The 288,358-nt window shown below is 40.3% G+C and overlaps 4 protein-coding genes across 16 annotated transcripts; 2 read left to right on the top strand and 2 right to left on the bottom strand.

Annotated features, from left to right (window-relative positions):
- Nucleotides 1–160,049: 160,049 nt before the first annotated feature.
- Nucleotides 160,050–252,861, top strand: celf4 (CUGBP, Elav-like family member 4). 11 transcript variants are annotated; one of them, XM_084927878.1, is made up of 14 exons: nt 160,052–160,787; nt 181,440–181,522; nt 225,853–225,901; nt 232,988–233,113; nt 234,081–234,160; nt 237,511–237,651; nt 238,006–238,144; nt 239,425–239,577; nt 239,905–240,015; nt 241,371–241,436; nt 241,845–241,925; nt 243,213–243,356; nt 244,460–244,653; nt 247,645–252,861. In XM_084927878.1, the coding sequence occupies exons 1-13, from the start codon at nt 160,511–160,513 to the stop codon at nt 244,585–244,587; spliced, it is 1,578 nt and encodes a 525-aa protein (XP_084784004.1). In that variant the 5' UTR covers nt 160,052–160,510; the 3' UTR covers nt 244,588–244,653; nt 247,645–252,861. The 11 variants fall into 11 exon arrangements, with proteins under 11 accessions (XP_084784012.1, XP_084784011.1, XP_084784004.1 ...); XM_084927881.1 differs by having other exon boundaries at nt 160,053–160,787; nt 232,985–233,113; nt 243,213–243,296; XM_084927879.1 differs by having other exon boundaries at nt 160,054–160,787; nt 232,985–233,113; nt 241,374–241,436; nt 241,848–241,925.
- kiaa1328 (KIAA1328 ortholog) lies at nt 252,172–267,837 on the bottom strand. Its single transcript, XM_084927874.1, has 12 exons — nt 267,756–267,837; nt 267,331–267,366; nt 267,006–267,247; nt 265,739–265,839; nt 265,486–265,601; nt 260,940–261,064; nt 259,685–259,890; nt 259,367–259,585; nt 259,126–259,221; nt 258,946–259,037; nt 258,672–258,780; nt 252,172–253,524 (listed from the first exon to the last, which is right to left on the bottom strand). Exons 1-12 carry the CDS (start codon nt 267,808–267,810, stop codon nt 253,296–253,298), a joined length of 1,626 nt encoding a protein of 541 aa, XP_084784000.1. The 5' UTR covers nt 267,811–267,837; the 3' UTR covers nt 252,172–253,295.
- Nucleotides 267,838–267,957: 120 nt separating this feature from the next.
- Nucleotides 267,958–271,918, top strand: tpgs2 (tubulin polyglutamylase complex subunit 2). 2 transcript variants are annotated; one of them, XM_084927873.1, is made up of 7 exons: nt 267,958–268,141; nt 268,248–268,327; nt 268,423–268,510; nt 268,678–268,818; nt 268,989–269,102; nt 269,214–269,377; nt 269,773–271,918. In XM_084927873.1, exons 1-7 carry the CDS (start codon nt 268,075–268,077, stop codon nt 269,989–269,991), a joined length of 873 nt encoding a protein of 290 aa, XP_084783999.1. In that variant the 5' UTR covers nt 267,958–268,074; the 3' UTR covers nt 269,992–271,918. The 2 variants fall into 2 exon arrangements, with proteins under 2 accessions (XP_084783999.1, XP_084783998.1); XM_084927872.1 differs by having other exon boundaries at nt 268,648–268,818.
- A 392-nt stretch (nt 271,919–272,310) lies between these two features.
- Nucleotides 272,311–277,424, bottom strand: aqp7 (aquaporin 7). Of its 2 annotated transcripts, XM_084927871.1 has the most exons (7): nt 277,322–277,424; nt 276,983–277,182; nt 273,882–274,008; nt 273,658–273,795; nt 273,159–273,277; nt 272,794–273,011; nt 272,311–272,655 (listed from the first exon to the last, which is right to left on the bottom strand). In XM_084927871.1, exons 2-7 carry the CDS (start codon nt 277,118–277,120, stop codon nt 272,469–272,471), a joined length of 927 nt encoding a protein of 308 aa, XP_084783997.1. In that variant the 5' UTR covers nt 277,121–277,182; nt 277,322–277,424; the 3' UTR covers nt 272,311–272,468. The 2 variants fall into 2 exon arrangements, with proteins under 2 accessions (XP_084783997.1, XP_084783996.1); XM_084927870.1 differs by lacking the exon at nt 277,322–277,424 and having other exon boundaries at nt 276,983–277,284.
- Between the last annotated feature and the right edge of the window lie 10,934 nt (nt 277,425–288,358).

Here is a 288,358-nt window from a genome sequence, read left to right as displayed (position 1 = left end):
GACATGAGGCAAACATGTGCTTTAAGGTGATTCTCTCGGACCTCTCTTTTCTCTATAGCCCATCCATCCACAGCTCTGAGATGATGTTTTAAATCATGTATGGATGGGTCTTTTATTACTTGTTTTAATGGTTAATAAACCACGTCTTAATCACCAGAACTGTCTAGTAACTGTAAACTGACCTGAATGCCATTTTGCTGATTGGTACTGGTTTAAAGTAATTATTTCAAATACTCCACAAATATTCACAAATAATAAATTTATTACATGTTTAGAAAACATTTTAAAAAAAATATGTTTTCAGATGAAAACTGTTGAGCCACACATCATACTTCTCCAGTGTCTTATAGAGTTTTAATGCACTGAATTTCTACTGTAAAAAAAAATAAAAAAATTGGGAATGTTATTTTGTGCCTGAGGGTTTCTGCCATTTTCAAACATATAGATCCGATGTGGAGGCACTGAGCCATGCTGTCAGTGCTGAAGGGCTGCTTCCTCTCGCACAGCAGAGCTTATTGGTGGCATTAGGTCTAATAGCCATCAGTGCAACCTTTGTGCCTTCACTTACAGCAATTGCAGTGTGGCCTAATGACAACATAAAAAGTCAATGTACAGGGAGAGCACGGGTAGGTATGCTGAAAAGGATTGGATGCCGAGTGGAAATTGTTATGATTATGGTCAAGCTTTGTGCACAGAAAATATGTGAGGGTCATCTGAAACTATGACAAAGACAACCAAGAGTAAAAATAATTCATTAAAAAGAATAAAAGGACAATTTTTATTGGGAGCTTTTTGGAAAATTACTTTTACACATTCAATTTACTTCCAAACACAACCCCACATGTGCATATAGAAGTTGGTAGCATATAAGTAGCATAACAATATTAATATTGTCATCTTTAACAACACTACTGCATGCATGTAAATATAAATCAGCACTCAGTGCATATTTTTTGTATAGTCTTCAATCCACTCAACCATGTAATGTCAGCTGTCATGTGGGTGATGTATATATTTTCTAATCTGTACTGCAGGATCAAGTTGATATGTCAAGCGTGCTCTAATGGATTTAAAGGTCTAATAACCCAACTCACCCTGCCATTTCAGGCAAAACTTGTGGCACAAATGATCTAGTGATTCATACTTACAGTACTGTGACAGAAAATGCGAGGTTGCACTTGCTGCCATGCCAGCAAAGGAAAAAATAAGTTACATCTAGAAGGGAAGAAGATTCAGAACAAAGAAATGCATGTGTCTGTAACTGCATTTCATCAAAGATCGTGTACATATGTCTGTGAAAGTGATTTAGACCCAAGGTTGAGAATACTGTTAAGCATGCACATAAACAATGCCTGGTTGTTGTAGCATTATTAAAACATACCAAAAACACAATTTAAACACACACACACACACACTAATGCTTAGCTAAATAGATTGTGCCCTTCTGCCTCTTCCTCCGTTTCTCTTTTCCTCTTTTTCTCTCTTTCCCTCCAGCAGATAACGCCAATCTTGGGGCTGGCTCCTGCCACAAAACGTTCTGTAATAGTCTAATTGTGGCTAATGGTTTGTGCAGCTAATTAAAGTGTATGAATTACAATAATCAGTCAGCCGCACGGAGGCCATGCCGCCTCATGCTGTTCCTCCAAGCGTGGAAGGCCAAGACCAGAGAGGGGATTGTGTAGGTGGGGGTTGGGTGCTAAAGAAAAAGGTGAGATGAAAGTGATGAAGAGGAGTTGACACAAATGTTTGAAACAAAATCCCAAGGCCACCGGACTGCATCGACATGAGTTCATACAGTGGGTTGCAAAGAAGATTGGGACATATAATGTGGGCAGAAAAGAAAAGAAGTCATTAAAATCCCTAGCTAACCTCTCAGTTTGCCTGCATATGTAGAACAAAGTTTGAAAGTCATTGTAGTTGTCTATGGCTATTATACTGTGTATTTGTGCCTAACAGCATTGCAGTCTGATACAAATCTGACCCCTTACCTAAAGTGACAGGATGCTGTGAGAGCAGCTGGTTGCCATGGTTTGGGTTCGCTTGTCCCCATAAAGAGTCAAAGCAAATCAATGCAAAAATGCTCTGAGTGATCACCCTTGCTCTATGAAGACACATTTCTTTTATGGTAGTAGTGGTCTCTGAGGGGAGGGAGATTGGACAAAGACACGCTATGGAAGAGAGTCAGAGTTTAATTCATAGTTTTCATGCGACATCAGAGTTACTGAGACACTCCCACCTGGCGGGCAAAACAGTACTATGGTCCTTTGTCCCCCAGCTTTCCTTTGAATGTCTTGAATGTCAGAATTTAACTTAGCCTAAATGCAAGATAGTTGCTATGCTATTGGATGCAGTAAGCGAGTTTTTTAAAAAAAATGTTTTTTTAAAAAAAAGTTTTTTTCTTACAGCTGCCAGAATGGTGTAGAGTATGGCACAAACATGTCGCACACCTCTTCTAACCCTGGCTTACAGGCTAAATTGCACCAATTCCTACTTCTCCACAGCAACTCAGGCTATCAGTGGTGGATCATTTAAACTGTAGGAATGATTTTTTATTTTGACACTGGAGAAATACTAGCTCAACTTTACTATTATCACACCACATTAATGTAACAGATTAATACTACCAGAACCTTTCTGGCCTTACAAGTCCCAGTCAACAAAACGATTAATGTTTGGCAATTCATTTAAGCTGGCTATGTAGGGCTTACTTTTGCTTTAACAATGAACAATTTATTGTTCATCACCTCCCACATGGCAGCATTATTTACTCATCCAGATCAAAAATACATGTAGCTGTCCATACTTTGAAAGCTTTTATCCCGGCAGCAGTGTGAGGGGAGAGATTCTCTACAAGATACACGTAGATGTCACTGAACTGGAGCTCTGGGAGAGACGTCGCCACTTTCAGGGATTTAAATAAAGCTGGCGGAGCAGAATATGGATCACAAGTCCCTAAAATTTATAATTTTTCTTCATACCTTTGGTTTTCCTCCTCGGCTCAAGACAGGTGAAAAAACCCCAAACACCTTTCATCAGTACGACCAACTGTCCATTATTGGCGGTACGATGGAATAATGTTTTTCCCGCCAGGGTAGTGAGTCAGTCATGTGACTGAAAACTATAGATAATAACTAATGATTAAATACAGAGCGACGTATAAACTCACATAGTGAGTGGAAAAAAGGCAGTAAAGAAAAAACACTCAGTGCATCATGGGAAGCCCCGAACAGCCGAGACCTACTGCAGCATAACTAAGGGAGGATTCAGGGTCTCCTGATCCAGCCCTAACTATATGCTTTATTTAACAAGGAAAGTTTTGAGACTTATTAAAAGTAGAGAGTCTGACCCAAATTCAAACAGGTTGCTGGTTCAAAAAATAGGGACCTGAAAGATGAAGTCACTGCCTCCCATTCTAGTTTTAAATATTGTAGGAATCACAAACCAGGTGTGTGACAGTGAAGTGCTCTGATGGGGTGATATGGTAGTATGAGGTCGAGGATGTGATGGGGTCTGATATTCAACCCCTTGCATGTGAGCAGCAGGATTTTAAATTTGATTCTGGTTTTAAAAGAGCGCCAATAAAGAGAAGCCAAAACAAAAGCGCTTGGTGTTGATTCGTGTTTAGTGTTGCCTTTTGTGCTACATTGCAGCTTAAGCTCAGCTGGATGTTTTGCTAACATTTCCCTGTAGATACAGGTAAAAACTCAGCACAGCAGCAATGTCCATTATGTGTTTGTGCTAATTGGAGACTTCCCTCCAAAATAAAATTAGATTTAAAGAATATTATGCTGACATGAGCAGCAACATGGCACTGTAAGGACATACCGTGGATACATTTCTCTAACTGGAACAACAACAACAAAAAATCAGGTGTAGAGCTGCAAGCCACAACTTCCTCGGTTTAAGTGCACATAATGGCAGTAGTAAAGTTTTACAGGTTGGCTTGGACATCATTACAACATGCCCAAAGTGTCTCCTTGTCAGTTACATGTTAAACAAATGAGGACAGCAGTCATAAAGAACGTCCTTGTAAAACATCGAAACGCAGACACAAATGCATTTTTGCACCCAGCTTCTCTGTGATATAGAAACAGCAAATACAGCGTCGTTGTGGAACAACCTGAAGATTTATTTCTTCCATTTGCCTCTGAGAAATGAACTTGACAGTCTCTGGAATCCTATAGATGCAGAACAAAGACAGAGAAACTGAAGCAAAGCGACTGATGGCTAAACACACAAATGGAAAAAGAAGGAAGGAAGAAATAAAACACAAAGCATGAGGGGTGGTGACAGAGAGCGGCGTGGGGGAGAATTGTAAATCCTGATGGACACAGAGCACACAAGTGGGAAGAGAGCAAAATTGCGATGACAGTTTTTATACAGAGAATTTCAGCGAATGAATGATAGAGGCTCACACCCCATTGTTTTGTCTTGTCAAATCAAATGGGCATTTTAGCAAGTTGTCCAAACAATGACAGCTGAAGAAGGAAAGGAATCAATTATTCATGATACTGAGAGCCACTTAATACACGATAGTCAGATAAACACGTACACCCACACCCACACACACACATCATTTCCTAGATGGTGAAATGACTTAGTAACCAGGCGATTTATTCCCTTTTAATAGGGTCTCAATTGCGGCAGCCACACTCAGACAAATGAGCAAACAAGTCAGAGAGTGACAGTGATATCCATTATGTGTTTAATTATCTTCAAAGTTTCAGTGAAGGGCATTTCTTTGGCTAATGGGAAGACAGTGCTAAGTGTCACAGCAAAGTGCTCCTCAAATGCTCCAACAAAGCTCCTTTTTTGCCGGCTCTTATCTGAGTTTTGACAGGCATCGTTACATTTGGTAAATTGGCACAATCAGTGTCCTTGTCAAAAATAACCAGCATTTGTTGTTATTTGTTTCTTTTTCCCTTTCCAATTCCAAGTCAAATTCTCTTGGCAATAATTTGACTGAATCCCTTTAGTTGGCACTGAAACAAGGCATGTTGATTGGTATAATAAGGGTGAGATGATTGAGGCGAAGATTGGGCCCTGGATCAAAATGTCATTTCTGAGTGGGTCTGATTGCATTGTGGCAAAGCAGGAATCTGTGATTTTTCCTAATGCAATAATCACACTGAGATTAGCTGGAAATCTTTGACAAAGATTCCCCGAATGCCAACATGCCGTTGTGTGTGTGTGTGTGTGTATGTGGGTGTGAACGCCTCTGCGCAGGGAAGTGACAGTTTACCAAAGTGAATTTGAAGCACTACATTTTCTTGCAAGATTTATAGAAACTCTTTAAAGACACAATTTTTACTATGACTGATAAAAAGGCAGCATGAATATTTTCTCTGATTTAAATGGGAAAGAATTGTGGAACTTTATGGTACCAAAAAAGGCATCTTGATGGCAAAGACACCCCAAACACTTAAACTGATACTCTGGAATTATGAACGCACCAGCTGACGTGTTACTAACATACTAGCATTTATTAGCTGAACAGAGTGATAAATGACACCTATTCCCCTCCTCCATCTCATCTTTCAACTCTACAGCTCTGCAGCCCATCTGGAGGTTGGCAATAACTTACTGTTGAGGCCCAGAGTGACTGGGACACGGCTAAATGTTCGTATTTATTTGCAGTCAGACATTAAACTGGTAGTGAATGGAATGAATGGGAGCATCTGCTGATGTGTGCTGATAGCCCTTTTGGCCATGGTGGTGACTGTCCACCCTGTCATCGCACACACACACAAACACACACACACACACACAATCATACAGTCTCGATCAAAAGTGTAAGACCACTTGAAAAAAAGGCAAAAAAATCACATTTTGCATGTTAGCAATGTTCCAAGAAGAGCTTCAGCATGCAACAATAAGAAATGTGAGTGACACAAAATACTTTTTTGAGCATGCAATTTATTGAGCACAACACAGCCTGTTTCAGTTTATGAAACAGGCTGTTCAAAACTTTAGGACCAGACCTCCAAAGAACAACCTGTAAACCTGCCCCAAAACACATACATGTCAGGGATCGCCAGGTCCAGCTTTTTCCTTTCCAATACCAGTATATTGGTCGTGTTAAATTAATGATCTGTAAACTAACAGCAGGCTCAACTTAAACAACTTTTCTAAATTTTTAAATAATAATAAATAACTACATTCAGGAGTAAAAATTACCTGTGTTATTTTAGTGAAATAATAAAGGGAAACAAGCCAAGGATAAATACAATAAAAAAATGTGCTGGTGTTATTCATCTAATCTATTTGCACAAGTCTTATTTTGGATCAAAATGAGTCATTTTGTGTACACTTCTGACATTTACAGTCACAGTAGTTTCTTCTTTGTAATTCTCATACATGTTTTGCTGACAGGAGACAGCTTAAGTGGAATAATATTTACTTGCATGGACAACAGTGAGTTATCTTACACCTTATGTAGTCTAATGAAAGCTTACCAGTAAGCCTTTTCAGTAAGTGTTAGACTGAACCAATGTCCTTCCTTCTGCAAGGTCCAAATGAGCAATGACCTAGAACACAGAATTGATGTCATGCAAACACAACAGTAGACCCAATTAATGAAATTATATGCAACCTGGTAACACCAACATACTAACATATACATACTAACAACATGCGCTCACCGAGAGTGGCTAGCGAAGGGCAGAATAATCCTGATCATGACGGATGCACGAGCTACGGGCTATTAGAGAAGTATACCAAGACTTTTGGCAGACCATTCTGAGCAGTGACTAGATTGATGGCAAGCTACTGAAAAATTGTATCGAGATTGCAATGCAGCTGTGAAAAACGCAACACTGGAAGCCACCTTTGCATAAGCATTAACTCGCCTATCAAACCCATCCTAAAGAATGAATTCTTAAGCGGAGTGATCAGTCACCTCCTGATGATATCAACCTGTACGAGTGAAAGTCATTGAGCCATGTCACCCTTAGAGGTTAGGGTACCAGAAGCTATACAGAAGACATAAAAGAGAGCTATAAGTACCTGGGTATCCTGCAGGCCAACAGGAACCATGATGAGGATAAGTGACAGCTAAATCATTTCACAGCCATCAGGAAGACAGTCCTCCAAGATGAAGTGCTACAAGAATTGCAAATCTTGAACTGACCCATCCAAAACATTGATAGCCCAGTAACACTGAAATCCTGTGGAATTTCAAATTTGAGTGGAAGAAGGAGCTGGAGGCTAACCACTGAACCATAGTAGTACCTGAAAAGGGGTAAAAACTTTACTTATTGTAAACACACAGCCAGTGTTGGGGAGTAACGGAATACATGTACCGGCATTACGTATGTAAAATACAAAATATGAGTAACTGTATTCCGTTACAGTTACCATCTAAAAAAGTCTTTCAGAATACAGTTACTTTGTTGAAATAAATGGATTACATGGTGGTCTTTTCCTGTTTCATATGTTAGGCTATGCCCTCTCTATTTTTGGTAATTCCACGCCGGTGGAAACCCAAACAAAACACGCATTAAGAGGCTCTAATGCCTGTGTCTCAATCCCGCGGCCTATGTCACCTCTACTTGCGGCCCGCATAATGACGTGAAGAAATATTTTTAAAAATTATTGTTCAAAAAATTATTTAATATGAAGGCAGAGTGTTACAGGCATAGCCCTAAAGAATGTAGCCTCATGGGCAGTGTAGCCTAGTTGTAAATAAGCTATTAAGACTCGACTGTACACTGTGTTGGTGTTTTCCTCCGAAACAATAAATTCCGTTGGAGCAGCCTTTCAACGCCTCTCTCTGTCTCTCGCCAGCAAAGTTGACCCAGACAACAAAGTAAAGCTAGTTTTCAGCTACGAGCCTGACACGGAACTCGACGTATTAGCCAGAGGTCCCTTTAGTACGGTTCGGAGCCGCGGACCTGTTTTATATACGCGCGGAATAGTTTTCTATACGAGATCGCTGCAAAAAGTGCAGACTTACCTAATGTCCACCTACTGTTACTCATTTTATATTAAGATTTAAAAATCTACTTGGTATTGGTATGGCGAGTAACCTTCAGTAAAAGTAATAAATCACACAGCAATAGTACATTCATGTAGGTGTAAAAAGCTTGATAATATATTAAGTAATCCAAAGTATTCAGAATACATTACTCTCATTGAGTAACGTAACGGAATACGTTACAAAATACATTTTGGAACATATATTCTGTAATCTGTAGTGGAATACATTTTAAAAGTAACTTTCCCAACACTGCACACTGCACACAGCCAAAAATATGTGTAAATTGTAGCAGTTACCATTGCTCTTGGGTTCTTTTTAATCTCTTTCAGGACTGTACATTGCAGTTGTATAACACGTTTGGTGTTATCATTGCAGAACATCCACTTTTAGTGAGAGTTGCAACAATTCTAAATTTCTTCATTTGTACTCAATTTGCCTTTTTGTTCAGTGAACAGCCAGGTGTTGAGAAATTCCTTGGAGTCTTTTTTCCACCTTTATGCACGTCTATACTCCTTTCTCCATTACCCTGTGAAAGCTGCTGTGATCAAGGCATGGTGCACGCCAGCCAGTCTTTCTTGAGAAGAGCCGACTTTGTTAGTGCAAACCCACATTTCACATACGCGTCCTTAATTGGAGCATCTGATTCCAAGTAGCTTTTGAAGAAGTCATTAGCAAGGAGACTGACTTACTTTTTCCACCCTGCACTGAAAGTGGCTACTTAGCCAGATCAATAAAGACATGAAAAGTACAACTGTTCATATGTGTCATTAGCTTAAAAGCTAATAAGTGAAATTTGTGCATGCAGTTCACTTTTTTAGGTTGCAAAGAAACTGAGAGACAAAAATGGTACTCACTCATTTGCCCTCATATTTTTTAATAATAGTAACATTAAACATCGTTGCATCCTCCTGACTTTTTACGGCTAAAGGAAGATGACGAATGTTAAAGAATCACAGAAGTAGCTTTTAGTTATGGTTCCAAAACAGTAAACCCCCCACACACAGTGTCCATATGAAAACTGTAATGGTATTGTGAAAAAAATAGAATAGTTCTTAATATAGCATTTTCTAACACATCCGATAGTGTCAGAATGTGACAGCTGTTATGACTTGCATCTGCTTACCAAGCAATAAGAATGCAGCATGAAATGATGCACCTATCGATGCAGAACTGGTACCCTAGTGAAATTCCAGTAGGAATAGGTTGAGGTAAAATGTGCAAAACAAAATATTTTTTAGTTCCAAAAAAGGATGTAAATCTAACAGTGGCAGCAACAGCCTTGTTTCTGTGATATTTCCTGCAGCTATTATCATGACTGTGCATGAAAAGAAATAGCAGAGGAATTGCAGCCATGGACCGGAGCCTGATTCAATAGGTATTATTAGTGTACAGCCTATCTACGTCAAAGTTGATGCATAATGAAAGAACACCACTCTTTACTTCTCTAAAATACCGTGCATCACATCTCCCTGTGCATAAAAACAGCCCAATCAAATAAGAAAACATAGCCTAAAATGATCACACGATTGCTGCTGTCTTGAAGGTTGAAGGTTTTTTAATTACCAAAATAACTGGCACTCTTTTCAGTCATTAGGGAATTCTGTCCGACGCCAATAAATATTTACTGCCATAAACAATATTATCCATCGATGTCTTTATAAATGTGCGAGTATAATCCACATTTAAATGATATAAAGTTTCCAAAAACCTACGTATTAATAAACGATGTGTAAAAATCAATGCTGAGTGACACATCTAACAGTGCCATTCATCTGTATTCTGTCTCTCTGAAATGCAGTCTTGGTTTTATGCTCACTTTCCAAAGCATATATAACATTTCTTTTCAGTTTTGTTTGTCATTGGTTAAATCAGGATGTTTTGAGCAGAACAGGGACAAGAGGGACATTTGAGAGGTGGGAAGGGACTATTCAAGTGGCTGCAGTTGATGCGAAGCATCAATCTTTCATATGCTTTGAGGCCACTTCAAATCAATTTCACCCCAGCCGCTTCCAGGCTAATCATGTGGCAGAGGGCAGGCAATGTGCCAAGTCTGTCTGGATAGAGGAAAAGACAGACAGACACAGAGGCAAACAGACACCCAGTCACACAGACAGATAAGCAGATAGACAGACAAACATCCCAAACCTGCACTGGGCTAGATATGGAGGAGGTTGATCTGAAATGACAGGCACTCAACCATTTCTGCCTCAACAATATTTGCACTCTGTTTTGGTATACAAATTTATTCCACTATCTAGTCTGGTGTATTCTGAATATTGGAAAACTTCTGTTCCAAGGCGAAGGTAGAAGTACCCATAAAAATATCAGGTGAATAGTTTTAAATATCAGTCAGAATGCAATGATCTATCGTATCGGCGTTAAAACAAATGCAGTTACTGTTGTGAATACATGAAACAATTGAAAAGCTTTTTACAAATGCAAAGCATTTTCACACATAGGTAGAATGATTCATCGTGTGCAATCCCAACAGCTCTTAGCTCATAAGTGGTGCATGCATATGCAGGGTTGACTCACAAGGCTGGACACTACCCTTGCTGTGCTGCTGAGTTAGTGGTGCATATGTACACTGAGCACGCTGGCTTTGTTTATTCTATTGACTTATTTGTTCTGTCCATTGACTGTGTTCCCCGTAGCCAAGCCTCGCTTTTCTCCCTTTAAATCACCACCTCCTAATTATCTGTCACATTTTCTCCTATCCCATGCCAAAGACACACAATGGCCAATAATGACCCCGTAGACAGCATCTATCAGGCGCCCCACCATTGATTCCTTTCTCTCTCTTTTTCCTCTCTCTCATTTTCTCGCTGTTTCCTCTTTGGCTTGCATAGTCCTCGTCCTCCCGTCTTGTTCAGCCATTTCCCTCCCCTCCTCTCACTTTGTTTCTCTGTCACTCTGTGTCGGCCTCTAACGACTGCACAGACCTAATGCTGGGTGCCGGAAAGAGAGGGGCATCATCCTAATGTACTGTTTTACGGAAATGTCGCTCGTCTTTCTTTTCTTCTGTTCACAATCAATAAAAATATGCCAACACTTTTTTTTTAAAATTGCGAGTGCTCACACACTCAGATGCATTAGGGCTGTGTGTGGCAGTATAAGTTTAAGTCAAAAGTTGCCACATTAAAGTCTGGAAAAGTGCCTCAAGTAGAAGCTGTTTAACTGCTGTCACTGGCTGACTGAACAGACAGTGGGGAGTCAAAGTGGGTGACGGGCCAATGTTTGGCCAGAATGGACTCCTATATGACAGTAATGTGGTTGGAGTGTTAGCTGCCTGAGGGCTGGAGAGAAACTCGTTCCCCTCCCACAGTTTCAGCTGGCATCTGTCTCCCTTGTGCGCCTCACCCACAGCCACCACCCCTCACCCCTCGTTCACTCTTTCCCGTCTCCAAAAGCTTCACCCTGCCGAGAGCGCAGGAGCTCAGGTCATTACAGCAAACTGTCACAGCTAACTGTCACATGGCCCAGGATGCTAGCGTCACTGTCCTCGTGTCCTGACGAGCTAGGCTTGTTCCCAGTACAAACATAGCATCCATCTTCTCACCCACCTCACTGACACACTGAGCACCAATGTGAGAGAAGTCAACTTATTTAACTAGTGTACGATGAAAGGCAGCGAGATGCAAGTTACTTCTACTGTCATCTAAAAAGTCATGTATACTTTTTGGAGATCTTATTTAGAGTCGTGTTTAATAATCTCGCTTTTTGCTTCCACTTGAACTGAGATTAGTCACCATTAAGACAACTACTGTAATCCTATCTTAACAGCTCTTTCTAAAAAGCTAGGGATTGACCCTACATTTTAGCTGAACTGAGAAATAAGCCCACATTTCTTCAAATACAAGTCATATCAAATATAAAACAGGATTTAACAAATAGAAAAAGAGTCAAAGTTGTGAATGCTTCGGTGAGGTCTTTGGAAGTCCAAGATGTTAGCCCTTTTTTAAAAATCTTCTACAACTTTCCGGTTCCATCCAAAGCTATTCTTGATGCAGAAAAACCTCCGTCCCACGCTATCTGTTTGGGTGAATATGAGTCACTGTTGGTGATTGTTTGAGGAAAAAAAACAAAACAAAAAAAAAACACCGCAGGAAAGTAATGCCTGACAGCCTGAACCAGGAAGAGAGAAGTGTTGTTTTATTACCAGAGGGGTAATAACAGCGCAGATAGCATCTATCAGCGGGGTGCCGAGAAGAGGCAGAAGATAAACTGTGGAGCACCTCGGCACAGATGATGCTCGACACTTCAGAGGAAACGAGGCTAGGACCGTTGACAGAGTTAGTGACGTGCCCCCCACCCATCACATCAGCGACAGATGCTCCAGAAAGGGGAGACTAGAAAATATCAAACGCGCTAAACTGAGCAATAACCGTTTGTGTCTGTACGGTGTGCATGTGTTTATGAGGTCCAACATGAAAACTCCACTTCAAATGTGAAGTCCTTTTGACAATTTTTTACAGAGACCACATGCGACCAGGGTTTGTGTATAAGTTTTCCACAGAATGGTTGCTTTTCCACTTTGTGTGTGTGTGTGTGTGTGTGTGTGTGTGTGTGTGTGTGTTCGTGTCCCTGGGGCCCTCTCCCTGTGTGAGTCAGTCTAGTTGCTGTAATCACTCTGCTCACTACCTTCCACTCCAAACCTGATTTGGCCAGATTGTTTCATTTTCTTTTTCCTGGCTCCTGCCCCCAATCCTCCCGGTTTCTGCTTGCAACCTATCTTTTTTACCCTCCCTCTTCTTTTTCTGTCCTGTCTCTTCATCCTTTTCTTAACCCCCACCTACCCACCCCCACCCCTGTGCATACCCGCTGTGTTTCTTTACCTCCTTCCACCAGTTTTTTCCCCACTTCCCTTTCCACCCTCCTCCCCTTTTCGTGGTAATGGCAGCTGATTGATGGAGTTTGTTTTGCTTTAATTACACTGCAGGTGAGTGGCCAGGGCTGTTCATGCTAGTGAAGCAGAAAACTCACCTTGGTTAGGCTAGAAATTGGATTGCCCAAAGTGGAAACCCAGCACACTGGTCGGATCTTAAAACTATTGCATTTTATTACGGCTTTTTTCTTCTAGTTTCTCCCTGAGTGTTTAACAGTTTGTCTTACAAGCTTATTAGACATATAAACTCTACTTTATCTTCTAAAAACATAGAGTAAACAACATTGCTAAGATTTAACGTGTGATTTAACTTTTTTTTTTTTTTTTTTTTTGCTTAACATTTCCTTTATTGCCACATTTTTTTTTTTTTGCTAAGTGTGCGCTATTGCAGCCAGGTAATCTCTGATTTTATTCGGAGTTTGCTTACATTTAGACTTCTGGTTTGCTTGGTTTAGTTTAGCATTTTATTTTGAAAGTATCTTTTTTTTCTTCTTCTCTCCTCTGTTTTTCCACTACCCCACCCTGTTGTCTCAACCATATGTATAGCTAGGCTATGTCTCATTATGCTAACATGCCCCCTTGCTTCCTTCATGTCTCAGCTCTTCCTTGCACTGATGTGACAGAGTGGTGAAAGGATGGAGGGGCTGAAGCTCTTAAATGAGAAACGCTTGCTTCCAGTGCAAAGTCAGCTTAAGCACTTAAGCAAAGCCAGCTTCTTATGATATGACATGCTAAACAAAGCTTGCATTAGACTCACTTGTTACATGGTCACTGTAAATGATTTTGATTTTTATGAAACTATTTCTTTATTTGAATATTTGTTAGTTTCAAATTATGACACAACATCTGCATGAGCTGTGGAAGCTTAAAAAACAAAAACGCGCGATGCTTTGCAAGCAAATTACTCTTTGTAATCTACTGTGTTTGATTTACATTTGCCTGATTATGTATTATATTGCACCTCAGAATATAACTGTGATGTATTATACTCTAACGACAAAATAAATTAAGCACTGTGAGAATGAATTGTGTACAGTCTATGCTCACATGTGGAGGTGCAGAATATATCCATCATGTGATACAATGAAAGGTTTTGCATAGGATTTACCTGTGCTTTATTGCCCTTAATGAATGTAAACACAGGAGGCTAGCAGCAATGTGGCAACCACCCAAACTGTGGAATGTCAGTGAAATTCAGAAACTTGTAGTGATGAGAAAATAACATGAGGGACTTAGTTGATGGGCTGGGCCTGAAATGACTACCAACGTCTAAGAGCAACAAATCATCAGCTAAGCCATGCAAAGAGACCAAATGGCTTTGTACTGATGAGGTTTATCTTTTCGAGACGGCTCCTCTCTCCTCATGCTGTTCATATGGAAGAGTCATGTTTAATTAAGGAGTTGGGAAATCCTTTATGATACCAGTTGAGGAACAATTTCTGAGTCACGGAAGGGGATAAAATATGAGGAAGCACAAGTTAGCATAATGAAAAGCACCTATAGGTTTCCTCTCCTTCTGCATTTGCTGGTCCATTTTTAACACCCTCTTTACATTCCCCTGAGATGTCCCATTACTTTTGTGGATCTTTACTAACTAACTTAACTAACCTGGCTCTAGGGATGGGTGAAAAGTTGAGAGCTGCTGAGGAGTAATGTTTTTAGCAGCTGGATGCATTGTAACATGCGTTCCAACGGGACTAATGAAGTTGCTGAAATTAGCTGTAAAGAGTCCAAAATTCATACTAAAAAGTGTCCAAATGTTGTCCAGAAAATGTTATGTTTCCTGCACAGTAAGAATTTACTGTGTTTGTGTTTCATATCTTTTATTCACAACTATCAAATACATTAATGATATGATATTGATATTATGAACAGACAAGTATTCTTTTTTTGTCTGCATTTGTGTTGTTTTTGTGAACCGTGCACATTAATAACAGCTTCATTTCTACCAGTAAATGAGCATCTCTTACATGCAGGGCAATAGCTGTGGCTTTAGCACTCTCTTTCAAATTACACGGGCTCTTTTCACTTATTCTGAATTTGCCTCCCTGCAATCTGCGTTGAATTTTTCATCTGCTACTATTTAACTACTCATTAAATTAAAAATTTAAAAAGAGACTTTTTGGTCATTTAAATGCACGGACAACACCTACAAATAACGTCATATACAAATAAAACCTCACTTTAGCTCAGACACTAGATGCATTATTGATCAGGAGCTTATTTGTTCTCGTATGGCTGATTGGTGAATAAAATATCAGCGGATATGCCCTTTTAATGACTAGAGATATCCAGCCACACCGAGCATGTAAAAAAGATCCTCTGCGCTGATGTTTTGTTTAAAAGTTTCAGGCTTATGCTCTCATTTGATTTGTCTGTATGCCCTGAGGGATTTAGTGTTCCCAGCAGAATCTCATGTGGGCAGCTTAGATCCTTTAAGGAGCTCCCTTGAGAGCAGAAACTTTCCCATCATTTATAATAAACGATAACTCTTTGACAGTAACTGTCTGCTGGAAGTGCATGTCAAATGTTGGGGCTTTTCCCTTCTGGTAATTAAATGCAGATTTTCATCATTTAGAAGAAGGAATCAGATTTCTGTCTGCAGGCTTAATTGTAAGGATCCTTAAAGATCTGAGGTGCATGTGCAAATGTAACAGGAACCTTTTTTGCAACTTGATTAACAAAAAGTAAGTGAGAAACTCAACTTTTGCTGCTCTCTAACTACAGTTGGATTGTGGCTAGTGTATTAAAAATCCAAGCAACTGTAGCCTGTAACATCAATGATTAAAACAAATAGAAACAAAGAAACAAATGAATGACATTGCCGACATCGTCTCTGCAAGTATTTAAGATAAAGTAAATAACATTTAATATTTTTCATTTACATTTACCTGTGGTCACAAACTGCTGTACACAAAATACAAAATGAGCAAACAACACAAGAAAATTAAATGCCATGAAACAAAAACAAAAGCAAGTTCCAAAGATAACCTAAAAAAAAGTTAGTGTTATATCCCTAATTAATTAAAATTGTTAAAGCCATCTTGTAAATTTTAACAACTTATTTTCCCAAAATGAAATAGTTCTTGCCAGTGAAAAGCTTTCTTGTTTTACTTATTGTTTTTTTGTTGTTGTTGTTGTTGTTTTTACCAAATGCAGGCTGTTTTGGCACAATTTAGTTGCTGTTTTCCCAGGGAAAAAGGTGGACTTGGCACGGTGTCATAAAAGCGTACTTCATAAATCACCCCAAACATTTTGGGGCTTAAATACACCCCTATGTTATCTTGATAACTGCATGCATTTGTCTGCTTAACCAGTAGATACAGAGTGGAGAAAAGAAATACCAGACTTCTACTTTATCAGCTCCAACTTCTCTAACAGCAAAAGTCACCCCAAGTCTAGACAGTTCTAGCTTTCCTTAAAACCCCTCTTTATGGAAACATCTGGCCCGCTGATTGTTACTTGCTCTTCTAGCTATCCTTGTACCTTTCAGGACACAGAATACTTACTGAGCAATTTCCTGCTCTCTGTCTCTCAATACTGCAGCATGTCAGGACCATGGACAGATCCAGTGGCTGGAAGACTCAGGGAAAAGATTGCTCTGGCAATGTTAATACTTTACTGTCACAGCTTGTTAGCATCATTTATATTCCTCATTTAAAATGACTGTTTGCAACTTAATCTCAGCTACAACTGATTTTGCCCTTGGGGAATGAAACTGCATCAACCTTTTTTTCCCCCCATAACATGACAATTGTATAGTTACAAATTCAGCACATCATAGCTCTTCTGTAGCAACCGCTGCCCCACTAATTATTGCTTGTGCCAATGAATCGATATGGAGTTGATGTTTGCATTGCATGAGCAGTGGAATGGCTTGGTTTACTTAAACCTGATGGTTACCAAAGTCATTATCATTCTATTCACTTTGCGGTGTTGCATTTGTACTATTCAAATTACTGAACACAGCCTAAAGTAATCAGCCATTAGCAGACTTGGATTTAGCATTTAAGAGCAAAGGCTAAATGTACAGCTAAGACTTACTGAATGATTTAAAAAAAATGACAAACAAAATAAAGGAATAAAGAAAGAGAGACTGTGGAAAAGTGTGAGATGAATATAGAATATTTTAGAGTTTGAGCAACAGGAGGAGGAATAATCCCATATTATCAAATTCTTATATGTTCTCTTACTTAGCGACTTACTCTTTTATGCTCCTTCAACCTTTCCGTGTACTTGAATGAATTATGCAGTGGTAGCGCGGAGCATGCTAATTTGTTAAAACAGAAAAAAACAGATGGGAGTTTTAAAGACTTAAAATCAAAACAAAATACGAAAAAGAACATAAAGAACATGTAAACCCATCTCATGCTTACCTCTATATGTACAGAAACAGGACAACATACCGTATACCTCCATGCTCATCCTGCTTGTCATTCCTGTTCACCTTTGGCACCTTTTTGTTTTCCCCTGTGAGGTGGTCATCCCATCCACTTCTTTCTTATTCTCACTATTCCATCTGCTCTCTACCCTTTTTTGTCTATTTGTCAGAAAAATGGGTCATCAGGGAAATTCAAACAACCTGGAAGTCTTCCATACTGTTGCCATCTGCCTTGTACACGCATGACTGCATAGCCATACAAGACCCTATAGCACCCAACGTCCACACTGTGGGAGTAATGTAGTCCACGCTCTTCACATAAGCTTATCCTTAAAACATTCTAAAGTTTGTTGTTGCAGATTTTGTTTGTTTGATCAGTTTGCTTACATTACATAGAGTCTCGTACATTTGCCACTGCTGATACTTAATGCAATATGAATAAATATTATTATTATTATTATTATTATTATTATTATTATTAATAATAATAATGAAAATTATTTTTCAAGAAAAAAATAGGCATAAACATTAAAGCAATTATACAGACAGTTTATCACAATTTACAACGTCCAGTGATCTACTGTTTGCATTATCATGTGGTGCACAGAGAAGTCCTGCACAATGACTGCATCTCTGAAGAAAAACAAAGGTTAAGTGATCTAGCAAAAATGTCACCTTACTGTGTTTGCAGATTATCAGAGTTGTCATGCTGCTTGCCCTTTTGGATTACATGTTTCTATCCCTGAAGTTATTCTGGTGAATACAATGTTATCAGAACCCCTCAGACATTATGGCCAAAGAAACAAACACTGTGCCCAGGTAATCACCTGGGATTATTAGTGATTATTAGTGATCAGTCTCCATGATCATCGTGTCTTCAATGTAAACATACCAGTGGGCAATGTGAGCATGTAAGAACACACAACAAAGAACAAATATTTAAGTCACCGTTCGTTTCTTCTCATTGATTCTTAAACAAGATTCCTTATGGCACCAACCCCTGCAGCAGGCTAATACACCCAGTCTGCCCATTAACCAAAACTGATACCAACTCTCCATAAAACTACTTCTACAACATCGAACAAGCAAACCCATGAGGACTGGGAAATCCTGTAAGTCTAAATAAACTTTTTTTTAGATAAGAAATGTATCCAGATTTTGAAATTTCTTTTGTTAAACTTTTAAAAAAAAATTAAACACAAGAAACTTTTTACGAATTAAATACGGTCTCAAGCCACTCCTCTCTTTTTTATATTTTACTTCCAGTGAGACAGACTTGTAATTTTTAAAACTGGTCTTAAGCAAAAGTTCTTCAGACTTTCTAAAGGTCTTTTAAAGTGTTTCCCTGGGCAGTTTTTCTTAGGTGTGCTAAATAAATTTGAGAAACTGGACAAGTGGAGGACAAAAGAACAAGTGGTAGGCTTTGAAATTAACAAACACACAAAACAGTATCTGAAAGTCATATCCTTAACCCTTTAAAGCCAAGTGTATCGTATTTGATACGTGACTTTTTGAGACTTCATCATCATCAGTCAGAAAAACTAAAATAAATTGCATGATACATTTTTAAAAAACAAATTACAAGAAGTGCCCGATGTAGCAAATATGAAACTAATTAATACTCAGATATCCAAATTAAAATTTAATTCATTCCTTTTTTAATTTATAATTTTGTTAGAAGGTTCACTAAAACACTTTTCTTTTAAATTTTCATGCATTAAAGTGTTAAGAAATTTGAAGACCTGCTCATGGACCTGATAGATGCATCTGACCCATTAATATGAAACCATCAGAATTAGTCTAAGAAGTCAGTCTTAAGGAAGGGAAACAGGGAGAAAAGGCTGAGGTAAAATACACAAGAACTGGACTGCAAATCAGTGGTAACAGGTTCTGACAGAGTGATGAATCCAAATTTCTTGATTTTCCACATGACGATGATCCCAAACACACTGCCAGTCCGGTAAAAGCATACCTGGGAAGAAAAACACACAGTGGAAGACGATCAGACATAGACTGTCTTCCCCAGAGCTTGGATGTCAACATTATGAAGCCACGTGGGATCATCTTGACAGTGAACACAACAAAAGGCAAAGCCAAAGAAGAGCTTTGAAGGTCCTTCAAGAAGCCTGGAGAAGTATTCCAGAAGACTGCTTAAAGAAATGACAAAAATGGCAAAATGATCAAATTATTAATGTTTAAGGATAGGTCAGAGGTCAAAGTGTGACCTGATATTTTTTACATTTTTATACTGTATTTTCTCTGTGTTGACAATACACACTTGTAAGAGTCACAGATTCTAGTTTCATCAGAATTCATTTCAAACTTTTCGAGCTGTCATGTTGACAGACAGAATGACACGCATCCAAACACTAACAAAAACACAGTCTCCTTGGTGGAGGTGACAAGTGAACTATTTCAAAATCAACAAAGCAAGACGATAATCTAAAAAGCTTACTAAATGTATATAAAAACAGATGACACGAGGCGCTTAAGTACAGCAGTGGAAAGTGTAATAGTGCAATAAAGTGTTTTAGTGTGTAGAAAAGGTGCGACAGTGTAGGGTTGTAAAAAAAATGTTAAAATGAGAGAATGGCTAATTCTCTGCTCGACCGATGTGTTGCCTTGTAGAGAATCACTGCATGAGGTAGAAGAGCTTTCCATTATCTGCCCTTGTGGCAGTGGAGCTGAATCAGTCTGCTGGAGAAGGTGCTCTGCTGCCTGTCCAGTAAATGGTGCAGAGTATGGTTAGAATTATCCTTAATGGATAACAATTTGTTCCATGACCTCCACTCCACCGCAGCTTCAAGTGCTCAGTTTGCAGCCAATCGCAGAGCAGGCCTTCCTGATCACTTTATTCACGTTGTTGGTGTCACCACATCTGCTGTATCTTCCTATACATGTCAAAGGATCTCAGTTTCCTAAGACGAGCCTGCTCATCCACGTCTTACAGCTTCTGTGTCATACAGTTCAGCCTGTTCTTGATATAGATGCGTGGGTGCTTATCTAGGGATAAGCAATACCCCTGTACAAAAAAGGTACCAATAGCTAATATATGTTTATTCATTAGTCCAACTAATGTTTTTAGTTTAGCCATGCGGCATACCTACAGTATAGGTCATTGTTTGGCACATTTTGTTTTCGTCAGATAGTAACAGCTATCTCATCCTCTGCACTCAACTCAGAGCTAAAGTCTTCACTGGAGTTATAATCCTCTGCCAACACAACTTATTTGAATGTTTTCTTTAGGCACATTTCCAATAAAATGTATAAAATGATGATACATTATGAAAAAAATAAATATTTTTTCTCATTCATAACTAACGTCCATTTCCTTTATGCAGTCTGGACTGTGTATGGCTCACTGTAAAGTCAGGATGTCATAGCAGCAGCTACTTCTTCTTTTACTGCACCTAGAGTAGATTTTCAAACTGCATTTCTTCAGCACATAAGGTTTGAGGTCAGAACTTTGTTTCTATAGAGGCTAATGGTGAATTGTGAGTTGTTAAATCTTGCCAGGTCTCCTGTTCCCAATGGTAGTTAGATATGTACTCTACTACCATTACCCAAACCCCACAGCAACCAGAGAGCTTTGCTTCTGATTGCTGTCATCAGCACTGAATGATCATAAACTTCTCTCTTGCACACAGCAACATTTTGATATAACTTTCTATTAAGTTAGTGAAAGCTGACTGTGCTGTGTTCCACTTACTCTATCTGCAATCATTATTTTGTGGTTACATCTGATGATAGTGGACATGTTTGGGCATAGCATGTAAAAAAAAAAAAAGCCACCATTATTTTTTACACCTTTTGTCTTGTTTAAAAAGGATGTGAAATAGAACAGCATGTGTGAATGATTTCACACCATCTGAGCTCGTGGCAAATTAAAATAGATCTGCTGGGTTGTGGTAAATATCTCATGCATGCTGCCCACTTTCTTTATTATTATATTCATTGACAACCTCTGTGTTATGTAAAAAGGTAAGTCCAAATGCCCTCTTCATATCAAAACATTCATTCTTTCACAGTTCAGTGGAATATACAGAAGATATGCAGAGTGTAGTAAAGAAACGTATAGTCAGAATTAATGAGAACTGCCCATATCAGGCAGTTTGTCAGTTGTGCCTCTTATTCCACTGTCTGTTTGTAATTGTGCCAAACACCTCGCTTCCCAGGGCAATTTGAAGCATCTCATTGTGAGCCATTGCCAGTTGGCTGATAAAGCCTTCTATAAATGTCTTAGGGATTTTCTGATAATACATTGCGTTGTGCGAGTTTTCTCTGAAATTGTTCCTGATTATTCAATGTAAATATAAATTATGGTGTGATCAGAAATAGAGGCCATGGTGTTAGATGCAGTGTGCAAATAAGCAAGATTAAAGGGCCACCTTGGGGTTGTGCTCAGTGTAGGTTTACATATTGTCACGTACTAAGTGATTGAAGTTTTTTCTATTTTCTCTATTTTTTTTGTTGGTCACAGATAAACATACACCTTAAGCATCAACTAATTAATTAACCTTGATAAGCAAATTACACGGAGAATTCAATATGAAACATTAACATGTAAATCACAATAATTTGGATGGAAGATCTGCAAGTTAGATCTCAGTATTAAACAGCTGTGGCGGACCCACCGTCGCCACTGAGCTAGATATTACTCTTCTAGATAGAGGCATTATTGGTGGATGTATCATCATTATACCAACTCAGTCAACATCTCTGGTAATTTCATAAACTGGCAGGTATACCAAAAACCCAAGCCAAAATAAATTTGTGACAATGATATTCCCTATAAATCATCTGGAGCAGGAGAAAACAGAGCAAAAGGATGAGAAGAGCAGGACAACTTGAGCTAAACTGAAGCACAGATTCTTCGGGTGCAGAGTTTGGGGAATTTATCAAACACTGATAAAAAAGAAAGAAAAACAAAAAATAAGAACATAAAGAGTTTGTAGGTGCCATGTTTGGGCTGTACTAACAGTGTGATTCCTTGGAGTACACTGTGAAGGTGAAACGAGTCTTATTTGAAATGGACAAAAGCAATCAGTAATATACAACAACGGCAACAAAATAAAATAAAAAAAACACCAACACACTTATATCAGCTTGCTATACACAGAATAAATCATCCTTCTTCTCATACAAAAGGAGAGCATGAAAGTTAGGGCGTAGTAATAAAGAGGAGAGCCGAAATTCATACAGACAAATGAAGACGGGTGGACTCTGCATGGAGCAGTAATCACAGGGGGTGCTACTCAACTGGAGGACCGAGCAAACGAAAATACACATAAACAAAGCCCTTTTTGATCTTCAGAGAAGCAAAAATATTGATTGGAGCTCTATGTGGTCAGTTAGGCTCTGCATTCAGAAATAAAGTTGAGCTTGGCGGTGGGTAGGCGAGGGAAGCAGCTGAGGCAAAGAGAACCTCAGGCTAATGTGTCTGTGTCGAAGGCATCATGGGCTGAAGAGCCAACAGGTGGCCACCATGCTTCAGGGTACAGACTCACCTGGTGGATGCTGCGCCACAACCCCTACAAAGAAAAATGAAGTGTTTGATCTCCAGCAAGAGGCTATGAGGGGAGAATTCAGTGGCTCAGAGCAAACACACAAATACAGTGTTACAAGTTTAAAGTTGATATTTTCAGTACACTCTGTTCCCTGACTAACTTAATTGATGATTTTTGTGTACTGCAGAATATTTTAATGTCTAAAAGAAAACATTGTAGAAGGCATTACATGCCAGATCAGATCAGCTTTATTATGATTTGAATGAAAAGGTAGAATTGTGTTATGCAGCTGCATATTTGGTGTAGGTATTGGTGTTCACCTCATTGCTACCAGCTGGCTAGATTTAGCAATATTTTTACCTACTGAGGTTTATTATTATTATTTCTGCTGGTAGAGGTGTAGGTTACAATTGCAATTCTGGAGATGTTGGTTCTTGTTTTGTTGCACTCACTGTTTGGTTAGATTTTTGCAACAATACTATTTAGCTAGACTGAAGTTAAAAAAAATGGTTTGGGTTCAATTCAGGGTGTGCCAACATCAGTGGATCAGTGACCTGCCCTGTATGACCTGAAAAGCACAATTTGTTTGACTTGTGTGCCTTGGTGTGATAAAATAAACTGTACCTTGTTATACTTTCATCAAAGAAATCCAGCTCTTCACTGATGACAGCTTCATAAAACGGAGTTTAGGTAATTAACTACTCTAAAAGGCATGTGAGAAGACACAGTGTCACTTCTTTCATGATTAACCTACAAAATGCATAAAATCACAAAGCCTCTGTTCTCTGCAAGATTGCTTTTCAAGGCCACGCATGTGTGTAAAAGTGAAAGCAAGTGTGAGAGAGAGAGAGCAGTTGATGCTGTAGTTCACTCAGTCCTGGATCATTGTGTGCAGTGTGTGTGCAGGCCAAGAGGGAAGGGGGCAGAATCGTGCTCGGGCACAGTGCAGGGCAATCATAACTAGTGTGGCTAAACTGAAACAATGCTCTCATTGATCACTAGTGAAATGATGATAAAACTTCACTATTGATGATTAGTAAAACGTATTTATTATAACTCACTTGTTAAAAGGAAAACAAAGAAAACTACAAACTGTTCATCGCCCTATGATGATTATGTATTTGGACCGTTTGCGGTCTCAGTCAAAGATAGTATATAATGTAACATGGATTTAGCTTCTGGTTTGGGAAAAGGCCAGTGTGGTAGACTGAAGGGCACCAGATAATTGTGGTTATAACAAAAAGACTTTCAGTCCCATCCAAATCTATGAGAAAACAGCTTTTTGACTTCCTGACAAGTTTATGGTCTTAGTCACTTCATATAGAATATAAAATTAAGTCTGTTTTGTAAATCTTGGTCATACCATGTTTCTATAGATCAGGGGTGTCAAACTCCAGGCCTCACGGGCCGGTGTCCTGCAGGTTTTAGATAATACCCTGGGTCAACACACCTGAATCAAATGATTCGTTCATTACCAGGCTTCTGGAGAACTTCAAGACGGGAGGTCATTTAGCCATTTAAATCAGCTGTGTTGGATCAAGGACACATCTAAAACCTGCAGGACACCGGCCCTCGAGGCCTGGAGTTTGACACCTGTGCCATAGATTATCCGTGGTACACTCTTTAGATGATGATTTGCAATTTTGAAACCAAGATGGCAACAGCACAAATGTTAATCTCGAGGCTTCAAAAGGAACCTTCAGATATTAGTGGCTGATGTTTGTGGTTAGGGATGGGTATTGATAAGATTTTCACGATTCCGATTCCATTTTCGATTCTGTTTAACGATTCGATTCTTTATCGATTCTCTTATCGATTCTTTTTAAAAAAGGAGAACACTAAGGTCGATTAGCTTAGAACTTTGTTTTATATCTTCTCTTTGAACAAGATAGAAATTTAGGAGTAACATGGCCTTACAAACCCAACAGTGACATCTTAAGAGATCCACAGCCTACGGCTGGGGTGTCACAGGGTCCCCAGGAAAAAAAATTGTAAATGTAAAATAATAAAATAAATATTCTTCTGTAGCAATAATTACAATTACAGAAGAATATCCAGTAATGTCCCTGCCTACAATTAAACACATTCACTTACCGAAAATCGGGGGCATCTGATGAGGCAAATGGGTGCAAGCCTTTTACCACAAACTTAGTCACTGCTCGGTGACATTCGTCTATCCTGGCCTGAAAGGAGACGCTACCGGTAGACTGCAGCGAGAACTGCCAGCATCTGAGCCAGACTCTGTCTCTCTCTCTCAACATGGTCACCTAAATGCACAGTAATGGCAGGTTTTGTAAGAAGGCAGATCGCGTTAACATAATATGCACTGTTAGTTGATTATTTACCTGCCGCATTAACGGGAGAGGACGTGCAAACGTTACCGCTGCTGCTGGGTTGAGATTCACGAGTCCGGAGCGGAATTAAAAACACGACATTCATTTAAGGTCATCTCGTGTTTTGTGAGCAAATGCTTTTGCATATTCGTAGTGTTTCCTCCCTTAAATGAAATATCTACTTTGCAAGTATTGCAAGTTGCCCTGTTGTCATCCGTTCTTGTAAAGTATAATCAAACTTTTGAGCGTTTGAGCCGCCATGTTTCCTGCCAGGTACATGACGCTCCGCAACGTGGTGACGTCATTCGTGGCGACTGGAATCGATAAGGGAGTCGTTTGCAAAAATGGCAAACAATTCCAAGGAATTGAAACAGTGGGAACCGGTTCTCAGCAAGAACCGGGTTTCGATACCCATCCCTATTTGTGGTAACTACTTTTATACTATTTTTGGTGCCAATTAATCATATAAATAGAAGTAACCCTTCATATATTTAGGTGGATTTTGCACTTGTACAATGCTGCAGTTGAACACATTGTGACAGCAGCTACACCCTGCAGTTGCACTGCATAGTGGATTTGACTGTCCACAGTGGGGCATAACTGTTAAATTTGTGATGTACGTTTTGAAACAGGGCAGCTTAGACACTTTCAGATGATCTGATAAGTACTTTAGCTGCAGCATTGTGAGGTTTTAATCTGTTAGCTTCTTGTTATCACCCCTGTAAAACGCTCTCAGTTGAGGCACGAAATGATGGAAGATGTTCATAAACAGTTGAGTGAAGGCTATGAAATTATAATTGGTGCTGTTAATGCTGTTTGCGAAATCCTGCCATAATTCAATCCCATCACCTTTGATATCTCTTTTAGCATGTTTATGATCAATTGGGGATAACAACATTTGTATTTATTATTATTCTGATGTGCATAAAGGGGCAAGAAACCGCTTTAATTCCAATTGCAGTAAGTAATTTTCATTAAATGTCAATTTGTTATTAATTCAGAGCAACGCTGAAATCAAATAGTGTTCATTAATCACTGTGCCGTCCGGCGCGCTGCTAATTAAAATGTTGGGGGCGAGCTCGTTATTCACTGGCAGACCTGATTGTTAATGTCGACTCATTGTCCTCCTCCACCACGCTATCATTTATTTTCTTTGGTTTTCTTGTAAACTCTTGTTAATTATTAAATAGCTTTTTTGGACCCCTTGTGACAATTTTCAGATATTCATCCAAACGCTGCCACCGAGAGGAAACTGTCCTTTGCTCTAGGAGAGTGCACTGCAACCGACCATAAGGGAAGGGTTCTATTAAAACCACATATTTAACAACATGAAAAAGACATGAAGCAAAATGCATTTGAATCAGAATTGAAAGTTTTGGAAAAGTATAAAAATCTGCAGATGTTGCATCTTTGTGTGCTGAAAGACAGAACTCTGGTCAGTGCGCAGCATTTTTTTCAGTGCGTAGTTCGACAGTATTGAATAATTAGCAGTAGGCGTTCAAACAGAGGTCTACTCCCATTGCCGTGGGCACAGAGGACCAAGGTCGGTGTCTTTGACTCACACACATCGTAGCCAGGGATATAACCTGTTTTTCCATCCCTCAATTATGCATGTTATCCAAGAGCACCCATATGTCTCTGTCAATACCTTTTCCTAGCATTCAGTGGCGGTCTGTTTGGGATTTGTGTGCGTTAAATAATGCAGTACTGAAAGGTCAGGAACGAGATGGGGAGAGGGTCAGTCCTTTGACGAGTTGCACATGGGGGGGTTGGAGCTGAGGCTCCGGGAAGCTGCCGTTAATTTCCAGGTCAGTTCCAATAATGAAATGCATACGGTAAATGTCAAACAGCACCCGTTGACGAGTAATCCACCTCCTCTGGGAAATAATGAATGGCTTTCTTTAAGACCCCAACTAACTCCTTCGAACGGAGAAATCAGCATGCAGTTGAATTATGTTTAGGCACAACCAGCCTTTTCTGTGTCTTACACTCGAGTTTGTGGCTTCAAGTTTAACATGTGTGATATGAAGTGCAGTAAAACCATAACTGTAGGCTGATTTTAAAAATGAAAATTGCACACTTAGAGAAACAGAGCAGAATTCTTAACCTTCACAACCCTGGTGTAGGTTTATTTTATAGTGTGTTCTAAAATACCCACAGTTACAGAACAGCACACAGTTCTGGATGTAATAGTGCATCAATATCCTATTTACAAGTAGTGCATTTTGTATCTTTAATGTACCCTTATATGTTTATATACAGAATAAACAAACACTGAGAAATCCCAGAGGATAATCTTTATTCTAAGATGCAAGCATATCCAATCTCTTCCCTTAAAAGCGTAGATTCATTATACTCGGTATCTTTTATTAAGCAAACATTTCCCCAACTAGAAAAAGGAAGACTCTTTCTAGCCAACTTACATCAAAAACTCGTCGCAGCTGGAAACAGTTCACCTGGCTCTGTCTAAAGTACAAAAAATAGGCTACAGCTAGCAGCACTTCTAATGCTAAATATCCCCACTCAACATGTTGATTATTGTTAGTTCACAGTGCACACACACTGAAATGCAAGAAGAACCATTTAGGTGTTTGTAGGGTGTTAAATGCTGTAAAAATATCTTGGCAACCAGCAGCCAAAGGTTCAGCGAGTTCCCCGAGCCTCTGATGTTTGCTTGGCTCATAGTAACAACAAAATTCCTACAAGGCAAGAAACAGTAAATCCTCGTGAAAGCACAACTTGACATTCTGTTTGTGCGCGGATTAAAAACAAACTGCAATGTGTTGACTAGTGAGTTGGAGAGGCACCTGTAGGCCTATTCTGAAACTTTAAAAAAATAAAAAGGTGGCTGCTTCACCCCGCTGTTTATGCAAAGCTAACTACCTGCTGGTCTGAACATCATTCTTAGCACAAAGGCTAGACAGTGGTATCAGTGAACTTAGTGTCAAAAAACAAAACAATCACACCCCAAAAACAAATAAGTGTATTTCACAGAATGTCAAACCTACGCTCTGTGCTGACTGACACGCAACCAACACTTGCAGACAGGATCTGCAACATCAAACCATAAACAAACTTATGGGAATAGATACTTGGGTTTTCCATTTTATTAAGCGTCAAACTGCTTCTGTGAAATTCAAATAAATCATTGTGAACAACAAACCAAGTTTCTGTGAGCCTGTTTGTACTTTTCACAAAAGGCAAAAGAGCATCCTCTTTAAAACACAGTCATGGCTCTTCATTGTGGCGAATGAAGACACTTTGTGCCTTATCAACAGTTTTATGCAGAGCACAGCTCTGTTAGTTTCATTGTCATAAATTATTGAGGTGATTGTTGGGAAGAGAACAACAACACAGCTACTTTTAGTGAAAGACGAAAGCTGTAATGAAAGGGGGGGGGGGGGACTCAAGGTGACTCGCAGACTACATTATCTTTTGGTTGCTCTGTTTCAATGTCAGCTGCAAAGACAGATTCTCCTTTCATCTCTGCCCTTGTTCTGTTTTCGCGTCTGTGCGGGAGAATAAAATATGCGGAAATTTGTGGGTATGCTGTATGTGTGTGCAAAATGAGAGAAATCACTGGAGAAGCATCAGTTAGTTTGAGAGGCGTTGGGAGGGCGGGCTATTGGGGGAGGGTGGAAATGACTAACGGCCTTTTGTGTAATTAATGAGGACAGCGTTGATTTCCACCGATAATTTAGCATGGTTGCCAGCGCTTGACTTCTGATCCCCATTTACCCTGCTCTGTCTCTATTTAGATCAGCCTAGTGTGGGAGGACTGTGTTAACCTTGGAGAATAGACACAAATCACAGGCAGATGCACAGAAAAACACAAAGCCTTATCCACGTCCGCACACAGGACCCCCCCTGAAGTCGCCCACACGTACACATGCAAACATTTATACCCCCTTCATCTATTTTGCACCTTCTCTCTTTTCACACACATACATCAACCATGTGCACACATGCAAACAAGGAAAAGGCATCTGAAAGCGCACAAGCGCGCACATGCACACACACATACACCCACAAGCACCTGAGGCAATGGAATAAATGCATCTGTAATGATAGCAGATAAGGACTCCCAACCAGGCCTGTAGTCATAGCTCAGTGATTTGGCTAGCAGGGAAAGGGATTGTGGGAATGAAAAACAAGCCAGTGGAAACTTCTGGGCCTCCAGGAGTCAGCAACCAAAAACCCACAGTCAGTCAGTCGGACAGAGAGGAAAAGCTCCAAGGTACTCTTTTAAACATGCTAGCGAGATTCAGCACACAGTTTAAAGCAGATTTATATTCAAACTACTTGTCCTTTTGTACATGGACATCTTGGTAATGATATGTTTGCTCCTGTTAATGAAATTGCTGATCACTTTCTGCTGTGACATGTTGATTTGACAGACGTCTGAAAAAAGCGTGATGCGAGCAAGCTGGTGATGGCAGAAGCATTGATCAAAATACCCAATAACCACCTGCATTATTTATTTATTTCTGATGGCTTATTGTATATCAGGAACATATGTTGGCTTAAGGCTCGCTGTGTTCAGGTCGCTGTAAAGACCTGATTGACATGCAAGTGCCGGCATTCTTTATTCATTCACTTCTATCCAAACATCAATGGCACAAGGCTGTATCACCAGCTAGAGCTTAAACAAATGGCACGTGTCTCCCTCAGGCCTCACAGCTGACATTTCCTAGATTTATTATGCATGTGGATAGGCTGCAGGGAATTCAGGTACAACTAGATAATACTTGAGGTATAATAGTGGGTTTGTACATCTTACAAAAACACAAATGCCCATATGGCACGGGAGATTTGTTCATCTTCAATATTCACGGCCTTCCTGTGACACAACCCACATGTACATGCCCTGAAATATTTTCACAACACAGTTTCACTCTTTCTTGTTATGAGTTGTGTACAGTTTTCATACTTTTCCTTGCTTATTGTTGGAATGTAAGCGATACTCCTGCAGGCGACTCAAAGAAGGGGTGTGTTTCTTTTTTCAGCGTGAATCACCCAGCCAGCCTGTCAGTGCATCCATCAGTGATGCCGGGCAGTTCTGCGTTATTAAACTTTACGCACGCTAGTGTTACGTGAGAGACCCCCAACTGTCATGCATTATGCATGCTGTAGGTATTTTTCAGGGGCTTTCAGTAATGAGCTCAAAGCTTGCTTTGGAGGACCCTGGTGTTTTAAAGCGGGGTTCCAGCCCTGGCGTCAACATCGGAGGATGTGAAATTTAAAAAAAAAGAGAAAAATCACACTACTGAGCAGTGCCACGCTGCCCCCGCTCATACACCCGCCTTTGACCATCCCCAGCCTGCAATGCCACACATGATAAGCTTCTTATTCATATGTAAAGCAGGAGCTGTGGGGTCACCCAAATGATCTTACTGCTGGACTTCTGACGAGAGCGGCTTAAAATGCCACATGAAACTCATTAATCAGGGACAAGTTGATGTTGCAGTTGTAGGTGAATGCAGCAAAAGTCCCGGCTGGAGGTTAAATATGCTTTTTAAAAGTTTGACATGTAGTTTCTTTCAGGCGATGGTCAAGTTTACTATCACAGAAAGTCAGGATGGACTGGACTTTGAGCAAAGCAAAGCTGCACACACTGCACCACCTCCATAAATCTCTAACAAAGCTGAGACATCTTTACTGTTTTTAGCCAAAAGTTTTGTTACATAGAAGTTGCGATCTCATTGCCATGTTGTCTGCATCCCAGAGATAAAAAAAAAAAGCATCTTACCTCAGTATTGTTTAAATTTATTCTCATATAGCCAACATTCGTCATGTAAAAATATGTCAAACATTGCATCAAATCTTCAATTATAAATCACCTTTACCAATAATATGGCACTTTGAGAGGAAGAGGTGGTAAAAAGAGATGGATCATAACCAAAAACAGGAACAGGGCAAAAAAGAAATCCTGTCAAGGGTATTATGGAAGTGTCTGAGAAGGAAGGCCATAGATCAAAGCGTGGGACGGCCATTTGTTCCTGAGGAATAATAGCTGTGATGTGTGTCGGACCCGCTGACCCGCTGGAACAATAAAGCCGAGTTGCGGCTGCCTAAGAGCAATGACCTTGTGCGGTTGAAACCTGCCTGAAACAGGAAAAAAAAGAGAGATGGATGGGTAGAGAGACGCATGACCAGGGAGAAACAATTACAATCTATATAAAGGCTGATTCCTGTCCGACACCGCCACTCACACTGCTGAGAGAAGATTGTTGTCGGCTTTCTCTTAACAGTAGAGTTAAGAAAAAGAGACTCTTTTTCTTTTATAAGGCATGAGGGCAGAAGACTTTTTTAAGGCAGCTCACTGTTTTACTACCTGTAAAACAGTTGATCCAATTTAGTTATGAGTTTTGCTTTAAAAGACTTGAATCTTATAAACACCAAGCCGTATCAGCCTTATTCTTTTATACCAGTAGCATAGTTTCTGTAATACGTTTTCTCATCGAAATGTCTTTGCAATGAATATGATGCCACACGTTATATACTTATTCTGTCCATGACTGACTGCTATAAAGATGCCCCAGACAAAATTTCAGAGGCTGGGACCACATCATAAAAAAGGAATGGTATCCAACAGCCAAGACATAGGACTACTTTGTCACATCTGAAAAGTGCGAGAGAGAAATATCCAGTGTGAGGGGGGAAAATGGCAAAGTACAAATCAAAGGAAAAAGCCATTCAGCCACCTCGGGGATAGGTAACAAAAGGGCTTCCACGAGCTGTGGGCTTCTTCACAGATAAAAGTCTGTCTGGGAGAGAGCGACAGACTGGTGTTCATTGTGCTACCATGGGAGGGTGCAGACAGTGGTGTGAAAGGAGCCATCAAGGTTGAATGGGTGAGAAAAGGGGATCTGTGGGAGTAAATGAAAAGGGCCTGGATCAAGCATGCCATTGGTCTCAATAGAATGAAATGACAGCATCTTGTATGGAGGTAATCTCAACATGTGACCACCAGCAACCGTGTAATCACAAAGCAGAAAGGGTGCAGAGCAGAAACAGCTGTATTGGCCCTATTTTAGTAGCTCACAAAACTAATCATTTCATTGAAAAACTGGGTTTTGCCTACTTGCCATACTGAAAACATTGGGAGAAGAAATGATATATCTTCATTTCAAACAGTTCATGCAGACTTGCTTTTTAAAAAAGACATTTTTATGTGTTCAGTATTAATTAGGAACATATCACGCAATAATCTGTGGAATTAATCACATTATTTATAGGCCCAAAGTAGGTCTATTTCCACATTCTGTGCTTTACCCTGTATATTTGCTACTGCGTAAAGATGTTGCAGATTGACCCAAGAAAGAAAAGCATCTTCCACAGCAATGCAATACCAAACTTTGCAATGTTTTACAGCCAGCACTGTGGAGCCACCCTGGAAATTCTCAACCTGTACCACAAATATGCGCCTACTAGTGTCTGCTTTGTGCTTTAAAGACACCGGGAAATTTAAAAGGGAGCTAGGATCTAGGATCGGAATATGAAAGGAATTCATAAGCAGTACACTCCCATGAGCTGGTGATGAAAGAACTCAGCTGGCCAAACAGTATAAAACATTCTCCCATAAAGCACAAGAACAGGTCCCAGTCAAGAGAAGACGCCGTTGCCGGTCAACCTAACACCATCTGCGCAACAGACTGCACGCACATGCGCTCTACAGCACAGTTTCTGCTTCATAGGACAGGTTCAAATGCTCAGCTGATGGCACACCAAAGAGCGCTGTGCAAATAGCACAGATGCACTGGTCTAGCTCAGATAACTCTGGGAACGCCTTTTTCGCTCCAGTGAACAGTGTCTCGTTTGCGTTTGCCAATATTTTTTTGGCCCCAGAATTGAGTACGCCTCAGCACGGGTACTGTTTTCAGGTTGTCAGGCAGATGTTACTTTTATTCCTGTGGATGCGATATGTCCTGAATATAACATGGGAATTTCTTCAAATCTGGCACAAAATTTCACTTGGACTTTAAGACAAAGTGATTACAACTGAACGTGTAAACTGCCAGTTTGTGGAGGCATGTTTTTTATTTTCTTGATTTGTAAGAGAAAGTCTGTCTGGATCAATATTAGTCACAAAACAAGGTCCCCTCTGGCAGTCTGCCGCATAACTGTGATGCAGATTTGGGTATCCATGACCTTTTATTACACAATATCGTTGTCTCAACAATGTTTGTTCGATTTGTCTTTACTTCCTGCGGTGAACCTCCACTTCAGGCCATTAGTTTTAACTTATGGCACCGATGAGCTCGCTGTCGACACATACTAATAAGAAACAAGTAGCAGATGCTTTCAGTTTACAAGGACGATCACATTGACTCAGGACCTTTCTTGAGAACGTATAATGGTAAATTATGAAGAAAGCCTGTGGTCTCTCTGCACCAGGCCACACTATTATATTGTATTTACATTTACAATAAATCATTGGACTTTCAACCAGTTTAAGTCTTATGAAAAGATAGTTATTCTGTTTTTTTGGTTGTTGTTGGCCTTGTCATCAGATTTGAAACAAACTTAAATGCTGGATTTGACCACTGCGTCAACCTGAAGATAAATTTAAAAGATCTTCATCAAAGAACATTAACCATCAAGGCTTCTTGTTTTCATTTCATCATAGTGTAAACTATGCAAGAAAGAGCAGAGCAAACTCTCAGGATCCATCCATTCTCTTCCGCCTATCGTTATCAGGGTTGCGGGGAGCCTATCCCGGCTGTCTTAGGGTGAGAGGCAGGGTACACCCTGGACAGGTCGCCAGTCTGCTGCAGAGATAACACGTAGACACAGACAACCATTCGCACTCACATTCACGCCTATGGGCAATTTAGAGTTTCCATTTAACCTATCCCCACAAACTGCATGCCTTTGGACTGTGGGAGGAGGCCGAAGTACCCGGAGAGAACCCACGCAAACATGAGGAGAACATGCAAAATCCACCCACAAAGACACTGGCATGATTGTGGAATTGAGCTCAGGACCTTTCTGCTGTGAGGCAAAGGTACTAACCACCATGTCACCATGCTGCACAAACTTTTATGATATAATTTGACAATGTCTGTTTCTCAGCCACAAAAAGTCCACTGTCAGGAAACAACTGACTACGTATCTAAAGTCTTAAGCTCCTGAAGATTCAGTGCTTCCATCATTCATAAGTCTCAGGATGAATTGTTTGGAGCCTCTGTAAAGATCACCCACAAAAGAACAGATCTGTAACAATTCACACTGTCATTGAGGATAAAGAAAAATTAAGCTAATTCGAAGTGGGCGGGTCAGGATTTGTCATGCATGAAAGAAATGGGTTGTGACAAAATCACAATGATGAAAGTGACAACCAGGTCTGATTATGTCTGAATGCCTTCTAATCATATCAGTCCACACTTATGCTCTCGGGGGAACTGATTCATAAATCAAGGGTGCATTTGTCATGAGCAATTGAGGAAGCCTTGCATGTGAAACCACAAACCTCCGACTGGCGAGTTTCAACTAGGAGGGCAGTGGTGATTCACGTTTCTGGGGACATGCTCTCTCCCCTGGCACCTTCCTCCGTCTCCAGACGCCAGGTGGTGTCATGACAGTCTGCCGGAATGCAAATGTGTTCTCAACAACGCCTGAACTGTTACGATTCGCCCATTTGTCACAGGATATGTTCATTACCCACAGCTTTGGGCCCAAAATTAGTGTCGGTACAAGACATCCCGGCTGTGTGATGAATCCCCCTCGCCGCCTGCCTTGTCATCCCCTGTTTCAGATCGAAGGGTCTCCTTCCTCCCCTTTCCTCCCTCCTTTGCTCCTCCGTGTCCTTCATATCTCCATGCTTCTGTTCTTTATTTTTTTCACAAAGAAATATTAGTCAACAAAGCTGTGCGCAGCAAGGGCCCAAACCATGGCTCCAGAGGACGTCACATTACCCTTCCAGATGGTGCGCTAATGTTGCGGTGGATATCAAGGTGTTCCAACTCATAATAAGAGGGATCCATTGGCGGCAACAGTCATTGAGTTATAACCTTGCAACAATACGTGGCATCTTGGCGGAGGGGCATCAGTGTGATGCCATGGTAACCTTGTCGTGAGGACAACAAAGTGACACATGTTGATAGATAGAACGCACTAAATGGTTTTATGCATGTGGTGACTAGTCAGTAACTGCTAGGGGAGGTCAGACATAGTAATTACGCCACTTCATATGAGGAGCTATTATTATTCCACGCTAGAGTTATTTGCATGACAGGATTAGGGTCAACTTGTGTCTCAGTTGAGTCAGTTCAGAAAATGAATGCAAATGTAAAATGTTATTTAAGCAGATCTTTGGAGTGAAGGCAGGACTGCAGTGTGTGAGAGCGATCATATTCTTGTGTTTTTGTGCTGGTGTACGGTGCTCAGCCACTGTTGCAGACCCATCTCATGCTTTTTTGGCAGATTTGTCACCTCTGGTAGCACAGACCAAATACCGAAGGAGAGAAAGGACAAAGAGACAAACAAAACCGAATCGCTTCATAACTATCCTTTCCCTTCGCTTCAAGAGCAGACACGGCAACATTTTATGCCACGCCACCCCTGTCATGTATTTATGATGAGCAGTCTCCCGCCATAATGAATGCGAAGCCAGCGAGCAGACGTTCAGACATGACAGAAGGACAACAGCCCTGCCTTACACTTGCTGAAGACAACAGCGTACGTCCCACTTTCACTTCCCCTACCCCTTCCTCCTCCCTCACCGTGGTAATGGTTTCTCTGACCTCTGTCTCCCCATTACTGTACGCTTCACCCAACATCAACCGTCAGACAGCATCACTCATCAACACACATCACACATCATGAACACACCAGCGCCGCTGCCCATTGCCTGGTTCCCGCCGCATCAACTGGTGACAGCCGGTGTTTGCAGGATGATAGAGATGACGGGAGCTCTGTTTGAGATAGCAATGATGACCCTGATGATGACCTAATTAGTAAAGTGTTTGACAGCACTGCACTGGAGGAAAGTAGTAGAAGAGCACAATGTATGAATTTTTGAATGTTAGGCATCTCATCATAGGCCAGTTGTAGCATGTACTGTTCTGACTGATCAGGACAAGAGTCAAGGATTTGCTGCGTTTGATTTATTTTCTGTTAGGTGTCTCCTATGGCTGAATTCAAAATAGTACATACATTGGCCATCCTATTATTTCTGGGTCTTTTTTTTTTGTTGTTGCAAAAGGCAACATAGAGGTAGTTTGTAAGGCTGCCAGAATCACAGCACATGTTTACTCCATGGGACATTTGATTCATAGCCCAGCAGCCTTTCACACTGTGTCTATAACGTATGCCTACATAGATATGACAAATCTCTGCTAAACAAGAACTCAGCCTGAACAACCCTGTTGTGTAACAGTAGAGATGTGACTGGAAAGAAAGAAGAAATGTTTGAAGAAGGACGATAGCAATATATATATAAAAAACGGCCCTGTAACTCTCACACTCCTTTTCACTCCTCATATTGGCCTTATCATTGTGATCATTTAATGTGAAATCAGTCAAATTTGCTCGAGATAATTGACTGAAAAGCTTAATTTTGTGAACTTTAAATATACTGAAAACAAACTACCCTGTCAAACTGCAGGTTACACTTGACATTAATGTAATTTTAAGGCCTGCCACGTTCATTTCTGGGACTCCCGTAAACGTGTAATGAATGTAACGAATTAGGGCTTCTAGTTTCTGAAGGCATAAAAGACAACATCACCTCCTGCACACATGGCTACTGCCATCCTTTCAGGAAGATTCATTAACTCTGGGTATTACTGTACAAGCGTTTGTTTTAACTGATGTCAGTCTGCTCACTTTGAATGTGTGTGGCAGCTCACAGACAGAAACCAAATGAAGAAAAAAACTTTCCCTCTGTTCCTTTCTTCTTAATCAATATTACTTTCCCTCAGGGGAGGATTAAGAAAAAGGTTTTCGTGATAGTTGTACAAATTCAATTTCAAATTGAATTGTTCTTCTTGCGGGCAGGTGCGTTTTGTCACATGTGAACATTTTATCACTGATGCCATCTTGACAGTCTCCCTTGGCAATGCTCAGATGGTAGGTTATTAACACATGCTGAGAGGGAAGAAAATCCATATTCTACAACTTGTTGTTTGTCATTTTGACAGTCGTCAGCATTAACAACATAGTCAGCCTGCAGCAAACGTAGCAATTACCTCTAGACTCTCAATTAATGAGCTTTATGAAAATGTTATTATAATTGTTACAGGACCTTATCAGACCTTGCCAGGCTCTTCTCTCCCCTCCTTCTTTAAGACACAGGGAGTTGAGTGCACGATATAATTGTTTATGCTTTAAGATTTCTTTTTTTTTTTCATCTGTTTGCTCCACAACATTTCTCCCCATGCGTGCTTTGCTCCACAAAATGGTGACTTTTAAACTGGAAGCGTTCCATATTAAAGTGTACAAAATGAAGTCAGGTTTCCTTTGGGGGAAGAAGAAAAAAATCCCCCCCCCCCCCCAAAAAAAAAAAAAAAAATGTGGCGAGAAGGAGTTTCTGAGGTTATCCAGCCTATCAGTATGCAGTGCAAATAAACTACAAATTCTGCTTAATACAGATAAAACTGCTGGTGGTTCTTTAATGTGTCCTTATAGCCTTTTTTTATAAGCCTTTTTTTGCCCCCCATCGTTTACAAGCCGTCTTCCTGTCTGGCAAAATTCAAAATAGACCAACTACCAGGCTTATTTGGTTTTCCCACATCTGCTGCTTCATATCCTTGGCTCAGATTCGCAGGTCTGGAGCCAGTGTCAGACTCAGCATCGGAAGGCGGCAGGTCTCCCATCAACCTCCTCCAACCATAAGCTATCCTCCTCACTGAAACAGGCCCCAGATGGAAATGGTGTAAGACTGTGAAAGAATCTTGTTGACAGAATTCAGGACCCAGTTAAAGGTCTCACTTTGACAAGACGAATCCTAGCCTTAGGCTTCCTTCTGCCTCCAATTCGCTCTCTCCCATTCTTTTACCCTTTCTCTCTCTTTCTCCTCTCTTTGTCTCTGTCTTTCTACCCTCTGTCTCTTTGAGTGCGGGCACTGGCAAAATTTCAAGTCTTCTTATTTATTTATCAACTCATTAAGATTCCCCCTCGCACCTCAGTCCCACAGAGGCTTTTCTGGAGGAAGAGATTCCTAAAACAGCCCTTATCTGAAGTCTCCTTTGTCCCCAAGTTCTTAGGAATTGTTTAACAGGATTATTACCGAGGTTACACTATCCATTATACATTCAGCTGGAAGTGGGAGAGTGATTTACATTACGAATAAATTTCTTTCCTCTGTCTACTTCATTTCTGACGTAACTGCGTGCAGAAATGACCTCCGCTCAAAGCACAGAGGGATAAGCCTTGGTAGGTACATTATGAGAATTAATTTGACAGTTTTTCAGATGAAGAATAGAAACAGACAAAAGTTTAAGGCATGTGATGGAACCGCTTGTCTCCCAGGATCTGCCTGTACACGTTGAGCTGCGAAAAAGTGAAACACCATGAAGCTGTTTTATCTGTATTAAGACTGGAAAATGAAAGCGAACGTGTAATACGATATGCAAATATATTCCATGCTCAAGTGCTAAAACGTAGACCCAGACATGATCTCCTAGAAAAGTAACAAATCTAAAGATCCGATTGTTATTGGTGTACAAGAGTGATAAACTCTTCAGGAAACTGTTCAGCGTTTAACTAGTCAGGGGATGAAGTACAAGAAAGAAAATAAACTGCTGACATACTGAGTGAATATGGGCATTTCTCCAGGTTTGCAGGGTTTGTTGCCTAGTGATACATGTAATAGCAGCTATAACTGACATAGCTTAATATGTCCTGGTATAAAATTAAATTTTCAAGTGTTGCAAATATGCGCTTTCCAACTGAAGCCCAATTAACCAAATTGATTGATGCTGGAATAGCTTTCAGCGCAAACGATAATGAGGAAAATGTAAAAGAACGAAATCAACAAAAATTATGCTTGAAGACGTATGCACGCCTTTCCAGCAGTTTGTGTCGAGGCGTGCAGTGATACTCACGACAGTGTGAGGGACTCTCTGCGATGGAAGCAGCTTCCCCCACCATGTGGTAAATGGTTTGTGACTGGTATTGAGTGATGCACCCGCTCTAGGATACCCAACGATAATGTGTTCTGCACACAGTGTTTCATGCTGCATAGCGACAGAGTATCATTCAGAAAATGTCTTTGTGTGTGCACAAAGCCACAAAAAAAAATGTTTGAAATCATTTCTATTCTGCCTTCATACCATCTGTGCTGTGCAAAATAGCCACAGATAAAAATAAGGATGAGCCACATTATCTGGCTTCAAACACTGATGAAGAGTAGTGAATGAATAAAAATGTATTTTAACCACAAATTAGAACTGCCTGAATGGTTATTGAAAGTGCTGCCTAATGGCTTTTCAAAAGCATTGACAACACTAAGTAAAAGCACTGCTCTAATCTCAGCTTGCTGCACGACATATTAATAGCGTGTTTTGAAGATGACACACCGTTTGTTTGTTTTTTGGGAGCCTATCAAAGCCTCAGAGGACTCTGTGTTCTCACTTCCTTGTGTCTTTAGCTGCTGTTTGACTCCCATGACCTCACTTACATACAATAGAGCGCCATTATGCGATCAGTTATTTCTGGCAGGCCTTTGACAACTGTTTTCATCTCATGCCCTCATATTGATGAGTTAATGTGTTCTTTTAGCTTTTCATTTGAGCCAGCTGCCTGGCAAGGTGAATCTCCCCCAGGCATTAATGGCCTGCTGTACAGCAGAGAGTCAGTCCTACCATACACTGATAGATAAATCACATACAGAGAGGGGCAGATAGAGGGCTAAAGGTGCATGTAGAGTAACTGGCTGTAGGAGGGGTTGCGGGTACTTTTTTCCACATTTTCCCATTCATCACTTGTGTACTAACTGAATACAAAAAAAAAGAAGCTCACCCCTCAACTTATTTCCCCCCCCTCTCATTTCATTAAGAAAAAGAAAAAGATGACTGATGTATGTGGAGAGAAACAAGATTGAAAGTTGCGATGATGGCCACTCCATTTGGCGGAAAAATTGACTCCGACATCCTCATTTCCTCTCCCAATGGCTTCAAGACCCCCATCATATTTTTGACAAAATTAATCTACATCTTTGAAACTGTCACTCAGCCCAGAAATGTTAGGGATGCTGTGTAATACAACTGTCTTCTTCTGCTGATTAATTGGATTGAAGTGCTGTGTGAGAATTAAAATGGGAACTCTTGACAGAGTATTCCATCCATCTAGTTTTGTTTTCAAAAGATGTCCTCCCTGTTGCCCCTTTTCTCCACTTATGTTTGACCAAAATAAAGCACATTCCTACACAGAACCATTTGACAATTTTATCCTTGGGAAGGGAAAAAATGTAGACCTCTGTTTCGAATGACCCTCCTTGATAGTGACACTCTGCTGTGTCTCATCAAATTAATTAACTGTCTGATGGATCATAAATCAGCCAACACATTAACAGGGCCTGGTGTTTTATGCTGATTCAAGCCTTTCTAACGTTGTAAGAAGTATATGGTACAAACCCACCCGTGAACACTACTACAGGCCACTTATTCTACTGTCATCGTGTCAGATCTGGAGTACATGAGAGATGTTTTCGTTTAAATCTCGACAAGTGCATAGCTTAATAGCTTGAACATTAGACAGCTATAAATAGAGAAACGCATAATCAAACTTGGCATAAGTGGAAAATGTATATTTTCTGCGCTGATTACAATTAGAGTTAGTTCATAGTAAAGCTGAAAAAACTGTAAGGGCTCAACCTTTTTTACTGCTAACTCCAGATGGTGTTCCATTCATTCATACAGTACGTGTGAGACTACATGATGTGGTAGAGACACTGAACTCTTGACAGTGTCTCTCTGCACACAGCTGTGAATCAAATGCTCCATTGATTTTCAAAACGTTTCCATAACCAGATCCTTGGATTCACTGGCAGTTCAGTGAAGAGTACTGTGTTGTTTTCAGAGAGCGCTTAAGCGCATGTGTATGAAACCTGAACGCATCATCATAAGTCAGCGTGTCGTCTCAAGACCCTGACATTTATAGTAAAGCATAAAACATGAGAGTTTATGCTCCATTCTTGCCCACATGGAGACACACACCCAAGCGGGCTAATGTAGACACACAAATTCACAAGCACCAATCCCCAACCATGCACACAAAAACACCAAAGTTTAACCCTGACGCCAACACGACCACCTGATTAAATTGTTCTTTCATTTAAAATATCAGTCAGAGAATATTCAACATTTTTTTTTTTAACTGAAACTAAAGGAGGTTTGATAGAATAATAACAAAAAATATCTGCTCTTTAGTGTTTTTAATGCAAATCACTTTTCATCTCCACACATTGCATCACTCTGTTTAAGCTACTGCATAACATGCTTTCACTGAGTAGTGAAATCCCACTGAACAGATACCTTCAAGGTGACATTGCATCATTTCACGCATTATTCCTCTGTAACTCAGCCTGTCATTTTCTGTATCTTTGTAATATCTGAGATCTTGAGTAGAATTCAAATGAAAGATGTAGGTTAGTATCTCACTTGATGAATTACTATCTTAATTAAGCCTGAATGAGCCCTGTAGCTATAATGTAACTTTATCGCGCTTAACAACAGAACCAGTAAGATGTGAGCAACTGGTGTCATTAACTTTAAAACAAAGTTTATCACTTTTTTCCTAGCATGCTACTATCCTGCTAGCACAATGTTACCGTTTCATGTGTATTTATGTATTTGCTGTGTATAAAAATCCCGATAGAAAAGCTAATGTGAGAGCTCATGTAGCGTCCATGACGTATTCAAGTGTCAGTGTCTGCACTGACCTGCTGGGGAAGTGTACTGATCTCAAATACATCAGACTTTTTAAAAGATGAGGACTGTTGAATTCATCTGATGAGCTACCGAGCATCTGACAATCTTCTATTCAGATGCAAAGCCAGGTGAGCCATTTATCACAAATCCTGCATTCGCTCACACAATCCGTCACCGAACCACATTCAATTTTGCAACTATTTTGGGACGTGGCTGCAGTTGCATCTGTGTTACTGTATTTATCTTCTTTTCACAAAAAGAAAGCTATGCCAAGTATGAGACAAGGTATTAGTGACTTCAAAGAAGTGAGAAACATGTCAGAGAAATCATGAGGGACTAATGGGCTCATGCCAACTCCACCTCCAGCGGGATGTTGTCCTAATCCTGGAGTGTTTTGGGGGATAAGCCCCAATGTTGGCTCACGGAGACAATTCTTTCCAGCTCGATCTCATCAATTTCTCAGTGAAGGGTCCCCATCCAATGTTCTCCCCTTTTGTTGTGCTGTGACTTGTGTCATCTCCCAATTTATCGCACTGTGAGCGGGCAGTTTTTATCATGAAAGGTTTCTCTCCGCCTCTTTCACTCTCTGCTCCTTTGCTCCCACAGTCGTTCTCTCCCCTCTCTGTTCTGCTCTGTTTGCCGCTGCTGAAGTCTTATGGCAAGATCACAGCGGTGACACAATGTGGTCACAATTCACAAGACTGATTAACCCCCCTCCCCATTTATAATGTACTGAAACCTATTTCTGTCAGTTCCTTCACCCAAACTTTGAGCCTGATATATTTCTCTTGTTTTCTGTAATATCTGTAGGTCCTGTTTGATGAATGTCAACAATACATAGTCTTCTAAAGCAACAGCAAATATGCGTGAATTGAATTTGCATAAATGAAATTTAATGTAATGAATTTAATAATGAACTGCCAGCGATGAAACACTTAAGATCTCCACCAGAATCAACAAATAACAGGATAAAGTAATGCGCTACTTAGCAAGAAACAGACAACAACAAACTACTTATTAACAGTAAAATGGCTTTGAAGTTGCAGTCACAGATTAAATTCTCTCTAACTGCGTTATAATCACAGCCAAATAGCACCCCACTTCACCCCCCTCCCGTCCGTACCCCCATTACCACCCACACCAAAAAAGATAAAATGACTACCATGTGAAGACCGCTCATCAATGATGAATATTCATAGCTCTTTGGTAATGGCCGTTTATATAATCAGCGGGGATGGGGTTGGAGATGGATATGGGTTAATTATCAAGAGCAGTTTTAATTGCATTCTTCGTCACTACGATGATGTTTCCGAATTAGCGAGAGTCTTTCTTTCTTTGTTTATGTGCATGCATTTGGAGTCAGTTAAACCAGCTGATGTGGAGACGGGATCGCTGAATGTTTTTTCTGCTTCCATAACTTCAGTAGATGAGAAAATGAAGCCCCGGTAGACGGGCTACAGGGCTCGAGAGAAGTCTGTGGAGATGCCTGCGGAAGTGAGGATAGTGGAAAACATGCTCCTAATTCTTCCCAAGGTCTCACCCTCTTAACCCCTCCACTGTTCTGAAGGCTTCAGCATTTTCTTGCAAGCACTGAAGTCCCTGTTCTGGGATACCAGATCCACTTGTAACTGTTTGCAACGATTATATGTTAAGAGACATTTCTGGAATGTCAGGCTCTTGAGTTTGACTAGCCAGTTTCAGTCACTAAACTAAAACACTGATGGTTGAACTCAGGCTTTAAACATTAACATAAATGTATTTAAGCTGTATATATGTTAATATTTAACTGTGGAAGATAGGTGAGAAATAGATTTGTTATGTTTTACATAACAAATGTACATTTCCTGAAAAACAAGCAGACTTTGTATTTCTCTACCTGCAAAAAGAAGGCACTGGGTACATGCTGATCAGCCACTCTTGGGAAATCTTGGGTCTTGGGTTTCGTGAAAATGTTAGGTTGATACTCACCACCTGAGTATTGCTCAGGTCAGCCTCCCCACAGCACAGCATAACTGCAGTGATGTAAGGAAAACAAAAACCACAAAATTCAGAATAAGCAGCCATCAGAAATAACTTACTTCATAATTTATTGATTAATTTTCATTTCCAATATTTTGGTTGTTACTTCAGTGCACCATGGGTCAAACAGCGACTTTTTATTTTCCCACTGAGCTGCAAATGAAAGATAGATTCCAGTGAAGCTACCTATGTTTTTCTAGAGGCCAAAAATGGTTTACATGTAAAAAAAAATCTTAAGAAATACAGGAGAATGTACTATTTGAAAATAAAATAGCAAAAGAAATAAAAGAATACATAAAAATAAAAGAATTAAGAAAAACTACATAGGGAGGATGCACTTACAGATTCTTATCATTTTTGTTTTTGTTTACATATATCTGTGGTGTCAGCAGCAAGAGTTACTATGTTCTGAGCAAGTATTACAGCACATTTTGCAAAGTGGTAAAATCGTCCAACCGATATCACGACAAACATGTAATACACAAGCTGGGCACACTTTGCCTCTCCACAGTGTGAAATGGACACGCATGCAGAAGTTGCAGTAAGCTGCAGTACTAGCAGAGGGAGATATTTTAATTTAAGCCAACAAATAAAATAATCACGGGAAAACATTTAAAAAGACATTATTAACACATTTACACGTAAATACAGATTAGCAAGCTAGCTTAATCATTTCTGGCACAGAAGGACCCTGGAACGTACTTCATACCTTCCTTGGTCAGTAGTGACTTCATGGCTTTAAATATGTTATCTCCCCTCAGCTGGTTCTGCAACATCTGCATGCGTGTCCTTTACATGTTTTGGAGAGGCAAAGCGTGTAATGGACACAGTGGACGGACGTGTCTATTCAACCCACTCCCAAATGTCTTTTTTCCTTTTTCAATATAATAATGTCGGTTTGCAGCCATAAAGTGCATTTTGTGACAAATTAAAAGGTACAGGCTAGCCAGAGATCGACTATACATTTGTAATCTAATCAACATACTCTAAGTGGGCGGGGCTTAATCAGCAGACAAAGGAAACTATGAATGACAATATAGTTTAAATTGTATACTGCCTTTGACCACAGTACACGAACAAAACAGACTGCATCTTCTCCTGCAGCTCTCTAGAGCTTAGCGCAAGTGTCTCATCCAACAACATTGTTGGCCACTGATGATAGAAACGTCAGCGTGTGATAAATAGGACCATTTTTGGTTGGATGAGGAGAGGTGTAAGCTCCTTCAAACAGGGATCAGGTGGTAAAGAGGATAAGAAGTGGCTTGGTTCAAGAAAAGTGCCACAACCCATGGATTCTCCAGACGCTCACATTTATGACAAGGGTGGTTTTCCCTCGTCTTTCGCCGCAGATTCCCCGGCTCTTCTTCATGGGGCATCAATCACCAAGCCCCTCATCGCCACAAACCATTCATGTAGCCTGCACCGTGCCCCAAAAAAAAATGGCCTGTCATTTCTATGGTTAAATTCAATCCCATCCACTTGAACATGCATCGACAGGGATCCGTCGGGACGAGAGCGTCATTCATCACGCCTCAGCTGCTGTTGTTGCTGTGCATAGTGGTTTACGTGTGTGTATGGCAGCAGCCCAGATTTGTCTTGGAGACGCCAGGGAAAGATGATAGGAGCGCAACGTGATCGGCAAAGCAATAGAGCATTTAAGCTTGCATCAGACAGCGTGAGATTATGATTTTTTCCCCTCTTCTTCTGTCTCTGTGAGGCAAGAACAGAGCACAGCTGTAGCTGTCTCGTCTTTTAGCCCCCCGCCCTTGATTCTTACTCACCCCACTGAGCTTCAATATTGGCAATTTTAGGGTCACAATAGGCCCCAGTGGTAGGTAAAATGGATGAGAGGTCAGACCGTATGCCTGTAAATCCCCACGTGTGTTTTCATTTTGATGTAATTGACAAAGACAGAAAACAATGGCTTAGATTTAAAGATGAGGTGACCAATGGGTTCATTTTTCTACAATTCTGTGCTTTTTCATCTCCAACCCATTTGATGGAAAGTAGATAATAGATATTGTAGATCACAATAGCATTCACATTACTGTGCAGCATGCGTAGACACGTGGTGGGATGAGTAGTACACTTCTGATTTTTCACTACAAATCCTGTCCAAAGTCCAGATTTAACACCTTTGTGGGCGATTTTTAAAATAAGTTTACAAGTTTATGGAAATTTCTGAAACTCTCAAAATGACAGAACTAATTATAAAAACAAAATGCGTCATGAGTGCAAATTTAGCTTCCTGTCACTTTTTTTTTTTACCCTTGCATTCAAGTGCGGTTTGATGTATGCCTAACATTTCTCAGAACAGTTCAGAAAATTCATATTTCATTCTCCTTGTCATATTTTCAAAGCAAAACAAAGTGAATGACACTGGTAATGATGCTAATCTTCTTCTTCTATTCAAGCCCATTGTTTTGTCTGTGTTCCCACCACAAGTCCATCTGAATACCCCTCAATCCCTCCCCCCATCATCATCTTCCTAATGAGTGACTTGTCTGCTGCTGGTATTTATAGTAATTCCAAGAGATGGCATCCACTCTGATTGCCGCTTTTTGTTTTTTGATGTCCTGGGCAATTGCATTGCAGTAAGCAACAATATACTCGTCTGTTCTGTGCCTTATTGGTTATGAGCTGGAGTGAGCGCCACAAAGCATGAGTTGAACAAACTCATTTCCTTTTCTCTTTGTTTACAAGCATGAGCTTGCATGCATACCAGCTATACCTACGTGACAGCTGACCAAGAAACAAAAAGGATTTTAGTTCACACGTCTTCTCTATTCTAATCCAAAGAAGATCTTTAACATATAGTATAAGCAGCACCTTATTAAGTTGCTCACGAAAAGATCCAAACATAGTCATATATTCATGTGTCAGTTGTTCTTTTATTAAAGGCTATGAGCTTCTGCTATATGCTTTAAGCTACTTATCAAAAAGACGGCCATGGAACTGCAGCAGGTGTGTACCATTCATCAGGGAAGTCTCAGTGTCCCCACTGTCAGCTGAGTGGGGAATATCCCCTCCTCCTAAAGTGTCTGGACCCTCCGGGGAAGTCAGGCGCAAACACTTATGCAGCTTTATTGGACTTATATATCTGTTTTATGTATTAGCAGGCATATAGCTGTGAAATATTTACATTATTCTAGACACAGGCGAGCAGAGTTCGCAAAGTGCCCGCAATCTAAAAACAATAAAGAGCAGTCTATCTCTTTATCGCTGCCATTTTATGAAATGACTTGAGGCAGGAGATGGTTTTGATGCTGGAATGTTGGGGGTCCGGAGCGTTCTTCTTCTGTCTCTGAGTATTTTAGGGTGGCTGCTTTTATGAAGTGCATCTTAATACTGCACCACAATAGGGGCTCTGACTTTTTAGGTGAGCAAGGCTGTCACATATTTTTCTAGTAATAAATCATTCCTACTATAGGATTTTTTATTTCCTGTAGTGTGGATTTGCCTGATTCCTTTGAGAACAAAAAAAACGGCACCTCCACAAATGAGCTGTGACTCTTCGATACCGAGGTTTTCGTTTTTCTGAAATGTTAACTTGCTGTACGTGGTATTTTTTTTTCTTTTTTCCATGTCCGGTGGGCTTTACTTACTGTTGTGTTTTGGCATTTCCGATGCTAACAGAAAAAAATGCATTTTTAATGAGCAAACTTTAAAGTCTGTTTCTTTTTATTGCCGTACTGTTGGGATAACAGCTGGAGATGACTGCGATCCTTTTAACTAATAAGATTTGTATGTAATTTGAACAAATTTGCAGCTATTGAGGCCTTTCATGGCCCTTAAAACCTTCACTGAACTTTGAGATGTCTTTGCAGTGCATTGCAGTGTGTGGTTAAAATGCTAAAAAACAAACAAACACTGTTTTAATTGTTTCCTATTAGCGTGGCCCAAAATAACTTGACAATATATTCCAAAACACTTCTAATTATCTTTTTTCTCTTCACACACGGTATACATCTTGTGCCTTGGTGACTGCAATTCCTGTTTGTGTCTAACCTTATCAAAGGTTCATTCTGGTGTGCCTCTTGAACAGCTTGGCCAGTCAGACCCACATATGCCTTCCTCTCAAGAAGCCGACCAGACCGCCAAACAGCTGCTGCTCTCCTGACCAGACTAACTCAACACACCAATCATGCAACATGCTGCAGGGGCAGCTGGAGTACACTGACTAAGGTCATATTGCACACAGTGTACTTTATGGAGAAACTCGTGCATGCATGCATGCACAAAGCCAGACACTGTAGAACAGACGCACCCGCAAGAGCGCATTACGAGTGGCCTTTTTCTAATTCACTGTACTGCGAGTAACCGGGTGGCCGGCAGATGAAGTTTACAGGGAGTGCAGAATTATTAGGCAAGTTGTATTTTTGAGGAATAATTTTATTATTGAACAACAACCATGTTCTCAATGAACCCAAAAAACTCATTAATATCAAAGCTGAATGTTTTTGGAAGTAGTTTTTAGTTTGTTTTTAGTTTTAGCTATTTTAGGGGGATATCTGTGTGTGCAGGTGACTATTACTGTGCATAATTATTAGGCAACTTAACAAAAAACAAATATATACCCATTTCAATTATTTATTTTTACCAGTGAAACCAATATAACATCTCCACATTCACAAATATACATTTCTGACATTCAAAAACAAAACAAAAACAAATCAGCGACCAATATAGCCACCTTTCTTTGCAAGGACACTCAAAAGCCTGCCATCCATGGATTCTGTCAGTGTTTTGATCTGTTCACCATCAACATTGCGTGCAGCAGCAACCACAGCCTCCCAGACACTGTTCAGAGAGGTGTACTGTTTTCCCTCCTTGTAAATCTCACATTTGATGATGGACCACAGGTTCTCAATGGGGTTCAGATCAGGTGAACAAGGAGGCCATGTCATTAGTTTTTCTTCTTTTATACCCTTTCTTGCCAGCCACGCTGTGGAGTACTTGGACGCGTGTGATGGAGCATTGTCCTGCATGAAAATCATGTTTTTCTTGAAGGATGCAGACTTCTTCCTGTACCACTGCTTGAAGAAGGTGTCTTCCAGAAACTGGCAGTAGGACTGGGAGTTGAGCTTGACTCCATCCTCAACCCGAAAAGGCCCCACAAGCTCATCTTTGATGATACCAGCCCAAACCAGTACTCCACCTCCACCTTGCTGGCGTCTGAGTCGGACTGGAGCTCTCTGCCCTTTACCAATCCAGCCACGGGCCCATCCATCTGGCCCATCAAGACTCACGCTCATTTCATCAGTCCATAAAACCTTAGAAAAATCAGTCTTGAGATATTTCTTGGCCCAGTCTTGACGTTTCAGCTTGTGTGTCTTGTTCAGTGGTGGTCGTCTTTCAGCCTTTCTTACCTTGGCCATGTCTCTGAGTATTGCACACCTTGTGCTTTTGGGCACTCCAGTGATGTTGCAGCTCTGAAATATGGCCAAACTGGTGGCAAGTGGCATCTTGGCAGCTGCACACTTGACTTTTCTCAGTTCATGGGCAGTTATTTTGCGCCTTGGTTTTTCCACACGCTTCTTGCGACCCTGTTGACTATTTTGAATGAAACGCTTGATTGTTCGATGATCACGCTTCAGAAGCTTTGCAACTTTGAGACTGCTGCATCCCTCTGCAAGATATCTCACTATTTTTGACTTTTCTGAGCCTGTCAAGTCCTTCTTTTGACCCATTTTGCCAAAGGAAAGGACGTTGCCTAATAATTATGCACACCTGATATAGGGTGTTGATGTCATTAGACCACACCCCTTCTCATTACGGCGATGCACATCACCTAATATGCTTAATTGGTAGTAGGCTTTCGAGCCTATACAGCTTGGAGTAAGACAACATGCATGAAGAGGATGAAGTGGACAAAATACTCATTTGCCTAATAATTCTGCACTCCCTGTACACATGGAAATACAAATTGTTGGAAGAAGAGACAGCCGCTCGTTTCTGTAGACAAGACAAGTGCAAACCATTTACACAATCCACATTTTTCTCTTTGTTGTGTGCAATCATGTCAGCTGAACCATGAGGAAACAGTTCAGTGTGTGAGCAAATCAAGAATCAATGTAATGATATGGCCCATTAAGTTATGAAATGAGGTTCTTCACAAATTGTTTTGCTTCTAGTAGATTTCTCCAAACAGGTTCTCCTGTAATGGGCTGGAAAGACAAACACCTCTATCAGCAAGTCAACTTCAGCCTCAGTCCTGGTTTCTATTCTTGTGTTTATTTCGTGTAAGTGGGGAAGGGATCAATTTTTTATGCAGCTTAAACAAATTTGATATGTAGATCTGATGTGTAATCACACACTGTACAAAGCATTGTGTTTTGTTCTGGTGTTTACTTCACGTGTAATCTCAGATAATTTGGTAAGCATAGACGATTAAAGTACTACGACAAATCCAGTGAAATACAAATCATAGCAAAGTCAGAGCTACACTATACGATGAACCATATGCAAACCCCACATGCTATTTTTAAACTGGCCACACTCTTATTCTGATATTAATTTCATCAACAATGACTTAGTTAATGTGCCGTGACGGTTGTAATTATAAACATAATATCAAATGCAACCACCCCATTATCACTGGGGACACATGGGAATCAGTAAGCAATCATGTATGCCGCTTGATATTTTAAACCTTGTTTGAGCAGCCGATTTAAGCAAGGTGTTAGCACCTTGTCGCCGCTCATCAAATTAAAATTTTGAACCTGAACAGCATGAACGAGGCTGCTGAATACCGAATTAGAAAGAAAGAAATCTATCTAGCATCTCTATAAGGTCAGAAACGTCATAATATACAGTATCCGTTGTGGGAGCATTGTGGGTGAATTTAAAATGCATTATGTTTTGGGTGAAAAAGCATTTAAATTCATACTGCCGAATGTAAATGAAATGTCATAACCCACTGTGTGCTTTCTACCACTTAACATATTCATTTCAAACAACAGCTAAACAGAGCAGCCCTGCACTGCTTTGATAAATACATTCATTTATATGCTTGGGTATTTAAGAAGAGAGAGTGCCTTCAGCATCAGATATGCATAATAGTATACAGTACTGTGAAAATCACCACATCTGCTCCATAATGAAAAGGTCTTTGCAAAAGCTGAAAAAAATCCAGCAACTCTATTTGAATTTATAAAATCCCACACACCATGTGTGGAGGGCAAAATGCAAATACATGTTTTAATATTTCACAAAAAGAGAAGCATTAGTTACATAATTTAAATTAAAGTGTTTTGTATTTGGCAATATTTGCAAGAGACACTGAGCGACAGGAATGGGTCTGTCTCAACACTATATAAACATTTATACTGAGTTCAAAGTCAGCTTAATCAACCTGCTGGAGGATTTCTCTTTAAGGATATTTATGGGCTTAAGCGATACTTCAGGTGAAGTCTGGGTTATAAGTAAAGATGAAAATAGACGTGTGTTATTCATTTATACCAGTCAGGAAGTAGCTATAAGTACTAGTAATCAAGACTGGCCTCACTTGTGCTTCACCACAATACCAATCACTTTGCAGCACTTGTGTCACCTCATGTTACCGAGATTTAAAGGAACATTGTCTCTGAAATGGGTTTCCCATCATGTCAGTCTAATTGTGACATATTACGTTTGATTTCAGGCCATGGGGATGTTTTAAAACATCTACGTTATCACCACCCTCGGCTCACGTTGTATCTGAAAGTGTTTTATGGCTCAAATAGTATGAAAGCAATAATGTTTTTAGTCTCTGAGGTTAGCAGATCCATTAAGGTCCAACGATGGCATGCTGAACTCAGTTCAGGATTAAAAAAAAAATCCCTCCTAGTGTTAACAACACCTCCCCTTACATTGATTGGCAATTAAGACCCACTGTCCAAAGTCTATATTACTAGGAGAATGGAAAAAAAGCCCGTCCATTAAGGGTTCAGTTGAAGCTGCAGTTCTCTCCCAGGGCCATACCATGAGGTTTAATAATAAAGTTAGCAGCCATCATAATGTACCCTCTGTGGATCACAGTTCATTAATGCAGTTACAGCCTTACAAGAGTATAAGGGCTGAGAGGTGACACTGTATTGATTACAAAACCGCCACCCCATATAGAAAAATAGACACGCGCAGGCACACACGAACACACCCTACACCTGACCCATGTCAGCCTTGTATATAGTGAGGCCAGCAGTGATGATTCAGCACTTTCACCACAGAACCAGAGTTCAGTTAAATGCAGGGCATGAGGAACGGAGGAGGAGGGGGAGGAGGAAGGTGCGTGGTGGAATCCAGCCAAGCCTTTAGAGTGGAGAGTGTGTGGTGGGTGGAAGGGTAAGAGTTGCAGGATGGGGGTCGGTGGTGATGTCATCTGATGCTTGGAGTGATGGATAACCTTACCAAGGCTAGAGGGCACACATAAACACACAAATGCATATAGGCATTTCTACACAAATATTTACAGTAGAAGCAAACTTGTGCACTCTTACAGAGAGAAAGAGTAAAGTGCGCACGCACATCGCAATATTCAGCTCTCGCTGTAACCGATGTAGGCTCGCACACACACACAGACCCACTTTTTTAACTGCACACGCAGATGGAGGCATCCGCCCACGTATGGGCACAGAGTTTTCTCTTGGTATTAAAGCACTTCTTTGGCTCTGATGCCTTGTCACTTATCTTAAGCACTGGGAAGATGTGGGGGAAGGGGGAGGAGAGAGAGAGAGAAAGATGACACACGAGCCAGCTTCATTCTGCTGACTGCTCAACTTTAGGTGTTGGTGAGTACAGATTAACAATGACGGAAGGTACTAACATCCATCCACCGTAAACTGTGATTCACTTGAACTTTTTTCATCTTCTAGATCCAAAGTCATCTTAAGTTAAGTCTCTTCTGACACAGAGCTGTCAGGTCTTTGATGCTCATGTACTGCGTACTGTATTATTATTAATACATCTTGTGCAGTCTTTGCATACATACCCTTTATCTTATATAAAAGGCTTAAATAGCCTTTGCTAGGTAGATGTCAGCGATGATCAGCTGAAATGATTAAACTGTTTTATCACAACTTTGACTCATGACATACTGATGGAGCTACAGTGAATCAATACAGTGAATTAATACAATACGCAGATTTTTTTTCCAGTTATTACGAAATGCACAAATCATGCTGGGTTCTCTATGTGTCTTCTAAATGTGTTGCATCTCTGCTGCGCACATCTGTCCCCATTTACATTCTTGGATATCTGGCTCATTCCCTTCACCTGAAATATTCATTTCCTTTTCCATCTCCATTTCAAACTTGCATGTGTTTGTTTCCTCTGACTTCTAGTTTGGTGCAGTGGAAGGATTTTCTTTCTTCCTCCCTGACTTTCCTTCTTTCTCCCCCCTTTGTCTTCCTCTGTCTGTCACACTCTCTCGCTCCCTTATGAGCTTTCATTCCCTCTCACTTCTTTGTCAACCTCCTCTTGTAAAGAGAGCGAATGTCTATTTTAAGCAATGTGTCATGCACCAGCCACCCCCACACAGACACAGCGCAGAGGAGAAGACTGGCACAACTCAAGCATGTTGTGTGTAAGTATCTGGGTGCTCGTGCGCCCTGTGCTGGGAAGATCATGCTCCCTTTTTTTTCATAACTTTAACAAAACACAGCCTACAAAAGGGCCACAAGAAGCATCGGTGATGTCACGGTTTCTGATATGTTTATTATACATGCTTTAAATTAAACATACAACTGAGTACTCACAGGCTGGGAAATATAAGTTCTTTTACATGCTTCTAAGCCCAACTAAGGATCCACTAGGAGCAGTTACTTTGGTTAGAAATGGCAAAAAATGTATGAAATTTGACAACTCAGTAGTCAGGAATCATGGGAAAACACTTATATCAAATATTAGAATCTTATAAAATTCCGCTTGATAGTATTATAAACTCATTCAGTAGCTGGCATTTAATACCATATCTAATAATGTATCACATACATGCATCTCTCATTTGATATTGGATATACATTTATTCATGTTGTACATCAAAAAGTACATTTTTCTTTAAATAAGATCTTTGATTTAGTGTGGCACACCTTCTCCATTAGATGCAAAATGGATAATTTTTTAATTGCTTCAACTGACCTCACTTTTACGATATTAATATCCCCTTTTTTTACACAATAACCCATCTAAAAAATGTTAATTCCCATTTCTTTTTGTGTGCCAGTGTTCTGACAAAACGTCCTACTTTGTCAAAACATCCTACCGTAGCGTAAATTTATAGTCGTGTCTATCAGTCCGTGCTACCTTATCACAATATACTACCTTACGTGGTTTTTTTGCCTCCATCGTACATATCTATAGGTAGGATGTTCTGATGGCCAAATCACACTTATCAAAACGTGCTTCCTGCATGGATTTATTTAGGCAGGAGGACTAACATTAATTGACAAGGTTTACGTTGTATGCCAGTTTACAGAAGTTAAGATGTACTAAATCAAGACTTGAAATATGACAGCTTGATAGGTAGGGTGTTTTGTCAGAACACCGGCAATAACTTAGTAATGTTTCATTTACATGGTTGTTACTTTGAAGAAGTCTTTCACATGTTATCACTAGCCCCTCAAATTTATATACAGTAATACACCCCATACAAAATATGCACGATCTATAAGCTATTGATTTTAAAACATCATATTGAACATGTAATATGCTGACACAGGTACTCGAGCAAAAGGTTTTATTCCTCTTTTGATCTGCAATGAACACAGCAAGTATCACTGTGATTTATTTTAAGTACCTTGTCAGTTCTGTGCTGACACGCATGTTACGCATGCATACATAATATTCAGGCTTTTGTCTGTAGCAGATTGAAGTGTATATGAGGCCGGCTACAGTATGCAAAATACCCGCGAACAGAGTCAGTGTTCCACTGTGATTTAAATGTGTGAACATCCTGCTTCTTATATTTCTAGTATACACAAATGTGTGCTTTCAGCTTTTTTGTCTCTCATCTCGCAAACATCTCACCTCCTTCTGCTCCTTTCCCCCTCCTCTCTCACTCTCTCTCCTTCTCTGATAGCTGGGTGTGAGATGACTCACGGGACGAGGCAAAGCGCCGGGCACACACGGCTCTCAGGTAATGAGAAATGATGTTGGTGTCAATGGTGGAATCGTCCAAATCATCCCTGAGCTGAGTTACATAATTCAAATATCATTCTTATACTCCCCCTCCTCTTTTATCCGTTATCACTGCCTTGTCCTCTGGCACACTCTCCTTCGCTTACTCTCAGTTCAAACAGATTTGATTTCTATTCCTCTATGTTCCAGTGACATCGCCGCTCCTCCGAGAGGTGTGTGCTCGGATTGGAACAAGGATCAAGTCACCCATCACAGCGAAGCATGCAGGGAAAGGCCAAGAGGTAGAAAATCTGTCTGCCTATACCTGTAAGTTAGAGTATAGCTTTTATCTTTTTTTAATATCTTTTTTCTTTGGCATGCTTGATGTTTATGTTTGTTGTGCGCTGTTGTATTTTTGTCTGTTGCAGTTTTTCTGTGTGTGTCTGTTTTAATGTTCCTTTCTTTGTTCCCCCCCATTTTTTTTTAACTCTGACCTTAAAGGGATTACCCAGTGAAATAAATAATTCAGCATTTGGGGAAATAAGCTTATTAGGTTTCTGCTTCCAACACTTACAAGAGAAAATTTAAACCACCATCAACATTTCTGTAGGCTATGGTGAAATGACTCTGCAGCCACCTCCTGGTTAGCACGTTTTCAGCTTCTACAAACCTCACTAATAAACATGTAATTTCTCTGTTTGGCTATTTGCTTAAATATTTCACAGAGGAATAACCGTCGGCTAATTTTTTTTTTCTCGTCGTCTAGTCCAATTGCTCAGAAATGAAAGATGTACCAGTGTTGGGAACATAAGTTTGTTGTTGGCTGGATGGGTACATCAACAAATTTGTTTAAAAAAAACATGCATTTAATTAATTCATTTCAGTAATCTGATGAGTATTTGCCTGTAAGAGGACAGTCTCATTCAATTAACACCAACGTCAGCCTGTTTAGGTTTTTGAACAGGAGGTTAAGTTGCTGTTTTTGCCATGTTTGGAAACCTTAAGCAGTTTAATATGTTGATAGAACCAAGTAAAGTCAAGGACATAAACCTGTGGAAAATCACAATCTGTCATTTTCAAACATTGGTCATCGCTATAACAAGATAAAATGTTTATAGGTGGGACTTAAAGGTGTTTGTAGTTATATGGCAATCATAATAATCAGACAAGCTCTCATCCCTTGGCACTAAAAATAAAAACCGAAGAGAATAAAAAAAAAAAAAAAAAAAACTACAATAAATGATCATATTTTCCTAAAAATGGAAAGAGAAGAAAATACGTGACTATAATAATAGTATAATACCTCTGATTATGTAATTTAACAGCTCTGTGTTGTTATCACAATGCTGATATGATATGTAATATACCTACTGCTAATAGATGGGAATAAGGGCGAAAAGAAAAGAAAACCTTTCTAAGGATTCTCTATGCTGATGCCACACACTGAACACTGGACTGCCCTCGAGGGCTGTTTGTGCTCAGCTTCGGGAAAAGGAAATGAAGTTCACCAGATTGTTTTTTTGGAATCTGAATTGAAAACTTTCCAGGCCAGGGCTGAGTCTGCACCGGCCAGATTGAGGTGAGATAGAGTGGAGAATATGAGCAGAGAGATGAAGTTGACCCCAACCTTTTTTTTCACCCTCCTGCCGTTTAGAGCTGAGACTAGCAGGCTCCTTGGCAAGGTGGGAGAAAATATGCTGTTAACTGTGAGCATGTAGTCACTTCAGCCTCTGTCTCTTTATTTTCATCCACTTGTATTCGCTGTGATTCATTGTTCCCCTGCACTATGTGTCTTGAGTACAGTGCTTGCACTTCCATCTTTTTTGCGCGAGCACTTGCATGTGCATGCACACATGAAGTCTCACACCCTTTTCACTTCCATCTACTCTGTCTGCTCTTCTACTTTTCCCTTCTATCCTTCTTCTCTCCAGCAGTGGTTGAAATCTTGGATGTATTGGCATGTCTCCTCTCATCACCCCACCACTTGTGAGGAGGATCGAGGAGAGTTTAGGTGGGAGAGCGTGTGTTGAGGCGTAAAGGACCCTCTCAGCCCTAAGCCAAGTCCTGTCCATCCAACGGAGAGCCCAGACGGTGTGATTCAGCCCTCCTGAAGCCCGGCCAACTCATACTCACACAAACACACGCAGTTACACACACACAAGGCACTCGGTGAGAAAGTCACAGACATCCTTTTTCCTCTCTTAAGTCACCACAGTGAGGCTGCACTGGAGGAGAGGCACAAAGAAGAGGTGTGGAGGGGTAGCTCTGCAGATCTCAATCCTCAAGGCAAGGTCACTTTTGCCTGGCTAAAAGCACGCATAAGTGATAGAAGCACTGAGGAGGGTACATGTAAAAGAAAAGATTCTGGTCTCTTTAAAACTTGGGCCCTGTTTTCCCATCTTTTGGGGTTTAAATTTTTAATACGGACAAAGATGTTTGGAGTCAGCTCACTACAGAGCAATAACCAGCAGTGTTGAAGCAACTGCAAAATAATCCTACGAGGCTATTGCCCAACATCACAATGTTTATATTTGATACTTTACCGTAAGTGTCTGTAATCTTCAAGTTATCCTGCCACGGTTTTGATTGATTGATTGATTTTATTTAGTTCCAATACATATTAAGACAGTGATAGTGTGCAGGTAATAAGTACCTGAATAAGGAGCAGTAAAAAGTAATCATAAAAATCAACCTATTTCCATAGCGTACCTTTTTTGGAAGCATTTTGCATTGCGGTGATGCCATGTCAACAAAATAGCTTGAGCAATAACATTAACTCCAGTACATTTGCATTTTTCTTGTAGAAAATGGTAAATGGTCTGTATTTGTATAGCGCTTTACTTGGTCCTAAGGACCCCAAAGCGCTTTACACTATACACAATCATCCACCCATTCACACACACATTCACACACTGGTGATAGCAAGCTACACTGTAGCCACAGCCACCCTGGGGCGCACTGACAGAGGCGAGGCTGCCGGACACTGGCGCCACCGGGCCCTCTGACCACCACCAGTGCTTTGCTGTTCTCTGTGATTGACCCCAGTAATCTCAGATAAAATGGTCACACAAAACCAGATGGTTTCCAAGGTGCAGTGCACGAACAGGAGTGTTTTTGTTAATTTGTAGCACAGCTGGTCACATCTTAGGCATGTCCCCATTGCCCAAAGTTACTCTGCAAAAGCTTTGTGAAGGGTAGTGTGTCATTGTGTTGCCACAACTCAGAAATCTGCACCCATAAACCATTTGTTTGCCTTTGTTGTTTTTTTCAATAACAATATCTACATTTTCTGTAACTATGTAACTGGAGACTTTTGCAAGGTACTTGTCTGTCCCTGTTGGGATCTTTTATTAACGTTTTGCTCAACAAGCTGTACCTGGGAAAACAAGCACTTTTCTTGAATGGCAATTGCCCTGTGGGATTACATTGGAGCCGCTTCACGGTAGCTAGTTGTAGCTATCTTTCTCAGTATTGGACTTCTTCCAAACATTTTTTGTCCTTATTAACAATCTAGACCCCATAAAGTTTGAAAAATACCACCAGGTTTCAAAAATATTGGAATTTTTTTGTTTCAGTATGACTTGTTACAAACAGATTCGACTCCCTCTAGGGCAAACACATATATTGATCTACAAGCATGGGGAACTGTCATCTTTCTAGATTTGAATGCATGATTTGGGGGAGAAAGACCTAACTGACTGTCAGCTGATAAGCATGAATCTATAAGCCATGGGGACTTTGGCATGGACCTTTTTTGCGGTTTGTTAGCAGTGGGTGCCATAGAGCAGTTCTCACTCAGAATTTCTTTGGATGTAAAATGAAGGTTGTTTTGCATCTAATGATTTTCTTATGCCTTTTAAATGAGCTCCTCTGAGTGTTTTCCTTCACTAGAAACTCCTCTTTGTCAAGTGAAGGCTGTGTGCAGGCAGAAATGGAATGGTGGACCCAAAGTGCAGACTCTCAGAGACGAAAAAGGTGAACTCGAAAGCAGCTTTAATGGTGAACCGGACCAAAAACTAAACTGAAAAAATACAAAAACTAACCAGGCTAGCAAACAGAACACACAGTACTGAATGAGGGTAGATCACAACACAAAAGAAAACACAGAGCTTAAAAACACAGAGGAAGCAATCAGGGAATGGGAGACAGGAGGGAAACACAGCTTGGGCAAATCAGGGCTGACGAGACAAAGGATGTAAAACCAGACATATTAACATGAGGCACAGACTTTCAAAGTAAAACAGGAAACACAGACTGGACTTACAGTCACAGACTCACAAGCAGACAGTGCAACAGAAGGAACAGAGACGTGGGACCAGGGCAGACACAGACGCCGACTGGACACAGAACAGAGGGAGTATGGAAACCCAAACTTAAGAACTACAAAATCACAAACCAAGAAGAACCGGGTAAAATACAAATGCAAAACAGAAACCAGAACATTCACAGTAATAAACCAAGATGAGAACACAAATAAAGGTACAAAACTGAAAACACTGGGTCAACGACCCAGGTACCCTAACACTCTTAACCCACCCATGCAGCCAATCCCAAGCTAAATAAAGAATTATTTCCAAATTCCAAATGCTAGATTAATATTATGGACAGATTTCTATTCCGCATTATTCTTTTCTCACATAAGGTATCATAACAAGTTGCATTAAGGAGCAAGATTTTTTTCCTTTCACAATATTGACTGATTTGCTCATAAAACAAATAAATACATAAATCTTCAAATATTCGTATGGCCTGGATTCAGCAGTTCTTGTAGTAGCAGTCTGACATGCCACTAGCACTCAGCCTGATGACAAGCAGCTTTGTTTACCACGTGCAGGTGCTCCCACTTCACAGGACTTAATAACTCATGTCACATTCTTCAGCTTCAAAGTCTATTCAGTCAGTCTACTGAATGTGTGCTCGTGTTACATTTTACTTCACATTTAGCACCAAAAGGTCATAATCCTGGTGAGTTTATTGTGGTTTATCTTGTCAAGTTTTCATTAAGCATGTCACTGCCAGTGTTGGGGCCCTTATTTAAAAAACGTAATCAGTTCAAATTACACACGTTATTTTTTATACATTAATAATACATGCATTACATTACTGAACTACTGGTTACTATATATGGGCTTATATTTCTTTCTAAATCCCAGACCAGCTTCTTTTTCTGTCCTAAAGCCAATAGGATGTCTGCTTTAGCATTAGCCTCATTGTGTCCAGGTAGATTAACATTGAGACAGCACTGTGGCAGGGTGCTCCTTGAATGACCAAGAGACCGTCTCTGCCTCATACTCTGTTCACCCTCCCCCTCCTTCTTCAAAACCCAACCTCCACAAAAGAAACAATGAAAGGCTGACCTGCCACTCAGTTCACTACAGTTCATCCACATCTAGGCCTTGAGGGGCTCGGAGCGCCTGAGTGCACACACAGTGCTAACCTTGACTTGTGAGTTATATGGATATATCACAGTAAGATCATATAGGAAGACATAGATATGTACTGGGGTTAGGAAAATGAGTGCAGGGTACACTGAATAATATATCAGCATTACTACCAAGAGTGGACCAAGAATACTGTATTTGAACCCATGAATGGGTCAAGGAACAGCAGGAAAAGTAAGAGTAAAGAAGACGAGGGAAGAAATAGAGAGAAAGAGTGAGAGAGGGTGGGTGAGTGTGACAAGCGCCATAACGTCCTCTGAGATGCATTTGGACACAGTGAGCATCTGTCAAAACAAGGCAGCCTCAACGGCCGCCTCACTAATGGCTATGGACGTGAGCGACAGAGGGGTAGGGAGAGGTGGGGAGAGACACACAAGCCTGCTGCTGCACGTGCACACACAAATCACACATGCATACACAGGCACAACAGTGCGGACACTTTTTTTGTTTGCAGCAAATCATTGATACCAGATTTGTACAAAGCTACAGTCTAATAGCTATTGAACTATTTTGACGTTCGTGCATGAGCGCGTGCGTTCGCGTGTGTGTGTGCATTCATGCACCCGATTATGTTGGTTTCTGTGTGCAAGCGCAGTGTGTGCATGTTTACCTTCCAACTGTGGTCTTTGGTTGTCAGATACTTTCCACCATCTCTCATTGTGATGAATTGGGTGCTGTGTCAATCAGTCATCTGAATTGTTTTTTTTTCCCCTTCTTCATTTTTTTCAAGGCACTTTGGGCTGAGTTGTGTTCACTCTCCATTTCTCTCTCTCTCTCTCTCCCCCTTTCTCTCAGTCTTGCTGTCTCTGTACAAGAAACATCCATAAGAAATCATCATAGGGTTTAAATCAATGTGTTGAAAGAAAATGTGCCTATACGTGGCAGTTACACACACATGTGCGCATTGTTGTCAGCTTACCGTAATTGTAATAGAAATCCTTTTTTACAGGTAACATTGCCCTATCTGTTTGATAAGAAAAACACCAGATTAAATTTAAAGTTATATGAGACATGTACATCATATTTCCCCCTCGGGTGTGTAGAGAGAGTGAACAGGAACAAAACAGTACAATGCTACCCAAATCTTAACCACCTAAGGCTACTGCTGCTGTGTGTACAACAGCAGCCCATGCACAAAGAGTAGCATTAGACCCCCAAACTAAATTAATGCTTCAGTGAAAAGTATTCATTAATTTTCTAAACCCCTATGATTTATACTTAATAATGTGCTCCTGTTTTTTGTGGACATTTTTCTTTCAAAGATCCTTTTAACTAAAATGACATAAAAAAAGGGTAAATAAAACAGTTAAATATGAATATAAAGACTTGGTGAGTCATAACTTGGCAAATGCAAATACACTTGGAATGCTGGCTACCGATTACTGTAATTATTCTTCATTCAATGTTAGCAATTAGGCAGAAATGAGTAGAAATGTTTCTTTAGAATTCAACTAAATGCTGTTATTTAATGATGATAATTTGAATTCATTGTGGGAAAATTAAAAGGAAACTATTTTTAAAAACAATATCCAATATTTTTTCAATAAAATATTCACTGCTTTTTTAAAAGGTTTGCACAAACCGACTGCCGATTTAAACTTTGACCTGTTTAGCAAAAATGAGGAATCTTGGATGCTAAATGTATTTTTGGTTAAGAGTTCTTTTAGTAGTGCTCAAACAAAACAAAACAACATTTTTAAAATCCAAAAAAGTACCCTGTTATGCACCCATGCCCAGTCAGGAGCATTGATATTAAAGTACTATAACTTGAGCTGGATTTACACATGCACTGTACTCCTGAACTTTCCTAGACATTATCTGCCTGATGTGCATGTGAGAACAAAAAAGTCCAACTCCTGAATATGAATTTGATGTGATGAGTTATTGTGCCTTATTTGCATTCTATTTATTATGTGAGAGACAATTAAAATGGGTACCGTAGAGTCTTTCACAAGAACATGTAGCTCTAGTTCAAATTCAAGTGCAAGATGCAAATGCTCTAACACTGATCACTACTGATTTCTATTTCCATGATTATAACAGAAAACATAATATAATGTGTAAAAATGTTATTAAATGCTAGTTCAAAAGTCTTTTAACAGTGATCTGCTTATCTTATCCAGTCTGGATATGAGATTGACAGAATTAAGATATTGCTATACATAATGCATGCCCCCTTAACACACCTAAAAAAAAGCTATTAATGCAAAATCTTCTACAAGTAGAACACATCAGGTATGAAGTTAATTATATTACATATAATATTATGTATTACATTAATACTGCTTGTAGATTAAAGCATTACAATATCATAAGCACATGAAAGTTTGAACACACATGAAAATAAAAAGTTAGTGCTACCGAAAAGAATACTATGTTGACTTGTGACTGGTGATTGGTTACTACTGAAATGGCTGAAAACCATTGTTCATTTTAGTCAAATTGTGCATATAGAAGGGAAAATCCTGGAAAAAATTTTTTTTTTGGTGGGACCATTGCCTGTGCCTACAGATGGTCAGGCTATTAATAGTTATGTCATAACTGATTATGACCGAGCAGCCTTCACATCGCATAACACCGAAATAAAATAGAACATCCACCTACTGTCGCTTGATCCAATCAGCCACCACCCATTGCTGATGTGGACGTTGCCATCTTGTGCTAACAACATAATTTGGTGCCGGACTGTACACAGCAAAACTCAGCCCATGCACTTGCATGAATTAGTCATACAAATCTAAATTTTACCCTGACTCTAATCATAATGTCAATACCACAACTACCCACATAGGATTATTTAAAAACTCTAATAGACAATAAATTTATATGTGTACCTAACATCATGTTTTTAATAATTAACATTAGATGATAGTCTTCTATCTCTTGTTCATACAGCCCACTCTTTACCTTGGTTTTGTCTGTGTAAAGCAATTGTTAGTAATCATTTTTGTCTTCATTAGTATAAAACCTGAAAACCAAATGCACCCTATTGTGATTTTAATTACTTCACGAAATCAACAAATTTATATTTTTTCATCATCAATGTAAGTCCAGAATCCACAGCTAACACTGTGCTGAAAAATAAAAAAAATACAAAAAGATATACATTAGTTAAGAAAAGTAATGTGTTACGTTACTTAATTACTCCCTGTTACACTACTCATTACTATACTTTATAATGTGGCATGACACACATTGTCACATAATTACCATTTAACAACATAAACCTGAAGCTACAGTCCCACAACATCACACAAATCCCTACCCTAATAAGGAAATACAAACGGTCTTTCTTTTAGAGTTGAGACATGAACACAAAGCTAACAACACAAAGCAAAATTGAAAACCACCCCATAAACTTCATAGCAACTATTACTGCAGTTTATCTGTAGGAACACTGAGGCTACAGTGCTGCATTTCTGACTGTTCATTACTCCTGTTGTTACCTGATGAAGATCAGGCTCTGGGTGCTGGCCATGACTTTGCGTTCTTTGCTAGCTTTGTGTTAGCATGTTCTCTATTCAGATGTCTGCAAAGAGCTGATGTTCTGCTAGCATGCAGTTAGTTCAGTCCTGGATGTAGTTTGCACTTTACAATTATACTGTTTTATACATGAAAATAAAAGGAATGTCCATATCGCCACTCTTAAAAAACTCTTTAAAAACACTCCACCATTTTGCTCCCTGCCACATCAGCTAATGATAGTGTACATTTCCAGGAGTGAAAATAAATGCTTAATGTTTTTCTTTCTTTCTATCCACTCAGTGTGGATAGGATAGATAAATGCAAGCAATGGCGTGTTTGTAAAGGCAACAAATGTAACATAGTTACTGAATTGAGCACAGTACTGCATTTATTAAAAATATTGTGCTTGTTAATATACCTATAAGGCTATTAAGTAAGATAAGTCTGTTACATTAGTCCAGTACATTAATCATTAATGTGTAACACATAAGCTGTGTGATTAAGACTTTTACTTTACTTTTACCAGACAGGACTCAAAACACATTATTCAGGGACAGCTACAGTTGCCGTGGGGTAAGATGAGCAAGGCAGACAATCAGGACCAACCTCGGTCTGGATTCCTCTCCCTTTCTTCCATCCGTGTCTTGGAGGAACAGCATTGGCAGATGTGATACCGATTCCCTGGGGCTGATTTTGGAAACATCCAAGAATTTGTAGCTGGGCATGCAACATCTCTCAGGCAGTTCCCTCATATGAAAATAATCTTCCTCCCTCCCATAACCATGACGATGCTGTTGGATTTCAAAGAAAAGTTTTTGGCTCAGTAAATAAAAATAGTTACCTTCCAATACATAACATTTAATTACTGATATCATAAGAAACACCCATTATTTACTATATATAGCTTTTCATTAGCCCCTAAAAAACGCAGTGATCACTGTCGGCAGACTCGGCCTCTCTCAGTTTTTATCACCACTATTTAGTTTAAAGCTCAGTTTTTAAAACCTTATGATGTAACTACAGCCCAGCCCATGCAGTAGTAAATGAATAACCTAACCTCATATTGTGGATGGATTGTCTCAGTTGTTCTCCTGACAGAAGTTTGGTCTGTTTACAGGATACTGCCATGTGACTAGGGTTGCCAACTCCCTGAAAAATAAATAAGGGACACCTCGTGGCCAGGGACGGGCAACCCAGTTCACCCTTCCCAGTGTGGTGAATTTTGTAGCTCTTTTTTTTGTGTGTGAAATTATTTTTTAACCATTTGACTTGAATTTGATTTAAGCAGATGCATATTCTTTGTGATATGACCATATGGGAAACAAATGATCATTTAGCCATTTATTTTTAGCTCAAAATGACAACATTAACACAATAAAACAGGTCTCTTTCTTAAACAGAAGCCTGTCATGCTTAACTTTTGAGAATATAAGTAAATCTTTCTTTAAAAGAACTCTGTCCTGCTTAACTTAAAATTATATAAATTAATAGAAAACAATAGAACGAAAAATATTCTTGTAACAGTGCACATATAGTGCATTTAGTACAATTGGCTTCAGTTGAGGTATTATTTCAGCTTTTCTAATGCTAATCAGCTGCTCCTGTTTGTAAACCCACTTGTTCCCATGATTACGCATCATAACTCATCATCATTATTAATCTATGTATTACTTTTATGTATTAGTGATCTATTTGTTGTAATCATCTATCCTTGCAGTTGTTTATTACACAAAATAAATTATATTATCACACTTCTGGCCACATAGCGCTGATATTCACTGCACATGCCCATATTAACCTTAACCAGAGGGTTTAAAAAAAACAAACCAGTGTTTACATACCATATCTGCTTCTGCCGTGGCCTGGTGGACAAAAAATTGGTTAAGGGTTCCCCGAGCTTTCACGCCCCTCATGTTCTTCATGTGCCCACCATTAGAAGCATGCCTATGGAAAAAGTGCGCCGGCACACAGTGCAGTGCGCTTTAAAAGGTGTTATCGTGCATTTTCCCAGCCAGGTGTTTTCCTTTTCCCATTCCTCCCTGTACTTTTGCAGCCTTTTTTTTTCTTTCTCTGAGGGGAACAAACATTGCTGCTCTAATTCTGGGCTTACACTGTGCGATTTTTGGCCCATTTTGAGATGATTTTTGAGTCGTGCGACCGATTTGGTGATCGGCCCGATTTTGGCTTTCATCGTGCATCGTGTAGTATACGTGGGGTAACGAGAAGCGATTAACACCTCACGACCAGCTCGCGATCATCAATCGCTCGTGAGGGTGTCACCACAGCTGCTCACACTGCTCACGCGCAAACACGTAAACGTCGGTGAAAAAGATGGAGCAGCACGGCTGTGCAGCGTGTGATCTGGACACAAGCGATGGAGGCACAACTTGTAGAACTTTGGAAAGCTCATCCGAGCCTTTTCGATGTGGCATCACAAAATTATCACGACCACAACAACCGTGAAAATAGTTGGATTTACATTGCTGCTCAATCACAGCTGCCTGATCAATGTTTTTCATTAGCAATTTAGCAAAGTTGATGGTGGTGGTGTGTCTGTGTGAGTGAAAGACAGAGAGAGAGAGAGAGAGAGCGACAGATTTTCTGTTATAACCTTCATTTTATGGAGGCACAGTGTGAGCACTCAGGTCGCATCAGAGCATCGGGCGGTATAGTGTGAGACCCTGCATCGTGACCTACCAACTTCTAACCCCTGCGAGTCAATCGTGCAGTTTGAGCAGGAGCTGAATAACGTGACTGAAAAAATCGCACAGTGTCTGCGGTGCAAGTCTCGTCCGAGATGTCAGCTCATTGGTCACAAAGCAGGAGAGGGGCTGGGAATTATGTTTTCAAACAAAGCGTTAATTCCATAAACATTTATAGACTACTTTTGATTCTCACTGTATTACGGGACAAAGTGCGTCCCTTATTAGCTCAATACGGGACGTGTACTTTTGTTTCTAAATACGGGACGATTCCGTTTTTTAAGGACGGTTGGCAACCCTACATGTGACTGCATTTGTCTCTAACCATCAGGAACCCTCACGTTAACAATTATCGAATGGAAAAAAGTTATTGAAGTCCTCTAGCTTCACTGTGCTAATGTGTTTATATTATGCTAACCATAGCTATGTAGCTAGCCACCACGCAGCACATCATTATTTACCAGGTAGTCCAACTTCAGTAACACTAAAAAAGGCACTGCTGTTTGGTTTTCGGTCTTCATTTATGTCAGTAGTGATAGCAGAGCTATACGTTCATGTTTTTTCAGAAATCCCTCAGTCAGAACATGGTATATTATGTTCTGGTGGAAACTAGCAAGCTAACGCCCACTCTGTTAAACTTCAAAAATTCTGTTTTCATGGATGCCTGTATGTTAAACTTAATTGTTACACCTGGTAAAGCAGCAACACTGATCATTTTATTAAGATGAAAGAATTTAGACAGTGTGTAACGCTCAGTGATGCTGCAGTGTTCATTTGACTTTGGGACCTGAAGCGGAGTTTAGACTTGGAAACAGCTAATGGCATCAGACTTAAAGACCGGATTAACATGGGAATAAAAAAACAACAAAACAATGCAAAAGAAAATAAACAACACTGATTTTAATACAAGAGGTATTTTTTTCTTTGAATTTTAATGTTCAAAAAAGTCTGTTATTACCTACTTCACTCAGAGCTGTGGTTCAATAACTACCTCCCTAATAGAAAACATCCTCTTGGCCTCCTTTGCTGTGGCTTATTCCAGAACATCCTGCACAGTTTAGAGTTTAACATGATCTTCAAGCAGTTCCTACTCAGTTTGTTTGGTTTGTTTGTTTTGTTTTTTTGCAGTGCAATTGCCTTGAGCGGTTGTGCTTGGTCTCCAACAATGGTTAGGTGGGTCATGTGTTTCAAAGTTACATCCTCATTAATGCCAGTTGAGCAAATTATTGCACTAGATAGATTTGATTTTTTTCACTAATTAATTCACAGTTGTGGCTGATCTGTATACATTTTAGAATTTAAAAAAAATCTATGGTATATTTTATTGATTATTACTAGATATTAGTCGATATTAAGAAAAACTGGTAAAATTGTGTTAGAGCTACAGAGTTATTCTTGTAATTCACAAGATATAAGATGATCTTTTTTCCCAGATGACATTTCTGTGCTAAATTTGTGCTAGACTGGCACTCCTGGTAGGATTGGGACAGATTTAAAAAAAAAAAACTGCAACAACAACTGAGACTTAACCAGTGACCAACCAGACAAGGAAGAAATCACACCTACTGCTGGCACACACACACCGCACCATGGTTAGGTCTGGATAAAATTGATATGATTTGACTGACAGCTCTTGTTTTACGATCCTTCAGGTTAAACACACAAACTTTCCCTCTTTCTCAATTTATTTGTTTGTCTCACACACACACACACACACACACACACACACACACACACACACACACACACACACACACACACACACACACACACACACACACACACAAGAGCATCGCGTGGTGTGTTTTTGTTGGGATTTTGACAAACAACAACAGTGACCTTTAAGGGAGGCGAGGCAGCATGGCTGTGATCACAGGGAATGGAAACGGAGCCAGAGTGAAATGTCAACCGTCCCTGTGGTCTTAGCACTGACGCAAAACTGCCAGAAAAGGGAGAGAAAGAAAGAGTTTGCATGTGTGAGTGAATGTGTGACAGTGTGTGTGTGTTAATCTTGCAGTGGGGGTGGGGTGGGGGGGTGTTCTTTGTGTCAGTGAGAGAAAAATGCATCACTACCACACGTGTGTGGCAGAAGAGAGCACAAGAGCATAAGAGAAACGAAGCTTGCACTCTTTGAGATTCCTATCAGTCATTCATCTGGTCAGATTACAAAAAGAAATCATCTCACATAGCTGATGCATCATCACTTCCACTATGTCAGGGAAGTTGCATAGCAGTCAGAGATAGTCATTACAGTCATATGATTGATGTGTGAAATGGCATGCAAGGCATGAGGTACGATGGTGTTGATGCTTTTACATTGTCCTGATAATGATGCTCTTCCACGAGGTTGTGAATGGGAATAATTTTGCATGTGGGGGAGCTGCTGAACTGCAGCTGCTGAACTCACAGCAGCAATAAATGTAGCATGCAACTTCCACCATTCATACAAATCATATATCCCATTAAACCCTGCATAAGAAACACAAGCATATGGGCACTATCTGAATGTCAAAATCTTTCCAGGATTTGAAAGTTACACCTTCTACCAAGTTCAGTGACTGCCAGATGATGTGAGTCACACAGAGGTTGATCCTTAAATAGTATTTGAGATGACAAAATTTGATTCCAAATTTCATAGATAATGCTGATGTTTCGTTGATGTTTTAAGTTTATCCAATAAATCAAATAAAAGATTAGCTAATGTGATATCAGCTGTTGGTTTCTGAGCTTTGAAACCTTGAGATGAGCGTTCCTGCCATCACCATTTTGGTTGCATGAACCTGATTGCGAGGATAGATAAGGGGCGGGTCTTGGTGTAAACACGCTCACTCGCTAAAGACCTATGAATGACATCTCACTTGTCAGAAAGCGTGTGGTTTTGTGGCAGAAATAATTTTTCATTTTGAAACATGGTAGGAACAAAGTTTACAAAATAGAATTAATTCGGTACGACTTAGATTGAGTTCCTGAACCATTAAACCCAACAGGAAGCTGTTTACAGAGGTGAGGTCAGAAAGCCATTTTCCCATAGACCTCCACAGGATAGAAAGTCTTTTGTGACTTCAGCTTTCGTCATCTGGGGGCTTTCAGTCAGAATGCAGGTTTAAGGCATTTTAACATTGGCTTAATTTGTCCAACCCGGAGGCTGTGTGCATGTTTTATACTGTCTAGGGTTTATTCAAGACATTCCATCAACTTTTCTTTCACTGATTAAATGTTCCATGGTAAATTATTGAGATCACAGTGTAATTATTCCCAGTTTAGAATTATTTTTGTGATGTCCAACTATTGAACATGCAATAGTATTGGAATTAAAGAAGTTTATCCGATGGTTAAATACAAAATACCATCAAGCAACCCATTTTTAAAACAATTTCCCTCGGGATCAATAAAGTATTATCAATCAATCAATTTTTCACTTTCTTGCAGCTGATGCCATGGAGACAGTTAAGTCACCACATGGTCCTGCTTGCACACTCTACTCATCCTTTTTCCTTCCTTTCCCTATTTTGTCTCCATGCACACAAATGTCAGTAAAGTTGCACTATTTCAGCATCTTGCTCAGCTGGAGAGAGAAAAGCTTTAAACAAGTAACATTTTTATTAGTTGCAGTTTATAAGCTATTCAACATGTAGCAGTTGATAATCTGGAAATTCGAAGCTTACATGTTATATGCCAATGAATTTTAATGTATTCCATTTTAAACGGAGGATCTGTTTATGTTGTTTTGTTCTTATCTGGTTATCTATCATATTGTAAAAGATCATTTCATGGTATTCTGTGGTTACACCAGACAGTAAATGCAGACAAAACATCTTTTTTATATTATTGCACAATGATGAACTATGGTGCAATGGTGCAGGGTAGACTGTGATATCCATGATTGCTGTTAAGTTGGGTCCAGAGTAGCAACAGAGATATTTTGGCACTCAAAGACTTCTAAATGAAAATACAGTGGAGAACAGCAAAAATGGTGGTAGAAGCTTAACTTCTGGGTGAAGAAACTTTTAAAACTGCTTATTTGTGTACAAAGTCAGCAAACTTAAAAAAATTTTTAGCAGATTTGATTGGATGTTCAAAATTGCATCTACTGTGTTAGTAGATGCAATTTTGGTTTGGTCACTGAAAATAAAATCTAACTTATATAACTTTTCATAATAAGTGCCCAGATGTGTTTCAGTATGCTGCTGACTTTAATAACACTTAGCTATTTTTTGCTGGCTAAGATGTAGAAATCAGCCATAATACAGTAGCTTATATAACATCTGCTTATATTCTGTAGAGTATAGTTGCCTAAATCCACAGTCATTACACTTTAGAACCAACAGCAGCAGGTCATCTAATCACACTTTATCCACAAAAATTCTGCAGTCATGGTAAAGTAAATCCTCTCTCTAAAACTTTATGTATTTGGGCCATATAAGAAAAGAATCATCCAGTTTTTGTTAGGTTCTAAAAACATTTTAATAACTCTCATATGAAGAATAAATGATGACATGTTATATGTTATATCATTTATTTTGTAAAGACTAAGCCAAAATGCAGAAGTGGTACATTAAAAATAAAGTACACCCCATGATTCAATAGCTTGTAGAGTCACATTTAGATATATGAATTTAGCTGTCTCTTACATCATTGTGCAATTATTTTTGCCCACTGTTCTTTAAAATGCAGCTTGAATTCTTTGAGCTTTATTGGCATTCACTTGTGCACAGCTTCTTTTTTAGCTTTAGCTGTCGGATAGCTGGCCTCACATCTGACTCTAGAATACTTTGTTATACAAGTCCCGTGGCTGCAAAACAAGCCCCAATCATCACCCTTCCACCACCATGCCCGCCAGTTATAATGGGTTGTCTGTGCTGACATGCTGTGCTTGTGGGCCTGTGTACACATTATGGCCACACAAGATTTCCTCTGTTGTTTTGTCTGTCCATAGGACATTGTTCCAGATAGATTGTGGTTTGTTCAGACACAACTTCCAAACCTAAGCCATGCTGCCATGTGTCTTTTTTTTTTTTAGAGAGAGAAGAGGCTGGAAATCCTTCGAATCATGCCATACTTCTAATTGAACTTTAACATTCAGCATGGTAACTACAGAGCTAACTTTTGAACAAGTTATTTTCTACTTGTGAATAAGCTTATACACTGTGGAAGGATGAACTTCATATTGTTTGGAAATTACCTTATAACCTTCTGGAGATTAATGGGCACTAACAGTTGCTTTTCTAAGATCTCTGCTGAAGGCTTTCTTCCTTTGCATTAACACACACCTGAATGCTCCAGGCCAGAAATCTGCCAAAATGTCAGCTTTTATAAAGGTGGTCATACTTGCTGATGATCAGTCAATCAATCAAGCTCATTTGGCTATCAGCACCTTCCTGCTACGTTCCCTCTTGATTCTTTTGGAAGTAGTAGTAATGATTAGTACTGCTTCACATACTGCTTCTGCACTTTGGCTTATTATTTGTTAAATAAATAATGGTACTAGGTGCTGTGTAATGTGTTGTTGCTCATCTGAGGTTTTATTTACCTCATTTTAAGACCCACTAAGGACCAGAAGATCTTTATTATGTCCTGACAAGTAAAGCCTTCAAACTACAAACTACAAAGAGCTTATTGAAAGTATTTTGGTACCTAAAGGCTAAAGTATGACCCGCTGAGGAAAATTGAGATGTACATTACCCTTTAAGCACTGTCTGTTACAGGGCAACACAAATACAAGTGGTAAAACTTCAAGAAGTCCGTGGAGAAGCGTTGCCTTTGAGACAAACTCGGAGAAGAAATTTTGCCTCCATTGTTGTTCTATAAAGCCTGTTACACACAAACTTTAAATATCACACAAAAACAAAACTAAAATGAACACATCAGCATACTTTTAGACATTGTCAGCAAAAAAGAAAATATCTGTCAGTGCTTGGACCAGTATTTACTGCATTCTTACCATTCTCAGACCTATATCACTCGTGATATTAGAATAGAGAAGATACCCATTACAGGTTAAAGAGTACCAACAATAAAACTTCTTTATTTCATTCAGACTGATACACCTTATTCTTTTACTTCTCATCATTACAGTATAGAAAAATGAGAGTCAATAATTTTAAAGAATTAGATTCTAATTTAAGGGGCTGTTTGAGCTTTCAATTTAGATTATTTTATTAAATGTAATAACTAGCATTGTATGTCCCATATCATGTATAATATTCATTTTAGTTATCAAACCATTGTGCTTACTCTTCTTACTCCTGTGAAGTTTATTAAGTATTTGGAAAAGTACATGTTTTGGGGCTTAAGCTGCTTTCAAACTGTTGTTTCACACAGTTCTATAAAGATCGTAAATGGAAAGGGCCAGAGTTTAGTGTGCTGCAAAATAAACCAGCTGCAAAAGACTTATCAGTTTTGAAATATCAAGGTGAAGTTTTTTCTTCAAGAATAGGTTTTAAAAGTAGAAAGACACATTTTCAAAGCCTTTCATTCAAGCTTCACTGACTACAAAAAACAGCCTTGCAATCAATGTGATGACCTCATGTGCTTTGCAAGAAGGGAGCTCAAGAATAACCTAGTTCTTACTTTCTCTTGTAAAGTCATATAACAGAACAAGAAATGGCAACAAGTAATATTCCTGTAACCATTCACATTTTTAGAAGCATGGGACAGGCTCATTCATTGGGTTTCTTATAATTCATCAGTGTGCTACAATGGTCATGATATTAGCTAAGGCTAATGACCATTTTCTTTCATACTAAGCAGTCTAACGATCCTCAAAGTAGCACATTTAATAATAGGCAACATAATAATTATAAAAACAAAACATAAATGCAAGAGGTTCATCACGACAGGGATTTAGGGGTTCCTTGCTACCTAAAAGATGCTCTTCATTTAAGTTCCACTTGATGCACACCCGCGACACTGGGATACAGTTTGATAGGGCAGGAGAAGACATAGCATGTGGATCCTTCACAGTTTGAAGTCAGGAGCCCGTCTGTTGTAGCAGTATGCATCCTGTAGAAATGTGCCAGCTGATAGAAAGGTGTGTGGGGGGTGTCACCTTGGGGGCTTTATGCTATTTGAGACAATATGAACTGTAACTAACCCACACACACACACACACAGACATACACATATACATACACATAGATACAAAAGCAGAACAATTGCAAATTCTTTTTTCTTTTCCACTGTGGGAGACTTACATTTAATCAAAAGAAATTAGATTGCTGATTTTGCTTATGGATACTATAGACCAGTAATCAAATATTATTGTGCTGTGTTCCACAATTAACTGCATCACATTTGTATTTAGATCATATTGTATCACACTGTGTCATATCCTGTTACTATGTTGCATTTCATCATATATTTGTTTTTGTTTCGTTATTGCATGTAAAGCATACGGGCACATTGTGAGATCATGGTATATAGCACCTGTTAAAAACAAAGGAACATTCAAGAAACATTTGAGATACAAAGGTTACACAACATTTCCAGTGAGGCATTCATTGTGTTAATGCAGACGTTGACTCACGTAAGGAAGAAGACGTTCATTGAAAGTGAGGCGCACAAACGTGAGCGTGTGAATGCATGTGTGTGAATGAGTGAATGGGCTTCTGGGCTGTATTGGTATTTTGAAATGTGATTGACAAGGGAGAAGTCTATTAGGTGAGATCATTAACAGAGTTGAGCCTGTTATCTCCCCAAGGCAGCCGTGAAAGGAGACAGCTGATTCACAAGGAAGCTATTGAGAATTTCAAAGGTGTCGTCTGACTGATTTGGGCCCAGGCCCGCATCACACCGAGCCAGCAAGCCAAGTTGTTCCCGAATCTGCACTGATCAATGTGCCTTCACATCCTCCCTCCTTCATTCTGCCTGGCTGTGCTGCATTTTCTGAAAAAAGTTTCTTTTTTCTATGATTTCTTCAAGCATTTTAAGTCTCCTTTTGTTTCTACTTTGCCAACTTTGCATTTTTCTTACTTTGTGGTACAAATTGTCTTCTCTGCCGTGCTGCATTTTTCAACACGCAAAAAAGTTTGCTTATACCGAACACAACTTAATCCACACAATTAAGCATATAGAGACAACTAATCAAACTAAACTTCTGCAGAGGCGAGCCCAAAAGCAAACAAAGTTAGTTGATTTGCTTACACTGTACTTCCCATCCTTGTTTTAGCTGCATGAATATTTTATGTCCTTTTTGTTTATGGTGCATGTGAGCACTACTTGAGCAGCCATCTCCACACCATGAATTTCTTTGAATACCAAATCCAGTTAACAGAGTGAAAACTATTCTCAGTGGCTGCATAAGATCTAAGAAATTTGACTGCAGGGGCCACATGCTCTTATACCAAAAAGAAATAATAATCAAGAAATGTGTGTGTCAGTGTACATTTGTCTGAATTTGTTGAATTTGTGTGTGTGTGTGTGTGTGTGTGTGTGTGTGTGTACAATGAACTCTGTTTGACCTTGGTTTTTCACCAAACATTGCCAAGGGGATGCAATGAATTCATGTGCATGTGTCTGTGTGTGTAAGTGCAAGTGTGAATGCATGTGTGGTTGAGTGCAAGGTTATCCATTGGCTAAGGAAAACCAAATATGACATCTAGAAACACACCCTGTCCAGAGCAACTCAACATATACACACACCAACACCTGCAAACACACTTTGAAGGCCTTTGTGTATTCTCTGAACTGTGTGCAAAACCCCAGAGGCTGTCTGCTGGGCTCATTGGGCCCAGATTTAGGAGATGTGATTAACCAGTTCAGAGGGAGTTGAGAGGGAAGCAGGAGGGGTGCTGCAGGGAACTGGTCCAACAGGAGCATTACCCAAAAGAGATTGTACTTTACAGATCCATAAGGGATTTCCTTAACAGTCCTGCTGAAATGCAGACTGCAGTCCATGTACAATTTAAAAGATCACTATAAACATTTTCAAAAAAAACCCAAAACAAATACAGGAACAGAACTGTAGGCATTTGATTTCGGCCCATGGAAATATGTTGCAAGCTACTTTGACACGACCGATTCTAAATGAATCAGCAAGCTGAACACTGACCTATATTCTGCGTGCAGTAATTTATTCAAATATATTTGTCATCTTTCTTATACCCCTCTGAGCTCTTGACCTATTTTATGTGTCCTGCCTTCCGTTTTGATTTGTACAAAAAGAAAATAAGATTAATACCAGTAAATATATACAATTTGTGTCCATCACTGTCTCTCTGATAATATATATATACATATATCACACAAGGCTAATCAGTTGTATATGACCAAGTGATCAATGATGGTTCCTCATTCTGTGGTCTGTGTTAGAAATAAATAGTTCTGAAGGAACGAGGACTATTTTGCATACATCTGGAAAATGTAAAACAATGTAAGCATTTTAAGTTTCTAACAACGATTAAATGATAACATTTTACATAAAACTGTGTCTACATCATAAAACTGTTACCCTTTATTTCCTGTTTTTGTTTTATTACACACTCACCTTGTCTGTTGCTGTGGCTTTGTTTCCTGTGTTTGGATCTTTTCTGCCTTCTGTGACTGTTTATTGTAATAGTCCCTTTATATTTATGGTCTAGTACGTCTCCTTGAAGCTTTCAGTATGCCAACGCTCTTTGTTATTTTTTGTTACCTCTGTATTATCTTTCCTTTGTTGCTGTTGCTTCTTGCCTATAGCTTGTGCTTTGGTTTATAATTCTAGTTTTGTGTATTTTGTATCACCATTGCAACCTGACTGTACCGTCCTTCCTTTGGGTCAAACTCATTCGAACAGTAAGAACTAACAATAGACCCAGTGGGCATCTTTGATAAAGTTTCACTTCAAGGTAATAAAACTATAACTATACTGAAATATCTGCCTACTTTATTTTACACCAGCAGGAAGCAAACCATCTACAGATACAGCCACTTAAAATGCCTGCGTCATCAGTGAAAGGACCATGATGGATGCCTGGTAGAAGCCTGACCAAATACTGGCCAACTGGTTTACGGTAATGATATCCCCCATCAGTGACATGGGTGAGGCAACCATGAGCAGTAACCCCTCTAAGCAGATCCGTGTATCCACCCCGGATCTTGTGTATCCGGGGTGGATACACAAGACTTTACCATCGGTTTTCCCAAATACTGCTTTTAGGAAAACCAATGGTAATGTCTTGTGTATCCACCACAGGGAGCAGTGTGGAGGCTCATTCATTTACAGGCTTGCTACACATTTGCGCTTCAGTTGCACAACAATATGCATGTGTGTGTATTTCTGGTGAGGTAAAGACTCCAGCAACACTTGAAACACTAGGGAACAACTATTAACAGACCAACGCGTTTCAGCTTGTGGCCTTCATCAGGGTCAGGTCACAAGCCAAAACGCGTTGGTCTGCTAATAAGTGGCAGACTGCTTACTCAGGTAGTCTGCCACTTATTATTTCACTTTTGCGATTCATTTTAATACCCTGGTTGAAAAATTTTGAGCTGTAAAAGAGACACTCCAAATGCAACAACGGGTCTATGTCCTGCCAACAAGTGTCCAACCCGCAGTATTTATTCATTTAGTTAGTTAGTTAGGTAGTTATAAATGCAAAAACTAAATGTGAGATGACAGGTAGGTGAGAATTAACAGTCATTAGCATTCACCTGGTCTTAATGAGCGACTATACGAACACCCTGCACTCACAGAATATGATTTTTTTAAGGGCTAGGGGCAATTCTAGGTTTAAACTTTTAGGGGGGGCTCAGCTCCCAATCATAATGTCATGCATGCAGTTCCTTGTAATTAATATTAATGGAGCATGCTGTTTCCAAATGTAATCAACCCTTTTCACATTTGCAAACCTCAATTCAATTGGATAAACATTACAATGAAACCTTCAAAAACAACCTAATTAATTGGATGACCTATTGTAGAGTCTAAGAATAATTCAGAATGAATAATCAGAGATTTTAAAATATTCAGCCTGTTTTAGGGTGGAGCCTTTAATTATCAAACCAGAGGCAAAGACTCAGTCATTAAATAAATTAAAGAACCATTTGTGGCAAAGCAGATAAGATGAGAAGCATGCACAAATTATTTCAGTCTCTTTACCACATAGAGGCAGTTTTGAGTGGTTGTATATATGTGTTAATACAGGCTAAGTGATAGTCTAATGCCAGGGATTATACATTGTCAGTCCACCCTTCAGACGGTAAGGATGAGGGTCCGTGCAGATGTCTGGGTCCTTGCGCAGACTCATCTGAGGAGAATTAGAATTGCATCGGATAAACTACGCATGCGTCCATGCAGGGGACTTCAAGTGAGTTTCGAAAAGGTGTAACAGGAATGACTACTTGGCTGGCAGATCTCCAGCCGTTTCTGCAACAGAGTATAATCCAGACTTTACTCCTTAAACCATAGATCACAAAAGATTTACTGATGAGCAAATATAAGATTCTGTGGCTTCAAAAAAAAAATTTAATCATACCCTAAGACATGTAAAGAGAGAAAAAAGCAAAACATTAGTATACTTTAACTTCCTGATCATATGGCAGTTCAGTTTAGTTTCTATATACTCATAAAATAATGAAAACAAACATTAATAATAATATTCTGCTTTAAACACTATTTTAATCAACAATGGCAATCTTTGGGTAAGTGTTATTGGGAAATCTATCCAATTTAACAAAAAATAATGAAATGAAAATTCATTAATGTACAGTTGCTGTTAACTAAAAATAATCATGCTGTAACATCATGTGTAAAATGCAAGTTTTTCTCATTTAATTTAAGGATTCTTGATCTTATACATGCTTTGTTTTCTGTAAAACATGCTTGAACAACATAGCTTACAAAATTAATTCAACCACAGAATGCTAATCACATGTTATGTTAGACAGGCGGGTCTTCAAAACGAAGGGACAGTTTTGGTTTTATGAGCACATGGAACAAGGTTGGTTATTATTTTGTTTTTCCATAGATTTTCAGAGCTCTAAGTCAGACTGTGTAAGCTGGCAAAACTGCTGCACAGCAGGCCTTTCACAATGTGTTTATGGAGCCACAGCATCTGGTACTTGTTCATCAATAAATCTTTTGTGTACTATGATTTCAAGAGTTAGATCATCATTTTGCCTATATAGCTACATATAAACAATTTACTCCCCACTGGTACAATGTAAAATGGCAAGAAAAGCAATGTTTGATTCATGATTATAACATTTACATTCAGCATATACAGATATGGTTTTCTGGTTTATTGAATTTAGTACAAACGTTTACTTTTGCATTTTGGCGAACTGATACCTGGTAATAACATGGAAAGTACCGCAGGTGTTTAAGCCACAGCATTAAACATTTTGTTCTGTGTTTCACGGTAACACTTTTACCCTCAAACACATATTAATGCTGGGGACACAAGCTAGGACTAATCCCACCATTATAACACGGTAGTAGTATATTATCTTATGAAAACATGAAGCAGTATTACCTTATTGTTATTATGACCTTACTATCATTTTAAAGTCAGTACTTCAAAATCTTAATGCACAGATGTCACTATTTTATTGCTAAGTTATCTTATTATTACCAGGGTCTTACAATAATATTACAAAATGGTTTTGCCACATAGAAATATGTTTCTTTTGTTTCAGACTGATCATTATCCAATTAATACGTTCCAGTGTAATATTACTCAGCTTAAATCACTTTTGAAATGGCTTCATTTTTAGAAAATAAAGTAGCACTAACATCTATGTCAGTGTTATAACCTTTTGTTCCTAGTTTAAAACCATACTATAACCAGTCAAAGGAGCTTGCAAAGAAAAGCGTCTGGACTTCTTTAAGTTACTTGAAGACGTTTCACCTCTCATCCGAGAAGCTTCTTCAGTTCTAAGGTCAAATGGTGGAGAGTCCCAGATATAAACCTAGTGGGAGTATTCCCCCCACAGAGGGACAAAAGGACCCCCTGATGATCCTCTAATCGCCTGAGCCAAGGTGTGAAACTGGATGTGGGTCCCAATCAGCCAGAGTTTCGGGTGTGTTCATTGTGAAACCTGGCCCCACCTTATCATGCGAATTCCTGAGGTCAGATGGCCCAGGATGTGAGTGGGCGTTAAGGCGTCTGGGAAGGGATCTCAAAACTGGATTATAGATGGCAGAGAGTTGGTGTCGTAAACCCCCGCCTCTGTTCAAAGATGGTCGCTCACAGTGGACATAGATGGCTTCTTTCACTCCTCTTTCAAACCATCTGTCCTCTCTGTCCAAAATGTGAACATTGGCATCCTCGAAAGAGTGTCCTTTATCCTTAAGATGCAGATGGACTGCTGAGTCTTGTCCTGTGGAGGTGGCTCTTCTGTGTTGTGCCATGCGCTTTGACCTTAGAACTGAAGAAGCTTCTCGGATGAGAGGTGAAACGTCTTCAAGTAACTTAAAGAAGTCCAGACGCTTTTCTTTGCAAGCTCCTTTGACTACGATGACCTGGATGACTAAGAACCTTCACAGACATACTATAACCACATTTTTACCAAGCTGTAATAAAAAAAAGTGCTACCAACATTTATTTTCATCCATATCTCACCGCCTGTTGCCCTATTTTATTAGTAATAGTGCTGATTAGGGAGGTCGCAGTAGTTAACATAGAATTTAGGGAAATTATGGTTTCAGCAGCTCAACACCTGAAACACAAATAAGAAAAAAAAAATACCAAGCAGGTACAAATAATTACGAATAGAATATTAAGAACTAAATATCAGCAGCAACAGAATTTAAAAGGTAATAATCAAAGATTAAAGTGTAAGTGTAATAGAGTGGCAAAGTGTCAGTGTGTTGTTTAGTTAGTTATTTCACTGGGTCGACATTGTCCACCTCTCCTGTCCTCCTGCTACTCCTCCCCCAACTGCCCAGTTGTACAGTTAGTTCTGGTAAACCAGTCTATGTACAAATTGATACAATAATCATTACTGCAACGACTGACTTCAAGCTTGTTAAATAACATTTTTTAAAGGGAAGTTTTGTTTAATTTATTAAACAGAAGATACGGGGTAGTTTAATTAGGTATAGTCACCTCCAGCTAGTTTCTTAGCCTGAAATGCATGCAGTCTTGAGCCTCCTTTCTAATTACCATTTTTATTGGTCAATATTTTGTTAATCAGGGACCCAACAGTGTAGCACACAGATTGTTTTGAAAGAAAAAAATTATAGTGTTTGACTCCTCATGAATAGTCAACACAAAAGCATTTTCTGAAAGCAGGATAATTATATAGGAAAAAGAAATATACTTGATTAGACATTGTTTCTCAATATCTTTACATATGCACCTATCAGATTGGCGTTCCTCATGCATGCTGGCAACTCATACAGCGGTACAACCACACCACAACAGCAATTTCCTTACTCTATTGAAAATGTAGCCTGAAGAGTTTCAGCATCTGTTCTTTGATTGCTCCCCTACTACTTCTCTCAGCGGCTGGCCATGTGATTTGTTTTTCTGTGTGATTCACAAACAAGCATAGAGAAATTGTTGGGGGAGGTTCACTTAAGCCACATTCACAAGGACTCTGCAGAAACCTCTATCAGCAACTCGGGCTTGCTTTTGTAGGTTTTCATCCTTCCTGTAGTTACGATCCCATTTCAGTCACAAGATGAGTGTTGTACACACACACACACATATATAAAGCATATATTAATGGATATTTCATATGCTAGTTTTCATAGGGTTTAGACAAGATGGCAAAGCAACCTATCAGATTATCTGACTTCTCAATTCCCTGTGGTACTGGGCTTTGTGGTATGGCTGTCTCTAGATTTACCCACATCTCAGTTATACTAATCACTGAGATTTTGATGTGTGATGTATATAATCAGTATTCCATGACGCTGTCAAAAATTTGTTGACGGCACTAAGGAAAAACACATATAAAGTGTTGTTTCATCCAATGCACAAGCAGTAGAGTAGTTCCCATAAATAACGCAAAGTCAAATAGTGGCTGCAGACTCTTGCTGCCTGTTTGTTCCACAGAGTAAAATTTACTATACTTATTTTTTTTGTCAAAACTAGTGTTTTATAGTCTTTTCATGCCTCTTTAGGCTAAGTTAAACACAGTTAAATAAACACTCGGTGCAATTAGATTCTCTAACTAGGAGAATAGATAAAAAAAAACCAGACAGTTGCATAGTGGCTTAAAAGCTCTGTGTTGATTCTTGCATTATGAGTGCTGATTTCCTCAGAGGCATAGGCTAGATGAACACATCAAGGTGTGAAATAAATAACACATGATGGGAAGTGTGTAAATACTGCATCCTCTCGACCTCCCCTCACACACACTTTCATGCACACACAACTGCTGCGTGTCCCTGGGATGAAAGCGGTAACTGGCATCTGAGATAAGCAAATGCCTTTGAGCAGCATCCCTCACATCTACGCCGATGCATTATTGATCATGACTTCTCATAGTATGGGGATTTTACCCGAGCTGCTAGATGCCTCTTTGTGCGCACCACCAGATGAGCTACTGTGTCTCATTGAGCAGGTTACCTATACTGAATAAACAATTAATGAGTAGAAGAAGGTAATGGTGAAACTATGTCGAGTTTGCACATTCTATTCTTCAAAATACGTAAACTTGCAAGGCGGTATCTCACAGAAAGTTAATTTTATCAAAGTCACTGAGCTGCTTGGAACACCTCCTCATTATACCGAGAGTCCTCTTCTTTTTATAATCTTGGCATTAAAAAAAAAGCAAACATGGATGTTTCCAAAATGTCGTGTTTCATATATTTGCTTGCCTTTCTTTGTTTTTGTTTTTTTTGCTCTCTCAGTTTTTTTGCAGCTAGGTTGGAGTTTTGGTGAATTATCTTCAGTTTGCTATTACTCCCCTTTTCAAACATGCACACACACACACAGACCACACAAATACACTCTCTTTCTCTCTGTCTTAAATTGCAGGTAGAGCGCACTCCATTGCTATGATCTCCCAGCGCTATGAAGGCCGAATTTGCCTGTTCTCGTTAGCTTGGTTAAATAGTCCTGGCTATGCTTTAATTAGTGTGAAAAGATCAATGATGTATAAAGGAGAGAAATGGTGTTAGGTTAACTCTTTACTGTCCATTCAATCTCCGTATCCCTTAAATTAAGAAAGAATGATTGTCCAGCTTTTCCTCATTAACCTTGTAAATTGTTTTAGTATTTTGAAAAATCTTTTAAGACTACATCAACTGCATAATCTTATTTGATTATCTGAAATACAGTACTGATCCTAGTTTTTGAACATTTATAGTTCAGAGCCTGAAGGTAGCATTAGTGATAACTAGACAGTGACTCATAGCTCTGTGAGGAGATTTTAAATGCTGCATATCTAGGACTGGTACAAGAGAATATAAAAAGAAAAGAAAAATGTAGCTCTAATAAGGGAGAATCCTGATGCTTTAAACTTGTTAATAATAGCAGGAAAAATGAAGGATGCTAAAGAAATTTGGAAGGGAGAGTAAAAAATAAGTGTCACATTATACATATAATCACTGTCTGTCAACTACATAGGCCACTTAAAGCACACTGTTTGCATCTATAAAACGAAGTGAATCAATGAGTCAATGACTATAGCTAGCCACACAATGGAGATGATCAATAGTTGGATTGCTGTGAATTATATAAAGAATACTGACCAATCCCAGAGCTCAAATAAATTCAGTGTGTCTGAGGTTCCACTGAACTGAGGTCTGCTATGATCTGTCATTACTACCACTGACGTTATTCCTTTTTTTGTCTATCAGAATTACTAATCCCCCCTTTTTTTTATTAGTGGTAGCAAAGTGAAATTACTCCTGAGATAAGGTGCATATAGTGCAATGCATTCTTCTTTTTTTCAATAACAAAAAAATATCAAGCATCAAAAAATTTATTAAAAGTGAAAGTGCAGACACACGAACAGTCTCGCTAAATCCATCCTTCCCCCCTTAGAGTCTTTTCATAAGATCCTCATCTCCCACTTTCTGCTTGCTACTTCAATATTAGTCTCCTCCTCTCCTTTCTTATCCCCTCCTGTAGCCCTGCTCCTTCTCCTGCACTCTTATCTGGGCTGGAGCTCCTACTCCCCACACTCCACCCTTCCAGCTTGTTGCTATCTCTACCAGTCGGGGTAATCCACTTCTCCCTATGTGTCTGATGCCTGCTCCACTCAGCAGTGCCCGGGATTATCTCCCCACAGCCCCCACGGCCCAGTGCCACAGCTAAAGGGAAACCCAGCACACAAACTGCTAAGGCTGGTTAGCTAGGTCCCACCAAGTGAGCCAAAGCTGGCACGGCTGTTTGTGTTTTACTGTCTGTGCAGATGGGATCGTGACGAGGGAGAGAAACAGAGGGCCCACGCTGAAGCACACATGCAGTGATATGCCACAGTCTGTTTTCTTTGAGGTTGTGATTGACAAGCGGCTGATGACGTTATTTAGAATAAAGTGTTTGCAGGTGAGCAAATCGACTCCAACAAAGTCTTCCACCAAAAATGTTCCAAAGGTATGTTTTGTTTACTGATGCACAATATTTGGTTTACAAATGTGATCTATTTTTCTTTTCATACGGGCAATGTGCAGTTTCATACAATAGATTGTAAGTAATACAAACAACAATCTTGTTACTTGATAAATAAACGCGTTCAGATTGAAATTCAAATGTAAGTTTGGGGATTTTGACAGTCGGAAGTCCTGTTTGTGATATACAGAGTATAAAAACCCATAATATAAATATAATAACAGTAATGATGATAATATCATGTTCATCAGTACTGAATGTTTCAATATTTAATGATATCAAAGCCACACAGAAGCATTATGTTTGTCACCGAGGTAATGTGGTTCTCACATTGCAAAATGGCCTCTATACTGCGCAATTGCTTTTTTATACAGCGTCATTTTTGTGTAACCGTAAATGACGGTGCCATAAATTTAGCCTCAATGGTTGAGCTTGTGACTTATAGTAGTAATTATTACGAGAGTGTATAATGTAATGTGCATAACCATAGGTTCTGAAGAAAGAAAAGGGATAGAGGAAATATTCCTATGCTGGAATAGTTGTAGCCTATAGGCTGCAGTAGATTCAGTAGATACTGGGCTATATCTGATTTGTAATCCATATATTCCTCTTGCTGCCTCCTTATTCAAAGCTCTCTCCCCAAGACACTTTCCCATCCAATTTTCTCCCTTTCTCTCCCATCTGCCCCTCCCCTCCTACCCCTTGCTGTTCAGTTTAGATTCGGGGATGGAAAGCTTCATAAACAATTTTCTCCCCTTGCTGTTGAGCCACTTTTACCCGGGCACTGTGTGAACGCCATGCCAATTTCCTGAATCCATACTTCACAGGCACCCCCTTGCTCCCCCTCCCCGCCACCACCTTTCTTCCTTTCTCACTCCTCACTCTGTCCATCGAAACAATGTTCACGTCAAGACAATTATAACCACTCGCTGCCGCACACACTAACTTGCTGTGTTTACCACCAAGGGGCTGGTGGCAGCAAAGCAATTTCCTCCTGATGTGAATGCTGTATGTCTCTCTCTCACCGTCTCCCTTTGTCTCTCTCTCATTCACAGTCTCTCATGGCTTCTCCAGCCCCGCAGACATCTGATCTCATAAGCGATATATCTGCTGTTATAGCCACTGGCACCTCCTTGCATCCGGCCACCAGCTCTGCCAACGCTGGTTATTTCTGCTGGGAGCTTGCAGAAACGTGACAGGCGCAGCATCACCGCAAACCGAAGGCCGCCAGCCCCAAGCTCTGGGCTAGGTGTGCGTCGAGATTATCACCGAACCTGCGGGCTTCACCTGTTCAACCCTGCTGCCGCTCTGTCTCGCTCAACATGTTGCCATCATAGTTTTGCCGGTCACATACATTCTTCTCATCTCCTCTTGGTTACAGAAAAGAACAGCCTCAGTCACACCTGTACGACACCATCCATCACAGCTGTATGTTGTGTATCCTCTCCAGGCAGCTTGTGTCTTGTAGCTGCTATCTGTATTTGGAATAGGTAGATACAGGGCATGATTTAGCCAGGAAGGAGTGGGAGAATATTAAAACCTAAAAGATGAGAAATGATTGCACCTCTGTGATGTTTCAAGAATTGCATTGTAATTGCAGAATCATGCAAACACACGCATAAAAACTGAGTGGAGTAATAAAGCATAAAAACAGGAATGGAGACTAACGCACCATTCAGACAATCCAGTCCAATTTCTTTTCTTCATTGTTCAAGTTTTTTTTTTATTTGCTTGTTTTCAAGGTTCCCCACAAAGGTGCACACTTTGTGTGTTTTTGTTTATGATAATCCACTTGTGCATCTGAAAAATCTCAAATATCAATTTAACACAAAAAGGCAAACTTTCATATATTCTATACTCGTTAAATGTGACGTGAAATATCTTAAACCTTAAACCTTTTTTACATTTTATTTTTAGCTCTTGAAAAGTGCAAATCCTCGCCCTATAATTGCCGTCTTCTTTGCTTTCACAAGTGCAGATTCTAAATGGAAACTGAGAGAATAAGAGGGGGAGGAAAACGGGGAACAGCAATCCGACATTTTGTCCACGGTAGCGGGATATTTGCACACTGAAGCCTGTGGTCGGCAAATGAGTTTGATCTCAGCTGACAGCTCCTGAAAATTCCTCATGCTTGGGTCACATGCATTTTCCTCTGGGCTATCCCAGGCGGCAGCAGGAAGTATTTGTGATTCATGCTCTAATCTCCCCCTTCACAGATGTCATATTGAGAACCGAATTGGAGTCAAGCATTTATGGATGTAGCTTTCAACGACGGATCCTTGGCGGTAACTTTACCTCTTTACCTCACAAACCGTGTGTCATCATGGGTGTACAATAAAACTCAGAGCTTCAAATTTAAATATGCACTATGGAGAAAAAATGTGTTGAAATTATTTCATTTTCTAATAATAGAAAATGACAGCAGTTAACAATAGAACAGTCACTATAAACCTGTTTTCTATTGATTCCATTGAGGTTTTTCTTGCAGTGAAATATAGCATCACTTTATGGAGTTCGCAGTAGTTCAATCAGAAAGACTTCCCTCTTAAATCTTTCATGCTCGCCGTTTTATTCTCCAATCAGTAAAGCCACACCTCTCGGCTTCTCCCCATAAATTCCTCTGTGTCTCACATTGCCAGTCGGTTTAAAATTCAAGCAGCAACTCGCTTTTGTTTTGAATCATGCAATCACGTAAGATAAAAAATTTCCACTCCCTGTCATTTACCCACACAGGTGCTAATAAAGGCACTTTTATTTTATGAAATGAGCATCTTCTGTTCATCTGGGCTTCTGTCACACTTAAGATGTCTCTGTATAGAAAATAATTCTTGCACATTCTGCCTCTGTCGCTAGATAGACTGCACCTTTGCTCTGACATTCACAAAGGAAGAAGCATGGTCCCAATTCACCCAGAACCCAGTTATCCCGCTGTGATTCACAGCTGAGTTAGACCTGTAGCACTCCCTTTTCAAGGGGTGTCACAATATTGGAAAGTCCTTGTCAGATGATTCAGCCTTTGCTTAGCAAGAAACATTGACTTTTCATACTTATGGCTTCATTGCATTATACTACACTATACTATTGTTTTTCTATCAATGAGTTCCATTCTTTTATACCAGAAACTTCTCCCATTCCCATTTGCAAAGTGCTCAGCTGCATTTATCATCTTCAGTACTTACACTCATCATACATGTTGGCTGTGGGTGCTCAAATGCTGCTCATCAACCAGTCGGACGATCTTTAGAAATCTGAGTGCACAACTATCAGCGACACCAACTATTACTTTAATAGCCAAATCAGGATGAGAAGCAATCATATTGTTATAGAAATAAAGCAGGAAACCTCCTTAAAAAATTCTTCATTTTTATCAGAATAAAATCTTATAAAGTTTGAAAATTTGTCCACACTCACAAAAATGTAGATTGGAAATGTTGTTGTTCTTCCAGTGACCCTAAAATGATTGCTAAAGTGTGATCCTCCAGTGTCCTCACATCACCTAATAAAGTAAACTTACTATAAAATGAACCCATACAGAAGATACTCAGAACCTCAATCCTTACCAAAACTCCAGACTGAATCGCAGAAGGTTGATCTCAGCCAGTAAATATGCTTTGAAGGAAATTAAAATGTGACAGAAATGTGTTTTCTATTAATATATAGAGGCAACATTGTGCTGGAAACACAAATATCCTAATTCTGAATGTATAAGAAATAAATTTACTTACTTCTCCAAAGTGTCTGATCTCTCTGTGCACTTTTCACTTCTAGTAACAAAGCATTACTGTATTCATAATTTTTATTACTGTGATTAGGAAGCAGTGGTTAAAGTTAGGTCTAGTTTGAATACAGAAATAGTCCACCATGCATATTTACATCAAATCAAAGCCACAACCGTTTGCTAACCTCAAGTGCTTTTGTTGCCTGAACCTTAACAGGACTCTAGAGACACACTCCAGACCCTGGTCACATCCTTTGTATGCACAATGCATTCCTAACCATAAATTAAAAGGATCCACATAAATGTAAAAGGCTCTGTTTTGCTGACTGACTTTGGACTTTCTTCCCCATGATTACACGTTAAGCTTAAAACAGAGTCTACACCAAACTTTGCTTTACAAGTACGTTAAAACTATGAAAGTTTCAATTCATAAAAACTCTCTCCTTATAAGACCACTGTAATAGTAGGAGATGGTGTAATGGGGTAATATAATATTAACTACCTGGCTTTTATTGCTGCAAGTGATCTTAAAGCCCAAAGCCCTTGTTCATGTTTTACACTTACAGTAAAGTGACAGGTTTCAAATCTACGGCGTTCTAGAGGACTATTGTGCTCTATGTCCTTAGATAGAGAAGCTAATAGCTATTTATGTTACTTGAATCAGGAAATAGTCTGCAGTTGGCAGTCTTTTATTACTTAGGGTTTTGTTACAGTTGTTTTTTTTTTTTACAGTCTATTATGTTAAGCATGCTGGAAAATAAACAGGAGAAATACACTGACCTTGTTACAAGCGTACAGATGACTTATTAAGGAATAGAAATACTTTTAGTTAAAACACTACTCAGTTAAAAAAAACAGATTTTTTTTACAGTCACAACTGGCCAATATGATTAATCATCAGCCTCCTTTTATAGTTGGTGTGTGTTGTAAGCGCTGGGTTGCAGAACGAACTGGTCTTTTCTGTGCTGCACAGTCTGTGGCCTCACTCACTGAATGAAAACTTTCAGAAACTAATTACAGGGAAACCATCTTCATCACATTGCCATTACAAGGGGAGAGGGGACGGGCCTGCTGACTCCCTGGGCTCCTGCAGAGAGCAAGGCTCTGATACACTTAGCCACAGCCCTGCTTTAATTGTGCAGAAAATGTGATTTGTGCCCCAGCCTCACTTTCTAGGGAAAGTGGTGTTCACAGTCAGGGGTGTTCCAGTCGCGTGAATAGCTTTGCTATTCAGCCACCCAGGGACCCTTTCATGCATGTGTGCGTATGTAAGCTTGTATGCCAATTTTTTGTGTCCGAGTGTGAGCGCAAAGTCATTTCATATATTTTGTTTGTCTTTCCTCAGTACACAAGATTTCACAATGTGATTACCCATTATACATCAAAGAAACGTTTTTAAAAAGAAATAAAAAATAGCTATGAATATACATCATAAGCAAAATAATAATTTTAACAAATACTAATTTTCCTACAAAGAATAAGAGAAGGATAGGATAGCATAACTTTTAAGTGCTTCAAATATGCAGTTTATCGATTTCATTTTTCTTTTCTTTATTTCAAAGAAACTGATCAGATAGCAGGAGATGCTAAAGAGCAAACATGGACATTAAATGTAAAGAAATCTGCTTACACATAAGCACACATGAAGAGATTGAAAGGAGTGATATGAGCTTTGAAACATCTTGAGGGAGACAGAAAGAGAATTGTAAAGTGCAAGAAGGAGAGGGGGAGCACGAGGAAGAGACATATTGGCAGAGGATGAGAGAAACTGAGAGGCGGGGGCGGGTTGAGGAAGAGGACTGTAAGAGTGAAAAAGACTGATAGGGGAAAGGAAGAAATCCTTAACATACACCCCTCACCTGGATATGGTGCTTGTGAGCTTCGCTAAAAAACTGCTGATGTGACACGAAGAGCGAGAGCTAGCTTTTCAGCGCAGAGAAAAGTGCTTACTGGCTCTTCTTGTAAAGGAGAAAGGCTTGAGGTACACGCCTCACATATCCTCTTTGTTTGGAGACTTTGCAGTGGCCAGCACTTTCTATCTCCCCCCTATCTGTTCTCCATTTTTTTTTCATTTTCTTATTCATTCTGTTTGTTCTTCTTCTCCTCAACACTTTCCTGGGACACAGTTGCAACGCCTGGCAGGCTACTTTTGGATCGATTTGTTCCAGAATAATCTCTGGCAGTATAGCTTTGGCTAAAGTTTACTGTTGCTCTTTGTATTAGCAGTGTTTCACTGCAGGAATGTGGCCATTGTTTGGAACTGGAAAATCTGTTTTTGTTTTTTCTTTCTTCACGAGGAGAGTGTTTCATCTCACACAAAAGGACCCTACTGCCATGTGTTTGATTTATTAAAGTTCTTTTTGCAACAACACCGACATGTGACCTCTCCTAATTAAGGTTCAGAGAAACAGAATGAAACTTTGTCACATTGATTCATTTAGATTTTCAAGATAATTATAGCTCTTCCTTTAAGACTAATATTAATTTGTCCAATATGATCTTTATTTAAAGTCATAGTAATTTAGGTACTTTGTAACACATGGGAAATGTACACCTTTGCACTAACATTATGAATGATAACCTTTGCCCTTTCATCTATTTCATTCTGAAATAGATTTAATTTTGTGATCATTTAACTCCTGTGCTTACGGTGGCCCTGAGAGGCCAAATGGACTGCAATTTAAGAAAACACCAGCAATAAGAAAAATGCTGCAACAGCACACAAAACACAACGGAAATAGGGAAAAACGACAACAGAAATAGGAAAAAACTGATTTCCAAAAGCACAAGGGAAGTGTTTCTGGGGAGACAATAACCCGACGGACCAGTTGCAGGAACCAAAATATGCTAAGAATTGCACTAGGAGACATTTAAAAGAAGTGGAGGATCTGTCGGTTTTGTGAGGAAAGAAGAGATTAGAGGTAAGTGTGTTAGCCTAACTATTAGCCTAAAAATCAATCATCAGTATTATATGAATCATGATAAAACACACCTAGCATTTTTTCGGTTCTGGGAACTGGTCTGTTGGGTTATTGTCTCCCCAGAAAAACTTCCCTTGTGTTCTTTCCTGTTTCTGTTTTATTTTTTCCTATCTCCGTTGTGTTTTGTGTGCTTTTACAGCATTTTTCTTATTGCTGGTGTTTTCTTAAGTTGCAGTCCGTTTGGCCTCTCAGGGCCACCGTATGTGCTGTGCTAAAGCTTGACACAATAAAACACTCACCAGAAAAACAATTGCTGAGTAGAAGACATCACCAGGGTCATGGAAATTTTGTAAAAAATGACAGCGAGCAAGGTGATGAGGAACCAGTAATATACTTCCCATCATATACGTCATTAAAAAGTTAGGCTTTGGTTCACAAGACATGGAACTTAAACATAGAGCAGAACTATAATAGATCCATTTTAGCATAACAGTGTTGATAGAAGAAATCGGTGTAAGGTACAGGAGGGATCTCTCCTGCTTTCTGGGTGCTGGGGAATTCCTGGCTCTACTTTGGTTAATATTATTTTGTATGGATGGACTGGATTTTGCAAGTAGTATCTACTGTGTTAGCATGCCAACACTTAATAGCACAAAACACCAGTACAGCTCTACCTGTACTGGTGCAACTTACAGCCTTGTGTGCACACATTGCAGCACTAGAAGCTGCTACATGCTGTATGATCCAATAAAGGCTAATAATAATAATAAGAAGAAGAAAAACAAAACAAAACATAAAATTCTAAAATTTTCTCAATTTAAGTGAAACATGTAGTGTGTTTTGATTTCTTCCTGTGACAGTACTCCAGTAGTTTACATTTTCATAGATGCTGTGAGTCTTGTTATATCCAGTCATCCAAGAGGTTGGCTGTACTTCATGGAGCACTTGCCCGTTTTAATGGACCCTGGCAATGGTATTCCCTGGAAACAACATGGTAAACATTGTACTTTTATAGTAACGCGATCCCAAATTCATTAAAATATCTGTTTACACGTATAAATCTCATCTGTTGTCTTGGAGTCACTTGAACATCCTCCAGGATATACTTCCCGTGCATCAGCTCTTTTCCAGGACTATGCCAGGAGCCAGGCTGTCACATTCTGCTACATCCCCTATCCAAATCCATGCTCTCCATTAACTAAACAGTCCTGTAAGGCTGATTCAACAAATTCTTGCATTAGCTAACTTAAACAAATATCTGAAAATGATCATTAGACTAATGCACATCAGTATTGATTGTTGATTGATTAGAGAGAATTTCATCCATCGGTGCATAATATTTATGTGGTTTTTATTCGCATAAAAAGTCAGTCGCTTTAAATGTTATAATATATCCATCGTTTAAATCACAATTTCAATACTGGACCTGGATTTGTTTCAAAGAAGAGAAACAGTTAATTATGAATTATTCTGGTGTGTCTCAACCAATTAGCCTTGTTTTATATTATGAAATCCCCTGTGCCTCTCAAAATAGAGAAGCTGCAACCTATGAACACCCTATAGATATCAGGGCCTCCTTTCATATATCCACCAATTTACATCTAAATTACATCTAAAAACTTTTTTACAAGTTTAACTGTAAGCCACAAACTGAAAGGAGAGAGTTTGGCCACCCAGATGATCACCGGAGTTAACCGTTTAAAGTGGGCACGCTCCGTTTCACGTAACTATTTTTAAATCCCTGTAGAACCGGAAACACGTAAGCTAGCACAATAATTTTTTATTGCACTTTTTTGCAATTTATGTAGTTATTATGAACTTAATGCACACATATTATTACAATTTGGGCTATAACGGTTGTATTGATGTATAGCAACTTGAAATGCTCCCAAAAATGGCACTACAACATGTAAAAATATAAAGATAAGCTCTGGCGGCCTTGGTTCTATGGTCTTAAAGGATTAATACGATTCATTGCGGGCAGCACTGAATTTCACGTCAGTCCGTGCAGTAGTTCCTGAGATACTTCAGTGAGCATCAAAGTGTTTTAGTGACTTTTACACTTATAGTAATATCTGCTCACAAGCTTTACAATTATTGCAGTTACTGCAGATTAAATATGAAATAAAGAGCCAGAAAGTAATTTTAACATACGATGTTCTTGACAATGTGTTTGTAAGAGGTTGCAGTCCTTGTGCTTATTTCATTGAGATCAGTCTGTTCAGTCTAGCGACACGATGAATTCAAAAGGATTTGGTGAAGATCGAGCGCTGGTATTTGCAAAAGAGCAAAATAATAGCCACCACCTACAAGAAAAGTACAAGGGATTTTTCCCATCTCAAGGCTTGTCTTTCCATTTCTAAACCCCTATGGTTTTGTAATCAGTCTTTCTAAACCATTTTAATCTCTTAATTCACTTGTATCACTCAAATGGCTAGCTCATTCTTTCCACCAGCGGCACTTTGTAGCTCTAATCCTCTAAACTGCAGGAGATTTTCTGACCGGCACCAACCCCAGCACACATTAAGAGACATAACCACAATATGTTCACAAGGAGAGGATAACAGCTCTCACTGGAGGGGACATTAAACTGGGCTTCTGGTCAGCAAATCTCCAGCAGGGATTCAGAGAGTATGTATAATCCCATTCTTGTTGAGACAACCAGCGATGTCTCAGTGGAGATAATTGGTGATATTTTGTCATTAGGAGTGATATACTGTGGTAGTGGGTACTAGACAGATATGTTCTTTTAGTTTTTGACCTTGGAGAAGTTTTAGTGCTATTAAAAGGAGAAAAAAGCATTTTACAACAAGGATGGCTTAAACTTGACAAGCTTTCAGTTGCATTTACCTGTTACATAAAGATGATGCATGTGCTGTGTTACTATGCTTACAGTCAGTATATGAAGAGAACATGCAGTACTTAGTGGTTTTATCTGTAGCTTCTATAGATAAAACCACATAAAGATTTTTGGACATAAACCTACAGCCATGAAACCAGGTGACAAGAAAGCACAGCACAGGACATAATACAAAATAGTTTGGTCCTTTGAAAGTCTTAAAATGAGGTAAATTAGGTAAAGAAGTCAAGTTTAACTTGTACGTCTTATGTAGAATATGTAGGTAATCTTAATTCCTGCATATTTACCGTAATGATGGAAGTATTGTTGTATTTTGCTTTTGAAATCCGTGTAAAAGGACAGATCTTTTGTAATTGTTCCCAGACAAACATTTCTTATGTTTGTTTGAGCTAGTGAGCCATTGCCTTATCTACTCTTTTCTCACCAATGAGCAAATGACCGCTGATGTCTCACCTCTGTGGGACCTCCTCACTCTCTTCCAAATACCATCCTCCTTTTATCTAATGGAGGAGGAGAAAAAAAGAGAAAATGTTTCAATGCCTCTGTCTGACGGGCAAAATAAATTGCACTTACAAGATCCAAATTACATTGTTTAACCTCAAAATGATTGGCCCAGGCCCCTCTCCCAAGGCCTGATCAGTTGGGTGATGTATGGCTTTAGTTTACTTCAGCACTGCAAATCCAGCACTGCACAGTATTCTGCAAGCCTCCAGGGCAGAGCTGGGAGGGGTTGAATGTGAACAGTGCGACGGAGCTAGATGACGTTTAATGTTTAATAAGCCCCTTTCCTTGCACTCCACTTTAATTTGGAAATATGAAGCTGCACGTGTTGAAAGAGAGGATTATTAGCTGGTGCTAATCTCTCTTTCTCTCTCCGCCCTTGTTTACCGCAGCTCTCCTCCCAAACCCTCATCCTCAATCCCAAACAGAATGAAAGAGGAAAGAAAATGACAGTGAGGGGGTTGAAGCGGGAGGGAGAGAGAGAGAAAACTGAAATTGGTCTTCTTGTTTGTTGTGCCTTGTTGTGTTGTGAGCATGTAATAAGGCTCAAAATGTCACTAGTTCAATCAGGCACCCCCAGGCAGCGTGGGATTGTGGGGATTTACGTTTGTGCATTGATGAGATGTACACATAATTTTGGAGGTTTAAAAGAATCACTCCGGAGTTTGTTGGAAGGATCTCTTTATTTCTTTGTTGTTGAGATGAGAACAGATGAAAACCACTTATATAATATAACTGTCACACGATGAGCATCTTTTGTCAAAAATAGCAAGGGTGAACAATAAATAAAGTGAAGAGAAAACTGCTTTAATATTCTTTAATATTATGAGCGTTTGAAACAAGAGGCAGTATTCAACAGCTGTCAACTAACCCTCCAGCTTCAGGATGAAAAAAGATGTTTATTTCACCTCTGTGCTGTTCTTTTCTGTTTGTCCTTCTCCCCCAATAAAAAGGCCCATCCCTGTCTCTGGCCCAGTGGTGGTATCTTTTTGCATTGTAGGAGGTACCATCTGAAAGAGAGAAATATTAATGACAAACCCAGATCCCAGCGTGTCTCGCTGTTCTAATCAGCCAGCTTTTGGTTCCACACCGCTCTGTGTTTCTGGGGAAAAGGGGAGGGGCGTGGTTGGTGTAGTGTGTATTGTGTAGTGTGTGGTGTGCGTGTGTGAGTGTGGAGAGAGAGTCTGGGGGTTGGTGGGCAGCATGTGTGCTAAAGCACGATTGATGCTTTGTGTAGCGACTGAATACAAATGAAGGATTTGTCAAACTGCAATATTTGGGTCCCAATAGATTACCATACGGCACCAGGGTAATTATGCACACAGTTGATTGAATGGAGTCAAAACAGGGGGAATGTGTAAACTTGTGGCTGCTGCCGCATTTGATTTCCATAGAAATGGAGTAGGTGACACAAGCTCAGACACATGCAAATACATAGACAAATGCATACGCGCAAACACAGGCGTGCGTAAATGAACGCTTACACACACAAACAGGTTGATGTGAGCATAACAACACAATGGCATGCAGAGGCACACGATAATTCAAAAGCAGACAACTTTTCAGTGAGAACATGCACATGGCACCCACAAAGAAACACACAACTTTAAACATGGAGGGGGGACACAAATTAATGTTAGTACTGAAGAATTATAGCAGTCACATGCAGGGGACTATTTACACGTTTTATTGCAAAAACTTTCACCGGTTTAGTTGCACTATATAGATAAAGCTCATTGACTTTTCATCTGAATTTTACATCCTAATGCAGAACAAGGTCTTTTGGTAATAATCACAAAATGATTCCTGGGCATAGAAATATCCAGAACTAGAAGCAGCCCCTCACACATGTAAGGATAGAACCTCAGAGGAGAAACTGGTGGGTGTACTGGAGGTCATAAGCTATTGTAGATAGGAGGGTGATTTATTCCGCCGACCCCCGGTTAGGGCTCAATTATTCCCTGTGGGAGAGCAATAGCCCATTCCGTCACTCTCTTTATTGTGTTCACACACATTTTGATTGTTTCCTTTTATCATTATTCCTGCAGAATTAAACACAGCATGAAATAAATGCTACTGGCAATTCTGTTATGTATTATTGTCACATTGCAGAACTAGTGAGTGTGTGCTGCAATCATCATAAAGACTTGTGTTGTATTTTAATTCTTTCATTATCCTTATCCCTCTACGTGTCTCTTTTGCCAAGATTGAGTTCATCACTATACAGCAATTTATAGTTTCATTTCGAGTGAATGTGTGTTTTGTGGAAATAAGAATGCAGAAGTTATAAAAGAAAATGGCAAAGAAAAAAAATCCTGCGGCTCATTTTAACTTATGTAAATTTCACTGACATTTGTTCCTTTTCAAATGTTTGTTCTTCCAAAAACCCCACCTCTACATCTTGGCCTTTTACAGCATATGCAATCATTTCAGGCTTCAGCGAAGTACAATGTAAGTATTGATCACTTGCAGGTGTGCAATCTGTAGACAGGTTCAGGTCATGTCACTTTTCCTTTATTTAAAGTTTGAGATATTTCAGAAATTGTTTAATGTGTTCCATTCTTATTCAAATGTCACATCATAGGTGATATTTTTCTTCCAGTATGGCATTCTCCTCTGCCCACTCTGATTCCTTCCTAACAGATTTTCAAATTATGTGCTTTGAAAATCTCAGTTATCAGCCTTGGCCATTTAAATGCCGGAAATTTGAAGTCTTCATCTTACACTTTGATTATTACAGTCTCAAGACATTCCAGTTTGACGGGGTGTGGAAGCATATGCAAAGGTGGAGGCCACTGTCATTTCTTTTCTTCCTCATCTTTTCTGAATGTTTTTTCACTAGATTTGTATTTCGCTAGGGTCAGTCGTTGCTGGTAGCATTACAGTTGGAGCATAGGTAGTCCAGCTCCTCCAGGATGGCGCATCAATATGTGCCATTGTTAGGAGATTTTCTTCAGCCTTAAGAGTATGAAGGAGATTCAAGCAGACAGGTAGTTACTCTAGGAGAGCTGAACAGGGCTGTAGAAGGTCCTTAACCTATCAACAGGACTGGTATCTGTTCATTTGTGCAAGGAGGAACAAGATGAGCACTGCCAGGGCCTTGCAAAATGACCTCGAACAGGCCACTGGTGTGAATGTCTCTGATCAAACAATCAGAATCAGATATCATGAGGGTGGCCTGAGACCTGACGTCCTCTAGTGGGCTGTGTGTTCACTACCCAGTACCATGGAGCCCTATTCTTATTTCCCATAGCATACCAGAGTCAGCAGGTCCACCAGAGTTGCCCTATGCTTTTCACAGATGAGAGTAGGTTTACCCTGACCACATGTGACAGATGTGAAAGGGTCTGAGGAAGCTGTGGAGAATGATGTGTAACATATTTCAGCATGACCAGTCTGATGGTGAGGCAGTGATACTCTGGGGAGGCATATCCATGGAGGAACCCAGAGACAGGCTAGGACACAGCACCCTAACTGCCATTAGACATTGGGATAAAATTCTTGGACCCACTATCAGACCTGGTGCAGTGGGTCCTGGATTCCACCTGATGTACATGGAAAGCATTATGTTTTGGTTGCACCCCAGATTGTCCACGAGTCAGTGATATGCTGGTAAAAATCTGGTAGGAGATCCCCCAGGGAGCCTCACTGGGAGCCTGCCCTGATGTTGTCAGCTGTGCATACAAGCACATGGGGGCCACACAAACTACTGCGCAACATTTTGAGTCGCTGCAATGAAATTTGGGTGAAATAGACTAGCCTGCAGCATCATTTTTTTCCACTTAGATTCTTAGGGTGCCTTTGAATTCAGCTCTTTGTAGGTTGATCATTTTTATTTCCATCAGACAGTGTGGCATCCTTTCATTCCTAACACATTACTCAGTCCACACCAGTATAGATATCCAGCATGTTTTCCCCACTGATGTGTTTTAAAAGCGTTCCTTTAATTTTTTTTTATTTTTTATTTTTTATTTTTTTTTGGGGGGGGGGAGTGTAGTTGTTGTGTGTCAAATTGAAATGATCCAGTAATTACTTTTTTTGTTTCTTACACATGTAAATAGACTTCCTCATATGATTTCACAGAAAGCACCCTCTTCCACGCCATAAAAAACAAAAAACAGAATGAGATAAAAGATATAAACTAGGGATTTAAAAAAAAAAACAAAGCTAAATACTCCTTTTAGGAAACAAAACTGAGCCCAGGTGCACTGAAAAACTCCTCTATTCACCTCAGCATCTGAAGAGGTTGATGTTGTCAGACAGTGTCTCTGTCTTCCTGTGTCCTTGCTTTACAAAGGTTATCCTGTAGAATCAGATAGGATGGTAGCAGAAAAGAATCACTTCTGTGGTCGCTGCATCACCCACGCATGGTCTGTGCCACCTGTTCCCAGAGGAGTGTTTGTAACCGCTGTCTGTGTCTATACAACTACAGTGTGTCTGTGTGCATGCCTCTATATTTGTGTGAACTGGTAATATAGGGTGTGAGAGAATGGAGCAGGTGGAGGCCCTTATTTGGGAAGTGTCTACACCAATCAGCAGACATCCCCTTCAACCTTGGGATTTGGGGTCCTGCCCAGGCCTCAGTCACATCACTAACAAAGTGAAAGAGACACAGGTGCTTTTATCGAGCCTTATTAACCTCCCACTGACCAACACACTTACGCCTTATACCAATGGTGCTGTAGGCATTGCTTTACATGTAGGTTTTGCTCTGAATTTTGCCTATTGGGCCACTAACTGACTGCCAATGATTGTTGCTGGAGCATCTATTGGCCAAAAGACAAAAAAGACAAAAACAATGCAAATATAAAAATACCATCAGAGTCCTCTACCATGAACCATCTTCAACATACCCTGGGCATCTTTCCGTTCTCTCGATTTACTTACTCTAAAAGTGGCAATCAGGATAAGAAGTCCAAAGAAGCTTGTTATTGGCTAAGTTAATTCAGGTTTTGCGCATTCACATAAAAATGGTGGGAGTGACAGTATCTGACCAATCACAAACATGGGTAAGTGTACTTGCAGCAGAGCGGCTGATTTTACAATGGAAGATAAACACATAACACAGTTGCTGAGTGTGACTGGGTGAGAGGAAAAGCACTGTATGGGGTTTAGGATCAGACATGAATCCTTATAGAACAATAAAAATGTATTTAAATTGTTTGCAGCCAAGATTTAAGCTGCATGTATGTTGTATGTATATATATATTAATAATAAATATATTAATAATGCTCATTAGGGAAACACCCTTGGCCCTATCACTGTCTGTATTCCTGGATCTTCCAGGGATGGTGACGCTTGATGGGTCAGTGGGTGGTGATTTCATGCCTTGTGATCTCTAATCTACAACCTAACTTGCTCTGGAGCAGGTGATGTTAGCAGCATAAGTTACCATGGCAATGTACCCAGAAAGAAGTGATGACTATTATGATGTTGTAACTGATTTGGTGGTATAAATCAGAATACACAAGATAATCCAGAAACTGTGGTTGATGTTCTGTTTTACTCACTGTTAAGATCTCTCTCTCTCTCTCTCTCTCTCTCTCTCTCTCTCTCTCTCTCTCTCTCTCTCTCTCTCTCTCTCTCTCTCTTTTATTTTTACTTCTTAAGTTTAGGCATCGCATACACCCATATGAGAGTTTTACAAAAATCTGTTTACTTTAAAGTTTGAGTTTCCTTCCAGCTGTATTTTGGTCTCTTTGGTTTTGATCCCATTTGAGATGTTTATCATATGCTTGCAGATGAACATATGTCACCTCCACTGTGTGTCTTGTCAAAATAACTCACTTTGTTTAAAACCACCTAAAGGAAAATGTACCTGTGTAATGTTGAGCTGCGTCTCGGCTCACTGGTAGAGCACGGCATCAAAAAGTTATTGAATAAAGAAGTTCTGTCTTAGAAAGGGTAAAAGAAAGACAAGCCCTCTGTGTGGGATTTCAATTATGATCTTTTTTTCCCTCCACCTTTGTTGCTTTAATAGAGGTCCTCGATTAATTTCAGAAAGGCTTTTTCCAATTTTTCTCCATACTTCCTCATTTTCATTAAATGTCCCTGTTGGAGCTCCGCACACCGTGCATTGCATTAGCCGGTTAGCCAAGAGAGAGCAGATACATTTGGCCGGCATTTTATTACATCGTGTCTTTGAGATGCAATGTAAATCAGCAGGTCAGGGGGTCAGCAGAACACATTAATTCAATCCTGTGAATGAAACGATGGGAAAAGCCTTGCCTCCAAGGCTGTGTTACATTGCCCATCCTCATCACATGCAACAATATCTAACACTGAACCAGGACCTTTTCAAAAAAAATACATGAAATGAATTTCAAACATTATACCTCTGACATTCAGCAGTAGGACAGATATACAGAAAGCTAAAGCAAAACATTTCTTGGTTAATCAACTTGGATATGTTTCTTTAAGCACACATATATGTATAATCAAAGCATAGGGTTGATAATTTTGGTGATGCTACAGATTTTCAAATGTGAGACCAAAAAAAACCAAAAAAACAAGCAAACCAAAAAAACCCCCCAAAACTTTAAAAATGTGGTAAAAACTTATCGAGTCAAGTCAGGTCATTTTTATTTATGCTACAGTCACACTCTGGAAAAGATTGATTTGGCAACTGCGGCATGGCCAAATATACCTTTATTATAAAAGTGTGCAATAAACTTGAACCTATAATAATAAAATGGCAATAAGACAGGGTCAGTCTGCTATCAGTTTGCAATTAAATGCGGTCAAGTTGGCAATTACATGCATTACATCTGTATATCCAAACACAGATTGCACTAAAGTGGTGAAAATCTATTGCCATTTACAAACACAGAAATGGTCATAAAACAGACATTCAAAATAACGTACATTCAATAAGTAGTAAGTGGTAAGTCCACAGAATTGAAAAAAAAAAAAGAATTCAGAAATTCCTCCAAAATACAGGGTGCAGGACAGTGACTTTTATATAGGAGTTTAATCAGAATACATTCAAGTAGCAACCAGCTGAATCAAGTTCCCCGTTGACCTGTCACAGACGGGTTGCACTCAGGTGGCTCAGATAGACTCAGATTGATTGCAACATGCTGGCAATCCATCTACATTTATTAATTAGGCACCACTTATTTGCAAACCTATAATCTGTCTGAGAGTGACTGCAGTCAACCTGAGTTGGATCCCAACTGGTTGCCACCATGAGACCCGTGTGATCAAAAGTGGTCATTCAGAGGCCGATGGTGTTACAAGCTCAACCCTTACTGGGCAACAACTTGGCTGCAATTTGTACTTGCAACTGTCCTTGCATGCAGCTTAAATGATTTAATTTAATTTAATCACTGCGTAGTCACAGATTTTTCCTAGTGGCAAGGAAGTTCTGTCCAATTTCTACTAGTGTGATGGAGCCGTCAAACAACAGAAGTTGACCCAAAGGCATATACAGACATATTCCCTGTCTCCAAAAAGACCACATACAACATACAAAAACCCTCATAAACAAGCAGCATGATTAAGATGAAAATAAATAACTAATATAAAAATCTTGGGTTAAACATTTCAAATTTAATATGGCAGTAGCACAGAAAGCCCAGTTGCCCATAAGAGAACTTGTTGGAATGTTGATTTCAGTGACCACGAGGCAAAGTATAGTTTGAGTTAGAACATCTGCAATATATTTTAGAGCTGATCCACAGAGGGACTTTAAAACGCGCAATAAACGTGCAATAAAACTCCCTTTTTCACAAGTCGCCAGTGGAATTGAGCTAAAATAGGACTGATGTGTCAACGTTCTTTTGTATCACTTAAAAAGCAGCTCAATTTCGAACCAGCTGCAGTTGAGAAAGAGTAGAAAAACCTAATATACACAGAGTTACAGTCCTGTCTAGAGTGAGAGGCGTTAAAGGCCCAGATAATAGTTTTTTAGTGACAAAACTACAACTACCAATTATCATCATGAGGTCGGCTTATGAAGCACTTTACAAAACTTGTCCTACAAAAGTGTTTTGCCAATCACAAAACATAATAAAATAAGAACAATACAGTTCAGAGAAGGTGATAATTTCTTACATCTTCACCAATCATGCTTTTAAAAGCATAAGCGCTGCACAGCCACAGAGCTGACTGAAGTAGAGCCTTTGTGATTTTCTTCAGCCGTCAGTTAAGAGTCATTTACTTCTATCACAACCAAAACTACATAATAATTGTGTAAATCAAAGTTTCAAAAGCAAGAAAATGCACTCTAGGTGTATAAATACCCACAGTCATGGAGAATGCTGTGGAATTTTCTACCATATCTAAACAAGAAAATGAAAATATATTGATGATAAACATGCAAATGAGACTATAGACTATGACTATAGATTTAGCCACAAATTTAAAGGAGTCACAGGAACAAAACTAGTGGTTCATACAGTCTTTAGATGAAAAGGCCTAAAAATTGCACGTCTTCTATATATATATATATATATATATATATATATATATATATATATCCTGCATAAATGCAATTGTACTACAAATATATGCGGCATATATTATTTATAAGGATTTATATGACAAATAATACATCAAATAACCGTGGAGCCTACCACAGCTTGCTTAGAAAGAATTCGGCAATCGAAAGGTAAGAACAGAAGTAAAAACTAAGGAATTCAGGTTGTAGATGTCTCATCTCAGGGAAGATTTTGTCCATGCTGATATTCTATTTTAGAAATGCCAGACTGAAGGAACAGGACAGTGAATCAATGAAATATCTACACAAATCTGTGCTTTGAAGTCATCTCTATCCTCTTAATTCCCGTGCATTTCACACAAATAGATGCTTTAAGCTTTACATTATTGTAGGTCTCTATTTAAGTTGGTGGTTTATAGCCAACATTACATGAGACACAAAGAGAAAAAGATACCACATATACATGTTAAATGGATAGAAATGGCATGTCTATGTGGATGTACAGGGTCACTGCATAACTATGATAATGAGGAAAGACCGTTTGAAGTGTTTCTTTGAGTTGCATGATAAAGAAACAGGATAGAAGAAAAGAAAAAAAACGCTTTGAATGCAGCTGAGTTGTGTCTGCACTCGTTAGCTGTATCAGTGCATTATGCGCAGGATGCAAGCGACTCTGTCATTGTGTATTGTTCAGAGAGCATAGATAGATGTGTCGGCCATGCAGCCTAATCACCTTTTGCTACAGTGAGTCCAGGGTCCAGAGCCCACTCAGCAGACACCCCCCTTTGGGCCGCCTCCACCAGTGGCAGCTTTCCTCTGAGTGCACGCTTTAATTAATAATCAAGCTAATTGGATTGAGATCCCCCATTGTGCAGAGGATGTGTGTGGCATGTGTGCACACGCTATGTATAACATGAGCACATTTGGCTGCATTAAACAGCATATGTAAGTTTGCTTTGCGACTCTCAGTGTGTGCGCATGTGAGCTCAGAGTTAGCAACCCTTTAGATTCTGCCCTCCTTATGCAAGCTAAAGATGATAGTAAAACTTGATGGTGCTCAAGAGGCAGCTCTGATTTTATAGAAATGTCTTCCTGGTAGGTTATAAAACGTGTACCTTTCGCTACCCTCCACACTCCGAAGGTACAATGAAGTGATAAACTAGCACATTTATAGCATTTACTGTATTTCATAAACACCTTAGGAAAAACAAAACACCTAGAAAGTTGATTTCATATTACGGTTTAGAGGTTACAAAGAAATTAACAAAGTTCTTCAGAACCACTTGGTGGAGCTGTGTGTTTCATTGCGTCTGTGCGATTATTTTCGTAACCCCCCCCCCCCCCCTCTCCCCCCTCTCCCCCCACTATGGTACAAAGTCAAAGGTCTGTTAAGCATCCATCTTACTTTTGTTTTATGAGAATATAGTATGTGTATTTAGTTAATTTATTCCTTTATTCTCCGAAAGCACCACTGCGAATTTAAACTCTGTGACTCTTCTCTCTGCACTTCCTGTCCTCTAACCTCCTGTCCAGCCCCTCACCCCCACCCACCTATTCGCTCACCACCACCACTACTCCTCGTCTCCATGTTGCACCTCATCTCCCCTTCCTCTCTCATTCTTGGAGTGGACATTTGGAAGGGAAGGCGGTGGGTGCTGCAGGCCAGTTCTCTATATTAGATGTCAGGCCTCAGATAGAGACTCGGGCCTGTGGGTAAACACTTTGACAGCTTCTACAGAGGATATTTTGTCTGTGAAATAGAGTCTGCATTACTCCAGGTGAAAAGAGACAGGAAAAGAGATAGAGAGGCAGACCAGCAGGGAGTCTCATTCTTTTACAATAGCTCTGTTTCTCCAGCATGAGGGACTGCGTTTGTTTTAAATTGGAGTATGTAAAATGCAACTGCAAGCTAATCGATGTAGTTTTCAAACATTTTTACCATTAATTGTTTTGACAGCACCGTGTTTTGTTTCACTTATTGTCCAGCTTACTGTTAGAATAGCAGGAGTAGAATCGAGCAGTGCTGAAAAAAATCTTCTTTTTAGCAGCTAGATAATAACAATCTTTGTATGTGTCGGTAAATATAAGTTCAACAACTTTGCATGAGATTTTTATGTTTTATTTTTATTCACACAATAATGTGAATTAATAGTAGCAAATATACCCGGCATCACTTAATAACTGGAAACTAAAATGTAGCGACTTTATGCAAGATCCTGTCTTTACGACCGTATTAAAAATCATGAGCATGTCCATGTGTGCATATGTGTGTGACACAAGTGGGAGGGCATACAGGAACATTTCTTGGATGCACCAGCTTCTGCATGGTAAATTAAATCTGAATGCAAATGAAGCAATATTTCTTGACAGTCGATGATAAAACCCCTATTATATTTAATGGTATGCTTTGTGAATGTACATCCATGGAGAGTGGCCTGCAACTCGGGCAAACCCTGTCTACGGTGGCTTTGATCTCAGCGTAGGTGTGTGCACGTGTGCATATGTGCATGTTATCACGTTGATGAAATTGGAAGTACTTGCTGCTTTAATAGTTTCCTGCTAAAGAAACATTTTAAATTATTTATTTATTTTGTTTTTATATTTTTTTTCCGGCTTACCAAAAGGTTTTAAGGATTACATGAAAGTCTCACAATACAGTTCTGAATAGCTCAGCTGAACTTGTGGCCTTCACAAACTTTTATTTTTCAGGTTTTTATGATTCTCTGTGAGATCTCCTGGAGCGCAATCATTCATATATGTCATGCTTCAGCAACAGGGCATTGAAATAGTTCTTTGAATTCATTTATTGAGCGAGATTTCCTATACTTGGAGGTGTAAGGGAAGACGAACAGTTGGTGTTTCGTTTAAGGCGATTTTTAATTTGCCTTTCCAAAAAGAACGCCGAGCTTTCTAAAATGCCGGCTGGTTTTCCTAATGAGGAAGTGAGTATTCAGTGACCTGTCCATTCACAGCTGATTGATCTAGCACTTTGTGGAGATGCAAAGCTGGCAGTATTGGAAAAAAAAAAAAAAAAAAAAAACCAGATGCATCAGTCATGATACAAATATGCTCATTACAGAGCCACATGGCTGCACACAAGCACCAAGTCCATTTCTTAAAAACTGTTCACTTCGTTGCAAAGTAACACTAGCTGCAGTTTGCAATGCTTTCCGAAAGATTCATGTTCCACCACTATCAGAAACCCTACAGTATGTAGCTGCCCTGGTTTGGCTATTTGACTTATTTCCTGTTGTAAGTAAGCCAACAGGGGGCATGTATGCAAATATTTATTAATGATTTACCAGTCCAAAATAATGACATGGAATTAATGAGTATACACTTGGCTTTCAGTTTTACTGCATGCTCATTTCCCGGGATGATTTTCCTCTGTTTCTTTGGATTTGCCTCTCTTCCAGTCACGTTCATTACCTTTTGACCTCTTCAACTAAAATTATAAAAGTATACAAGAAAAAGACTTTTTAAAACACTATTAGACTACTAAGACTAGTATTTAAAAAGTTGCTGATCTACTGGCATTATCCCACACAATCATCCCCAGGGTACGGAGAGAATGGTCAGAAACAGAGAAAACATGCAGAGAGCGGCAGATCTCTGGGTGAAAATGTCTTGTAGATGCCAAAGGTCAGAGGAGAATGGCCAAACTGCTTCAAGCTAATAGGAAGGCAACAGTAACACAAATAATCACTCAATGAAACCAAATATGCAGAACAGCAGTCAAACAGTCAAACAGCCAAACCTTGAAGCAAATGGGCTACTTCCAAATATGAATAGGGAACTGAGTCTAAAATCTGCATCGGTTCATGATAGTTTGACAACAGAAGATTGCAAAAATGTTGCTTAGTCTTAGTAATCTCGATTGCTGCTGCAAAATTTGGATATTAGGGTCAGAATTTGACTTAACAAAATGAAAGTATTGTTCCATCATGCCTTGCATCAAAGGTTCAGGCTGTTGGTGGTGCACTGGTATGGGGGATATTTTCTTAGTACACTTTGAGCCCCTTAGTAGCAGTTGAACATCATTTAAGCACTACAACCTGACCACAGCTGACCAAGCCGATTCGTTTATAAGCACAATGTACCCATCTTCTGATGGCTGCAGGATAATGCATGATGTCATAAAGCTCAAATCATATCAAAGTGGTTTCTTGTAGATGACAATGAGTTCACTCGAATAGCCTCCATAGTCAGTCATGCAATGATATCAGTTGCAGTACTGGTTGGAGTCGTTATTCATTTTAATGCACAAAGAATGATGCATTCAGTGGGAATGGGAATTGATCCCCAGCGACGGGAAAAAAACCTAAAACTATAATGACGAAAATAATTATATAGTCTCATTAAGTAAATTACTAAATTATATAATTTAATTACTGTGGGAAGCTCATAGAGAAGAAAAAGCCTTAAGACTCCTCTGGTTTCTTACACCCCATAGATACAATAATGCAGTTTTATTAACATTAACATGCACAAAGAAACAGTGTGTTAACAGTGGCCAGAGGTGAGTAATCACCACAGTGGCCTCAGTCATGGTGACCTGCTGTTAACTGATCTCAGCAGTGCTCTTAGTCATGAAAACACTAGAAGTCACATTATAATTTAACAACAATGATGGAACAACACCACATAACTGCAATAACAACTTGAAATTGAACACGCACAAAGACTTGAACAGGCTCCGCCCCCCAAGTCGCAACATTATTATAAACATTGTTCAAAATCTTAGATTACAATGCTAGCATGCTAACAATAGTTATACATAGATATGCATCGATGAGGCAGGTTTGCAAGTAAAATAATAAATAATAAATAAACCTGATGATGGTGATAGATAAAGTTATGAGATTTTTCTGCATGATCGAACACGACTGTCTGAAGCACATTTAATATTAATCTATCCAATAGTTGCTGAAACATTTCACTCAAAACCACAAATAATGACCTGCTGTGGTGGCCACTGTTGCCGCACTGATGGATATAGCTGTGCAAATGCAGCTTTCCCTTAATTTCATTTTATGACAACAGATAAAAATGGAAGAAGTGTGATGTTTGCACTGATGCAGACGGTAAAAGGAGTGAATAATTCAAAAGGCAGATCAAACGGAGAGGTTTATAGCAAAAATATTATCAAATATGAAGAACAATACTTAATCAAAATCACTTCAAAAGAGGAGACATTTAATAATGCCCTGCACTGCTAGCTATTATAATTCATAATGAATACATATTGTTATTTTAGTCTCTTGCTTCTTGAAAATATACTGCAAAAATATCTTAGTCATTTACTTAATGAGCTGCAGTGTAAAATCTAAACAGTGTTTGCCAGTCTTTAGACTGGACAGCATGATAAGCTGACTTAGTACCTGAATGGTTTATAAAGCTGTATGTTTTACTGCTTGCATAGAAGTGTCTTTGTCCTGTGGTGATGCTCAGGGGTTGGCTCCAGCCAGGTGGAATAAGAGCAAACAAGCTGTCAGAAGTAATCCCATCTCCCAGACTCTGGACATGCGAATGCACCAACATATCTATCCATCAGCACCCAGAGCCAGTGGTCACTCCAGCCTGAACCAGACCACATCACAGACAGAAGGGTTGGCACTGATGAGGTTTGTCTTTGTGGTTCCAAAGAAAGATAATTAGGCCATTTTCATAATTTGTCTTATTTGAATGTACCCTATATGGACCATCAGAATTGTTGTTATATAAAGCTGAAAAGACTATTGCTTAAGAAAAGTTGAGTCTTTGAAGGAAAGTTTTTCTTGTTAGGCGTACACTGCAAGGCGAGAAACACTGTCCTTGGCCTTCTTTAAGTTACTTATCATTTCAATGCAATTGTTTTAGGTTCTTTATGCAATTTTGTTTACCTCCAAACAAGTAAAAAGTACGAGAGAAGACTGCAGGGACCCGAAAAATGAGCTCGAGTGGAATAAATATGCTTCCCTGCTAAACCCATGAGGAAATATCCCTCCTTCAAAACCTGTTTACCAGCAAAAACATGAGCACTCTTTCTAGTTTTAATCCTCTCCTTTTGAATGACAGGATTATTTTTTGTGGCGAGAAAACATTTGAGATAAGTATCACTATCTCTTCTTCCATCACTCCAACTGCAGGTTATTGAATATCCCAGTGGAGGGGAAAAACTAATTACGAAACGTGTCTGGCTAAGAGAGTTATCTGCAAGATAGCCCGCAGTGCAGCCATGTTTTAGCCCTTTTGTTTTTTTGTTGTGCAAACTAATTAGTTTTTTTTCTCCTTTTTTAATGGAGAAATGCTCAGCTGCTCCCCAAACTAGTAATGACCTTCCATCGGAATTATGACACCAGCAGATGTAAAGCTTTTGATTAAGCCCATTTACATGGAGTCTGCACTAGTTGAGAGGTTCAGCTCTGATGCTCAGGATTATAAGTCCCATTCTGTTTTGCCGTAGGTGGACTGCTTTTCCAAATTGCTTTCACTGTGAACACTAAATCTCTCCCTAAACTTTGATGAAGCCTTGAGATGATAGATTTACTTAAGTTTATGTTTCCGACAGAACAATTTTCATACAAAACTCTGAATCTATCACTTGCACATTTAAGTTTCTCAGACAGTTATTAATATGAACTACTTCAAACATAAGCTCTTTATTTAAAAACTGAAATTGACTTGGCAGAAGAAGTGTGGATGTACTTTATTAGCTCCGTATTTTGGTCCTTAAGTTTGGGATAAAACAACACAATTAGCCGCTCTAGCGGATGACTGCACAAATCCATAAATGTTATGAGTAATACACTAAACTCTGTATCAGTGCGAGTCAAAAAGTCCTGTTGACCCTTTTCACAACAAATTTTCCAATGAATGCTCACTGTCCTCATAAACTATGTCCATGTAAAATGTAAATCCGTCACGAGAGAATCAGCGAAAACCATCTGAGGATGATAAATAAAACCTGTCATCAAATAGCAACAAAATGCAAACGATTGAAACATCTGGCCATTTTCTATGTTGTAATTTAAATTAGATGCGATTTTGTTAAGTCAAACATGAAACAAAACCTCAATATCTTTTGCAAAGAGTGTTTATTTTGCTTACTTTACAAAGACAAAAGATATCTATATATCTCTAATCAGTGCTAAATAAGAAGCAGCCAATCAAGCCACTAGAGAAAGTCACTTTTGTGTGTCTTCTGGGTACGAACAGTCGTCTCAAGTTGTGAGGTGATATTGCAAGGTAAATGCCCCGCAATAGCAAAATATAAAGAAAATTCAGCAAGCTATCCAAAACAGGTTCACTCTATTGATTCATGTTTAGGTTTAAGAAGTAAAAGGTTTGCAACACAAGGCTGGAGGAGTGGCAAGGTATGAGTTATTGTGGCACGTATTATGTGGCACAATGTACAATGTATGTAGTTCAAACCACCCATGAAAAAAAAATGCTTTTTATCATTTCTTTGAATTAGTTTTACACCCAAAACTGTTGCATTTTCATTTACTTTTTTTTAATTCTTTCGTTTGGTTTAGGCAGCAAAATTATAGTCTTGGGTTGATGCATCCTATAAAAGAAAACAAAAGTACAGTTTCACTTATCATATATCTTACATTTCATGTCCATGGTATGCACACTTACAAAACATTTTCTTGACTATTCTACACTTTTTTCTACACGTTTAAGCGTTCATTATTAATTTTTTTTTACAGTTTTTTTTGTCATTTTGATCTTGTTCATATTTATGAACAGACATCTATAATCACACATCTGTTCTCATTTTCTCAGCTAGAAAACAAATTATTCCGCCGAGTCCGAGAGCAATTAGGTGTCAGTTAGACAAAAAAGGGAAAACCAATTAATCACTCTCCATTGAATTGTAGACTCTTCGGTAATTGTGCCTTCTTGTCAATTTCATCTACTTAGGCTCAAAAGTATGTGGACAATAGAATCTTAATGTAAGGATTGTTTTTTTAATACTTGGAGTAAAAATGATGGCCTTAAGACTTTAGTCACAGAAGAATACGATCTGTCGGTTTGAGATCAGGTGACTGATTTGACTATGGAAGAATAACCCATTTCTTTGCCTTGAAGGGTCATTATCCATTGGTTCTATCTGATCAGTTTTTTCACATCATTTGTGTGAGGAGAGATTATAGCTCTGTAAACGTCAGAGTTCTTCCTACTACTTCCAGTAACCGTCACATCATCAAAAAACATTACTGGCCCGTTCCTCTGGCAGCCATACATGCCCATAACATATACTCCATCGTGTTTAATAGATGGCAGGTATGTTTTGGATCATGAGCTGTTCCTTTCCTAGCTGTTCAGTATCTTTCAGATATTTTCTGAGTCTAATCTGAGCTTCTTGTTTTCTAATGTAACCAGTGGTTTCCACCTTGTAAACCTGCTGTCTTGTATTTATGCTAATGAGCAGAATTTCAATACAACGGTTTCCTAACAGAAACGGTTATTTGGGATTTTTTTCTTAATCATGGAAATAATTTTGTCTTCATCAACTTTAGTTGTCTTCTTAGTGGTGGTTCAGGCCTTTGGTGCTGAGCTGGCCTTTTTTCTCATAATGTAGACTGTAGAGTTTGCCAGTCCTTAAGTTTTTGCAATCTCTGTAATAGGTTTATTTTTTTTAGCTTAATGATGGTCTCTTTGACTTGCATCAATATCTCTTTGACAGTTCCAGTAAAAAAATACTAAATACAAGTTAAACACTTGGAATCAACTCGAGATCTTTTATGCGTTTAATTTGTCATTAAATAAGGGAACGGGCTGCATCTGGCCATGAAGCTGCTTGTCAGCCAGTTGTCCAGTTGTACATTGTCTAAATATTAATGAACCTTACTTTAACTAGAGATATGGTTCTAAAAAAATCTTCTGACATAGTAAAATCTAATAATTTTAGTCAGCTACAGCCATTTGTTAAAGCTTCAACTGTTGGCTGCATATTGTGGCACCATTCGTTTCTCCTTCTGTGGGCATGGTTTACAGGGTTTCACATATTTCACTCCAAATTTCTGGAGAAAAGGCAAATAAAGAAAAAAAAACAGATGCAACGGGTAATGTCAATGAAAAAGCAGGAGGTATAAAAAGAGGGTTCCCTTTATGTGTGCCACTGGACCTAACCCTGAGGGCTTATCTCCTGTGCAGTGTTGCCGATCTGTTAATGTCTGGCATCATAACTCTCTCTGCAGAGGCTGTTTGCTTTGGCTTCTGTCACAGGTTCATCATTACGCTGATAGCTAAACACTCTGCAAGGAAACAAAGTAGCCTCCCACTGGTGTAGATCATTCCCCTGACACCAGGAAAAACACCGAATGTACATCCACAGCATAAATACAATCCACTGAGAGAACAGGGGACTGTGGCACTAATAAAGTGCCTTAAACAAATACTGATGTTTTTTCTGGCTGATTTTAAATGAATCCATATCTGGTTTCATTTGACATTATTACATTTTACCTTCTTTTGGCAGATACAGTAATTACAGTTATTGACTGACTGTGCTGTTGGATTTCCTGCTCACTTTCTGCACAGATCAATATTTTATGTATTTACTTGGAATCAACTCCAGATCCTTTATCTGCTTAATTTGTCATGGAATATCAGGACAACAGGTCTCATCTGGCCTGGAAAACCACTGTTCAGTCAAGTGTCTGATTACTTTAAAAAACAAAATCCTCTGCATAAGAATGCGATTCCAAAACAGTTAATGATATATTTTGTTAAAGCCCCGAATTAAAGCTGAAAGTCAACACTTCAGTTACACCGTGACAGTTTGATTTCAACCCTGCTGTAGAAAAAAGTAGAAAAATGTTGTCATTGTCCAAATATCTGTGGACTTAACTATGCTGTATGTCACAACAGAGTATGCTCTTTTCATGACTTGTGGTTTTATCTGTGAATAATAAACTAAGGGAATGACTTCATATGTATTAATGGCTACAGATGGGAGTGGGAATCCAGCTTGTGCACATGTGGACAATTTCACAGTGACTGTGATGTATCAGGACTTTATAAATCTGAAGAAAAGAATGCCTGAATTTGTGTGTGTGTGTGTTTATTCATCTAGTCCACTAGACATTTTAGTTGTAGAGGTTAAAGCTTGCCAGAATTATATTCCAGCACCTTTGATTAATAAGTGAATAAATCTAATTGTCAGGTTATACATAATATTTCCAGGAAAGTTCTTTTTGTTTTTTTTACATGCTTCAGCCTGCTGTTCTTTCCACCTGATGGCAGGGAGAAACATACTCAATAAATAAGAAAGTAATCACAAAGTGATGTCACCCAACAGTGCACACATCCTTTTTGCATCTTCATCCCTGTTATGCAGATGTCACTAAATTTATGGTTGCTGTATTCATCTCGAGCATCGAACAAGAGAAAGAAGGTGTGATAAAATGCTGTTTTCGTTTTCCGAGGTAGAAGGTAATTTCAAAGTCACCTCAAGAAACAGGAAACACAAAGGGTGTTTTGTGCAAATTGGCTAGTCCATACAGTTAGCTGGCATGGAAATGTCAGTATAATGTGTATACCAGATTTTAGTGTGCCTCGCCTTTCAAATCGCACCTTAACCCCTAGTGTTGTATCAGGTAAGCTCACACCCTATTTTACAGTCATGAGAATCAAATGTTTTGAGATGTCAGTGGTCAGGAAAGTACCTGGGAAATGAAGTAGACATAACCGCCACATCTTAATGTAAACAGCTTATAGGGGTTAAAGTTTTTATAATGTAGGGACTTATCTATAGCTTAGTAGAAGTCATGAGAGAGGTCCTGCCCTTTCCTTGCTATACCACATCAAAAATCAGGGCACATGCATGGCACATTATGTATAGGTTTCCATTCCTTTTCTTGTTCTGGTGTGCGCTGGGCACAAGCTGTACAGGAGTTTGTTCGCTGTGCACTTTCGGATGAGGCTTGTCAGTTGCTATCACATTTGGCTTAAGAGGTACTGCTATTAGTGCCCTGTTCTCAGCAGGGTCAGTGCCTTTACAATGGTTTCCCTCCGCACTTATAAAGATTGCTATGTTTGTCTGGTCTCTTGTGGGAGTATAGAGAGACCTGCACCCTTTCAGAGGAGAAGACCCTGTATGAAATGGATGCAACAAAATGCAATTAAACATGTGTTGTACCATTTGGAGGTCTGAGACAGACTTCAAACCAGGATGATAGTATGGCAGACATGCACTACTATAGCTGTTCTCAGTATCACTATAGGCCTGTACAGTGTTCAGATGTCCACATTTTCAGAAGCTGGGGCACCTCTGTAGAGAGCTGTATTTCAGTTTGGTAGGTAAGTAAAAGGAGACAAGACAAGACACATCTGTACAGATCTGGTCAGTAAATCATTGGTTGGAGATCACAGAGACTATTAATGTGGTCAATGAAGCTTCCTGAAGTGAAAGGCAACAAAGAATTCCTGTCACATTTCTTATCCTCTCCTGGCACCTGTCATCATTTACTGTTTTTGCAGAAGAAGAGCAGTTTCATTCCACAAACCAATGAAGAAAATTGTATTGAATAACCCCCGTTGGTCAATTTTTTTTTGAGGAACTTCAGGCGGTGTGATAAATTAGGTGGCTCTGTAGATCAATAGTGCCTCCTTTCTTCATAGCTTGAGATTGGATTTGTCAAATTTGGGGCTAAAGTCCATTAAGTTCATCACACTGACTGGCTGTATGTTGAAGGTAGCAACATGTGTGCAGGTTTTTGCTGAGGTCGGTATGGTGTTTACATTTTATCCTTATTCAGATTTAGCTCTTCAAATCAAGTTCTTGCAGAATACTTCTTCTGATTTATTCTTTTTTGATGAATATAATTCTAATAGGGCCTTACGTTATTTCATACACCATTCTTTTGGGTTTTAGTTTTAAATTTGCTTTTGGCTGAACAATTTCATTGCTGAATATTAGCAGATGTTAATTGGGTTCAATGACCCAGTAGCCAACAATTATGAAACAGCTAAAGCAAATAAACATAAATGTTCACAAAAGGAAAAGTTTTTATATTGTTCTTTCATAATTACAATAATTATAACAATCATAATGCATTCATGATTCTGTGGTAGTGCTTATATAACTATGTCTCAGTACTTTAAAATGCTGTCTGCATTTTAGTGTTTGCTAAAATTATTGCCCACACTTACCTGTGGCAACGATTAAAAAAGTTTCATTTAATTTCCTTTAAAAAAAGTGTTTTCCTATTACAACAACTTGTACCATCTGAACAACAGTGTATCGCTCTGCTTCTTATCGCTGTATGTTGAAGCTGCAGCATATTTCTGTAATGTTTTAATCTGTGCTCTCATAAAAAATTCATGAACTTAGTTTAATGGTGAAAACTCGAACTAGAAACAGCACAGCAGCGATGCACTATTAAGAATACGATTATTATTGGTGTTAAATCTTAATATAAAGCCATGTCACTTGATGATGCATCTGCACACAAACACTGCACTTAATTGCATAATGTGTACAGTAATGATCTGCGTCAGCGTTTTGGCAAATCAGCCACTGATCACCATCACGGTGTCCTGCTACGCACACAAACGAAAGAAAATGACATGCTGTCATTTGCTTTTACATAGGCTCCATTCTAACAGTCCAACTTCTGGCATGCTAATGGCTGGGAGTCTTAATTAAAATGTCAAGGTGGCGTGATGTCCCATTAAGGCTCCCCTCCCTTCTCTATTCCTTTTCTGCTTCTGATCCTCTCCAGGGACCTATTAAGTCCAGGCCAAAATGATTGAAGTTCAAAGAGGTGAGCCCGAAGGTTGGATGCTCATCGCTTCCCGCTTTGCCGCCGTCCCAGCATCCTCCATCCCTGACCTTTAGCAAGACAGCCGTCCCCACTAATGTGCTCGCATATCTAATGAGAGAGGGCTTTAGACTCAGACCTCCCTGTCAGCCATCTAGACGATAATGCCACCAACCGTTACCGTAACTGGTTTCTCTCTGTGTCCCCAGCTGTCTTTCTCTTTCCTTTACCTGTTTTGTCTCTCCTTGTCTTCTCCCTCCCAAGGAAAGGTTATTGGAAAGGACAGGCCAGTGCCCACTTTTCATAACAGCCTCCTATGGCAGTCCAAGAAGTGGCAAGGCCATTATTATAAGCCTCTCTTATATACAAATACAATCGTTACACAGAGTCAGTCATGGTTATGTCGATAAAATGATCAAACACATGAAAATAGATATAGTCATAACTTACTGGTGAAAATGGACCAGGAGTTCAAAGCTGCTGGTGTATAACTGTGCAACATGAACATGTGCTTCAACTTGATGTTTGTTACTGAGTGGCCACTACCTCGTTTAAACCTGTGATCTTTTCTATTAAAAAATATAGGTGTAAGAATTTGAAATTGTCGACACAAACATCTTTAAAGTGTGTCTTTTTAAGTGAGTGGTGATTACATCCCGTATGGAACTCTGGCACTTTCCCACCACAATGACAGCATACTAAAAGCATGCACATCTTTGGGACCCAGGCCTAACCTTCCCTCTTGACCTCCCCAGAGACAATTATCTCTACCCAGCAGCCCCCCTCTCCACCCACTTCCTAATGGCTGTGGGTAGGATGGGGTCAAGGTAATCACTGGGCCATGCATATTTGTACCCACTCACTTCATCAGTGTGAAATTACCAACAGGGAAATCAATGAGCAGTGCCCTAATGAAGGATCTACACTTGTGCCCAATGGACCTGTTAGTTTTTATCTTTTCTCCTACTATGGTATCAATGATGTCCCCAGATACTGTGGATCATGTATCATACAGTATGTGGCACTGGTATATGATAGCACATAGTCATGTAGTGATGGGAGCGGGCGTGCTAGTTTCAAACTGTGACAAAAGGTTTAAAAAAAAACTTTTAACCACACTCAAGGTTTAGTTCACAACACATCAAGCAGCAGGCTCGCTTTCATTAGCAATCAAGCTAAACAGGTTTCTGCAAGCCAAGAGGGCTACATTACAGTCACGCTTTAAATTAGGATGTGTTGTGTCAACAAAAGCAAGACAACTTTGACAGTGTTGACAGAGAACACTATTAGTGTTTTATGGTGGCGAGAGTTTCGCTTGTTTAAATGATCTCTGCTGAAGTAACCTAATAAACAATGATACTTTGCCACTGAGCAGAAGCTCTTGTAAATTCAAACGGGTTTTGCGATGTTATGCATGATAAACATCTCACAAACCGCGCAAACAAAGACAGAACCAAAATATAGATGCAAGGATCCCAGGGTTGGCTCTGAGACACAGGCGTGATTTATATTTCTGTTGGTTTTACATTTTGTACGTTTGAACTGATGGTTTTTGGCAGACTGTGCTGCCCGCTGATGACTCACACATGCCGTATAAGACGCATGAATGCAACAAAGTGCACACTCACAGCACGCAAACACACACAGCTGGACGGAGACACACACTCGTGTGAAGTGTCGCTCAGGTGAGCGGTATAGACACATTGTGATACATATGCAAAAAACACACAACCGCTCGGCCCCTCGCTCTGCCGCGCTCCAGCAACCCTATCTTATTAAAGCCCGTCAGCATAGCTAGCACTATCATAAGCATTTTATTATTGACTCGGAAAATATGATAATTTGGAAATCACAGGCCGCCTCCTAAAGACTCCACCGTCACTTTCAATTTTAGCTGCTCTCCCTTCTTTTAATGGGAATGATGAGATAGCAGGAACTTCACAAGCTTCATGAGTTACACATTCTCTACTTTCTCCCCTCGTATATTAAATTATTTATTTATCTATTTATGTTTTTTTAATTAGTACATTATAATTGAGGTCTGTCACCTATTGCACCTTCAAAGAAAACTAAAACAAATTTAATTAAAAGTGGTATCTCCTTTCACAAGTGAAATTGAATTATGTTTGAAGTAGAAGAGATTGCAAGTTGACAATATGCTTTCTTTATTAAATCAGGTTCTTTACCTTTTAGTTTACCTTTTACAGCTACCTGAAAATAATCCCAATGTGAATTCATTTCTGACTCCAGTGCAGTGCCACTACTTTTTGTCCATTTTCTTTTTTTTGTGATACGATTTTGTATGTTAAATAAGTAAATAGAATATTTGCCGGCAGTTGAAATGAAATTGAAACTGAATGCACCGTATATTTAATTTTGTAAATTAAAACAGGGCCTCTGAAGGAGATGTGACTTTACAGATAGAAAATAAACCAACCAAGATACCAAACTCCTCCATCCACAATTTTTTCCCCCCGACTTCTTTTATCAGCTCTTGTCCTCCTACCTCTCACAGGTTCCTCAGCATTCTGGGATTACCTCCCTATCTATTCTTTGCATTCCCAGAGGCTTGCCGTGTGATCCATAATTCAACACGTCCCCTATTTCTCACCAAACTTGAATTTGAACTGTCCCATAATCACCATCTGGCACTTGCAGGTTTAATCTGAGTAAACACTGTTGCTTCAATATTTTATTGACCCTCCATCTTGATAAGACATAATTGGCATTTCTAATCTGACGTAAAAAAAAAAAAAAAAAATCTCCAAACAGGTCCACAATTCAGCTGAGTGCCCCACTACACTGGTGGTCAATCCAAGAACCTGGAGAGGGAACGGGGAAAGAGAAGTGGACCAATACACAGTAGAGTAATCCATCTTTCTGAAAACATGTTTGTGTTAACACTTCTCCCCACAGAATGTGCAACAGGAAGTTAGCCCTGAGCTGTAGTCTAAGACAGAAGGCTCTCTGTTTGTGTATATACAGTAATTCTTGCTCTTTGAAGATGTTTGGCAGGAGAAGCTACTCCAACAACAGTGCTGGAGGGGAAGAGCCATTTTAAGTCTGATATAGAATAAATGGCACCCTTTTTTTTTTTAATCGTACAAATCTGGTAAAAGCGTACTGCAATGGTTCAATCTCCGATCCTTTATTATGCTGATAATTTCAAGCTTGAACAATGTGCCTTTCGTGGATGCAGCATTTGCATTGTGTTGCCCGTGCTCGCACTGTTTCATCTAGACTGAAAAAGACATCTTAATAGAAAACAGAACCATAAAAATTTATTTCTTAAATAAACGCTTTTGGTGGATTGTAGCCGCCTTTGCTTCTATTTTCCATTATGTGGGCCAGGGGACAAAGATATTACAAATAGCACCTTAAATGCTGCCACGCTCGCTCAGCCAGTGATGCGATTTTGAAGGTGGCTCTCTAGAATTTCACCCCCTTCTCCCCATTTTGCCTTTGATCTCGCCTGTTATTGTCATCTCACAATCCCAGTTTTGAGGGGGTGGCTTCTTGGCCCCTTGCCCATCTCCCAGGCTTTTCTAGGCAGTCTCACTACTGGAGCAATTCCTAAAACTTCTTAAACTGTCATGAAACTTCTAATTCCACTTAAAGAAAGAGCAGACTGATATTCTGTTAACAATTTAGACACCTGCATACAATTTCACACTGACTTAAACAACAGTATGTGTTAGCAGGAAGCGGATGCATCCAACAGATATGTATTCGTGCACATTTTTTGCATTGAAAACAGATTCTATTAAGGCCAAAGGTATTTTTCCCGCAGAGCAGATCTTGTGAAAGTGAGAAAGATGGAAAATTGGCCAAGGCAAGGAGCTTAGAGCTAATGGATCAAAATTACCCCGTCACAAAGTTTGGATGAAAGCTGACAAAATTGCTTTTTTTCGCTAACCCCCTTTCTCTCCCATCGCTCCCTTCTTCTCCTCTCATACACCCGGCATCTCAATATGAAACGCAGACAGAGAAATCCATCTGTAACGCAGGCATTGTCAGCGACTTGCAATTTACACCCATCCTTCTCTGCAGCTGTTCCTGTGCTTGATGGCGTGATAAATTAATCTTTTTCCGTGCCACTGCGTCAATTCTTTTAAAAGAATACATTAAGACACGTTAGAGACATTTTTTTTTCCTGAAGTAAACATTTTTTTTTCTATCTCCTCTTTCAGTCACCATGACAAATCATAGTCTCAGATGAGGAGAGAAAAGAGGAGAAAAGGAGAACTGTGAAAAAGGAGGGACAGGAGGGATGAGAGAAAAAAAAAGAGAGATTTTGGGGCGCAGAGCTGCAGAGTCAGTCAAAGTGTGTGATTCAAGTATTTGTCAACATTTCCTGAGGGCGAATATAGTGGTCATAGCTGATCAAGCATAATGCCTGACATTCATTCTCATTGCCAGAGACGACAGACTGACTGAGCAGTGCTCAGGCTGATTCCCGCAGTCGTCCAGCCCACAGAAATCAACAGGCAACCATCATCTGATGCCCCACAAATTGTCAGCTACAGCACACATCACACCGGATTGTTCATTGCATCTCCTATCCTCATACATTTTCATTGTTATAAGATCATAATCCCCCCAGCTGCTTTGGAAACTTACACCACCAGCCAGCTCAGACTCTTGTTGTAGATTCTAAAATGCATATTAGGTGATGTGTTTCATATAAAGAACAACCATACACATTATTTTTTATGATTAATGCTACTGTCATAGATCTAGCTGCTCAGTTCCTTTGTTGTATTTCTGCTGCAATATGTTAAACATTATGCACACATAAAGATACTAGCATACTCATGTGTGAGATACACTCGGCAAGAGCTGTTCCCAACTAGGCTACTAAATTCAGTTAATTTCAAAATAGTGAACAAAACACATGGATTTTATATTATTTAGATGTTAGATTATACTGAAATGGGAAAGTGCACAGGAAATAGATATAAAACATGAGCGAATTCAGCAAAGAAGCTAAATCTAAGTATTTTACATCTCATTCAAACCTAATAAATTACTGTATTCACTACTGGTGACTACTGAATAAAGGAATGTAGATGTGAAATAAATGAGAGAATGAAGTTTTAATCCTTAGCTTTTCTCTTACTGTGAAATACTTACACTAGTTCACATGGGTTCAATTATCTAGCTGAACCCAGCTGAAGCTGACACCATATTAAGCCTTAATCCTTACATGGCAAAGGCATGCGTCGGGGTTGGACTGTCGAGGATCTACGTGGCTTTCAGCACAGTAAGGAAAGGGGTTTCAAAAAGATGGCACACAGGTTCACCTGGAAATAGAGGAGAGGGATCAAGGTACTCCAGGGACAGCCAGACCTCCAGCTCCCCACAGAGCAGCAGATCCTGCTGGGCAAATGGATCACTGGTTCTTTCACAACATGTTAGACCTCTTTAAAAGGAAGAAAGGACAAACGAGAGCACAACAAATCTACTTTACTCAAGATTTATACACAGTGGCAGATTGTGAGGGCATACTTTTCTCTTAAATAAAGAGTTTAAAGAAAATCCTCAGACATACACCCACACATACTTATAAAGTATGTTTAAATTCAAGATTTGTGCATTTAAATAGTCATGTGAAAAGAAAGTTTTCAGTGTACTCAGTAAACCCTTACCACTTACATAAAGTAAGGAAATAGCAGCTGGATGATGCTAATCAAATGTGCTTAATTATTGATTATCTGATCTTAGCAAGTGTGACCATCCATATAAAAGCAAAGGTTTTGGAAGTTTGCTGTTCTGGAGTATTCAGGCGTATGTTAATATAATGCAATAAACCACCCAGCAGTGGACATCCCAGAAAATTCACTCCAAGGTCAGACCATCCACTGCTCAACGAAATAGCAAAAAAAAAAAGAAGAAGAAGAAGAAGAAGCTTCATTTCAGACTGTACTGGCCTCAGCTAGCATGTTAAATGTCAAAGTTCATGGCAGTTCAATTAGAAAAAAGACTGAATTTCTTGTTTGGAAGGATTACCAGGAGAAAGCCTTTTCTCTCTAAGAAGAACGCAGCAGCTTAGGTTTGCGATACACCATGTGAACAAAAAACAAGACTACTGGAACAGTATTCTCTAACAGAAGAGACCAAAGTGGAGACGCACAGCAGCATATTTAGCAAAAACTAAACACAGCATGTCAGTGCAGAAAGCTCCTACCAGTTGTTAAGCACAGTGGCGGAAGTGTGATAATTTGGACTGGTTTTGTCGCAAGAGAACCTGAGTAGCTACTTTGTCTCTGAATTGACCATGAGTGAAAGCAGTCGCGAAGAAGGTGCTACATCAAAGATCTCCAAGTGTTTACACTAATTGCTAATTGATTGTTATGGTTGCCTGTATATTTTCGTACATGCTAACTACTAGGAAGCGGTAGGTAGCAAGTCAAAGCAAGCCAGAAATGGAAAAAAGTTTCCCTTCAAAGTAAGTTGCCAGTAGCACTGCCGATAGGATGTTTCAAAAGGTGCAACTTTTATTTTGAAGACAAACCTTCGCCCTCTCTGGTTTGTGACAAGTTCCATTAAAGTTCAGAGTAGCTGGAAAGTATTTGTAGAGAAGTTTTAACAATTCCATTCAAACTATGACTGTAGCAATATGTTAGAGACCAAAGCAATTTCAAAGAGGTTTTTGACAACCTGTTGGAGAGTACATGTTTTTCCCTAGTGACAGAGTGGTTGCTAGGCCAGTCTGTAGGATGCTGGAGGGGAGCTTAAGCAATAATTTCCCAGTGACACTCAACCACTCACAACCAGTTGGGGAATGCTAATTTTTCCCTCACCACTGGTGGGTACCAGATGACCTCTATAGATCCGTGTGACTGAGCCTTATTCACTTATTTACTACGTTGTTGTCATGATTGTAACATGTCCACAATGATGGAGAAGTTAACTTCCCATTGCTTATGGTCACATGTCTGCAAAACCTCATTACTAAAATACTCTAAAGTGAAATTTGAGGCCATCAAATAGCTGAAACTCACATGTTACAGGACAGTTATCCCCAAGAACACCAACAAATCTACAACAGAATGGCTGAAAAAGAAAAGAATCGAAGTGAAAATTAGATATATTATATAATTGCAAATATGATAATATGTATCATATTTACTCCACACTTCCCAGTTAGACTAAGCTCCCAGAACTGAAGTTAAGTTTGGACACGTGCCCACCACTATCATAAAACATCAAAGAGGAAATATCTTTTGGAAGAATGGTGTCTAACCAAGAGTCTATCCAAAAAAAGAAAGTTTTCAATGACACTGAAACTGTTCTGGTGTTCTGTCCATGGTGACCCAAGATCTTACTAAAACTGTCTTTAAGTTGTGCTTAAAGGAATCAGCTAAAGGAATATAGATGTGGAATATCCTATTGTATGTAGCATATCTGAAAGTATTTTGCTGTGATATAAAGTGGATGGATCCAGTCAGAAGGGCAATATGAATTAAATACTAAAACAATGCATTTTGTTCAATGCTATATATTTCTGTTCACAACAATCTTGTCTCAAGGTCCTCAAACTTACTTTGCTGTGTTATATTGTATATTAAATTACCTGTCACGTTGTTCTCCTTACACTGAAATTTAAACTCAAGCTCTCTCAAATCCAATTTTCCTAAAAGCGTTACAACTCTTTTTCACACTCTGATGATATACTGAAGCTAGCGATGCAGCGGAGCCACATGTGAGGATCGTGGATTGATTTACAACTCACCACTTTAGGGGCAAAACACATACACAGCATATGTTTTGTTAGAGCAAGTCACTAGCTCCTGTTTAAACCAGCACTGTTGTCTGCCCTGGGTTTTTTTCTGAATTCTTAAACCCCTCTCACCTTAGGTGCTTGGTTATGAGAAACAATTTCCCCTGTGCCAGTTCCCATGGAGACTTTCTGAGACCATGGTGCAAGTGCAAATACAGCAGTGTTAAGAAAAAAAAGTTATACACTGCAATACTCAGATGGTTTGGTAAGCCTGATGAAACACACACCTCATTGTCAATACATTGAAGAAATACATCATATGTACCTTTCTTACATAAGATGCTTAATATATATATATAAATAAGTAAGTGATTACAGTGTTGCAAAAAAAATATGTTGGTTATAAGACATTTCCATGAACACATGTTCATCAACTTTGTGAGGTCAGCCAACTCTCCTGGGACGTTGGGGGGCGGCACTGACTTTTCTTGCTCGAATTTGTGCGTGCCGAGTATAGTGGAAGGCTCCTGTTGCGACCAAATTAAAGGATCTTCTTTTGTTTGACAAACTCCACAGGGGAGATCAAGCGTAGGCAGAAATCCTTTTGCCGCTATTTCTAAGATTTTGTTCCTTTTTTTTTTTTTTACAGAAGAAAGGATGTGAGGCACTGTCAAGACGAGCCCCCTGCAAAGAAGCAATTAAAAGCTCGGCCTTGTGAAGGTCTCTCTGCAGTGCAGCCAGAAAAACAGCCTCGTGGTCGAGTGAAATGGAAAATGAAAAGCTTCCAACAGATTGTCACAAGTTTACCCAAACAGCAGGCATGCAATAAAGGAGACTCACACATGCTCGTCAATGATAAAATGCATGCTACAAAGTTGAAATCCAATTCTCACTAATGAAACATGCACTCATCAGACTTCAAAAGGCAGGAAGAACTGTGGCTTTAGCACTCCAAGAAAGTATCAGCCTGCTCTATGTGGATAAGAGAGCGGTGACAAGCGATCAAGTTTTTGAGTAATCTTACACCTTCTTGCAATCATGCGTATCAAGGAGTCCCAAAATGCACATATGTGCTTCTACATCGACTGCTGATTCTGCTTCGCCAGATTTGGTTAAAAAGGTCTGTTGCAGTCGATTCTGTACCACTGATGCAATCCAGGGTAACGTTGGCTCGCATTAAATTTCAGTTTGTCAGCTCCTTTCTTTGAGTAATTGTGTTGCCAATCATGACGGGAACTGTTTGGGAACATGTTAAACATTTATAGTAACGATGCTAAATTGTTGTCGTGGTGAATTAGCATTATCGTGCAGTCTGTGCGTAGGGTGACATAAGAGAAACTTGTCTTCGCTTGCTGCTGCCAGTTGGCGTCAAGAAATGGGGTTTTGAGACACAGAGAAACAGTGTGGGAGGGAAAGAGGATGAGAGAGATTTTCAGAAGAGAGGGGGCACGATTATCGCAGCACTATGACTTCAGAAGGATGATGATTTATAAAGGCAGATACAGGAGTGAGATGCAGAGGGAAGGGATACAAGGATGCTGTATAAGCAGTATGAATATGATTAAAAAATCATGAGAGAGAATTCCGAACAAGAATTTTACATGAAATTAACAATGCATCACTCATATGGAATAGTGGATGAAGGAATGCCAATACCAAACTGTCTGCATGTATTGTGTGTATCATCTTGTGCATTGGATATTTATGTGCTAACACCGATTTCTAATTTAAAAAATAAATAATTATTATAATATAATTTAAAAGCACATGTCCAGAAGGCACAATTATTACATGTAAGAGTTTAACCTAGCTGTCAATAGAAGCGGAAGATGTGGATGCAGGTTGGAGATACAGTTTATGCCGTGCTGTATCATTTTAAGCATTCATTAAAAAATTGTCACATTTCTTCCATGATCATTTTTGTTTTGCTTTGTGTTTTATTCTTATTATTTTGATATTTTTTTCTAAGCCAGAAGGTACATGAAAGTGCTTCATCTTTGCTGTCTTTTTTCCTGAGTCACAAGTGATCTGATTTTATTTGCGTGTTTTGCATTCATGGATTTTTGATATTTTAATAACGCCTTCATGCCTCTGATTCTCCCGCCTCTGTGTAGGTTTGCTTGTGGCAGCTTGTGGTTACAAAAAGAGTGCTTTACTCCTGCTTTTGTTGAGAATTATATTATATCAAATCTCATCACAGGAATGAGATTGGTATCATTGCTTTATTAAACCCTTTGTAGACGGCTTTTTAGTAGGAACAGCAGGAAAAAGAAAAACGTATTTTTTTTATTTAAAAAATATAATCGCTTAAAATAACTTAACTGGTCAGTCCAAGTGTTCATTTAAAAGTGAATGCAACAGCCTTTGGGGTTTTAAGCAATGACAGTTAAAAGGCTATAGCAGGACAGTTAAAAGGCTATAGCAAGCTGTTAAGTATTCCTTTTCTGATGTTTTCCAAGGCTAAACTGTATATCTCAATTTGTCACTGCCATTTATTGTTATATATTTACACTTGCAGATAATGCCTATACTTGTATAGGCACAAAAAGCACACAGGCACCTGTTTATTAGTTTTCACTGAGTGAAGTCTATACCTTTCCTCCAGTCTGCTTTTTATCCCATTCTTTTCCATTCTACATCCCAATTTCCTATCAAATTCTCAGCTCAGTTCAGCACACTGTATCACATGGCTTAAAGCAAATGCTACGAAAAAAGGGACAAAACTCATATTACTTTTTGCGTTCCACGTGTCACGTCGTTAATGGACGGTGAGTGGAAGTGAAAAGCAGGAGCATTTTCGTCTTTCCTTTCTCTGTCTCTATTACACTCAGGAAGGAAGCACATGTAAATTGGCTACGAAAGAAGAGGTGGAAAACAATTATGGGAGCGATGCGCCTGAGAGAAATGAGTCTATTGCTTGACCTGTAATGAAGTGGAAAGTTGACAAGCCGGCTTTGTGCAACTCGCAGATTTGAATGCAAGGAAATGACTCTTCTGTACTGTCAACCAACAGGAAAAGATTGCCAATTATAAGTGTTGGCCTTGTCCTGGCTCCTAGCAGGCATACTGATGGGTGAGAATGGACATGAATATTCAGTGAACATGAATATTAATGCCAACATTTTATAGTAATGTCTCGAACAAGAATTTACCGATTAGTTAATATTAATTAATCATTAACAACCATTATTAATCAAACTGTAAATACAAATGATTGGTGCATCATTTATGTCACAAGAGTTACAGATCCTTTCAGTCAAACGCACAGCATACACAATAAGAGTTAGTGGCAAGACTTCTGCATGCTAATGCATGACTTATTCAGATTCTGACATGTAACAAGTAACCAGATAATTAGATAATAATACCCCTGAAATAAGAATAAGAATATATATATAAGAACAGTTGTGTTATTATCTTGAAAAATTAAACATTAAAAATAAAAGATTAGGACTTTTTGCTACTGTTTTGCATTGAATTAGGGTCACTAAATAAAATGACAAGCTAAAAAATATTAAAGCAGGGAAAAAAATCTACTCTTGTCTTTATGCTCAAGTTCTGCATTAACTGCATTATTTGAATGCATGACCGGGCATACAGATGATCATTAATTAAGTGGCCACAAATTGAAGATGGTCACATGAACTGATCCCGGCAGCCTAAGAACACTTTGCACCATATTCATCCCTGTTAACGGAACTGTGGAATATCTCTGTGTCATATACAGCTGGTGCTACTGTGGCCCTTGGGATGTAGTGCTTGCCAGATTCAACATGAGGTCCCCTGTATTTGCCAGAAAGTCTCCCCCACGGAGCGCTGATTAAATATCAATTTATAAAACTCAGGTAGGCTCCTAAAGATTGTGCTTAATTGTGTAATGTGCACCAGTTCTAATTTTTAGGATGTGTGAGGCATAAAACTCACCTGGTGTCTACGTGTGTGTGTGTGTGTGTGTGTGTGTGTGTGTGTGTGTGTGTGTGTGTGTGTGTCTGTGTGTGTCTGTGTGTGCTTGTGTGTAGTGCTAGAGCATTGTGTGCTGCTGCTGTATCCAATTCCAGTGTATTTAAGAAGATATCTCACTTCCTCTTTTTTTTTTTATCTTGATTCCATTTCTTGCCTGCACTCAGGGGAGCAGAATTCATTCACACTCGTTTTTCCTTTTTCTTCTTACTCTGCGGTGCACAAATTGTTACTCAGCCCTTTCTGTGCAGCAGGAACATTCATGAGCAAGTGATTGTCATTCAGTTTCAAATTAGTTTGGGGTGATCTACCGTGCAATAAAATCTCAACATGCTGGACAGAATGACATGGTATTCAGCATGATTGTTAGCCTAAAGTTGAGGGGGATGTGTTGTCATTTATTCACCATTTGTACGGCACAGTGTGTGCCATCAGAAGAGTTACAGCATGCTGCCTGGCATCGTGTTGGTTCTTCAGCACGATACACATGCATTTACAGATACTTAGAGTACTGTACATTTTGGAAGTGCTCTATATGCACTTTCCCCTGTGGACATAAATTGTATAGTGTACACGACTGCCTAGTTAAATCTATATAACTGTGCATGTGCTGCTGTCTGTCTGTGTGAGTGACTGACAAAAGTCTCCCCTTGAGAATGGAGCCATGACAATCACTTACCCTCCCAGTGTCATTCAGTATAGAACAGGAGCCATTAACTTTTTAAGCCAGGCCTCTCTAACTGCAGGCCCCATGCTGTTTGGCCTCCCCTCTGCAAGACTTCAAATGGCCGTGACAGACAGGAGTCAGACCTCTATGTCTCAGCAGGGTTGTGGGGTGGAGCACTATGCCCCTGTCCCGCACTGTGCCACTGTTGGCACTGTTGGCACCTGGCTCTGACTGTGTGCCTACGTGTGTGTGAGTGTAGCGTGTTGGACACTGAGGTCGAGAAAATGCATCTTGATTGACAAGCCTCATCAGGGATAACTTAATGGCACCACCACCTAACAATTAGAAGTCATCAAGGTCCCCAATTGAATGTGGTTAATAAATAATGTATAGCCACAGTAATACCACATAATCTGGATATCAAAAAGTCAAAGGTGGATGCATTATTAATGGGGCCAAATTGGACTTTAATAACTGTTCCACTGAATCCCACACCACAGCAGAATTCACTTATGTTAATATGCCTTTATTATTAATGGGCAGCCATTTTCTAAAATGTTAACTGACTGGGCTGCTACAGAGGCAGTTGCCAAGATTGACGAGCATCGTGGCTGAGCAAAAAGGGGTGGGTGTAGTGGGGGCTTGCTTATTTATTTATTCACCAACCTGTAGCACGTCGGCCCACATCACTGTGTCAATAATTCCCTGGTAAAGCCATTAGGCATGATCACAGAGGCCCAATTAACTCTGCAATATGTGAGATGACAATCGTACATCATTAGGCCTATAATGGCATGCATTGCCATAGCCTCTTTAAAAACAAACATAAAGGCTATTACTGGAAATATATGCCATTGTCAGCGTTGTTGATCCAGCCGTTTTGACTTGTACTCAAATGCTCTGCTGGAGATGTGCATGTCAAGTGTTATGGGACATTACACCAAATGCTTTTCAATAAACCACTGGGGGGTTTTCAGATTGGCTGTATCTTCATTAAGTCATATTTGTGATGATTGGCTATCTGGCATCTGCATGTGATTGCTGCAGGAGACACAAATTAAGACATGCACTGTGTTGGAGAAGGTATAAAACGTGTAGGCGCTATACATTCAGAAATTGGGAAGAGCAATACAAGATGTCAGAAAGGCTACTTTGTCACCCTGATTTAAATTCACCCATTCCTCGGCTCAGTGGGGGCTCACTGCGACTTCTTAGACAATTTGGTGGAGGCATCTCTGAGGGGAACCGATAGACTAGCTAATATGTTCTCTTATGGTATTTGCATAATGTCTATGGTGCATTGCCAGTGAGCTGTTCTGCTCCAGTTTCCCCTTGTAATATATCTGGCAGAGCTTCTAAAATGCAGTTGTCACTGGCACTGGCTTACAAATCAGACGGTGAAGCTCCATCCAGGAAATCAAGGAAAACATAGTTTTAAAATATTTCTTTACCATCTGCTTTTGGATTATTTGCTGCACAGACCAACTTGATGAGGTCGACTCTTGTTTTAATATGGTGCACGACTCCATTTTTAAAAAATCTTGTCAAAGGTTTTAAATGAAGAAGAAAAAGACTCGTTGACAGCAAGTGTACAGCCTTTACTTGCGTTGGCACACCGAATCTGCTTCTTCTTAAACTCTCCTCTGCTCTCACATACTTAGAAAAGTCTGCCCAACTTTGTGTCACTTCAGCAGGAATTAGATTGTGAATGTTTATCAGGATGAAGCTTCCTATACTTGGAAATTCACAGGCCCCCTGCATATATGGAATTATTTTTACTGACATAACATCTTTTTAACGCCAGTTTTTACAGTATGGTGTCGATTTAGCTTTATCTGATATTCCTGTGTCGATGTTGTTCCTCCATAACAATCATCATTATAATAATCTTGGTCCAGGACCAACATTGCAACTAACATGTTGCTGTAATGTCATAGGTTTAATTTAAAAAGCATCTTTGTTTATACAAAACTCTCTTATTGAACAAATGCTAATCATTTCAAGTGTTTTCTTTATTAATTTATGCAACATAACAAATATTCTATTAAGTCAGGACTCCTATTAGCCAAATTTAGGTCACTCGTGTTGGTTTGCTTGTTATAGTTTTTGATTGGCTAATTCTGACTTAATGCTCACACAACATGATTGGCTAGTTGATGCTGGACCGACATTGTTATGATGACGTAGGAACAACAGCAATGCATGGATATCAGATCATGTGTATGTTTGCATCCTGATCTGCAGCAGCGTATACGACACAAAACTATCTGTGAATTTGCCAATCACGGTTCCAAAACCTTGAAAAGCTGGACTCAGAAACAGGGAAAACCGGATTTACTGTGATATTTGAAGGGTGAGCATGAATATTGCAGAGGTGGTGGGATAGGACATAGTGAGCACTCGGTAGTAAGCTAAAAGGCAGATCACAGTGAGCTGCAGGTGGAAGAGGTTGGGTTCATTCTAGAAAGTGTAAGGTTTGGCAGACAAGAGGTTGTCAGAGTTAGTTGAGTCGATGGGGAGCGACGCTGGCCAGTGAGATGGACAAGTAATATGGAAGAAAGAGCCGGACAAACAGTCTTGATAGGTGGGGGTTCACTGGCATTAAGATGGACAAAGCTGGCAAGTAGCAGGCAATGCATGTGAGTTTACCAGAGAGTTGCGACAAGGCCAGACCACAAAAAATAAAAATAAACAGAATTTTACTCTTTAAAGCCTGAAACATGAAATTATTGCAAGAAATTACTTTTTTTTTAAAGAGTGTTTGATGAACCTTCTAGCAATTTTAAAAACTTTAATAAATATTAATTTGCACAATACATATATTTGATATCCCTTTTCCCCCAATTTATTGTTTGAAATTGTAATCTGCAATTTATTTAGGGTTTGGAAAAAGCAATCACACTGATAATACAGAAGTCTCAAAATCTCACAAAAACTGTATATATCCAATAGAGTTGGTACCAAATTGGCAAACTGATAGCCCTTTTCCATTAGTGCCTATTCAAGGTGGCTTGGCATGACTTAACTCAATTTTTAAGGTTTTCCATTAGGTGATGTTACCTGGTACCAGGTACTTTTTTAATACCTACTCAGGTGAGGTCCCAAACGATTCGAAAATGTAACTGCATTCCAGTGATTGGCTAGTCAGTAGTGTCATTTGATGAATCATGACAGCGTCTCTTTCATTCAAATCAAAACCATCATTTTTATAAGCCGGCAACGAGGGAAATGGCTACACGTAAAACAACACTGTGGTCCTTGAATCTGACAAAAAGCTATACACCAAGCAGCAGTATACCATCACTTCAACATCCTCCTTTGTTGTGGCATTAATGTCGCATACAAATGACATCGCTGGACTTTCAGCCACGTTGCTATAATGACCCCGCACACATTAGGTGGTATTTGATTAGAAAATGTCCAACACGCTAGTGCTGCATTTTTAAAGAAATATTTTTAAAAGAAAGCAGCGATTTCATGAGAATCACTATTGTTAGCTGGTTTTGGTCAACCAATAACCCAAAAAGGGGCTGCATGGATCTCGCCAGCTGAAGTTGTGTGGCATTCTAATGGAAGGAACTGTAGCCTTACTTTGCTGAGAATGAAACACAGGTCGTTGTTCATGTAATAATGACTCTGCAGGTTACAGACAAGTGGAATGATTTTAGCGATTTATGGGCATACTCAGTACAGTCCACATGGGTACTCCAAGATAGGGGTTGATGGGAGGCAACACAACAAAGCATTGTCTCCAAGCCCTATTTAGTCTTCTCAGTACGACTGTTGATTAGAGGGCAAAATCCAGAAGAGAGACTAACTGATGGGCCCTTGAGTGAGACAAAACAAGTGTCAAAGATCAGAAAAAACACCAGGGGGTATGTGGGAATATGGGAATACTCTAACAGACTACCAGACTCTTCATGCCCTTTGGGGTTGAAGAGTCAGATAGTGGGCATTAAGTTTTCAAAGAAAATGAGGATATCATGAAAGTAAAAAAAAAAACCCTACAAAACTATTTAGATCATTTATTGGTTTGTAATTTTTACCAGCACCTGGAAGACAACAGAGGCACTGATCAAGCTGAAGAGCATCACTAGATCATACCAATCATAATTTGCTAGTCTTGATCACCATCTCTCATTCATCTCCTTCTCTCATTTTGAACAGGTGATGTCATGCCCAGGGTAAAGCTTGGCAAAGGCCGGTCACCACTGAATGGCTTGAGCTGATTATTGTGATGGATATTTGTTTTTTAATGACTTGATGGCTCTAAGCAGGAAGCATAGAGGGTGGGCTGCACAAGTCCAAGTATAAAAGAAAACAAATATATATGTGTACCGAGAACACCCTTTATTTTCTAACCCTCAAGTCAGTTTCAATAACCCTAAATATTCACCATGCTTTAAAAGAGGAGAAAACAGAAAAGAGATCAGTCCTCTTTGGGATCTGAGCGTGTTGTGCTTTCGAGGGAAAACATGGAATGTCATTTTGTATTTTGATTCTGTTCCTTTTTTATTTTTCCCATTCGTGCAGCAGTCGTCAAACTCTAAAATCTTGTTTACCAACAACTAATGTGTGTTCGGGTTGATGAACTGCCAGTATCGATGAAATAATTGACGTAACACTATGTCGTCTCCTCCTCTGTATCTCCCTCCTCATTAGTCATCTTGCCTCAACTCATCGTTGACTTTGCTCTTCCTGTCGTTGGGAGAATCTAATCAACTAAGCGGGCATTTTCTGCCTCGGTTAACAGAAATTTGCATTGGTATGGGGAGACAGGAGGAGGCAGCTGAATTAAATGTACTTGCAGAATTGTTTGTGACAAGACCGGCCTGAGTAAGAAAATCCTGTTTTCGAACTTTTTGACATTCAGCCAATATATTGACAGCATTTGTCACTACAGTACAGCTCTGGCAAGAGCAGCAAGATGCCATCAAATGCAGGCTGAACGGTCCTGCTTCGATTCACTGTCACACTGGGTCTTTGCATGTAAGACATCCTAAAGCACTGAAGACAGGTAGCTGAGACACTTGGGAAAGTATTTCCTTTTAACTAGGCGTCAAAAACACGAGTGGAAGAAAGATACTTCCAACACTGGGAGGCTTTCAAATGTAAATGAAAATGCTGTGAATTATACAAATGAGGATATTAGAGGACATCAATGCCCCAGAACTCCTTCCCAAAAACTGTTGACTCCACATTAAGATTTGCTTTGTTATAAATGGATCCGAGGTAGCAATGTTATAATACATATACATATAATATAATACATACATATACATATAATACTGTTTTTTATATAATAATAAATATACAAACTGTGACATTACAGCAGCTGGGGCACCAGAAAAATACCTGAAAATAATGGAAATTTACTATTGTATAAATTAAAAAAAAATTCCATAATGGTAAGGTGTATGAGCAAGAGAAGGTACTTTGAATTCAGTTAAAAGTAAAATTTATTTACACTCAAACAGTTGTCACATTGTAACTGCTGAGTCTTTGCTAGCCATACTTTGTATTGTTATAGGTATAACCTTCTAATATAGTTCAATCCCCTTTATATGTAGTCAGTCAAAACCCTTTGGTCACACTGGTAGTTGCTTCAGTCGCTCACCTCAAAGTTATAGTAGATAAGTAGTAAGTAGATAAGTAGATAACTCTCTCATCAGCCAGTTCACCTGGCTAATTGAAATCCACTCATACTCCATGGCTCTTGTTGCTACATCACTGCTGCGCCTGTCCTATTGAACACCCCAATGAAAACTCTTTTAACATGAAAACTGTAAGAGCAAAATATATGAGACAGGAATTGATATGTGATATCTTCTAGTTTCAGAAAATTTCCTATTTGTCTTCTGGCTAAAGCAAAAACTAACCTTAAGTCTCCATGGATCACCTGTGACTTGTTGGAACTTATGAGGTTAACTCAAACCGACTGAATCTTCTTCTGACAGTTTTCTTTTTAATCAGCAAAACTTAATACCTCTGTTTGAAATCAAGCACCTAATAATAAACATTTTCCAAGTATCATGAGTCATAAATCTGCCACCAGATTCATTGTAAACAACATTACTGATGTGGTAGAATAGGAAGCTTTATAATTGTAGCTGCTAACAACAATTACTATGGAAGTTAGTGAATGGCTAATCAACTTTGCCATACACCTAATATGCCATAAACATATAAAGTTATAATTTTCAGAAAGTGTATTTTCTAAGCTTTATCTTCATTACTAACCGCAGCTGCTTAACACTTAAATTCAGAACCTTATCTCCTAATTGCAATGCCACTTAGAATAACACAGATCTCACACCGAGTAGATGAGGTTCTGGCTTACACTTCAAAGTTAAATAGTTCAGTTTTTAAGATATAATCTTTCTTTATTGGTTATTTTGATTCAGATAAAAATAATTGAACATTCAGGTTTTTATTTCTGTGAGTTGCATATTTTGACAGATATATTATCAAGGAGTAAAACCTGAGTTATTCACAGGCATTAAAAAGACGTGGAAAAATGCATTTAAAAAAATTCCAGGGCCATATTTGGAAGCAAAGAAAATTGCCTTCTTGATGACTTTCACTTCAGATGTAGTCCCACGGTGGAAAATTGCTTCTTTTGGTGTGCCTCTGCACCGCACTCTTTCAAATCATAACCAAAGCTCCTAAACATGAACACTACAGGAGGTTCGAAATGTCAGACGCTCCTCTTTTGTTCCCTTCCTTGGTATTCCATCGCTGTCGTACAACGCCATTTTTCCTTGTCTCTTTTGTGCCTGTCTTCTCTCCCTTTCAGCGGAGATGGAGAGAGTAAGGGAGTGGTGCCAGCAATGTCACGGCTGGAGAAAGCTTATCCTGGGTAGAGGGGTCTGTGTATAGAGTCAATCAGAGCTGTACAAACCCTTGATTGCCATTGACATTTACCGGGGGCCCATTTCCAATTAATCTTCAAGGGGCTCCACCTCTTGAAGCCTGATTACGATCCCCCCACCCCCATCCTTCTGACAAACTGGCTAATTTGTAATTGGCCATGTGTCTGGCAGAGGAGGCGCTCCTTTATCACAGCTAGATTGAGACATGGGGAAAAGGAAGATGGATGGGGAAGAGATTCTTACCCTTCCTGTGTGCATCCTCAAATAATTTGTGTTGCAGCGACATTTTAAACTGTTTTGATTATTTACTTAATATACCATTTAATATACTTTCTAGTATATTTGCAGAAGTTTGGTGTTGTTTTTCCATCTTAGTGGAATCCTATACTTATCATGATGGTACAAGTTTCCTGGTAGACTGGTGAACTGAAAAAGTTGGTGCAGTGCATTGCACTTTGTTGCTTACATTTCTGTGGCTCCATTACAGACAGAGGACACTGAGATGTAATCAATACCATCTTTTGAGGATTGCCAAATTTTTGTATTTTCAGTTTATTACTTTGGAATATTCTGAAAAATGTTTAAAAAACAAAAACAAACAAACAAAAATCCTGTAACTAAAGAATTACTTTGGCATCCATGGGACCCCAAACTCTGATAAATATGATTACAAGACTAATATTATGTATATGGTATATCAAACCAGGCAATTACAATACAATTACAATATCAGACAGTTACAAACTGCAAATTAATACCTGTTCACAGACATTTGTAGCATAAAAAATTAAGATTATTGTTAGGAACAAGCATGTGATTTGAATTCCTGCCAGTTTTACAAGACTGGGAAGCCTGGCTGTTCACCCGGAGACCCCCAGACTGGCAAAAGCTTTCAAATGTAAATGAAAATGCTTTGAATTATACAAATAAGGATAGTAAGCGACCATCACTGCCACAGAAGAAGCTATGTCTTTTTCATAAAAAGATGTTGAATCCACTTTAAGATTTTGTCAGGTATAAATGGATCAGAGGTGGTATTATTAAAATAATGCAATAATAAATTGTGGTTTGGATAGATTTGCCTTGAGTAATTAACTTTTCTATGACAAATAGGCTCACAATACACTTGCAATGGTTAGTTATAATATTCAAAAATGCGAAAAGTACTATCTATTACAATAGTTTGTTTTAATCAGCTTTGAAACAGCTTTTTATAAGAAGCATTTTTATTTATTTATTGGTTAAAAAAATCGTATAAAATTTGAAATATTACAGTAGATGGGGTGCCAGTATAATAATGGACATTTAAAATGGTTTATTTTAATCAGCTTTGAAAATGTAAAATTTAAGCAATGTCTTTATTTACTCGTTAAAATATTGTGTCGTGAGATTTTCCATGTGACTATGAGCTTCCATGTAATTGGCTGAGCCTGAGGTCTCTATGAAGGCAATCAATTGATAGAGAATGGCTGCTTAAGCAGTGTGGTGGAGACTGAAAGGAAAAGACTGATGCAGTGCTGAAGTTACAGTAAGAATAATTAGCAGCCTGAAAAAGTTGTCTTTCTTTCTTCTTGCATCACTTAAGTAATGTCTGCTTTTTAAAAGAAACCTTATGGCTATTCCCAGTTTTTAGTTTTTACTTTTCAGATGCCTGTAAGGCCTTCTATGAAAGGAGAACTGAGGCTCAGTTGGTAGCATCAAGAGTTCAACGTGGAGTCAAAGGAGAGGGATTGTGGTAACAATAAGTTAAATTAAATGTAAACAAAAATTGACTATGTACTGACTTTATATAAAGGGATTGTGGATGATACCAGAGAAGAGGGCATATGGGATTATGGTGTTTGCAGATGACACTGTGATCTATAATGAGAACAGGCAGCAGTTGAGTGAAGTTCTGCTCTGGAGAGAAGAAAAATCAGACTCGGGATTAGAAATAATTATATCATCTTAGTTTGGACAGTTAGGGTACAAACTAAAAGAGAAGAAAGACTGAGTTGAACTGAGGGGAACTAGGTGTATCGGCAGAAGGATGTTGATGACGGAGCTACAGGCCATAAGGGAAAAGGAAGGACAAGCGGAGATTTTCCACTGCCCCGACAGAGTATAGAATGTAAAGAGGCTTGGAAGAGATGGAAATGGATAATGCCATAATCATTAATAGGGGCAACTAAAAGAAGGAGATGGATAGACAATGCTGCCTCTGCTCATTTCATTTATTGACATCTGAGCCATAAACTGGTCAAATATTAGAAATCTAAATTGTTCCCTCTCCTGAAATATGTAAACTTAATAAAGTGACATAATGGGAACTCTAGACAAAAATTATTGCAGCGTTGTGTAACGTTGTTTATCAAAACCCAGCTGTTCCTCGTTCTATTGCTGTTCAGATAGTGTTGTTCTTTTTTCCATGTGCTTTTCCTATTTTTCTATTTAGATGTGTTTTGATGTATATGTTTAAAAAATTTATGCAATTTTAATGTATTAAACCAGTTTTTACACCACTGGCAATATATTAATGGGTTGTGGCATACCTTAAAAAAATAACAACCCACCAGAAAGCTTGTGGGCTTATTCCACCCAAACTACCCTCAAACTTCCCTCAAAGTTTCTCTTGGCCCCTCTTTTTAAAAAAATGGCAGAATACAACATTAGACTAAGCCTCCAAATGGATTCCACTAATGTCAACCAGTAACATTCAGATGTCCTGATCAATAATCCAGTGCCCAGAATCATGTTTTCTTAAACCTATCCATAGTTTCAGATATGTATTTGGAGCATGCTTTTAGCAATATTTGTGCCGTCATGCTTTAGTCTATGTATTAAAGGGTTTCTTTAATAAGTAGCCACACAGTGGCACTATTTGCACCAAAACTTTATAACTGTTCTTTTTTTACATAAAATTTTGATGAAATATTCAGTAAACTCTACGTCAGTATCTTCTTAAAAATGAGACATTTCTACTGCACAAGTTGCTTCTTTAACTTTGTTATATTGCCTAGCACTGCGGTGCACAATTACAGAAAACGTGAACTGACAGTGTTGCTTAGCTGCTTGTGTGGTCGCTGTTGAAAATGCATCCAGCACATTATTTAAATCCTTAGTCTTACTGGGCAGATCATACCCTGCTGTGAACATAGGCACATACATACGCATGCACCGCCTGCATGCTGGGAGAGTCTTATTCCGACTGCAGAGACATATGATTCTTGACAGTAGCACACATGAAAGGGAGGAGAAAAGATTGTATGTGCAACATCTATAGTTTCACCTGAGTCTCGTCAGAGTCACATAGCCGTGCCTTTAACTTTTTGTGGATATCATTTTGTAAACATTCCTGTATACAGAGAAACATCATTATCAAAGCTGCACTATCCGGTACTCGCTTGCTTTCTCCCTCTGTCTATTTTCCTCTTGCTAAAAAAAACCCAACAGAATAAAGTGATAAAGGAACATTGTGTTCCTCACTCATCTGAAGCCACTATCAGTCTGAGACAACTGTACACCTATGAATTCATGCATACACACCTCGGGAACAAGTTGTGTATGCGTGGGTTTTTTTTTATTTTTGACTTAGATCCTTTTTCTGGTCTTTCTTCTGTCTTTCCTCTCCCTGTCTCACCACAGCTGCTGGATGGCAGAGAGGGAGAGTAGTAGTAGAGGTGGGATTCCCAGACTGCCCATTTGCCCAACCCAGCCTCTGCACTGGCTTGATAACACTATCCCCACCCCCTCTCGCTGCCTCCCCCTACTCCTCCTTCTGCCCCAAGCTGCTGTGCTCTGCAGACCGGTGCCCATGGCAAAGCCACCCAGGAATCTTATCTTCTGCCCAGGCTCATTTCTGGCCCTGCCTGTCTGCCTGTGTGTGCATATGTGTGTGTGTGTGTTCTCTCCACCTGCCCATTTACAACACTGTCTTGCACTCTTACTTTCTCTTTTTGTCTGTTTGTCTGCTAGTCTCTCCATCAAAAAGCCTACACTCCACCCAGAATTTCTAAATGTCTCCCTGATCACATGCTTCTGGGTTGTCGACCTGGTCATGTGCGGCAGTCTCAGCATCTTAATGTGTGCCTTTTGGACAGCCAGTTTTCTTCAGCAAGCCTGCCTATATTTCATAACTCTCTGTCCATCTTTATGCTTGTATACCTGCATGTGTATCTCCTTTTTCCCCCTTCGATCTGCTTCTGTGTCTTCCTCCATGTTTTCCTTCCTGTCATCTTACTGTACATGCCTGGCTGTCTCTATCTGCCACTCTCTTTCTCCTCTCCACCCCTACTAGCTTGTGTATCACCCATTCTACCAGTCACATCACTGTCTGTCTGGTGTGTCTGTTTTCACTATGTTTATCTGCCTGTCAACTTATGTTCTTGTCTTTTTTTAATATACATGTTTATCTTGTGAAATGTTTTTGTCTTTCTGTTTTATTAGGCTTCAGTTTAAATAGCATAATTGTATTCACCCTATGCGAGAAGCTGTTTTCAGTTAAAGTCTGTAAATCCAAGAGCAAGCTGGTAACATAGTGTCTAATTTGTCAACTATAGTGTCATGCGTTTGTGACAAGAGTTGTGCAGCATTTAGAAAATATGACTACATGGCCTTTGTGTGGTTTTCACACTGCACAGCATGTGTACATCACCCTTTATTCAATGACATTAGCCAGCAGAAAAGAAGAACATTCATTACCTTGAAACTCCTGGATATGACAAGAAAAGAAACAGCTAGAAACAGAGACAGATGCCCCAGAGCACTCATTGTCTCAACAATTGACATGAGTGATAATCAACATTTCCACCGACACGCCATTCAAATCTCCTCCCATCGATATCTTTGATATTGCTCGAGGCATTGTTCATTTGTTGTTCCACACGTCTGTCATAGTACAAGTAGCCCCCACACACCTCACCAACCCCATAACACAAACACACACACACACACACACACTCATTCTTCCTTGTCTGTGACTGAAATGACTATTGACGTTTTTGGATTTGAAATGTGTTAGAACGGAGACAGGTGTGTGTATGTGTGTGTATGTGTGTATGTGTGTGTGCACATGTGTGGTAGAGGGGGCAGCGAGAGGGGCCACTACACATGGTGCAGTCTCACATGTGCTTTTGATTTCCTTGTAATTTTGTTACTGGTAAGCATTAATCCTCTTTCTGTCCAGGATCAGAGACAGCAGTGGAGCAAGTGCTACTAAGATTGGCTGGATAGCAATATGGGATTACGTTTTATTCTTAATTTTGTCTTTCTTATTTGTTGGCTTTTACACTATTACGCTTGTAAAATGTGAGACTGTGTTTTGAAAGAACAACAAAAAGAAATTAAGAAATTAGAGGGCTGGAGACCCATTAAAGACACCACTGTGTGTGTGTATGTGTGTGTGTGTGTGTGTGTGTGTGTGTGTGTGTGTGTGTGTGTGTGTTTCCTTGTTCTTTTTTTTCATCTGTTTACCTGTCTTTGATGGAGGTCACTTATATTATTTCTCAATCAAAAAGGAGATCTGCAATACCCTTGCTTTCTTGGTTACAGTTCATTTAATCGGAAGGTTGCCGGTTCGAGCCCGGCTTGGACAGTCTCGGTCGTTGTGTCCTTGGGCAAGACACTTCACCCGTTGCCTACTGGTGGTGGTCAGAGGGCCCGGTGGCGCCAGTGTCCGGCAGCCTCGCCTCTGTCAGTGCGCCCCAGGGTCGCTGTGGTTACAATGTAGCTTGCCATCACCAGTGTGTGAATGTGTGTGTGAATGGGTGGATGACTGGATATGTAAAGCGCTTTGGGGTCCTTAGGGACTAGTAAAGCGCTATATAAATACAGGCCATTTACCATTTACCATTTAACAGTAATAATAGAGATTGATGTAAATATTCCATATGATAGCTCCTCATTCAGCTAATGATCTTGAGTTGATTGTCACTTTAAGGTATTTTCACTCTCCTTTCCTGAAGAATTACAATAAACATGATGTTCATGCTGAAAGTCTAATGAAAATATATAGCTTTTTTGGGTAGGACATGTTCAGCAGACCATTTGGGTTACATAACAATGACATGAAAATGAGGCACCTCATTCTGAAGTCATCGTAAATGTAACATCAATAAATCATTCCCATCCTCAATCTGATCACCATAAATTAGCACGTCCATTACTGGGAAAATACAGTATGTCTTCAGATTAGTTTAACAATTTGTTCATAACTGGTGTTGAACAGCAAGCTGAAAATCACTAGTACCTCTTGTTTGGTTTTCCGTTCCCCTTTTCACTCACTGACTGCAAGTCACTCCTTCAGTCCTGGTGAGTCTCACCTCCCATTCCCACTCTTGGCTCAACGGTTATGACTTAGAGGCAGAGAGTCATTTTTGCAAGTCCAAGCCAAGTCTCAGGTCTCTAATGGCTGAAATTGATGTTTTATTGTCAGATAAACACTAAAAAAGTCTCCCTATAACACTTTGTTATATGTCATGAATTATGTTATATAGCTTCTATTGATAAACATTTAAAATGATGAGTGCATACTCACTTAAGAGGACTGCTGCAATAAAGGAAAATGAAAAACTGCTCAATTGAAGTTGATAAATTTCATGAACTTCTTTGCTTGTTACAACTGATGTAGGATGTTAATTGACTTAGTTTGTTGCTCAACCTTCTGATTCATAAATTTTTCCATGTTTAAAGTTTGGAGAAAACATTTGAAAGTGTTCTTACATCAACTATGGTGTTATTCAATAACAGCAAAAAATGGAAATATATAAAAATAAAATAACTTTTTAAAAATTGCAAGCCTGCAACAGGTTGACTACTTGAACATCAGTCCTGGAATATTTTAAACAGAACGGTTAGACTTAAAAAATATCATTGTTGACAGTGTCTTGGTGTTAAGTCTGGCTATGTGAAGGCACATAATAATGCCTCCATGGCTGTATACCTGCTCCATTGGTGCAAGTATTTTCATAGTTACATGATAAAGTCTTGGAAAAACTTTTTTTATTACTTTTCCACACAGTCAACTTCGTATTCATCAGATACCACCTGGATGTACCGAATAACTTCAGCCTTTACCAATGAGTCATGGTCCACCCTTTTCTTGCTGGCTTTCTTTTGATAGCCAGAGAATAGACGTGGCGTTGTACCCGGTAAATAAGGCTTCTGATCTTCCTCACGACTACTGCTGCCTGGTATGGCGACTCCGCGTTTCCTTTTGGGGTTTTTTTTTTTGCCTGTCCCGTTTGGATCTTTAGCCATGAGAATTGTTGTCTGAAGGCCAAGAAAGATGCCAAGCGGATTTACTTTACCAAGTGGATCATCATGGCCTTACCATATTGGCCCATTTGATTGACCTTTATTATAATTATGTATTTATTTGATTTGATTTTCGGTTGTTACAGACAGGACAGACATGACTGGGGGATAGGACAGGGAGGAAGAATGAACAAAAGAGAGGGAGAGAAAGAAAAATAGAGGGGAGAAGAGATGGTGAGAAAGGGGGGAAGAAAAAAAAGAAAAACAAACAAAACACCTGGATCACCGGTATAGAGATAAGAAAAAACAGAAGAGAAAGCAAACAAAAAAGAGCAACATACCAAATACAACACCATCACAATAAACTAGCTAACAGTAGATACCAAATATTACATGTTATTGTGCAGCACACAAGATCGACAGCGCACAATGTGCTTTGAGGTAGCAGCCAAGAAATGTGTAGTTTGTGTCTGTGACCACCCGTGTGTACACCTGTGTGCACACCTGTGTGCATCAGCACGCTTGTATTCAAAAGGTTTCTCCATGTAATGATCTCCTAGGGAGTGCGGGGAGCCATAGCCCCGTCCCCCAGGGCATGAAGCAGGTATGGAGGAGATCCAGGCCCCAGACATCCAGAGGCCCCAGAGTACGAGGACCCAAGGAGGACCACCAGGGTGGCAACCGTGCCACCCTCCTGGGAAGAGCTGAGGAGAGCCCCAAACGAGAGGTCACCCAGCAGCCACGGAGCAGAGGCCAGAGGGGGTTGCAGTGACGTGCCCACGGGCTCTGCCGGCAGCCAGCTGTGCCAGAGAGGACCGAGCCTCAGGCCCAGAGGCCAGAGGCCTGAGGGCACCCACCCCCCGGAAGGGGCCCAGCCGGGCCACAGGCGCTAGGCCCCGCCAATCGGCCACCAGGAGTGAGTCGGTACATACATGAGCGCCCAGCCCCAGACACCAAGAACCACCAACACACCAATGTCTGAGGGCATCAGCCACCGACAGGGAGTGTGGTGAGGGGAGATAGGCCTCCATACCTCGGAGAGCCTGAGATGTTCCCAGAGAGGTGGAGTCTAAGACCCAAGCTGACATATAGACACAGACGAACAGGCTCACGACACAAACGTCCATTCCCACCCCATATACACAAACAAATACTTGGCACTCACCCGACGTGGAGACAGACACAAACAGACACTATACACACATTCACACTCCCCAAACATACTCTATATCCCAGGTCAGGGTAACCCTGCCCCCAGAGGGGCAAACCGTACCGAGACCAAGGGGATGTAGCTCTTCTCTCTGGGGTGAAGGAAAGCAGACCGCCTTTTTATCTGCAGTAGCAGTGAGGCCCCGCATCCCAGACCCCAATCTGACGGCCAGCACTTCCTCCGAGCCCCCCAGCCCCGACGGTTAAAGAAGGGGGTGAGTGAAGACCCCAAACCTCCCTCCGCCCGCTCATATATAGTGTTGCTGCGTGCTGTTCTAAAGTGCATTTAAAACACAGGAGGGCATGGTGCTTCCTGCTAGAGAGCAGCACAGCTCCTCCCGAAAACCCTTAGTGTCTATATGCATTTAAAATTGAGGGTAGGGCACCAGCGCCAGAGGTGGGTTTGAATACACAGACCATCCTCTGGACACTGTATACGTGCCCACCCCCAAGGCCCTATATGTATGTGTTATGAGAGTATGAGTAATGTGGATGTCTAGGTTGCGGAATAAAATTGAGGCACGGGCGGACAGTAGGGGACAGAGGGGGAGTGCCTCCCCTGCACCCTGGTGACACACCTGCACCCCAAGCCCTGCGTGTGTGTGTGGTGGACCGGGAAGAGGGAGGCAGCTGAGGATGGGGAGGGAAGAAAGGAAGGGTCAAGTGGCCCCTCTCTGGGGCCAGCTCCCCCGCTGACCCCCGTAGGCACCCCAACACTCTGGAACCCACCACAAGGGCAGCAGCAGCACCATCCCGCCCCACAGAGTCTGGGGCAGCCCACCCGACCCCACCGCAGAGAAAACTGCACCCACCCCATCATCCAATCATCTCCCAGACTACATAAGACAATAGACACCCAGGTTGAGTTCATTCTCCACTTCTCCTATATCTCTCCCCCACCTGCAGAGTGAACTCTGCAGTGAACCTGCAGAGTGAACTCCTGTAGAGAGGAGACCTCCTGCAAAGATATAACAGCCTCCCCACCAGTTAGAGAGCCCTCCAGTTGGGCCAATGCACCAGAGGTCCCCCGCACGGGCCTGCTGTCAGAGAAGAGCTGATGTTGATGCTTTTAAAGCATTCATGTCGTTTGATGTTTGAGCTGATAAATGGTAGGTCTGAAATTTCTAGATTATTACATAGTGCCTGTTCTACATCTATCCAGGGTTCATCTAAGAAGGTGTGTTTGAACCATCTAGAGATGAACTGAAGCCTGTTGGCTAAAAATTAGTGATTAAAGTTAGGCAGATCTAGTCCTCCTTTATCCTTGGTCCTTTGTAATGTTTTTAAGCTGATACGCGGGGGTTTATCTTTCCAAAGGAATTTAGAAATATACGAGTCTAGAGATCTGAACCAATCTTGTGATGGCTTACTTGGGATCATTGAAAATAAATAGTTTAGCAAATTAGCAAGATCATCATTTTTATAGCGGCGATCCTTCCCATGAGTGATATGGGTAGAGATTTCCATCTAGCCAGATCACCTTCTACTGTCTTTAAAAGTGGGATGTGGTTTAATTTAGTTAATTCTGAAAGCTACGGAGAGATATTGATACCTAAATATTTAATATTTCCAGATTGCAGTCGGGTAGATGAAGAATTATGGAAGGAGCAATTAATCGGAAGAACTATAGATTTTGACCAGTTAATTGAATAATCTGAGACACTTGAGAAACAGTTTATCAATGCAATTACCTCAGAGAGATTGGTTTGTGAGTTTTGGAGAAAAAGTAACACATCACCTGCATAAAGGCTGATTTTATGTTCTACGTTCTTACATTTTATGCCCTTAATTGTTGTAGCCTGTCTAATTGCTGCTGCTAGTGGCTCAATAAAAATTGCAAACAGTGAAGGGGAGAGTGGGCATCCCTGCCTGGTGCCCCTCAGGAGACAGAAGCTGGAGGATGTTTGGTCATTTGTTCTGACACAAGCTGTTGGGGAATTATATAATATTTTTAACCAGCTTACGAAAGAGTTTCCAAAACCAAATTTATGTAAAGTTGCAAATAGAAATTTCCAGTTAACTCTGTCAAACACATTTTCTGCATCAAGAGACAATATTATGGTTTCAATGTTTTTACTGCGTGAGTAGTCTATTAAATTAAGTAATCTACGTGTATTTGTTGATGAGTGCCTACCTTTTATGAAACCAGTTTGGTCAGGATGAATTAAGAGGGGGGTTATTTTCTCTAATCTTTTTGAGAGAGCTTTGCAGATTATTTTAAGGTCTACATTTATAAGGGATATTGGACGATAGCTTGAAGGAAATACAGGGTCTTTGCCTGGTTTTAGTAAGAGACTGATATTTGCAGAGTTCATATTTGGTGGTAGTCTACCATTTTCTTTGATTTCCTGCAACATCCTGTGAAAAACTGGTGCTAGAATCGTCCAGAATTCTTTGTAAAATTCTGCTGGAAAACCGTCTGGACCTGGAGCCTTATTATTGGGCATATTTATCAGGGCTTCCTGGAGTTCACCTGGCGTCAGTGGTGAATCCAGTGCCATTGCTTGGGTGTCTAATAATTTTGGAAGAGTTATGTTGTCGAGAAATTGATCAATTTCGTTTTTAGATGGGTTTATTTGTGGTGTCTATAAAGTTTCATAGAAATCCCTAAAAATTTTGTTTATTTTTTTAAGGTCATATATTGTATTCCCAGATAAATCTTTAACAGCACATATGGTTGTTTTTTCTTTATTGATTTTTAACTGGTTAGCTAGAAATTGTCCGGATTTGCTACCGTTTTCAAAATTTTGCAGGCGAAGTCTTTGTACTAAGAATTGAGTCTTTTTATTAATAATTTCATTTAATTCTAGTTTTGTTTTGCATATTTTGTTCAATATTTCTTGATCTTGGCAGGACACATAGGCTTTTTCTATGAATTTGATGTTTTTTTTTCTAGTTCCTGAACATTTTTGTTTTCTTCTTTCTTTTTATGTGATGAGAAAGAAATTATTTAACCTCTCATCACAGCTTTCCCTGCTTCCCAGAGGACAGATGCTGATGTTCCAGGAATGTCATTATAGCTTAAATATAGAGTCCATTCTTTTTTAAAGTATTTGATTAACTTTTCATCTTTGAGTAGTGATGTATTAAATCTCCAGTTTTTACTTGGCGTAGTATTATTCTTGTGTATTAGTGTTAAAGAACAGGAGTATGATCGCTGACAGTTATAGGGTAAATCTCAGTGTCTGAGATGTCACTCAGCAGTGAGCTGCTGACTAGGAGACAATCCAGACGAGAGTAGGAGTGATGGACATGTGAAAAGAAAGTATATTCCTTACTGCTGGGATGAAGGGAGTGCCATGCATCGCAAAGACCAAAGTCGCTGTGTTGAGCCTATCCATTTCTTCATTTAGCCCCAGGTTGAGGTCCTTGCTTGTGTCTCGCTTAGACGGGTGAGGAAAATGGAAACACATCATTTGTTTGTAAATAAAGAGAAGAAAAATGCACGTCGAGAAGCTCCATAGGTCTGACTATGTGTGTGCATAATAACTAATATGAGCGAGTGTGAGCACGTCTGAGTGTGTGTGTCCTATATCTGTGTGTGTTTTGAGGCTGTTGTAAATGTGGTCTCCCGCTTCCTGTCTCCTGTCTTTCGAACCCTATGTTTTTCACCGTGTCCTCCGGCAGCTTCAGGTGGATTTTAATGAATCTTCTCACGGTCGTTTCCGGGTCCTCTCCAGCAGACTCTGGAAAACACAAGATTATCTCTCATGCTACGGGCTTGTAGATCGATAACGGTCTCTTTTATTTTTTTATTTTCTATGTTTAACTGGGTCACCTTTTCGGCTAGAGATTTGACCGAATCCCGCAGCGTGGCATTTTCTGCAGCAAGTGTTTCCACCTGCTGCTGGCTGAACTCCAGGGATTCCTTTAGAGATTTAAATTCCCGGCGTAAGATCTCCACCACGGACAGCCTCGCATCAAAACTGGACAATCACTTATCGTTTGACTCCAGGATGTCCACAACGTCTTTGCCAGCAGGCGATGTTGTGCCGGGGGAGTCTGCCGGGCGGCATCTTTTAGATGACGGCGTCTCAACTTTGGCTGGGGAAGACATGCTCTGGGCCTTCTTCATTACTAGGTCACGGAAGCACCGGTCGATGAAATCTTGGAGAGCGTCTAAACTCTCCTCGTTATCCTCCAGGGTGTTGGAGATAGTTGGACAGATGTGGTTAGTTAAATGACAATTGATTAGTGTATTTGGAATACTTGAAGTTTAAAGCGTTTTTAAATTCTATGCTACCATTTGCGTTTTTCCACCAAATCTCCGGCGTCTGACGTCACCTACAGCATAATTCGCTTACCTCCTCCCGTCACTTACCGTCCTCCGACTCCGCGTTTCTACAAACAGAAGTTCTGAAATATTGCAGTAAAAACACAATTAGTTATAACATAGCTATAATACATTATATTTCATTGTTATTTAATTAAATAAATGACAATGAAATTCACATAGATGATGGTAGAATCATTAAATGTTTGAAAAGGGTGTGTTCTTACTGGTTATCATCTCCTTCACCTCCCGTTTGACTCCAGCTGGCCCTTGAACATCTTGCACCAGTCAAAAGAAGCAGAATGATGGATCAAAAATATCCCAGTTGGAGAGACTTCTGCAGTGCAGTTACAAAACACACCAAGTGAATGGGTTGCATTTGGCATCCTAATGAGGTGTCTGGTAAGTGAGTAAGTGACAGATAGAAGCGCTGCACTAAGTTACTAAGTTGAATGAGGTCTCCTTGTCTTGAATGAATGGAGCCAAAACCTCCACAAGTTCTTTGAGCTGACCCAACTCTCTGGCTGATAAGCTGAGCCTTTTATGACCCTGGGCCTCCAAAGATTTGGGGATTCCAGTCAGTGACTGCCTCTACAAAGCGTAAAGTGCTGGTCCATCTTGTTGATGCAGCTGTAGGGATGTGCCGGATGGCTCCACAGACACCATCTCAAATGCTTCTTTTAGTCCACAAGTAGAATGTAGTAAACTATAGAACTTAGTCACTCTTGCCATGACAGTGTTCAGAACGTTTGTCTTCTTCGGTATGTGTTGTATAACAAGCTGTAGTGTATGTGCACAGCACTGCAGACGTTGTTGTTGTCAGCAGCTGCTCTCGATAGATTCCGTGTCATCCTAAAACTCCTGACTTGAGTCTTCCCAGAGATCAAAGTTTTCCAAGTCTTCAGCATCTTCACTACTTGGAGCAGATGGAAAAGAACTGTGAAAGTCCAGGCTGGGGAACAGCACTAAAACCCCATCTCATAGAATCTTTATTTAACTAAACTTTTTTGTTTTATTTTGGTTCTTTTTAGACAAAGTAAAGATAGCATTGGTTTCCTGTTTTAATCCATTTGCACTACACTTATTTTACTGTGATATAAATGATTGGAGGTGGAAGCATTAATTCCACAACATGCCTCAGAGACATCTGGTTCCCTCCAGGCTTTATGTCAAAGCTGCACTTCCAGGCAGGTGCATTCCCTTTGTGTTTGAGACAGGGGAGCAGAGTACTGCGGCGTAGAGGAGATCGATCCACCCTGGGAAGTGTTGTCTCTGCCTCTGCATGACATGAGGTTCTAACATAAAGGGAGAGGTCACCCACCTAGAGTCAGGCCGACACACCTGTGTCCATTAGGCATGTGTGTGTAAAGGTTCACTTACACACACACACACAAACTCAAACATATACGTTATGCTTAATAATTTTTATAGAGATTTCAACTTTATTTGGTTGGCAAAATCAGTTGAAAATACAGTTTATTTTTATGTTGTCCTAACAATAATGTCAGAACTACATCAGCTCAGATTCTGGATGCGTATTCACATTTACGTAAGATGAAGTTGCCTTGGGAACATCTCCTAGCAGCATCACCCTTGTTAACTTTCCTACTGCCTAATGATTCAACACCTCAGTAATGAGGTCTAGGTGGGTAATTAACAACAACCCGGCATCAGAGGGTTTTTTTCTCTCTTAGTAGCAGGACATATAATTACAAGAAGATAACACTTCTCAGATTTTTTTGACAAATGAAGAACTCTGGTTTATGCAAGGCATATTCAAAAGATGAATATATAAATATATTAACCATGAGCTATCACCATTTAGGTTACAAAAACATATGCAAAGTGTTACTGAAGGGAAGAACGTTTTAAGCATATTGTTTTATTTCCACTCTACAAACAGTTCCCATAAACCTGATCAAATCTTGTTCATGTGCAGCACTATAAACTGTGATTTCACCATGTGGATTGAGTGTAGTCAGTATATAAAAGCTGAAGTTTATAACAGTCCTCTTAATACATTTTTCTGTAAGCTGCATGAGTGAGTTGGAAAGAAAGATAGTGAAGGCAACAGTGAACTTAGCCCTTGTGATGTGTCTTTCCCTGTGGGCTTACTATATCCAGATTAAGGGAGAGTTCACAGATAGGCGACAGGCTCCAGCACCCATATCCAATCAGACGGTTCCCTCAGGGGAACCATGTGGTGCACACATATGTGGCCACAGCCTCACAGCATGACACCACAGTGTCCTCCAGGAGTCCTCCACAAGGATCAAGGGAAGCTGTTCGTGAGAGAGTAGCACTTTGCAAGAAGACTAGGTGATGTATTTGAAGATCAGGCAATGCATTGCATGAACATTGGCAAAGTATGTCATGGTTTGTGCAAAGTTCTTGAGGCACTATTAGAGCAACGAAGATGAGGAGAGGAGGGAAGGAATGTCCCAATGTGCTCATGTCTGATTTTTTGCAAAGCTCACACCTTCAAAGGCCCTCAAAAGCTGATCTGAAAGTCTGTTTGTAACACTATTAACTTCTTTGTAGTGGAGATATCATCTGAATTTCAGGAGCGGGACCACTCCCCTTTCACGCCCCTCCGGCCTCAGGCTATAAAAGCCCCCCTTCTTCAATACCTGCTGTTCTCATTTTCATTCATTCTTCTCCTCTTCTCCTCTCTTCCTTTCCTTAATTCATTTCCCGTTGGTACATGGGGATCTGCCCAGCCCGGGAGCCGTCACCAGTCCCCTTCGAGGCCTTCCCCAAACCGCAGCACCAGTTCACACTTCCTCATCCCTCATTGCCCATCGTTACCAAGGATGTGGTCCCAGCTAGTGAACTCATTTTATCCTTGTGCGCATTTACATTTGAAGATTCCTTACATAGGTCACATGTGAGTAGCACTGTGAGCTAAAGAATAAGTCAGTATAGACAGTATAAAGTGCACCCACCTCCTAAATATTCTATATTTAAGAATCTAATTTTGCTTCTCTGTACCTATTTAGCCATACATCTTACTATAATGACCATAGCTTATGTATGTATGTCCTCCCAAACAAGTTATTCAATCTGAATGAAACTTATTGTATAAACTGCATATTGTATCAGGATTAGAAGCTATCTATATTGCTCTTGGGAATTAATTATATTATATATTTATTTTATATATATTGTGTGTGGTATCTAATCTCAAAACCACCATCAACATTACGTGTACATTATGGGTGTGTCTGCATTCTTAATGTTACGCATACGTTACGTGCATGTTATTGTTTTTAAATACATTTTGCTTAAAAAATGCTTCGTTATTTTGATGTCGCTGAATTGTGTTGCCATGCATATCTGCAAATAAGTGTTCATCAACCAGTGACGCTAATGGTGCCTGTGATTGATTACTTTGTCATGTACAATGAATATGGAGCTTGCAAAGAAGAAGAAGAAATGTAAGTATTTATTATTCTTTTTTGTGTTTCAGAATTGCTGTACCTTTGCTGTACCTTTCTTTCCTTTTGACTGTATACAGTGATATAATGATGATAGAAAGAATAAGAAGATAAATTAACACACATGTTTGTGCTTTAATACATGAGCAAAGTAAGCAAGCACTGCAGACCAGTAAATAATTAATCACTGTATAGGTATTGGTTTAAAGAGTTCACAGTTTTATAATCGTACACCCTTCCACAGGTTTTTAAGAACACATTACTATGAAAAGCCTTACACAGTGACAAAAAACAGTCCAACACAACTCCCAGAGCCATCACACTTGATCTTTATGAATGAATCACACTATCCTACCATTTTCCTCTCATCTCCCTTCCTGCCCCCTACAGAACCAGAGCAAAGCCATAGCTCATATTTTCACTGACAAAAGAGGTGACAGTGAAAGGAAAGTGAAAAGGCTATAATAAATGCTATGGGAGAGGTACAAGGAAGCGAGTGCAGTGTTTGAAAATGGTAACCTTTTTCACATGCTGATTTAGTATTCATTATTAATGACCTTTCTCTACCTGAGCAAAGCTGTTGCCAGGAAGCCCCTTCGTGTTGGTGTCTGCCAGGAGCTGGGGAAGCTGCGGCCTTGTTCAGACTTGTTGGCTGATGGATTTCGATGCTTGGTATGCGTCTTTCGCACAAATACTGTTTAATTTGTTCCGCAGAGTCCACACGCTGTGTAAAGAATGGTACGAACATAACGGTCAAGATGTTAAAGTTCAGAGTGGCATGCTGGACACAAATTAGGGGTCAGAAAAGGCAGACTGGTGTTGTGCTATTTGCATTGTCTGTCTCTACCCGAGAGGAAAGAAATAAAAAGAACGGTGTGCAAGAAGACAGGAAGACAGGCAGCACGTGCAATCATCCACTTCTCTCAGTCATCTCGCATTTGCCTCTTTCGATTTTATCAAGAAAGCATTTTCATGCTAATTGATCTTAAAAAGCAACTGTGCACACGGTGCATTGTGAGTGTGCTGCTGTGAATGCGTGTGTGTGTCGTTGTGAGCTTGTGTGTTTGAACAATCATCTTAAATGTGCTCATCCAGGCTCGATATTCTATTCACAGAGCCTACACACCGACAATCACTCCTACACTGTGAGAGACATGCTCCTAAGCACATTCAAACTTCACTGGCAGACAGTACTGTAAAACTGATCTATCTATCTATCGCTCCACCTGCCTGTTTATCTAGCAATTCTTTCTATCACTCTACCATTCTTTTCTCTGTCTGCCTCCATTCATCTGTCATTATCAGACCAAAAAAATGTAACACATACTTCCTCTCCTTTGCCGATAAGGCTCTCTACACATCACTCAGGAGCAAGCTGTGGGGACCACCGAAAGACACACACACACACAAGTAACTCTGCGAGATCTCACCTCAATTACACCATTATTTCTTTTGTTGTCATTTTTCTGTCTAAGTCTTCAGAAGTATGTCTTTGCTGCCTCTTTTGTCTCGCCAAACTCCAAATTATTATATTGCAATCACGGGCTCTTCTCTGTGCCAGGGATTTACTGTGCCGTCAATATTCACTATCACTTCCTCTTTGCAGCTATAATTAGACTTCTTACTGCCATTGTATTGTGGAGAACTTCAGCCAAACACAAGTCTTCTGTGAGACTTTGGTCCCACTCTGATGACATGGATGGGAAATTTGTTGCATGGCCACGAAACGTTATTGACAGTGATATTTCTGTCAACGCTGTCCATAGTAAATTAAATTAAATAATACTTTGTGATGATGGTGTTGGTTTCATTTTAGTAATTAACGCCAATAGGCGGCCACTGTGCTCCAACAGTTTTTTGATGCATTGTGTCGTTTTTTTGTTTTCCTAGACCCACTGAGCAATACCCTCTTCTGATTGCACTACATCCCCTGATCAAAAATACTGTTTTATGTGATAAGGCAAATTGTTATAATTGCCCGACAACAACAACTGCATGATATCATTATCATCCATCCCTAATTTTAAAAAAAAATGAATTCAATTTAACCGCACGTGATAATGGGCCTGTTGTGCTTAGTACACATCAGATAGCACATCTTGTGGCCACAAGTAATTCATTATATTCCTAAGTATTATTAATAAAATAATTTTTTCCCACCTATCACCAATGGGAGCTCTGTGGTAAAGATCGGAATTTGACTAAATCAATTAAAATGCCTTACTTTGCCTTCACCACTTCACAATCACAATTTTTTTTTATCACAAACTGCATGCTTGTGATCTGAGTTACCTTTATAAATATTTAAGTCTTTTTTTCTAATGAAACATACATTAACCAGCCAATCATTAGGTACACCCTTTCAGATGCTTAACACAAATATCTAATCAGGCAACCCAGAGGCACCAGCTCAATGCATATAGAGATGTAGCATGGACAAGATGTCCTGCTGAGGTTCAAACTCAGCATCAGAATAGGAAGGAAAGGTGATTTACTGACGCTGGACCTGATATGTTGTTGATGCCCAATGGGCTAGTTTGATTTTTTTCAGAAACTGCTGGGATTTTCCCACACATCCATCTCTAGGGTTTACAGAGAATGGTCCAAATAAAGAGAAAACATCAAGTGAGCAGCAGTTCTTTGGACAAAAAATGCCTTATTGATGCCAAAAGTCAGAGAATAGCTGAACTCCAAAGAGGTTATATGAAGGCAGTAACTGAAATAACCACTTATTACATCCAAGACCACACTGACTGACATTGGAAAAGCATTGCCTGATCTGATGAGTGTACATTTCTTCTGCGAAATTTAGACGGTAAGGTTAGAATTTGGCATAAAGATTATAATCTACCTGAGTATCTTAGCTGACCACATCAATTAAACTGGTTTCTTGAACATGACAGTAAGTTCACTGTACTCAAAAGGAGATCTCAATACAAAAGAGCACCTTTGCGATGAGGTGTAAGGGAAGACGTGCTTCATGCAAGCAAACAAATCTGCAGCAACTGTTTGATGATGTCGTTTCAGTATGGACCAAACTCTCTGAGGAATGTTTTGAATCTTTTTTGAATGTATACCACGAACAATTAAACAATGCTGAAGGCAAAAGGGACCCCAACCCAGTGCTAGCAGGAAGTAACTGATATCATGTTTGGTGAGTGTATATATGATTTTAGACATGCTAAATGGGTTCAGTGGGAGATTATCTAATATGAAATACTATATTTTAAAGTTTCAGTCTTATGACTATGGGTGTCTCATGTGACACTGTTTATTGCTGAATGAGGTAACAACAGTGTACAGCTGCCAGCAAATGAAAGTACTGCAATATTGATGCATTTGTAATATTATGAGCAGCATGTCTGTGGTGTCTTTCCAGGGGGAAATGCTGTATTAAGTTACTGCTAATGTAAACCAAACATTTCCTACTGCTGCAGCTTCACATTAAAAGCATTTCACCGTGGAAACACGAGTTGACCTTTTTTATTAAGTAATCTGCCACTGACTGCAAAACAAGACAACAGTCACTTTCTGCGATTTTTGACAGCAGATCAGTTTGAAATATTGCACGGAGTAATGGAACAAGAGGGAGAAACCGCAGCGAGCTGTTAGATGAAGAGCTGCAGGCGACGTCTCGGTGAGGTAACCAACTTTCACTGTGCTTTGCTGTTCGCAGGCTCATGCCGTGTGCAGCATAAAATCAGATCACAGTTGTTCACCGAATGATGGGAAAATGGCTATAATTTGTGGACTAGCTTGTTTTGCTGCCCCCAGAATTGTTTGACCTGTTGTTTTAAAGTGCTGTTGCTTTTACCACCAGTAGCTTAACTACAGGTTGTGCCAAATCAACCAAGACTGAAACCTTTGAAGCTGACATTTTAAGTTATAATTCTTAAGATTTCACCCATGTTGGATTTTTTAATACCTGAGGTTAGACATGCATTGTAATTATGCAGAATTATTTGACCTGTTGAATCAGATATCTGCTGTTTCAGCATATTAATTGCTGGTTTACTGGTGCTAAAAGTGTAAAAAGAAAATGTGTATAACACCATAGAATTCTTTGGTTATAAAATAAGGCGTCATCAATTGCTTGGGAATGAATCATTCTTTTAGAAATTTGTAAAGAAATAGATAAGTGCAGAGTTTATACACCAACCATTCAAACATTAAGAGCTATGACCTCAATACTTTTGATCACATTGTGTACACTTAATGAATTATTTAAATTCTCTTAAAAACATGGCAAAATTCGATTTCACGAATTCCCTCGATTTGAGGTTAGGGTAAGGTTAACCAGCGTGATATTTCCAGATATTTAAATGTATGCATGTGTAGAAAATACAATATAAAAATGGCCACATGTTCAAAAAGTATTCTCACACACAGTGATACATACACTACACCTCATCTTCTCTCAAGACATTTTTTGCCCATGGGTATACCAAACAGTCAGGTGTTATCGTGCTCCCCTATGAGTCCTGTTTTCCTTCCCAGAGCAATTAATGACAAACTGGAGTTGGAAATTGTGGCCCCAAAATGGCTGCCTATCTAGAACTGTGTCACATCACCCTGACAACCGGGGCAAGCCCTCGGAGTATCATCAGTGTGCACCGACAAAGCCAGGGGTCAGAGTTCATCCCACCTCATGACCTCTCTGTGGAATTGATCTGTTGTGGTGGAAATGGGATTTTGGTGCTGCATGATTCAGACAGCAGCGAGTGAATGAAGTCATTTTCGGTCTATGATGATTGACTGCATGTATCATGTATGACATCAGATCCAACAAGCCAGTTTTATAGTCAGCAAGAACACGAAATAGAATTAGGTTAATTATATGTCATATTTATGAGCGCGAAATCGTGTGTGTGTGTGCGTGGGTGTCAAAGGTAGGAATGTGCACGGTGCAATGGAGTGTATAGGTGATGTTGTCAAGAAGCTGGTGTTTGTAAAGAGACTTGTGTGTTTTCAGGGCAGCCAGTCAGTCAAGGAGAAGAGCTGTCAGCATGGCTGATCTGTGCAGCCGGCGCTCGGCACAAGCAGAGACGCCTACCCATGTCAAATGTCACAGCGCTAATCTCTTTCCAATGCAGGCCAGGTATAACTGCAGGGGCATGAGGTACACGCACCTCATCGCTCCACATAGTAAGAGCCCCTTGAGATCCAGCAATTCGCAAATCTACAGGATTTATCTTAATAAAAAAATAGCACCCTGTTGAGATTATGATGGCATATGTGTAATCCACTAATTTTCCAGTTCTTACAGAGCAACAGGGATTACATTCCTGGTCATATCAAGTATGGTGGCACTGTATAAACTAAGCTGAACTCTTGGTTTTTATCGCCCAATGGTGAGTGGAATGTGATTCGCATACTTACATTATTGTGTTTAATTATGCAAAACAAGGTCTAAATGTATGTGGATGTAGTTTTATATCAAGCTCATAATTTCATGTTGTATATTAAACTAAACAAAGGTTTTAAGACACGTTTAGGCCACACATCTGCTGCAAGGCCGCTTTGCAGATAATTCCAAAGGTTTAATGTGTTATTGAATGTGTTTGTGGCCTTGTTTGTTTTTGCCTAAGGGGAGATAAGTCACCGCCTCTTATCCCTGTGTCAACAAACTTCCACTGGAAGACTGTTCACTCCACACATGACCAATAAAATGCTTTTTTTGCCCCTCTGGAAATTAACGAATTCTCTTTCTCCGGATCAGCAGCTATTTTTGTATATATGCATTTGCATAATAAGTGCTTAACATTTATAGCTCCCCTTTTTTATCACATAGTAAACCTATAGTTTTATGTGTAAGTTAGATTGGAATCTTCGCATATAATAAATACATTTTAAACAATCATAATATTATAGATATTATAGCTATAGGTATCTGTATCTATGTAGATATAGATCCAGCTTATGCCAAGAACACAGTGTCATTTTCAAAAGATGCACATTTGAAACTACTGCAGTAATTTTGTTCCTGGCACATCCCTTCCAATCTCTAACAAATTGTTGCTAATCAAGTTAAAGAGGACCCCCCCTGCCCTTCTTGTCCCTCTAAACTTTTTGAGCATTCAGTCATGCGCCTGCCATTTCCTCATTCCTTTGTGCTCTTCCTACTAAATTACTGAGAGGTGATATACAGCCCGAGTGTCCCAAGGCTAAAGGAGATTTAGAACTTTGTCCCATATGAAGGAGAGGTGAGAAAAGACATTACTATGCAGAATAGGTAATATTGAAAACGCCAGAGCACTTTACGGTGCCCAATGCAGATTATCAATCTATTTGTGTAACTTGGCTACTTCATTTCCCTTTTCATTTATTTGCCTTGCTGCAACCGTTTACAGTGCTGAAACTGAAAATTGAAGCAATATTCCTAGGCAAAATAGCCATCTTCTGAGTGATAGAGTGACCTCTTTTGTTGAGCTCAGAGGAATCTTTTGAGAGAAATGGCATTTCTACATATGATTATCTACACCTTGTTTATAGATTCTTCTCCAAGGCCTTAAGCTTTGTTACCGAGAATTTATCGGGGCATCTTGTCTTATTAAAGAGCAACACTTGCCACCGTTGTGCTGTATTAAATTTAGCACCACGGACAGAGGCACGCTTTTCTTGCCTTCCCACTAGTTTCAGCACCGTGGATAGAGGCTTATCTCAGTCAGCATTCCTGTGTTTAAAAGCCTTTTTGTTGTTGCTGTTAAACAATTGCAATCTGTGAGGCTGTAAATATTAACAGTCCAAGTCTTGATTTATTTTGCTAATGAGCACTGAAAACTTAATTATAATTCCATTGCTTCAAACAAATATGAAGGGGGGGTATAAAATAACAGTAAATAAATGTGGAAATTGTCTGACAGACTGGGTGTTTTGAGTATTGCGGAAAGGATTTGCAAGAGCTACACAATCGTATTTGAGTATACCCAAATGGACTGGAATAAGTGCCATTTGGGGAGTGCACAGACACGCTGTAACACGTCTTTCTCGCTAACTGCGTGTCATCAGTCCGATGGGCTCAGCCACCGCAGCCTCTCCACTACCTCTCAGGTAGGTTGTGTGACGAAGCAGACCACGAGGGACCCGTTGTGGCGCCATACCTTGCGTAATCATCGCGACAGTACCCACTGAACATAATTACAATGATTTGTGCCCTCCCATTTCACCCTTGTATTAAAAAATATTGCTGCAGGTAACTCAGGCGTGAGCGCAGACAGGACTGCTGTGGTGAATGGAGTGTGGCCCCGAGGGAAAGCTTGGAGAGCAGAGCACAGTGTCATGCCAAAGAAAGCCAAGTCCCACCCCCCGGCCCCCCTCCTTTCTCCACTACCACCACCATCACCACCACCCCCGCAACTGCTGGGGCTCGGTCATGCCGTGAGAACGGGATGACATTACCGGGCCATTTAGCTGGCGGAAGAGCGGAAAGAGGAGAGAGAGGGGCTGTGTCGCCCTGAGAGTGTGTCTTTTGTTATTTAATGGTTAGCTAATTTCTGGGCGGGGTGTCGGGTGGGGTTTCCACACATCCCCCCACCCCCTCTCCCAAAAAAAGAGGAAAACAACGTAGTACAGTACGAATTTTAAGAGTCATACCCTGGCCTTACTTTGGCACCTCGGCGTACATATGGCTGCGCGCATGGCAGTCCCCCAAGGGCCCACTGTGAGGTAATGGGTCTGAATCATTCTGTTTAAAAGGAGTGTCCAGCAGACACAACTGCCAAGAGCCAGCTAGCTTAACTTCACTGTGAGTTATTCATCGTTAACATTCTGCTTTGCTGACCGCTAAAATGGCTTCCATCAGATTGGATTCAAACAGGATTATCAGCATTCTTATCATTTATACACTAACAAGACCCCGGGTGTTGCCTTTCTCCTCTGGGGATGCAGATAAACAACATGTACTTACTCCCAAAGGAAACAACCAGGAATGGCAATTATCCCACTGAGAGGTCGTTGTCCAAGCTAATAGGAAGCTGATGTAACAATCTGATCTTATATTCAGCTGAGGTTTTGGTTACAGTGAATGTTCAAATCCACCGCCGTTGCACCTTCCCCGTGTAACGTCGCAGATTTCCGTTTGCGGTAGTTTGAATCAGATGATACTTGCTGTTATATAACAGAGGTTATTCTGTTTAGTCCATTTTTATCACAGACATAAGCACGCCTTTAATTGGTGCATGCCTTCAATGGGAAATGTGTAAACACCTAACTCGCTCAAACTGTCAATTTTATAATGAAGGATTGCCAAAATAATCAGAATAAGGCCTCCGGTTTTATTTAAATTCAGATTTGTTGATGCCTTCAAGCTCGTAAGCTAAAACGATTTGATGAAGAAGCTGAGTGAATGTTTAGCTCATCAAATGATCAACAAATGATCAGGAAATATCTTTTTTCTTTCTTTTTTATGATTTTGAGCTCATTTCTGGTGTAAATGGAATCAAAATGTAGTCGTCCCCCCCCCACCCCCATTGTTTTCATTACCTGAAATAACCCGAATGGCTTTTTTTCTTCCTTTTTTTCTTCCTTGTGCCCCCTCTCTACGCCACTCGGCGGTGCTCACAGACTTCCCCTTTCTGAAAATGAAATAATCTATTCGGTGTGACTTTCGAAACGGCAGAAGAAAGTAATAATAATACGTGGTCTAAACCGCTGCAAAAAAGCTGTGCTTGCTTTTGATAACAGCGAACAGTCGAAGCCGTGCGAGGAATTCTCCATTCGTGTATTTTTGAGCTTCGCCTGTAAGGCTGTGTTTCAGCACCACGGAGCTGTCCACCGTCCTGGAGCGAAGCGAGGATGCAGCGACTCGCTGCTGCTGCCGTCGAGGATGAGGAAGGTGGATGAAGGATATGCAGAGTGACTTAAGCACACAAAACAATAAATAAACCTCCGATTAACCGCAGACACCATCAATTTGTGGTCAATGTTTATTTTCACTTAATAGTAGGTACATTTCTGAAAATAGCTGTACGGCTTATTACTCCTGATAAAAACTGTGTGTGAGAGAGAGTCTTTGTCTGTGTGTATCTGCGTGTGTGTGAGTGTGTGTCAGTCACCCAAGTATTGCATTCTTAAGTTCTTGAAAGTGTAGTTATTTGCTCTGAGTAGGAGCACAAAGGACCGTATTCTCTATATCTCTCTATTTATAGACCCTCTCCCCTCGGTGGAATGTACCATTGTCTACTTGCCGAAGAAAGGGGGGGGGACAGAAATATGCTGGGTTTATATATGCCGAGTTTAAAGCGCCCCCCCTTTATTCTAACCTCCCCTCTGTTCTGGCAGAGATCGAACCGACCCTGTTCGTTTAAACCGAGAAGACACCCATACAGACTCCTCATTGCAAAAAAATAAAAGGGTGCCAAGAAGCTGGGACGAAGGAACGTGGGTGTAAATAGACAGTGAACGCTCTTGGTCTCTCTCCCTCTCTCTCTCTTCTCTCTCTCCCTCCCCTTCTTCTTCCCTCTCTTTCTCTCTCTCTTTTATGAAATCAATGAACGAGTTATTGGTTAGGACATAAATATAAGGAATCAAAGCCTCCACCGGGACCAACGGCACTGCGCGCTTTTGATATGCGTCTTCGCCAAATGCTTCATGTGTTTTCAAATCATTGTAAATACTGGCTTTGATAGGACGAGAGCGGAACCATCCCTGGTACGGCTTGGTCTCGGAACCAAATTTTGACCAAGACTTCCACCAGCTTTTTTCCAACGTAAAACGAGACTCCACCATTACCATCTGCTGCTGTTGTACCCATCCCAACTCACTGGCCGGTCCGAAGATGGCAACTTTAACCAACGGGCAGGTGGACGGCACGGTGCACGGTGTTGGTGTGGTCTCCGCCAGCACGAACGGGCTCGTGAACGGATTAAACCACAGCCACAGCCCGGCGGGATGCCCGGCCACCATCCCCATGAAGGACCACGATGCCATCAAACTCTTCATCGGTCAGATCCCCCGCAACCTGGATGAGAAGGACCTCCGGCCCCTCTTCGAGGAGTTCGGCAAAATCTACGAGCTCACTGTGCTCAAAGACCGCTTCACGGGCATGCACAAAGGTGGGTTATGCCCATATTCCCCGCGACACCTATGGCTCTATTTGTTTTTGCCAGAGTGAAATCTGTCACACGTTTGGTGAGAGTGGGGAGCCTGAATCATGCGGGATTTAATAGGTAGAGCAGCGCAATTGTTGGCCAATTGTTTCTATAGTGCTGGAGCTTGAATTACTTTTCTGCATGTTTATTCTCGTTTTGTTTCATTTGTGGCACGTAGAGGGGGACATTATTTCCAGCGTCTGACTTGTCACTGGCTCCCAAAATCAGTGCTTCATTTTCTACCCTATTAAACACACATATGCAAGCATAAGAGTGTCACGAATCGGGAGTCACGACGACATGAATATGTGTGGGGGGGTGATTTTTAGGAGGACCAATGTTCCTATAGTGTGCACGGGAGTATTCACACATCTAGTCCAGCGGTTGTAAACGTGCTTTCATTCACTCTGCTGAATCTTGATTATTAACCTGGTGTTTTCACGTTGCAATAGCAGGGAGGCTGTTTGATTGCCTCAAAGCAATACATTCTGTAAGTCGCTCAGTGTGTGTGTGTGTTGGGGGGTAGTTGGGTGGGGGTTGTGATGAGTTGGCGGGGGAGGAAGGGAGTGAGGGAGGGTGTGCGCGTGCACATGTACACGAACGTGTGCAACAGTGGAAGGACTATGAGCATGTTGTAATTTTGTGCAGCATTTAAGCCTTTGTCAGTGTTTCAGGTTTGGGTGATCGAAGTGATTCCCCCTTAAAAATAAAAATAAAAAGAAGAAATCGCACTAAAGTGGAGATTGCCTATAGAGGTATTATTTTAACTGGTTTTGAAATATTCTAATCAAATACTGCCTTAATAGCTTTTTCTGTACCAACAATGACTGACCCTGTCAGGGTTGCCTTTGTTATAGAATTGACGACAGTGAATCATCATAAACTTTTGATGCAACAGTGTTATATGCCCTTCTGGTGTAATATAAAGAATTGAAGTGCTCCAGCATGAATGATGGTGCCTTACCCTTGCATTTTATTTTCTACTCTCACGGGAATAGTCATTCTGTGGAAATCACCATCTAGTGAGAGGTCACAAATTGATCTGCTATACCTGCAGGACACATCGCAGGGTGAAAAGTAAGCTGCCACTTTTCAGGACCCCTCTCCTTTGCCTTTTAAGCCATCACCCCCCACCCTGAACCTTTGCCTCGTGCAAACAATGTGTGACATCCACCATGTGTCAGGAAATGATTATGATATACAAATAAATTCCAGAGGACAGAGAGTGTGTGCAGACATTGAGGGAACCAAAGAGGCAGGAGAAGAGGAGGAGGAGGAGGGGGTGTATCTTTTATTAATAGCCCAGCTGTAGTAGAGACTCCCTGTTGGACGGTTAATCACCAGTGGCCCCAGAACTATAGGCATGGCTCGCCAGCTGATTCTAAGAACTGTCTCCTAACTGCGATATACGGTCCTGCTTCCCAGGCTGAGCCCCCGCTTTCATTAGCGAGCCCCCGCTGTGCTCATATTTTAACTAGCTCGAGGCACCAGCTACTCCTTGGCTTACCAGCTCACTGGCTCACTGCGAGCTGTTTGAAGGCCGCGTTTCCCCCGCACCCTGAGGTTTCCGTAGAAGATGCCCAAATTAGCAGTAAAAGACAGTACATCCCACGGATAACGGGCAAAGTGACCGACTGTCGTCACACTGGGCTTATTGAAGACTGCACAATATCGCATGAACTAGGTACAGTAAGCCATCACAGGAAGATAAATGCAGTTCGCAAATATTAAAATATATATACGAAGAACCTGTTTTCTAAAGAGATCACCATTACTGATCTGCAGAAATGAAAGTGAAATTAATCCATCTGAACGAATTTGATAGCAGTTTTATGTATGAACACGTTTAAACTGGCTTTCAAGCTGCTACGCTTCCCCGTCAGCTTTTCCGCATATGTGTGGTTCTCCCCTTTCCTTTCAGTTTCTTCAGACTGTTTGCATTTGTCCTCTTACAGAATAGAGAGCATCAAGCTGAGGGCATGATGACCCTTTAAGGTGTGAAATGCTCCAGTGGAGTGAAGTCTATAGAACTGTCCAGCAGAAAAGTCCTCTTCCATCTTTTCTCCTTTTCATTAACTCTGCTTGATTCCATTCATTCCTTCCCTTCCTTCGCTCTTCTTTTGTCTTCACTTTATGCACTGACACCTTGTGTGTTCGGTGACAGTGCATCTTGTTCTGTAATGGTTGTGGTAGTACAAAGCCCCAGCTTGAACCACAGATTGTAGATGATCGACTGCCATTTACTTTACAATTTTGTTCTACCTCTGCTTTTCCATGTAGCACGTAGCTGGTAACTGTTATTGTTAACATGGTAATGCCTTGTCTGGGGATACTTTTGTGTTCATTTAACTTTACTCGCAGAGACATGGCATTTTAACAAAGACATAAGCATGGTTTTCAGGGAGATAATACACAGCTTTTTCTGCTATGGCAGGAAATAAAAGACCCTCATCCTTTTCTGCTATACATCAACAGGCATAAAGAACAGCCTTTGCTATGGTAATGCTACCGCTGAAGAAAGCTACCCCTCTTATTGCTATTGTCAGCTGTGCCTGTGATACTATTGCCATAACCCTCCCCATAATGACCCCATGTATCATTAGTAATCTAGTCTTTAGGATTGTGTCCCCTTGGAATGGAGGGGAGGAGGGAGCTGGGAGGAGGGAAGCTTGGGACGGAGGTCGACAGAGCTTGGTAGCGGGCGCAGGGACACCAGTGCAGGCCTACATTCTCCCAATGATTTTATTTCTCTCCCCTCTGCGACTCAGCCATGCTAATAGAGGCCATTTATAATGGTCACCGGCTGCTGCTGCTGCTGCTGCTGTTGCTGCTACCAAGCACAACGGGACGGCGAGCACAAAGAGCCAACCCTTTCTCTTTTCTCTGGCAATGCTGCATGGGAGGTGGAGATCCATTCAAGAAGAGCAGGTGTAGATGTGATTGCTAGCACTATTCATCAACCTGATTTCGTGTAATAATCACTGGGGCAATTGAGCTGTGATGATACGGGGGAGCACATTTAATAACCAAAGGTGTTATCTACTGTTTACTGTTGTCACATCATCACGCAGCATTGTATTTCTTGGCAAACCTTTATTGTCAGCATCTTCCTGTCCTCTTAGCAAACGCAACTGTCACCAAGTTTGTTTTAGGGCCATTGTTTCATTTGGTGCTTATTTAATGTGAGTAATATATTTGTCCTTGGTCAAACTAAATACATTAGCAGCGGCTCTCGCCATAGGCTCCGACAGTTAAAGTAGTTACAAAGCCGGAGAGTTGCTCAAAGTCAAGGCAGGTGTTGAAAACTCATTTAGAGTTGGGCCAAATTGTCCGTTTTGACCTGGGAAGGGATGTAAGCGAGGCGCCACAGGTCTTTGGCTGAGACTACAACACCCTTTCATAAGGCTTTCTCAACTTACACAAGACACTACTAACCCAATGAAAAGAAATGGATTGGCTGTTAAACCATTTTATAAGTCCATCAATACTGCAGAAATTTATTTGAATATTTACGATGGAATATGATTGAAATCAAATAAGCAGAGATGTAGTGTAATGACCGACTGTAATCTTGTTTAAATTTACCCATACTGCAGATGCCTTATGCTGCAGATGGGGACTATAATCTGTGCAGGTCATAAAGGGAGTTATGGTTCTCTCGAATTCCCTCACTTTAGATATTATAGCTCTTTCACCTGAATCTGTCAGGCAAGCAGATTTAGAACAGAACAGCTCATTTGGCTTATCATTCTCAGTGAGGCCAGAAAGTCATGATGCCAGTAACATGAAAAGATCTCCTTTTTTTTCAGGAAATTATATGTTACAGGTTGTTGGATGCAAAAAAAAAAAATTTTATTTATTTTTATTTTAAAAAATGGGGCAATAAAACCAAATTTAGCTTTGAACAAAAAAAAGAACGAAGTACGGGTGTGTGTTTTCGTCCTGCAGGTCTGCGTTAATGCAGCATGCGTTCCGGCCGAAAAATTTCACTCCGGTTGCATCATCCTCTCTGTGGGATCCTTCCCTCTCCTCCTCTCGCATTCAGTTTTGGATGACTGTGTGAGTGAGTGTGTATGTTTATGTGCTCCTTGTCTCCTTGGCCCGTGTTCCACTCAGCGCCGTTCAGAATGCACGCTCAGGTCTCACATTGTGCTCCAAATTTATGAAGACGCATCGATTTCGAGTGTTTCGTCAGGGAGAAAGGCAACATGTGTCGTAGAGGAAGGCACTTCATACCAAAGTAAACTCAACAACCGGTGCCATACCGCGCCCACTGCCCTGGCAGAGCCCAGAACTGCCAAGCAACAAGAAGAAATCGAGAGGCGGAGCCAGAATGAGGAGTACAGTGAGTCTAATTTGTCACGAGGACCGTTGTCAAACCAGTGCTGCCTCTGTTGTCCATTATTATTGGAGGGGACTGTCAGATGGGGGCTGGCTTATGGCTGAGCGGGGAGCCAGTTAGTCACACTGAGAGATGGTCTGACCAAGCCAAAGGAGGCAGTGCTCATGGAGCTTGTGCAAGGATTAGCATGCTAACAGCAGGTTTGGAGTTCAGAGAGGTGGAGCCCTCTGGCTCCCCTGACCTCGGCAGTCCTCTCATTAAACCACTGACCTTTACATACACAGAGCGATTATGTAAAGAGAAGGCTGTGCACCTGCCTGTTCACCTCATTTCATGTCCTCAAGATTGATGCAAATCAACTGACACACACTAAGCATTCAACCTGCAGAAAACTTTCTTTTTTTCTTTTTTAATAATTTTTGTTAATAACAACAGCATACTTTCTAATAACTGTTTCTTTCCTTCACTAACACAATGCACATCATTTTGTATAATTAGAATTCAAAAATTAAAAACAACTGCCTTGTGGTTCAAACCTGTTCCACGTGATAAAGTTGTGGCCAACAGTGGTCAGTGGCGGTGACAGATGTTTCCAACACTTTTTAAGGTGACTCTTTGAAAGACTTGTATGTACATTATAAAAAGCTTTCTTGTGTTTTGACAGAGTTAACCCAGGGCTGAGTTCAAATAAAGCATGCCTTAAATCTTTCAACAACATTTGGCTTTTTAGTTTTTCATAAAAAGATTGCTGAGATGCTTGCGCCACAATCTGCGTTTTTTTCTGTCTTTGTTTCCTAATCTTGCTTTCTTATTGCTGTGTTCATTGCCCCCGTGTGCTTTTTTTTCAGAGGATGAAAAAAAACAACCTTTTTTTGACAAGTGCTCCTTGGAGAGGTAAATGTTTTCTGTTTTCAAGGCTCTTGCATCAGTTAAATATTATTGTGCTTTGTGGTAAATTTTTTAAAAGTTGATGCTTTGGGCCTCCTCAATCTTTTAGCTACCCTTAATACTACTTCCACGCCCCCTGCTTCAAGCACCGGTGGCCGATTGTGGAGATGGAGAATGCAATAATTTTGAAATGTTGGAAAGTCTTACATGTTGTTTTTGAGTTTCATTTTGTTTTGCTGCTGATTGTGTTCAAGTCTGCAGTGCTAATCATAGAGCTTCCTGTGAGGAAGAGCTTTGTTTTTCCTTTTAGCTTAATAAGGTTTCCTTCAGTTTTTCAAAATTTTAATGTATTTCGAAATGATAGAGATGATATATAAAAGCATGGTCATGGAGCTGCATGTATGCTAATATAAAAAAATATAACGTGTCTTTTTTCTTTGTTTAACTGTCTAGATTTTGCATTTAGTTTCATTTCTAGAATACTTATCTGTGGCATACAACTACACAGGCACTCCGCTCTATATGTGGTTGTTGAGTGTAAAAGGTTTAACAATAGTTCCTTTTGTTCAGCAGTCAAAGGATTATGAATCTCTTCTGTTTTTGAAGTTAGAAGCTGGTGTTTTGCCTTTTTGATTAGAACTTCTGGCTCCTTTTATCAAGCTTTGCACAGTCAGGAGGCATTATGGTCGGAAATTTTATAATACACATATCTGTGTCTGTGCACCTGTGTATTTAAAGCGAGGTATACATACATTTTCTATATAAATCTGTCATCTGATCATCTTTTTATATGCATACAGTTTAGAATTATGTGATCTGCGCGTATCAGCATACAAGAAAACACAGTGCCACATGTGCTTACAGTGCTGTGAGTTCAATCATAGCCACGGTAGCGCTCAAGAGTGACTTTTTTTAATGCTTACTAATATATCTTGGGTCCAAACATGATTCAAAATCTCAGTATGCTCATAAAAACGGGCCCAGCTGCAGCTCTCTACTGCAGAGGCTTTCCACAAGGAAATAGCAGCATGACACAGCAGCAATATGAAAAATAGAACCAAAGTTTGTCACAGCCAACTGTGGCAATGGCCCATTAATGCATACCCTGCAAGCATTAATTCTTGTTACATATCCGGCTCCAAAGGACTCTCATTCCTTTCAGTCCCCGTTCAAATAGATTAATATTGTTTCTGTTTTGACCCTTTCTTATATTGTTCTCGAGGCTAAATTTGGTTTTAATATCACAAAAGCAAATCATTGCTATTACCTTGCAAACAGACACAGCTTTTTCAGACTGTAATGCATGTACTTTCAATTACCGTTTTAGCCCCTACAAGACTGTTTCATGTAGACTAAACAAATCATTCGGCTTTGGAGATTTATGCTTTATAGGAAGTTGAATTGATGTTTATTCTCAACCAAATTGCTAAGCATAACTCAAAGTGGCGTATCTAGGTCCATCTGCTAGGATATTCTAAGGCAGGGATTACATGAGCCGTGTGCTATCGTTGCACGCAGAAAACACCTCATGGGCTGTCAAGCATGTGTGACTTGTCAGGCCAGACGCATATTTAGCCTTCTCTGTATGCTTGCATACAACCTCATACGCTGCGCCATGACTGCCACGTTTTGAGGGTCCCTGATTCCAATTCCGTTTCTTCCCATCTCCCTTCATGCCTATTTCATGCCCCCTCCAATTAAAAATGCACCACGTTGACTTGTAAAAGGAAGGTGGGAATGGAGGTTAGGGCTTTTCAAAGAGCCCCCTCAATTATTGAAAGGCAAGTTTGATTCAGAAAATGGAGGATGATTAATAAGTTATGTGGAAGTTTTCGAGGGTTTGGGTAGCAAATGTAGTGCAAGATGTTCTGACAAAACTAGGAAAAGCATCAACCAAACAAACATGTTTGTTGTAAATTAGGCTTGACAAGTTTTGACTCACAGAGTTAGCCTCATATCAAAACTACTTGTTCTCTTTGTAATATATAAGTGTGGTTTCATGAGTTACCTACTTGCTTCAGAAAAGATTTGTAACTGCTCAGTTTTCTGTTCGGGGAAAATGTGTAGTTTGCACAATCCTGAATGACATCAGCTTTGAATTTGTATATCAAATTTGTATTTGTTTCTGAATACCCACTGGGTCCATTTTCATTCCCTCCAAAATGTGCATTTTGCCATCAGATATTACCATTCAAATGATATTGGCATCACATTGAGGGAAAGTACATCAAGGCTTTATTCTGTCCTGCTGGTTGGAGAGCAGATAGACCAAAACATATCGCTGCAGAGGGAGATGGTGCAAGAGTGCGTAAAACGACAAGGAGCTCTAGACAGAGAGAGCGAGAGAGACTGGGGGGAGAGAGCAGGAGAAAGGGAAGCAGAATTAGAGCCATGTTGAAACAGGGATGATGTAAGAGAATGCGTGAAAAGAGGCAAGGGAGATCCATGGAGGAGAGCGCTTGGGTGGGGGCTGCACACAAAGACAAAAAGAGAATATCAAGAGGCAGAGCGATATAAAAGAAGGAGAGCGGAGATTGTAAAGGAAGGTGCAGTCTAAAAATGGAGGCATGGAGAGATTGTTCAGTGACAGACACGGAGTGAGAAAAAGGAACGAAAGGGAAGACGGAAGGGGCTGAAAAGAAAAGACCGAAAAGCAGGGATGGGAAACGACAGGCAGAGATAGAAGTAAAAAGAGTGAGGGAGTCCCAGAGACAGATGTCGCCCTCGCTGGCCCCGGCAGATTGATAGCTCCTGGCCCAGTTCCATGCCAGGCTCTGACCCCTCTGTCCTCTGCTGTAATTTATAGGCTGCATTTTACCAGATTTAAGCACTACTCTGTGGCCATCATGGCTTGAGAAGGGAGAATGACCTTCCTGGGATGGGAGCAGAATTAGACCCCTGCAGCGCCCAGGTGCCCCAGGGGTAAATAAGCAAGTGCCCTCCAGATTAGCATGATCTCTGACAACATGTTAATTGGACTTGTATACTTGTCAGTGGTGTGTGTGTCTGTTTGTGGATTTTCCTCACATGCTACTTTTTGAAGTTTGATCTTGACTGCTATTTAAATTTGCTCACGTGAGGGTGCAGCTGCGTAGGTCGCTTGTGGGCAGAAACAACTTTTTACTGCATTACAGAGGTTTTCTATTGTCACTGGCATGCTTCAGCTATGTTGCATCAAAATTTAATGCAATATGCATTTCATCTCATGCAGCAGAAATCCTGGACAACTCACGGTTTGTTTTTTTTCTTTTGCTGAAAGAAGTTCAACTGCCAAAAGTAACAACAGTAAAAATTTACAAACTTCTTCCTTTTTTTTTTTTATAATGCAGATGTTTCATTTTAGTTTGGAACTGACTAGCTGTTAAAGCTGAAGAACCACCAGATCTTTCTTTATGGAAAAACTAGTTGAAATCTGTATTTGCTGTACTGTGTAAAATTTGTGCAACTTATTGCTTCTGTGCAACTTATTGCTTAAAAGTGTATTGTGCAATTTATTTAAGGTTTTCAGGGGGAAAGAAATCACAGTGGTCTCAAAAACTCACAAAAACTCTGGTATCAAATATGTAACTTGTTGTTATAGGGTTAAATAACAAGTTAACAAGCTGGGACGTGGGATTTTCCTGCAATCTAAAGCCCCCTGTCAAACATAGCTGTCTGGAAAAAATAACCGAGCGTTCGTGTTCATCACATGTAAGAAGGTTCCATTCCACAAATCTGCACCTCAAAAAGGAGGTTTGAACTTGCATGGACTTATGAAGCGTATTAGCTCACGCCTTTATTTAATTTGGCTTTAATTAGAAGCAGACTGTTGGTGCAAATTAAGTGAAAAGGACTCTGTGAAACTTTGTATTGTGGTTCTTGCAAAGTAAATATGGTGCGTGTGTGTGTGTGTGTGTGTGTGTGTGTGTGCGTGCATGCGTGCGTGTGTGTGTGTACATGCACATCTGGAGCGTGCCCCCTTGTAGACTAACTTGGCTGGCTAGCTGGTGGGCTCAGCTGGGTTTGTGCTTGGCCATTCAGAACGCTACCTCAATGCACAAATCAGCCCAGGGAATGATCTGGACAGAAAGCCTTCAGCAAATTATTACAGATTTGCAATTTAATGGCTTCGGAGGTCTCTCCCAGCCCCACACAGGTTCCCAATGAGACAGAGCCTATTAGTTTGGTCCTTTAATCACAGAACAGGAGATGGAACCCTGGCCAAACCTATACATAGCCTGCTTCACTTGGTGTGGAATGATTTCATGGGGTTTATAGATAGAGACAGTGAAGTCTGTGTGTGTGTGAGTGTGTGTGAGCACTGGGTAGTTGATAAGCCTTGCTTTTCCCGGAGCAACAGAAGTGTGTGTGTGTGTGTATGTGTGGGTGTGTAGCAGAGAGAGAGAGAGAGAAAAGTGTTCTTACTTTATAGACTGTTCATCAATACTGTAAGGACGCAGTGGGCAGCAGCAATTAATTTGGCATTGGCTTTACCTAAAGCTAACAAAAACTTTCCCAGTAGTTTAGAAGAAATGTCAAACTAGTGGTAGAAATCCATAATAACCATCAGTAATAAATAGTAAACTGTTAACTGAACTCAAGTGAATGGTTATTTCACAATTACCAAACAGTATATTCACTAGTCATTTGTAGTGTTACAGTTTATGCCTTTTATAAGACAAAGGTTCAGTCATGTGAATTTCCTCCACATCATTTTTATGTCCATTAAAGCAGGTGTTATAAACCTAGGTGTTATTATTCATTATGATTTAATTGCATACAGCAATTAAAAGTAAGTGACATACTCAGTTTACCATTGATTGTTAGTCATTGATTAAAAGTTACCAAATTAGTTTGCATTGGCATTTTCTGAAAACGTTTCCATCCAAACATTTTTTATTCTCATGTATAAAAAATACTGAATTCTATCTAATATTTTTTTTTATACAAGGGAAAACATTTTGAAACTTATCTTAAAAAGAAAACAGCAAAATGTAAAATGTTCACTGAGCAGGTTTGCTATTCACAGCATCCATAGAAATGCAGTTATGTTTTGAGGTGATGTTCTCGCTGACACACCTCAGTGTGTGTGAACTGCTTTAGGCTTTCAAATCCATTTCCAAAACCCAGATTTTATTTGCAGTTTATTAGATTTAGGTTGAAGAGGTTTAAGCTCCCATGTTTTGGGAAATTAGAATTTTACTTCGGAAGATATTCATACAGAATGAAACAATGCATTTAGATAAAGGCATAGCTTTAACGGCGATATTATTTGTTACAGATAAATGGCTTGTGTTTCAGAGGGCGCTTGAGACTTTTCCCATAGCCATAGTTGCCCTGATTAATGTGCCATCGATGCAAAATGTAAAAACTATCACTCCAATCTGCCTTTCAATGTCCCAATTTGTCCAAGAGGAAGCCAAGCTTTCTAAATGAGCTGGATAAAAGTGACTGCCAAAGGGGATGAATATATATAATTATCTGCGGCTGGAGCGCCAACAAAGGGACTTTGAAAATCAACTTTGTGCGCCAAAGGCTTCATTAGTCTGACGACAACAAAATGTCCCCTTAACTTGCAGGCGGAAAGACACAGGTATCTGCAAAGCTATTAAAAGCCAGCAGTCGCGCAGCCTTGTGTAGCCCAGCCACTATCTGTTTGGGATTAGAAGCTGTTTAATGCGCTAATGTTAATATGCTAATGTGTTAATGTTATGTTAGTGAATTATTAGGTGATTTAAGAAATGGCTGGCTGCTGTTTTGTTGGTCTTACGCACTGACACGTTAGAAAGGATGGATAACTGTGTTTACTTTGTATATGGAAATCCCTGAGTGTCTTTCATCTGTCCTTCCTATAGTGACTAGTGGTCCATGTTAGCTTTGCAAACATCTTAATTGTGTTAAATGAAGGAAAAAGGGGGGAAGATTAAAAGCCATTAATGTGTGTTGTGTGAGGATATGCTATTCCCGGGACAGTGCTTTTGTTCACTTTGCCAAAGCAGAGCAGAGAGTTTCACCTTGAAACTCAATGCACACCAGAATCATTGTCATTGTGCCTACCTAAACCACCGCTGTCTCTCATTCTCACTGTCAAACTTGCTTTGCTCGTCTTTGCATTTCTTTTTGTGATTGCCTCTCTCCATCCTTCTTACTCTCTTTGTACGTCTCTCCCATTTTCTCTCTGTCTCTCTCGTGCTTTTCCCTTTGTAGCCCGGTTTCTCTTCATTGCTCTCCCTCTCTCTGTCTGTCTGTCTAAGCGTCAGATAATCTCACTGGGGGAGACTTTAGAGGACTCTCCATCTGTGTATAAATAGCTCTGGATGAATTATTGAGGGACCTGGGGTTGCTAATAATCCCGCAGGACCCATCTGACAATGACACAGAAGATGGAGGGAAAACAATTACGCAGGCTTTCTCCTTCAGAAGAGTGGGAATGGGGATGGGGGGAGGGGGGGGGGAACTCCGCGGCCTCTGGGAGCCTCCTCACGGGGCCCAACATCTTGGCTAATAAACCCAATTAAGTCTCCGGAATCAATCGGAGCCCCGGGGGCGTCCTCTCTCTTCCTTCCCCGGACGGTGTGCAACAACAGGAAGTGTAATGATTCATGTTCCCCCTTCTGCATTTGGATCGTCCTCTCATCTCCATCTTGCAGGTTGGCAAGGCGGACGGGACAGGACAGGATGTCCGCTGAGGCAGGATAATAGGACAGGGAGAGGAAAGGAGAAGAGAGAGGCAGGTGGAGTGGAGAGGAGCTCAGAGGAATATTAATGGGAGTCTTTATCCTGTAAGTGTTTTACCAGGGGGATGAGACATGGGACCACTCCCATGACAGAATTCACTTTGTCACTCTGTCTTCTTAGTGATACATGATTCATCCGGAGATGGATTCTTGATTAATCAGCTTTGCCTGGTCCTTGTCTGACTGTTGACCCTCTATCTATCTATCTATCTATCTATCTATCTATCTATCTATCTATCTATCTATCTATCTATCTATCTATCTATCTATCTATCTATCTATCTATCTATCTATCGATCCATTAAGCGAGTGCAGCGTGAGCAGGTGTGACTCATGGTTGTTTCACTGTCAGTTTTTTCCAACTAAGAAAAACCTACAAGTACCATTTCATAACAAATACAGATGATGAAAACACATTGTACACACAACTGTCACACACACTGGGCCGGTATAGTCTGTCTCTTAATGGTATTTATACACAAGAAACCAAAAAATCACCATCACCATCTATAAATCCTATACTGCTGTGTAGTGCTGTTTTTGACAGAGCGTTTTGGTGTCCCACAGTAGTCCAAACACTCCTTAAGAGGTTTTTCCACTGACTAAAGTATAATATTCCCATATAATACATTGAACTATAGTAACATGAGCTCAAAAATGCCCATTTGTTATCTGTCCTACATTGTTTTATTAGTCTCTGCCTCAATAAATTTCCCACAGTGACTGACCTGGTATGTCCGGGTTCAGACTTTAAGTTCGTCATAGGAGTCACTGCAGTTTTAATAATTCATATCATGAAAAGCTAAATTTAGTCCCCCCCAAAACATTTCCTGACAAAATGGCAGCAGCAGGATGAGAGTGAGGTGATTCGTCTGCCTGGATTTTTGGGACATTTAACGTCTGTGTTTTGCCATCAGGGGAGCTTTTAACAAGCTCATACAAGTGGGTGTTCGAGCATCCATGTTTCATGGGATGCACTCAGAGTGAGTGCTGTTTAAGATGGTATTTTATTTTGTGCTATGAGAGCTGAAGCATCACATGCGTGCCTTTTCTGTGCACGCCTCACGTCATGCGATTGTATGAATATGTGGCCGTTTTCAGTGCACTCGGGATAAGGGGGGGGAGTGGAGGTTGAGTGAGGGTTGTTGCAACTGCGTGTGTGTGTGTGTCTGTGGGGGCAGAGGGAGTTGACACTGTCCTAATGATGCATTTTCTACTCCATTGATTCAATGGCTGTGCTCTCCACTAAATCCTTCACATGCAACACATTAAAGCTGGCCCTTTTTCCTCCTTCACCGATCGATTAGCACAGCTTAGAGACGGCAACTCTGGCAAGCAGGGCGAGAGATGGGACTTGTTGTCTTCAGGGACTTACGCGCACACAAACACAAGCACAAACCATTTAAAAGTTCTCATTGTTTCTCACACATGTATGTCACAATCAAAACAAAAGAAACAAACGAAAAAGGCTTTTTATTCATCTTTAGTTGTAATGTTAGAAGGCATCAGGTCAGCTCATCGTTACTCCCAGCTCATTACATACTGATGCATCGCTGTTCACTGTTCCTTTACTGTCATTGTTTTTTAATATTCACAGTAGAATAGCATTGAAGCATAGAAAGGTTAGATTAGGAGTCGGTGCTATAAATCAGATGGCCTTCAACCTGAAAACACAAGTTCTATGTAGGAGAACCCTAAAAAGAACACATGAAAACAACCCTTTAACCACCTTAACCAGATGTTAAAAGGCAGACTTTTAACATCATTAGCTTCTCCTGCGTATCCTTGGAGACGCTGACAAGTCCCATGATAGTGACAATCCCAATCATTTTCCTACAGTGTCATACCGCTTAGATGTGTAGGGACTTCTACTGAAGTCTAAAACACTACCCCGCTCATTGAAAACGACGTTGCATCGGGGAAAAAACGTTTTTAGTTTGCATGAATCTGTAATGTCGATTGTGTTTGTCTCCCTTTATTATCCCCCTAAAGGTACCACATTGAAATGTAAAGTTACCTGGTTTTCAAAGCTTCTATTATCTGAAATAAGGTTGTTTTTATTCCCAGTCGAGTTGCCCACATCTTTCAGGGCAATCTGGGAGTAATTTATTCTGGGTATTTTTCACTGTGCTGCTTAAAATTCACATTCAAACCATGAGCAAGCTTTGATTTGCCTTGATGATTTAACAGTTTTGCAGAAAATGCCCAGTTATTAAAATTTATTTTACACCCCGAGTCAATCAGAACTTAGTATTCACACAGAATACAGTATAATGACTTTTATTTTACGATCTTCATATCCTCATCTCCAAAAGTAATTTAGTTACAACCGGAGTCCCCTTTATTGTTCAAAATGACTATGTCCTGCACTTTTAAGAATGGAAAAAAATATAACAGACGTACAGAAGTGCCGTCCCTCAGAGATTCATCCATCACCTGGTTATTAACATTTGCTCTATCTATTCCTGTTCTCTGCTTCCCTCAGTGGTACGCTTGTTGTAGGTTTCTATATTATGGATTCTTCCAGTTCCCCCCGAAGAGAGGGCTGAGGGATCTGCATATAGCTGCCTATGGGAGAGCTAAGACTGCTATTACACTCTATTACAAATGAATTCACCTCCTCTTTCATAACACTGCCCCTTAGTTCTGCCTCACTCTGCTGAAATAATATCATAATCAAGACCAACATTCATTCGTCCCCTGAAACAGCTCCTGAATTTTTAAGGCCTCTTTCACACAGTGAAAAAAAAGATGCTCGATGTGAGCAACTGAGTTATTTTTTTCCACTCGTACACTCAGTTCTGTTCTCTGAGCTCGTACTGTGGGCTTCAAAGTGCTTTTTTTTTTTTTTCATTTAATCAGCGATTACAGCAGCCAATTAAAGATTTTAAGACGATACAGGAGAAAGTTGGCGTGTTCCCGGAGACCTTGGCTGTGTCCCCTAAAATAGCCTCTATCCTCTGTCTCTTTCTTCCTTGGTGAGTAATGATCTGAAAGGTCAGCAAAGGTGAAGGGGATATGAGCGGCTGCTGCTCACTTTATTGAATTACTATTCCTCGCAGAACCAAAAGTGAGGGGGCTTGTCTGGGCTTTTACGCTTCGATATCAGATTTACTTGGAGATATGTGACTTTTTTTTTCTTTTTGTCTCAAGTCTGCCACTTTAAGTCATCCTAAACATTTCCCTGTATACATATGCATTAGAGAAATGGTGAGAATGATTCTGCAGCAAATAAAGATAAGATGGGAATATAGCTATAGAGACATGGTTTTAATAGCTGTGTTTATTTTTTATTTTTTTAAAGCAGTTTTTTTCCTCTGCATTGCAAGTATTAACTTTACTCTTTTAATTTTATTGCATTTGAAAACCAGATACAGACTGAATAGCAATTGTATGGCTCATACCGAGTGTCCCAGTTACAGCAGTACAAGGGCAACTGTATCGTTGAGAAACTCTTTTAATATAACACTTATTAGTATTCCACTTTTGCACTCAGTGCTACTCATTTTCACCATACGACTAAAAGACCAAGGCTTTATATGCCATTTCTCTGAACACAATAAGTCAAGAATTTTTGTCTTTACTCTGACCCATTTCAAGAGTGAATTGAAGAGCGTTATCTAAGCCTCAGCACTCACAGAAATCCAGTCAGAACGTTCTTGTCTTAAGGTCAATCTTTTAAAAAGGAGAAAAAAAACATTCCTCTGTTTATTGAGCAAAGTCTGTCCTTGGTCAACCCTTTCAGGTGAAGATAAGTGCTAACAGAAGTGAGGTAGGGGGAGACGTGGAGATTTCTATTGACTGACTGAAATTGGACAGCCTCAAACAAAGTTTCATGCCAAAGTTTTTCAAGGCAGAGTTCCAGGGATTTCAGCTGTGCCGTGGATAAAGCTTTTTAATGCTATTGACTCTTTTTAGGCTCTTACCAAGTTGTTCTGAAATATTTAAATGATCACTGGGAGTTTCTCCTCATCTGTAGCTGGGAATAAAAGGAGGAAGAGAGAGGGAGAGCGAGAGGAGGGAACTTTTTATGTCCGCCTTTTACAATCCCTGAATTAATAGGCAGAAGATAATTAGAGAATTCTGTACAATAACATTGTCCCTCAAGTTTTTTAGTCTTGGGTGGCATCAGGCAGTGTATGCTGGTAAAAAGTGATTCATGTGTCCGGTAACAGTGCTGAGCACTAATTCATTAGTCCTTTTAATTTTAGTAGGATTATAATTAGTTTCAAAGGAGAATTTGAAGAATGGTGTGTCCCCAACCTGGGCCATGGATGTCACAGAGATCACGGTCGCTATATTGTTTCTGGGAATCTGAGAGTTTTAATTACCTTTACACCCAGTTTACACGTTAAATATGTCAACAGTCTTTAACTATTAAAAAATAAATAATTAAGTAGCATATAGATACATGTTTTAGTATTTGTTTAACATTTGTTCGAATTGCTATAGCATGGAGGTTAGCTCTGGTGCCTCATAGCAAGAAGGTCTTGGGTTCAAATCCACCATCTGTCCTGAGCCTTTCTGCGTGGAGTTTGCGTGTTCTTCCAATGTCGCATGGGTTCTCTCCAGTTACTCTGGCATGCTCTCACAGTCCAAAGACACACAGTTGGTGGAGTTAATTGGTGATTCTAAATTGCCCATAGGTGTGGTTGTCTATAGTAGCTGGGACCCTGAATTAGATAAGTGGATCAGAATGGACTGATGAACTGATAAATCTATGTTGCTACTTACTAACGAGGTAAACTGTTAGATTGGATGAAATGGCAACATATGTACGTCTACATGTAACATACCACATCCTCAAAACCAGGAAAGGTTGTGTGGATTCCTTCTATTTAAAAAAAGTTAGCAACAGACTACAGCACTTAGCTCCTCGTGAGCTAAAATATAACCCCAAAAAATCAAATATCTGATTTGCATAACACAAGTTGGATTGAAGCACTCGTTTCAAATCGGGGGTAATGTTAGCCAAAGTCCTGACTTGATACTCGGCATCAGTCATTGAAATGAAGCTTAGCTTAATAAGGAGAATCTGTTTCCATACAAATGTGCGCATTACGTGTTTGAGCAATTCTCCTCTTCACTGCCACTTTCCCACTTCCACTTTACTGTCAAAGTCACTGCAACTTTGCGGTCCAATGATTTTCTTGCCCTCTTATCCAAGACGATCAGTCCACCATCCCTATTCTCTCTGCACATAGCTCTTCTGTCTTCCTGCCTTTCAACTGTCTTTGCATTCCTCTCCATCTCCACCTCATCCTGGATAATCAGAGAGTAACACGAAGTCTCCATCAGCCATCTGCTTACCCTGCTCCATCACCAGCATCTAGACTCTGGGGTCCTGTCCCATTTCCTACTTTTGTTCAGGACACCGCTCTGCTATGTTGCATTATCGGTATCTAATCGCTAAACTCCTCTAGATTCATATATAATGTATAGACAGGATAATGTTCTTTGGTATGAATGATCCCTCCTCGTTGAGTTATCTTTTACAACAGAATGTTTAAACAAACAATGAATCAGTCCCCATTGGCAACTTGTTGGGCAACCCATTGGCAAAGGCAGCTCATCAAATTTGGGTTTTCCAGATCAACAAGGTCAAAGCTCCATGTGGTCCAACACAGCTGTCGTTTAAATAAGGTCTGGTGATGGCAGATTTCTTTCTTCTTCCTCCACCAGAAAGTATTCAGCCTCCACCATTCCCCTGCTGCTTTCTTTCATCTTCTCTCATTTCCTTCCCCATATTTCTCGCTCTCTCTCTCTTTCCCTCCCTCCCTCTTTCTCTGTCTCTCGCTCGTTTTCTGTTTCTCTCCATCTCGGTGGGTGTGTGTCCCTTTAGGGTGTCTGCTGCAGTTGAGATAAGAAGCGAGTGTAGGACACAGGGGGATGGTGTTCACAGAAGCTAGGTGATCTTATCTACTCTCTCTCCCTCTCCGTCTCTTACCGAGCATCCCTCGCTGTTCTGTTTTTCCTCTCTGCTGTTCTCCTCCCCCTCTTTCTTTTTGCCCTTCTTTCCATCTTCCATCGTCTCTCTCTCTCCTCTCCTCTCACACATACATTCTCTCAGATCCCCCTCTGCGCTGCTGTTGATTTGAATTTGAAGTGATGGGAAACCAAATTGGCAGCATTGACAGCAGAAACAAACAGCTTATCTCTCTCTCCTGGGCCAATATGGGTCTTAGTCAGATACTAGAGCTGCTGCCAGCATCTGACTTGTGACAATGATGATAAATTGAACATTTGTTGACTGTCACTTTTCATGTGTGTGTGTTGGCGTGCATGCGTATGTGTTTGTGTATTTAGTCATGTTAGAGCATCCATCTCTCATACGTGAGTGGATCTAAATAAATGTACTTAGCACATCTTTCATTTTCTTCTATATTACAGTATGCTCTACTTAATACGAGACAGCTATAATATGTAGCTATTTCCAGGTTAAGTTTTAATGTACAAAATGCACAGTGATCACACGGGTTAATATGTAGTAATCCAGCATGTCTTTGGTTACTTTTACTCTCAGAGTTACATCTGCTGTTGTGATTGGGTAGATTATAAAATGTGGGGAAGGCAGGTGCATTTGAATAAATGGAAATTATGATTTCATAAATAAAATAGATTTACATTTTGTTTTTGTTTGGGAATAAAATACTAAGTGGTGTATTTTATTGGTGATTAGATCACCTAGTTCCTCCACTCTGCATGCCAAAGTGTCTTTGCAGGCAAACAAATACATAACTAACATTATGCAGCCTGTCTTCTAATGTTGCACATTCTGTTCTATATACAGTAAATGCAATTCATCACTGTGGGTGTGGAACAGACAAAACTTTCTGGGAACCTCTGGAGCAAACTGTTTAGCTGAAATATGACATAATCTCCATATCTGCATCGCAATGTTACATATTCACACACTGCTAATAATTAAAAAATGTTAATGTAAAATGTCATCATGAGTATTTTAGCTTTTGCTACTTAGGTGTATTTTGTGAGTAAAAATTCATTTTTAACATTGTATTTCTGTTCTTGCTTAAAGTAAGCCAGAGGAGTACGTCTTCCTATGTTGAATACGCTGATTGCTGTAGGTGACTGTGCACCAAACATGTGAATAAGCGTCAGACGTGTGAATCAGAGGCTCGCGTGTCCTTCCTTTGGGACAGCAACGGCATGTAGTGCTAACACGACAGGCCCGGAGAGGACAAGGAGGTAGCCAAGCTGTCAGCGGCCAGCTTCCACTTCGCCTAATGAGAGAGAGGCACGTTAATTAAAAACACCAACAAGCAAAGCTCCCTGGGGTCCCACCTTCAGGGCGACCTGGGGTTAAAGACACAGAGCAGAGAGGATGGAAGCTGCTCTCCTTCCACATACTGTACATGATGTTACCCTCAACAACAAATAGCCCCCAGTATTTAAAAAGAACAAAGAGCTTCGAGAAGGGGGTGCATTATTTAAAATGCACTGTGTTTTGGTCTTTGGTCTGTAAGTAGGGGTCCATGATAATCATCTCAGACTTAGGTGCTGATGTTCTCAAAACAAACTCTGGTTCTTTTGTACCTTTGTTCTTACAGATTGGAAACAGCAATAACAATAAATATATTATATGCACTATGAAATATTTTGTTGCTGCTGTGATATAATGATTTTGAATACCTCTATAATCGCTTTTTTGGAAAATTCCCAGATATTGTAATGCAACAAGTCCAAAGGCTAATTGTGCACATTTGGTTCTTTCCCTGATTGTGACTGAAATGAGTGTAAATGAAGAATATTTACATTTTTCCCACAACCTGGATGTGAGCAAACACCCAAAATACCTGTGCGTACAGTATGAGCTCAAATTGCGCATCAACCTATTGTGCAATTGTCTCTGTGAGCGTTTTATTAATCTGTCAAACACATGAATCATTAGGCTTGATCTGTAGATTGACAGTTTGTCAGCTCTCTGACAGTGGTGTGTGCCTCACTGTCAGCGGGGGGTGGCAAGGGAACAGCGCGCACGTTCCCCCACGGCTTCTTCTTCCTTGCCTCCTGCGTCTCCATCTTCTCTCCACCCCCACATGTCAGCCCAGGTGCTAACAAAACCGAGGATTGTGGGTAGTCTTGGAACATATGGAGCAGGGAGATGGAGAAATGAAGAGTGGAGGGAGTAAAGTAGAGGGAGGGTGGGTAAGAGAGAGAGAGAAAGAAGCTGTCAGGCTGTCTATCCCTGTCACAACAGCCAGAAGAGTGCGATGGACGAATGGATAACTGCTATTTCAGGCTGCCAGGGAGAAAGCTCAGTCAGATTTGATGTGTTGATGGGGGCATGGTGGCTCTCGCGCAACAGAATACACAAATCGTCACACGTTGACGCAAATTTTAGTCCCACTTATTTCCCTTCTGCATGCAAGTGGATTGCATTCGCGGTCGCAGAAATATTCAATTTGTTCAGTCACCGAAATGCTGTTTATTGTGGACACACAAGCACGAACAAATTCCCTCTGCGGCCATGTAGACAGAGTTTCAGAGCTATGGCTGCAGGCTTACTCCGTGTGGTTGTGCGTGTGTGTGTGTGTGTGTGTTGTTTTTAGCTATTTGCTGATGATTGGTGCATCCCCCTCCCGTAGCTGTCTCTCCTCTGTCCCCAGTTCACATAACATAATTGTGTCTTTCTCTCTTGCTGTATTTCAGGCTGTGCCTTCCTCACCTACTGTGCCAGAGAGTCAGCCCTGAAAGCCCAGAATGCATTGCACGAGCAGAAGACCCTGCCAGGAGTAAGTCGCACACAAGGAACGACATGTCAAGCCAGAAGCGAAATTTTACATAAACACGTCTTGGATTCAGTCGCACACAAACACAGATGCTCATTTTAACATATAATGACTTATATTTATTTCAGATCAAAGAGGAGTCTCTGTCTTTGCCATGCCTGCCATGTAGTGCTTATCACTGGCTGTACACCACACTTCTTTCTCTTAAAGATCTTTTTTTTCATCTGCCACCCCCCCCCCCCCCCCCCCCCCCTCTCCTTTCACTGCCTCCCTCTCTCTTCACTTTGACAGTCGCACATACACAAACCCATAGGGATAAACCACACGGCATCACATCATAGGCATACTATTTATAGTCCTTTCTCCAGTTTGTGTAAATGAGTGTGTGTCTGTGCGTGTGCATGCGCCCATGTGTGTGGGCAAGTGTGTAGAGAGATAGACAGAGAGAAGGAGAGAGGAATGAAAATCTGGTAGATGTAGACTCTTTCTACATTTATGTGCACACTCTGCATTATGTCCCAGGCTGGCAGCGAAACAGGAGTGCATTGTGAATGCATATCAAGAGAGCACATCTTTTACGACAGATGTCCGTCCACGTGCTGCGGCCGCTGCTGTTCACACGCACATGCAGCTGGAAGCAAAACATGCGCGTCTGAATGCTCGACTTCTATTTTTGCATGACAGGATGAGGAAGTTTTCACTTTGTCACAGAGAAGATGCAGATTTTCAGTTTGTAGTAGTGTGCGCATGCGAGTCTGAGGGTTTTATCAGCAATGTGAGCTCTTCCCTTGGCGCACACATGATTTTATGATTACATATGTGTGTTGTGTGTGTGCGCATGTGTCTGTCTCTGTCACACGCTTTGATTAGTACGTGCATGCTCCCCGATGCCTGCGTGTGAGCGTGAACATGGATGCGTAGCACGCATTAGCTACGCATATGTGTGCGTGTGTGTGTCTTAGGAAGTTTTGATGCGTTTCTGTCAGGCCTGGCTCGGTTTGCTCTGTTCGTTTTTAATGACGCCTCCAGGGAAGCTGACAGTCGCCGTGTTGAGCGCACAGCCTTTGATGTGAGTGATTATGACATCACAGACGTGCAGTCAAGAAGAGCGGAGGAGTGGGGATCCGTGCTCTCAGTCTTTTTTTTTTTTTTAACTTCCCAGTGGCATATTATTCAGAAAGAAAGAGGGAGGGAGAGACAGAGACACGAGGAGAGAGAGGAGGAGAGATTAAATATTTGGCCAAAACCAGAATGCGATTTTGTGTTCACACAAAGTGTGCTGCCGATTGATGTTTTTGCCTTTGTTGCTATTGTTTGACACAGACCAGAATATGTGGTTCACAAAAACATTTTTTGAGGATTCTGCCTTTCCATCTTGAAGGGACTATGTTTGGCTTCACATGCTACATAGAAATGCATCACCAGCAAATTACTGTAACCAGTCGCTTGTAATTAATATTGTTTTTAGAAGGAAGATGCCAATTAGAGATGCCTTTGGCAGTTTAGGACAGTCTGTGCTTGACCTATGGCGAGAGCTAGATAAACACAGGCAGGCTATAGGACAGACCTAGATGCTCAACAAACCCTGAAGCAGAGAATTCAGACAGGCAGACCAGGAGACTGTCTTTTGTTGCTGGTGAAAGTAAATCCAGAAAAACAGAATAAATGAGTTCATTAGAAATAGAGCGAGGACTTGGCCCTGGGAAAGGCAGTGGGACATTTTATGGCGCACGGCTACACCCTCTTACTTCCATTCCTTCATTCAGTGTTGTTTTTTTTCCTACCTACCTTCTTCACTCGCTCTCCTTCTATCCTCTATCAATCCCCCCACTCACAGGCCAACACAACCAAAACCCGGCAAATGAAATCTCCTTTCTACCCTGTTAAAGCCTCTTTCCCCTTCACTTTGTGTCCTGATGCGCTTTTTTCCGTCAAAGTTGCTCCCCAGCTCTTACATTTAAAAAGTTTTCTGCCGTCCTTTTTTTTTTTCTTTCCGTGCTGCCAGGTGAGCTGAGAGAAGAGGGGATTTGACTTCCTAGTGGAAATGCCCTGTAAGCATGGCTGTAGGCTGTTGGTGTAGCTCAGACAAAGTACTAAGGGATGCCTGATGTGAATGTGCACGCACACATGAGCGTAAGCATGTGCGTGTTCGCGCGACCGAGCGGGTGCAGTGTCAGGAGAGACTTTGGGTAAACAAGTGACAAGCAGAAATACTGATGTTAAAGTGACGCTGACATTGTACTACTGGTGATAGATGACAAATTGTTTTCACATTGCTCATTCCATTATAGCACTACAAACTACAGGTACACAGGATTATGCTGATGGAGAATATGTGTCTGCTAGCGTAATTAAATCAGCTCTACTGACAAGTGACACAGAAGCCAGCGCTGCTGAACATTCAAAATATTCAAGACATGGATCCAGTATTGGAATGATAAACCAACGCAGTGCAAAGGGAGCAAAGTCAGCAAGTAAAGAGTGAAAGACTCTCTTGAAGCGTGGATGGATCACTGAACAGTCAATAGGTCATGGAGCAAGAAATGACTGTTATTGATTATTGTGTTGTATATAATATTCTTATTTTTGGTTCAAAAAGCAAACGCTTGGGTAAAAAGTGTATCAGTTTGCTTTTGATGTTCAAACTTGATTGAGCAATCAGTTAAATTGAATATTTTTTTTGTTGACATTCAACTACAAAGCGTGTATTTTGCAGGTACTTTAGGCGTTGTTTTAGGCATGAGTACCCACTGTGTGTGGGTCTGCTGTGTCAGAATTTTATTAATCAACACCATGAGAAAAATACTGATCTCCACGTGAAACAGCAGGCCATCTGCAGCAGTTTAGCGTTACGGTAAGCTTTCACAGTTACCATAAATGCAAACGTACCATGTAATTATGACTGTTCCAGATTTTGACTATTCTTGTTCAATATGGCTACATTTTCAACATAATGGGAAATATGCCTGTGAAAAAGATTTTCCCTTTTTTGAGGCAAACAGACAACAAGCACATAAATGGACAGAACGAAAAAAAATGGGGCGCGTCCCAAACGCCAGGCCCTGACTGCCACAGTTATATCCTGCGCTCCAGTTTCAGACTCGTACTATGGCAAGAAACATTAAAAAGCTCCTGTATTGATTCTGGCAAAAGAAGAACCCTCACGAGTGGGAAGATGTATTGTTGTGTGCGCACATGCATGCGGGTGTGCATTTACGTGTGGGTCACGGGGTGGAGTTGCAGCACTAGCACTAGCACATGTGCTCATGAAACACTGCACAAAGACTCACCAGCAGATTCTGGCAAACATAAAAACACTAACACCCTCAACACACGCAGAAAAGACATACATACATATATATATATATATATATATATATATATATATATATATATATATATATATAGATATAGATATATATATATATATGGGCCAGTGCACTACCAAGTGCCCCCCACACAGGGCACAGAGGGAGCTCGCACTCCCGCATACATAGCGCTGAGCTCAAAGTTAGAAAATAATGCATACAAATACACACAAACAGGTACAAAACACCCCACACACATGCACTCACACTCCAAACACTTCTCTTGTAACTGCAATACAACACCCCTCGTAAGCACTTCCATTCAAAAACATGATACTCCGATACACACAGAAAGACAGAGAGAGCGAAAGAAATAGGGAGAAAGTAAAAGAGAGAGAAAGAGCAAGAGAGAGAGAGAAATACGGCGTCGATTGACTCTCACTGTAATAGTGAGCCAGATGAGAAAATATAGAACACTGTGAATCAATGTGTCATTTCAGAGCGCTTTCACACACACACACACACACACACACACACACAAACACACACATAAACACACAGAGTTTTCAGCCCAGGGGCAAACAAACAACAGAAATCACAGGAAAGCAAATGAATAGCAGGATGGAGGAAAGAGGAAGGGGTGGATGATGGCAGATTGGAAAGAGTGGGTGGATGGAGGGAGTGAAAGGAGAGGTATAGTCGGGGTGCCTCCATACCGAATGATTTGTGTCTGTTTCTTTTTCAACCCACCCACCACCACCCCCGCTTTCAGTCCTTGCTCTCAGTCGAGATAATGCCAAGGCAAAAAAAAAAAAAAAAAATCCATGCCATTGATTGGCTCCTGCGACCCAGTTTCATGGCAGCTTTTTCTCAATAAGTTGCCCTCATTGGTCAATAACTGCCAAGCTCCCCAGGTGACATGGGTGAAGAGGTGTTTGGATGGCGGGGTTTTTGGTGGTGCTCAGTTATGATTTGTGTACAAGTACTGTAGTTCAGTCCTTCTTGTAGATTTAGATTTATGGCTCAGCGTGCGGGAGGCATAGCTACACGTCCACATGAATAATGCCACAGACCCTGGAGCTAAAATATCCCCGCTCTCTCCCCAAGCTATCACCTCATCAACTATCCTAATCACCCCTATCCAAAAGAAAACCATTTGCCCCATAAGGTGCTCCATTTAATGAATGCACAGTCATTGAAAGAATGCCGGGGTGATGCACAAGCAAGTTTTAGCTTGAAACGACTTCTCCTCACACACACACACACACACACACGCACATACAGATTTTTGTCAACTCATAGACATAATGAGCAACTTATTTCAGTCTCACATTGCCTAAGATGAAAAAGAAAATAGCAGCATGCATTGGCAGTAGTCTGAATGAAGAAACAGTAGACTGTACCCAGCGTCCACACCGGAGCAAAGCTTTTAAGTGAGGCGGTAGGCAGCCTGAATCTGGCAGGTCATAAGCCTGCAATAAAAATTTAAATGAGTCTCCCCAAACAGACAGTAGAAAAGCAGAAAGACTTTCTGTAAATAGTGTTTGTAATAAATTCAGAGATAAACAGAGATTTCAGTTTGTTGAAAAACTTAATTTTGTAAGTTTTTATTTCTAACAATTTACGTTTTAGAGGTGCTATAGTCTGTTTTTTATGCTCTGTGGCTTTTTGTTCTTTGGATTACAATAATATTTAGGACAATAGCGTGGGTCAAATTTTTTGGCAGTAGCTTGGGATCGGCACCTTATGTCATTCAATGGAGCAATGTCCCAAAGCCAGGGCCAAAAAGATATTGTTCATGGCTTGTTGTGGAAAAACATAACTGCTAAACTCCATAAATGTCTTTGGGATGAACTGAAATAGTCACTGTCCGCCAGGCCTTATCACCCAAACACCAGTAACGATAATGTTCCTGTGACGACACAGGCCCATATTCCTGCAGCCGGGTTCCCAGCTCAACCTCCACTGAAGAATGGTGGCTAACAGAGCAGCAGAATAATGCCATTGGTTTTGGTTTTGATTGATTAACTGATTGAGTTGTGCCCTGAACTACATGGCGCTAAGTCCATACGGGCTTAAGCTGCCACTACTGTATAAGCCAATCCAACCAAAGTGATTGACTGACGGTTGAGCAGCATCTAAAAACCCTTCACCCCAGATCTTCCAAACAACTTTGCAAAGCCGACAGTCTCACATTCACATCCATGTCATTGCTGTGGGTGAGAAAGACAAGGCTGCACCTCTCTCCTGCCTTCTAGTTTCAATTTTTAATCTTCCTCACCTTTAAAGTGTCCGCTATTCTTCTGGCAGTTAGGTTGTTACGAACATGGTGGGACGTCATTTCAGCTTTTTTTTTAGCCCTACACCTGCCGCAAACAAAATCTAGCATATAACCATAAATTGAAATGAACTTTTTTTTTTAATATGGTTGTGGTGTTTGGTTGTCCGCATACTTTTGGCTTATATAGGATGGCTTTGGCTGAACCCCTTTAAGGAGTAAAGCATGAATGGTGCCATAATTGCAACAAAGATCATTACATGCCTACACACCATCTTTTGTCATATAAAGTCTGAATGGTCCCATTATCATTGGGCTCCGGGCCTGATGTTACAACCTCCCATTGCCAAGTGGAGTTTGAGCAGATTGTACAAATGAGAAAAATTTATCTGTCTCGAGGCAGTAGTTCACTGTAGTCCAATAAGCCAACTAATTTCAGAGGTGGTGCATGCTACCTGCTGGGTCAATAGACTGATGATCCATATGTGAAATTATGCACTTTTTCATTCCTTTTTAAATTTTTATTTTTTTTTTACTACTGAGCCATACAGCAGTACATGTAGCATTATATCGCTAATCCAGTTTGGGTTTTCGCCAGTGTAACTGTTCCAGTCAGCCCCATTGCCAATCATCATCCTGACATGTGTTGACTCAAGTTTGTTGCCGTATGAATCATTATTCTAATTACAGATTACTCTCATAAGAAAGATTACTACGGTGCTGCTCGCAGGAAACGATGAGGAAGACAAAGAAAAACCTCAGCCAAGAGCAGCTTTAAAAACCGTGATATGCTCTCCAACGAAATGGCTTGAACTGTCTGAGCGATTCTAAACACCTTTAAGAGGTACCATTATTTACACTAAAAGCATGTCCCCCACTTCAGAAATTTTAGAAGTGGGATGCTCTTTTTTTCCAGCATCTTAGTCTATAGCTGGCTCAAGCTCCTGTCACAGTCTGAAATCATCTTGTCTTTTCCTCGAGTTTGTATTGATCCGCGAAAGCACGGTCTTAAAGCGCACCAATGAGTCTTCGTCCTCAACAGCCTGCTCCACTGAGCATTTACAAGTGCTAATGTCACAACTGGCATTTTCAGGCTGTTCCTTGCACTCACCAAAGTGAAAAGAGGTTTTTAAAAAAAAATAACCAGCTGCAGTTTATTCACTTTTAAAATCTTGAGAGAGAAAGAAAACGCTCTGTGATGCCCAAGTTACTGTTCAGAGAAATCACACATCTAGTTCTTGCTTGATTGGAATTGTTTTGTAAACCCTCAAAGCCATGAACTTGCTTACAGATACAAAGCTGGCAGTGACTGTGACTGTCACTGGGGAGAGGACAGAAGTGGAGGCTGCTGCAGCTGGAGCTATTCAAAAAAAAAAAAAAAAAAAAAACCCGCTGTAATAGCATCCTAACCAGTGTGCGCCTTGGCTTCAGCGCTGGGTGTGCATATAGTTCACAGATTTAAGTGTCTCCATAAGCTGGTTGTGATAGTCATTCTGCCATTGTCATAGTTTTACCTCCTGCTGCTGCTGCTGTATTGAGTTCGCCTGACTCCAGCTGCTTTGAAATTTCCTGCCAGGACAGGGACTTCTTTTTTTCCCCGAATAGCTGTATGTCACACTGCTATATCTATTTGTCTTTTTCATGCTCTCAAGCCTCCTCACGCATACAGTACAATGTGTCTTTCCACGCCAGCGAGTGCTGTGTTGTCTGATTTCTTTTATTGTGGCTTGTTCAGGTAATTTACCATTCACATTAAATGTTGAAGAACAGTGGAAAGATAACTGGAAACAATAAAATGCAATAAATCAGTCACGCCTACAATATAATTTATCTATTAAAGTGGTGTTTTATTGATCATTGGAGGATATTACAGTTCGCTTTGCACACCTACCCTTTCTGTCAAGCACCAGCGACTAGTCTGTCCTACCTCAGTTGTTAATGTGGGGCAGAGCAGATGCTTTTAAACAGCAGCAAACATTTTCATTCAGTGTTCTCTTTTTTTTTCCTGAGATTTTACAGCGCTCTTGTAGCTTTTACTGTGAAGCCCACTATGCTCTGCATCTTTTTATCAGCCCTTTCTGTTAATCAGCGCTTTCCCCTTTTTTTTTTTCCTCAAGCGGACCAACTGCTGTTATAAAATGAAAGCTTACTGAACTTAATTGTCTTTAAGTCTTTCTATTTTATTTGAAGTCTCGCAATGAACATTAGTCTTGACTCGTTCTCCAAAATGGCTTTATAGAATTTTTGGAATAAAGTTGTTCGAGTGTTTAAAAATTGATGCTAAGTTGCTTTCTAGATTCGATTTCTTCGGTAACAGTATTTTACAGTGAACGAGATAGCCAATAAATAATTTCACTGTGATTGCAGTGAAAAAAAAAGCCCAGTTTGAACAAGGCCTTTTATAATAAAAACATCTAGAAAAAAATGCTGCCAGTTCAAAGCCAAGTGCAATCATCATGCACTCCTTCTATCATTGATGTAATCTCTCATAATAACTTCCGAAAAGCTACCAAAGTGAAGCGGAAATATGTGGAAAATAATTAGAAGAGTGTTGGATTGTGGATGGAAACACTGCCCATTGGTTTGTTACTCGCAGTTTTTAATACTAGGAGCCAGTGGTACCACGCTGCAATATTAATGTTGTTTTCTACTTAGAAAAGTTTTTATGAAGCATAAAGTAACCACACAGATTTCACAAAGGGGGCTTTACCCTTCTGTAAATACCATTCTCATGCTCAGTGGAAATGTGCAAAGGAAAAAACAAAACCCATTTTATTCCGTGACCTTCACCACCTCACCTCCGCTGTAGCCGTTGGAATATATAATGTGGCAATTTCACTTTCTTCGTTTGGCCCATATCCTCTGATACGTTCCGCAGAGTGCGAAGTGGCACTCGGAAATCTTATTCCCAACTCCGCTGAAGCAGCTGGTGAGCTGGTGGCCGGCAGATGTGATAATGACACAACGCACCAGCTGAGACGGCATAGCGGGCCACGACTCAGGCAGCTTTTCATAATTGATGGCAGCCAAGGCCCCGGATTGGCCAGTAATTGCATTACAGGTCACTTCTCAATAGCAATTTGTGAAAGTTGTGGTGATGGTGGCGATCAATAGGCACTGTCCAGAGAGGCAGACCCCCTCCTTCTCTCGCTCGCTCTCTCTCTTATGCTTTCTATCTTTCTGTGTCTATGAAGTTTGGATGTCTAGTGAAAATATTTTCTTCCAGTGCTCAGTGCAGCAACACGGTGAGGATTCATTCACTTAGCATCAAAACACTGACAATAATTTAAGACCCGCGAGCACCTGTTAAGCACGTTAACCCCTTCCAACACTTTTTAAATAAAACATGTGCAGTACAAGCTTCCTGCCATTTCCAGGTAGCCTAATGTTGTTTCGCAATGCTGGAGCCCAGCCTGTTAAAACAGTTGCATGCCTTCAATTCAATCAGACAGAACTGCTATTTTATTTGAGCTTCATGTTTCAGTCTGATCATGTTCACATGAGCCGTTTTCTGTTTGGTAGGGGCAGATTATTGTTATGTCTTTTGTAACTCTATATGAACAGCAGCAGCAGCTGGCGTGAAGAGCGACAGCAACTTTTTTGTGAGCAGCATGGCAGCAGGCTATCTGATATGTGTTTACATGAGCATGAGTGCACAGAGATTATTTCTGGAAATGTGTGAAAATGAGATCTGTTTGTATTTTAAGATACCTGTTCTTAAATGAAAATGTATGTGTTATTTTAGCCTAATAGCTTAATTAATAATATTTACTGGATATATTTTGTGAGCATAGCACCTTTATCAAGTTGGCTGCCAAAGTAGCTTTGAGTTTATTTTTAGTATTTTGGAGTTTTAAACATACAGCCAACATTTCTGCCCCACTGTTTTTCGCAAGTGCCATACCTCATCACTGGAGGTCCCTATACATTTGCAATATATGGCACACTTGACTGAAACACAACCGAGTGAATTGAAGCCTCAGGTTCCCAACGTCGAAACAGAACAAGAGCTCAGATTTACCCACTGCACGGTGCTTTACTATCCAGCCTGCAGTGCAGGCTGTGAGCCTTGTGGCCCCCTCTGGCTCTCTGGCTGCACTCATTCTCATGGAAGTTATTTACTGTTCTAGCCGTTATTTTTCTCTCTTTTTTCCTTCTCCCATTGTTGATGTCTCACCCGCTTTGACATGTAAACTATCAGTGTGTCATTTCGCTGCATCTGGTGTTCATTCTTTTCTCTCTCTGTATCTGCCTCGCTCTCTCCCTCTTCTCCTCCTCCTGCTCCCCTCTGCTGTGGGATGGAGAGGAGGAGAAGAGAGAAGAGTGGAGGAGACAGTAGATTTTGCATGCTCTAAATACAGCCTCTACGTGTGTGGGGTGCTGTCATCAAAGGAGAGAAGGGACAGGGGATGGTTCACTTCTTTTGTGGTGGTGTGTGCTTGCGTGTCTGTGTGTGCGACTGTTTGCTTATGCAACTAAGTGTGCATTAATTCAAGCAAACATCAAAAATGCTCCCTCATCCATCTCTCTGTTTAACTCTTCTCCTCCTTCTCGCTCCCCACCTGCCTGCATCGCTCTCTGTAATGCTCATTTTAGCATCATTTTGTCCGCATTGCCTTTTTTTGTTTGTTTGTTTTTGTCGTTAGGCTCTGCCTTTTGCTTGCCTGTCTGCTTTGGTGTGTCTCACCTCTCTTGCATGTGCTTGGCGGGGTGTGACAGCATTGAGAAGTCACCAAAGAGGTAAATGATGATAGGCCATCCATCATGCTTTATGGACTCTGTATGGTGCTGCCGTGGAGAGTGGCTGCACTGTGCAGTAACTCAGAACACTCTGTCCCTCCATATAACCTGGCAGGGGCTCTGCTGCTTGCCTCGTCTCTCCTGGGTGAGTGTTCATGTGTGTGAGACACAGGAAGAGCGCGGGTCTGACTCACCCACTTAAGCGTTTCTCACTGTGTGTTTGTGATTCAGGATGTGTGTGGACGAGTGAAAGAGGGAATGGAAAGAGTGTTTGTCCACACTGCCAAACCATGGGCAATGAGCTTTCATTATGGTCTGATATGCCACTGCTGGGAGCATCACCTCCAACCAGCAGACACAACAAGGTCTGCATATGTGTGTATGTGTTAGCGAGTGATAGAGAAACAGGCAGAACGACAGTGAGAAAGATACACAGAAAGACTTACCTGAGTACAGTTAGATCCAAAATATTTTAGACAATCACACATATTTTCTTGGTAAATGTAGCGTGCTTATGTCCACCAACACACTGGATTTTATGTAAAGTAATCAAGATGTAATTAAAGTGCAAATTTTAGGGGTTAGACAAAAGCATTGTACTAACTGATTATCCATGTTTAAATGTAGAGGCCCCAATTTCAGAGCCTAAAAAGTAATCGGACGGTAGGCAGACAAACATTTCCATGGCCAGGTTAGGGCTGGCCCCTTGTCACTCCATGACAAATTAAGCAAATAAAGTATTTTGAGTTGGTTCCAAGTGTTGAACTTGCATTTGGTAGCTGTTTACTGGAACTCTTAGTATAGGTCCAAAGAGATGTCAACACAAGTGAAGAAGACCATCATTAGGCTTAAAATTGATGATAACCCTATCAGAAAGAGAAAAAAAACTTTAGGAGTGGGGCCAAATCAACAGTCTGGTCCATACTGAAAAAGAATGAATGCACTGGGCAGCTCAAAAACACCCCAGAAGAGCACAGATGATAGCTAAAAGTGAAAGATTAGAGTTTACTTCTCTAACCAGATTTTGCCGAAAGAGTCTGCACAGTTCTGGAAAAGAAAGAAATCTTTGGACAGATGAACTCAAGGGTAACTTGAGATGATGAGATGATATGATAGGAAGATAACAGTGAAAAAACTCTTGATCTGAAGCAAGTCACATCATCTGTCAAACGTGATGGAGGCAATGTCATGACATGGACATGTATGGCTTCAAGTGAAACCGAGCCACTACTTTTTATTAAGGATGTGATAGAAGTGGCCGAATAAATCCTTCACTTTCTCCTCAGCTTCAGCCAAATGCTGCAAAATAGACTGAACAGTGATTCACTGTGGAAATGGATGATAACCCAAAGCAGAGTGCAAAAACAACCCCTCAGAGTTGGCCACTGAAGGGTTGTTTGATTGCTGATCTCAGTCCAGCGGAGCATGCTTTTCAGTTACTAAAGACTAAAGATAGCTACAAAAAACACCTGGCAAATTATCTCAAGAGAGGAAACAAGCCTTATATATGAAAAGTATGTTAGTTTGTCCAATTACTTTTTAGCCTCTGAAAATTTAACAGTTACAAATATGTTTGTAAAACTTTTTTCAGTTATCACATTTTGATTATTTAATTTAAAAGCTGTTATTAGAGTAGATATAGCTTGCTGTGGCTTACTGTTAGATTATCTAAACTGATATTTGCAAGTAATAATAGAACATAGAATAATAGTCATAGGACATAGTGCGGCTAACAAATGAAATTATACACAGTTTTGTGTTTTTACTTTACTTCTGTATTACATCTGACCCCCTTTTAACAAATCCCACCCCTTTTTTCTGTAACCATGATTACGGCTCTGAAGGCATGCCCAGGCGGTCCATTTGTCAGGCAACATATCACCAATACGAGAGTGGCCACTGGGAACTTCTGGAGATTTCCAGAGGGGGCCATTTAATTTGTCCCAGTCGCAAAGCAAATGTGCTAATTAAATTTGACAGTCTGCACGTTAGTTTATCTGTTCTAAAAGTAGGTTACATGTTCAGCTTTCTACAACACAATAGTCTCTGTACAGTGGATAAGGTGGATTCTAGCACCAAAAGAAGTACCTCTAAAATACTGAAAGAAATACAACTGTTGCAAGAATTCCGTAATGAGTTGAAGTTATGTTGTTAATCTGTTTATGTGATTATTTATTTTTGTTTGTTTTATATATGGCCTGTGAAAAACTTGGAACAAATAGGAAAAATAACCAATGCTGCAGTTTCCTTCTGCACCAGTTTTCGAATGTCCATTTGTGTCTATGTGATGTCATCAGAAGGTGAATGTGAGGCTCCATTCAGATGTCTGCATGAAATCTTTGAAACTGTGCACAGTCATAATACCTATGCGTCCTCTGTGAGCAATCAAAGTAGAAAAGCAACAACTGTTGGTGTCAGTGGTGCCTCTAGTATGCTGGCATTAGTGCGAGCAACGCCTGTGTTTTTCTCAAGACAAATCAAAAATGTCTGCAGTGACAAAAAGACCAGTTAGTTGCGGCTTTTGTTTCTTCATACTAGAAATGTACATAAAAAATCACAGTGTAGCTTGCACCTTGGTTTTGGGACACCTTAATTGATCTGATACTAACTGGTTCAGAAAGGGAACAGAACATCTGACATTACATTGTACCAAAGAAGAACACTACGTATCGATCCTTACATCATCATTTTGTACCTGCAACTTAAGAAGATTTTACATTGGAAAAATCACACATTGTTTTTAATTCTGTGCAAAAATATTGAAGAATGTCACATTTTTGCAAGGCTCAGCATCTTAAACATACAGAAACAAGAGATTTGTGCTTCACACTCTTCCATGTAGTTTTACTACAGGAATACAACACTGGCAACAAATACCAAAACAACAGCTCATGTTAGCTTTAGGGAATTTTGGATTTTTCGTTAGGGAGGTACACAAAATACTTCTCCCAACAGACATGAAATATCTAAATGTTATTTTTAAAGAAGCAATTGTACCAAACAGTGCAAAATCTTTACAACCTTCTAATCGTATTACAGCCTCACCTTCATCCTTTTCCTTTCTGTTCATCCCTCCTCTTTTTCTCCATCCTTTCTGTTCAATACCTCCTGTATCTGGTGAGCCCTTTCACACTTTTCTTTTGTCACCTTTCCACATGGAAGAACAATTGCTCAGAGTTCACTCTGTCTCTCTCTGCCTTCCTCTCCCACACCTCCTCTCCTCACTACCACTCTTAGATCCAGAGGGAATCACACTGTCTGAACCAAATGTGCCACAAACTTGTCAGATGATGTTTGTTTTCCACCCCCTTTCCCGTGCCTGTTTTTTTTTTTTTTTTTTTTGCCTGTGTGTTTTAATGCTGTCTACATATTTGACAAAGTGCTGTGAGATGCACTGCCCTCACATGTCAACAGACTGAAATTTTGCAGCGTCATTAATGAAACAAAAATCTACAGGGTGGTTGTATGTGTGTGTATGTGTGGTGGGGAATGGGGACTGGGGGGGGTGGGGGTTAGTCCCAAGCTTTGTGTGATAATAAAGTTTGTATGTTCAGACAGCTTGTTAGTATGCTTGTGAAGACTGTGAGTAAACAGCCTTTCCTCTGAGGTTCCCTAGAAAGTTTGAATAAAGGATCTTCTACTGAAAACTAAAGGTGGTTAAGGGACTGAACAGCTGCGTTCCTGTGGATCTGTATACCCAAGAAAATGTAGCACAAGCTCTAGCTCCATTTCCCTGTAGACATTATTTGCCTGCTGAATAACTAAAACTTATTAGAGAGTAGCTTAAAGACAGATTGGTGATGTTCCTTAGCTTAGTAAGTGTCATGAAGACCCACTTTCAAAGCCCTAAACTGAATTGGATTGAAGTCAGAAGGGTTAGATTATTAATAATTAAACTTAAACTGACCAGAAGATCAGGAATTAATATTCTGGACAACAGGTTAGGCAATTTTACAATTTTAATTAATTCAAATTATTACTTTTGACTATATTCCTAGCTGCTTTATAAATTTCTGTATAGCTCTCTGGAAATACAGAAAACTTGGCCTCCTAAAGTCACTCAACTCTTAAATGTCTGATCAATGATGGGCAGGACAAAAGGGTAAAAAGAGAGAGAAAGAAAAGCGAGGCAAAAGAAATAGGCAGGAAGGACAGTTAAAGTCTGCCAAGAAGCAAGGTAACTTACCTCTGGCAACCCCACATTGTAGACACACCTCTAAAACTCATCCCAAACTTTGGCAAGATGCGGACCAGCACTAGCCTCCTTTATGAATGTCACACACCGTGAGAGGAAAATGATTACGTTGCAAAGAAGACAGGGGGGCAGAACAGGAGGGGACAGGAGAAAGCGAGAGAAGAAAAATCACTTTGATGGATTATGCTTCTCGTGGGACAACCTTGTATCGTTTTTGGACAGGAGTCTAACTCGGCCAGATTCTCTGTTACAGCGGCGATTCTCCTCTTTTCCTTCCGTCTCCTTTTGTCATCCAAGACGTGCGCTAGCTGTGACAACAGTGCCAGCGGCGATACCTAATGATACCGCTTGCAGAAACTAATTACTACCAGTGATTAAGAGAGGAGACGCGGCTTCTACCGCACATGCTGTCTTTGGGTGGGGGGAGCTTTTTAATTGCCTTTGCCAAATAAATGATGGCCAAAGATGCATGGACCCAGACTTCTTAATGGAGTCTTAGTGCTCGGTGGCAAAGAGCGAATACTTCAGGGCCCTTGGCACTCCCTGCACACAGATGGTGCCGCCTGTTCACAACCAGCGCTTGTTGTTGATCAGTGCGTTAAGGGCACCTGTGAAATTAAACAGACAAATGAATTCCCCACTGGCTGCAAAACAGAATATTAGCATTGCATGAAAGATGGCTAAACTGATTCATGCATTAACCACTTTTAATGCCAAAGGGCAGAGCATTTTAATTTAGTTAGTCACAGGTTCGGCTCTGTGAAGTTACTAAAGGAAGCAAAGATAAGGCTGTAGTAACAGTTTAATCTCAGCTGGATGTTGGAGGTGTGGTGCTTGTGCACATTTGTTAGCCCTTAAGCACATCTAGACCTAATTAACAATCATGTTCCACAGCAAGGTTGTCTTTGGCAAGGATCCAGCCAACCAATAATTCATTTACTGAACAGTAACACGTCTGCCCGAGTAGTAAAGGACTTAAAAGTTTGACATGGCTCTTGCAGAAGCACTTAGTTCTAAGCTACCTAGTGTATATTTCCCTCTTTAATGGCTTCTGTGAATAGCTTTCTCTGCACACTAATAATTAAAAAACTCCACTGCTTCACATCATTACGTTTTAAATGATCATCTCTTAAATTCCTGTTTATCTGTTTTCGGTAGTGAGAAGACAGTGGTTTTGTGTTCTTGAACTGCATTTCCCAGTGTCGTCTTTGACTCTGTGTTACCAGTACTCCAACTCTGACAGCAGCTCCCTTAATCCCAAAACAAGCTAGCATGAAATGAACTACTGACACTAGTGAGGCAAATACAAAGGCAGATTTTAGGATGGTGTCTAAGAGTGACCTTGTCTAGAGGGGCACAATCATATCCACACTGTATGAACACATCAGACACAAAGACGTTTTAACTATGTCACTGCTTCAGACATGCTGCTGTTTGCTTAAAAGCTTAACCAATAATACCACATTAACTAAAGGCATTTGCTGCTTAGTAAAAGTTGCCAGTGGACCTACAGTACATTAGCGCTTAACAATACATCTAAAAAACTGCATCTCCATCTAGGCACTCACCCAAAATAACAATATAATCAAAGTGAGATTGCTTCTAATAACTGACAGTCTGGTCTGAGCACGAGACCTGCATCACTCACTCACCATCGCTGTGCTTTTGTTTTTCCGTCTTGGAACGGTAATTTTCGTGTTAACTCAGAATTAAGCATTTCGGGACAGCCGGTTATCCTTTTAAGCCCCTCTGAGCAAATGTTTCTCTATACTTTGAGTGTGGGCTTCTGCAGATGGCGTTCTGTTCTTATTCCACTCAGCCTTGGTGACTGCCTCTACTCATACCAACTACGCACTTCTACTTGTATTTGTGCCATTACTTAAAGCACACCAGAGAATTTTTAGAACAGCTACCCACTCAGGGCCGGCTATTATTATGTGTAGTTTAAAACCTCAAGGCTGCTGAGCATTTCAGCAGCCTTCTACAATGCCAATTTGTAAAGCCTCTATTTGAGCTATAGTGAAGAGGAACATACATGCATCCTTCACAGATGTCTCTCCTTAAAAGACTTTTTAAGCAAATAAGAAAACAACCAAATGCTTTCCTGATTGAATATTCACTATAATCGTTCACATCTGGTGGATGACCATCTGAGCGTTTAAGTGCCTGGTGGTTTTCACATGTTATTCTCATATCCAAAATTGCCTTTTGGAGTTTCTAGCTGAACTTTGATATTCAATTCCTTTTGTTGCAAGCTCTATGCAGGCAGTGGCACTGGTGAATCAATAGCAATTTAACAGTGAGTTATAGCTGGATATGTGCATATACTGGACAGCATGAGCACGTTATGATTCGGGTGTGTTTACTCAATGAGTGCTGAGTCAGCAATAATGACACAGCATTTCTTTCTTGTCCTCCCCCTCACTGTATCTCTTCCTCCCTCTTTGGGATTTCTGTGTTATTTTTCTTCTCTTGATCTCATTACATCATGACTCAAGGGCTGTATTCATTAAAGTTTAAAAGTACGATGCAATCCAAAGTCACTTGCAGTGACTAACGCAGAACCCATTTGGCTCTTTCTCCGTATCTCCACTTTCTTCCCTCCTTCACGTCTTTTATTTATTTATTTATTTTTGTCTGCGCAATGCTATGGAAGAGCAATTTTTTTTTTCATTTGCTCCGCTTCTCTCTCACCAATGAGGCAGACTGCTGAGAAAGTCTGCCGACAATAGCTGGAGCCCAGATGTTGAGACTGGCAGTTGACTCTTGACGACAATGCTTCTGTTCTTTAATTAAACTTTTGTAAAGTTGTTTTCATTTCCTCCTGCGTAAGCTGTACTGACAACTTCCTTTTACATGTGGATGTAAATGTGTCGGCTCTTTGTTGTTTTGCATCTTTCCTTCCCCGAGTCTTAGCAAAACCAAAAAATCATTCCAAACCCTCCAAAGACATAGCTTGTCTCATCAACAGTGGTGTGTTTTTAAGAGACAAAGTTACATAACGTAGCCCTGGCAGCAAAAGATGGTAAATAAATCTCTTTAAATGGAGGCTGAAAGATATCCAGCTTCATGCAGTCATTAGCAGTGATGTAGCAAAGGGTGATAATTTCACAGTTATCCTCCCATGTTTGCCAGCACTGCACAAACTTAGCCGATTTTGCCTACTTATAAATTCTTTGAAAACTGTACAAGCATGCCTGTTTTCTTGTCATAATGAGAAACAAATTATTCTCGTATGACCACGAGGTCACCGTGACTTGTTTTTCTGAAATCCTTTTCTAAAGGCACACGTGTATCCATGTCCTAATTTTGCCTTCCTTAGCAGCTCATAACCGACACAGGGACAGATATTTCTTAGTAAATGCTACAAAATGTCTGATAACCTCATTAAATTCAGAGACTGTTTGACCTGTATGGGTTTTTTTTTTGTCTTCCAGCACTTTCAGTCCTTCTCAAAAATGGGAAAACAGTTCTGTCCAATTATGTGGCATCAACTGTCAGCATTTGCAGAACAGATAGACACCCATGTATCCGTTATTAATCATTAGATGTCATCTTTGTGCAACACAAAAATGCATGTGGTGATGAATTATTGATGTGATCCTGGAGATAACAGTTGCACTCTAATTACATGTCATCATTACCAGGTTGAAACCAGTCTCCATGTCCCTTTAATGTGATTACACATTCATAATTGTGCTGTTATTAGCCTAGTTTATTATTCACAACAGTAAAGCCCACTAATTGGCATGGGTCCGCAGCATGTTGTCGCTCATTTTCTGTGTGAAATGTATGTTTAAAGCTTCATGTTTTGTTTTTAACTTGAAACGTTGCTGTGATGTTGATTTTTTTCTGTGGGGGCAGAATACTAAAGAAGTAGAAATGGAGTTTGAACAAAAAAGTCTTGTTTTTTGGGTTGTGTGGGTGATGTTCAGTCGGATAGGTGGCCCATCACTGGAATCAGTGGTGATTCCAGAGTCTGTTAGGTCAAAATTCACAGGGGGCCCTCCAACCAGCGCTCATCACCATTATGTTATAAACAATCTGAAAACAACAAAAAAATGGACTCCTTAGCTAGGCGTTAATTAATATTACATGTCAACATGAACAAAAACAATAATATAATAATAACTTTATTTAAAAAGCGCTTTTAAACAAAGTGCTGAGCAGTTATTTGAAGATAAAAAGATAAATAAATAAAAGCAATACAGAAAAAAGCTATACAATTTACAAACTGATAACAATTTAAAAACTAATAGGCATAAAATTTCGACACATAGGATAGGGTGAACAAGTGTGTCTTTAACTTAGCTTTAAAAACCTCCACAGAGCATGCCTGCCTAATATCTTCAGGGAGGTTGTTCCACAAAAATGGGGCACGAAAAGTACGCTCCTCAATAGTCTTTTTTCTAGCTTTAGTAACTTTTAGAAGGCCAGTGTCCTGAGATCAGAGGGCACGGGATAGGACATAGAGGTGCAAAAGGTCAGAGATATATGAAGGTGCCGAACCATTTAAAGCCTTGTAGGTGAGCAACAGGACCTTAAAATCTGCTCGAACCTGACCAGGCAACCAGTGAAGAGATTTCAGTACTGGGGTCATTTCCCAGTTTTGGTTCAAATGCAAGCAGTTGCATTTTGTACCATCTGTAAGCCTCTAAAACTTTTCTTCGGTAACCCAGAAAGAAGAGTGTTGCAATAATCAATGCGTAAAGTCACAAATGCATGGACAAGAACCTCTGCAGTGTCCAGTGATTCCACCAGCATTGCAATGCAGGTGGAAGTTATGTTATTCAAGTGTTGCTCTCCCAAAGTCAGTGTTAAACTGGAAGCATTTAGTTACTGACCCTTATATTTAATCATTATTATCTGCTCCAATCACATCTGTCTTACTTTTTCTCCTCTTCCTCTTTATTTTGTCTCTCCAGAAAGCACAAATCCTCTTCATCTTACTTTCATTGTTCTCCTTGGGTTCATTTAAACAGAATCAGGTATGAGTACAGGTTGGCAGATCGGTCCATATATTGATAACATCGATACCAGCGCTGGTATTGGTATCGGAGGGATACTAGCTCGATATGATATCAATGTAAGATGTCTCAACCTTTTTGTGCTGACTATCACGTCTATTTTAAGCTGATCCAAAGTGCAGACAGGCACATTTACATGCCACGTCTCCAAAAAAGCCGTTTCAAAATACATAATGACTTTCATGGGTTAAAAGTATCCATATTGGTATTGGCAATACTGGCCTAGTATTTAATTGATATCATATCTGTATCAAAATTTGCAGTATTATGCAGCACTAGAATGAAGTATGGTGGGGCCCCATTCAGGGCCCAATTAGCAAGGTTGTGTTTCCTATTTTCCCTGCAAACTTTGCCACCAAACTTTAAAGTTAGTCTTTGTTATAGTAAAGATAATTAGACATTTTGATCTAATTATCAATACAAGACAAACATCTGATGTAATGTTACAGCTTGTGGTTTCAATTCATCAGCAGCGGCTGTGCTTAGCATTAGCCTAGCCAAAACCTAGCCTCATACTGGGCTCTGTTCACGCCTCTTCTTCCATGAAGTGGCGTGTAAAAACAAACACTTTTGGCTTTGGTTTAAAAAGATACTTTTTTCTTATGCCTCTCCTTCAGAAAAGCCACTCAGATGTAACTTTCTTTCAAAACCTAAAGTACTTTTTTTTTTTTAAAGAAAGTAAATCAATGGAAAAAGTCTGTGAGTCAGACCGAGCAGGCTGTTGGGGGTGCTTTACTCAGAGCAGCTTTTTCCGTGTGTGGCTCTATATGTAAAATTGCCGCTTGTTGACCTCAACTGGGACCAAGAGTAGAAAAAAACTATTAGAAACCAAGCATTTAGAGTAGCCTAAAGCCTGAGCTATTGACTAAAGTGGACACTTACATAGGTTGACCTCATAATCTAAACTTCTGCCTACACTTAATTTGCACATCCATCATTGTAACATTATAGTGTAGCACAATAACATGATAAATGCATACATACATATAGATGGATAGACAGGGAGACAGGCAAGCGGCCAGGCAATTATGGGAAATGGTGGTTTTCGGGAATTTTGATTTTTAAGGGGCGCCTTGTCAAACACACGGTCACAAGAACTGTTTGCGTTCCCACTACATTTGCCCAGACTGACAGAGACAGGTACCTGCAAGCCTTGAGCTTGAAGGATCATGGAGTTTGAACAAAACATGCTAAGCCTAACACCATAAAGGGCCCTGCACATACACTGCGGCAGTGCAAGTGTGCTGTCCAGTACTCACGCACTGTGGTTAACTAATGGTTGTAATTAGCTATATATATTAAATCCTAACAATTTAAGGCTGCTATTGCCATTTTCATTTTAAATAACATCTTACTATAATTATTTTAGCATATGTATGTATATATATATTCATTTTCCTTAGGTTAATTTTGTTGCCCCCCCAAATGTAACGTTATGTTTTGCGTTTGCTTCGTGTGTCTTCATTCAACGTACGTCACCTATCAGTAATCAAAATTTTGTATCCAGACAGAATTATGTTCAAGTCACGTCTAAATACAGAATCGAGACTTTCAAAAGTCACTGCAGGGTTTTGCTGATATACTTAAATCATTATGGCTGTTATGTTTTCATGACTTGGGTAAAACATTACATGATTCTGTGCAATAAACAAATGCTTTTGTAAAACATAAAACATGCACTCTCCATGCTCTCTGAAACATTAATTAAAGATTAACCATCCAATCGTTTGTGCCACATAGGCTATTTATACATTCTAAACAAATCTGCAGTTCCAAACTTGGAGCAGACTCTTATTTTGAAGGAATTCTTGGCCCGGGTCAAAACTGACCCAGACCAAGACATGAAATATGAAGAGTAGGTAAAAGTTAAATGACACAGTGCTTCGTAATGCAGCTATGACACACTTTAGAATAGTAAACTCATCAGCTTCTGCGATGCTTGCGAGGCTTTAGATTATGCTCATATTTCCTTGTGAACAGAAAATGCAGGTTTCTAGCCACCATTTTCACTACTTTGGTTTCTGTGGAGCTGGCACTCCACAGTCTCATGGGAGCCAATTTGCTATTATTTTCATATATTATAGTAATCCTATTCCCCGCGCTCTTCACCACTCTTTAATTCCTTTTTGTCTCCATCAGACCTCACTTGTTTCTTTTTTTCTACCGAAGATGTCCTCATCTTCTCCTCGGCTCTTACCTCGCTGGAACCCCCTCCAGCGTCTTTCTCTCTTTCTCTCTCTCGGCCTCACTCACCCTTCAAGCCTCCTTTCGATATCTCCCCACCTTTCGTCTCACCCTCTCCGCCTCCCCTTCTCTCACACTCCATCACCAGTTTCTTATCTGCCTCTCTCTCTGCATTTGCATCACCCTCACTTTTCCCTCTCCCTTCTCTAACTCGTTGCCAACACGAACTCACTTTCTCCCCTCTCTCTCTCCACTCTGTGTGGGTCTCGCTCTCTCTCTCGCTCTCTCTGCGTTCCTCTGAGGCATGTTTAATTAAGCGTAGGGCTATGTGTCAGAAAGAGAGGGAGAGAACTAATGCTATCTGGAGCACCAGGCTAGACTAGGCAGGGTCTCCTCCTCTTCTCCTCCTGTTTTGTCTTTTCCTCCTCCCCCTCTCCCTTTGGCCTGGGCCAACAGTAATTACCCTGCTCATTAGCAGAGGGAAGAGGTAGGGGGGAGAGGGGGAGCCAACAGGGGAGTGAAGGAGGACAAGAGGAGAGGAACAAAGGAGCAGGGGTGGACAGGTGAGAAGATAGGTGCAAAACCTAAACGTTCCTTAGGGTATTGTGTAAGATCGCCAGTGAAGTCGAGGGACGTTTGGGGGATTTTTTTTAAAGTATTTAGTGGCCTAATTATATCACCCTTAAAAAAAGCATCCAAACTGGAAGTAGTAGAGTACATTTATACTTATTCTTATATACATATATTTTTCTACGTGTTTACACGAGAGGGTTGTGTTCAACTGCTAGAAGTCAATATAAATGTCTGCACGGAACAATTAATCACATGGGTTTGGTGTAAATTAATACAATGTGCAAAAACCCACATATAAGAAATCCCACACGTCACACCTTTGCTAGCTTCTGTTGTGCTAGCATAAATCAGAGGAGTCTCTAGTTCAGCGTTTCTTTCATCAGTGTTTCATACATCAGACATTTAAAGAGTTGTGGTTTTAATAAACACTTAAACAACAGTTGATATGATAGCGCATGAAATTTTATAGCATCTGTGAAAATTTGCCAGCATAGCAGTCAGGACAAGTCCTCGGTGCAACTTGCTTGTTTCCATTTCTGTGACGCTATCATAGCCGGAAGTATCTACACACGTCAATTCTAGCCCCGTTTGATTTTGGCAATCATGTCAGTGCCGCGTTTATCTTGTTAAAAACCAGGTGTGCTATTTTATTAAAAAGACGTTCAGAAAACTGAAAAACTTCCATATCACATTATGCTAAATTTCCCAATGCTGTGCCAAACCTACATGTGTAACAGAGCAGTGCTGGCTTATGTCAGGTGTGTTGATGCACAGACCTTACAAGCGTACTCTCCTATTTGTCCAGGCAAGGTTCCAAGAGAGCAGGTTCATCTGGCTCACATGTAGGGAGCTCTTTGGCTGCTTGGCCCTCCTGTGTGAGCATTGGCTAGGATTACTTCTATCCTGCACTTTTAGTTAAATTAGTCGGGGTTGGAGAATTTCATTGTTCATGTTTTGCCGTTTAAGCACTCCTTAAAAATTCCAGCTTTAGACTGCTTTTTGCGATTACATGCCGATTTAAGGAAAACTGATGGAACAAAACATCCAAAATTTAAGATATATATCGAAATGCGTTCAAAGTCAACTAAGCATAACTCTGCTGAGTCTTATAATGCTCCTGTCTTGTGTCTGGTAGAAAGAACTGTTCCTCTTTTCTTCTCTGCTTCACTGTATCTCTCATTTATTTCCGTGCATGTGTCATCTTATGTCAGCCGCAGCTCCATGTGCACCCTCCTCTGTGCTTTTTGTTCTTTCCCCTGAGTGCTTTCCTCCTGTTTGTCTTTGTCTATATTCACTCTACCTGATGCAGTGTTTAATAAAATCCCATGGTTCAAATGAGTCTCATAATAATGGGAAGTAAAATAATATTTAATCACAGTTTTCTACAGAGGCAAGACAGAGTTTATTTTTATTCCTGTAGTTGTGAGCAATAAAGATACACTTTAGTTGACCTCTTTGAACAGGGAACAGGGATTTGCTTGAAATGTAATTGTATCTATATGTTAGGAAAAGTAACCTCTCTCTCGGTTTCTGTGTGATTCACTCTTTAATTTAGTCTTCATTGTCTGGTCTTTGCAACTGCCAACAAAATAGGAGGTGCTAATGTCAACACTCTGACTTTAATTTTGCAGAAATAACAAGTAAATTATTAATGTAATTCTTTAAATACATAAACCTACAAATCTTCTCAGACATGACAGAAAACTGCACAGTTGTGATACTGGTTCATTCCATGTGTTACTTGTTCAGAGACTTTATACTTTTACGATATACAAATACATTGCCTGTCTTGGTTTGAAAGTCAAAGGAAAATCTACATACAGACATAAAAGGACAGCCAGGTAAAAGCAAAAAATACTGAATACTGTAGGCCTAAGAAGCAAATAAATAAAAGGGGGGAAAAAAAGAAAACTCTTAAGGCAAGGTAGCCACAACAAAGTGCGTAGTAAAACATTAAAAAAAAGAAACTAAAGATACTAGAAACACAAAGACAAATGCTGGGAAGGGACCAGGGAAGGTCAACAAGCAGGGATAACAAAGAAGAGGAAGAAACAGGACTTTCAATGCACAGACAAGTAATTTGGAAACAGCCCTGAAGTAAGCAAAGACACTGGAAACACAAGGTGAGAAACTTCAAAATAAAGCAGGAAGCAACAACAATGAGAGCAAAGCAGAGATGAGGGAGACATAAAAGGAGGCACAGGAGCTACATGAAAAAGTTAAAAAAAAACAAAAAAAAAAACATAAATACATTTTTTTAAACATAGAACTCGTTTTTACAAACATGTGCAGTACTGAGCTTATCAGACATGACAGGGAAATGTCTGATGTAGTTGCATCAGACACAAATGCTGTGTGACGTCTGATTGCGGCAACATGGCAATAATGTAAGTAACTGAATTTACTAAATTTATTCATCAAGACAAAAGCTCAGCCTTTACCCAGGCGACTGGGTAAATTGTGCGACTGGGTAAATTGTTAATCAAAACGACATACGTCCAGTAGCGAGAACATGTCTGAAGCAGCAGACTATCTCCTGCTGTTACATGTTGTGAAAAATGAAAATGTGACAAAAATGTCATTGCTTTATTCTCCCCGATACTTGGAAGATGATATTACAAGCTTAAAATTGAGCATAGCACTACTGGATGGCCATGAGGTCAACTTTAGCCAGCAATCCTGGCACATCAGTGGCTGCCCACATCGAACCAACTGATACTCTTCTGCACATCCCATTAGCAGATCCAGATAGATACTTCACATACTGCAGCCAGTGTGCAAATGCTGCTGTTTCTGCAAGCTGCTTTGCAACCCACAATCTCCTCCATTTCCTGCTATTGATGCTATATCTCTCATAAACAGTGTTACGTCCATTGCCACTCTGTGATCAAATCTTTCTGCTGCTCTCCCTGCCTTTTGGCTTTCCATGTCTGTGCATGAAAGGGCCGAGAAGCCCTATAACAAAGTCACACCACTAAATATACCACAGCTCAAATAGCAACCCTATTTTGACTAAAGTGGTCCTGATAGAACCAGAAAAGCCAAAAACTCCAGGTGTAAACACTTCTCTATACCTACGGGATGCATTCTGGGATGTCAGGGCTGCATAGCTTTGAGTGGTCAATAAGACTTGAAAAGTGTTATATAAATACAATCCATTTAGTTGCCATTTCTAAGCAGGCAAAGTGGGCCTACTTCCAGAGGAATAACCCCAAAGGGCTGCCACTTAGTTCCACAGTATTTGATAAACTTAAAATCTCTATAGGGACTTAAATTGACTAAATTGGGTCTGACAGCTTTATTTATTTTTTATTTTTACCTACAAACTTATAAATAGGGCTGTTTTAGGTTTTTTTTTTAAATAATTGTTTTGAGTTTAATCATAATAGGCTGACACTTTGTACATTTCTAAATAATGTTTACTGCACAATAACCTATACCTAAACTTGGTGTCAGTTTGCATTATTTCCAAACATGAGCACTAGCTCAACCATCAACTGATGGCTGAGCTAGCACTCATGTTTGCTGCGTGCATTGTGGTTACCACTGGGAGCTTTCTAACTAATAACCGTGTGCATATGTGTACAATTCACAGAGGACTGAAGAACATGTTTCCGGGATCATTCCCGTTCTCTGTAGTTTGAATATGCACTTGTTTACTGGGAATGTGCTGGAGAAGTAACAGTGCCCAAACTGTGCTTCCCATAACTGTTGAACCAAAGAGAAGTTTACATCAGGCTAACCAAATGTAACAGCACATTTAACTTTTAGCTTTTGCAGTAATAAACACAGAATACACAAAAACTTACTGCGGTTCACAAATCGCAACACTAGCAAATCAAGTGGAATAAATAATAAGCCACACCTATCATATCTTTTTTTTTTAATTAGTTCTGTAATCCTGCCCTGAATACATATGCATAAAGGAGAAAGGAACAATTCACTGATTACATGCAAGGTGGGCTGCAGGTGACAAGCAAACTGCTCTTCCAGGCCAGTGAGCTTGTTTGATAAATAACATGGATTTCTCCAGGGACAGCATACATTTGAAAAGAGGTATAAAAAAAAACTGAGTAAGTCTGTCCCTGTGTACATCTGTTTATCAGTCAGACCTGAATGGTGATTTCTGAGTGATATTTACCTTTTTGATGCAAGCTTGCTGAGTTAACCTTCAGCTGCCTATACCATGCAAGAAATAATTGATTCCCATCAGTGCAGAGATCCTTTGTGGTCAAACTAGATAACTCGAAGAACTACACTAAGAGAGAAAGAAGGAAATTAGTTCCCTTTGGAAATATCAATATATAATTTCCTGTTTTACATTGCATTTAGAATGCTGACTCAGATTACTTAGTCCAAACTATTTAATAGCGGCTAACAACTAGTTATATTTGCCTGGACTGACTATTATGGAGTCATTCAGTGAGTATATTTAAAAACAGAAGAGCAGGGAAAGTTCCCAAGGTGCTTGGAGCAACATACCTTGAAAAACTATAACTTTGTAGCCTTTTTGAAGGCATAGATCACACCAAATATGGCTTTTAGTCTTTCCTTTTTTTAAAACAGGATTAAATAAAACTCTTGAATCATTCTTTCCTTATTTCATCTTTAATGCCTTAAACATTTAAGCTCTAGCTGTGCATGTAAAAAGAGTTCTCCCACAACTGCCTCACACACTGTAGTTAATAGAATTACACTAGTGCTTGTATCACCGAGCTCTGTGCTATTAACCTTTCCTCTCCAGGTATCCTTTATTAAGGGCAAAATGGGCATCCCTCAGCAAAGACATGCCAGTGTTACCACGTTTTCAGCCATTGTGATTTTAATTAGAGGAATTTGGCCGTAGTCGACACCATTAGATCCTTTCATTTGTAATCTGAGTGAGTTGGCTGTGGCTGACAAGCTGACGTCCAAGACTCAAACGGACTCTTTAACCCCTCTGAGTAGATGGATTTTGTCTGACTCATCATCTTGGGCAAACACAGTGCTGCAGGAAACATTGTTGCAGCAGTGCAGAAAGCAGGGAAATCTGAGAATAAACTGTTATAAATAATGGACATACGTAGTTTTTTTTTAAGCTGGCTGCACTTTAAATGTTAAAAAGATAGATTTTTATGTCTTAAATATATAGATGAATGAGGAATTTTTATTTACCCCTTGACTGAGTAGATCTGGTGGCATTTTACTGGCATGGTTTGGATCCATTTTTACCCGTAGAGGGAAGGGCCACTGCAAATCAATACGCAGTTGCTCTGTGCGATCGCTGAGTGGCCCAGCATTTTCACTGAGATGCTTTATGTTGGGTTTTCCTTTAATTAGCCACTGGCCTGTACAAAAACATCAAATTTATAAGGCATGAAAGTGTCCAAAAAGTGTTTCCCTTACACAACAAAACTGCCAGAATTTACCAACACTGTGTTTAATCACAGCTAATCAACAGCTCACAGATGAACTGTTGAGTCAGTGGGTTTGAGTTGAAGATAAAATTATCGTTCTTGTAGTGTGTTCTGTAACAGTCGTACACATAGTCTCTCCCAGCACTACACATAGCAGGATGTCTGCCAGTGCCACGGCCCCCTATGGCACACTGTGCCTGGCTGTGCCATCTCGGGCAAAGTGAGAGGCTTTCACCACATGCACCACCTCTATTAGATTATACTCTGGCCCTTCTTGGGTTTGTAATTGTATTTGCCTGATGCTGTTTTTTAAGAATAGAATGGCCCTGGTCCCTGTGGCCCTCCTCTACCTGGTTTTTCAAGCTTTCTCCATGGGGAGCAGACCAGCACCAACCCCAGGATGAAATGTCGTCATGACAACCAGGAGGGAAATGGTAAATAGAGAAAGAAAAAAAGAAAGGCTTAATGTAGCCCTCCTGCCTCTGTGACTTTGCACTTCCTTTCTTCTGTTACATAATGTGCAAGGGGCTGTTCAGTTTGTTTAATTTCTTTGCGTCTCTTTCTGTTCCTCTCCTCCTTTTTCTGTTGCGTGAGGAACAAAAAATAGCAACAAATTTTGCTTTGTGCTGGGTCTCCCTGGGAGGGGGAAACAAAGGGCTGCATGACTCGTATTTCATCCCGTCCATAATTTATGGAGAGGCTAGGTTTAGGAAGGGACATTGCACTAACATGGGGGGATACTTGTCATAAGCATCCCCCAGAGTCATAAGCAACTGGAGGGGGCACAGTACAAATCGATGATGACATGTGTTTTCTGTAAGCTACTCACTGTGCTTGCTGCCATTTTGCCATTGTAATCATTGCAGATATGCCCCCATTAAGTGTTATGTTATGTGTCAGTGACACTTTGTGGCAATGTTTAGTTGGTTAAAGAGTGTTTAAGGCCACTCATCTAAAAGTATCAGTTAATAGGAACTTGCAGATCTTGACAGAGACAGCCATAGCATGGATGGTTACAACATGACTTGCTCCACCATGCTCTGCTTATAGAGAGACAGCACATATTACTGTATATGGTATTTGACAGTGACTTAAAAAAAATACATTGAGTTGCATCAGCTGTGACTAGTATATGATAAAGCACAACCTGTCAGCTAATCACAAATTACAGCCAGCCTCTCCTCTAGCCCTGATCCAGCTCTCTCCATAGGAAAGCAGGGCCAAGGAGTATACTAGCTCCTGCCAAGTCCCCACCACTCCCCACTACAAGGTGCTTATAAATCGACATCCTCACAGATAGGTCAAGGTTTTGATTTGGTCATGACCTTAGTTCATAAATCTGAATGATGTAGGGGCCTTGGTTAAAAGGCCGCTGGATCAACCCTCAAATGGGATACTCCTCCCTGGCTTTCAGTGTCTTTCTCTCCTTCCCTGACTCTCTCTCCTCTTCCATCTCTCCTAAACTCACGTCCCTTTTTCAGTTCCCACTGCGGTCTCAAGTCCCCGGAGCCTCTATAACAGGCAGCGAGAGAGGGCGAGAGAGAGAAAGACAGAGAGGGGGAGAGAGAGAGATGGCGAGGGGGTGAAACAGGCAATCAATAAATCAATATGTTTTGTGCCACTAAGCTAGGGTAAGCTCACTCTCTCAAAACTGCTGGTGCATGTACACACACACACATACACTCACTTACCATCCCAGCAAATTTCTTTCAACACAAACAAACAAATGAAGGCCCAGGACAGAATGTCCCTAGCCAAAAGACATTTTGTTGTTTAAGGGACTTTCTTTTTTCCTATTCTGTTTCCTGTTTTGGATCATTAAGCCATTGATTTTTATTTCAACGGGTAAGTGGTGGAGGGGACCCCCTGGGAACTGGCTGAAAACCTCAACAGAGTGGCCCCAGCAGGAGTTTCTCTAGTTGTGACAGGCTGCTCCCAAGGGCCAGTGGGCCCTCTTAACTCTGCAGGGGAGAAACTATCGCCTGAAATCAGTCATTCTGCCTCAGCATTCCCAGGCACCACTCCATAAGGGTGTTCACTCGAATATCTATAGATTTCTTCTTGCAAAATGCCTTTGCAGCTACTGGAAGTACAAACTCGTGCATTTAGTTATAGATTTGGATTCGCGTCCTCACAGAAATTCTTGGAAGTGTACAAATGGTCAGTTCTCTTCATAGATTTTAAGTGTGTAAAAAGTTGGCTGGAGCATATGCCTTCCTATCACTAAGTCCAATATTTTTAGGTCCATGGGGGTGGTGAGGAGAGAGGAGAGAGCAGGAGAGGTGCTGCGAGATACAGTAGCAACTCTGGCAGATCAAGATTCAGCTGGCCAACAGCCAGGAAGATATTACAGTCAGATATATAGTAACACAGATGGATGCACTCAGCCTAAAGAGGCTGACATATTGGCCAGCGCTGTCATAAGAATGACATAATACCCACCCTGACAGGTAATGAAAATAAAGGCCACTCCACTGCAGAGTTGCATAAGAGCTTTAACTTTAGCTCATACAACGTAAAACATTACTCCTGACATATGGGATATCCCAAGGGAAGTTGGATGTGGAAGGTGGAGGGCTTACAATTGGAAGGGGTCCCATAACATGCTGGAGATGTAACTCTTGATCTTAGCACTCACAGCCACAGCATGCAAAGAGCTCTCCTGCTTGTCTCTTTTATATAGAGATGTTATTTTGCATTTCATTAAAATGCACCTCAGTGCTTCACACTGAATCGATCTTCTCTCTCTTTCACAAAATGCATTCATACTGCACATATCCAATCTGACAACTTGCTTTCTCAGAGACTGTAAAGCTATACTTTTATTTATTTATTTTTTAGCTGAATTTACATGATGCAATAGAGGCAAAAGCACCCTAGAAATGGATAGGTCACCTACTTAAGTATATCTGTTGTACACATGTTTGCATGTTAAGTTCAGTGTGTACTAAATAAAGTTCATTTGGTCATTTGGTTCCACATTTAGAGTTGAGGGTGTGTGTCAATGTGTATGCATATGTGTGTGTGTTGGGGGTAAGGGGCGTCTGTTTCAAATGATGAGATAAATATGAAAAACTGCTGTGTTTTGGCACCATTCCTACAAAGTACATCAAATCATAGGGCTGAAATTAACACCAAGGGAGCTCGGCATGTGAACAGGAGCTCCTCTGCTAAAAGAGCACATAAGTGATGATGTGCATGAGGGGGAATGGTTACATTAATTCTCTTTAACTGTGGAGGAAAACTGACATAATCTTCCATAGCAAATAAAATCCATAAATAAAAATAAACATCCATCACACCGTGTCCCACCACGTCAATCATTTTGCTACACTCAGCTGGTTTTGTTATGAGAGTAGTTTATAGTGGCAGACAGCAGCTGTATCGTTTGCTGACTAACATTACAAATTCTTACCTTGTAGTCTTTCTTTCCTTGTGCTTCAGCCACGCTATTCTAGCATGTCACAAATTACAATTTCAGTAGTTTTCTTAGGAAAGTAAAGCAGGAAGAAACAATTGGTTGAACAACCTACACAAAGCACAATAATGAATTAATATCTGTATAAAATTATCTACCGGAGAAACACGCAGTAGCAGAAAACTCCTTAATGTATTCAACTAAGCAATGCTGCATTTTGTATTTTGTAATTCAGCTAGGTTTGTGTTATTGCACTTCATATCACACATTAAAGGCCTTACGTGTCACTGGCGCTACTCACAATGCCTTTAATGACTACTTTGTCCTTCGGTTTGGATGGGTAAAAATTAAAACTAAGACAATAAATATTCATAAATTAAATTAACAAAACTCCAACAAAAATGGAGGAAACAAATTTTTTCATTTTGCTCACTAATGTTTTCCACTTCCTTATTCAGGTCTTCCACCACCTCCTCCTCTCCCTGCCTCCCTATGTTTGAAAAGAAAAGCAGCTGAAGATACTTTACAGGTTCAATTTGAACAAACTTTTCCTTCATTAATAATGAAATGTATTCCCCTCTTTTCCCCTCTCTCTCACTTCCCTCTGGAACGAACTTGGTGTTGGTCTGTTGCTGCTACTTAAAACTTCCCCTCTCTCACTTAGTTGCTCAAGACTTCGTCTTATCCTCAGTATAAACCTTCACTTTTAAATGAGGAAAGCAAGTGGGGTGGCATAGCCACCGTTCCATCTTTCCTTCGTTTCATCTTTGTCTCTTTGCATGTTTTCAGGATTACACAGAGTGAGCCTTTGATAATTTTACAGGCCACTGAAAAGTGAAAACTATCAATGTGAATGTGGGAATAAATGCGTGTGTGAAAAACAAAGACAGACTGACACATTGGCTGTTGCATCCTTGAAGATTTTTTTCTGTGTGTGCTTGTGCTTGTGTTTGTGAGTGTGTGGTCTCAGGTATTTCTCAAACTTAGTCACATAGTCAGGAGACATGTTAGAGATGGAGGTGTGTTTTAAGGTAAGGGTGAAGTTATGTTGGTTATTAGTTACATTAAGTCAGTGTAATGCCCTCTAAAGTCATGGACGTTTGACTCTGTTAGCAAGTGTGTATGAATGTAGGCAGACCTGTGAGTTGCATGAAACATACAGGCCTGCATCATTGTTTGTGAGCACTTGTGTGTACTTTATACTGCATTCAGTCATGTGCATGTGCATATTTTTGACTAGTAAGTGAGTGGGAGTGAGAGAACATTCACATCGCCCACCTGGGCTTAGCTTGGAGCCAACAGAGCTGTCTTACTGAAAAACTCCCTGTTGTTTCTTTGGCGGAGCCTAAGAGGCAGATTTGACTGTATCACTCCCTTCTTTCTCATCCTCCTCCTCCTCCACTCTTAACTCCTCTCTTCTCCCTCACACTGCTCTGTTCCCAACACTCTTTCTCTTTCGCTCGTCTTCCTCTCTTCCTGGCTTTTCTATATTTAATCAGGCGGGGAGCACGGAATTAGTGATTATTTGATGGAAATATGCAGCTAAGAGAAGGAGTGTGTGTGTGTGCGTGCATGCACATGAGAGACAAGCTGCCATTTATTTCTCTGAATCCTTTGAAACCCTCCCGGCATTTAAGGGCAGTCCAGCGTTTGGAGAGTATGAAGGAGTACAGAGGTTACACATTACATAATAGGCTTTACAGGGTTTTAGATGGACAATGCACTCGTGAATGATACCTCCATGCAATTTCCCTCTGCCTTTTTTATTTATACTAGCATCCCTCACATCCCCTACTAGCCCCTGTTTTTCTCCATTCAGGGGAGCGTTGAGGCCATGTTAACATAGACACAGGATAGTCATGAATTTAAGAATCAAGGTGCTTTCAGTCATGTCAAAGGGAGAAAAAAGAAAAGATGTATTTAATTTAAAATGCCCTAGAATCATTTTTTTAAAATTGGCTTATAAAATACAGAATATTTATATATAGCCATTACACTTAAATGTACTTTTTCTGTTGCTAATAATCTAGAGTTAACATTAAGACATGGGAGAAGAGAGTCATCCCTGTGGTCAAAGTTGTCTCCAGACTTGGATTTTATTATGTCCATGTTAGTGCAGTGTTGTTTTTGGTCTGGTAGAAACAGTTACAGCTGACAGAAGCAACAGTGGAAAGTTGTGAGATGCTTTTTCTGTCTGTCTTAGAAGAGTAAGACAGAAGCATTTCTCCACTAACCGCAGGCCGTCGCTGATGAAATCCACCCAACAAATGCTTCCAATCAACATGTTATGTTTTGTATGTTTTTGGGCAGCTTCTTTAAAGCGTCTTCTGTTTGTTGGCAAATCCTTCAGTAATGACTTCATAACTTCAAAATGCCAGTGTCTATTCCTTTAAATCTTCCCAAGGACTCTAGTTTTATATTTTTCTGTCTGCAGTCAGAGCACTCAGTGATAGATGGAAACCATATTCCTTAAGCTGTTACAGTGTCATGGCATTAAGCTCATCCAACTCATTAGATTAAGACAGGAGGGGGGGGGGGGATCAGTATCAACAACTCATTTTTCCCTTACATCATGCACCCCCCACCACCACCCTTCTGGGGGTTTTCCAGGACAAAAAAGCTGGCTATTTTGAGTGACAGCTCATTACAACACCGTCTTCTAGCCTCTCTAACCTTACGAGACAGAAGCTGTGTGTGTTTCCATGTCTGTGTGAGTGTGCGTGTGCAGGCTTTTCAGTCTACTTGAACACGAGAGAGGTTGCATTTCCTTCCCGAGCCACAACGATGCCGTGTTTGCCCATGCTGCTATTTGTGTCTATATTTACATTTGCATATGCTGTAAGGTGTCTTTCATATGCACGGGGCTTTTTAAGTCAGCACTCGCTCTCTTCTTCTCACTCGCACACATTTCACTCACGCACACACGCGTGCACACACACACACAGTCCAGCGATAGTCAGCTCATGAATACAGTGCTCCCGCAGCAATTATGGGAAACCCACTCATCGTCTCTGTACCTCGGTGATGGCTGGAGAGGAGGACAAAAAAAACTGTGGAGGGATGCAAGTGAAGGCAGTCTGCTCGGCTCAGACAATGACAGCCCGCACACTTATTTTTATTTTATTTTATTTATTAGATAAGTGAAAAGCAAAAACCCAGTTATGGCATGCCAGTACCAGCCATGATTTATGTTCACCTCTGGAAAGAGAAAAGTAGAATTTATGGCTTTCTCATCTGGCCTAATCTTCACTATATGCTGCAAAGCCTTAGCAATGCAGCAAGCTTAGAGGGGGAGAGAGAGTGAGAGAGAGGCTGAAAATTGTCCTCTACAATTTCTGTAGTTAGCTCTTTTCTTTTCTTTCTCTCACTTACTTACCAACTCTATCACATTTTGTCCTTGTTGTTTTTTTTCTTCTCCCTTCCTGCACACTTTCATACACAAGAACAGCAGCACATACACACAGGTGCGCGTGCAAACACACACACACACACACACCCACGAGCTTTGAACGCTCCTAATCACACGCGTGCAGGTGCACCATGCACACAAACTCACACATGCACCGAGAGCTGCTCCGCACCTCGGCAACACCTTCGCTTCTCTTGCACCAATTTTCTCACACTTTTTTCTTTCTTCGTTCTCCGCGTCTTCTCCTTTCTTTCTCTTGCTGCCTCACTCTGCACCTCCGCCCTCAACCACCTCCACATATAGATCCATTCTTTTTATAGTCAAAGCTATTGTCCCTATGGCAACATCAGAGTTGTTGATTGCCAAGGTGCTGTACATCTAATTATATAACTCACAAAAGGTGTGTGCGTGCTCTGCAGGCTTTTTGTTTCCCACCCTGGCACTGTTCTATTAGTGATGCCTCTTTCTGTGATGAATCAAGCTGTAGTGTGATAATCAACCTGTGTTCAGGGCTCTTAAAAAAAGATCTTCCGAGTCAGCTGTGATGCTTTGTGCCTTAAAGAAACAAATGAAACATTTATCTAAACTTAAAATAGAATATTTTGACATATGATATATCATTTGGGAGCGCATCTCATTCGCGTGAGTCTTTAGTGAGTCGGGGCGTAGCTCATGTACGAGTGCATGTCACAGGAGAATGTGGAGCCATAACAGGTTCTGACAGGGCAAAATCATTTGGGGGTGCAGATGATGTGCTTTTTCTATCCTGTTACGCTGTGACAACAGAATTCTCAACTGTCGATTCCTATTAAAGTGTTCGCGGGAAGCATAAACCCTGTCTGCTCTCATTCCACATAGATTCTTGTCCAGGTTGGAGCACTGAAAAAACGTGGAGGAAATGAGGGGAAAAAACTGTTTTTATGCATTAACTTGCTGCGGGGGAAAAATAGGTCTTAACACTCATTTACTCTATTCGACAAACAAATTCATACAAGAGAAGAGGAGGGAGAAGAATAAGGGGGGAATAATAGGAACAAGAGTAGAAAGAAAAACAGAGAGAGAACTACATTTTCATTTTAACCTCTCATTCAAAATTGCTCCAGAGCCTTCCCACTACTGCCAGCATTCAGGCTGCTTGCCAGTGAAAGAAAGAGAAAACAGGAGGAGATAAAAAGAAGAGGTGGGCTGGTGTGAAATGGATCAAACAATGGATGTGAGAAAAAGCATCGCTGCTCTCAACCAACTGCGGGCAAAACAGAAAAAGGAGTGGAGGAGGAGTGGGGGTGTGCGATAACTTGCAGCTTTTAAAAATGTCTGTGTTTTGTAACTAGCTGTTGGTTTTTTTTGACAACAGGTCGTCAGAAAGTTGGGGAAAGAATTTTCAAAGAAATTGTCTTTAACCGGGAAAGGATGCATCTGCATGGAAGTTCAGCATAAATACACCGAGTGGACCTTTTGAGTTGTCATTATTTTGGCACACACGTTATTCCCAAGGTCGAGAATGATGCTCCGTGCTCGAGGGTGTGACTTGATTTGGATGCTTGTGTACGACTTGCGTGTGTGTGCCTGTCTATCATCCTCTGTCTTCATGTTCCGTGCATGCTTGAACGGTGTTTAAAAGCCGCGTTGATGAAGGAATCACCGGGTGATCAGAGGGTCGGACAGGGAGGCTTGCCTTCTTTTGTGATCTCTGTGTGTTTCCCTTTCATCTGCCTTTGTGGAGACGTAGTGATCTCCGTAGACACTACTGGGACAGAGCAAGCACCAGCATATAGAAACAGGCAGGGGGAAGAAGGTGGCGGTATTTTTCATTTATGTAGTGGCTTTAGAGGGATTTCTCAGTTCAGATAGAGAGGCAGCTTTATATTAAATTTGAATTTGTTTAGGATGATTTTGCAAGGGACGTTTGGGAATTTAACTTCCGCCATTCAAATACATCTTTCACCACCAGACATTAAACCTATTTCAGCTGCAGCTCAAAACCTAGCCCTACAAACACTGTGCATGTATATTATTCTTCAGAGAAAGCGAGCTGCTTCGTCATCTTATAGAATTTTGAACATTAAGAAATACTGATCAGTCTTTTTGGGGGGGCCATAGTGCATACTGCAGCCACGTTGTCGTTCTACTAGCCACATTAGCGCTGCGGTTCAACAGCCACATAAAGTACAGTCTGTGCCAGTAATTCATAATTCATCTGGATGCCTTTTTTTCCCCCCTTTCTCTCTCTCTTAATATTTATTTTGTTCCTGTCCACTCCGGCTGACTGCAGCATGCTACTCAATCCCACCCCAAACAACTGGGCCAGGCTGTGCTGTTGTCAGGAAATTCTCTTCTCGTTCTTGATCTGACGCGAAACAGATTGCCCATCTCCGTTTGTCTGTAAAGATGAAAGGGGATAAAGAAGAAGACAATGCAACAAAAGGGAAGCGATTGTGATGTTTTGCTTTATAGCCCTCTTTCCCCTCACACGCAGACCCTGATCTCGCTGCAATATGTTGCACTTCAAAAGAGAGGTTTAATGTTTTGCCGTATGTCAGAATGAAGAACTACAGTGGTGGTTGTGGGGGGGAAATACTCAGTGAGATGTGTAGACATTAGTGGAGATTAAACCTGAGAGGAAGCCAAGTGAGATTTAAACATTCATCAATTTATAAGCTGTTATCAACACTACTATAGAATAGACCTAAAGGTTCTTGTCAAACCAAGGCAGGCCTGGTTCCAGTACAAAATGACTTAGGATCCATCTGAAATGAGTTTGGGTGTGGACACCCAAAAAGGTGCCTGCCAAAAACAGATTACAACCATTTATATATGTCTGCAGCTGCTTTTAACGAATTAAAGAGCAATAACAAAAACTATACATTACTGTAATACCCCCGCCTGTCTGTGATACTCCTTTGTTATTATTCAGTTCCAACTGAGGGTGCAAGGCATGCTTTTGTGCCCCAGTAGAATTGGAGCCTGGGGCAACATCAAGTCACACTGCATTTCTGGCATTTCAGGAACTAGTAGAACATCATGGTGGCTGTTGTTTGTTGGTAACAGAATTGTGTCTGACAAATGTCTAGTATGATCTCGTAAAGATCAACATGCAGCCTCCTGAGATACGACACATCTTTACTACAACTATCTCCACTCAAATCCCGGCTTGATTTTAAGTCAAGTCAAAGCATTGGATTATTACATTTAAATATTAGGAGCACTTTTTTTTAAAAAAGTGGACTTTGTTAACATCTTGATACATAAATGCCACCCTGAGATTTTTGCCTGATTCATAGCTCGGCTAGATAACAGAGTCTCAGATATCAAAATACCTATAAGAGCATTACACGATCTTTTGTAGTGACAAGAAATCTAAAAGAGGTGGAGCAGTGGTTAATGTCAAAGACTCCTTGCAGGGTGGTCCTGTTCTGCTGTTTTGCTGCCTAAGACTTTTGAATATATTGCTGTTGACATCTGCTCTGGAGGTAGTGACCATTTTGCTGTTAGAATTTATGGCCCCCCTTCTGTAGGCTGTGAAGCCCTGAGAGAAATTGCCAAACTAATATCATTGTATATTACTTCTGAGGTAGTTATTCTGGATGAGTTGAGTTTAGATTGGCTCTCATATAGAAAGTAGCTTATTTTACTCAAGAAATCAGTGACCATGTTTTTAAAAAAAAACTCCTGCCAAATTTACATCTAGAAGAACAATTTTTTTTAGTTCACACAGATTTTTCTTTTACATAGAGGTGATGGTTCAAGTGAGCTTAATAATGTCCCATATGTAACTTTGTGATCCACAAATAAGTATTTGTAACAGAATTTAGTTTGACACGACTAAATACTGACTGAAGAATTTGAAAAAGTGCCACACTCCTGATAAGAAGACAAGAACGATTTTAAAAATTACAGTGAATTACAGCGTATATTTGTTTTCCTTTAGTAGGGTAAAGGAGATATGAAAAGGGAGCTTGTCTGCTGAGATGACAAAATAGGCACTGCACACCAACGCTAAAATGCCATCCCATCTGTGAAGCATGGTGGAGGGTTCGTCATTGTTTCAGCTGCTTTCCTTCTTCAGAGTCTTGAATTCAAAACAATAAAAAAGAAACAAAGAAAGAAATAAACTTGAAAAAGCTGAGGTTACACAGGAAAATGTCAGGGCAGCAGTCAGTGACCTAAAGCTTAGGAGAGGCTGACTGATAAAACGCTACACCGATCTAGAGCTCACAAGACAATTCAACAACAGAATGGCTGAAAAGACAGGAAAATCTGGTTTTGAGGTGAAAAAGTCATAGTCCTGACCTTAACCAAACTAAGGTGCCCTGGCATGACCCGAAGAGGAATGTGCACTCAAGACACACCTGAAATATTAATGTACTCACACAACTTTAAGGGAGGCATGCCCTAAAATCCCTCTAACAGCAGCTGTAGTAAACTTCTGATAGTGGTTCTTCCTGTTACCTCCAGGAGTTATTAAATTCAAGCATTTGTTAACATTTACTTTACACATTGTCCAGCTCATCCTGCTACATGACACTGGCAAAACATTTGTTGCACAGATTAGTTCAGGCACTTGCAAATATAGCTGTTCAGTTTGTGACTGAATGGCTTGTAACAAACACATCTGATGCTGTGGCAAGCAAAGGCCAGTTTCAGTCGTCACCTGAAGCAGTTGTAACGGTGATGCATGAGATTTTGTTTCGGCATTATAAAACATTCTTGTAACTTAGGGGAAAAAATCATATACTGTAGAAGCTTAATTTATGTCAAATCTTAATTGTTGCTTTTAAAATAGGCTGTGATCACGTGTAAAATCTAATATACACCTGCTTAATGTTTCTAGTCAAGCTAATCTTGCCATTGAGAGTGGATTTTTCTCGCCATCAACAGCCCAGTTTCCCAAAAGCATCTCAGGGTTATAACCATATTTGTTCAGCTAATGTTTCCATTGGCGCGTTTCCATCCCAAGATGAGTGTTATGCATGCTGAGATACTTTGGAAAGCAGGTCCAGGTCGAGTGCCAGTGGTTCATTTGACATGAATACCAGCATTTGGTTACAGTTGCACTCAGCGACATTGCTCCTGCAGATAATTTTAACATTTGGAGCAGTTCTCTCTCTCTCTCTTTTTTTTTTTTGTAGATGCTTTTATGTGTACCACACTTAAGAACCAGTAATTATATGTATGAGCAGAGAGCAAAAGAACCCCAAACATCTCAGCATTCAAATGGGATAAAGACAAGAAAAAGGCCTTCGACTGTAAAATGTAAAATAGAGCAAGTTTTGACAATAGTAAGGGAGGAATATTACGAGCAGCCTTCCTTGCTTCCCTGGGAGAGTTTCATGGAGTGCTTTCTCACTGTGATAATGAAATGACCTGGCCTGCACTGCTCTACTCTCTCTCAAAAACACATCTGCTAGACGACGGTGAAAATGAGAAAATCCTACCTCCTCTCCCGAGTTTCGTAAAGCATACTTTCAATATTCTTTTTCACAGAGTGATGGGAGTGTGAGTGACTGTGGACTTTCGTGTCCTTGCGAGTGTTCTGTATTAATGTAGCTCTGTGTGCATGCATTATTGTGTGTGTGTATGCGCGTGTCTGTGTGTGTGTGTGGCCTGTGATGCTGGCATTGCCTTGAGCAACTTGTAATAAACTGTATTTGAAGTGCATCTGACATAACAAGGTACTATAAAGAAATTCAGCGAAAAGAAATCCCGTTGAGTTGTCATCAAAATATTGTTCTTATAACTTCATTTTTGTGCTTTGCACACAGTGAAATCAATACTGTAAGCAGCAAAACTCAGATCAAGGACTTCAGTTTTGTCCCATTTCAAAGGAGAATCCAATAAGGCAAAGCTTGAGTCCCACACTGCTTGGAGCTAATCTTGTGGGCCTTTCTAGACATTCAAGCCAGGCCACACTGATTCAGAAGAATGACTCACCAGTTTGGTAGAGCACAGACTGCATGCAGACCATGTATTCCCTCAGCTTCTAGTTAACAGGGAATCTATGGCAGCACTGAGGCAGAGCACTGTCGTTGAGTTACATAATCAACAGAGGAGTGTAGCAAGAATGTGTGTGAGTGTGCGCGCCCCCATGCATTTGTATAGCTGCAGTTCCTCTTGAGCTGTCAATCACACCAAGGCCATTCTCAACACAAGTCTGCTGAGGTGGACTTTCAGCAAGAATGGAGCTTAGCATGTGTGTGTGTGTGATTCTTTTTTTTGTTTTTTTTAGGCATATGAAATGAAAAACAGGCGACCGCACTTACAACGATGAGGAGAGAAAGCGATCTACAAACAGGGTATTAGGTGTGCGTGCTGTGAGATGAGCCAATTTAGGCACTGCACATGTTGACTCACAAAGCTACATTTACATATCTTTTGTGCATACCTACACTTATTTATCTCCCGACCCGCGCACGCTTGGATGCATAGGCCTATTTTGTGCTGTTGCATGTTCTGTGTACGCGCCAGACTTGTGTGGATAAGCATCCATGTCTAGTCATGTGAGCTTAGCCACTTACTCTTATTTCATGTCTGTGTGTATATATATATATATGCATGTATGGATTTTAGCCTCTTTTTTGTGTAAATGAGATTTTTCACTGGTATTAGCCTAAAGAGAGCTTCTCCTGCTCAATGCTGCCATCTGGCTTTAGCTAGCACTACCACAGACATCCGAGGGGAGCTATCTGTGCGAGTCAGCGTGTGGGTTTAACAACTGTTTTGGGATCAGTTGTCCAGTGGGCTGGTGCTAACTCACCCTATTATGAGCAGGATGATAAAGCTGACCTTGAAGCAGTTTATGGGCCTGGAGTAATGGAAACCACTGATAGAGAGCCCATGAAACAGCACTCAGCCCTCAGTGACAAAAAGAAAATAATGGTTTAACCACTTAACATTATTTTGAACGGTATCTAAAAATTTATGAGCAGACATTTCGCGTGCTGGTGCTCAAGTGGCAATGATGATTTAAGGGATTCACCAATTCATCCGGGTTCACGGGATTTTGCACGTTAAGAGTGAGGAATTATTGTTTTAATAAAATCTAGCCCTTTATATGTTATTACATATAAGAGATCAAGTATTTATCACATACTGTATATTGTTGCCATCGCCATCCCCAAATAGTTTTTTGTTGCTTCTCTAAACTCCAAGTGAAGACTTAAATGAAGACCTGCGTAATTAAATAAAATCTCAGTGGGTCCATGTTATCATATAACATGCAGGTTAATGCTGACACTTGCATAAAGAACTAGTTGAGGTAGAACACAATTAGATAAGATTGAGGTCAAACTATTTGTATGAATCATAGTAAAAGTGCTCATATGTATGCAGGCTTTTACCCCCACCCCCCGCCCCCGACCCCCTCGGGAGCATTGAGCTGACGTTGTCCCATACTCTGATCCATATCTTCTTCTTCCCCTATGTCCTGTTTTCCTAATTCCCTCTCCCCTTACTCTTCTTCCCTATCCCACTTCCCTTTTTTATCACTACATTTATTCCTTCCATCGCCACCCTTTTTTCACTTTTTTCCATTTAGTTTTTTTTACTTTTCTCACCCAGTGTGATCTCACCTTTCCTGCGATCAGTTGTTTACCTAACACTTTTTTGATTCACATACGGTCATGTGAAAATAAAGTTTTCACAGCGATCCATGCAATCGTGTAAAAAAAAAATAAGTACACCCTGATGAGTAACTGGCAGAGCCACATTTAGCAGCAATACTTTTAAGTAATTGTTTTCTCCATGAATTTATCAATGTCTCACATCATTGTGGAGACATTTTGGCCCTCTCTTAAGGTCCCGCCAGAGCATTTCAATCAGGTTGAGGTCTGGACCATTGCAACACCTTTCTTTTCTTTTTCAGCCATTATGTTGGAGACTGTTGCTGTGTTTGAAATTATTGTTCTGTTGCATGCCCCATTTTCGGCCAATCTTTAGCTGTTGGATAGATAGCCTCACATTTGACTCTAAAATATTCCGGTATGCAGAGGCGTTCGTGGTCGACTCAGTGACTGCAAAGTATCCAAGTCTTGTGTTATCGGAACAAGGCCACATCATGACCTCTCCACCGACGTGCTTGACAGTTGGTGTGAGGTGTTTGCGCTGACATGCTGTGGTTGGTTTTTGCAAAGCGTTGCACTGTGCATTACCAAACATCTCAACTTCAGTCTTGTCTGTCCAAAGGACATTATTCCAGAAGTCTTGTGGTTTGTTCGGCTGCAGCTTTGCAAACCTTAGCTGTACTGGGCATGTCCTTTATAGAAAGGTAGCCCTTCCAACAGGCCATACTTGTTCATTTTAGCATCATGCTTCTGAGGTCTGTAGAGCCTGAAATGTAGCTCTTGGTGCATAATCTGACCCTGGTTTGAATTTGCTGAGCCAGCAACTCCAGGGAAGATTGTGGCATTTTAGAGGTGCTTATACTTTGTTGGTCAATTGATTAGCAGTTTGTGACTGGGTGTACTTAGTTTTGCACAGGATTGCACAGAGTCCTGTGAAGTCTTGTGAAAACTTTTTTTCACAAGACTGTACTCTCGCTTTTTACTCATTTTTAACTCATTTTTTTTTCCATTCCCCATTTTCTTTATCCCCTCTCGTCCTTTTTCCATATCAACAGCCAGTCTGATAAATAATGCATCACAGCACATTAAAAACATTAGCAGGGTTCTTGGCTGTCAAAGAGAGGGAGGAGACGAGGGAGATGAGGGAATGGGTAACTCAAGTGTTGTGGGGAATGATGTGATTTAATATTAGCAGCTGAAAAGCGCCAGAAAAGGGTGAAGGTCCGAGCATTAATTGTGTTTGCGCCGCGTCCTCGTGTCCTCGTGCTCAAAGTTTTTTGCCTTTTGGGGAATCATCTGAAAGCTTGCAGATTCATAAGGGTGATGACTGTATCAGCAAATTCAAAAGAAAAGATTTTAATGACATTTTGCAAAACACTGATTCTGCATCACACAGAACCTTGACCTTTCCCTTCTCCCTTTCATCCTTCACATTCCCCATCTTCTCCTCTCCTCTCCTTTTCTTCTTCTCTCTTCTGATCTCTTCTCCTTTCCTCTCCCCCTTCCCTTCTATTCCTCCTGGCAGCATGGCGATTGGCATTATTAAAAATTGATTGGTGGCGAGCGTTTAGCAGGGTGGCGAGGCGGAGAGGAAAATTTTGACAGGCAGGAGTGAAATGAAAGGAGGGCCTCGGCGGACACAGTGTGGAAAGGTCTCAGTGGGGGACAGCGTGTGTGTGTGTGTGTGTGTGCGCACGCACGCGTGTGTACTGGTGTGTGAGGCTAAAAGAAGACTGTGCAAGAACAATTTGCAACGAGGCTTAGGAGTCTGAAAACCCATGTAAGATAGAGTCTCACTGTACAGTATGTACTGTATGTGTTGGCTGCGCTGTACGTGCATATGTATCCACATAAAAACACAAAGCCCACACTGATAATATTGTGGTGCCACATCAAACCTCTAGAGACAGAAACATTCGCAGTAGCTCTGCTGACCCGGTGTTACCTTTCCTCTATCATCCCCTCTTTCTATCTTTCCCTTCATCCCTCTGCTTATCCCCCTTTCCAACCCTTCTCTCTCCTTTCATCTCAGATCAAATAATATTTCCAACCCATATTCCCAACCAGCTATTCCCCCAATGGCTGTAAGTGCTGCAGCTTTGGAGATTTTCAATACATTTTACCCTCAATTTTGGCTGAGGGATTCTAAAAAAGTTTTTTTTAGGAGGGGGGGGGGTAAAAGCATGTGCCATTACATGATGCTAACTGGGTTCTTTGTCTCCTGCTTTCTTCTTTCTATGTCACAGATGAACAGACCGATCCAGGTGAAGCCAGCAGACAGTGAGAGTCGAGGAGGTACTGTACGCCCCTCTTTGTTGCCTTTTTTCCCTCCACTTCCATTCTTTGTTCTAGCCCTTCAAGCATGTTGCCTGCGCGTATCAGCCTCACCATTATCTGTCCTATTAAACGATGCCCTGTACCTCGATGCGGGCTGACAGCGCGGCCCAGCCAGACCCTCCAGTTTTCAGAACACATTATGTAAACGGCGCTCTTCCTGGCCAGTGTAGCCTCTAGCTCCTTTCCTTGAGTCTCATCATATGCACTGATGCATGTACAAACGCGTATGCATACACGGAGATATGCATAACCTGTCATTTTCGAGGGGGAAACAGGTCACTTTGTTTGTCAAACACCAAGGCAAACAAAGCAAACCCAATTTGACTAATGTCACAAGCTTGTGTCAGCCAAATGAACTGAAAATGTAAATGACAGGTCTGTGTGAATGAAAGCGAATTCCGGTCTGGTATTTTGTGTGCAGCGTGCCATATTGACAGCTAAGGCCGCTTAAAGCGAATTTTCTATGTCTAGACAAGTAGTGACCTGCTCCTGACATCAATCAATGGACTGTACAAGACAAGATTGATGCAGTCTGACCAATTTTGGCTGAAGTCTTTCAAAGTTTTCAGTTTTTAATATAACAGGCACCAGAGTGATTCTCCAGGCACAAGAAAGATGGAAAGGGTGAGGGGAGGGGAGGGGGGGGAGAAGAAATGGAGCATGCAAGGAGTTAGTTGATAAGGTTGATAAGCAGTGGATGTCTACAGACTGAGAGAGGTGTTAGTTTGTACAAAAAAATAAATAAATAAAACTGCAAGGAAACTGCAACTTCCTCTTCTGTTTAGTTTGTTGGTTCTCTGAGAATGATTGATGGAAAGGGGGAGAAAAGAGGCAACGCTGAGAATGAGGAAAGTGAAGGCAAGACATCCATACTTCTCTGCCTCTTATCTAGTTCCCTACACTGCTGGTTTTCCAGGAAATTTCTTTACTTCTTGATCCCACATTTTCACACAGGAAAGCAAAGCAATATAATATAGTGCCAGGGTGTTAAATTGTTCTGGTGGAAGAATAATTCATCTTTCAGTTGCACTTTCTGTTACAGCTCAGCAACGATGTGGTAATAATGGGGTAAAAGGGAAGGAATAAGAAGGTAATAATATGGAGATAGCAAGCTATTACCACTTAAATACCAAATCTATATCCAGTATCCAGTAAGTATCATCTTTTATCAACAGTGGTTTTAGCTGAGTATGTTTGTGTAATGGGGTAATAAGGGGTCAGAAACTGGTGATAATAATAAAGAAACAAATGTATGCCAAAAAACAAGGCAAAAACAATTATATTGATAACATAATCGTAACCTTTTATCAATAAAATCTTAACATTTGTGCATTTGAATTTTTATATACTGGTTTTAAAGTGTACTGGTGGTACCTTCTAGCCCCTTGTGACCCAGTTACATACATTTCAGTGTAATATTACTCAGCTAAAACCACTGTTGATACAAGATGTTACAGCACTTGGTGCTGCCACAGGATGAGAGGCAGGGTATAACCTGGACGGATTGCTGTCACAGGGCTAACACAGTGAGACACCTACAGGCAATTTAGGAAGTACTAGCCAGTGCACCCAGAAAGAACCCACACGGAGAGAACATGCAAGCTTCACACAAAAATCTCGGTCAGATTTCTACCTTCTTGGTGTGAGGCAGCAGTGCACCACTGCACCACCGTACTTACTATTATTTTACCTTTTCAGGGTAAAATAGTAGCAAATACTTCACATCTAAAAAACTGGCATGGATCACCAACTAGGCGCTTCTTATTGTAACAGTGCCAGAAGCCAACAGGTTTCGAGCCACTGATTTAATGCTCTGGATTTTAAATGCTTGTCATAAGTTTAAATGCAAGATTGAAACTTGAAGACTATGGCTTTCTAATAAAATAAAAATAGATGCACTGGAGTAAGAAGTACAATATTTCATCTTTAAATTACTTTAACAATAAGATAGCAAAAACTGAAAAATATTCAAGTAAACGAGATTCAAGTACAGCACTTGATAATAAGCACGTTGCTTTCCACCACTGTTAACAAATAAGGAGAAGCTACTTTCAGTCATAACTTCTCTGATCGAGCTTCGTGAGAATGCAAATGTGCCACACAGTCAGTTCTGACATTAAGAGACCTTTAACTTGCCAGCTTCCAAGTACAAAGACCGCCTGATGAACAGGTGCACTAATGTGCCTTGATCTTGAAATAAAGCAGCTTTGTCCAACAAATTCACAGCTAGCAAGTGAGTGTCCTATATCCTGCTCTGTGCTTGCTCTAGTCAGACATCTCCCTCACCTAAACCAAACAGTATTTCCAGTACTGAGTCTGCAGATAACGCAAGCCATCTGCTACAGTGCGCTACGTGTGTGAGAAAGGATAACTGGGGACACCTGATTACCCTGACCCTGAGTTCATGTGTGAAAACTGATTTAGTGAAGATGGGTCTGCGCAAGTGATAAAAAAAAGGAGTACTGTTAAGTGTGGCAAAAATCAATAATGAAATTGGAAACTAATACTTTTTATGTATCCTGGTACAACTCGAGCCAACTAAATATTACTGTAGTGGGAGATCGGGGAGAGCCACTGTCATGTACTGTCTGTGTGCGTGAGAGAGAGAGAGAGGGGGCTTTACATCGTTATTGAGACTCTGGTGTATATTGATTTGCTCTCTTGCTGAATATGAGTGTGTGTGCGTGTGTGTGTAAGTCCTTTCACAAAGAAAGATGTAATGTTTATTGGTGGCTTCCCTGGAGAATTGTTGGCCACCATTGAGGTGTGTACTATGAATGTGTATGTGTCTGAGAAGAGGTGAGGAGGAGGAGGAGGAGGAGGGTGTGGGGGTGCAAACATTTCAAGATTTGCGAGTGCGTGCCTGTGCATATGGGTGTCCACCTCTGATATGCGCTACACTCTTGTAAACACTCACCATCCCACCCTGCCCCCTCCCCCGGTGCAAGGCCAGAGCGCAGATTAGTCTTGTTGACTTGGCAAGGACACCCTGTCAGGCACAAGCAGCGGGGAACGGACCCTCAACACGCATGCACGCACACACGGGCGCCCGCGGATACCCACACCTAGACACACATTAATTTGCAGAGCACATTCAGAGCCTCAATTGCACTGAGGCTCATTAGTTTCCGAACGTATACATCCCCTTTTTTCCACAAAGCTCAGATTCTATGCGATGCGGGAACTGATGACAGCCGTGCACATCGACACATCTGCTGCTTTCGCTTCCAGCACACTTTCGCTCTCAGCTTCACAATTCTCCTCGACCACTCATTGAGTGACTCGACTAACGCCGTCATGTGTTGACACTAATGAACTGATGCCGGACCTTGGTCTGTCCATATTTTATTAGAGACCCTTAATGACCGATTTGTATCCGACTATAACGTTCTACAATGTATTTGACAGCCTGTAAGTTTATATGTGAAAAAAATTGGCAGTGAAAAAGAAAGAAATTAGGTTTTAATTATGAGTTACTTCACTAAAAAAAAAAAGAGTGCTGGCCCTCATTAACGTGACACAATAATTTTGAGTAAAATGCAACTGAAATATATAAAATCAAATGTTTTTTTAACTCAAATTCAAACTAATCATTAAAAAACATAGTTTAGTATAAACTCAATGTATACCAATCAAATACATTTAATTTCACCAGTTGCATTAAATTTAATGTTTTGTACCAAAATTACGTGTAAGATTTACATGTAATCAAGTTACTTCACATCAGCATTTTGGGCATAAATAGGGTGGAGGCTTTTTGCCAAAGAAGAGGCCAGCAGTTAATATATGCAAATGGATATTGCTACGTGCTCATAAATGAGAATTAGACCCATAAATGCATTAGGTGTTGGCCGTGAGAAATGATAAAGTATTTTTCCTGACGCTTTACCTGCTGTAACCTTATACAGAAAGTAGGTATGCTGCTTCGAAGGTCTTAGCAAAGCTTTTCTTTAGCCATGGGAAAAATATGCGCATAGCCTCCCACATTCATACAGCTGTCTCCTGGATTCAGCATAATCTTTGACTTATGCATATTACTTCCTACTTCTGTATAATAATAATGACAATACATATGTTGTTCTTTTGGGGGGGGGTGTAAAAAAAAGGAAAAGTTCACTGGCAAGACTAGGGAACTGACCTTAGTTAAATTTTAATCATGTTCTGACCTGAGGAAAGGCACACCCACACAGCTGCCTTCTCTCCTATCTGACACCTGTGACAGGCGCACTTCCTTGCCTATAGGTTGTAATTTTAAATGACTGATTCAATGGGGGAAAAAAATGTCAGACTGATGTGACAAGCAAGACCCATGCATTGTCACACTGTCATTGTGAGTTTCTATCTTGTCGTGCCATTTCATATCTGACAAAAACATCTGATGAAACAGCTACTAGGATGCTGCGTACAGGATGTTGTCTCACCACACATTATGCAATCACATTTATTTACACATAACATTTAATACAAGATGATTATCACTTGGTGGCTTATTTCCTGTAGAATCTGCACAAATAACATTCAACATGGTAGATTTTTCAGATCATTCATATTCTGGTTTGAAAACTACGACATGTTGTGGAATCCTCGGGAGGACCGAGGGACTTGGTGAAATTTCCTTCCACAATGGAACTGAAGAGTATGACTCCTGGTGGATGGGGTGCAGGAGGTAGTCATAAATAAATGAACAAAACCATTTAATTTGCCACAAATACCTCGCTCTAGAAGAGACCACTGTTGCTTCACAGTAGAAAGCAGTGACTGCTCAGAATCCTGAGTGGTGCTTCGTATTGCTTTCTTTTATTTCCATGTCATATGGATGTCTCAGCAGTGCTGGTTTGCCTTTGTGAGACATTGCTACAGCATAGAAATCATTCAAAAACTAACCAAGGTTATTATGAATTTAGTTTTATTTAGCATTTAACTAAAACTGTGTGTGACTCAAACAGAAACAAAAATAAAACAAGACTAGCTGAAATGATTTTCTGAACTTGCGTCGGACCATCTTTACTACCGAAACTAAGCATTTATGCATGAAAACATCTATGCTTTTATTTTCCAATTCTTCCCCCTGACAAATACCGTCTGTATGAAAATAATTAACAAAGACTACAACTAATGAACTAATAAACTAAAGCAAAGCCACTCTGGAAACCAAGTGAAACTAAACCGAATTGAAAACAAAAACAAGTAATGAGAAAACACAAAACCATAAAAGCTCTGCAACCAGCCTCCGTGATGATCTGCTGTACGCCCGTTGCTCGTTACAAGTCCCCATCATCTCTTAATACTGGTGGCCTGGGCAGTGTGAGAGGAAGCATAAGCTGGACTAGCTGGCCAGCTCGCTTGGTAACGCCTGTTAATCTTCTCTCAACTGTCACTCTGCCAGAGTTATGTTTACAGTTTCATTCCCTGACTGTTTTTCCTGCTGAATGAAATTTTAAAAAACCCACCAAATCTCTGGGCAGCTCTATTTCTTCTCACGCTTGAGTGAGGGAATTGCTGCTACACTGACTCACTATCCCTTCTTGAGGTACAAAGTGGTATTATATGAAGGCAACTTTAGTCAAATATCTCATCATCGCAACATAAGGGATGTTAAAGATGAAGCTGCCAGGCAGGAGGAAAAGAGGAAGACCTCAGATGAGGTTCATAGATATGGTGAAGGAGGACATGAAGTGGGTTGGTGTGGCACAGGAGGATGCTAGGGATAGGATGAGATGGAGGTAGAGGATCTGCTTTGGTGACCCCTAAAAGGAACAGCCAAAAGAAGAGGAAGATGATCTCTCTACAAAGACATCTTCTACATAACATCATAGCTATTAATACTCCATGTTCTGTTTAGTGTTATTTGCACTACCTGTTTTTGTCAAGGTAGTGCAAAGCAAGATGAAACAGATGAAGTCCAGAAATATAAAAAAAGATACCGAGCAGAAAATAGCTTATTTTCTCAGTATAAATGTAGAGAAAATATTACCTAGCAACAGCATTCATAAAACTTGAAGAACATCTTTCCTTGGCATCTTTTATGACCTGGCTCATAAGCTCCAACATAAATCGGAGATTGACTCCACACTGCTTTTTTTTTTTTTTTAGAAACATGGGCTTTATTTTAATTTTCTAAATATTTTTAGCTAAAAACGACACCAACACCCAAGAGAGAGCATGACAGTGTCTGGTCTCCCTGCCACACCTTGTCAGGTATAGACAATTAGCAATTAAATCCAGGGCAACAGAAACTCTCGCACTACCGCTGCATAAGGAGTTGAGGTTGCAGAGGGGGCGTGACACGTGAAACCAGCAGCACAGCCAACTTATACAGTGGCAAACATTTACCACAGACACAGCATGTGTCACGCAAGCTGCACTGAATGTGATGAGAGAGAGTATTGTTGTTAGCATCAGACATACTGTGCCATGGGGTAGTCATATTCCCAAAGCACAGAGACTCCACAGAAAAGGGCTTCCTTGCCTTGATTATGGTGCCCTGCAAATATGCAATGGGCAGCTGCTTAAACAGTAAACAGTATTAATACATTTTAAAGTGAATATGCAGAAACAGCTGTGCACCTCAAATAGACTGCATACTAAATAATAACATAATACACCAACCAGCTAGTCCATTTAAAATGCACATTACAGACTTTCAGCTCAGGAACAGCATTGAATTAGAAATACACTAGGACTGCAGCATTAGATTACATTACATAATTATTTTTTCTAGCATTATGAACTTTTTGTGAACTGTTATTCTACTATAACTTTCTCTTTTTGGCGTATAGCTTCAACTCAGTTGTTTTTAACACAAATAAAGTTGAATTTCTAATGAAAATTAATCAAGCAGATTTTTAAGTTTGAAAATTGTTGCAATTGACTATATCACAAAACAAAACTGTATCTGATATTTGACCTGGTGCTTGTGTATCTAAGGCTTAGCAAAAATGCCTCTGTCTAAGCAACACAGCACGTCTCTTTGTAGAATACCAAAAAGCATCTCCTGATCTCCTGATCTCCTGATCGTGACCTATTCCTTTTTCCTTTTAGAAGACAGAAAGCTTTTTGTGGGCATGCTCAACAAGCAACAGTCAGAAGATGATGTGCGGCGCCTTTTCGAGTCCTTCGGCAGCATCGAGGAATGCACCATCCTCAGAGGTCCCGACGGAAACAGCAAAGGTGAGTTTATAGCTGTTTATGACTTTGAGCCGGCAGACTTTTTTCACAGGCTACTGCACAGAAATGATTTGGCCTTTCAAAGTTGGTGACTTTGCAAAGTTCTTCTTAAAACACTCCGCGCTGAGTGATGTCAAAGCGGGCTATTTCACAATCATCAGAGGAGTCGTTACATAAGAATACCGGAGATTCAGTAAATTTCAACAGTAAATGCCATTTGAAAGCTTTCGCCCAAAGGGACGAGAGATACAAACCAGCAGCTCTTTACAGATGAACCCCATTAACCTCGTGAGTCAACCTACAAGGCTCTGATAAAGAAAAAAAAATAAGTCACCCTCCTTATTAACCGTCGGGCTTCATGTCATGCCAGAAAAATGCCCCTTTTTAAATGTTGTCAGAGTGCTACACAAGTTCACCGCATGAAGTTCATCAGTGGGCTTAGCAGCTAATCAATGAAACTCGATGATAACTAAGCCGGATGATTACAGTGGGCTTGATCATTCTGATTCCTCCGTGAAGCTCCATTAACAAGGCTTCATCAGCCAGCTTACTCAGCTAAGTGGGCTTTAGCTCAATAATTACTGAGAACTTGATCACTCAAATTTATCAACGGCGCTTGTCAATAGTAAGCGACACCAAAACGCTGTAGCATTTTGAGCGCTATCTGAGGATCCTCGAAGTCGTTAATGATGCCAGATTGGCACATTTAGTCTGCTGAGCTTCGATCAACATTGATGTAGCAATCCGCAGCAAAGGAGGCTTTCTTCACTAAATATTTGTTACTGTAGAAAATTTATCCCAGGTGGGAAAAAGAGGAGGGGGGGGGGACTGTCTGCTTGTTGTATTGTTACTATAAATGCTTTGTTGTGATACTGTATGATATACTTCTCAGGAAACTTTTTTTTTCCCTTTGTTCTCGCGATCTCATTATCCCCTTACTCAGGTTCTCCTCTCTCTCGTTCTCTTTAAGGCTGTGCGTTTGTAAAATACTCCTCTCATGCTGAAGCTCAGGCAGCCATCGGTGCACTACACGGGAGCCAGACAATGCCTGTGAGTAACTGCGTGCGTGCATGTAGGTGTGTGAGAGAGATGAGTCACACAGAGAGATGACTCAAATACTGCTTATATTCCTTATAAATTTAACTCAGGCTGGAGTTTATCAGTCCCAGTGAGGAAATTTGTCCTTAGGGCTATTCGATCTTTCCATCTCAGTTGAGCCATTTTTTACTTTTTTTTTTTCCTGGGTTGAAAGATGAATCTATGAATCTATGTCATGAGATTTCTCAAATATTAGACCCATAGAGGAAATATTTTTCAAGTTACAGCGTCCTCTAAAGAAGAGGTGATCATATGCACAATATTTGCTTAAATTATAGTCAGTGGATTACAGTGTTGGGTAAGTTACTTTAAATTAGTAACTTAGTTACATTACTAGTTACTTCTATCAAAAGTAACTCAGTTACTTCAAGTTACTCGTTACTTTCAGAGTAACTAGTTACTAGGGAAAGTAACTTTGGTTTTACTCAGAATTCTCTTGTTAATGTGTTGCTTCCGTAACTGGATACCCAGCAAGATTGCCAGTCTTCTAGCTTGCTTACTTGCCACAACTGCACTGTGCCACCTACCAATAGAAAGGAAAAAATAATGTGCACATTTCCACAAGAGAAATCCCACGCCTGATTCTATCCTAGCCTGCTTTTTACATCCAACACAAAAACTGCAGTCGTGGTGCTTTCGATTGTACTCAGAACTCGGAAATTCTGCCTTCTGAATAGGAAGATGTAGGTAACACCAGACTGCAGATGACATCTCCTGGTTTCATCTTCATGTTTCCCTCTCACCACATATCCAAACCGATATCATGACCAGCAGCTTTACAGCTGTGGCTCCAGCAAACATCAGCTGATACTAGAAATTAATATTAAATAAATTCTAACAACAGCTGATCAAGCTTAAAAGTGCTGCTGTTGTTTACCGCGACATCCGCTGGTTTCCTCTTTCTGGCGCAAAGTGGGCGATAAATAAACGAGAGAGAAAAGCCGATCAGCTGATCATTGATCAGTTTCATGATTGAAGTAGAAACAGGAGAGGGGGTGAGAGGATGAGAGAAGAAGAGGTAGCTGTGCAGCGTAAACACAGAATAATTCCAGATTTGTGTATTTTTCATTGTAGCTGAAATCCGGGACAAACTGTTCCTTTTCACCTCAATACGAAACGCATAATATTTTCTCTGGATACGAGACGATTCCGTTTTTTACGGGACGGTTGGCAACTCTAATAATTAACCTTATGAACAAAATAAAGTTCAACATCAGTAACATAGCACCCACCCAGCTGTATAGAAACTCCGTCATGCTAGCTAGCACGCAGTACGAAAAAGTCAGCATAACGAAAATAAACTCCACCTAAACTTGGTTCATATCTGACCCAGATGGACTGCAGGTTATAACTTCTTACCTGAAGTTCAGTTCACCTGATACTCTCGGACCAGCGGCCGCTTCGGGTCTCTCCTCTTGCCTCCCTTTTCCTTCATCCACCTGCTGGCCTCCACCACTTGCTAATGTTATTGAACCTGTGGAAGCTCCGCGATAGCCACCACACGAAGTAACGAATAACGAGCCTATCTAAATCCCAGTAACGAGTAACGCGTTCCTGGTTTTGGCATAATAACTAGTTACCGTGCTCGTTACCACAATAATAACGTAGTTACTGTAACGCGTTACTTAATAACGCGTTAGTCCCAACACTGTCCAACATTTACATACTAAAAAAAAAGTCCAGCCTGGGACACATGCAGTTACATTTTTCACTAAATTTACAAAGGCAGCACATTTAAATAATTATCAATTGCTTTGAACTTTGAAGAAACTCCTGATCTGCTGGGATTTTCCAGCACAATCATCTCTAGAGTTTAAAGAGAATGGTCTGGAAAAAGGGAAAATATCCAGTACTGATGTCAGAGGTCAAGGGAAAATGGCCAGAGTGCTACGAGCTGAAAAGGCAACAGTAACTCAAATAAGAGAGCATCTCTGAACGCAGAACATGTTGAACCGCAAAGCAGATGGGTCTACAGCAGCAGCAGAAGACCACACCAGGTGCCACCCCTGTCAGCTAAGAATAGAAAACTGAGGCTATAAATCACACAGGCTCAATTTCTCGGCACGCTTTGGGTCCCTTAGTACAAACTGAGCATTGTTTAAATGCCAGAGCCCTCTTGAGTATTGTTACTGACCGTATCCATCCCCTGATGTCGACAGTGTACACATCCTCTGGTCAGTACGCTACCTTGAACCTCCAGTGCAAGCAAAATAAACAAACTAAGGCATGTAGCCCTCGAATAAACCATTTGGATCTTATTAGCATCTGAAATCTTAAACATTCTTCATGGATACGGTGTATTTATATGGGTAATTTGCATATGTGGTGTTTCGTACACTAGGAAGATATTTTACATTGCAGCTTACTGTGCTGCATTACATCAGCTACAATAGTACCTACAACCTGCAATGGGCTGGCAGTAAAAGTTTGAAGAGTGGCTCATTAAAGGAGTCCAACAGGCATTTCTGAATTTATCTGAAGCACCAATTACATTTTCACATTGTTCATATTTTATTCATTGTACCTGTTATATCGCTATAGCTTACAGTGCAATGAGAGTGAGCTCACATTGCCTACCACTGATGAAAACGTTTGTTTGATTGGACAGTCAAAACTAAGAGCTATGAAAAAGAATTTGTTTACATGAGCCAAATTCAGAGTGCATAGCGATGTGTTCACCTGCACATGTACATGTATGTATTTAGTACTGGTAATATTTTTTTTACAGGTTTCAGGGGAAAATAGTCAAGATCTGTCTTGATGTTTTGTTTTTTGTTGTTTTGTGTTTGTTGCTGTATCTGACAAAAATCCCATAGAATACTCCCAAATCTGGCAGATTCCACACAAAGTATCCAGCTGTTCCCACAAGCACAATGGTGGAGTATTGCTGAGCAGCTTTGTGAAACCACTCAACTTGTGAGTTATGATTTAGGCAAAAAAGTAAAATTTTGCCCTTCTGTAAAAGTGGCACTTTTTTCATAAATATTTAAATTGCTCTAATAATTGGAATATATTCATAACGGAAGCCTTGCAACAGGAAATTATGAACATTTTAAAAAATTACATGAGAATGTAAGGTTGACTTAACATGGAATGTCCCTTTTAGATATAACCCATCAGGACTTTTTGGGGAAAATGGGCACCAGTTAAAGCTCTGGGGGCCATTGCCTTGGCTGGAGATTTAAAACAGTATGTGTGTATGTGTGCTAATGCAAGCTTATGTCAGACGTCTATCGAACCACATTAACATGTACTTCCTGGCGTGTGTGTGTATGTGTGTGGGTGGATGGGTGGGTGCACAGGGGGCCTCATCCAGTCTGGTGGTAAAGTTCGCCGACACGGATAAGGAGCGCACCATACGCCGCATGCAGCAGATGGCTGGTCAGATGGGCATCTTCAACCCTATGGCCCTGCAGTTTGGAGCCTATGGAGCCTACGCTCAGGCAAGATGCCCCACAGAACTCCTTTTTTTATCCACAGTTATTTATTCAGTGAGCCGCAGAGATTAAACAGAGCACTCGAGCTTAGCTCAAATTTAAATTTGAAAAGGCAAAAGAAGAAGCAGAAGTCATCAAGTCAAATGTTAATTTAAAAAAAAAAAACATAATTAAAGGATAGACGTTCTATAAAGTTTAATACATGGTTTTCACCTCCTAATATGCTGTTTCCCATCTCTATAGCAGCATTTCTGCTATAGCTCTACTTATGCTTTTTTTCTATCTTGCTTTGCTTAACTCAGACTCACAGGTCTTTACTTTTATTACTTTCTGCTTTCCCTTCTTCTTCACCACCTGAAGGTGCAGCAGCAAGCAGCACTGATGGCATCTGTAGGCCAAGGAGGCTACCTCAGTCCAATGGCAGCCTTTGCTGCTGCCCAGATGCAGCACATGGCCACCATCAATGGCCTCCCAGGAGCACCGCTGACTCCCACGTCAGGTAACTGGTTTAAGGTCAATTGTTAAAGTACCTATCAGAGTTTTTTCAGAAAGTGCATCTACCACAGTGCATGCATTGTGGATTATACTTCTATACATAAATATACATGAGCACAAGCTAGCATTAATGTTCCCGAGGGGAGCTGACAGCAGACAATCTGGTGTCACTGGAAGCCAAGAACCCAAATCTGAAACCCTAAACCTTCCATCTGTGCACATGAGATTTTTGACTTTTATGAGCACTCAGTGCTACTGAGTGCTCATAAAAGTCTTTACAGGTCATAAAGGTCATCTTAAGGTTAAGTACATACAACATAAAATAAATCAATAAAATTGAATAACCATATCCATCAAAGAAATACATCAGGTTGATTCTTTAGTCTAAACATCTTCTTTAATCTAAACATCTGCTTCAGTGAGAGTTCAGTGGTTACTGTGGTTACAGATTTACTCAAACACTAAAACTGGCTCAGGGGGTTGGGAAGCGCATCTGCAACCGGAAGGTCGCTGGTTCGATCCCTGGGTTCTCTGTCCTGGTCGTTGTGTCCTTGGGCAAGACACTTTACCCTACCGCCTACTGGTGTTGGCCAGAGGGGCCGATGGCGCGATATGGCTTTCCTTGAAAAGCGCCATATAAATGCAATCCATAAATTGGCTGATTGAAGTGTTACAAGTGTTAACATGGCCCTACAACATAATATTTCTGCACTGCATGACACAACAGTCTGGAGAAAAGGATTTTTTTTTGTTTATTCACTTCCATCATGCCGTCTAAATCGAAGGCATTAAAATAAGATGTGGAAAATCGAATATAAGTATGAGATCCTTTTGAAATCAGCAGCACCAGCTGTTTAATAAAGTGTAATATTAATGACTAAAAATAGTTTATTCTTTTAAGACCCGACTCTAAGACTGCAGTGGAAATAAGATACAGCCGAAAGGAAGAAAATGCATGTTTCTGGATACACCCAAGGAATGTAAAAGAAGATCATTCTGGGAACACATAATTAGCAATCATTTGATATCAACACAGTATTCACTAGTCTCAGAAAATACGTCTGAGAGTCACATCTAATGGCTGTTGTGTCACTGTAAGGGCCATACTTGGACAAGAAATCAGCCCTGACATTTAGTGTCTTCACCGGCCCACTGGACCGGCCCTCCTGACATTTGCAAGAGTTACTAGGTGGCCAGTCAAAGTAAAACTTTTCCATAATGTCCTCGGGGTGGAAAAATTGCATTGTTTCTCTCTGTCTCTGTCTGTCTGCCCCATGGCTGCAGGTGGCAGTACTCCACCAGGCATCAGCGCCCCCACAGTGACCAGCATCCCATCTCCAATTAGTGTAAATGGTTTTACTGGCATGCCGCCCCCGCAGGCAAATGGACAGCCCCCCGCAGAAGCAGTTTTTACCAACGGGATACACCATTATCCTGGTAAATATGATCATCTCAGAGGCAAACACACACACACACACAAAAATTCAAATGTTAAAGTATGATTTTTTTCAATGTAGAGACACGTCCACTGTAAAGCAGCCATCAACAGGAAAAGCGTGCATGATGTTGGCTTACACACTAGAATAGCCTTTAAGCATGTTCATGGGGGGTGAGGCCAGACGAATGTAGTCCACAGAAAGCGAGCAAGTTGAGGCAATTATCGTTTGGCAAAGGCGTTCGGGCTGCCGGAGTCTAACTATGCGCTTGTGTCATGAGCCGTGGTTAGTACCTTATTGGATGTGTTTGGTTGTCTTGTCTCCCCAGTGTTGCAGGAGGTGGTTTTTAGAGAGGACTCAGAGAAAAACGGCTTGGGCGTGGCTCCGCGGAGTTGTTTTGGGGTTCAGGGTGGCTGCTTCCTCTCATCTCTCTCCGAAGGTAGCGCTCTTTCCCTCTCACCCTCATCTCTCATCCCTTTTCTTTCTGAGCTCAGGGACAGGAAGATATCATTTCAAAGCCATTTGGGACCAAACGTTCTTTTTTTACATTTAAAACATTTTAAAAAGAAGGAAAGAAAGAGGGACAATTCAAGTTTCTGAGTGAACAGTAAATATTTATATTGCTTCAAATATCTGAAATATTTTCTGCTCTGTAATATGCTCTGAAAAAGACTCTGACTTCGTGTTTCCAGACACTGTCATAATGAAAAGTTCTTTGCAGTGTATACAAATACAAATCATCTTGTTAGAATAAACCTATCCCTGTGGCTGCTACATTCACAAACTTGCAATTCCCCTGGCAAAATGTATCACAGTGTTACAAAGGATGATAATAACACAGACAGCTGAATTATTTTTGAACAGGATTTCACCTGTTTTTTTTTTTTTTAAAGGTTCTTCGAGCCCATAACTCTTCTTCTTTTCTTCTGGCTATCTGTGGCTGTTTTTCCAGTGTTACTGTTAGTCCACAGCGTGCTTGGTGTTACTTTGGTTTTAAAGGATACTGGCGTTATCAGTGTGTACATGTTTATCAGTGTGTGTGTATATGTGTGTGTGTGTGTGTGTGTTCTCAGTGGTGTATTTATTGTGCATGCGTTGTACGCACGGGTGTGTAGCATTAAGGTGCGGCACAGTGCCGGTGGTAGTTCAGATGCAGGGAGAGTTTGCTGTAGATCTGTGAACATGTGAAGTGAAAGCAGCAGGCGTATCCACTGTTACGTGCGTTGTGCTCGTCCTGTTGTTGTACATGTGAAAAATAAATGTGTTTCTTGTTTTTTTTTAGGTTTTCTGTGATAGGCACAAGTTTAGGTACATTTTTTTCTTTTGTTGTGGTGACAGTGGAGCCATGTGTTGTTGGTTGTTTTCTTTTTTTGTTTTGTGTGTGTGTGTTTTGGTCTTAACTGTGGTTTATCAAAGTTTTGCTTTCCTGCTTTTCTTAAAAAAAGAAGAAGAAGAAAACTTTTGAAATGCTTTGGGGGAAACTTTTAAGTATAAGGGTCTGGAAAAAGAGAAGGGAGAGGTTCAGAATTCAGTTCCTCACACACCGAAACGAAGTGAGTTGACTCCACGCTGTTCGGCTCGCTAACCTTTCTGCTTTTTCTTCTCTCCATCGCTCTCCTCCTTCTCATCCCTGCTATATATTACTCTCTCCTTCCTCCGTGCCCTCTCCTCCATCTACATTCTCCCTCTGTCTCGCTCCCCCTACACACACACCTCCATCCATCTGTGCTCCCCCACCACCACCACCTCCTCCTCCTCCTCTTTTTTCTTCTCTTCTCTGTGTCTCTGTTGAAGCAGCTCAAAGTCCCACTGCAGCTGATCCTCTCCAGCAGGCTTACACAGGAGTCCAGCAGTATGCAGGTCTGTCTGTCACTCTCACTGCACCAATGATATGTGTGTGTGTGTGTGTGTGTGTGTGTGTGTGTGTGTGTGTGTGTGTGTGTGTGTGTGTGTGTGTGTGTGTGTGTGTGTGTGTGTGTGTGTGTGTGTGCAGTAGGAAGGGAGGCCAGACTACGGAAAACAGGACAAGGATAAGCATACCTTTGTTCAAAATTAGAATTTTGATATTGTAACATTAAGTGTTTCAGTCTCACTCCATCAGTTTGTTCTCTGCGCCGCATCGGGTGTGCAACACGTTAGACTCTATTGTGCGCTATCTGATCGATTGCCTGCTGTGCCCCTGCATATATCACATTGTTTATATGTATCCAAGTGTGCGCTCTAGTCATGACTGTTATCTGATCCGCGGTGTGTGTTTGTGTGTGTCAGCAGCCTACCCCGCTGCATACGGCCAGATCAGCCAAGCCTTCCCCCACCCTCCACCTATCATTCCACAGCAGCAGCGAGAAGGTAACGCTCACGCACGGCACGCTCCTGAAATACTCATACACGCTGGCGAACAATAACTCACGCTTACTTTTGTTCTTCATCTAATTTTACACACACACACATTCGAAAAATTTACAGGCGCTTGAAATGTGTACCGGGTTTTGGGGTGATTTGAAATGTTGCCAGTCAGTTTTTACGAAAAGTACAAATATTCAGCAGTGTTTTGGGGTGTTTTTGTTTACATGATACAAAACAGCTTTTTTATTATTGGTGCTTTTTGGTTCAGTAATATAAAAAAACAGAGGACAGAGTGGAGAATGAGTCAAAGAAAAAGAAAAAGAAGAATATTACTGAGCATCTCAAACTCAGCTGTAAGCCTTGAACCGAATGACCGCCAAGCTCAACACCCATGCCTGGGACCTTACTGCCCTCTTGTGGAAGTTAAGATAAAAATTGCAGATGATTTCACAGCTGTGGCAACCCAGAGGCCATATTTTAAGCATTTGGGAGTCATATAGTAAGGGGTGCCATAAAATTATCAGTATGAAGGTTGTTAGTTTTCATGATACTTAACATTCAGCAATCACCTGACAACTTAAGGTTACCATTCAACTGTGACTGAAGCCTTGGAGAAAACTGCTCTACACTTTTTATGGGTTTTATTCGTGTGTTTCATTTTTGCAACTCTGGAACCTTAAAACTAGGCAAATATTAAGAAACACATTTAAGGAAAAAATTTAAATGTGAAACTGGGCATGAAGATGGTCTGATGCAGAAAACTGGAACATTTATTTTGTGTTTTTCACTCTGACGCATTTTAAATTCTAGTTTAGTCAAAACAACAATCCAAACGTGCGAGATTAACTACCACATAGGACCGACACAGCTAGAAAACAAAGAAAACTGATGAAATTACACAATCAAATATTGAAATGTTCATCTTGATTGGTTTCTGTGAGAGCTTGTGTTAAAAAAAAATGTAGGTCTTTTCTAAAATAACCAACATTATTCTATTTTTGGCAGAAAATTGAGCTTATACATCATTTATAAGAAGCTGTCAGAGGCAACTGACTTTCACTGCCTTTTAGCCCACTTTGACTAACAATGTGCTCTTCTACCCTCTTTATCTTTTACTTTATACTTTAAATAATTTCTTACTGTCATCACAGAGTTTTCTCCTCTCGTGGTCTGCCTTTCCCATTCTTACTCCCCGTCTCTTTCCTTGACCCTTTTCTCTGACCTTTGCCTTTTTATCTCTCTCTCCCTCCCCCTCTCTTCTCTCGCCTTTCTCCGTTTCTTTCCACGCAGGACCGGAAGGCTGCAACCTGTTCATCTACCACCTCCCTCAGGAGTTTGGAGATGGAGAGCTGATGCAGATGTTCCTGCCATTCGGTAATGTCATCTCCTCCAAAGTGTTTGTGGATCGGGCGACAAACCAAAGTAAATGCTTTGGTGGGTAAAAATGAACAAAACCAAACGATTATTGGTTATTTATTCCTGATTATTATTCTTTTTTTTTTTTCCTAATCACCCTTTTTTTGCACTGCAGTCAATACTCCCTTCCCACCCCCACGCCTTCCCTACCCCCAAACCTCTCGACACCTCTCCCTTTAAAAAGATGAACAAAAGAGCAGATCGTTTCTCTGCAGGTGTGCTGTTACTAATAAGAAAGAGTGGATATTTTGGATATTTTGTTTTCCTTTTCCAAGCGTTACAGACAGCTGAGATCTGAGAACTCAGCGGCCCGTTTTATCTTTCGATTACGACTGTGCTCTTCGTGACATTTTGTATAATACAAATGTGGGTTTTTCAGTCGCATGCCCCTGACTATAGCTTCCTTTCAGCTAAAAACAAAAAAAGGGATGCATGCCAAGAACGTAACTTCAGAATCCCACAGTTAGTCTGCCGTGCAAAGACAGAAAACTGCCATCTCACGTCATGCTGCTGACAGTGCAGCGTAGTCGAACGCATAATTATGTGGCAAATTATAAATGGATTGTGGAGAATGTTTTATGGAGAGTCCATCAGGTGCAACCCATTTGCAAATTAGCTTTCGCTCACTAATACGCTGCATTAATGTATTTCCTCAATTCATGTTGGCGTTTTTGTGATGCGGGTTTTAATTTGTTATTTGACGCTTTTTTTCCCCCCACGTCACAGTGGAAGTTAAAAAGCAAAACTGAAATGTTGCACAACCATATTGATGTTTTAGTTATAAAACCCCATTATCCTGTAATCCTGTTGTTGTTGTCATACTATTACACATCTGTGTGATGTTAGTTTAATGTGCTTTTTTTTTTTAATAATCACACTATATTAGATTTACGCTTACAACTAGTTGTTTCATGAATGGTAACTGTTTTTTAGTTTTATGTGCAGATTAAAGGATTTCATTATCGTTCCAGTTTTCATATCATACACACCTGTAAATGACTATTGGATCTTAATGAACTCATCTTCACATTCCATGTTTTTAGTGTCCCAAACTGCCTTTGCTTCTTCATATAACAATATCTCCTCCTTTGTCTTTCTCTCTCTTTTGGCCTTTCCCCCAGGGTTTGTAAGTTTCGACAACCCAGGTAGTGCCCAAGCTGCCATCCAGTCAATGAATGGCTTCCAGATCGGCATGAAAAGACTCAAGGTGCAACTGAAGAGGCCAAAGGATGCCAACCGTCCCTACTAGCCCGCGCCCCAGCCAGCCACCGCCACCCTGGCGGCCGGGGCAGCTGTCGAACACAGGGAAAGACAGGTTAGGCATCAGTGTTGACTCCTTGAGGAACACCTGTTGTCAGTTTAGTTTCACAGGTGGTTTCTTGAGCGCATGCACAGCTATTGCAAATTATACTGGCAAACACTCACCAAACAAAACCAAGTGTTGACATTCCCACAATCCTTCCAGGACCATGACTACAAACCTTTTTCCAAAAATAAATAAATAAAAATAATGTAACCAATACATTTAATTAAAAATTGTATAAAGAGAGCCTATGAGATATTAAAGTTGAAACATTTTGTTTAAAAAAAATGTGCTCGTGTTGAATTTGATGCCAGCAACACACAAAAAACAGTTAGAAGCAGGGTATGTTTACCACTGCATTGCATCACCTCTTCTTTTAACAGCACTCTGTAAGTGTTTGGGAACCAATGAGACCAAATGTTCACCTATAGAGAGCAAAATCTTCCCCAGTCTTCCTTGTTAAAGGATTTTCTGCTCAAGAATCCGCTGTCTTTTGTTTCATAAATTTTTGAAAAAAGAACTGACAGGTCTAGACTGTATACAGGTAGTTATAGCTGCTCTTAATATGAAGCAACGCTGTTGTAATACCTGCAGAATGGGGTTTAGTGAGGATGTAAACAAGGCCTTATCTCAAAAAGACAATTGAATGGCAGCATATGTTGCTTCAAAACCTCTTTGTAACATTCACTACCACCAAGTCTCAGATGTTCAAGTTATCCATGTGATGCACAAAAGCATTTACAAACCTATACCATCTGAGATGCTTTTACACTTCTACTATTTACCTCAGAGAATGCAGCATCCATGCAGGACAATTAGAGATTTTGATTCAGGACTATTCCTCGTCATGTTAAAAATGTTTTGTTTGTTTTTTATCTTTACATGATAGTCAAAACGTTTTTGGATGATGCACTGGTATACTTGTACAGTAGTAATGATTTCCACTACACAAAATGCTTTTAATGCAGAAGCATCAACATCAGTTTTCAGCTTTTTTCAGTATCTTGTGATCCTCTGATTCAGCCTCGCTGAGAAACTCTTCTTTTTAATCCCCAATTGTGTTCACTGTTGTGCATGAAAGCACTCACTGAGCATGCTCATGTTTTCATTGAACAGTGAAATGAGTAAATCGTTTTTCCTGCTAAAGAACAAGAGGAAATTTTGCAGCTGTTGTCTTACCCTTTATTGAAGATGACAATAATGATTTTTTTTTTTTTTTTTTGTCATTAGTCACATGCAGATATTTCCCAAGACAAGCTGAGAGTGAAACGTGACATTTCAGGGAATTTTTTTATGAGTTCAGCAGCGACTGCATTGTCTAAAACTCCTGCAGCTTTAACCTGCTGACAGCTGTGTTACAGTGCCTCACGTGCAGCACACACACCTAACAACACCTGTTCGCTCTCGCCAGAGCGCCGTGTGTTCTCGGGCAAACAAGTGTCGCTCGCATTGCCTTCTTCGGCGGAAAACACTCTTAGCTCCGTGCATCATTCGCTGAAAACAAGAGTGCTGTGATGCACAGCGCTAACGGAAATGTCCCACACACACAGGGGGCAAAGCAGACTAGTTAAAACATATTGAGAATATAAGATGTTAAATGTAATTATGCACCATAAGACGTGTCTATCGATACTGAAAGTGAAACCTTGTTTTGATGTCAGCTTGATGTCAAGAAAAAAATAGCAGAAGCACTTACTTGAGTAGCCTCCTCTATTTGCAGAACGACTTTACAGTAAGTGACCCTGTATGTTACCCCGTAGGTAAAAGATAATTGGTAAATGGTTCAGCATGTTGCACAGGGAAGAAAGTGCTTCCAAGGGAGAGGCATTTATTACCCCTCAGGCAGGTAATTGTGCTGTTCCTCTTTGTCTCCTCCCTTCATCTGTGTGATGGAGAGTTTAGGCTGTGTCGTTCATTCACTACTGATGACTTCATTCAAGGGCAACTTATCACCCACTCACAAACTAACTGAACCATACCAGACAGTGTCCTGAGGCAAATCACTGCAGGTGGAAGAGCAACCTCATATGAATTTGTCATCAAATGTGTGCCGCCACTCCTTTTGATATGTAAAATGATTTTTTTTAACTGAATGTTGGAGAAAACATCTTCTGATTTCCTTTTTTTTTTCCCAGAGCGACTTTACAACTTGCATCACCAGCTTTACTATTGGTACTATCATCTAAAAAAATAAAAATAGAATAAAATAGAATAATAACACACTGTTGGCACAACAGCAAGCTAGAGTACTCTTATTTAACATCTAATGACACGGTAAGGTGTGTCTCGATTAGAATCCCTTCACCATTTCAAAAACAGGATTGAACAGTTTGTTTTTTAATAGAAACGAAAAATTTGTTTCATCGCGTAGAAGATAATAACGGAGCTGCAGCCAGGAAGCCAGATTAATTCACTGCAGGATGAGCACTGATTTGTTTTGAAAATTGTCTCAGCAAAATGATCTTTGTTTATCCACACCAGGACTTAGAGTCTTAGTGCTGGCTAAGACGCTTTAGAGAGGCAGGTGTCCTGTTAAGTATTCTGCACCGCTCCATCTGCATGTAAATACAGCAAGAATCAACAGTGAAGGAACACACAACACTGGTGACGTCATTGCTTCCAAAGAAAAATTAATTTAAAAATCAAAGCAAATATCTCCCCGTCATTTTTCTTGTTTTCCAGTATAATGTAGAAATGTGTAATGAAAGTTCAACGGCAAGCGACCTAGCTGTCTCATTCAATTATCTAAATCAGATCCAAGCAAGTGCACAAATGAACCGCAAAGCTAGACACACCTTCAAACCGCACAGCTGCTGGTATCAAAGTGCAGTTTTCGTGGGATACTTCTAGGAACCTAAGCGATCTGCAGAAAAGCTCGAGCCAGTGGCTATCCTGTGGAAAAGTGCAAGCATCAATGCATCGAGGTGCAAAACGTGAAACCTTGTGTTGTTTCTCCACACGTTCCTTTACTCAAACAGTCCCTTTTTCTTCTGTGCTTTTCAGGTTTTGTTGAGCTGTTGATTATTTGCTACCCACCACTGAGTGCAAACTCAACATCTGGACCACTGAGGCTGCTTCAGAAAACAGAGGAGAGAGAGAGAGAGCGATGACCGAGTCAAGGACACCTCCTTTTTGGATGTACTAAAACTTTGGAACTCAGAGTGAATTTGTACCAGCCTGGTTAGCCCCAGGACTTTTTTTCCCCTCTTCTGCACACATATACACACTTCTTTCCCCACAAAACCCTGCTTGAATGACAGCTACCTTTTCTGGACCACAAAAACTTTTACTTGAACAAAGAAAGGAGGAGAAAAAAGTAAAAGAAACTACATCAAACCTCCTTACAATGACCAACCCCGCTGAACTCTTGAAAGGAATACGGATGTCAAAAGTCCAACAAGAACAAAACTTTGAAAAAAAAAATATAAAAATAACAAAAAAAAAAAAAACAACCACAAAAAAAAAACACAAACAAAAAACATAATAGCGGATTGCCGTAGGAGATCTTTCATTAAGATGGTGTGGAGCAATTGAGTTTTGAAGACCAATTTTTAAGATTTGAAACAAGAAGGGACAAATTCTCTGAGAGAGAACTTAAGTAGGAATGTGACATTTTCACGACACAGATTGGCTTCGATTTGGGATGGCCATCTTTAGCTCGGAGTGCCTGTCCGTTTCCAGGGGATACCGTTGCCGAGGAGCGCCATAGCAACAGTCTCCAGGGAGTCTTATCCATCATTCCTTAGTTGTTTTAGGGACCAAAAGACCAAACATTTTTATTGCTGAGGACTTGTAGCTCTAATATACTCGGACCACTGCATCTCTGTCAGCCAGCGTTAACTGGCTGGGGAGTTGCACTTAAAAGAAGTGTACATTACGAATATATACAACACATGTATATATACATATATATTGCTGATATGCTTTTTGAATACAGGCAAAACTATTTCAGATGACCAAATGGGGTCTCTCACTTCGCTAGTTTACAATTACTCAAAATGTTTATTTTTTTCTCTTCTCATTTTGTCTCGGGAGGGATGGCGAGTGCATGGGAGGGGCTGCTCTGTATCACAGCCTTATCTTTTTTAACTTGACATCCTAACCTCATAGATAGAATAACATCAGAAATGTTTGAAATATATGAACTTGTTTATATTTGCAGTACATATATATGTATAACAGGCATTCAAGCAAATGTATTCATATATACAGTATATATGGATAAATAGATATTAATCACAAATATATGTATTTATATGCACATATTTTATATATGTGTGTCTGTATATAGAACGGCTACTGACTATGTTGAGCTGTAATTTTTTTGTAGATTTTAGCTGGAGTTTGAAGCATTGCTCTGCTTGGGAAGAATCGCAAATCTGGCAGCTCCCAAAACTGCAGGCATTCCTTTCTCTGATTACCTATATGCTGACACACAATATATTGCTAAAAAGATTCATGTGTGATGAAACACATATGGTGTACATATTATCTGAAAATGCAAAAAGCCAATCTCAGTAGCAGGCTTTAAGAGAATCAGGCTAGATGATTTTAGAGGAAAAGGACAATTATCTTCGACTCTATTCCAAACATATCTTTTGAGCTTACACACACACACACACACATGCATACACACACAAACTTCTCTTTGAAACTTGAACCAAAATGAAAATGTCTCACAACCCTTGCTCTCTTTTGCATTCAGTAAAGTGCATGTAGCGTATGGGCTGTCACCATGTCAAGGTGTGCCTTGTCACCTGCAGAATCTGCCATCAAGCACTGTGCTCTCAGAAAACAAAGAAAAAAAAACTGAACACACACACACTACTGCAAGTAGCCAGCGCGCTATTATGATGTCAAAACTACAGCCTGATCCATATCATTTTTTCAACTGCGTAGAGAGCTTCAGTGCATGTCAAATATAACAAAAATTGTCCAAGCACTGTTGGTCCATCATTGTCTTTTGGGGGGGGGGGAGCATTTAGGTCTAATGTAGATTCATGCGATACCACTTCAAACTTCAAACAAAAGCGGGCATTAGGTAACCTTCTAGCACAGGCACTAACTTTTCAAGTTGTGTGCAAGGCACCTGAGACTAAGTTCCACTAGTTGGAAGGTAATAAAGGGTAAAAATCAGGGCTGAAATGGGCACGATGTGGCTTGATAACGGATGCGACTGAGCTTACTGGACCGAGCAGGAGGATTTTAACCCCCTCAAGGCAGGCATTGCAGATTTGCAACAGTTAAAAGCTAACAACCTGATTACCCCACATACATATTTTATGAGGTTTTTTTTACTCAGAAGTACCACTGCAGGTATTCTTTTGTGCATTAGCAACAAAAACTTAGTTTGAGCCTGAGAGGGTTAATGGCTGTGAAGGAGATGTAATATTGATGAATATGTCATAGAGCTGGCTTCCCTTTGAACAGAAAAAAAAAAGGATTTATACTTGACATGAAGCATATCTTTTAGAAATTGTTATATTGCCTTACGTTAAGTCTTCATGCAATTATATATATATTGCATATATATTGCATATATATATATATATATATATGTATGTATATGTATATATATGTATATATACATATACATACATGTGTATATATATATATATATATATATATGTATATATATGTATGTATATGTGTATATATATATATATATATATATATATATATATATATATATATATATATATATATATATACATATACATACATATATATATAAAGATAAAAGCTCTAATGAAACTGTAAAATGAAGCAATAAGTGTGAAAAACCATTTACCCATTACGCCTGCTGTATCACCGAGGCTGGTTTCATATTGCTTTAGCGTACAGTTTCTCATAATAGTCTACAAAAATGGTATAAACACCTACTATAAACCTGAAAAAGGTCAACAGACTTGGATTTATTAGACCCTGCATTCAACACATATTGAGCTGGTGGAGATTACTCAATGAATATTTATATATATGAATATTTATAAGGCTATATGACACTTTGGAAGACAATGCTTCCTGTTGGGTGCTGTTACTAGTTTTCCTATAAACTGCTCATTATGCCATTTCCCCAGTGTCTCTGTTTAACCTTTTTAGCAGTTTGAATAATTTAACATTTACCTTCCAAATCCAGTGAGTCTAAAAGACACCAGTGCACATCCCAGAATGCCTCTGTTTGTGCGTGTGCCACTTAACAATCTCCTGAGCGTGGCATACAGTTAAACCAGATGACCATCGAGATCTCTTTTTTTGTTCTTTTCTTCCACTAACTTTGGTGGATTAGTACGAAACCTCTAGCTCATCAACCTGACCTGTGTCTAACAATAACATCCGAGGCTAAATATCATATGTCTGGTGTCCCTGATCGCAGCACTGTGTGCCCTTTTTTGACTGCCCCGCTGCTCTGAGAAAATTAGAAAGAAAAAAAACTGCCATCACAGTCTGTGCTTCTCATATGATTTGTTTGAGCAATCAGTCATTTTTTTTCCCCACGGCGAACGAAGTAAGCAGACGCAGAAAGATGTGCGAGAACTCAAATGCCAACCACCTCATCTTCATTTGCTCCAACTTTAAGCTGCAAGTTTACATGAGAAAAGTGAAAAACAAAGTTTAGTGGTTCAAAAACAAGAAACAGAGGAAGTTTGAATATAAATATATATATATAAATATATACATAAACTGATGAATATACTGTAAATTGTTTCTTTTTTTGCTCTGTTTTCCTCTGTACATAGGTTTGCATATTTTATAGGACTTTTACTTCTATCTACAAGGACTGGATAAAGTAATTTAAATACTTAAAAAAATATATGAATGAAAACATGATAATGCTCATTAAAACCAGGTACAAAAAAAAATATTCGCTAGGATACGGTACAAACTGTAGGACCTGACCAAGGCATTTATCCAGAATACAGTCAGGGAGAGCATTGACCTCAGTTAGAGCTTAGACACACATTGACCTATTTTATAAAAAAAAACAAAAAAGAAATACTTTAATGGGTTCTATTCATTTATCTGTTTGTTTAGATATTTATTTATAAGTCATGTCTGAAATGATAAGCATGCTTTCATGGCATTATTTTTTTATGAGTTGGTACGTGACCAAATAGTTTTTATATGACATGCATGGGCCACTGTTGTGGTCCACAGATGATCATTGTTCCTGTCTGCAGGACCATGCCTTCAGAACTTCTTTGATGACGGAGAAAAACGCTCCTTTTGACCAAGTGATGTCAAAGACAGATTTGAATTATTTATTTCATTGTCTGTTTATTTATTTGTTTATTTATTTGTGCTGTTTGAGCCAAGATCTGAGCTCTCATTACTGACACTGATCTGTTTGCTTGCAAGCGTTACCTTGAATCGCGACACATCTTACCGCTCAAGTATTGGAAGTTTAACCACTACTAAGACTGCTTCTACATTTTTCCTGTGGCTTGCAAATTACTCACAACAATGCAGTACAACACTAAAGCCTTATGTATATTTGTAATTATAAATGCATACTGTATTGTTCATCTAAAAAAAAAAAAAAAAAAAAAGGAAAAGTTTTGTTAAAAGATCGTTTCAAAATAAGATGCCACCGTTAAGCAAAGTGGGGGAAATAGTAATCCCTAGTTAAACACATCTTAAATCAACTGTTCAATCAGAAGAGACGCCTTGAGGTCAGTATAAGTTGCTGCTAATATTTAATGAACTAATGTCTGGTTTATTGTAAACAACTTTTGAAAACTGTATTCCCTTCCCTTCCCTTCCTATTCTCCCCATTGTGCTTCATTTTGTTCAACAGAGCTCTGATCTTGTTCAACTCACGTGTTCTACCGAGAACAAAATTCAATGAAAACTGCACTATTTCATCCAAAAGAAATTTGAGTTCCTATCATTTTTTTTTTCCGGTGCTGTTATCAGTGATTTTTATTTCTAAAGCTCAGTAGTGTTGCTAGAATCACATTTTACTTCATGTGGTTTTCAAAGTGTTCTGGAAATCTATTTCCCAATTTCAGCACATATGGAGGGGGGTGATGAATGTTGCATATTAAGCTTTGCCAGGTTCCTGATGAGCCAAGCTTCTGATGGGCAGCGCGCTTTAGGCTCCCGCCCCCGTCTCTCCAGACTGCACCATTCTCTGGTCCCCTGGACTCTTCTTTTGTAATTCTAAATGAATGATGCGTCTCAGCTTAGCCCAATAATAAAGCACAGTCTAGAATAAAATACTCTGTGTTGTGTCATAATTACTGCTGATTGGTAACTTCTTAATATAAGATTCCCCTGGTTACTTTGGGGTTTACACAATGACACCAGCTGTCTGCTACAGGATAGTTGCCACATGTGTATGGAACCGACTATGTATAATATTTCCAGTAAATCAGAGATTTATAAAATGTGCATCCTTTAGCCAGATGCACAGTGGAAAATTATATGTCATATTGGCAATTTTTTACAAACGAGGCTTGAAAAAAAAACATTTATTAGTATTTAAAAAAAATTCTACCAATTCTCACAATCTATGCACACCGTGTCACATTGATTCTGATTTTAGAAAGCCAATAAAAAGTTAAATGAAAAACATTTATTTAAAAAAAAAAATGGACACAGCTGGTAAATATCCAGTGACTGAATCTTTTTCATGCTCCTCATTTTTTTTGTCAGCAAATGAAGAAAATATCTTCTAGTATTTTGCTTTCTTCCAGGTCTTGCTGAGTGCTCTGAGGACGAGGTCCACCAGGGGTAAGCATGGTTCGGTTCACTGATCTGGGGGCAGTATGAGCCGGTCTGTGTTGCAATGCTCTGGCTCTTTGAGTGGTTGTCTTGCATTGCTCAGGTGCAGAAACAGGACTAAAGATATCCAATAACTCAACCAGAGAAAAGTCCAACCTGAAAAAAAGAAAAACTTTAGGTTAGGTTTCTCTCTGCCCCCCCCCCCTTTTTTTTTTTTTTTTTTGCTTTTTTAGCCTCCACAGCTTGTTTCAAAGGTTGAATTGACACAGGCTACATTTATGAGCCCTGTACAGAGGCAACACTTTAAATGAGCTTTCTCACTGTGGTTTCATTGTAGCAGAGGAATTCACACAGAAAGCCTGCCAGTTACATTCTGCTTAACTATGAGGGCACATAAACAGTGCAAGCTGAGAGACTGACATCACAAATGTACAAAGCAACATCCAGTTAGAGCTAAAAACAAAGCAAAAAAAACCAAAAACAAAACACTTGGGTGAGAGTTTTGCTTTCTTGTGGTCTGTGTTAACAACTGAAAGGTGAACGACAAATATTTTCATACAAGTGTTAACAAATCTTTCTTGGTGAAGTGCCTACTGAACCCTAACAAGCAGCGTTAACAAGTCGAAACCACTGGGGCGTCCCAGCAGAAAAACACAGTTTCTTGCAGGTGTGAGAGAACAAGGGGGAGAGAACCCAGTGCCTTCTCCCCTGGAATAGAAATGAGGGGAATGTGCGGTGAAATAAATAAACCAAAACAGGGGAGATTAAGCTAATAGAGATTCAATCCCTCAGTCTGGCTGGTTTGATAAATTATTCAGTGTATACACAGTCGAACGACGGCCATTCCAGATACAAAACATGAATTCTTTAAAGCACGCTCGACTGATGTTGCTAACATAATTCTCTGCTCGTTTAAAGCCGCATCGATTTGCATTGCGCGGCTCTGCACACAGCTCTCCCAGGTAAGGCCGATCCTTGGGATGTACTTGTTGATATGCATGCGGGTGGTCAGCACACAGACGCAGTGGTGAAACTTCCAATCAGGGTGCATTTATGTTCCTCAACACGTAACTATGGACCTTGATATGTCATGTTTTCAAACTAACTTCAGGCTTCACATATCAATAGCCAAAAAGGCTTTTAAAGGGCTATATTTTGCTTTAGCAACATGAATTCATGTATGTACATGTTTGAGCAAAGGGATTTGATTGGGGGAAGAAAAAAAAAAAAAACAAGAAAAGAAGCTCAACTAAGTAAATCTGTCTTCCTCATTTGGTCTCCTGCCTGTCAACAGCAAAGGAGAAAAGAGGAGAAAGTCTGAGAGCATGAGTGAGAAGGAGTGTGTGTGTGTGCCCGCTTGTAAGAGAGAGTCTGGAAATGACTGCTGCTTTGTGGATAGAGATGGAGGCAGAGAGGGAATGTGGGGGAGGGACTTTGGCTGGGTTGCTTCGCTCGAAATGTGAGAATTTGCATTTTTATTTGTTGATTTATTTAACGGACAGGGCTCTCAAACAGCCATCCATCAACAAACGACATGTTGGTAATGAATAATGCATCACTTACCGGCGGTCACAATCTATAACAAGGGTAGTGCGGGGGGTAGGGGGTATAGTTTGGGCAGCAGTATTGGGGGGGTGGCAATGGGTAGGGCGAGGGAGGGCTGCTGGCACAGAGATTGCATGAAGGCCAAAGAGAAGAATGCCAATAGATTTTCAGAGGGGGTATACGGTGCGACAAAGAACTTCATTTCTTGGCTCCAGTTTGCATGAAGTAAAGTTGTGAATTGGTGCTGGATATTTATATCTCCCAAGGGAGTCCTGGCAGAATCATTTTTACTGTGTGCTTACAGATAAAATACATGGACGGCAGTAGCAGCAACACACATTTCTGTCACTGTTTTTTTTTAAAAGAAAAATAAGGTTTTGGACCTGGAATGTCGGGTCATTTTGAGAGCATCTGGAGACATCACGTTGCCAGCATAAAGCATTTAGTACTTTTATCCTTAGGACAGGAAATGTAACAGAAAGGAGACTCGGACAAAGTTTCACCTTGATTTTGAAATTTAAAAACGTGCTATAATGACTACTGTGAAACAGTAGATGTGCGCTGCTCTGCTTTCAAATACTTTTTAAATGCTTCAAACTCGTACACAAAGAAGTCTTCAGAGTACAATAAAAAAAATAAAATAAAAAAAACACAACTACTGGACTTCATTTTCCCCAATTTAACAGTTACAGAGCTTCTGTTTCTCTTTTCTAGCTCCATGAGGCCAGATAAAAATTTTCAGAAAACTTCTTCAGCATATGCTACTCACCACCTCCTTCCCACTCATAACTTTCACTGCTTGTTTGGCTTCTCTCTTTCATTAAAGATAGCCGTCTCGCCCCGGCGCCTCTTTTCATTTGCAGTCCAAACAGTAAGATAAAAAACCTATAATGGCCACTGTGTATATCCCGCATGTCAATTTCCCAGCCAATCAATAGCAGGCGGGCAATGGCAGGAAGGATCAAGATGAGATGGGCGGTGTGCGCTGGAACTGTCTCATTACTAACTAGCACAGGATTCATGAAAGGATTAAAAAGGTCACTTAATGTTAACCTCAGTTTGGTTGTGCAATTTGCACATCAACATCGAATTGGTTAAGATTAGATGGTTACAAGAGCTATTTTGTTGCCAAGTGAAGGAGAACGCTTCAGGTAACATGGGGAATTTTTCAGTAAGATTTTTTTGTTTGGTTTTGTTTTGTTTGTTTTTTTTATCTTTAATGATATTTAAATAAAACACAAGTTTAATAGTGATAACAAAGCCATTCTTTCTTTAAACAACCTAAAATATCAAAACTTGATGTGGTTGTTCCCATGATTCACTAACCAAAGCTATAAAAGATTGAAGATTTCCCATCCCCCCCTCCCACACACACACACACAGATGAAAATAAGTATTTTTGAAAACTAGCACCAAACCACACATTACTGATCTGCTAAAGTCAGGCCGCTCTGACAGGTTTCTGATGAGCTCAGAGCAACAACATATTGCCTTCACTTCATTCACTGAATTCTTTTACAACTATTTTTATTCTCGGTATTTTGAACACCAGCTAAGGGAAAGACATATGTCTAATATGATTCAGTGGATTACCAAAGGATTATAAATATCTGAAAAGATGCACATGAAAAAAACATGTTGCAGGAAAACCACAAAAGGCATCTGAGACACAGACTTCCTCATTACTGGCACAAAAAAAAAAAAAGAAGACATTGTGTATCTAAGAGTAGAACAATTTTAATAGGCTTTGGAGGTGAAAATAAATGGTAATAAGATCTGATACTCCAGATCCCCTGCTGGAATTAATGGGCATCTGCTAGAGCTCACAGTTCAACTTGGACCAGGCGCTGCTTTATTTAAGAGTTAATCGTCAGAAGTTGGAAACTTCAAGGTGTTTTGAAGAACTATCCTTCAAAACAAGGAGGGGGAGGCTGTCTCACAGCTAGTGTATCTGCTATCTACCACTGCATTTACAACAAGGTAGAGGAAATCTGACATTACAGAAAAGAATTGCTCCAGTGTGGAAATAATAATGGCTTTAAAGGAAAGCTGTGCAGAATCACAAATTATTTTTTAGCATCTGATATTTTTTTTTGCATTTAATTCCACTGCGGCCTTGGAGTCCAACTGAACATGCACATTGCACACGCATTAAGACAACACACAGTCAGGTTAATTACTATTCCATGTACAGAGTCCTTTGCATTTTTAGGAAATGCTTGCACTCAGTGATTCATCCCTATCTTCAAATCCCCTCTCCCCCCTTCTTACATCTTTCTCACCGTTTCCACTACTATCCATCTGAACCTGCTCTACCTTTCCTCGCTTCCCATTTTTCACTTTATCCAATGCTCTCACCCTCAAACACACTTTTAACATCTCTCCCTCACTTCTGCTTTCTTCGTCTCATTTCTGTGGCTGAGCGAGGGGGGGGGGGTGCATCCAGAAGTCTGTTCAATTACACCTGCTGCAGGATCCCTGCTAGGACGACTAATGGAACGCAGCATGTCTCCTGACAGGCTGGCCGCAGCACTAGCTAGCCCAGTAAAAAGCTTCAATTAGCTTCTCACAGCTCGAAAAGTTAGCTAGACTAAGAAAAGTCATCATTTAACCACAAAACACTGCAGCAACAGCAAGCCCAGGAAAAAAAATTAAATACTTATATTCTAAATCTGCTGTAATCTTTTTGTTGGAAACAGGAGGAAAAGACACTCGCTGCCACAGACCACTAATAAAACACTCGAATTTATCACCTAGTTTCTAAGCTGCTACCTTTATTTCACCCATAATTCCTTGTGGAAAACATTTCTTAACCCGAGGACCCTCAGTTCAGAATTTTAGATAAACACAGATTCATGACTTCTTACATCCTTCAGATGTTTGAACTGTGTTGATTTTTCATATATGTTTTTAATCACAAATCTGCTGGCACAGGATTCACCATAACTGGTGGCCTGATGGCGACGGGTCAGTTAATAAATAAATACATAATAATAATAATAATAATAATAATAATAATAATAATAATAATAATAATAATAATAATAATAATAATAAAGTATGTTGGGGACCCTGACTGGCTAACTGCTGGCCTGTTGGGGTCAGTGAAGGCTTTTTCAGTGATCATGTACTCTCACATATGAGAAGTGTTTTTTTCTTACAGTCAGTATACCAATAAGTCCTACAACACACCAAATGTTCAGTTAGATTAAATGTGAAGAAAAGCTACTTTTCAGCTGCTCCAACCCACCACTGGTGCATTTTACACAGCAGCAGCACAAACAAACTAAGAAATTGAAACTAAGAAATGAAAGCTGTCAAGATATGCAAATGAACTGCTTGTTTAGTTTGCCACAATCTTTAAATTTGGCTGACTTTTTGTAATGATTGCTGGAGCAGACAGCAGCTACCCCAGCCCAGCGATACACAAATCATGGGCGAGTCTAAAAAGGGGTATAGCATTTACTCCACTACATTTACTTTAAAGCTTTAGTTACTTAATATTTGTTCGATTTACCTTTATAACATAAAATTTTGTATTTCTTGTGTAGTGTAGGGGAAAAATATTATGCTGGACACTGTAACACTTTAACACATTAACATAAATAATTCAACCACACAGACTGTTCTTCTGAGAACGACATTATCCAATATAATTGCTAAAAATGGACCACCCTTATAAACATTGTACAGCACTTTAATGAACTTACAAACTATTACAATAAATGTTTATTAAATTGTTTATTGATGTTTGTTACCTGGTGTCTGGAGTCTTTTGGATTGCAGATACTGATGTGTGCTTCCTCAGGCTTGCAGGTGATTCAGCAGGAGATGTGGCCATGTCCTTTGTGGGCCGTTTTAAATATTCTGAGGTCAAGAAAAGGATATATTTTCTTTTTTTTTTTTTAAATTTAACAAGGTATTTTAGTGATACATGAGAGTGCTAAAATGTGTATTTCAAGCTAAACTGTTCCCCTGTCTCAAGCTAAACTGTGCAAACACTTTATTGATTAATTGAAAATACAAGCTTACCACTGCCATTGTTCAGAGGATTAGGTACAGTTTCTGGATGTTTTTCATGCAAGCTCTGTCCTCCAGGATGTACTCCTGCATCATCACACACACTGTAGACAACATACAAAATGCATTAATGTTCCTTTCACATGTGTCTGGTTGGTGTGCAATATATGTATATGACAAAATTTGCTTTACCTGGAGGGTATATCTTGGTGTGAAGGATTCTGCACTTCTGTAACATCATTCCTAGTATTAGAGGTGCTGACCTCAGCTTGAGTAGCTGGTTGAAATCTAACAAAGATATAGCAAGTTAAAATAGTCTGCAATGGTATAAACTGAAGTACAGAGGCTGACACAAAATATGAAAAGACCAAGGATTGCAGACACGTAATGTATGTACCAAAGTAACTACCGTCAACAGCAGATACCGTTCTACCTTTTGTAATCAAGATGTGACTGCTGTAGTTGCTGATTCTGTCTCTGGAGCCTTTCCTCCTGCTCTGAAAGGCGTGCATGCAGCCTCTCTCTCTCCATCTCTAACTGCATCTTCTGCAGCAGCAGCTGGTGCCTCTTCTCCTCCCAGTCCTCCTGACCCAGCAGAGGCCTGGTCAGAGCTTCCTTGGCCCCAGAGTCCATGATATTCCCACTATGGAGCCTATGTGCAAATGCATGTTACATGCCATCTCCTTTGTGCCTTGCTAAAATTTTCAACATGAAAAAAGGAAAGTAATGCTGGTATGGCTGAATACTGTACCTTTTACACTCATCTTGGTTAAAGGTATCATGGTGGCTCAGACGAGAGGAACTGTGAATTCTTTGCTGCTGTGTTCCACAGACAGTGCCTTGATCCCTGCATTGTGGTCCTCCAGTAGCAGCGTGACTGAGGTATGAGCCATCAAAGAGTGAGCTATTAGCTCTGCTTGTAGATGTCCTATTGGGGAGTTCCTCACTACTGTGCACCTGGACAGAGAACAAAGAGGACAATTAATGTATTTTGGCCCATTAAGGAAGCCTCTGAAAAACTGATGGGAGTTTTTCAGCCAAAACATTCGACTGCTCCATAAAACTTTAATTTAGAGCTGGCTGCAAAGCTGAAATTTACCAATACGGAATTAGGCCTCGCTTAGCAACCTAATTTGCTCGCGTTACTATGTGCCGTAAAAGCTCCCCATTTGCTTGCAAGAGCAATTTCACAAGAACTCACATTTCACTTGCACTCTATGTGAGCTGCTGCGACCGAAGGCATCTTTTTTGGTCTACTTCCTTCCATTTGTGCACATAATTACTGTGGCTGTGTACTGAGTTAAGAGATACCAAAGAACAGTTCATATAAAAGGTAGTAGGTGAGCACGTGCTCTGTAGACACTGGTAATGAAAATGATATGATGATGACACTGATGATCCTCCTGTGCTAAAGTGGTGATTTCACCATGGACCTTGTATAGCTATAATATAAAAGGGATAAACCTGTGTTTTTCAGCTAAACACAAGTGACAGGTGAGCAAAGATCATGAACATTATGAGATAAACATAAGGAGAAAAGCCCATTTTATAGTAGACTGAGAAAGAGACTGACTAATTTGCTGAGGGTCAGAGAGCAGGCAAACACACATTATTCAGAGCCACTGCGGACAATGAGGTTGGCCAAGTCATCCATTCATACAGAGGCTGCAGCCAGAGAGGCATCTTCGCCTTTAAAGTGTCACCTTGAGAGAGTTTTTACTAGGTTGTAGTCATATTGAGGTAGTGACTGTGGACTGTAGTGACTTGTTATAAATTATTATGGCACTTGGTCATGGAACAATGCCTCTTGCATGTGTTTCCACTGGATTTTTTTGTATGTGACTGATGGCAAACAGGGCTATTGCTTGAATGTGGCTCCCATAGGAGAATGGCTGTCATTTTATTGTGCATTTTCCATTGCAATAGAAACATAATAGGAAATGTGTGTACATATAACCTATAACACACACCACACACACACACAACCATTTTATCCCATATCTTACCTTGCTGTGACTTGATGGCTGGCTAAGCTGGGCAATGGACTGATTGAGCTTTGCCTGTTGCTGAGAAATGTATTGTTGGTAGAGCCCAAGCAGCTCCTGGCACTCTTTGTACTGCTGCTGCAGACCTGGAGGACCAAGGGTTAAGTAACTAACAAAGTAGAACAACAGCTAAACTGAAACAAAAGAAACCCTTAGAGTAAAACATAACCACCACCCCAGATTTGGCTGAGAAATCACGCAGTGAGTTCCATCAAATTGTGTGACTGAAAGAAATTCTGGCTTCACTATTTGATTCAAATAGGAAGGAGTTTTCATTTTCATTCAAAATACATAAATAAATCTTACAAATCCCTAACGTGTAGCTCTTTGATGAGTTCAATTTTTGCTGAGAAGTAGTTTTGGTACAAGAAAAGTTTCTCCTGTGCTACTTTGAAGATGCTGGATTTAGATCGACAATCTGAATTAAAACCTTGTTTCCGTAATCAATTACACATTGGACCAGAAAAGTAGAGAAAAGGCAAAGCTGAAAACAGAGACAGGGAAGAGTCCAGCAAAATCAAAGTTGTTGTTGTGGCACAGAGCTTTCACCATCTGGGCAGGGCCAAGCTGTTTTGAGCTGAGCTGGGCAATGCCACGCCAGGCTATCTGCCAGACAGAGAGCTGGCAGACACAAGAAAACTAATCTGGAGCGGGACTACTGCTGCGCCTCAGGAGCCCCACTAATGACAGTGGCAGCACCACACCACACCCGCACATACAAAGATAATGAGCATGAGAATGGAGAGACTGCACACAGACATACTCGCACACATTCAATAATCATTGTCAATCTGACTCTCTAGTACAAACATAAAAACAGCAAGACACGAGAGCACAAATTCCCCACCTGCACTGTAAACAGCCCGCACACAAACACTACAATAAAGCAAGTAGTACACACACTCCCACCCAAGCTGACCATAAAGTGTGTTCCTCTAGGCCATATCTTTTTATGATGGTGCCCCTGCTCCCCCAGCTGATGAGTTTCTCAGCATCCATTTGGAAAAGAAACCCTCATTTTAAGAGAAAATCAAAGTTCAAAGAAGAGTCTTATTGAAGGAATAGTTGGCAGAACACTCCATAAGAAAACACTTTGGTTGTTAGAAGACTTCAATCAGGCTGTGGAAATGAGACACAGGGAAAGAGAAGAGAGCGGTGACGACTTTGAATTGAGGACCAGACACCAGACAAAAGCAATGCAACAGCTTCCATAAACACTAGAAAAATGCGAGGAAATGTTTTGATTGAACCCTCCATCTAACTAGGGCTCCTCTACCGCCTCACTGATCTCCATGGAAGCAGTTCCATACACAGAACTTAAGGACATCACAAGGACATCACATCATGTAAACCTGTGTTGGGAGGTCTATTTATGCAGCATGAATAAAAGTCCTAAAGGGGAGATAGTGAACATGCTTATACAACTAAACCTCACTGCAATCCAAGGTAACGTGTGGTGTGTTCAGGGTTTTTTTTTTTAAATGCATATTTTACCACAATAAAAGGCAATTCCCACTTTATGTCGGCATACAAAGCAGAGACCACACGCAATCTAAAACACACAAGCAAAGTCCATCTGTGCTGAACACCCAAGCAGGCTGCAGCATCATATCATCCCAGTGCATAGATGAACATAACATGTGTTAATGTGTTGACAGGGTAATGCAGTCCCTGGATAGCAAGTGCTAGGTAATCTGAACCGAGTGGCGCAACACTGATAAGATTCCACTTCTCAGCCAGTCGCTACACTAAACATGCTTCCTCTACAGCCTTGGACATCAGCCAATGGGGGCCAAGCTCTCAGCAAGCCCCTAGTTTACATCAGAGCTGCAACGTGCCAACAATGACTTACTCCTCCCCCCTGCTCCAAAAATACTCAGAATCAAGGGCTTGGGTTGAAGAGGCTTCAGACGGGGTCTGTCAAAATGATTCACTTCCCTGTCAGGCCGAGGCTCAAATGAAATAATGAAATCCACTTCAAGGTGGAACAAATTTGCACAGGAGGGGGGAATATTTTAAAACCTGCTTTAGCACAGTGTGCCAAACAGATTGAGCCTGAGCTGGAATGTGAGAGGTATGGGGGCGGAGACGGATGTGTGAATATGTGTGAGAGTATGAATGTGTGTAAGGAAGAAATGGCGGGGAATTAATAGAAGGAGACGGTTTACATTACTGCTTCAATCCTGCTGAATCTGAAAAAGAGACATGAATGCCAAATCTCACAATAAACCAATACATAACTCCACACATCATCTTACAGTTATTTTAGAAAATGTCTGGAAATTTCCAAGAGTGAAGATGAAGAAAACCATTCTCAGGCATCTTCGAGACTCATTGATCAGAACTCTAAAGCAATAGCAGTTCTGAGGCACAGATGCACAACCTGGCATCAGTACAAACTGGCTGGTGTCTATGGAATATGTCAAATGGCACACCTACCAAAGCTTAAAACACACAAGGTCCATAAAAAAAATATTACATTTATTAAGCATTATTTATTTTACATTAGGCTCACAACTGGTTCCATTCACTTTTATTATACTCCTGCAGAAAGTATGGCTATATATTCAAATATAAAGCTGTCGTATTTACCCACTGGTAGGTAGTAATTTATTGTAAAGGACTACTGCACTACTTCCAAGAATAAAAGGTGAGTTACACAACAACAAGACCAAATCATCATAACCCCTAAAACATAACAAATTTTAATTTATCCAAAAGCAAGCATTTGATGTATGCTTATCACAAAAAGCACACTTGATAAAATTAGATTTCCGCATTGTAAATGTCACACATCAAAACCTTTAAGGCCAGAAATGGATTTAGCACTCCTGTGATAGAGGAATGCCAATGCATTCCTCTATCAAATGCCATTTTAGTAACACGCAGCAGAACTGTTGTGTCCCTCTCTCCATGGCCTCAGGATTCCCTCCAATTGTTTCAGCTCAATAAGTGGCATTACATGTAGCACCTGCTGTGCCTTGTTCTGGATACAGAAAGTAAAACAGTATACCATGTTACTAACGCCACCTTGACTTGTGCTCGTGCCAACATGCCCTGAAGTAAAAAAGCATCCTTTCTATCTGAAACACAAATTCAGCCCTGTGTGCCAGTCAGCTCCAAATGTCAGCTGAACATCCCAAATATCAAGGGTACTTTTCCTTCTCATCCTAGTTGGCTTGGGGCTAAGGTATAGTCCTACATTCTTTATACCCCTGACATCCCTGAATCTTGGTGAGATAAGATAAGCTAAGGCGTAATGGAATTAGACTTGACAAGACTCTCATTCAGTGTGTTTGCCTTTGGTGTCTCCTTAACCTTTCGGAGAAGTGCCGAAACCTTCTGCCTGAGAAGAGCCTTCGTGACTCTTGCACACACTTTAAAAGACTACGTTCTCCCCCCCGGAGGTGCTTGGATCCGAACACTTTTTCCTCTCAAATACCTTTTTAATGGAGTTTAGAAGTTTGGTGTAAATGCCAAGTCTCCAAGCCAAAGTGCCTTTAATTGAGTTGTGCTTTCCTAATTTTCCCCGCCGCCGTTGCCAATCGTGCAATTTACCAGCCGGGTCAATTACTCTTCATATTTCGCAGTGTTTTTAACCTAAATTGACTGCTGGCCATACTCTAGTTTGACCTGAGCAGAATTGTTATGAAGACAGCAGATTGGGGTGTAGCATTACAACTCTAGCATCGTTAGACATGTTAGACCAACAAGAATCAGCTGCTGACCTGTCTGATCTCATTTTCTACAGGAGAAACTGAGAGATATTCTCTAACACTGAATAGTATGGGAGGGTGACAAAAAAACATGGTAAAAAGCAAATACTGTGGTCTTCTCTGTGAATATGAAAATTCATCTTTGGATGATAAGATGATTTAGATGGTTTAGGGCACGGCTCCAACCATGAAATTGATTCTGTACACAACAGCAGATAAGCTACAAGCACTCGCAAAAGACAACTGCAGCAGACATCAAGTAATATAAATTCATCTGCTCTACTTCTCTGCCTTTTGTATCAGATTGAAGGTTCTTGCCCAAAGACTGTAAATAGCCTTGCCTGAGACAACACTGCCCCCTGCAGACTTTCTTTTTGAACAGCACACACAATACAATCATATACAGTAAGTACCATAATGAGCCACAAGATGTTGGCTTTATGAAATGTCTTTTCTTAAATATATTTTACTTTTGGGTTTTTTTTAAACATCAGCTTTAGCACAATAACTCATTTTTGGTGTCTTTGCAGCAGCCTTATCACGCGAAGATGCATGTTCCAAAATAGTTTAAACAAACATCATTAAAGAAGGTCAAGTTGTCTGACAAACATTCAAACAGAACAAGATGAGCAGATCTGCTTTCACTGATTACAAACATAACCCAATGCAGCTCTCAAAAGAGCATCCACAGCCTTATCATTTCACTTAAAAAAAAAAATTCACTTCATATGGCCCATTAGGAAAAGCAGGGCATTATACATTGCAGCTGTCTGCTTGCTTTGAAAGGATACTTTCCCTTTCCTGTGCTATGATTTGGTTCTGTTGCTCTAGCTGCTGAATCTTGCATTCAAAATTTCCCTGTTCATCTTTCAGACGCCGCACCGACTCTTCTTTCTCCTCGCTCACTCTAGAGAACAGGGAAACAAAAGACAATTTAAAAATAAAATAAAAAAATAAGGAAAACATATGAGGAGTTAATAAAATACATTTTAATTTCCATCACTATAAATTGTTAAATTCATAAAAGATAATAACGTTGGATACCTAGCCAGTTCTTCAATGAGATTTGCAATTCGTCGCTTATCTTCAGGACAAAGGTCTTTCAGACAGACCTCACTCTTTGCTTTGCTGACTTCAGAAATTACCTTTAAGAATATGAGAGTAAGAGTTAAACATACAGATTTAATAATAAAGAGTAGCAGTACTGTTTCTATATACACTCACTGGCCACTATATTTAACAAATTCATCTGTTTGTTAGGTTCAAATCAGCCAATCATATGACAGCAATTCATGTAGTCTAGTTCAGCGGTCCCCAACCCCCGGGCCTCGGACCGGTACCGGTCCGTGAGTCATTTGGTACCGGGCCGCGAGAGTTGAGGCTCAGGTGTGAAATGTATGGTTTTCAGGGTTTTTATCGGTTTTCAGCGTTATTTTGTTATCGTTTTTATCATTAACTTGGTTTTCCTGGGTCTTTTCACGTGTGTTATGAATAAATCTTCTTTTTTCGGTACCAGTACTAGTTTTATTTTGTTGTATTTATCCGCGACACCTTAAAGGCCGGTCCGTGAAAATATTGTCGGGCGTAAACCGGTCCGTGGCGCAAAAAAGGTTGGGGACCGCTGGTCTAGTTGACCTGCTTCATTTCAAACCATCAGATTGGACAATAGAAGATTTAAAAACATTGCTTGGTCTAATGAGTATCGATTTCTTCTGTGGTATCCAGATGGTAGTCTGAGAATTTGGAGTAAATAACATTAAAGAATGAATCCATCCTGCATTGTATTAGCATGATGGCAGTGGTGTAACACTAAAGTCTACCTGAGTATTAACCATGTCCATCTTTTTATGACCAGTGTACTATCTTCTGTCACATGACATGTCACAAAGCTCAAATAATCTCAAACTGATTTCATGAACATGATGAGGAGTTCACTACTCAAATGGCCCCAAAAGTCACCAGCTCACAATGCAAAAGAGCACCTTTGGGTTTTGGCGAACCTGGAGATTGACAATATTGATGTGCAAGTGGCAAATTTGAAGCAATTGTGTGATGCTAATACATCAATATGGACAAAAATCTTTAAGGAATCTTTCTAGCCCCTTGTTGAATTTATGCCACAAAGAATTAAGGCAGTTCAGAAGTCAAAAGGGTGTTCAACCTGATATTAGCAAAGCGTCACTAATGAAGTGGCCAGTGGGTTTATTTGAGACAAAAAAAAGCACTATATGAATTTAAATTCAGTGCATTACATATTGCCATTTAATCAAAAAAGTTCAGTCGCATGGGGAAAAAAAAAATCCTACGATACCTGTGAAACCGGAAGAAAAGTCTGAGGTGTCATCACAGCAGCATTGTGGTGAACAGACACGTCCTCCTTAGTATAAACCCCTGAGTGATCACTTTGGTTTTTGACTTCTCTCCTTTGCTTGGCCTGTTTTTTGCAGTCAGAAGTGCTCTTCTCTCCCATCTTGTGGCCTCTTTTCTTGGATGTACTGGTACTGAGTGGTTTCAGGTTAAAAGGGGCCTGAGTCTTCACCTCTCCGTCCACCCCTGAGGATGTTAAGAAGACAACAATAAGAGCCACTCTATATAAAGTTTTACAGTTTTCAGAAACTGTTTATCACTGGACTCACCAGGAATAAACACCAAAGGCTGTTCATCATCTGACACTGTGTGGGCATAACAAAAAGAGGATGGAGACACTCAAATTAACATTCAAATTAAACAGCTGTAGAGGGCTTTTACAGTGTTGTTTTTGCTCTGTTCGGTATTGGGAGACCTAGCAGGACTAACTCAGTGTAAGGGGTAGCATGAATACCGTTATCATCAATAACAAATGATCCAAAATCAACTTGAAATAAGTGGTTAGGTGAGCAATCTTTATCTTAACTATAATTAGCTATAAGCTCTCTCACTTCCTCAGAGAAAACAACTTTCTAGTACGGACGTAAAAGTAACACTATAACTCTACTTCGAAAAGCTTTATGTCTTCCTGTAAGATATATACAACTGTGAAGTGTTGGATAAGGCTAATGTAGCTCGATAAAAGTCAGCGTACCGCCATTCATCCAAAATATCCCCGAATTTTCACTTCTTTTCGCTGCTGCCGCCATGTTGAATCAACCGCCACCACTCCCAGGGAGCCAAGCGTTGCTAAGGAATAGATGCCCCGCCTTTCTCTTACAAGCAAAAATCTCATTGGTTGCGTTGTAGAAGGGTGGCTTTCTATTGGTGAAAATTCATGTCCGTTTTGCGTCCCTTCTCCCTCCCCTTGCGTCCGCAGATGAGCTATTTGGAGCAAGGGGAAGAATGCGCTACAGACATCTGCAAAGGATGCATTCTGTGTTTTGTACAAATTTGTGATCGCAATCACCCAAATGGAAGAAACAAAGGAGAGCTTCAAGATTGCCGATAGGCTGACGCTCGGTATCACTCGGATACTTGGTGTGTATGATTGTGATATGCATTGAGAGCGTTAGCTAGCAAAGCATTGAATCCTATGAAAAAATAGATTGTAATAAATGTCATGAACTTGTCCTTGCTGGGACAGAGAACATGCCTGGGGTGGTCGACGTGCGTTTCGCAGAAAGAGAGCCTGCAGAGAAGAGGAGTTTGCTGTCATGGGAGCAGGTGGGAAGGAAGATGCATGGTAGATGTCAGATATTGATATGGCAGTACAGTATACTTTTGTCATGTGTTATTCATCTTTTGTGTTTATTTGCCAGAAAAACACGTGTATATTACCAGAGGACCTGAGAGACTTCTATCTGACAACTGATGGCTTTACACTAACATGGAGCGTTAAACTAGACAGTAGGTGTCCTGATGTGGTCTGTCTGCATTCACAGTTTTCAAAAGAGAAAAAAAAGTCTGTTTTTATTTAAAATATTTTAAAGTAATGTTGTAAATGAAAATAGCACTGCAGCTTTTCTTATGTTCTTGGCACACAGCCCTCACTGTGTGGATGTGCTGTCTTTCAGGTGAGTGTGTTCCCTTAGGATGCATGATGATTAATAGTGTGGCCAGACTGTGCCCGCTGCTCCAGCCCGTGTCACTCTTCTCTCTGCCCAATGCGCCATCACTCGCTGACCTAGACTGGGAGGAGAGCGGCACAGAAAGTGGTAAATATTCACCTGCCGGATCCTCATGTGGGATCCTCAATTACAACACGTCACTTTCAATTATGTTTGTTTACAGTACGTGTGCTCAGTTGTGCAGAAAGCAGGCTAATGAATGAGCTCTTGATTGGACTGTAAATATTTATTCAAGATTCATTAATGCTATCTGTCAGGGTCGGCGCGTGTGCCCGTCGCACCTCATTTCAACTCCCGGAGCCGCATCTTCGAGCTGGATTCCTGTGGTGGGAATGGCAAAGTGTGCCTAGTCTACAAAAATTGCACTCCAGGTGCTCTGCTTGTGTATTGTATCTTATAGGTTATAAAATATATATATATATTTAAAAAAATATTTTTTTAAAATCTGAGTTCCTTAAGTTAATATCCTTGCTTTTTTTCAGGTGTGGTTGCTCAGAGGAGTGAAATATGGTTTCTAGACCGCTCTCTGTGCTGGCATTTTCTGACCACAACCTTTACCTCTTACTACCGACTGATGATAACCCATCTGGGTCTGCCTGAGTGGCAGTATCACTTCACCCCATATGGCCCCAGCCCTCAGGCTAAGGTAGTCAAAGTGTCTAATCAGTTTTTTTCAGAATATGTGCTGTGACATAAATTGTATTTTTAATATTTATTCATATTATTAACAACATGTGAGGCCATTGCAGTTGTATGAATACATTTTATTCAGGATGATTCTTTCACAGTCTACTACAATACTGGCAAATGTAACATTTTAGTAAGTTAGCACAGCACTGAGTTTTAAGTTGCTTCCAGAGAGCATAATTATGTGCATAAGGTGCCATACATTCCACAGAATCAGATATAGCATTGCTGGCTCAGTTAGTAAATTAAGTAGTATTTTCAAAACACATTTGGTGTGGGTTTGGTTTTTTTTGGTTTTTTCCCATGTGTTACATCGATTATGTTAAATTATGTATATCTTGGTTGCTGCTGCAGCAGTGGGCATCCCTCTACCAGCCTTTGACTTTCAACTGTGAGCTCAGTTTGGCGGATCCTGCTGGGGATTTATATCTGAACAAGCTGGATCCTTCCAAGGCTTTCAAAGGCAAAGCCAAGGTCCCAGCCCCCAAGAAGAAGCAGTCGACACAGTGCAACTCAGGGGGCGCAGCCAAGGGCCAAAGCAATGCAGGAAGACAAAGTGGAGCAAAGCGGTGAGAAGGTACCCATACGATGAAGACATTTCTACTAAAGACACCTTAACTGTCAGCATGACCAAATGTCTCCAGTTCCCTCAGGAGCTGGACTCAGTTTGTTGGACTTGGTGCTGTTTGACATGTTTGCCAAGGCTGAGTTGATATGTAGCCAGGGTTGTTGCTGGCTAGACACATTGGAAAGGTGATACAGTTATAGTACTAAAAGTGTTGAAGGCAAAAAATGTTTCTAAATTTTATATGTTTGAGGAGACGATGGCAATTTCCATCACACCTGGCTTAGATGGTTAAAAATGAATCCCCCTCACATGTAGAAAGACACAATCCTGAATTTTATCCACCTTTTGATGCCAAGTGTTGCCAGAGTAATTAGTCTTTGAATTAACAGAGAGTTGTATCAGTGTATATTCAGTACTTATAAACTCATTTAATGTAATGTTCACTACTGACAGCTTATGGTTAAAAAAATCATATAAAATCAAAGCAGACAGATGTACAATATAACTGTACCACTGCTGTAACCAGAACCAGAGTTTATAAGTGCTGCTGTTTTCAGTGGGCTTGATTTCTGAATGCATTATGTAAATTCTACATGCAGCATGTAATACTGTAAAGTGCGGAAATGGCTAGATAACACATCTCTTTATATTAATAACTTTAAACTTAAGGAAACAAGAAGACTTAATGTAATGCTGTGTAGCTCACACCCTATATGTATTGATATAGGGTTGAAAACTAACGTATAGGACTCAACAGATGCTTTTAGAGCTTCATTATCAAACATTAAGCCACATAAGTGTGAAGACAAACCTAAAACGTGACCTGTTACATTATAAAAGGACTACTAACTGGCCATTGTACTACTGCAGTGCCTCATGAATGCTGCTCTGTAATGTAAACTTCATAAATGAACACTGTTTCTAACACAGATTATTCATCATGAGTGAATGAATATCAAAGGTATATTTTAACAGTTCAGGGCCATAGTTGTACAGCGGTTAGCACTGTCACCTCACAGCGAGGAAGATCTCTGCGTTCAAATCCACAGAGTTTGCATGTTCTCCTGTGCCTGTGCGAGTTCTCACCAGATATTCTGGCTTCTTCCACAGACATTCACATCAGATTATCTGGTGACTCTAAACTGGCTGTAGGTTGTGAATGGTTATCTTGTGTTTGTTTCACATGATTTCTACTTTGTTAAGTCTTCGCCACAGGTATGTCAAAACAACAAACCTCTATGAAAGCCAACAACGTAGTGCTTGCCCTAACCTGACGTGCGCCTCCCTTCATAAGCAACTATACATCGCACCAGATGGTCCGTTTAGTACCACTGATTCCTCTTATGCATGTCTGGCTATGTTTTTGTGGCTGGCACTGCATCTAATAGATCGGGACATGATCACACGCACCACGCACAAGCCTGAATACCCGCAACAACATCAGCCGCATACGTAGGTAACCCCTGTCGACCCTACAAAGAATCACCAGAGAAGTTTAATTCAGCTAATACCCCTGCCACAGACCCCACCTACCAATTCTAAATTGGGTAAGCGCTTAAGATAATGACTCTTGTAACACAAGTATAAAGCTCAGTAGACCCAATCTCACATCTACAGTTTTGGTTCAAGTACTTTTTAGTATGTACTTTTTGTCTGTAGGCTGCTGTGCACAAGAATGCTAGAAAGAAAAATGTCTGTATTTGGTTTTGTCACTGTCCTTTCAAGCGGTGAGGAGTCATCTCCTACTGTGTGTTTGGTTTTCAAAAATATATATGATCCCAGTGTGTGGGGGCTGTTTGCTTCTCTTTGCACACCCTTAAGTTTTTCCACAGTTGTGGAAGTAGTCCCCTGTTGAGTGTTAAAGTGAACGATATTTATGTCTTCTAAGGTTACATAAACTGCTATTGCAGTAATAAAAACAACATGAGTGAGCGAGTGTGGTTTTGTCAATTTTTCATCTCTAAAGTGACCGTGTGTTTGTCTCAAACCTTTTTATTGTAGCGTATAGTAACGAGTACAGTGAGTCAAAATGTCTAATAGTGTATATTTTATATGTATTGTAGTCTATCATTTACACTAACTCTAGAAGAATAATTCAGGGATGGGCAATTAATTTTCCCAAGAGACCACAATTAGGGCCTAATTGTAACATCTACTCTTACCAGTAGCAGCTTATAAAGGAATAATTAATATTGAGCAGAACTGAGTTCATCTTATTGGTCCAGCCCTCCACAACAGTCTCAGTTTCCCATGTTGCCACTTGGGAAAATTAACTCACCACACCCAATTTAAGTTGATGTTGAAATTGTGTAAAACACGGTGAGCATTTTTGATTTGAACAAATCTTTATTTCACTCCCTGTTTGCTAATCATCCTCTGTCTCCCATCTAACAAGTTAGTTTTGGGCTTTTTAACCCTTTACCTTCATTGAATGTTGCATCTTCATAGAGCTATTCACTTAGCTGTCAACTTAGCTAGGGTGTCACACACACATATTTTCAATGGTATTTATCTCTTTATCCAGAGGGACAGCTTCTTCAACTATCTCTCCACCCGCTTTAGAGAGGTGTGGGTGATGCAGTTCCACAACAGCCTTGTATAGCCCTGCTCCAAGGACTCCTCCAATAGGGGGGGCAACTAGAGGCACCCACCACCATCCGTTTCCAGCCCTACACAGATAAAGGCAGCAAACCACAAAAAAGTAAATAGTTAATTAATAATGAAAAGTAGTTGGGGGGTTTTATTCTTGACTAATCCTTGATTAAGGTGGAAAAAGCAAAAGAAAATGATATGGCCTTTTTGTGTACCTGAACACATCAGATCCCCAGCCTGCCATGGCAGTGAAAACCCTGGGTGCGATGTCTCTGGTGGGGTTGATGGCATAGCCACTGTTGCTACCCAAAGAAATGCCAATGAGAAGCACCAGGAAACCCGCAAATGCAGGCTCACTTCCTGCTGGCGCTGGTTTGTTCTTCTGGTCGGATAGAGCCATAAGGCACAGTAGTAGCATCGCTGTGCCAAATACCTTCCCCAGACACACACATAGAACAAAAACATCAGTCCGGAAAGATAACCGTGTAGAAAGCCAACCAGTAAAGGAAAGCATTCATGCTGATTATGTCTGATGATGGAGAGTTGTAACTATGAAGCTTTAGTTGACTTTCAGTGCTACCTGGTCAAAAAATCCAGCTATCAGAGAGAGGTATGGAGCAGGATAGGTGGCAAAGATACCAGCAGTGGCCTTCTCACCAGTCACAGTCAGGTTTCCTCTACAGTAGTCATGAATGGCTTCTGCAAACATATCAAACAGATAAATCGTGATAGTTGTGTGACTCCAAGAAATCGCAACAATACTGGTGTGTGTTTTTTGGTACAAAAAACACAATAACTTCAGTAACAGTGCCTCCAGATCTGTATGAGTTGTTTTCCATGTGGCTTTTATAATACTTTTTCTAGGAGGTTTGCCGCTTAGGACACGTGATGGTGCAGTACAGCATGGTGGGCCTCTTCATAATGTGTTCCAGATGTGTAGATGCAGAAAAACATCAGATAAGCTTTAAATTTAAATCATGCATGGGCCGATTTCCTGAGACTTTTCTTCTTTGTTCTTGAACCTTAAAGTGACCTAGATACCTATTTTTTTTTTAACACATACTGTTGCGTTTCCTCACCATAGTAGACAGCATAAATTGTCCCTGCTGCAAGAAATGACCCCAATAGCTGTGCCGAAATATAAAGAGGTAGCATCTTCCACGGGAGGCGGCGAAACACACACATTGTGAATGATACAGCTCCATTCATATGAGCCCCTGAAACAGATCAAAAGAGTAAAATATGACTGCTGAACAACAATTGGAAAGCATTTCATAGGTTTTGATGTCGTCATCTTTCATACCCGAGATCTTCCCTCCAACATGAGACCCCATGGCAACAGCCAGTCCAAAACCCAGGTTGATGCTGAGGTACTGTCCAAAAGCTCCCTGACCAGTCACTACCTGGGCCACAGACCCCAAGCCCAATGACTGGAGACAAAGAGAACCCATATATCATTTATGCAGTCAAACATAGAAATAGATTACAAGAAATACTTTCCAGGAAGCTTATTTCACAATGTAAGAAATGTTTGAGGCAAACTGTGATTAAGTGCTGGCAGCCAGATTCTTTTGTAATCTACAACAGCAGTTTCTCACTGTAAAAAATCTTATAGTATAACACTGTCAGCTGTTTGGTTGCTATTATTCTGCCACTTTAAATCTAATAGTAATGATTGTAAAACACCTGTAAAATATCTCAATTTACTGTTAATATTTGGCTATAAAAACAAACTCATCCTGAGCTCCTTGTCTTTTTGACATATGACAAGATATCAGCTCATCATTGTATCATATATCACTACACTGAATGCTGCCAGGATGCGAGGAGTTGGACCACAGTTACAGTCTTGAAGCAACATAAACATAATTTCCTGTACAGCTTTTCCCTCTCCAGCAATGGAGTTGTCTAACAAAACATTTTAAAAAATCCTGTGCACCAGCTTGACATGATGTAGGGAAAGTCACTCAACAAATATATAGTGTGCATCCAGAAAGTATACACAGCCTTTGCAAAATATTTTGTTGAAGCACCTTTGGCTGCAATTACAGCCTCAAGCCTTTTGTTTTTGGTGAACCAGCACTCCTCATTCAACTTGGTGGAGCTTGAGAGGCTCTACAGTCATTTTCAGGCAGGTTCCTTCCCTCTGGCTGGGCTGCTTAAGGACATTTGCAGAGCTGTGCCAAAGCCGCTCCTTTGTCATCTTGGCTTTGTGCTTAGGGTCGTTGTCCTGTTGGAAGAGAGCTGCTTCGTCCAATCCAAAGTCCAGAGCTCTTGGGAGCACATTATCATCCAGGATGTCTCTGTATATTGCGCATTCATTCATTCAAGTTCCTGCTGCTGAAAAACATCCCACAGCATGATGCTGCCACCATTTTACTACTGAGTTCAAATTTTATTTCATCAGACCAGAGGATTTGGTTTCTCATGGTGTGAGAGTCCTTCAGATCCTTTTCTGCATATCCCAGGTGGGCTGTCATTTGACTTTTACTGAGAAGTAGCTTCTGTCTGGTTACTACCACACTGGCCTGATTGGTGAAGTGCTACAGAAATGGTTGTACTTCTGGAAGGTTTTCCTCTCTCTACAGAGCAACACTGGAGCTCTGTCAGAGTGACCATTGGGTTCTTCATTAGCTTCCTAACTATGGCTATTCCAAAATGGAATAACCTGGAGCCAGATAATTGAGGCTCTGTGCCTTGAAACTGTCCTGTCTCAGAGGTCTCCAGACAATTTCTTGGACATCATGGCTTGGTTTTTGCTCTGACATGCACTGTCAACTGTGGGACATCATACAAACAGGTGTGTGCCTCTCCAAATCATGTCCAGTGGACTGACTTTACCACAGGTGGAAGTTGTCGAAACACCAGTGGAACATCAGAGGCTCAGTGGACACTCAATTTTGAGTGTCACGACAAATGTAGTGAATACTTATGTACATGCTATAGTTTTGCTTTTTTTAATTTTTATATCTATTTATAAACATTTCAAGTGTTTTTTTTTTTTTTTACCTTTGTCATTATGAAGTATTGTGTTTTGAATTTTTTAGGTGAAAAATGAATTGAATCCATTTTGGAATATCACTGTAACATGACAAAAATGTGGAAGCGCTGTGAATACTTTCTGGATGCACTGGATGTAAACAAGAAGCACTCTGTGAGTTTAAACCTCCACAACGCAGCTCACTCTCTGGGCAGAATTTACTTTTAAGAGAATAGTATAATTCAGTTTATTTTCTTTGTTCACACACATTTTTGTTCTCACATGTTTTAAAACTGTATACGGTACTACGGTACTATATGTTCACAATACACATCACACTTGTAAGCGTCATAGTTTCTAAGTTATAAGGTTTTTTTGTAACTTTTCAACCGATGAATAATTTAATTCTCCTAGAAGGCTTTAGTGAATGTAAGCCAGATTTTAATGCCATGTTAACATGACCTTATCTACACACCCAGAAAGTGTTATCAGAATTGAGCTGTCTTGCTTACAGACAGATTGACGCGCACGCAAATGCTACCAAAAGAATAACCTCTCTGACGGAGGTAAGTAGCAAAAAGCCAGTTAAGTTTTTTTGGGAGGTTTTTTTTGTTTGTTTGTTTTAATTATTTCTAGAAGTACCTTAGTTTTAAACATACTGTATAAGTAACATTTTCTTTCTTACTTAAAAGTTAAAAGGCTGAGTTGCACAATTAATTTTCATTTTAATTATGGTACTGCACAAATGTAAAAGACACCACACTACTGAATTATCTTGCTTTTAACTCAGTACAAGCGGCTATGTTATCAGGGTAAAAAAAAAATGCTGACACTGAAAAACTGTAGCCATTCTCTCAGGAAACAGGAAAAGTCTGGTTCCTCCAACAAAGTCACAAGTATTTTGTTTATGTCAGGATTCCTAATTACAAACACAGTAAGTGCAATTCTTTTGTGCTCACATTCAGGCATTTACGCTTCCCATGTTCATCATGTTATCACTGCATGTGTTTTTCTTCCAGGCTTCTAAGTAAAAGGTTTATTGTAACAGCTGACAGCTGGCGTGTGACTTCTGGAAACCTCTTCAGCTGGCTCGCTGCCTATTACTCTATAATAATACTAGATTCTCAGGTTCATTCACTGAACCTGACAATGTGACTGTTAATAGTGCTTATGTGTGTGTGTATTTGGGAGAATGTTGCAACTTATCAGGATAAAGAGCACGACATTAATGATTAATAGCATATGGGTGCTACAGATAAGCAATTAGGTTCTAAACAGAAAGAAGACCCGATAAATGAAAAGTCAAAATGTCAGCGGAATCATGGATTTGAGAGGTGCTTTTACAGTTTTTAATGAGATATTACATATTATTATTTGAAAGCATATGACACTTCAGAAATCTTGTGATAATACTGTATTCTTACCATCATGACATATGTGCTAAGTGATTCAGCAAGTCCCACACGAATGAGTTCATTCTTTAGCCAAACTTTGGATCGAGTTACTTTACCTCCCCCCTGCTGAAACACCCCGGGTTTTACTGACTGCGCCAAGTCCTTCATTTCTTCTTCTTCTACTTTTTCTTCCTCTTCTTCTCTCCTTCCAACCTCAGGACTTTTTTTCCCTTTTTGAATGAGAAAAAAACCCCTACACATTCAGCCTCGGTTGAAAAATTTATGAAGTGTCTGGCACACAGGACTTTGCAAACAAGACCAACTTTTTGTCTCCTGACCTCAAAAGTTCCCTTTTTTCCACTCACTTACCTAATTGTGTTTCTCAGTCTCTCTTTGTCACTCACATCCATTGGAAGTAGTCCACAATTTAAAGGCTTCAACACACTCTCACCCACCTCCACCCCCTTCTTCTCTCCCCTCCTCCTGGAAATGGCCAAAGATACAGTGACACACACCCTGCTGTGCTTGATTATCTGTCAAATTTGTCATAATAAAAACACTTTAAATACATCTGTGGAGTACTTTATTCAGAACTGAAACTCATTACAAGTTAACTTACTAAAAGGCTGAATAAGATGTTTTTAATTTCTTTATTTTTTATATTATTATTTATGGATTTTACAGCAACAAAAAGCTACCTTGAAATTATTATGTAGACTTTGTTTAATTGTTCCATGTTGTTTTGTGCATGTTCTGTATACTTCTGATTATATGAAATGCACTTTACATCTACACTTACACTTTGCACCTTACATTACTGAAGTGGGGTCAAAACTATTGATTGAAGCAAGGCTGCTACAGTAACACACTATCTGGACTTCACAGTAACATTACAAAGTCCATACATGCTTTTTCTCCCCTAAATAAGCAAAAGAAACACAACAACAAAAACTGAAAAGTAGATTACGATGGCTACAACTTTGGAAGTTTGTAGGTGATAAAAGTTGATCAATACATACAAACAATACTGGTTACTTCAGTATAAATGTCGTATTTATTGATTTCAGCTGTTTCAGATTTGTTTATTTTATTGATCGCACAAAAAAGGGCAATTCAGCGCACAGCTTGCTCACACAGTCATAAACAACCTAACCAAACCTGAGTCTGTAGTAAATGACGTGACAGTGTGGACTGCCATGAAATTTTATGTTCATGTTCCCTGAAAAGTTAATTGTAATGTCTTTGATCTTTGAAAACAATGCTACGTTTGTTCAATCTTAGTATGCTTAAATGTGCACTCAGCCTGACTAATGATGTTTATAGTTTAGGGTTGCAATGATTCATTGCATAATTCAAATAACTCAATGATAAAAAAAAAAAAAGTCCTCAAGGCAAATTTTTCGACGCTTCGTTTAAATTCTATATAAACGTTTCACCCACATTTGGGAATAAAATAGACCTGCGATAAACACGTATTTAGGAGCATGTATGTGAATACAAATTTTGACAACAATAAGCCCAGGCAGGCCCTGGTTTTTAAAAAGAAATACTGATAATATGCAGATGAACTGTTAATTTAGTCTGATACCATGTTTAAATTAGCCCACTTTCTATCACTGTGGCCCATGACACCTGCAACAAACAGGGGTGAGTCTAAAGGGGGGCATGGGTTGTCTGCAGATTGTGTCAGAGCTCTGTGTGCGGGCAGGCGGAAACCATAGCTTTATTGCTGGCGATAAACAAAACATGAACTGAAAACAGACCGCTGAAAACAGAAACACACAGGCACAATCTGAGGGTACGACGCGGCAGAGAGCAAAGGCAAACACAGGGGAGTAATCAGGGAGTGGAAAACAGGAGGGAGACACAGCTGGGAGGGATTAGGGCTAATGAGACAGGGGGAGCGAAGCTAGACACACTGACATAAGACATAACCCTTCAAAATAAAACAGGAAACAATTCATAAAGACGCAGACTAAGAAACGCGGACTTACACAGAGGGAACACACGGGCAGAAAAGACTAAGCACAGAACTAAACCTAAACTAAACATGAGGGCATAAGAACTAAACCCTAAACTGGAATAAGCTGGAACATAGAATAATAAGAATCAACACAGGATAGCTAAAGAATCAGAACATAAATTATAATACAGAAGAATACCAAAAACATAAGAAACAGAAAATGCTGGATCAGAATGACCCAGAACCGGGACAGATTGTTCAAAATGCTGCAGCTAGGCTTCTGACCAAAACATCTAAGTACTCACATGTGACCCACTTATTATTTAGCATACAAGGCTGAGACCTAAGGGAGACAGAGCTGTTGCCACTGTCTCCCAGACTGTGCAACTCTCTCCCACTGAGCATAACATCTGTGGACTCAGTAGTCTCTTTTAAACAACAACTAAAAACACATCTTTTTAGAATTGCATTGCGTTAACTTTTGTCTGTTTTTGTTTTATAATTCGTTATCTCTGTGTGAAGCACTTTGTGATCTTTTATCCATAATGTCACGGTCTGGCTGGCAGACCGTGGGGATATGGGGGAATGAGGACCCAAAACGCATGGTTCTGCGATGCAAACAGTGCACTTTATTTACAGTGAAGGCTGTAAACACAATAACTCCCCGTTGCTCCCTTGAATCCCGTGTGTGTGCTCCCCTCCGACGTCTGTGCTCATGCTCCTCACTGTTGTGTTCTCGCACACCCTGTGCGTGCTGCCGTTGTTGTCAACAGTTGTTGTGCCAAAAAGTGATTGTCTGCCAAAAACTGATTTCCGGTATTTGCCAAAAACTGATTGCTCGTATTTAAACTGCTATAAGTAACTTGTTGGGCTATAATATGTGAAACATATGTCAAATGAATCCCTTATGGATGACATAAAGTCATCTTGAGCCACAAACAACATTCGTGTAACAAGGTAGAAGCTGCAATCAGTTTTTGGCAGTGACTTTTATATAACCTTTATTTATGCAGTTAAAAAAATCTCATTAACATTAAAAATGTCTTTTGTAAGAGTAAGTTGGCCAAGAGGACATCAGAAATGGCAGCAAATATTACAATAATTCTGTAAAAATATTTTAAGTGGGGATAAAGGACCGGATTGGTTATAATGTAAGTACAATAACACAGAGTTGTAAAGATACTTGAAAAACTGATAATTTTTTAATTCTCTATATAACCCCTTTGTAAACCCTGTTCACCGAAGTCTATTTACGAACATACGTAAAGATATTACACATAAAAAATACACAGAAACATTGGAAATCACTTTTTGGCAGACAATCACTTTTTGGCACAACACCGTTCTGGTCCACTCTTCCACCTGGGGGGAAAACCACAAAAACAGCCATCAACACCAACCCCAGCAGGCATACACGAACTGCACCGTCGTACGCTGACGCACACTAACTTGGGTAGACAACTCAATGATCCCGCGCCGGTGGGAGCTCCAACACTCTCCTAAGTAGCTCCCCCGACGAGCCCTGATCACCAACAGGTGTTTGGCAGGAACTTCAGGTGTGGCCAGTCCTCCTGCAGGGCCACACCCATCAGGCCTGCATGTGGCTGTTCTCCATCCTCCAGCCACACATGTACACACCCACACCCTGCCTCTACATATAATGAGTGGAACACCGAACAACACAGCATAGTACAGAAAAACACACATCCCCAAATAACAACAACACTACTACTACTACTACTACTACTAATAATAATAATAATAATAATAATAATAATAATAATAACGGTCCATCCTGCTTACGGACCCCTGAGTCCTCCAGAGCCGGGTCCGTGACACATAAAGGTGCTATATAAATAAAACTTTACTTACTTACTAGACCCTGTACTTGACTGTACTTGAGATTATTTATTTCATTTGGAATTTAAGAACATTTTTTCTTTAAAAAAAATTAATTTGACAGATGTTGTTTAAGCAGTTAAACTTTAAAAAAAATTCCTAAAATAGAAACCAATGAGTAGTTCATTCTGAAAGACCTATTTTTCTCTTTTGAATATTTATTATTGCACATTAATAAAACAAAGGCATTTTCTTATCAGATTCCTCGATTAATCAATGGAATAATTGATAGAATACTCGATTACTAAAATAATTAATGGCTACAGCCTTCAAAATAAGACAAAGTTCATCCTTATAATGGCTCTGGATTGGTACACTTTATTGTAGAATATCTTAGTTAGCTAATGTTTAAATATTTAATAGCTCTTGGGGTTTTTTTCACGGTGGCACTGAGAGGCCAAACAGACTGCAACTTAAGAAAACACCAGCATATATTTTGAGGTAAGTTGATTTATAGTGTTATATCATATTTTATAAGGATTTTATGTGTTTGTATCATCTCTGTTCACTCCTGTCAGACTCATTTAGCAAAAATCATCCTGTTTAAGGTTCAGTTTTCATCTGTTCTATATGAATTAAGACAGTTATGATATGGCATGATTATACTCACAAATTAAAGGAATATTTAATATACCAGTCTACTTATTTTATCAGAAACATGCAATTTACAACTTTCTTAATCGGATGGTTGCCAGTTCAAGCCCCGGCTCCGACAGTCTCGGTCGTTGTGTTCTTGGGCAAAACACTTCACCCATTGCCAAACTGGTGGTGGTCAGAGGGCCCGGTGGCGCCAGTGTCCGGCAGCCTCGCCTCTGTCAGTGCGCCTCAGGGCTGTGGCTACAATGTAGCTTGCCATCACCAGTGTGTGAATGTGTGTGTGAATGGGTGGATGACTGAATGTAGTATAAAGCGCTTTGGGGTCCTTAGGGACTAAGTAAAGCGCTATACAAATACAGGCCATTTACCATTTACTTGGCATGTGTGTTAAACTAAAGCATCACACAGTATCAAGGGAAGTAGGGAGTAAATTTAAAAGAAAAGGCTGTTTTTGCTATTATCTATTGTTTGCTGTTGTTCCTAGGGTAATTTTACTAGTTTATGCAGTTGGTAGTCTATGGCTGTTAAATATTTCAGTAGGATGAGGGTTAAATTGTAACTTTAGTTACTTTGTGTTCTGTTGTATTGTGTGTGCTTTTGCGCTGTTTTTCTATTTGCTTATGTTTTCTTAGGTTGCAGTCTGTTTGGCCTCTCAGGGCCACAGTATTTTTCCTTCAAGCTTGACTCTCGACTCATGCCTGCGAAGTTTGGGAGAGATTGGACATTGTGTTTTCGAGTGACAGCAGATTACTGCTTTTTGGCGAGTGATTGAAACTCCACGTGCTAACTCCCTAAACGTAAAATGCTTCACAATTTAACATCACAAAGGTCTTTAGATTCTATGCTTCCACTGGAGATCGTGTCGCTCTGATGAAATCCCTTGGAGGAGTTCGTCAAAGTATGAGGCCTGAAAAGAGGGGAAAATGTTGCCAAAATTACACATTAATTTTAAAATGCCTGACTTCCTGTTGGATTTGGGATATTGCTCCAAGAGACTTTTTTGTACATCTTGGTACCCTACATAAGCTTACCAGGTTTCAGACTCATAGATGAAACACGGAGCAGGGGCTGATGTTTTTACATTTTGCAGGGGGCGCTGTGGAGCCATTTTGCAATATTCCATGAAAATGATCACATAACTAGAAAACCTTCATCACATTGGAGGTGTGGGCCAAATTTCAAGAGTTTTTAAACTTTCCAAGCCCCTCAACAGCCATTTCATCTTTCATGGTGAACCGCCTTGCCACCAGGGTGTGCTGTTCAGTTTAAACTCACAATTTTTGTCACTGAAGCATCATGAGGAACTGTTGTTAATATTCCCCGCTTTTGAGGTGGACCTGATGAACCTGTGAAAATCAGTATATCAAAGTGAAAGACATGACATCTCCTGTTCCCACTAGGTGGTGCTCTGCGTATTCCTGACAATGGGCATATCAATCTGTTCAGGATGGCTACGTAATCATGTCTGTAAAATTTGGTAATGATCAGACTGGATTTCTTTGAGTTATGCCGTTTTCGTTCTTCACAGCGAGACATCAATGTTCGCCATCCTGCTGGGGTCATGCCAGTTCGCTAAAACTCACATTTTTCCATGTATTGCCAAGACCAACTCCTTAATGCTTTCCTGGAGAAATTTGAGGCTACATGGTTCACCGACATCTATACTGTACCTCAAAGTGTAAAACATGACATTTCCTGTTCCCACTAGGTGGCGCTATCGCCGTTGTCAAATATGGCAAGTGAAATATGTTCAGGGGCAGAGTCTTATCATATGTCGGAAGTTTGGTCCAGATGGGACAATTTATATGGAAATGAGAGCAAATAAGATTTTCATGGCAAATGATCAAAATTTGCCGTGGCGCCACGGCCACACCCTTGTCCGAAAACTCAAAAGCTCTGCAATTTAATATGGCCCAGGTGTGTAGTTGACACTGACCAAATATGAAGCGTATACGATCAAATCCCAAGGAGGAGTTCGCAAAAGTACAAGGCCTGGAAATGGCAAAATCAGATACAAAATGTCACCTTCAATCCAAAATGGCGGACTTCCTGTTGGGTGTGCATCAATGGTCCTGTGGACAAGAGATATTTTATTTTGTATTCTTATGGTGACAATTTATAATCAGAACTATCATTGATCAATCATTCATCATTGTCGAATCTGTTGACAGAATAATCTCTGAATTATATCTAAAGGATGGATGCTGCTACAGAGATGAGGAAGGATTGAAAGCAGGCTACGCGGTAGTTTGCAGAAAAGGGGCTGAATTTGAAGTGAAGGAGGCTGAAAGACTTGAAGGGCAGCAGTCAGCCCAAAGAGCAGAAGTAATTGCTCTAAGTCGAGCTCTGAGACTTGCAAAAGGAAAAAGAGTCAACATTTACACGGACTCAGCTTATGCCTTTGGAGCAGCTCACGTGGAGCTGGCCCAATGGAGAAGAGCAGGATTCAGGACAGCAGATAATGCACCAATCTGCCACAAGAAGGAAATGGAGGAACTTGAGCAGGCCTTGGGAGATCCAGAGGAGGTGAGCATCATAAAATGCAAAGGTCACTCCTCAGGGACTGGCATGGTGGCAAGGGGAAATCAGGAAGCTGATCGAGCGGCCAAGGAGGCCGCAGGATATGGAGCACCTAGGCAGATGGTGCAAATAACCGCGGAGGAAGAAGTAGGAGTCAACATCCTAGAGGAGGCCAGGAAGGCCCAAGAGGAGGCGGCCCCGGAAGAGAAGGGGGTCTGGAAGAGTCGAGGAGCCTGGGAAGAAGGAGGTCTCTGGCGAGGACCTGACGGACGACCAGTGTTGACGGCCAACCTGGCAAAACAGAAGATTGCCGAAGCGCATGGGCTTGGCCATGTAGGTGTGGCCCAGATGGGAAGACATCTGTGCCATTGGTGGCATCCCTTTTTGAAGGATATGATCAAGGAGAAAGCCAGGACGTGTCTGATCTGTGGGAGGCACAATCCAAAACCAGTAATTAAGCCAGAGGCAGGAAAATTTCCCATCCCAGAGAGACCAGGTGAAGAGATTGTGATCGACTTCACTGACATGATTGATCCAGGGCCAGGAGGAGTTCGATATCTACTGGTAAGTGTAGATGCTCTGACGGGATGGCCCGAAGCGTGGCCAACAAAGAGGGAGGATGCAAAAAGTGTGATTAAGTGTTTAATCAATCATTACATCCCCCGGCATGGTTTTCCTAAGAGAATTAGGTCAGACAATGGGACTCATTTCAAAAACAAAGATTTGGCAGAGGTAGAACAGAAGCTGGGGTTGCAACACAGATTTGGCACTGTATATCATCCCCAGTCGCAGGGGAAAGTAGAAAGAATGAATCTAAACCTGAAAAATAAAATCGCTAAAATTTCTGCTCAGACGGGGCTAAATTGGGTGGCAGCCCTGCCAATTGCATTGATGATAATAAGATGTTGTGTTAATCAATCCACAGGTTTCACACCATATGAGCTGTTGACAGGACGACAGTTTCCAGGTCCTTGGACAACAGTCCCGGCGGAAGAGAGTATAAAAAGTAACAGAAACCATACTGAATGTTGGAAAGAATTAAAAGCTCGTGTCTAGTTTCACACAACAGGTTGGAGAGGGGGTGAATGCGGAGGACAGGTCCGTACCCGACGCCAAGGCGGTGTGGCTGAAGGTCATTAAGCGAAAGTGGAGAGATCCAAGGTGGACGGGGCCATTCGAGGTGACGGCTCGCACTACCAGTGCGGTTCGGCTTAAGGGAAAGGGTGAGACCTGGTTCCATTGGTCTCAATGTGCCGTGGCCGATGAGAGCTTACTCGAGATAAGCTCCACCCCAAGTAACACAGGGGGGAACATAGAGGCAGAATAATCCTCTCCCCTGGTGCCGCGGTTCTCCCCAGCAGTCTACCTGGGGAGACGAAGAAAGAAGAGGAGCGTCACATGCCAAGCATTAATTCATTCCAGGCTCCTAATAGGCTAGGGCTCTAGTCTAAAGTATTTGATAGTTTAAAGGAATCGTAATAGTTTTGTACGATAATCGCATACTTTTATACTCATAACGTTATACTCGTATCACGAAGTTTAAAGTAAAAGTAAAAAGAGCCTGGGAACAGTGATCATGAAATTGTGGGAAAATTGGAAAATAACGGGGATGTTGGGGTTAATAAGTGTTATAATGTGTTTGTTTGTTTATTGGCAGACAGGTGAATTGCCCAGACGCAGAGGTCTATCCGCTCCAGAGTCCAAACCGATCGAGTCGTCGAGGAAATTCAAGCACGAGGTTGGCTCAGGTGGGAACAATTAGGTCCGACGTCTTTAATGGGAGTCCAAAATCGAATGGCTCTGGACATGTTGTTGGCTGAGAAAGGTGGAGTATGTGCAATGTTTGGTGACATGTGCTGCACCTTTATTCCCAACAATACTGCTCCGGACGGAACGGTCACTCGGGCGCTTGAGAATCTGAAAACGTTATCTAGAACCATGCATGAGCAATCAGGCGTGAACACGGGGCTGGGAGACTGGATCACGTCTGTCTTTGGGAAATGGAAGGGTGTGTTTATGTCTGCCATGTTTTCTCTTATAGTTTTTCTAGGTATATTGATGATCGGGTGTTGTCTCATTCCTCTGGTAAGGCGAGTGTTGGTAAAACTGGTAAGCAGGGCCTTAGACTCTGGTTCAGCTTGTCCGGGGTATATGATGCCGTTGGCAGAGGCTGCCTGGACGGAGGAGTGAAACAAATTCTGGTAAAGGTTGGCCGATGGCCAAAGAGGAGGAGTGTGGACAAGAGATATTTTATTTTGTATTCTTATGGTGACAATTTATAATCAGAACTATCATTGATCAATCATTCATCATTGTCGAATCTGTTGACAGAATAATCTCTGAATTATATCTATGGTAATCTGAGCAAAATATTAATGTATGCATATTATCATCACTTTAATTAGTCTATTGTTGTTCTCTATCATTCTTTCTATCTGCTTAAGCTGTTGCAAATGGTATCCATATCATTGTATTCACACCTCTCGAAGCTGTGGGTCCAGTAGGGCCTTCTACATTCACTTACACCAGGCCTACACCAACATGCACATAGAGAGTCATGTAAAACACGCACGTTCACACACACACACACGTATTAAGAACAGGGAGGTCTTCTCAGGACAGTCTCTCGGTTGGACACACAGTCTCACAAAATTGCACAACATATCACACACTTGTTTGTAGCATCTGATGTCTATATAAGGAGAACGTTTTGAGTGTGGGGAACTGTTATCATTTCCAGTAAGATCTAACTGTGATGTTATCAGGGTAATATAAGGATGGGGAGCGGTCTGCTCGAGGAAGATTGTAAGATTGTTGTTGCAAGTTTCTTCCCACACTCTGCGCAAGTGTGTAAATAAAGATCACTATTTTTGGCCACCTACCTGGATTCAGTCTGCTTACTTCTCTTACCCAAATCGAACAAGTTTCAACAGTCCCAATGACTTTTTTGTCCGTCTCAGCATGATACTCGTGTGGGCCAAATTTCATTCATGTAGCTCAAACTATGTGTTGCATTTAACAACACATAGGTGGCGCTCCAGAGCCATTTTCCAATGCTCATATGTAAAACCTTTAAAATACGAAATTTTTCACCAGACCTGACATGTTTGCAAAATTTCATGAGTTTTTGAGCATGTTAAAGCCCTCAAAAAGGCACTTGTTTTACCTGAATAATAAGAAGAAGAAACGGAGCAGATACAATAGGGCCTTCGCACTCTCGGTGCTCAGGCCCTAATAAAACCCATAGGTTAGACAAAAAGAGGCAAAAAAGCACCCCTGGACAAACCCCACCAGACATACTGGACTGCCGGAGGATTCTTTATTCCTCTCACTGTCCAAAGACATGCAGCTTGTGGGGATAGGTTAATTGATTAATCCAAATTGCCCATAGGTGTGAATACGCGAGTGAATGTGAGCATGAATGGTTGTCTGTCTCTGTGTGTTAGCCCTGCGACAGACTGGCGACCTGTCAAGGGTGTACCCTGCCTCTCGCCCTATGACAGCTGGGATAGGCTCCAGCATCCCCCGCGACCCTGAAAAGGATAAGCGGAAGCGAATGGATGGATGGATGTTTGGATAGTTTCATCTGTTATCCAGCACTAAACTAAGAATTTTTACAAATTTTAATCCTATGAAAATAGTGTTTACCTCTGAAGCTCCCTCACGCTAAAAATAAAAATAAAATATTATTCACTTCTTAACATGAACTATTAATTTTGATTCAAATGAAACCGAAACATATCTAATCAAAAGTTTATTTATTCAAATAATTAATTGTTAGGGAAAATGTACTTGCTATTAACAATCAAGTAAACTTCATTACACCAGATTCCATTAAATGTTGCACTTTTGTAACAAAATTACATGACATTGAATTAGCTAAAATCAGCAGTTTGGGCAGTGAAACATTTGATCTGCCATGGTAATCAAACTGCATATCCCACTTCCTCCGAACCAGGAATGTCAAACACAAGGCCTTGGGGCCAGGATCAGCTGGGAAAAGACCCCAGTGTAAAGGAATGCACTGATTTTGGAGTTTTAACTGTATTTTCATAGGTTTTTGAGTGTTTGCTACTAATAAAGAGAAAAGAGTTTTTGCACTATCTTCTACATACTCAGTCATTCTGCTCATGGTAGTCTAAGGAGCTTGGTTTCACAAAACGTAAAGAAGTCCAGTCACTTTCCTTCCAAGCTCCTTAGAGTAAATGTGTATTTACACTGACAGAAATTGGCTGCTGATTGGGAAAACTGTGTTTGTTACTCTTAGCAATCCAACAAACATTACGAAAAGAACTTAACATCCAAAAGATTGGTTAAGACTTATATCTTCACAAAGAAGTTCTGCTTCATTTTGTGTGAGTATTTCCACAAACTTTGAAGTTTAGGGTCCCTTTTTTCATCACATGTGCTCTACAAGTAACACCTGG

This window comes from Perissodus microlepis, chromosome 5 (genome assembly GCF_051167445.1).
Source record: "Perissodus microlepis isolate ML-2025 ecotype Zambia chromosome 5, ASM5116744v1, whole genome shotgun sequence".
Lineage (NCBI taxonomy): Eukaryota > Metazoa > Chordata > Actinopteri > Cichliformes > Cichlidae > Perissodus > Perissodus microlepis.
Note: the sequence above shows the minus strand (reverse complement) of the source record. Positions and strands in the feature narration are given on the sequence as shown.

Excerpts from the sequence above, each read along its gene's own strand:
- kiaa1328 (XM_084927874.1), bottom strand. The coding sequence starts at position 267,810 with ATGGCGGCAGCAGCGAAAAGAAGTGAAAATTCGGGGATATTTTGGATG. Across the intron at positions 259,586-259,684 it reads AACCAAGATGAGTGTAAAAG|GCTCCATAGTGGGAATATCA; the intron begins GTACAGTATTCA and ends ATTTGCACATAG. Across the intron at positions 258,781-258,945 it reads TCCTCTGAACAATGGCAGTG|AATATTTAAAACGGCCCACA; the intron begins GTAAGCTTGTAT and ends TCTTGACCTCAG.
- tpgs2 (XM_084927872.1), top strand. The coding sequence starts at position 268,075 with ATGGAAGAAACAAAGGAGAGCTTCAAGATTGCCGATAGGCTGACGCTC. Across the intron at positions 268,819-268,988 it reads GGAGAGCGGCACAGAAAGTG|GGTCGGCGCGTGTGCCCGTC; the intron begins GTAAATATTCAC and ends GCTATCTGTCAG. Across the intron at positions 269,103-269,213 it reads CTACAAAAATTGCACTCCAG|GTGTGGTTGCTCAGAGGAGT; the intron begins GTGCTCTGCTTG and ends GCTTTTTTTCAG.
- celf4 (XM_084927875.1), top strand. The coding sequence starts at position 160,511 with ATGGCAACTTTAACCAACGGGCAGGTGGACGGCACGGTGCACGGTGTT. Across the intron at positions 233,114-234,080 it reads TCCCGACGGAAACAGCAAAG|GCTGTGCGTTTGTAAAATAC; the intron begins GTGAGTTTATAG and ends GTTCTCTTTAAG. Across the intron at positions 239,578-239,904 it reads CGGGATACACCATTATCCTG|TGTTGCAGGAGGTGGTTTTT; the intron begins GTAAATATGATC and ends TTGTCTCCCCAG.
- aqp7 (XM_084927870.1), bottom strand. The coding sequence starts at position 277,213 with ATGTGTAGGGGTTTTTTTCTCATTCAAAAAGGGAAAAAAAGTCCTGAG. Across the intron at positions 274,009-276,982 it reads TTAGCACATATGTCATGATG|TCATTGGGCTTGGGGTCTGT; the intron begins GTAAGAATACAG and ends CTTTGTCTCCAG. Across the intron at positions 273,796-273,881 it reads TGTTGGAGGGAAGATCTCGG|GGGCTCATATGAATGGAGCT; the intron begins GTATGAAAGATG and ends GATCTGTTTCAG.